The 253,807-nt window shown below is 40.7% G+C and overlaps 4 protein-coding genes and 2 pseudogenes across 6 annotated transcripts; 3 read left to right on the top strand and 3 right to left on the bottom strand.

Moving 5' to 3' along the window:
* Positions 1-9,766: 9,766 nt before the first annotated feature.
* Senp7 (SUMO specific peptidase 7) lies at positions 9,767-189,149 on the bottom strand. 2 transcript variants are annotated; one of them, XM_045147155.1, is made up of 24 exons: positions 189,048-189,149; positions 178,285-178,334; positions 173,057-173,155; positions 155,549-155,646; positions 126,007-126,204; positions 95,407-95,601; positions 83,878-83,996; positions 79,484-79,668; positions 77,721-78,060; positions 73,793-73,950; positions 69,845-69,991; positions 53,256-53,289; positions 46,490-46,669; positions 40,517-40,779; positions 38,274-38,407; positions 36,442-36,558; positions 32,510-32,632; positions 27,257-27,349; positions 25,411-25,535; positions 23,847-23,899; positions 22,613-22,656; positions 22,177-22,245; positions 14,348-14,498; positions 9,767-11,471 (listed from the first exon to the last, which is right to left on the bottom strand). In XM_045147155.1, exons 1-24 carry the CDS (start codon positions 189,082-189,084, stop codon positions 11,334-11,336), a joined length of 3,150 nt encoding a protein of 1,049 aa, XP_045003090.1. In that variant the 5' UTR covers positions 189,085-189,149; the 3' UTR covers positions 9,767-11,333. The 2 variants fall into 2 exon arrangements, with proteins under 2 accessions (XP_045003090.1, XP_045003091.1); XM_045147156.1 differs by lacking the exon at positions 126,007-126,204.
* On the top strand, positions 128,591-129,246 carry LOC105944906 (annotated as a pseudogene).
* Positions 189,150-195,623: 6,474 nt separating the features above from the next.
* LOC101604230 lies at positions 195,624-200,583 on the bottom strand (annotated as a pseudogene).
* On the top strand, positions 200,555-205,294 carry Trmt10c (tRNA methyltransferase 10C, mitochondrial RNase P subunit). The gene is made up of 2 exons (XM_004670442.2): positions 200,555-200,694; positions 203,827-205,294. Exon 2 carries the CDS (start codon positions 203,839-203,841, stop codon positions 205,099-205,101), a length of 1,263 nt encoding a protein of 420 aa, XP_004670499.2. The 5' UTR covers positions 200,555-200,694; positions 203,827-203,838; the 3' UTR covers positions 205,102-205,294.
* A 4,826-nt stretch (positions 205,295-210,120) lies between these two features.
* Positions 210,121-211,376, bottom strand: LOC123460055. The gene is made up of 2 exons (XM_045147001.1): positions 211,333-211,376; positions 210,121-211,152 (listed from the first exon to the last, which is right to left on the bottom strand). The coding sequence occupies exons 1-2, from the start codon at positions 211,342-211,344 to the stop codon at positions 210,556-210,558; spliced, it is 609 nt and encodes a 202-aa protein (XP_045002936.1). The 5' UTR covers positions 211,345-211,376; the 3' UTR covers positions 210,121-210,555.
* A 119-nt stretch (positions 211,377-211,495) lies between these two features.
* On the top strand, positions 211,496-228,521 carry LOC101600700 (PEST proteolytic signal containing nuclear protein). 2 transcript variants are annotated; one of them, XM_045147000.1, is made up of 6 exons: positions 211,514-211,594; positions 217,695-217,866; positions 217,942-218,101; positions 222,673-222,747; positions 225,404-225,459; positions 226,754-228,521. In XM_045147000.1, exons 1-6 carry the CDS (start codon positions 211,531-211,533, stop codon positions 226,878-226,880), a joined length of 654 nt encoding a protein of 217 aa, XP_045002935.1. In that variant the 5' UTR covers positions 211,514-211,530; the 3' UTR covers positions 226,881-228,521. The 2 variants fall into 2 exon arrangements, with proteins under 2 accessions (XP_004670500.1, XP_045002935.1); XM_004670443.2 differs by lacking the exon at positions 217,695-217,866 and having other exon boundaries at positions 211,496-211,594; positions 217,890-218,101.
* Positions 228,522-253,807: the final 25,286 nt, after the last annotated feature.

The raw sequence follows: 253,807 nt of genomic DNA on the forward strand, positions 1-253,807 counted from the left end.
AACCCATTATAATATATAGCCCCACAATGACTGAATGCTGGTCTCACAACTCATAACCCACAGCCCCAGGGGAAATATCAGAAATCCCATCTGAGGAGGACCTTCAATGTAACAGAGGCAAGGAGATGGGAAATGGTGGTAACAACATGTGATGTATCCATACAAAGTTTCTACTTAATAAAATATTGGATATTTTTTTAAAAGCATTGGTAATTAAAGAAAACAAGAAGGATTGGTTGGAAAAAATAAAGGGTTCACTGGAAAGGGGATGAAAGAAGGGGGAACAAAAGAAGGTAATGGGAGGGGATTTTGATTAATATACATTATGTACATGCACAAAAACCATCAATAAAAAGTCTTCAAGGGGCTGGAGAAATGGCTTAGCAGTTAAGCGCTTGCCTGTGAAGCCTAAGGACCCCGGTTCGAGGCTCGGTTCCCCAGGTCCCACGTTAGCCAGATGCACAAGGGGGCGCACGCGTCTGGAGTTCGTTTGCAGAGGCTGGAAGCCCTGGCGCGCCCGTTTTCTCTCTCCCTCTATCTGCCTTTCTCTCTGTGTCTGTCGCTCTCAAATAAATAAATAAAAAATGAACAAAAAAAAAAAAAAAAAAGTCTTCAAAGTGTTTTTAAAAGCACAAAAAATGAGTGTTTGCTTTAAAAAAAATGAAGTTTATTTTTTGTGTCTTGCAAAATATTGTCTAATAGTAGATTTGGGTTATGTGTCGCTTATCTGAAATGCTTAAAACCAGAAGTGTTTCAAATTCTGGGACTGCCAGTAATTGATAAGTATACCTTGAAGATAGGATCCAAGTCTAAGCATAAAATTCATGTATGTTTCATCCATCCACATCCTGCATTCAGGACTGAGGTGATTCCATTCAATAGTGAACCTATGTTTTGATCATAACACATTACATGAAGTCAAATATGGAACTCTTGAACTATTATTTTGGTACTCAAAACATTTCTGACTTTGAAGTTTGGATTTTCTAAGCATTTTCTTTATCTGATTAGGTTGCTACCTTAACTAAAATATTGTCTCTGAACCAAAACGACATTCAACTTAGCCATGTATTTGTTAAACTAGGAAGAAAAATTGAATCCATGAGCCTGTCCGGCTGATGGAACAGAGCAGCAGAAGCAGAAACAAAGTGAGAGGATTTTCCACTCACATCAACCTCCTCACAAAGGCAAGAAACCTGAAAGGGAAGACAGCAGAGACCAGTCCAGCAGCTGTTGAAGATGAATGCAAACAGGACAAGCTAAGCAGCTCCCGTAGGACTCTAAGCACCCTACAAAGTCTCCCATGCCTCAAACATCAGGGCCATGAACCTCCAGAGAACTCATGCATCCCCGGCCACCCAGCATGGAAAGGGATCAAGGTGAGCACTCAACACTGCTGAGATTGGAAGCCATCCCAAAAGTCAACAGGGTCTACTTATACAAAGCCAGTACATAAGCCTGTACTGGAAGTGCTTATCTCTCTTTCCATGTTGGAAAAGGTTATGTATTACATTTGAATAATATATTCTTGGTTGGCTTTATTCTTCTCAAATAAGTGCATTTTGCTGTTGACTATTGTTGCTTTTGATGTTTTCTGATTGGGGGGGGGGAGCTATGTATTTCTGCTATTGTTATTGGGGGTAGGGACTGACTGGCCCCAGGCTGACTTGGAACCCATTTCAGACTAGAAATATTAACTTCCTAATTGACAGGATTAAGGTTGTGGGGCAACACACACCATTAGGGACTTTGGCTTTACTAGATTATGTTTAGTTTAATCTCCATGCTTATATAAATACTCTATACTGGTTTTGATTGTCTGTATTGCCAGTTGAATTTTAAAATTTTCCAGTAATGTGCTTCACTCAGTCTACTACAATACTTGAATAGCAGGCAAACTCAACACCTAGGGTCACTTTTGCTGTTTTGCTTATAGTAGAAGAGCTATACCTGGTACTTTAAACTCCTAAACTGAAGATAGATAAAGTCATATTTATATAAAGTCATATTTACATGGCTAAGAACACTGCAGATAATTAGAAAACCCAATCATCAAATTAACTCAAGATGAAAAATATCTACATTATAATACAAGAAACACAAAAAATCAAGACAATAAAATCCCACCAATTATAAATCCATCAGAAATGACCTCCAGTGAGACTGCTTTAGATGAAATGCCTGACAAAGATTTTAAAAAAGAAATGATTATATTTATGTTCAAAGGAATCAAAGAAGAAAACCAACTCCTGAAGGAATCCCAAGAGAATACAAGAAACCAACTTAATGAAATAAGTAACTCAAGCCAAAACATGAGTAAGGAAATAGAAATAATGAAAAAATATCAATCAGAAATACTGAAAATGAAAACAGAGTAAGTCAAATAGAAAACTCTGTAGAAAATCTCACCAGTAGAATGGATGAAGGAGAGGACAGAATATCTAAACTGGAAGACCAGCTGGCAGATCTAATACAGGCCACCAAAGAGAAAGACAAACTAATAGGAAGGCAGAAATGGGAATTTCAAGACATTCAGGACACTATGAAGAGATCAAACATAAGAATTCAGGGCATAGTAGAAGGAGAAGAAATTCACTCCAAAGGCATAACAGGTATTTTCAACAAAATCATAGAAGAAAACATCCCAAGTAGGAAAACTGATGCCAATACAGAAACAAGAAGGCTTTAGAATGCCAAACAGACAAAATCAAGAAATAACTTCTCACTATCATATTATAATTAAACTACAAAACACACAAACCAAAGAAAATATATTGAAAGCAGTTAGAGAAAAAAATCAAGTCACATACAAAGTCAAGCTCATTAGGATAACAGCAGATTACTCAACACAAACTTTAAAAGCCACAAGGGCTTGGAATGATGTATTCCAAGTTCTGAAAGATAACAACTGTCAACAAAGATTACTTTATCCTGCAAACCTATCCATCCAAATTGATGAAGAAATAAGGACATTCTACAACAAAAGCAGGCTAAAGAAATATTTGAAGACAAAATCAGCTCTACAGCAAATACTTGGAAGGATCCTCCATGCTGAAGAGAAAGAAAAGCACACATATAAGGAAAACACAAACCATACTCAAATACTAGTTAATACAAGACAGAAAAGGTAAAACTGGAAGAACTACAAAACAAGGAAAATGGAAAAATAAATTCACACCTTTAAATAATAACTCAATAATAAATCAGTGGCCTCAATGCCCCAACCAAAAGACACAGATTTTCAGATTGGGTTAAAAAGGAGGATCCTTCAATTTGTTGCCTCCAAGAAAGTCACCTTTCCAAAAAGATGGATACTAACTTAGGGTGAAAAGTTGGAAAATAGTGTTTAAAGCAAATGGGCCTAGTAAACAAGCAGGGGTTGCTATCCTAATATCTGACAGTGTAGACTTCAAACCAACATTAGTTAGGAAAGATAATGAAAGTCACTTTATATTGATTAAAGGAGCACTCCAACAGGAGGACCTTATAATCCTAAACATATATGCACCTTACATGGGCACTCTGGATTTCATCAAACTAACAGTATTACAATTAAGGTCACAGATAACACCAAACACAATTGTAGTGGTTGACTTCAACACCCCACTCTTATCAATTGACATGCCACCCTGGCAAAAAATAAACAGAGATGAATATGGATTAAATGAGGTCACAGAAAAAATGGACCTAAAGGATATCTACAGAACATTTCATCCAAATGCTGTAGAATATACATTATTTTCAGCAGCACATGAAACATTCTCTAAAATAGACCATATATTAGGACACAAAGCAAATCTTAACAAATATAGGAAAATTGAAATAATTCCTTACACTCTATCTGATCACAATGGCATTAAACTACAAATCAAAAGCAAAAAAAGCTATACAGCATACACAAAATCATGGAACCTAAACAATACACTACTAAATGATGAATGGGTCAATGAAGAAATTAAGAAGGAAATAAAAAATTCATAGAATTGAATGATAATGAAAACACAACATACCAAAACACTTGGGACACAATGAAGGCAGTCCTAAGATGGAAATTTATAGCTTTAAGTGTTTATATTAAGAAATTAGAAGGCCAGGTGTGGTGGCACATGCCTTTAATCCCAGTACTCAGGAGGCAGGGTAGGAGGATCACCATGAGTTCTAGACCACCCTGAGACTACATAGTGAATTCCAAGGTCAGCCTGAGCTAGAGTGAGACCCTACCTTAAAAAAAGAAGAAGAAATTAGAAAGGTCACAAGTAAACAACTTAATGCTTCACGTTAAGGCTTTGAAAAAAACAAGGCAAGCCAGGCGTGGTGGCGCACGCCTTTAATCCCAGCACTCGGGAGGCAGAGGTAGGAGGATCGCTGAGAGTTCGAGGCCACCCTGAGACTCCATAGTGAATTCCAGGACAGCTTGAGCCAGAGTGAGACCCTACCTTGAAAAACCAAAAAAAAAAAAAAAACAAGGCAAACCAAAAATCAGTAGATGGGAAGAAATAAGAAACATTAGTGCAGAAATGAATTAAATAGAAACAAAATAAATCCAAAGAATCAATGAAGCAAAGCATTGGTTCTTTGAAAGGATAAACAAGATTGATAAACCCTTAGTAAATCTGACCCAAAAAAAGCGAGAAGATACACAAATTAACAAAATTAAAGATAAAAAAGGCACCATCACAACAGATGCCAGAGAAATTCAAAAAACTATAGGGACATACTAAAAAAAAAACATATACTCCACTAAATTTGAAAATCTGAAAGAAATGGATGATTTCCTTGATTTATATGACCTACCAAAATTAAATCAAGATACCTGAGCCACAAGACACTGGAGAGGGTATGATAAAGACCAACCTTAATCTTCTACAGCTTCCCTCCCTCTTTCTCCTCCCCTCTTTCTCTCTCTCTCTCTTCTAATTCTTGTATATTAGTTATCTTTTTCTTCCTTTTCTTAGTGGGCACTGACCTGTAACTCCCAGTACCAGCATGTGGCTATCATCCACAGTGAGCTTTTGATCAGAGAGACCTACAAGGTTTCCTAAATGAAAGACAGGTTTCTGTCCGAGTACTTGATGACCCACCAAAGGTTAGTGATAAGACCCTACTGCTGAAGACACTGTATGTGGCCGACACATAAAATGGAATGGCATGGCTGGAAGCTAGAAGAGAGTCAGTCCCCAGACAGTCAGCGTGTCTAGTGCCAGAAGGTGCTACATGGGCAACTGAGGGAAAATGACCAGTATCTGTTCAAGCATCTAACCTACTTAGCAGCAAATAACCTGCTGTGATGCCCACACAAGTGCAATAGTGGCACACAGCCATGGTGGGGAACCAACTGCTCTTGATTTGGCTAACTGAACCCCTCAGTGGTATAAGACCTATAGCTGGAGCTGGGAAACAAGTCAGAACCATATCCAAACATAAGCCCACTCTCCATTATCAAGCTACCATCAATCGTGAGCTAAAAGAGGGCCTACACCTATTAAATTCTCTATAAGAGATTAACCACTTCAATAGACCTATAATAACTATGAAAAACCAAGCAGTTATATATAAAAAAAAATCTCAGCCAGGCATGGTGGCACATGTCTTTAATCCCAACACTCAGAAGGCAGAGGTAGGAGGATTGCCATGAGTTCAAGGCCACCCTGAGAATACAGAGTGAATTCCAGTTCAGCCTGGGCTAGAGTGAGACCCTACCTCGAGAAACCAAAAAAAAAAACAAACAAAAAAAAAAACTCCCAACTACAAAAAGTCCAGGCCCAGATGGATTTACTGGTGAATTTTACCAGACATTCATGGAATAACTAACACCAATGCTTCTCAAACTTTTCCATAAAATAGAAAAAGAAGGAATCCTACCCAACACCTTCTACAAACCCAGCATCACCCTGACAGCAAAACCAGACAAAGATAGAACAAAAAAAGAAAATTACAGACCAATCTCCTTCATGAACATGAATGCAAAAATTCTCAACAAAATATTGGCAAACAGAATACAAGAATATGTTAGAAAGATCATTCACCCTAATCAAGTAGGCTCAGTCCCAGGGATGGTTCAACATATATGCATATCGATAAATGTAATACATTATATAGATGGACTGAAGGACAAAAACCACATGATCATCTCATTAGATGCAGAAAAAGCATTTGACAAAATCCAACACCCCTTCATGATAAAAACTCCTACTGGGAATAGAAGGAACATAACTCAACATAATAAAGGCTATTTATGACAAACCTACAGCCAACATAATACTAAATGGAGAAAATCTTGAGGCTTTTCCAGTAAAATCAGGAACAAGACAGGTGTCAACTGTCCCCACTTTTATTTAATTTAGTACTGGAAGTCTTAGCAATAGCAATAAGGCAAGAGACACATATAACAGGGATACACTTTGGAAAGGAAGAGATCAGGGTATAATTTTTTGCTGATGAAATGATTTTATACATAAAGGACCTTACAGACTCTACCAGTAAACTGATAGAGCTAATAAACTCTGATAGCAATGTAGCAGGAATCAAAATAAATACATAGCATAGTACTGCCATAAAACAGACATATAAATCAATGAACAGAATAGAGCACCCAGATATAGGTCCAGGTAGCTACAGTCCCCTGATCTTTGACAAAAATACTCACTGGAGAAAAGTCAGACTCTACAGCCAATGGTACTGTGATAACTAGATATGTATCTGTATAAAGATTAAAATAGATCCTTATCTCTCTCCATTCACAAGAATTAAGTCCAAATGGATCAAAGACCTTAATGTCAGACCTGAAACTCTGAAACTGCTAGAGGAAAAAGGGGAAACCCTTCAACATACTAATCTGGGCAAAGGCTTTCTGAATACAACCCCAATTGCTCAGGAAATAAAACCACAGATCAACCGCCTGGACCTCATGAAATTACAAGGCTTTTATATAGCAAAGGACACTGTGAATAGAGCAAAGAGGCAACCTACAGAATGGGAGAAAATCTTTGCCATCTATACATCTGACAGAGGATTAACATCCAAAATATATGAACTCAAAAAACTAAATAATAAGAAATCAAACAACCCAATTAAAAAATGGGCTATGGAACTAAATAGACTTCTCAAAAGAAGAAATACAGGTGGCATTTAAACATCTAAAAAAATGTTCTACATCCCTAGTCATCAGGGAAATGAAAATTCAAACTACATTGAGATTCCATCTCACTCCTATCAGACTGGTTACCATCACTGCCAGAGCTTGCCAGTAGAGTCAAACAGTACCTGAGGGGGAGGGAGGATTAAGAAAAAAAGACAAGAGACAAAAGATGAACTTGGGAGTTGCTGTCAGTGAATACTGAAGCCCCAACTTTATTTAGTTCAGCTATTTTATACTTCTTCTCAGAGCACAAGAATGCAAGCAGAAAAATGCTAATATTTACACAGGATCTCTTGAGAAAGCCACATCCTCCTTCATTATCAAAGAACAGTCAAATCTTAGCCTCCAGCTCAAAATGTTACTTCTTTCTCAGTTCCCAAAACCTCAGCTGATATCTAACCTCATGCTTAGCAAAACATTCTGCTTCTCTCTGGCCCACTGTATAAGTGTACACAAGTCATAAACAAATGTCCAGGCAAATGGTTCCAGACATGTCATGAAAACAAATGACAATATATGCTGGCAAGGATGCGGAAAAAGAGGAACCCTTCTACACTGTTGGTGGGAATGAGGTATGGTATAGACATTGTGGAATCAGTGTGGAAGTTCCTGAACAGCTAAAAATAGATTTACCATATGACCCAGCTATACCACTCCTAGGCATAAATCCTTAAGGACTCATCTCACTACCTTAGAGATACTTGCTCAACCATGTTAACTGCTGCTGTATTCACAATACTTAGGAAATGGAACCAGCCTAGATGTCCCTCAACTGATGAGTGGATAATGAAGATGTGGCACATGTTGTACTCAGCATTAAAGAAAAAAAAATTATGAACTTTGCAGAAAAAAAAAAAGGTGGGTCTGGGAAGGATTATACTTAGTGAGGTAACCCAGGCCCAGAAAGCCAAATGTCATGTTCTCTCTCATATGTGGATCCTAGCCATAAATGATTGGACTTCTATGAGAATAGGAAGAAAACTCAGTAGCAGAGGCCAATAAGCTAGAAAGGGGGATAATGGGAATAGAGAGGGAGGAAGGGGGAACTTAATAGAATGGTATTGTATATCTATAAGTAGAAGAACAGATTAATTGGGGGTGAAAAGGCCTAAGTGAGGTTGGGGGAAGATACTGAGTAAAGGAAAGGTGGAGGGAGGGCTAATCAAAACCTAAGAGGATATAAATAAGTCATATGAAAACCTGCTTTTTTGAACAATGGAACACCCAGAAGCCATAGATTGTTACTAGAAAATTTTCAGTGCCAGGGGCAGGATACCTTCCAGTTGTTGGCCAGGGAGGTCCCTGATGCCCCCAAAACATTACAGGCCAGTGCCGAGGCCCTTGGTTTCCCACCAGGAATAAATGGTAAGGCCCTGTTGCTGAAGACTCCACATACTTGGGCTGCAAGGTCACTGGGAAATCCTGCTGGAGCTGTGCTGAAAACCTCCTCCATGTAGACCAGTTAACAGAAAGCTGGAAAAATCTATACTGTGTGCAGTTCAATGGGAGAGAGAGAAATCACCAGTAGAGATATTCAACAATGGACACTGCAAGTCTTAAATTTGGCCACCCAGGCTAAATGAGCCAACAGGTGCCAACAGAGGCAAGTCTGTTATAGGGGGAACCAACTGCTCTCTAATTGGACTGGAGGCCTGCTCCATGGGAGGGAATACATCCTTGATACAGAAAACCTGCAACAGGAGTAGTCATGAGCCCTAGGAGTGTGACGTCTGCTTGGTGTCTGGCTAAATATATATACTATGCTCACCAAACTGCCCAGAAAGCACTTTTCTTAATGTTCATACCCATATGTAAATGATACTCTCACTTTTGGTTAGAGAAGCTTCTCTTTTCAGATGGAGGTGACGTTGGGATGGCTCAGAAGGCACCATGGTTCCAAGAAAAAGTGGCAGAGGAGTGTTCAGCACTGAAATATCTCTATCACACCTTCCAAGGCTCAGGATCCATGGTGGAAGAAGTGGTAGAGAGAATCTAAAAGCTAAAGGATGGGTAGGACTCCTTAGAACACACTCCTCCAGACACAAAATGGCCTGGATATCCATGACCTCTCAATGCTTGATACTCCCTGCACAAGACCATCATAATAGGAGGAAAACATGATGACATCAAAATAAAAGCCTGATTGAGAGGGGAAAGGGTGATGGAGAGTGGAGTTGCAAAGAGGAAAGTGGGAGCTGGAGGAGGAAATTGCCATGGGTTATTGTCTACAATTATAGAAGTTGTCAATAAAAAATAAATTAAAACAGAAAATAATAATTTAAAATCAATTATATGGTATGCATAAGACAACATATAATTAGAAATGCATTTCTTTTTAAAAATATTTATTTATTTGAGAGAGAGAGAAAGGCTGAAAGAGAGAGAGGTGGGTGCATCAGGGCCTCTAGTCACTGCAAATGAATTCCAGATGCATGTGCCATCTTGTGCATCTGGTTTACAGTAGGTCCTGGGGAATCAAACCTGGGTCCTTAGGCTTCACGGCCATCTCAAAGCCATCTCTCCAGCCCCTAGAAATGCATTTCTAACAATGGTTCATGGTTATTAAGAAAAAAATTACACCTCAATTTAGTGAATTTGAAATATATTTAATATAAAATGCTGATGTACTCAAAGCACTGTTTCCATATGAATTTAGGAAAATGGATTTTAACAATCTCTAAAACATGATAAAAGGACAATGGTGTCTTTGAAAAACATACAAACAAAAAAGTTAAGAAATCACAAAATGTCTTACACTTGCTTTCCCAAAATTAGATGTACAAAACAATAGTCACCTAAAAAGTCTCCCCAACACACACAAATAATAACCATCTTTACATGAAATCTCCAAAATATAAATGTGGAGTAATATAAAGATGGCAACAAATTAACAAAAGCTGAGGATACAGAAGCTTCGCCAATAACCTTAATTACCTTAACTCATATGACTTTTTAAATGAAATGCTTTGATTCTTTACATAGTTACAAATGTAAATCTAAAAGATGTTTAAATTAAAATAATAAAATAATATTCTTAAACACATTGTCATATGAGAAAACACAATATGATCACGTCTCTCTCAAAATTTTTCTGATAACCTTAGAATGCTCTAAAGCATTTAATCATATATAATACTACTATGATCACATGAAGTCAATAAAACTGTTACCTGAATATTTAATAAAATATTAAGTGCTAGAGGTTTACAACACTTAGGGGACCATGGACTTTAAAAACTGTAATTTAAAAACATAAAAGAAATCTTGGTTTAGACTGGTAGGTAAACTAAACTATAAAATTATATATTTGGTTCTAAGTTATTAGAATATTGAGGGTATTATTTTGGTTAAAGTTATAAGGATACCAATTTATCTTTTACACTTAAAGAAATTGTACACATATATTCTGGGATACTACAGAAATGATTATTTATATAGCTACACCACAAATAAACTAAATAGCTACATATATTATTTTTTAAAACTTTTTTTTGATAGCTAAATTTTTGTTCCAAGTTTTACCTGAACAAATGAACTAATTTCTCAGATAAACACATATGACATTAACAGAAATGGAAAAAGAGCAGAGTCATTGCATTTAGCAACTCAGAATAATAAGCTGCACTTTGAAAGAGTGAATTTTTATCATCTTACTAATGTGATTTTTGTACACTATACAGAAAGGATGCCATAAATGGCATTTTCTGAATCCTTGATACTAAGTTCCTAAAAAAAAATACACAGTATTCATACTGCATGCTTGAGCTGCAAAGAATAGAATTAGAATATAACAAGACTTGTCAACAAAGGTGACAAGCACTGGGGCCGGCACCAGGGAGGACCCACCTCCCATCAACACCCAGTCATGTGGAAGTACAGATCACAAAGTGTTATTACCTACAAAACATTCCCACATTACACATACTATTGCATAATCCAAGCATATTTACTCAGAAAAAATATCAAATATTTAGGAAATTTTAATTTCTACCTTATAAGTTCATGTGGGTCACTCCCATCCCCACTCCATCTAAGTTAGCCCAATAATTCTAATAAGATATTTTATATATTTTAATAATGTTGATTTCAGGACTTATAAAACTACTGTACGTTATCTTCTCTGTGAGCTAACACAACGCTGGTAAGCAGCTTTTCAGTAAGCTGAGAGAACATGTGTCACACTTGTACAGATTAACTAGCTGTTGTTGCCCTTCTGTTGCTGTAAATGAAGTTTCAAAATCAGCTCTCGAATATCTTCCCTTTTGGTCTTTATTACATGACGAGGAAACCATTTTTCCAAGTGAATTGGAAGCTCGAAGTTAACAATGGGATCCTATGAGAAAAAAGAAAGGATGCAATCATGTTGTCATCAAAATTTCAATCCTTTAAATGTCATTTTAGTGAAAAAGAAAAAATAACTTTAAAAACAACAGCTCTGCTGAGATATAACTCACATACCATACAATCACCCAAAGTATGTAGTTTTCAGTTTATTCAAAGTTGTGGGCCCATGACCACATGATCAACTTTTGAACATTTTCATGGAATTGATCACTTTTCAGACATCAAAATTAAATGTTGCCTGTTCTATTAAAAAGCATGTTTAAGTGAGTTATCTCCAACAAGTCTGGTAAATAGCAGAAACTCAGAAGGCAGTTCATTTGAATACAATTTTCCCCAACATGTTATATTTTTAAACTTTAAAAGAGAAAACCTTAGTAATAAAGACTCTGAGTTAAGAAAAAATGGAAAATCCTATAACAGCTTATTCAGTTGCTTCAACAACTTTTCCATGAGGTAAAACTTTTAAGTTGCACCTGTAAAGATGAATCTCCCTGTGTTTAATTTTTTTTTTATAAAATGTTATTTATTTATTTGCAAGCAGAGAGAGAAGAGAGGAGAGACAGACAGAGAAAACAGGCACACCAGGGCCTCCATCCACTGCAAACGAACTCTAGATGCATGCGCCCCTTGTGCATCTGGCTTACGTGGGTCCTGGGGAATCGAACCTGGGTCCTTTGGCTTTGTAGGCAAATGCCTTAAGTGCTAAGCCATATCTCCAGCCCATCTGTGTTTAATTTTTTAATTGCTAAAGATAACTACTCTTGAGATTGTATAAAAGTCAAGAAGACTTACGTTTTAGAGAAGAAACAAGCTTTAGGACTGATTATTAAATCACAGGACAGAGTCATGACTGTGATTCTGGGAGCCAATACCTACAGGATGATTTCTTACCTAGTTTTTTTTTTTTTTTTTTTTTGGAAGGGGTAACGGGATTCAGGTAGGGTCTCACTGTAGTTCAGGCTGGCCTGGAATTCACTATGTAATCTAAGGCTGGCCTCAAATTCACAGTTATTCTCTCTTACCTCTGCCTCCTAAATGCTGGGATTAAAGCACTCAGCAGGCCCAGCTTGTCCAGTTTGTTTTCTAATCATAATATTGCTTTTGTTAGGGTTTGTAACAAACATCCACCAGTTTAGAATGGTCTTCCCCAAGCCTACTTTTTTAACCAAGGCAATGTTGTGTTTGTACACAAATTTATAAGGCATGGGTTGATATTTCTGAGCTTTCTCCCCTAGTCCACCAGGAATTTTACATTGTGCATCATTCTATATGTAATGTATATTCTCCTGGCTAAACCTATATCAAGTAGATGTATGCAACAGAGTTCAAATATGTCACTAATACGACCTACTGAATATTCTAAAATGCAAAATTGTATCTATTTGGAAAGAGCATCATTAGTACAAAAGAATAGTCACCCTAAAGCCAGGTGTGGTGGTGCACACCTTTAATCCCAGCACTTGGGTGGCAGAAGAAGGAATATCACCATGTTCATGGCCACCCTGAGACTACATAGTGAATTCCAGGTCAGCCTGAACTACAGTGAGACCCTACCTCAAAAAACCAAAAATAAAAAAAAGAATTTTCACTCTAGGGTCAAGTTCCATGTGAATAAAAAAGGGAACATCTCAACATAGTAAATATGTAATGAATTCCATAATATGTAACACCTGTTACTATATAATATCATTCCTCATCAACACTAAAGACACCAAAAAGTCATAACTGCATGCTGTAAGCCAAGAGCTTTGAAATCACCTAAGCATTTCATAAAGAGACTTCTGGTCAAAAATATCTTCATTAATTATAGTAAGGACTGAACAAGTAAGCTAATATCTGAAAAGCCAAACAGCCACTTAAGATTCGGTGGTTAATATTGCTACAGGTCCTAAAATGTCCTAAGTGCCTATCAAGCTGTAAACAACAGCCGTGTTTGTCATTCCATTTTCTCAGCTATGGTGTTCTAAGCTTAAATAGGTCTTGTGTTTTGGGAAATTGTTCTTAAATATTTTATCTACCTTATTCTCTCTTTCTCTTTAAGGCTTCTGGAATTCCCATTACATATAAACGACATCTTTTCCTAGTACACTTGCTTGTTTCTGGAACTCCCGTTACATATGAACGACAGCTTTTCCTGGTACGCTTGCTTGTTTCTTAGACTGTTGTCTTCTTTCCATTCGTGTTCCCCATTAACTACTCATAGTTTGTTTTATTTAGCTCACTAATTCTATCGTAAGCTATATGCAATGTGCTAATAAACCCAGCAAAGAAGGATTTTTTTTTTTTTAATCAGGATGTCTCTGTTTCCTGATTCTCCTGCCTCAGTCTCCCAAATGATGCAATTACAGGCATACACTACCACATCTGGCTCTAAACAAGTTCTTAATTTCAGATAGATGTTTTCAACTCAAGCCGGGTGTGGTGGTGCATGGGCAGGTGGGCCTTTAATCCCAGCCCTTGGGAGGCAGAAGTAGGAGGATCTCCATGTGTTTGAGGCCACCCTGAGACTACATAGTGAATTCCAGGTCAGCCTGAGCTAGAGTGAGACCCTACCTTGAAAAACAAACAACAAAAAAAAGATGTTTTCAACTCAAGTATATCCTTTTAATTATTCTTCGGGGATTTCACAGCTTTATCCATTCAGTTTATTTCTGGCTCTATCGGTATAACATATTCATGAAATCATTTAAAAGTTCTTATATAATTCCAGTATCTATGTCACTTGTGGAGCTCTACTCCTTTCTCTTTTTTTTTTCTTCTTTTTTATTTTATTGACTAAAAACATTTTCTTATTTCTTTGCTTACCCAGAAATGTGTAACACTATGCTGATAATTGTGAATAAAAAATTTTACATCTTCACATACCTTGAAAAAGCTTTCCACATATTGCAATAAATATACTCCACAATCACTGCTGTTATCCTGTTTAGGAACTTTAGGGCACAGGTCTACCATGTTTGTTTTGCTGAATTCACGATGAGTTTTTCGCTTAACTTCCCATTCTACCTCTAAATATCTGAAATCATCAGTAAGAAAAGTGACTTGAGTAGGAATCTCTCAATTATTATGCAACATTTTTCACAAAGGAAAAACATGTCTTACTAGATCTATGGCCTCAAGTTAAATTTCCAAGGATTGAATTTTAACAATGCAAGCTATATTTTGTAGACCTTCATATACACCACTTTGAAAAAAGTAATGTGATTTTCAAATTAAAGATAGACTTTTTCAACAATTTAATTTTCACAATTCAAATAAACGTTTACACTATAAAGCAACTTAACATGACTTTTAAAGTTTTACTGTTAGTTTTTCAGGTCCTATCACATGCACATACACACACACTAGGATAGAAATTTAAGCATCTTTACATTTTTTTCTCATGAGGTGCTTTTGATCATTGCTAATATTTACAATGCTCTGTATTTACAATACAGATTTATGGTTAGGAGGGCTCAGAGAATGGCTCATTGGGTAAGAATGCTTGGCATTAGGATCTGTGTCCAATTCCCCACACCTTCATAAAAACTGGGAATGGTTGTATACCTGTAATCCCAGCACTGAGAGAGATAGAGCAAACTCCCTGGCTAGCTAGTCTAATCAAACAAACCTGGAGTTCCAAGTTAAGTGAGAGACTCATCTTAAGGAAATAAGTCAGAAAAGTGATAGAGGATGAGAGCTACCATCTTCCTCTGGTTTCTGCAATGTGCACATAGAACAAGCACATCTTCACATATATGTGCATATATGGCATGTGCATGCACATGCATACACATCAAACATTCCATGTATAAAATATGCTTTGCTAAATCATAGGTACAAATTTTGAATTTACTTTGATGTAATCTTTGAGAGATCAAAATGCTTCAGCAATAACATAAAGTAGAGGATATTTATTTTTGATTAGTTTTGTAGGCTTCATTTAAACCAAAGTTAAAATATAATTCTTAATATGGTATTTTCAGTCATAGTCACCTTTTCTTGAGAAAGGTTCTGATTATTATATTCTAGACTAGCTTCAAACTCTATATAGTACAAGCTGACCTTGAACCTGCCAAGACTTCTTTACTGCCTTTGAGTGTTAGATTACAGACCTGTGTGATACCAATCTCCACACACCAGGATTGTTTTTAGTAATTCTCAAAGTAGGTTCAAAAGTATTGAGATTTTGGAGTTCCTTGCAGAAACAGTGTATAGGCAGGCCCGGTGATCTGGGCTAAGTAGGCCATACCCCTTTTTCCAGGCTCCTCCCATTTATCTAGTCTGAGATCCTTGCTTGGACAGCGTGTGGACATGAGCAGTGATCTGACTAAGTAGGCCAGACCCCTGTTTCCGAGCTCCTTCTACCTCCCTGGTCTGGGTTCCCTGTGCTGGTCTGTGTGCTGGAGGGCATGGCATGAGGTGGGCCAGATCCCTGCTCCCTTGTACCTCCCAATCCCCTGGTCCTGGTAGGTCTCATTGTACCTTGCTTGGGGAGGCCTGGTCTGTTTGAACTATGGAATCAGGCCTTTTATTCTGGTGTCCTGACTGGCCACTTGCTATCAACATCCCTATTCACCTGAGTCTGAAGGTATATAAGCCAAAGGACAAAAACGTGCTTCCTCCTCAATAAAATAAAGAATTTTCCCAAAATGGGTAGACAACAACACAAAAAAGCCAGTGAGAGCCAGAAAACAGAGATCTCCACCAAGGATGCCTAGTCCTACAATGGAAGCCTCCAATGAAATTATAGAGAAATCAACAGAAATTCATTCTCAAAATGAAAACACAACAACCAATGAGACCCTGATCAAAAAAAAAAAAAAAATCACTGAACTAGATGCAAATTATCAAAGAACCAACAATTGCATCGATGAAATTGAACAGAATCATCTCCTAGAGTGTTCAGCTTTTAACAGTATGCTAGAACTCTCCAAAGAGATATGAATAAATTGAAGGTAAGTCAAGAAATGGAAGATCTCAACAACCAGTTGGTTAAGCCTAATGAAGACTTGATCAAATGCAAGAATAAATTCCAGGAGGCATCAAGAAAATCAGAACTTGAATTGAAAACATACCTCAAAACAGAGACAGAAACAATGTAAAATAACACAACAGAAAAAAAATCAAATAGAAATTATAAAAACCTCTCTAGAACCCTTCACCAAAAGAGTTACTCATATGGAAGACAGAACCTCTGGCCTGAAAGACAAGACAGAAGAAATTGACCAGGAGACCAAAAACTTTCTAAATTCAAAATATCAAGTGAACAGAAAACAAGGGAATCATGGGACACCCTAAAACATCCAAACATTTGGATCATGAGTATACCAGAAGGAGGGGAAATCCAGGCCAGAGACACAGAGAACATATTCAACAAAATTATTGAAGAAAATTTTCTGAATCTCTCAAAAGAGAGGCCCAACCAGATATAAGAGGCCCATGGAACACCAAATAGACAGGACCAAAGAAGAAACTCTCCAAGACACATCATAGCTAAAACATTTAACAGTGAAAACAATGAGAGTATTTAAAGCAGCAAGAGAAAAACAATTCACAACACACAAAGGTAATCCTATTAGAATCACAACAGATTTCTCAATGGAAACTATGAAAACCACAGGGCCTAGAATGGAACACTTCAAACACTATGGATTCCAACCCAAGCTACTCTACCTACCAAAATTATCCCTCATAATAGATGGTGAGAGAAAAACTTTCCATGAAAAAAGTCAACTCTATGATTATATGAATACAAAGCCAAACCTACACAGAATACTTCAGGGAATACTCCACACAACCCATCTCAAGAGCCAAAAAAGTAAGATCAAAATAACCAAAATTGACCAGACTCAAAATAGTACAAAACACAAGAAAGCACTAACCCCATAAAATGCCTCATCGTGGCAGGGATTAATTCAATCTCACAGTAATAACCTTAAATATTAATGGTCTTAACTCAGCCATCAAAAGATAAAGGTTATCAGAATAGATCAAAACACTGGACCATGTTATATACTATCTTCAAGAAACCCACCTCACCACTAAAGAAAGACACATCCTCAGGTGAAAGGTTGGAAAATGGTATTCCAAGCAAATGGAAATAAAAAACAAGCAGGTGTTGCTATATTAATATCTGATAAAATAGACTTCAAACCAAAAGTAATCAAAAAGGACAAAGAAGGGCACTTCTTTCTCATCAAGGGAATGATCCAACATAAGCAACATCACAATCCTAAATATATATGCACCAAACACAAGTGCAGCACAGTTTATAAAACAAAATCTATTTGACAGTAAAACAGCAATAAATACCAACACCATCATAGTCAGAGATTTCAATACTCCATCTCATCAATAGACAGATCATCCAAGCAGAAAATCAACAGGGAAATAATGGAGCTCAACAACATCATAGATCAACTAGACCCAATGGATATCTACAGAACTTTCTACCTCAGCTCTACAGAATACATACTCTTCTCAGCAGCCCATGGAACCTTCTCCAAAACTGACCATATATCAGGCCATAAAGTCAAGAAAACTGAAGTAACTTCCTGCAACATGTCAAATCACAATGCTTTAAAGCTAGAAATTAACAACAGACACATCAAGAACTCCACCAGCTCCTGGAGACTAAACAAACACTTTTAAACAATTAATGGGTTGTGGAAGAAATCAGAAAAGAAATTGTACAAGTCCTAGAATTGAATGATAATGAAAACGCAACCTACCAAAACTTATGGGACTCAATGAAGGAAATCATAAGGAGAAAATTCATATCTTAAATGCCTTCATTACAAAGACAGACAGATAACCCGACTGCCTACCTGAAGGACCTGGAGAAAACAAGAAAAATCCATCCCAAAGACCTCCAGATGGAAAGAAATAATCAAGATTAGAGCAGAAATCAATAAATTGGAAACTAAGAATGCAATTTGTTTTAAATCGATGAAACAAAGAGCTGGTTCTTTGAAAAAATAAACAAGATTGACAAATCCCTGGCTAAACTGAACAAGCAAAAAAAAAAAAGAGAGAGAGAGAGAGAGAAGCCTCAAATTAACAAAATTAGAAATGAAAAAGGCAAGATTACAACAGACATCAATTAAATTGGAAGAATCATCAGGGCATACTTCCATGATCTCTTCTCCACAAAACTGGATAATCTGGAAGAAATGGATGAATTCCTAGACACATAACACCTACCAAAACTAATCTCAGGGCAGATTAATCTCTTAAACAAACCTCTCACATCCATGGAGATTGAAAAAGTAATCAAAAACATCCCCAAATAGAAAGATCCAGGACCAGATGGCTTCTCAGCTGAATTCTATCAAATCTTCACAAAAGAACTGAAACCAATTTTTCTCAAACTGTTTCACATAATTGACGACCAGCAAATCTTCAACTCCTTATATGAAGCCAGCATCACTCTAATACCAAAACTAGACAGAGATGCAACAAGGAAAGAAAACTGTAGGCCTACATCCCTAATGAACTTAGATGCAAAGATCCTGAACAAAATCCTTGCAAACTGAATTCAACAACACATCATAATCATTATCCACCTTGATCAAGTAGGCTTCATCCTAGGGATGCAAGAAAGGTTTAACATATGGAAGTCAGTCAAGGTAATACACCACATAAATAAACTGAACCATAAGAACCACATGATCATCTCAATTGAGGCAGAGAAGGCCTTTGACAAAATACAACACTATTTCATGATCAAAACACAGAAAAGGAGTCAGGTATGGTGGTGCACACCTTTAATCCCAGCACTTGGGAGGCAGAGGTAGGAGGATCGCCATGAGTTCAAGGCCAGCCTGAGACTCCATAGTGAATTCCAGATCAGCCTGGGCTAGAGTGAGACCCTACTTAGAAAAAAAAAACAAACAAACAAAATAACACTGGAAAGAATAGGCATGGAGGGTTTATATCTCAACATAATAAAGGCTATACATAAAGGTCCTTAAGCCCAAATAATATTTAATGGGGAAAAACTCAAGGGGTTCCCACTGAGATCAGAAACAAGACAGGGGTGCCCACTCTCACCACTGTTCTTCAGCATAGTACTAGAAGTACTAGCCCAAGCAATCAATAGGAGAAAGAAATAAAAGGTATTCAAATTAGAAAGGAAGAAGTCAAGTTAGCCCTATCTGCAGATGACATGATCTTATATAAAAGTGACCCTAAAGTCTCCACCTCAAAACTTCTAAAGGTGATAAATTCCTTCAGCAAAAGACAGATGGCTTAGTAGTTAAGGCACATGCCTGAGAAGCCTAAGTACTCAGGTTCAATTTTCCAGGTCCCACATAAGCCAGATGCACATGGTGGCACAGGTGTCTGGAGTTCATTTGCAATGGCTGCAAGCCCTGGCATGCCCATTCTCACTTTCTCTGCCTTTCCCTCTGACTCTAATCAGTAAATAAAAATAAAATCTTTTTTAAAAATTCCTTCAGAAAAGTGGCATGATACAAAAATCAATGTACAAAAATCTGTAGTTTTTCTAAATGCAAAGGACAAATATATAGAGGAAGAAATCAGTGAGGCTGTCCCATTTTCAATAGCAACAAAAAATAAATTAAATACCTTGGAATAACACTAACCAAGGATGTGAAAGACCCACATAATGAAAACAAAAACACTTAAGAAAGAAATAGAGAAGGACTTGAGAAAATGGAAAGACCTCCCATGCTCCTAGATAGGTAGAATTAATATTGTGAAAATGGTAATTCTACCAAAAGCAATATACAGATTTAACACAATACCAATAAAAATACCAGCATCATTCTTCACAGAGATTGAAACTGACCTCAAAATTCATATGGAATGGCAGAAGGCCTCAGATATCCATACACATCCTCACCAAAAAAACACCTATGGCAGTATCACCATACCCGTTCTAAAGCTATATTACAAAGTCATAGTGACAAAAAACAGCATGGCACTGGAAGAAAAACAGAAACACAGACCAATGGAACAAAATTGAAGACCCAGACCTTAGGTCAAGTAACTACAGCTACTTGATCTTTGACAAAGGTGCTAATAAAGTAGATTGGAGAAAAGACAGCACCTTCAACAAATGGTGTTGGACAAATTTGATGACCATATGCACAAAAATAAAATTAGACTACACAGTGGAATTCTACTCAGCAGAAAGAAAAAAAAAATGACACAATGAAATTTGTAGAAAAATGGTCTTGGAACAGATCATTCTAAGTGAAGTCACACAAAGACAACTGCCACATGATCTCACTCATGTGAAGTTCCTAACCCCTGGATCAACCCGAGTTGATGACATATCTGAATAGCATCTTGAGGCTTAGACAATAAGTAGGTTACAGCTTGGGAAAGGGAAGGCGGGGGTGGGGGAGCACAAAATCTGAACCCAAACTGAACTGGTACCATAGAATCCTATATCCAGGAAATCAGACTAAAAGTTAGAACCCTCAAGTGGATCTTTTTTAAAAAAATTATATATATATTATGGACAACTTCTATACTTACAGACAACAAACCATGGTATTTCCCTTCCCTCCCCCACTTTCCCCTTTATAACTCTGCTCTCTGTCAGCTTTTTCTTTTTTCTTTTCCCTTGGTGCTGACCTGTAATTCCCTGTACCAGGATGTGGTCTACATCCACAATGAGCTGTTGATCAGAGAGACCTACTAGATCTCCCAAAACAAACAAGACAGACTTCTGTCAGAGCACTTGATTACCCACCAGTGGTTAATGGTAAGACCCTCCTGCTGAAGACACCACAGGCTGTTAGTAAAGACCATGGAATCTAGAGGACAGCCAGTCCCCAGACAATTAGCTCATCTAGTGCTGGAAAGCGCTACATGAGATACCAGGGGAAAGTGGGCAACATCTGTCCAAGCAACTCAAAGTGTAAGCAACTCAGAAGTAAACAACCCGATGTGATGCTCACACAAGTGCAGTAGTGGCACACAGCCATGGTGGGTAACCAACTGCTCTTGGATTGGCTAACAAATCCACTCAGTGGAAAGGAAACCATATCTGGAACTGGGAAACAAGTCAGAATCATATCCAGATAATGATTCTGCTTTCCATTGTCAAGCTCCCACTAACCTTACACTATAAAAGTGTCTAAACCCTTATAATTCTCTCTAAATTAAGAATGGATATCCCATTTAACTGGCTCTGACTTCACTCTCCCTTGGAGAGTCTGCTTCTCTTTTTCAGATGGGAGCTAGACCTGAAGAAATAAATGACCCAGTGCACTCCATCCTGGCTCCAGCTGAAACTACAGAAAAAATTGGGGAAATGAGCAAGAGTTCTGCTTTCTTAGTGAATATGATATCAGCACAAGGGTGAAGGAGAGAGATACTGAGGACACTCAACACCTACCAAGCCAGAGATCTAGAGGCTCCTAAGAGCCCATCAATGAAGTAGACTTTAAAATGCTCCCAGCATGGCTCAGGGAATTTTGCAGAAGAGGGGGCAGAAAGATTGTTAGAGGCACGGGCTAAGACATTTTGCATGGAGACATTGCCTCTCCCATCCCCATAATGCATAACCCACAATCCCCAGAGCGTTGACCTGCATGCCCAACAAGGAAGGCCTCTTCAGAAAAGGGGCGGGGAGGAGGGAAAATAAGGTACCAGCATATTAAATATGTCTGTATCTAACAAAAAAAGTACTGAGATTCTAAAATAATTAACTGAATAATTAAACTGTCATTACTTACTCTCGTAAGTTCTGAACTGTGTTTTGTATAGAAGCAGCTTTCAAGGAGTCTAGTATGAGAATACATGGCCTAAGAAAAATAAAGGAAGAAATCAAGACAGAGACTTTACATAAAGATGTATACCTAAATACATATAAAACCCCCTATTATGGGCTGGAGAGATGGCTTAGCGCTTGCCTGTGAAGCCTAAGGACCCTGGTTTGAGGCTCGATTCTCCAGGACCCATGTTAGCCAGATGCACAAGGGCCACACGTCTGGAGTTCGTTTGCAGTGGCTGGAGGCCCTGGCGTACCTATTCTCTCTCTCTCTCTCTCTCTCTCTCTCTCTCTTTCTCTATCTGCCTCTTTCTCTCTCTGCCTGTCACTCTCAAAGAATAAATAAAATTTTTTTCAAATAAAATAAAATAAAACCCCCTATTATTACAGAATGAACTTACCTTTTACACATTTTCTTTGGTACTGATGTATTCATCTCAGTATTCTGAAATAACATGAATTTTTATGTCTTTGCAATTAAAGCTAGTTTAAATACATTTTTTGTTATTTCTTAAAAATGTTTCAAAAACTTTGAAACAAAATTTCAATAAGAGTTCTTTTCAGAGTTCCCTTCAAAATGAAGCAACTAACATCATTTTTCAATAAATCTATAATAATTATATAATTATCAAATAATGAAATAAATAAAAATTGATTCATTTTATTATCCTGGCAATACAGTAGTTGATATACTTTTATACTGATCTCAAGGAATTATGCTTTAACAGGACCTACAAAACAATATGGAACTTTGCTTCTATTTACCTATCATTTTAAACAAAGATAAACAGGATCACTCAACTTGCTGACACTACATTCTCTAGTTAAACATACAGACACAACATATTTCTATCCTTTGAAATATAAGATGCACAGTATAAATGTGTAATAAGGGAAAATGGATTAGTAATTGTGTTTTTTGCTGATACTGATGCTGATAAGTTCCATAAAGAATGGATCAACAAATAGAACACTTTTTTTTTTTCTTTATCAAGGTAGGGTCATGCTCCAGCCCAGGCTGACTTGGAACTATGCAGTCTCAGTGTGGCCTTAAACTCATAGCGATCTTCCTATCTCAGCCTCTCAAGTGCTGGAACTAAAGGCATGGGCCACCACACCCAGCCAACAAATAGATTTATTTAAGTCAGAACATCTCAGTACCATTATTCTGGTCACAGAGACTCATCATGGGCAAGTTGAAGCAAATAAACAGATCAAAATCAAGAAGAAGAATAACTTATAGTCAAAAGTGAATGGAATTTCAAAGGGGAAAGTGCGGGGGGGGGAGGTATTACCATGGGATATTTTTTATAATTATGGAAAATGTTAATAAAAATTGTGAAAATAAAAAAATTTTTTTTAAACTGTCAAAAGTAAACTAGGTGTGGTGGTACACACCTTTAATCCCAGCACTCAGGAAGCAGAAGTAGGGGGAATCTCTGTCAGTTCAAGGATACCTTGAGAATACATAGTGAATTCCAGATCAGCCTAGGCTAGAGTAGGACCCTACCTCAAAAAAAAATTGTCACAAGCATCAAGAAAATCAAAATTTAATTATGACCCACCTTAGCTAGGCCCTAACATTATTGCATCTATGAAAGCTTCCTTCTTCACATCTAAACAGAACACACTTACCTGGAAATCCTCTGTACTCAAGGACTGTGTTGAGGTGGTACATAGATCATTCTCTAATAAGAAACGAGTGACTATTAGTCTTTATTGTATGCTAATACAGATATTTTAGATAAGTTAAATTTCAATTTGCATATACAATAGTATTTTTATAAGTAATTTTTATGGTTAGTATTTTGAAGAAACCTCCATGGATAAATCTAATGATGGCTGGTTATCAGATAATATAGAAACCTTAGTGCCAAAATTGAAACTGTAGTTAGCTGGTCCAATTTCCTATAGAGACAATCTTCAAAGACATCTCAATCAAAATATCTCCTTCTTCCTGAGACTACATACTGAATTCTAGGTCAGCCTGGGCTAGAGCAAGACCCTACCTTGAAAAAACTCCTTCTTAAAGTTGAAGGAGTTAAACTGTCTAGTTGCAGTACTAACTCTCCCAAGTGTTTTGTGTAATTATACTCTGGAAGCTCAAAAGGATATGAAAAAATGGAAAATAATCAGGTGCTTGCTTCATCAGCTTTTCTGTCACTTCTTCTCCCAATGCCACCAAGTTCTTAAGAGTTAGTGAGGGAAACTATTGTCAACTCTTATTGCTATTGAATGTACAGTTAACTACCTAACTTTGGTTTGTTTTCTCAAAGAAAGTAAGCTTATCTGCTTGCTTAAATTTTTGTTTATAATTTAAGAAGAATCATGGAAGAACTATGAGGTCCTATAACACGTGCTTCTGAATTATTAGTGTCCAAGAAGTGCATTAAATTATGTTTAGAAAGCATTAGAAATCTCGGGCTGGAGTGATAGCTTAGTGGTTGTCTGTGCTTGTCTGTGAAACCTAAGGACCACAGTTCAAGGCTCGATTCCCCAGGACCCACATAAGCTGGATGCACAAGGTGGCACATGCATCTGGAGTTCATTTGCAGTACCTGGAGACCCTGGCCAATTCTCTCTTTCCCTCTCTCGCTCTCCCCATCTTTCTCTCTCTGTCTGTCACTTTCAAATAAATAAATAACAATAAACAAAAAAATTTTAAAAAGAACTAGACATCTCAAGCTATGCCTGGGGATCTATGCCATGAATTCTGAATCATGTTAGCAAATCTATTCTTTAAAAATACTAAAATGAAATTTGAGGGCTGGAGAGATGGCTTAGCGGTTAAGCGCTTGCCTGTGAAGCCTAAGGACCTCGGTTCGAGGCTCGCTTCCCCAGGTCCCACGTTAGCCAGATGCACAAGGGGGCGCACGTGTCTGGAGTTCGTTTGCAGAGGCTGGAAGCCCTGGAGCGCCCATTCTCTCTCTCTCCCTCTATCTGTCTTTCTCTTTGTGTCTGTCGCTCTCAAATAAATAAATAAATAATTAAATAATTAAAAAAAAAGAAATTTGATATCAATGTTAAGACTTTAGAGCTCCATTTTGTACTCCTAAGACTGGGTATCATGATCACATTTTTTATACTTACTTCTAATAAGTTTAATAATATACAAATAGACTGTTAACTTCATGCTGCTTCCCTTAATCATCTTATGACTGATTATTATTACAAACACTGCCTATATTAATAATATCACCTATTGCTTTGCTGCCATGTTGAGATTGCTGATCATGGAACTGCTGAGATGCTGTCTGTGGAAAGTCTTCATACACTACTTCTTCCAACCAAGGGAAACAAATGACTGCAAGGTACCAATGAGACCTGTTGAAAAATAACTATAATATTAATAACATGGAAAATCTAAACAATCTAGATGAATATATTCTAAAGTGATATGACTTGAGTCAGTGGATATGATAAAACTCATACTAATCTTGAAGGCACCTATTATAATATCTAACATAAGGGAGAATATACATTATAAATAATCACAATCCACTCAAAAGCTCCATAAGTAAAACTACTAAAAGTAAAAAATGAGTAATTCAAACTTTATTTACTTTGGATATTCAGTGTGTTTCAGGAACCACATTAATAAAAACTCAAGCATCAATGTTTTGATTAATACTTAAAGAGTTTATTCTCTCAGATATTCAAAGATCCACCCTAAATATTTTTCTTTTTTCCAATCACAAACCCTTCTTTAGAAAACAAAACTACAGGGCTGGAGAGATGACTTGGTGGTTAAGCGCTTGTCTGTGAAGCCTAAGGACCCTGGTTTGAGGTTCGATTCCCCAGGACCCATGTTAGCCAGATGCACAAGGGGGTGCATGCGTTTGGAGTTCATATGCAGTGGCAGTGCCTATTCTCTCTTTCCCTCTATCTGCCTCTTTCTCTCTCTGTCTGTCGCTCTCAAATAAATAAATGAAAACAAGCAAAAAAAAAAAAATTAAAAGAAAACTACAGGGGCTGACAGGCATGGTGGTATACACCTTTAATCCCAGCACTCAAGACGCAGAAGTAGGAGTATCACTGTGAGTTTGAGGCCAGCCTGAGACTGCATAGTGAATTCCAGGTCAGCCTGAGCTACAATGAGACCCTATTTCAAAAAACCAAAACAAATAAATAAATAATACAGGAGCTAGAGATAGGGCTCAATGGTTAAAAGCATTTACCTTCAAAGCCTGAAAGTCTGGGTTCAATTCTGTAGTGCCCATGTGAAGCACATGTACAAAGTAGTGCATGTATCTGGAGTGTGTGTGCAGTGGCAAGAGACTCTGGCATACCCATTCACTCTCTTTCTTTCTTTCTCTCCCTCCCTCTCCCCCCTCCCTCCTTTCCTCCCTCCTTTCTCTCTCTCTCTCTCTCTCTCTCTCTCTCTCTCTCCCCCCCCCTTGCAAATAAATAAATAAAATGTTGTTAAAAATATTATGTGAGATGAGAAGAGGGTTCAGTAGCTAAAGGTACTTACTTTTAATGCCTATCGACCCAGGTTTAGTTCCCTAATACCCACATAATGCCAGATGTGCAAAATAGCACACAAATCTGGAGTTTATTTGCAGTAGCTAAAGGCCCTGGCATGCCCATTGCCACTCTCTTCCCCCGCCCTGCTCATAAATAAACAAATATTTTTTTGAAAAAACTTCAATGCCTAGGTTATTATATAGAATTTGACATTTTACTTTTCTACAACTTTTACAACATTTTCATTGACAAGTCAAAATCCAAGACAGGCAATTTATTGGTGAAAATATTTTCAAAGAAAAAATATAAAACATAGCTGGGCGTGGTGGCACATGCCTTTAATTCCAACACTTGAGAGGCTGAGGTAGGAGGATCACTGTGAGTTTGAGGTCACCCTAAGACTACACAGTGAATTCCAGGTCAGCCTTAGCTAGAGTGAGACCCTACCTCGAAAAAAATAAAATTAAAAACACCTTGGGTTTATATACTTTTACATTTTATTAATAATTAGTCGAAAACAGCATAAATACTTTTCTAAACTCTCCCCAATTTGTTTTCAAATAATCAAAAATACTCACGACTCATTTACAGGTACAAAAATGTAATCTTTATTAAAAATGTTGATGTGACGAGTCCATGTTTTTACTCTTTTATGTCTTCTTTGGGCCATTCTAAGAATATGAAAGATATGTCATTTGATTCATAAAAAATTATAAATTTAAGATAAGAAATTCAATTTTATGCTGTAAGTAAAATGCTATTTACTTAATCACCTTAATCAAAATATATAACAACATTATAAACATATCTCATTATTCATAAATTTGACCACTATAAACAATAATAAAATGCAAAATAAAGGTAGCAACTTATTAAATGCTTGATAATCAAGTGTTATAGGAAAATGACAACTTTGCCCCACCCTTGCTCATCTGAACAATATCTAACTAAAATCACACAGAAAAATGTTAAGAATAAAAGAGAATCAAGACTGAGCTAATGTTACTTGGATATGCATAGAGTGAAACAAGTAAAATGGAGAATATGAACTCTGTGCATGATCTTTTGTTCTCAATTCTTAACTATGTAGAAAATCCTCAATTACGTATATATGTAAGTAGAAAACCAGATTGCTGGGGGGTTAGAAAGGCCTAAGTGGGGTCAGGGGAAGAGACTAAGTAAAGGGAAAGTGGGGGGAGGGCTAATCAAAACCTAAGAGGGTATAAATAAGTCATATGGAAACCTACTTTTTTGGACAATGGCACACCCAAAAGCCATAGATTGTTACCAGAAAATTTTCAGTGCCAGTGAGTTGTAGGCCAGGGAGGTCCCTGATGCACCCAAAACATAACAGATCATTGCCAAGGCTCTTGGTTTCCCACCAGGAACAGATGATAAGACCTTATTGTTAAAGACTCCACATACTTGGGCTGCAAGATCCCTGAGAAATCCTGCGGGAGCTGAGCTGAAAACTTCCTCTGTATAGATCACCTGACAGAAAGCTGGAAAAATGCTACTCTGCATGCAGTTTTGTGGGACAGAGAGAAATCAGTGGAGATAAACAACAGTGGACACTGCAAGCCTTAAATTTGGCAAGCCAGGCCAAATGAGCCAACAAGTGCAGTAGTGGCATATCTGTTATGGGGGAAAACACAGCTCTCTAATTGGACTTGAGGTCCACTCCACAGTAAAGAATACATACCTGATATTGAAAACTTATGACAGGAAAGTCATGAGCCCTAGGGGTGTAACGTCTGCTGGTGTCTGGCTAAATGTATAAACTATGCTCACCAAACTGCCTGGTAGGCACTTTCCTTAATGTTCATATCCATATATTAATGCTACTGTCACTTTTGGTTACAGAAGCATCTCTGATACGATGGTGTTGGCCTTGGGATGATTCAGAAGGCACCATAGTGCTGACAAGAAGTGTCAAAGGAGTGCTCAGCACTGAAACATCTCTATCACACCTTCCAAGTCTCAGGATCCATTGTGGAAGAGGTAGCAGAAAGAATGTAATAGCAGGCTGGAGAGATGGCTTAGCGGTTAACCGCTTGCCTGGGAAGCCTAAGGACCCCGGTTCGAGGCTCGGTTCCCCAGGTCCCACGTTAGCCAGATGCACAAGGGGCGCACGTGTCTGGAGTTTGTTTGCAGAGGCTGGAAGCCCTGGCGTGCCCATTCTCTCTCTCTCTCCCTCTATCTGTCTTTCTCTCTGTGTCTGTCACTCTCAAAATAAATAAATAAATAAATAAATAAATATTAAAAGAATGTAATAGCCAAAGTAAAGGTTGGATTCCTTACAATGTACTCTTCCAGACACAAAATGGCCTGGAGAGCCATGACCTCACACTTCTTGACACTACCTATACAAGACCATCATAATAGGAGGAAAAGATATGACATCAAAATAAAAGTGAGACTGATTGAAAGGGGAAAAGGGTATGATGGAGATTGGAGTTGCAAAGGGGAAAGTGGGGGAGGGAATTGCTATGGTTTATTGTTTATAAGTATGGAAGTTGTCAATTAAAAAATATAATAAACAAGGAAAATCCTCAATTAAATGTCTAATAGTTGTCTATACTTAGTAATGGGCCATATTAACATCTTCTACTGGAGTTCTAATATGTTACTAAACTGAGTAAGGCACTGGGAATAAAGTAAAAATGAGAAATAAAGCTTAGTGTGAGAAATACAAAAAGTAAGCCGGGCATGGTAGCATCTCAGTCTGTCAAAGGCAGCCTCAGTGTATATTAGTTGCTCAGCGTATACTGTTGTAGACTCTCCTGTTATTCACACCAATGTCCCAGTTGAGACCATAAAGGTAGTGCCTTTAATCCCAGCACTTGGGAGGCAGAGGTAAGAGGATCGGTATGAGTTAAAGGCCACCCTGAGACTACATAGTTAATTCCAAGTCAGTCTGGGCCAGAATGAGACCCTACCTCAAAAAACAAAACAAAAAAAAAGTAAACAAAATATATTATTACAGAGATCTTGTGAAACAGAAGTGCTAATGGAAGAGAGTTCAGGGAGAAAATAGGAAAGAGCTGAACATATGAAAACTGAAAGCAATCAGCCATACTAAAGTATGGCTAGATGAGAATACTGTGAAGTAAGTTTAGGGAGGTGAAAAGAGACCAAATCCTGCATGATATGATATACATGGTAATGAGCATGACTAACATTTATTCTGCAGTTTCCTAACACTAGCAGTTTAGGCTTTTGTCACAAATTCACACTAAAGTTTCTACCTTTGTCACACTGCGCTTAGATTATGTCTTTTGAAAACTTGTAAGGGTTGTTCTTGTGAATACTAATGATTGGTTCAAGATGCATAAGTGTAAGTATCAGGCTAAGCAATGGGAGGAGAAAGAGAGAGAGAGAGCACGCACTCTTCATATAACTTTTATTTTATTACTTTTATGTATGAACAGGTATATAGAAGCTCTTTTTTAAACCTGGTAATATAGCATAATCTACCTGTTTTTACCTCCCAACTTTCTAGGTAAATATGCCAAATTTATCGTCTCTATTTCAAATAATATTAAACTGTGATATTACTGGTATGATCCTAATGATCAATTTCTATATACATAAAATAGGTCAAGAGCATCAAAAATGATAAGTATTAAATTTATCTAATAAATCTATTTATACCTTCTCCTAACCCTGATTATTGAGAATATTTTCAAATATGATTTCTCTCTTTAAATGATCCTGGGAAGCTTTGTTCATGAATACAAGTCCCAAACTAATAAAGACACTCAAAATAAAGTTGAGTATGCATCTCAGTCTGTCAAAGGCAGCCTCAGTGTATATTAGTTGCTCAGCATATACTGTTGTAGACTCTCCTGCTATTCACACCAATGTTCCAGTTGAGACCATAGTATATACTACAATACTATAAACAATAAAAAGAACTAAACTTTGAAACTAAAAGGCTATATCCAACTCTGTATAACGAACCTAATTTATTTATGTATTATTATTATTATTATTTTCTTCAAGGTAGGGTCTCACTCTAGTTCAGGCTGACTTGGAATTCACTATGTAGTCTCAGGGTGGTCTCGAACTCAAGGCAATCCTCCTACCTCTGCCTCCCAAAAGCTGGGATTAAAGGCATGTGCCACCATACCAGGCTGTAACCAACCTAATTTCATTTAGTTTTATTGATAAAGATGATGACATTTATCTTCCAAGCAAACATTCAATAAATACTAATACTTTTCCTCTTCCTACACTTTTATCAAACAGTATAACAAATTTAAGAAACATCTTTGCCGGGCGTGGTGGCGCATGCCTTTAATCCCAGCACTTGGGAGGCAGAGGTAGGAGGATCGCTGTGAGTTCGAGGCCACCCTGAGACTCCATAGTGAATTCCAGGCCAGCCTGAGCTAGAGTGAGACCCTACCTTGAAAAACCAAAAGAAAAAAAAAAAAGAAACATCTTTAATCACCTTCTCACTTGATTATTACTCCTTATTACCTTAGTAATAAGCCATTTTAAGGTATTGAAAATGTTGAACTACAGACTGAAAAATAAAGACTTAGGTAGCAACTAGGTCTGCCATCCCATAGTGGCTAATTTGTCCTTTTCTAATTATTCTTCCTCATCTAAAGCAATGAGAGACTATATAGGTCCTATGTGTCTAAAAGCACTGTTGGGTAAGGTGAAAGAGGATGTGAGTATAAAATGTATGTGGAAAATTATAAGGTATTCAATGTGTTTACTAACTTTAAAAAAATAAAAATTTCAAACCAGGCGTGGTGGCGCATGACTTTAATCCCAGCACTTGGGAGGCAGAGGTAGGAGGATAAGCATGAGTTTGAGGCCACCCTGAGACTACATAGTGAATTCCAGGTTGGCCTGGGCTAGAGCAAGACCCTACCTCAAAAAATAAAAAATAAAAAAATTTTCATTATACTCAGTGGATAACAAGGTAAGTTGTGAGGCAGGTAAAAACGTTTGTAAAAATATCTACATTAAAACAATTATTTGAAGGTTGATATTGTATATATGTAAGTATAATGATTGTGATGGGGAGGTAATATGATGGAGAATGGAATTTCAAAGGAGAAAGTGTGGGGGGGAATTAACATGGGATTTTTTTTATAATCATGGAAAATGCTAATAAAAATTTTTTAAAAATTATTTGAATTACTACTATCTAAGAAATAGTAAGTTCTTCATTTTTAACCTATTCTTATCTACTGTCACATAACTTTTAGTATTACTCAAAAATTACTAATGAAGAAATTCAGCAAAATTATGCAATATAGTATTTTATGTTACTTCAACTTATTCATAGTGTATCAGTAACTAACCAGTAAAACCAAAACAACCCTATATTTTTACAATGAATAGAATGTAATACAGGGAACTAGCTACAAGGAAAAGTAGAAAACAAAACCGGGGGGTAAGGGGCAGTGAGGCAACCAAAGATGAGAAGATAATCCTAGGGTAGGTGCTAGAGGTCTACCAGATCTGTCCAGTGAGAGACAGATACAGGGAGGAAATGCAAACTTGAACAAAACTCCTCCAAGGAAAAGAGGGTAAAAAAAAAAGTAGTAATTTGGATTCCTTGCTCCCCATCTTCTAGTTCCCACACAGGTGATACCATTGGAAGTGTAGCCTGTATAAGTCACGCCTCCCTGTCATAGGGGTGCAGACAACGAGAGGCTAAGAAGAGGTTCTCGAAGACAACACACTCATGAACTGCCCAGCAGGTAATGCTGCTCTCTCTAGAAAATAGTACATGGATGTCACTTCACTAAGAGTACAAAAATAGAATTATCTATGTCTTAGAAGTTAAGTAAATTTAAGGACAGACTTACGAAAGATCTGGATTGTCTTCTATTAAATTATTCTCCTTTCTTGTCAAGCATTTATAGAAAAAGCTACTAAAAATGTGACTTCTCTCAACAAGTTCATCTGATGCTTTCTCTAGTAGAAGATACCTGTAAAGTAGCAGTCCCACAAAACAATTAATTTTTAGAGTTTTACCTGGTTTTCTCCAAATACTTAATACAATGTGTAAGTTTCTGTTATATCCAATAAATACAGATTTAGGCTTTCAGTCTCTCTTTTAGTTACCTCACCTTTCATAAAAATCATTAAAAGTAAAAAAATTGTTCATTTATTTAACAAATATTTATTAAATTCCTGGCAAGTATTATTTATACTAGATAAACAAAATAAGGTGAAAGCAATATTACTGGTCCCATAGAACTTATAATCCAAGGAAGTGAAAACAGATTGAAATATCAAATAAACTCATAAACAAATGTAAGACTATGGCATATGTTACATCTAGAAAACCTTTAATAATTGAGTTATGACTAATCTCTAAATCCTTTATCTACTTCTATGCTAAAATAATTCTTCAACATAACTTTAGTGATTAAATAAATACTTCATCAGGAAATGTTGATATTCTCAATACAGTTTGGTAAGGTATAAAATAAAGGGCCTTGTAATTGCTTTTAGAGAGATGAGTGCCTAAAGTATACAAAAGAGAACAGTGAAAGGAAAGAGGTTTGGAGTGAGAGAAAGAGGGCCGTCAACAACTAGAGACCCCCCTCATATATTTAGTAGAGCACTGATCACTGTCTGTGTGAGAGAAGTACTCAAATTATGGAAGGCTACCCCAAATTAGCAGGAAATATTATCTAACAGTCACACCTACCAAGAATCGTGCTTGCTCCTTCTAATCAAGCTGTAAAACTTCGTAGTTCATGACAGTGGGAAGTTACTCAAGAGAGTCTTTCCTTTATATAAGGAATTAGTTCATCAGTCTCATTTAACAAATCTTAAAAACAAGACACTTAAAACCACCAAACTACTTTGAAACAATTTAACTATGTCTCAGAACAAAATTGAAGCAAAGTTATAGACGTTGAAAAATATTCAACCCTCAATAAAAAAAAAAAAAAGTTATCAGATGGGCTGGGGAAATGACTTAGTTGGTAAGGCATTTGCCTGTGAAGCCTGAGGACCATGGTTTGATTCCCAGGACCCATGTAAGCCAGGTGCACAAGGGGACGCACGCATCTAGAATTCGTTTGCAGTGGCTAGAGGTCCTGGCGTACCCATTCTCACTCTCTGTCTGCCTGCCTTTCTCTCTCTCTCTCTCAAATAAATAAATAAATAAGTAAACACTAAAAAAGCAAAAAACAAAATCTAGAAGGATTAAAAAAATTATCAGATATGCAAAGCAAAAATCATGACTCATAATGAGAAAATCAGTCAATTGAAGTCAATCCAAAATTTATAGACTAAGCAGGAAAGATATTAAAAATAGACATTATAGCTATATTTCTATGCACTCAAAAAATACATGAAAGATTTTATTCAAAAGACACAAGCTGAATTTATAGAGATTTAGAAATCTATAATGTTGGGGCTGTAAAGATGGCTCAACATTCCTGTGTAAGCATGGGGGCCTGAGACCTGGGAGACCTCAGAACTCATGAACAGCTCGGTGTGGCTGCTCATCTTAACCTTAGTAACACCTAATGGAAAGTACAGTAAGCCCTGGGATCAGTAAGAGAAACCAGCTCAAATAGAAGGATAAGGGGAGAGTGATGGAGTGAGATATTGATGTTCTGCTCCAGCCACTGTGGGTGAGTGCACCCCCACTTCAGGCTAGCACAAATGGGACCACATGGGTGCACACACTACATACACATGTGCATGCACACACATGCATACACACAGACGTGCACACAAAAAGCAAGCAAACAAACAAACAAAAAAGACACCTACAATGTCTATATGTATAAAGGATAGGGGTGGAGAGACGGCTTAGGGGTTAAGGCGCTTGCCTGCAAAGCCTAAGGACCCAGGTTCAATTCCCCAGTATCTACATAAATCCAGAAACACAAAGTGACATGTATGTCTGGAGTTCATTTGCAGTGGCTAGAAGCACTAGCATATCCATTCTCACTTATTCATTCTCTCTCATAAATAAATATAAGTGATAATGAGAGATTTTAAATAAAAATAGTTTAAATAAAATCAAAGAAGCTAGGGAAGATGATAATAAAATTGGTTTGTGAAGGATCTGTAATATACTTAGATCTTTCAGTCAATTGTTAGAAATTTAAGTCTAGGAATCTAGTGCAAAATAGAGTCTAGAATAAATTTTTTTTTCCATGAAAGATTTTTGGGGAATTTTGGTTTTTGAATTTTTTGGCTTTGCTTTGGCTTTTGTTTTTGTTTGTTGAGGCCAAGTCTCACTATATAGCTCAGGCTGGCCTTGAACTCATAATTCTCCTGTCTAAGTTTCTTTAATGCTATTATTATAGGCCAAAAACACCAGGCCTGAGTTTGCATGAAGGTTTTAAGAGGTATCATAAGTATTCCTTTAGCATTCTCTACACAAAAGGTTAAAATTTTTAATACAATAATGACATGGATTTTTGGCATGTGTATCTGTGTTTTTATGGTATGTGTGGTGTGGTGTGTGATGTGATGCATATGATATGTGCATATGTGTGTACAGTTCAGTGTACCCCACGCTTGTATGACTGGAGACCAAATCATCAAATGCACACTATCTGATCATCACTCATCATTTCCTTAAAAAGGAATTTCTCAACCTAGTCAGTGCATCCCAACAATTCTCTAATCTCCACCCCTCCAACAGGACTAGGGTTACATATGTGTATTGCCATGCCCAGATTTTTATGTGGGTACTGGGGAATCAAACTATTATGGTCTCAGGTCCTCTTAGGACCTCATTCTCAAACACTGTTACCCACTAAGCCATGGTCCCCAGACCCCCTTTTTATGGTTTTTTTTTTTTTAATGGTATTTAAGAGTGCCGGGCATAGTGGTACACACCTTTAATCCCAGCACTCAGGAGGCAGAGGCAGGAGGATCGCCATGGGTTTGAGGCCACACTGATAATACAGAGTGAATTCTAGGTCAGCCTGTGCTAGATGAGATCCTACCTTGAAAAACCAAAACAAACAAGAAAAAAGGTATTTAAGTTCATGATGCTTAAAGATATAGTAAATAACTGAATAGAGTTGTTTCTTCTCAGTTCCCAAAAACACTTTGTAATTATATAAATATTTCATTCAACACAATAATATAATATTCAAGAAATGTACAGAGAAAAATAACATATAAAAGCTAAATCAAACAAAAACGCATTAGCTCTTCTGAGGCATATAGAATCTACAGCAACAAAAGAATGAGACTAAATTAGCCAACTTTAGTAAAATTTTGGTAGTCAAAATATTTTCCTAGGGTTGGGAAGATGGCTCAGTGGGTAACAGAGCTTGCCATAAAAGCATGAGAGCCCAAGAGGGACTGATTCACTGTGAGTTTAATTCTCTAGCACTCATCTAAATAGCTGGGTGTAGTCCCACACAATGGTAACCTATGTTCTGTGGAGAGCGGAGACCACAGCTCACAGGTCAGCCAGTCTGACTGTAAAAACAAGCAGATGAGTGATGGAAGAGGACACCCTGCACTCTCCCCTTGCCTCTGAACATGTGTGTACAGGGGTGTGTACACATACAATACACCACACATATCACACACATACAGATGAGAAGGAAAAAAGAACTTTCCAAGTATGAAATCCCATCAGGTTACTCTCAACTAGAGTTAATTCAGATAAAAAACATTTAAGACTGAGAATATTAGTCCAATTTGTTTACCTAGGCTCAATCCCAAATACTGAATTAAAAAGACACTTATCTTGTGTTTTACAGTAAAACACTTAAAATAAAAAGACCACTATTATTATACTCACTTAAGGTAAAAATCAATAATCACATCATTAAGAAATTCTCCTTCTTCTAAACATTCCAGATCTTCATTAGTTACTCCTAATCCCCCTTTAGTAGGTGGTGGAGGATATACAATTAACCTTTAAAAAGTGAAAATAAAGTTAAAATATAATTGTAATAAAAATTTTAGTAAATAAAGATTTTTTAATATGGAACAAATAGTCAATAATATTCTATAACTAAAATCTATTGAGTAAAAATATTTGATAGGACATAAACAATTATATTTTCCTATATTTTAAAAAGGCTAACAATGGTACCCTCAGTGAACATTATCTATCCCTTTCAAGTAACTGCCATGTGAGTTAGTCTTAGTAGACTAATACCACCTAATAATACAATATCTGTTTAGTCAATAGGTCTTATAATACCATAGAAGAAGTTGTTCTTTTCTATAATTTTAAACTTTCAACAACTTCTGTATTAAAATGTAGATTTTCCCAATGCTCTAATTGTAAATTTGAACCTAAGACCAATTACATCCCATTCAGAAAAGCCATCATTCAACAACTAGTGCTTTCTGGTGGCTAGCAGGTAGGCAATAAGGAAATAAGGATATTTAGGGGGCCAGTTCCCATTAGAAATGTAAAACTTAGTAGAACATATAGGCAACAATGAGGTCATAACTAGAAAGTGGCAAATAACATCGTTCTGGTATCACATCTTCCTTTAAAGCTCTGAAAAAAGACTAGACGTGAATTCCAGGCTATACTAAACATTCAGGGCAATACTTCATAGGAAAATACTGAAATCAAGTAAAGGTATAATAAGTACTTCTAGCATAGAAATTTTCGTGAAACTAAGAGTTAACCACAGTTAACTTAAAACTTGGTACTGGTGGTGTTAGAATGTGAATGTATGTCGCTCATAGCCTCAGGAACTTTTGACTAAGATTAAGCTTCCTACCTACTTCTCTAGCAGCCTACTGCAGGTGGTATCACTGCGGGCAGATCTTAAGTAAAGCCCTAAGGTGTGTTCAGAGCAGTTATGGAGCTCTGGCTGTTTGTAGCTACTCCCTCTTTGGTGAAGTCTCTCTGCTATGAATCTATGGAAGCCAGCTGCTTCCACCATGACACTTCCCCCAACTTCTGGAAACCTGAAATAAACCCTTTCCTCCCATCAGCTGCTTTGAGTAGGGTATTTTGTCCCAGTGGCAAGAAAGTAATTGCTAGAGATAAATAATCTCCAATATACAGAATATTCAGCTTTACAATAAAAGATATAAAAAACATAGTATCAGCAAAGAATCAACTTCCAGACTACAACTTGAGTATACAAAGTACCTAAAGTGAGGTATACTTTCATAAAGTAAGTTCTCTTTTCTTTTCTTTTCTTTTCTTTTGTTTTTCACGGTAGGTTCTCACTCTAGCCCAGGCTGACGTGGAATTCACTATGTAGTCTCAGGGTGGCCTCGAACTCATGGTGATCCTCCTGCCTCCCAAGTGCTGGGATTAGAGGCATGTGCCACCACATTCAGCGTAAATTCACTTTTCTATCATATTCAGACATTTATAACTTCTAAAATCATACACTGGATTTTCAATAAGCATTTTAATCATACCAAATGATATTTTTACTGTCATTTTGCCATATTGACATAGAACCAAATATATTATTTTCTTAATTATTTTAAGTTTTTCATAAAAATATTTCTATTGGTCATCAGTATGTGTGTGTGTATATATACATATATCAAATATCAAAGTATTTAAATGGGTAAGTGATTTAAAAGCAGTATGAATGAAAACTACTAATCTAGACCTCTATTACAAATAGGACATGACACATTACATACTTTTGAACAGGTCCAGTGTGCCTGACTTCTCTCCATTCTTCATCTGGATTTGAAGTAATAGAAAGCGAGTAGCAACCACTAGTTTGTTTCTGTAGAAAGGTGTAAGTAGGCTTGACTGCATTTGAATTTGTGAGCTAAAAGAAAATGATGAGGATAAAACTCTTTTTATAAGCATATGAAAACAAATTATAACAATTTTGAAAAAAAAGTAAAACAGATTTATAACTGAAAAATATTATTAAAATTTATAACGAGTTTTATTTAAGCTTTTAAAATTCCTATAAGTATATAATCAAATTTTTAAAATTTTTTCAATCAAAATTTCATATGTAATAAAATGGTTACAGTTTAAACGAAGTCCTATTTCCAGATTATGGGCTATATAATTAAAGATGAATTTAATAACTCATAATTCTAAATAATCTAAACAGGTGGCAAGTGATAATAAAAATAAAGCTTTAAGAAGCTGAATTTTATCATAAATTTATGGTATATATTAAGTGGAAAGGTAAGATATAAATTTGTATATTAAATATAAATACCAAGCAAAATCTATTACATTTTACACAAAAGTGGTGAAGTTTTCTGTTTCACGTAACACTAATGTGGCTCCCTATTGGCCTTTTGAATAAGAGCTTCAAACCATATATATGTACATATTCATGTGTGTAAACATGTATTTGTAAGCTACAAATACTTGAGCAATACTCTTCTTTCTAGGGGTATCTGACATTTTTACATACTAATTATCAACCACCTATAAAAATAAACATATTTTAATCATTATTGTTTCAAGTTAATTTTAGAGTTACAGAATTTTGCAAAAAAAAAAAAGAAAAAGAAAAGAAATAGCCAGATCGTTCTAATCTTGATTTCCAATTACTAGTAAAATACAATTATAAAATCTCAGAAATTAATGCTGATATAATAAATAATAATAATAAACTAAAGGCTTTAGTCTGATTTCACTAGTTTTCCCACTAACATTCTTTCTCTGCTTCAGGATTATCCATTGTATCTTTTTTTTTTTTTTTTTTTTTTTTTTGAGGTAAGGTTTCACTTTATACCAGGCTGACATGGAATTCACTATGTAGTATCAGGGTGGCCTCAAACTAATGGTGATCCTCCTACCTCTGCCTCTCAAGTGCTGGGATTAAAGGTGTGTGCCACCATGCCTGGCTCCACTGTATCTATTTTAACCTTTATAACTGTGATATTTCAAAAAGTACTAACCCTTTATTTTATAATTGAGTTTGTCCTTATTTTCTCATGATCAGATTTAAATTAAATCTTTACCCACTAAATTTAGAACCAATTACCAGATTTCAATGGCGATTTTATATTTGCTTCATTGCTTTCACACTTAGCAACTAGACTCTTTTCTAAGAAAAAGTTTTCCTTTACTAACAACTTATTTATTTATTCACTTACTCATTCCATAAGCTATTTCTTTTTTTGTTGTTTTTTTCTTTTGGTTTTTTGAGGTAAGGTCTCACTCTAGCTCAGGTTGATCTGGAATTCACTGTGTAGTCTAAGGGTGGCCTTGAATTCTCAGCAACGTTCCTACCTCTGCCTCCCAAGTGCTGGAATTAAAAGTGTGCACCACCACACCCAGCTCCATAACTATTTCTATCAGTACAGACTCAAAGATACTTATCTTGTCCTTTGGTTACAATCTCATGCTAGTATGCTAGCATCATTAATTTTTTATTTAATTTAAGGAAGGGATTACTTTGGCTCAAAGTTTGAGGTTATAGTCCATTAGGGCAGAAAAGACTTGATGCCTGAGCATGGATCAGCAGGTCACATTTTACCCACAGTCAGAAAGCAGTAAGAAATGAATGCTGATGTTCAGCTTGCTTTATCTTTCTTAGACAATCCAAGACCCCAGCCCATGACCTGGTACTGCCCACATTTAGGATGAGTCTCCCTACCTCAAATAACCTAATCTACAAAGTCCCTCAATGACATGCACAGAATGTTCTTTCACATCAAATTCACATCAAGCGCAATCACACTGGCAAATGTTCTTTCAGAATATATATTGTAGGCAACTCTTAATCATTATTATTTTTGTTAAACTAACTTTAAAACTTTGACACTGGGAGTTCTTCTATGTCGGTTCCTGGATCCTTTTGACAATGCCTATCATTTTGAAAACAGCCAAAGTGAAACAGCCTGACATAAGTGAAACACATTTTACCTCTCTACCTTTTGTCAATTACATTAATCATATGGCTAACCTGAGAGAGTGATTTCATCTTCATTTCTGTATCAGCAGAAACAGGGAAAGAACAAGTCGAAGCACAGTAATAGTGAATAAAAGAGCTTTCTTTTGAAGAGAGATTCTGAAACAAAGGAAATGCCTGAATCCATGACAATGGACAAGAGAGTTCTAATTCTCCATTGGTTGTACTTATTTTCATCATAATATCTTTCAATTTCAACTCTTCTCTTTGTGAGATGGAATTGTTTAGCTCAAGGAAAATGAATTCACTGGATTTTGCTATAAGAGAAAAAAGGAAGTCAATTTTTATCAATAGTATCATTTTTCAAGACAACTGTAATTAACTGTGAATATCAGTAAGACATATGTAGAACCCAGCAAAGTACTATACGTGCTAGGTAATAATGCAGGCAAGTTAAAATACCAAAATAGACAATTAGTAATATAAAACCAAAACTCCCATTATGTCTCCTGTTCTATTTCTTATGAATGAAAATTCCATATGGCATTGGCTGCTCTGTCTTCTGACTGGCATTTAGTGCTAGTAAACAGTTGCTAGTAGGTATATAAGTGAATAAATTCTGAGATTATTTATTTTATTCTAGTCACTTCTTTAGATCCACCTAATAACATAAAACTATTCTAGTTTCTTCTATAGATCCATCTAATAACTAAAAACAGTATTCTAATAAAATATCTCCTTTATGTCTTTAAATCAAACATTTTAACAGTAGTCTCAAAAGATATTATCACCACACACACACACACACACACACACGCACGCACACACACACACACAACTATTCTAAATGGTTCTTTAAAATTCTCACAACTTCATGAATTTTCCCATTGTAAAAAATTAGGATAAGAAATGATCTATATTTTAGTTAACTTTGCTACCAATTAACTCTGTCATAATTCATAAGGAAATTATGGCAAAAATTCCTCATGAGATAAATTACCAAGGATTATAAAACTTTCTCTAAAATAGATTACATTTCCGGCCAAAATCTTAAATATAAAACAAATCTTAGATACAAAAAAATTAATTTTGTGAACCTTATCAAATCATAAATGCAATAGAACTAGAAATCACTAGTTAAGAGAAGCCACAGAAACTAAACACTTGGATACTAAACACTTTTTTTAAATTTTTTTGTTTATTTTTATTTATTTATTTGAGAGCAACAGACAGAGAGAGAGAAAGAGGCAGAGAGAGAGAGAGAGAGGAGAGTGGGCCCGCCAGGGCTTCTAGCCACTGCAAACGAACTCCAGACGCGTGCACCCCCTTGTGCATCTGGCTAACGTGGGTCTGGGGAATCAAGCCTTGAACCAGGGTCCTTAGGCTTCACAGGCAAGCGTTTAACTGCTAAGCCAGATATCTCTCCAGCCCACTAAACACTCTTGAGTAAACCATTGAGTTGCTGAAGAAATCAGGGAGGAGTAATACTCAGAAATTCCTAGAATCAAATGAAACGAAAGCACAACTTATCAGAAGTTATCAGAACAGCAAAGATATTTCTAAGAGAAGAGTTTATAGCTATAAATATAAATATTTACACTAAAACTTTCAAAAGAGGGATGTTGGCGAAATAGCTCAGTGGTTAAAAGTACTTGCTTGCAAAGTCAATTCTCCAGCAAATATGTAAGGCTTTATACAAAGTGGCCCATGCATCTGTGATCCCAAAGGACGATGAGAGGTAAAGCCTAATGATCTGGGTTTGATTCCCCAGTACCACTGTAAAGCCAGATGCACAGAGTGGTGCACTAATCTGGAGTTTGTAGTGACAGGAGGCCCTAGTGTGTCCATTTATTCATTTATTCATTCTCTGTGTGCAAATAACAAAATTTTTTTTTAATTTTTAAAAAGAAAGAGGTTGGACTGGAGAGATGGCTTAGCGGTTAAGCACTTGCCTGTGAAGCCTAAGGACCCCGGTTCAAGGCTCAACTCCCCAGGACCCATGTTAGTCAGATGCATAAGGGGGCGCACACATCTGGAGTTCGTCTGCACTGGCTGGAGGCCCTGGTGCACCCATTCTCTCTCTCTCTACCTGCCTCTTTCTCTGTCACTCTCAAATAAATAAATAAAAATAATAAAAAAATTTAAAAAAAGAAAGAGGTTGAGCATATAGACATCTCAAGCTTGTCCAATGACCTCCACACTCATGTCATATGTACAGGCCCATGAACACATACACACAAGCAAGATAAATGTTTAAAAAAATTAAAAATTAAAAATAAATATTAATATTGGAACCCAAGTTTCAAAAAATGAGAATAAGCCAAACCCAAAAGCACCATACAAAAACAAACAATGAAGATCAGGGCAGAAATTAATAGACTAGAAAGTTAAAATGCCACACAAAAATCAATGAGACAAAGATAATCAAAAAACTCTTAGCTAAATTAATCAAAAGAAAGAGAAGACAGAGATCAATAAAGAAAGAAGAAAATAGAGGTTACTACATATTCCAGTGAAGTCCAGAGAATCATTAGGGAATACTTAAACCTGCATAAAATGCTATGCATGGTAGTGTACCTCTCTAATCCCAACAATAGAGAAAAAGAGTGAATCTCTGGGGGTTGTGGCTAGATCACTGATCTCTGCATTCAGAAACTGTGGAGAGCAACTTAGGAAAACCTCCAACATGAACCTGTGATCTCCACAGTTCATATATACATTCATCCACATATATACACCTACACATATATGAATATATGCACTTGCATACCACATACAAATACCCAGGAAACGGAAAAAAAAAAAAAGAAACCAACTTGGAATATTGAGAAAAATTGGATGAATTCCAAACACAAATGACTGCTCAAAAACTAAGTCATGAAGATATAAATAACAAACAGATCTACAACAAACAGGATTGAAGCAGGTAATAAAGTCTCCCAAAAAGGGAAAGTACAGCACAATGCATATTCACTAATTTATTCTTTCTGACCTTCAAAAAATGAGCTAACACTAATGATTCTCAAACAATTCCATAGAATAGAAGGCAAAACAACACTACAAAACTCACTCTATGAAGCCAGCATTGCCTTGATATCAAAACCAGATAACACAACAAAAAAGAAAGGTACACATTAATTTCCTTGATAAATAAACACACAAAATTTCTCAATATAATACTTGCAAATTGAATTTGATGACATATTTTTAAAAACCATTCAATACAGCCACAATGGTATCATTCCAGGGATGCAAAGATGATTCACCATATACAAATCAATAAATGTAATACTTACACACAAATAGAATTAAGAACAAAACTCATTTCAATATATGTAAAAAAAAAAAAAATGGCCAGCACACTGGGTGTAGTCGCACACGCCTTTAATTCCTGCGCTGGGGAGACAGGCAGAGGGAGGAGGATCGCCATGAGTTTGAGGCTACCCTGAGACTATATAGTGAATTCCAGGTCAGCTAGAGCAAGACCCTACCTTGAAAAAAAAAAAAAAAGGTTAACAAAATTTCATGACCCTTGAGCCGGGCTTGGTGGCACATGCCTTTCATCCCAGCACTCAGGAGGCAGAGGATTGCTGTGTGTGTAGGCCATCCTGAGACTCCATAGTGAATTCCATGTCAGCCTGAGCAGGAGTGAGACCCTACCTCGGAAAAAAAAAAAAAAAAAATTCATGACCCAAAAGGCAACATAGTGCTGAGAAAAAGTGTCAGGGGAGTGTCTAGCACTGAAACATCTCTATCACATCATCCAAAGTTCAGGGTCCATTGTAGAAGAGGTAGTGGAAAGAATGTAAGAACCAAAGGAAGGGTACCACTTCCTTGCAATGCAACTATCCAGAAAGAAATTGGCCTTATTATCCATGACCTCAAAGTGCCTAGCAATACCTTCACAAGACCCTCATCACAGGAGAAAAAGATGATGACATCAAAATAAAAGAGAGACTAATGGAGAGAAGGAGGGGATATGATGGAGACTGGAGTTGTGAAGGGGAAAGTGGGGGAGGGGTAATTATCATAGTTTATTGTCTGTAAGTAAAGTTGTCAATAATTTTTTTTAATCCCTTCAGAGGGCTGGAAAAATGGCTTAGTGGTTAAGGCACTTGCCAACAAAGGCAAAGGACCCAGATTTAATTCCCCAGGACCCACGTTAGTCAGATGCACATGGTGGCACAAGCAACTGGAGTTCGTTTGCTGTGGCTAAAGGTGCTGGTGCATCCATTCCTCTCCATCTGCCTCCTTTCTCCATCTCTCAAATAAATATTTTTTTTAATTCCTGAAAAAACTAGTAGTATAAGGAATATCCCTCAAAGCAATAAAGGTTATATATAAATAATCCTATAGTCAACATAATACTAAATGGGAAAAATTAAAAACATTGTCTCTAAAACTAGAAATGAGGGCTGGAGAGATGCCTAAGTGGTTAAAGTCGCTGGCTTGCAAAACCTCATGGTCCAAGTTAGGTTCCCCAGTACTCACATAAAGACAGTTGCACAAAATGGCACATGTATTTGAAGTTTGTTTGCAGTGGCAGGAAGCCTGGCATGCCATATCTCTCCCTTACTCTCCCTCTCTCTCTGTATCTATCTCACAAATAAATAAATGCTAGAAAGAGAAGTCCATGTTAGTGTGTCTGTACACATGTGTGCATGAGCATAAGGCACTGTTGGCAGGAATATAAACCAGTGCAGCCAGTATGGAAATTATATGGAGGCTCTGTTTATTAAAAAAAAAAAAAAAAAACAGGCATGGTGGTGTACACCTTTAATCCCAGCACTCAGGAGGCAGAGGTAGGAGAATTGCCAAAAGTTCACAGCCACCCTGAGTCTACATTGAGAATTCTAGGTCAGTTTGAGATGGAGTGAAACCCTATCTCAAAAAATCTAAAACAGGTGTAATGGTGCACCCTTTAATCCCAGCACTCGGGAAACAGGAGTAGGAAGATTGCTGTGAGTGAATTCCAGGTCAACCTAGGCTAGAGTAAAACCCTACCTTGAAAACCTAAAAAACTACCATGTGATCCATCTCTATCAATCCTGAGTGCATATCTGAAGGATTCTAAGCACCTCAGGGAGATGCTTATACATCCATGTTTACTGCTTCATTATTCACAATAGCCAAGACAGGGAACTAGCTTTGAGCTCCATCAACAGATGAACAGATTTAAAACATATATATATGGCTAGAGAGATAGCTTAGTGGCTAAGGCATTTTCCTGCAAAACCTAAGGACCCATGTTCAACACTACATATGGCATGTAAGCCAGATGCACAAAGGTGAGGCAAGTGCAAGGTAACACATGCCCACTAGGTGATGCAAACATCTGGAGTTCGATGGCAGTGGCTGAGGACCTATGAGAAAAGATGAGGGAAAAATGAAAAAAATACAATTATGTGTGTGTGTGTGTGTAATTATCATAATGAATTCTTTATTTTATATGAAAACTAAAAAATGAAAAAGTACAAGATAACTAAAGGAAACAATTGACTAAAAGATATTTTTAAGAGTACAGAGGGCTGGAGAGATGGCGTAGCGGTTAAGCGCTTGCCTGTGAAGCCTAAGGACCCCGGTTCGAGGCTCGGTTCCCCAGGTCCCACGTTAGCCAGATGCACAAGGGGGCGCACGCATCTGGAGTTCGTTTGCAGAGGCTGGAAGCCCTGGCGCGCCCATTCTCTCTCTCTCCCTCTATCTGTCTTTCTCTCTGTGTCTGTTGCTCTCAAATAAATAAATAAAATTAAAAAAAAAATAAGAGTACAGGGATGCTTTACCTTCAAGATAAGCAACATTCAAGATGTTTTAAAGGCATTCTACTCATTTTCAGAAGATAACTTCACTTAAATAAAATTACCAGGTAAAATCATGTGAATAAGTAAATAATTTATGTTACATAATTTTAGGAGGTAAATTTTCTTCTCACATAGGAAAATAAATTTCAGCTCAATAAAATATTCACATTCTATCAAATTTTTACAAAGAAAATTATTTCCTAAAATTTAGAAATTGTTTTATACTCACATTTCTGGCTCAACATATAGTTTTCTAGTTGAGTCTGAATCTCTTGAAGATAATCTGAAGAGACCCAGAGAAAAAGGATGGCATGGCTCCTTTTACTGTGATCATCATCCTTACTTTTCCATAACCCAAACCTCTTTAAATGTTTGGTGTCTACTGACAATGAAATTTCATTCAGGGATACTGCAACAAATGAAAAACAATGACTTAAGAAGAAATCTAGAGGCTGGAGAGATGGCTTGGTGGTTAAGGCTCTTACCTGAAAAGCCTAAAGACCCAGGTTTGATATCCCAACACACGTAAGTCAGATGCACAAAGTGGTACGTATGTAGTTTGTTCATAGTGGCTGGAAGCCCTGGCAGGCCCATTCTCTCTCTGTGTGTCTGCCTCTCTCTCAAATAAATAAATAAAAATAAAAGGTAATCTATTCAGGAATCCAGCATCTCTATCATTCCTTGATACACTAGATTTCTCTAAAAGCTTCATGTGAAAAGTTTTTCAGAAATAAATTTCCAGTACTCTTAGCCAAAACACTACAGTGTTATCAGAGTAAAAATATATTGCAAATTAGGAAAGACTAACTAAATGATAATTAGGAAAGTTTAGTCTTTTGCAGTATGTTATTTTAGTTATATCCACAAAAGGAAAATTTGACACTAAAATTTCTCCAGCATACAAATTTCACTGGAACCAGGAGTGGTGGCGCACGCCTTTAATCCCAGCACTCGGGAGGCAGAGTTAGGAGGATTACCATGAGGTCAAGGCCAGCCTGAGATTGCATAGTAAATTCCAGGTCAGCCTGGGCCAGAGCAAGACCTACCTTGAAAAACAATTAAAACAAAACAAAATTTCACTGGAAATATTTCCCAATAGAAATTCTAGTATCATTAACAATCTCTTTCTGTCTCAAATAAATAGTTTTTTAAAAAGAAAATGGATAGGATCTGTCCAAAAAACATGTCAATCACTTCCTTATTGTGAATCTCATAACCTATATCCTCTTCCTTCTTCAATAACAGAGCTGTTTTTATATAAGGAAGCAAGATACCCAGCTTTTAAAACTTATTTTCTATCCTTCTGTGTAAATAGGTATCCTTGTGTTTAAAACATGAGTGCACTCCTGCACTCATTTCTGTACTTAGATTGCTTGTCTGTTTGTAAAGCTTTTAGATACTTTGCCTTAAATGGGCAAGAAAGATAGCATGGACTCTTCAAACTATCTTCCCAGTCCTCTTGCTTTTTGCCTGAAATAGTTAGATGAGATAAAGTATGAGCAGCCACACTCAACATAAGACAATCTTCATGTGTCAAGGATGACAGTACCAAAAAAAAAAATAATAATAATGGGGCCAGAGAGATGGCTTAGTGGTTAAGGCGCTTGCCTGCAAAGCCAAAGAACCCAGGTTCAATTCCCCAGTACCCATGTAAGCCAGATGCAAAAAGGGCACATGCATCTGGAGTTCACCAGCAGTGGCTGGACACCCTAGTATGCCCATTCTCTCCCTCCTTACCCCCTCCCTCTCTCTTTCTCTGTCTCTCTCTCTCTCTCTCTCTCTCTCTCTGTCTCTCTCTCTCTCTCTCTGTCTGTCTCTCCCTTCAAATAAATAAAGAAAAGTAAAATATTTTTCAAATAAAAATAAATAAAACTACTATGGAAAGCAATATGGAGACTCCTAAAAAGGTTAACTATAGAGTTACCAAATGATCCAGTTATTCCCTTACTGGGCATTTACCTTAAAAGCTCCATGCCTCAGTTCAGAGAGATTTGCTCAGCCATGTTTATAGCTGCTTAATTCATAATAGCTAAGAACTGGATTCAACCCAGATGCCCATCACTGGACGAATGGAATTGTACTCAGCAGTTAGAAAAAAAATGACACAATGAAATTTGTAGAAAAATGGTCAAATTTGGAACAGACCATACACAGTGAACTCACCCAATCACAGAAAGATAATCGTCACATGGTCTCACTCATCTGCAGCTCCTAGCCTGGATCAGCCCAAGATGCTGACCTAATAGGTATCTCGAGGACAGGAAAATAGGGAGAGTAGGGCTTATGGGGAAGTTAACAGTACTGGACCCAAATGGAACTGGTACCATAAAATCCTATATCCTGGAAGACAGATTAAAATGTTGGACTCTCATCAGGACCTTAGAGGAAGCACCTGAATCAAATGGCCCTGGAGAGGGTGAGATGAAGCCCAGCCTTAATTTTCTCCTGTTTCTCTCTTATTTTCTTTTTAAATATTTTCTTTTTCTTCTTTCTTTTCCCTTGGCACTGGCCTGTAACTCCCACTATCAGAATGCAGTTAACACTCAACAATAAGCTGTTGATCAGACAGACCTACAAGATTTCCCAAAAGAAGACAGACTTCTGTCAGAGCACTTGATTACCCAACCAGAGGTTAGTGGTAAGACCGTACTGCCAAAGACACCATAAGCTGTCAGCATGGAACATGGAGACCTGGCTAGAATCTGGAAGACAACCAGTCCCCAGACAGTTAGCCCATCTAGTGCTAGAAGGTTCTACATGAGCTAATGGGAGAAAGTGGCCAACTGTCTGAGCAACTCGAGGACTAAGCTACTCAGAAGCAAACAACCTGACATGAGGCTCACCTAAATGCAACAGTGGCACACAGCAAGTGGGTAACCAACTGCTTGTAGATTGGCTAACAGATCCACTTAATGGAAAGGAACCCATAGCTGGAACTGGGAAACAAGTCAGAATCATATCCAGATAATGAGTTCACTCTCTAATATCAAGCTCCCATCAATGTTGGGCTACAAGAAGGCCTACACCCATTAAATTCTCTCTAAACTAACAATGGTTATTCCATTTAACCTGTGCTAACTTCACTCCCTGTTGGAGAATCTGCTTCTCTTTTTCAGAAGGAAGCAGGACCTGAGGAGAGAATCAGTCCACCACTCTTCACCAGGGCCCCAGTTGAAACCACAGAGGAACTGGTGAAATGAGAAAGAGTGCTGCTTTCTCAGTGATCTTAAAATCAGTCCAAGGGTGAAGGACATAGACACAGAAGACACTTAACTCCTACCAAACCAGAGATCCAGAGATAAAGTGGCTCATAAGAGGCCATCACTGAAGTAGACCTAAAGTGAACCCAGCAAGGCTCAGGGAAATTCGCAGAAGGGGGGGCGGAAAGCTTGTTAGAGCCACAAGTTGGGACATTACACACAGAGACTTTGCCTCTTCCCCATAACTGATGACTACCTCCACAATGCATGACCCACAATCCCCATGGGGATAACCAGCATCCCCAACGAGGAGGGTCTCTTTGGAGGGGAGGCAGTGGTGAGGATAAGGATGGTATCAACATGTGCTGTTTACATACTAAGTATGTCCATAACTAATAAAAATATGAAGAAAATAAAAAATACAAATAAATAAATAATCTGGATCACTGATGACCAAGGAAACATATAATCAGTTCAGCCTACTTCTGGATTTCTTCAATTTGAAAAAAAAATAACAGCTTGTTCAGCCAATCATAATTAATGGTAAATATAAATATGAATAATTTAATTAATTGCCTCAGCTACTATGAAAAAGGAAAGATTTATACCCTTAGATTCTCAATTACAAAAAATGTTTTATATGTCTGCCTTTCCCTTTTTTGTCTTTTTTTTTAATTTATTTAAAAATATTATTTATTTATTTGCAAGCATAAAGAGTGATAGAAGAGAGACAGACAGAATGGGCATGCCAGGGTCTCCAACCAGCCTGGGGAAAGGAACTCCAGATGCATATGCCATCTTGTGCTTCTGGCTTTATGTGGGCATTGGAGAATCAAATTCAGGTCATTAGGCTTTGTAGCCAAGCATCTTAACCACTAAATCATCTGTCTTGCACTAGCTCAGGCTGACCTAGAATTCACTCTGTAGTCTCAGGGCCGCCTCAAACTCACTGCAATACCTCTGCCTCCTAAGCACTGGTATTAAAGGTGTGTGCCACCACACCCAGCCTCTAAAAATGATTTTTGACTATAGAAAAATAACACAGCACTTGGGGAAGAAGATTAATATTTTTCTTTCCTATCATAAAATTATAAACCTAACTAACATTGAAAAGAGTATTTCTACATACTTTGTAATTAGAACTATCATTTAAAAACCAGACAGGAGCTGGAGAGATAGCCCAGCAGTTAAGGTGCTTGCCTGTGAAGCATAACAGCCCTGGTTTGATTCCCCAGTACCCATGTAAACAGATTCACAAAGTGGCACATGCATCTGGAGTTTGTCTGCAGTGGCTGGAGGCCCTGGTGCACCAATTCTCTGTATCCCTCCCTCCCTCCCTCCCTCCCTCCCTTTCCTTCTCTCTCTCTCTCTCTCTCTCTCTCCCCCCTTACAAATAAATAATCAAAATATTTTAAAAAATAAAAAAAACTGGGCTGGAGAGATGGCTTAATGGTTAAGCGCTTGCCTGTGAAGCCTAAGGACCCCGGTTCGAGGCTCGATTCCCCAGGACCCACATAAGCCAGATGCACAAGGGGGCGCACATGTCTAGAGTGCATTTGCAGTGGCTGGAGGCCCTGGTGCACCCATTCTCTCTCTCTCTCTGCCTCTTTCTCTCTCTGTCTGTGGCTCTCAAATAAATAAATAACTTTTAAAAAAAAATAGGATTTTAAAATAAGACAATATTTGAAAAAGTATAGGAACTGGATAGATGGCTCAACACTTAAAGGTACTTGCTTGCATAGCCTGACTGCCTGGGTTCGTTTCCCCAGTATCTAAGTAAAGCCAGATGCAAAGTGGTACATGAATTTGATGTTTGTTTGCAGTGTCAGGAGACCCTGGTGCATCCATATCCATTCCCATTCCCATTCCCATTCCCATTCCCATTCCCATTCCCATTCCCATTCTCTCTCTCTCTCTCTCTCTCTCTCTCTCTGTGTGTGTGTGTGTGTGTGTGTGTGTATGTGTGTGTGTCTCAATAAATAAAAATATAAAAATTATAAGCATCAAACAAGTACTCTGAAAGTATTATTCTTGGTATCTGTATCATGTGAACGGAGAAGCATCTCTCTCTTACCCAGATTGTAGGACTAGACTTTCTGATATCACTATCTTAATTTGAATCAAGTATCTTTGTTTCTTCCAAATATCTAATGTTACATTATGTGGTGGTTGGAATAGAATAGATGGCCCCCACTATATTCAGTTGTTTGTTTGTAGTTTGCATCTGCTGGCTACCTGGCTGGAGGCAATGTCACTGGGTGGATCTTAAGGTGTGGTGGTGGGTTTCCAATTTCAATCTAAAGATATGCAAAGTGTGCCTAGCTAGAGTTCCTGAAGTGTGCTATGGCTTTTGACCTTTAGGCTTGTGCTTCTCTCTGTCTGCTTGGGCCTGTGAAGGCAGGCCAGCTTCTTCTGCCATTATGGAACTTCCCCTGGATCTGTAAGCTTCAATAAATCCCTTCCTCCATAACTGTGCCTGGTCTGAAAGTTCATCTCAGTGAACCTGAAGCTGTCTGCTACACATTATTTCTTAATAATGCATTAATTTATGTTTTCTAATAATGACTTTTAATGTGTACTTAACTTCGTGTCTTGCATGTTATCAGTATTTAGTGGAAGGTAACCTAATCATTAGATTCATTATCTTTGATTCTGAGCATGTGATAGCTGGGGAAAAGGCACTTTGATTACATCTTCAGTATTAGAACAGAGCTTCTTTTTCTCTAGTTTATATCTAAACTGCTATTTGTGTGTACATTTTTCTCCCTTGTTCTTTTCACAACTTATTCTCTATTGTAGATTATTATTTTGTCACTAATCATTCTAAAAATTTTTTTACTTGGGGAAGGAATGATAAAGCAACCAGTGTCTTGTAGGTTACAGGTACATTTTACAATGTATTTTTTTGCTTTATTCAGGTAAGAAATGGCATTAAAAAAAAAAAAAAAAAAAAAAACCTCTCTTAGAAATCTAAGCTTCTCTTGGGCTAGAGAGATGGCATAGTGGTTAATTTTGCCTGAAAAGCCAAAGGATCCCAATTCAGTTCTCCAGGACCCACATAAGCCAGATGTACAAGGGGGCACATGCATCTGGAGTTTGTTTGCAGAGGCTGGAGGTCCTGGCACATCTATATTCTCCCTCCCTCCGTCTCTCTCTCTCTCTCTCCCCCCACCCCTTTCTCTTAAATAAATAAATAATTTGCTTTAAAAAAATCTAAGCTTCTCTGCAAAAACATATTACAGGTTTTGTTTCTTTCCTTTTACTTTCATTCATTTTCATATATACCAAGAACAGTCTTATTGGCAAAATTTTATTTCTGTTAATCCTAAGAAATCACCGTGAATACATTAATATCACTTGATTTATGGTCATTAAAGGAAATATTTGGGCTGAAGAAATGGCTAAATGATTAAGGCATTTGCCTGCCAACCCAAAGGACCCAGGTTTGATTACCCAGGACCTACCTACGTAAGCCAGGTGCAGAAGGGGCACATATGTCTAGAGTTCATTTGCAGTGGCTGGACGCCCTGGTGTGCCCATTCTCTCGCTCTGTTTGCCTCTCTTCTATCTATGTCTGCTTATAAATAAATAAATAAATGAAAGAAACATTTAACTCTTGGAATTGTTCAAAATGCTAAGGTAAAGTACATTGTCAAACTGCATTCTTTTACTTATATCTGTACTAGGAAAAATTATGGAAAAGTTGTTGGCAGAGTTTGGGAATTTTTGCTAGCCAATTATCTTAAACTCAAAATTACAGTAAGAAAAAAATGTCATAAGAGGATGATGGCTTACCTTGAAATGGGATTTTAATATATTTTGTTGTGAACTAAAGAAAAAAATAAAACAAAAAATGAGTTACTATCCAAAATGTGGTATTCAATTTGTTTCATTTTCATAAAATTGGCACTAAAAGTACTCAAAAAATAAACCAAGGAAATATATCAAAATAAAGACCTAGTTTCCAGGATACATAAAAATCTTGTACAAGAAACCTAATTCTCAAAATGCTAATTTACAAAAACTCTTACGGCTTTACTTACTTCAGTTTTTCAAAAATGTATTCTGAAAATTTAACAAATAAGACAATGTACAGAAGAAACTACATAGACCACCAACGGAACTACCTCTGAAGCTGATGATTATTCTCCTGGAGATGAGCATACACCAAACAAACTCACAGGAGACAACTCATCAAACCTAAAGGCCAATGTACCGTATTGTTTACAAGATATTAAGTGTCAAAAGACCTACCTTGTATCCTCACCTGCTATAAACATTTTATCTCTGTAGAATAACTACTAATTGTATCCAAAAGATTGTTTTTACTAAATGAAAGCAGAACAATGGAGTGTGGTCACTTATGCTTTTTAACCCCAGTACCATGGGAAGCAGAGACCTGAGACCTCATGGGCCACGGGTGGGGAGACAACATGGCAAACTCCCAGACTAATAAGAGACTCCTGCTCAGATAAGAACAAGTGGAAGAGCACAGGACTGGGGAGAACACAAACATTCTGTTCCAGCCACCATAACAGGGTGCTACAAGAGCACATACATGTGCATATGTCACATACAAATGCATGCGCACACACAAGCACACACACACAGTAATAAGGAGATGATCGACAGAATGGGTATAAAATTCAAATAATCCAACTTCAAAACAATGGCATAGGTCAAAACAACTAACCCTGAAAACCAGAACACAGCACTCTAGCATGCATCTCTCTTTGTTGTACTATATGAACTCACTACAAACTGAGTTTATTGCTCTTTCCATTTCTTCTACCAGAAGAATCTTATTTTCTCTGGGTATCTTTTATGTATACCTGCTCATCTCAAACATTATAATCACTAACTCTCATGACAAAATTATATCTAAAGTCTGTGCTTTGAATTTTATTTTCCATTATTGACAAATAAGTGCGCCTACTATTTTTGGTTAAGGTTCTTTAGTGAAGTTGTTGACTATGTATTTCATGGGTATAGTTTGTGGACAAAAGAATGGCTTTTATATATGAGTTCCAGATAAGTAGTACATAGTGGTCTGTGAAAATATAGGTTGAACTTGACTCCATTTTGTTTCACAATATAAAATCATTACTATGATATGTTCCTCTTTATTTTGGTTAATTGACACAGGGCCTTATGTTAGCCGGCTGGTCCCAAACTCACTGTTACATCTCACTTTTAATAACACTGTCAATCAAAAAAAGATCATGACATCAAAATAAAAGACAGACTGATTGAAAGGGGGAGGGGATATGATGGAGAGTGGAGTTTCAAAGGGGAAAGTGGGGGGAGGGAGGGAATTACCATGATATATTGTTTATAATTAGGGAAGTTGTCAATAAAAATTATTAAAAAAGAAATGCAAGGATGAATTCCAAGAAGCATTAAGACAATCAGAAAATGACATGAAAAGAGAACTCAACAGAGGGATGGAAACTATACATTAAAAAGCAGTAGAAAATACAAACCAAATTGAATAAGCCCAAAACTCTATAGATGCTCTCAAGAATTGAGTCAGCCTGACTCAGAAGGTATCATGGTGATGGAAAGAAATGACCACAGTGCTCAGTACTGAAATATCTCTATCACACATTCCAAGGTTCAGGGTCTAATGCAGAAGAGGTGGCAGAAAGAATTTAAGAGCCAAAGGAAGGGTAGGACTCCTTACAATATACTCCCTCCAGACACAAAATGGCCTGGATATCTATGGTCTCACAATGCCTGACACTACCTGCACAAGACCATCACAAGAGGAGGAAAAGATCATGACATCAAAATTAAAAGAGAGACTGATTGAGACAGGGAGGGGGTATGATGGAGAGTGGGGTTTCAAAGGGGAAAGTGGGGGCAAGGAGGGTATTACCATGGTGTACTTTTTATAATCATGGAAGTTGTTAATAAAAATTTGGAAAAAAAAAAAAGAATAGAGTCAGCCATGGGGAGTAGAAAAACTCAGAACTGATAGACAAAACAGAAGAAACAGGTCATAAGACCGAAAGTTTCAATAAGTTTAAAAAATTTTGGGAACACAACATGAGGGAACTATGGGATACCCTTAAATGTCCCAACATTTGGATCATGGGAATACCAGAATAGGAAGAAATTCAGACCAAAGGCATGGAGAACTTAGTCAACAAAATTATCAAAGAAAACTTTCCCACTCTCTCAAAAGAAAGTCCCATCAATGGGCTGGAGAGATAGCTTTGCGGTTAAGCGCTTGCCTGTGAAGCCTAAGGACCCTGGTTCGAGGCTTGGTTCCCCAGGACCCATGTTAGCCAGATGCACAAGGGGGAGCATGTGTCTGGAGTTTGTTTGCAGTAGCTGGAAGCCCTGGCGCGCCCGTTCTCAATCTCTCTGTCTCTGTCTCTTTCTCTGTCACTCTCAAATAAATAAATAAAAAATGAACAAAAATTTTAAAAAAAGCCAAAAAGTCCCATCAATTTACAAGAAGCTAACAGGACTCCAAACAGACTGGTCCAAAGGAGAAACTCTCGAGAAACAACACATTTCATATAAAGGTAACCCCATAAGAATTACCTCATTGTTCTCAGTGAAAACCCTGAAGGTCAGAAGGGCTGGGAATGGAACACTGCAAAGCCTAAGAATCTATGGCTTCCAACCCAAACTACTCTACCCAGCAAAAGTATCTTTCATGGCCACGGTCGCGGGCGAGCGCGCTGGGGAGCGTCCTGCACCTCTCCGCTGGCGGTGTGTCCCGGCCGCCCCCTCCGGGGCCGGGCCATGGGCGGGCACTCGGTGTCGCAGGTTAAAAGAGAGACGGGCGGTGGGCCGAGTTGCCTTTGCGGGTGCCGCGGTGTCCCTTGAGCCTGGCCGCCGACTGGGAGGACGCCGGGCCACCGGGCAGCGCTGAGAAGTTTGGAAAAGCCTCTTATCCCAGAAGTCACAAAGAGCTGCCCCAAAATGGAAATGTGGTCAAGCTAGCTCAAGGAGGCAGAAAGTGAGAAGATAGTCACAGTCTGTATCGAGGAACAAGGAGCTGCTTGGCATATCTACAAATCTGAAAGACTTACTCAGGGAACTAAAGCCATCTATCTCCAGAAATGTCTTCAGAAAATAAAGACCAAAAGTATCTTTCATAATAAATGGTGAAAGAAAAACTTTCCACAATAAAACCCAGCTTTACAACTATATGAACACAAAATCAAACCTGCAGAGTACTTCAGGGAATTCTCCACACAGAAGAATCAAATAACCAACCTCAAGTGCCTACAAGAAGCAGATAACAATAATCAAACTCACAGAAGGCACAAAAAACTACAAAGTCCAAGGAAACACCAAACCACGTAAATCACCAAAATATGGCAGGGATTAAATCAAACCTCACAGTGTTACACTAAATATTTATGACCTTACTTGGGAGGCAGAGGTAGGAGGATCACCATGAGTTTGAGGCCACCCTGAGACTACATAATGAATTCCAGGTCAGCCTGTGCTAGACTGAAACCCTACCTCGAACCCCCTCCCAAAAAAAAAAATAATAATAATAATGGCCTTCATTCACTGATCAAGAGAAATAAGATAACAGGGTGGATCAGAAAATTAGGCCCCTTCATCTGCTATCTTCAAGAAACCTACCTTACACTAAAGACAGACACCTTCTCAGGCTGAAAGGGTGGAAAATGATATTCCAAGCAAATGGAAATAAGAAATAGGCAGGCGTAGCTATACTAATACCAGATAAAGTAGACTTCAAACAAAAAGTAATCAAAAAAGACAAACAAGGGACTGAAGAGATGACTTAGCGGTTAAAGCATTTCCCTGCCAAGCCAAATGACCCAAGTTTGATTCCCCAGAACCCACATAAGCCAGATGCACAAGGGGCACATGTATCTGGAATTCATTTGCAGTGGATGGAGGCCCTGGTGTGCACATTCTCTCAGTGTCTCTCTCTCTTCTCTCTTCTATTCTCTCCTCACCCCTCTCCTTGCAAATAAAATATTTTTAAACAAGAGAAAAACAAGGCAACTTCTTACTTATCAAGGGAACAATCCAACAAGAGGATATCAAAATCATCAATTTTTATGTGCCAAACACAGGTACACCACAATTCATAAAACAAAACCTATGTGACAACAAAAGAGAAATAACCACCAACATTATTATAATTGGGGACTTTAATACTCCACTATCAGCAATAAACAGACCATCCAAACAGAAAACTGACAGGGGGCTGGATGGGATGGCTTAGTGATTAAACTGTATGCCTGCTAAGCCAAAGGACCCAGATTCAATTCCCCAGGACCCACTTTAGCCAGATGCACATGCACAAGGGGGCGCACGCATCTGGAGTTTGTGTGCAGTGGCTGGAGGCCCTAGTGCAACCATTCTTTATTTATTTCTTTCCCTCTCTCCCTCTAATAAATAAAAATAAAATATTTTTTAAAAAGAAAAGAAAATTAACAGGGAAGTAATAGAGCTCAACAAAACCATAGGTCAGTTAGACCTGATGGACATCTATAGAACATTCCTTCCATCCAAAATCCATAGATTACACATTCTTCTCAGCAGTCCATGGAACCTTTTCTAAAATAGATCATATACTGTGTCATAAAGACTGCCTCCATATATTTAGGAAGGTCAACATAATTTCCTGTATTATATCAGATCACAATGCTGTATTGCTAGAAATTACCAACAAAAGATGTGCCAGGAAAGCTGGGCGTGGTGGTGCATGCCTTTAATCCCAGCATTCAAGAGCCAGAGGCATGAGGATCGCTGTGAGTCCAAGGCCACCCTGAGAATACAGAGTGAGTTCTAGGTAACCCTAGACTAGAGTGAAACTCTACCTCAAAAAACCAAAATAAAATAAAATAAAAAAAAAAAAAGATGCAGCAGGAATCCCACCAGCTCCTGGAGACAGAACAACACACTTTCAAACAACAAATGGGAGTGAATGTAATACAAAATGAAAAATTTCTAGAATTGAATGACAATGAGAACACAGTGAAATAAAACATATGGGACACAATGATTGCTGTCCTCGGGGGAAAATTCACAGCACTAAATGCCTTCATAACAAAGACAGAGAGATCCCAAATCAATAACCTAACCATCCACCTAAAAACACTAGAAAAAAAACAAGAAGAATCCAACTCAAAAAGCTCCAGATGGGAAGAAATAATTAAGACCAGAGCAGAAATTAATGAATTGGAAAATAAGAAAACAAGAAAGTTAATGAAACAAAGAGCTAGTTCTTTGAAAAAATAAACAATATTGACAAACCCCTGGCTAATTTGATCAAGTGAAAAAAAGAGACACTTCAAATTAACAAAATTAGAAATGAAAAAGAAGAGACCACAACAAATAAGTGAAATTGGGAGAATCATCAGGACTTATTTCAAAAACCTCTACTCCACAAAACTGGATAATATGGAGGAAATGGATGAACTCCTGGACACATATCACCTAACAAAGCTAAACTCAAAGCAGATTAATCTCCTAAGCAAACCTATCATACCCATCAAGATTAAAAAGCTAATGAAAAACCTCCCCAAAAAGAAAAGCCCAGGACCAGATGGCTTGTCAGCCAAATTCTATCAAACCTTCATGGAAGAAATGAAACCAAATTTTTCTCAAACTGTGCCACACAATCAGAAAACAGGAAAGCTGTCCAACTCCTTCTATAAAGCTAGTATCACCCAAATAGCAAAGCCAGGCAGCAATGCCACAAGGAAAGCAAACTACAGGCCTATTCCCCTGATGAACTGAGATGCAAAGATCCTGAACAAAATCTTTGCAAACTGAATTCAACAACACATCAAAAGCATTATCCCCCTTGATCAAGTAGGCTTCATCCCAGGAACACAGGGGTGGTTCAACATATGGAAATCTGTAAATACAATACGCCACATAAATAAGCTTAAACAAAAAAAAAATATGATCATATCAATAGATGGAGAAAAGGCCTTTGACAAAATAAAACATCACTTCATGATCAAAACATTGGAGAGAATAGGCATGGGTGGTTTATATCTCAACAAAATCAGTAGCCTTTCTATACGCAAAAGACAAAGATACAGAGAAAGAAATAAGCAACACTGTCCCATTCTCAATAGCAACAAAATAAATAAATAAAATACCTTGGAATAACATTAACCAAGTATGTTAAAGAACTATACAATGAAAACATAAAAACACTCAAGAAAGAAATTGAGGAGGGCTTGAGAAAATGGAAAGACCTCCCATGTCCCTGGACAGGCAGAACTAACATTGTGAAAATGGCAATCTTACCAAAGACAATATACACATTTAATGAAATACCAAGAAAAATCCCAACAATTTCCTTCACAGAGATAGAAAAAATGATCTCAAAATTCATATAGAATGGCAGAAGGCCTTGGATATCCAAGCATATCCTAAGCAAAAGAAACACATCTGGAGACATCACCATACCTGATCTAAAACTGTATTACAAAGCCATAGTAATAGAACAACATGATACTGGCAAAAAAAAAAACAGGACCAATGGAACAGAATCAAGGACCCAGACTTTGGGTCAAGTAACTACAGCTACTTGACATTTGATAAAGGTCCTAACAATGTAGGCTGGAAAAAAGACAGCATCTTTAACAAATGGTGCTGGACATACTGGATAACCATTTGCAGGAAAATGAAACTCTATCCACACATCTTACCATGCAAAAAAATCAAGTCTAGAGTTTAAGGCATTTGCCTACAAAGCCAAAGGATCTCAGTTCAACTCTCCAGGACCCATGTAAATCAGATGCAAAAGGGGGCGCATGCTTCTGGAGTTCATTTGCAGTGGCTGGAGGCCTGGCGTGCCCATTCTCATTATCTCTCTCTCTCCTCTTCCCCCCCCTTCTCTCCCTCCCTCCCTCCCTCCATATTTTTCTCTCTCAAATAAATAAATAAAGTATTTTTAAAAAATCAAGTCCAAATGGATCAAAGACCTCAATATAAGACTGGAAACTCTGCTACTACTGAAAGAAAAAAACAGAAGGAATTTTCCATGATATAGGAATGGGAAAAGACTTCCTGAACAAAACCCCACACTAGCTCAGGAACTTAATCACTTAACCATTGGGATCTCATGAAGCTGAAAAGTTTCTTAACAAACATACAATAAACAGAGCCAATAGATTACCCACACAATGGGAGAAAATTTTTGCCAGCTATACAACTGACAGAGGCCTAATTTCTAGAATTTACAAAGAACTCAAAAACCTAAACAATAAAAAGTCAAGCAATCCACTCACAAAATGGGGTAGAGAGCTGTACAGGGAATTCTCAGAGGAAGAAATACAAACAGCAAACACACACTCAAGGAAATGTTCATCATCCCTAATCATCAGGAAAATGCAAATTAAAACAACTATGAGATTCCACCTTACCCCAGTAAGGATAGCAAACATTAAAAAATCAAATGAAAACAAATGCTGGCAAGGATATGGAGAAATAGGAACCTGCATTCACTTTTGGTAGGAATTTAAGAAGGTACAACCACTATGGAAAGTAATATGGAGACTCCTAAAAAAGTTGACTACAAAGTTACCAGCATATCCAGTTATTCCCTTACTGGAGATTTACTCCAAAAGCTCCATGCCTCAGTTCAGAGAGATTTGCTCAACCATGCTTATAGCTGCTCAATTCATAAAAGGTAAGAGCTAGAATCAAACCAGAAGTCCAAGATTAGATTAATGGATAACTAAGATGTATATCTACATGATGGAATTCTACACAGCAGTAAGAAAAAAAATGACACAATGAAATTTGAAGAAAAATGGCTGAAGTTGAAAAAGATCATTCTCAGCGAACTCACCCAATCATAGGAAGATAATCATCACATGATCTCACTCATCTGTGATTCCTAGCCTGGATCTGCCCAAGATGCTGACATACCTAATAAGCACCTTGCAGACCAGACAATAGGGAATATGGGGCAAAAGGGGAGGGTAAGGATGTGGGGGACACAAAAGTGGACCCAAATGGCAAAGGTACCATAAAATTCTGTATCCTACAAAACAGACTAAATGGCTGAACCTTCATTAGGTCCTTACAGGAACCACCTGAACCACAGGGCCCTGGAGAAGGTATGATGAAGACTAACCTTAATCTACTATTTCCCTCCCTCCCTCCCTCCCTCCCTTCCTCCCCCCCCCCTCCTCTTCTCCCTAGTAAATAATTTTTTTAAAAGAAATGGTACTAAAAGCTGTAACACAGAATCATGTCATCACATATAAAAGTAGGCCCATCAGAATCACAATTTTTCAATGGACACTTTAAAAGCCAGAAGGGCCTGTAATGATCTATTTCAAGTACTAAAAGGACTACAAATGCTAACATAAACTATTATTCTCAGCAAAAAATACCTCTCATGATAGGAAAAAGAAAATCTTTTCATGATAAAAGCAGGCTAAAGGAATTTATGAGCACTAAGCCTGTCCTACAAAAGATACTGGAAAGCCAGGCATGGTGGCGCACGCCTTTAATCCCAGCACTCAGAGGCAGAGGTAGGAGGATTGCCATGAGTTCAAGGCCACCCTGAGATGACAGAGTTAGTTCCAGGTCAGTCTGGACCAGAGTGAGACCCTACCTCGAAAAAAAAAAAAAAAAGATAGAAAAAGATACTGGAGTGAACATTTTGCACTGAAGAGAAGAATAAACATATTCAAGAGAGTACAGGAGGAAAAACATAACTAAAGCTACAACAACTTTTAAGCAAATGATGATTAAGTAAATACCAAACTCTACAAAATCACCAACATGTTAGAGATTAACTCCATTTTTCAATAATAATTCTGAGTATTAATGGTCTCAATTCCCCAATCAAAAGACACAAGTAGGCTGGATTAAAAAACAAGAACTATCCTTTTGTTGTCTTCAATAAGCTCACCTAGTGAGACAGAAAGATAGACAACACTCTAGGGCAAAACAATGGGAAAAGATATTTGAAGCAAATGGAACTAAGAAACAAGTAGGCATAGATACTCTAATATCTGATAAAGTACATAGCAAGGCAAAATTAATCAGAAGAAACAAAGAAGGGTACTTCATACTGAACAAGAGAACAATGCACCAAGACAACATTACAATTCTGAACATATATATGTACCAAACACAGGTGTACCTAATAAAAGCTACTGGATATAGTTAGAGAAAAGTCCTAACAGTTAACAGTGGATAACTTCAATACCCAAGCATCACCAACATACAGGTCATCTAGACAAAAAATTAATAAACAAAGAAACAATGAAGTTAAACAGTATCATATACCAACTGGACCTAACAGTCATTTACAGAACACTCTATCCAAGTACTATAAAATACACATGCTCCTCAGCAACCCATATAACTTCGTCTAAAATATATCACATAATAGGTCACAAATCAAGTCTCAACAAATTTAAGAAAACTGCTCATAAAGATAGACACCACATGTTCTCTAATATGAGGATCGTAGCTTTGAATTTTATAAGATCTGATAGTTGAGGGCAGAATACAGGGTGCTGAAAGGTCCAAATGGGTTCAGAGGAAGCACAGAGAGGAAAATATGGGTAGAGGAAGGGTTCCACAAGATGACTGATATTATGAACAAGCCATACGGAAAACTTTTTGCCAGCTAATTAAAATATATAACTTAGGTTGTCAATAAAAAGTTTTAAAAATAAAATATATAACTGAAAGAGAGAAAGGGAGGGAGAAAACACTACTGGGATGGAAGATGCTATTCCAAAAACACACAGGTTATTACAGGAAAATCCCAGTGCCAGGGGTGGGGTACACCCCAAAATGAGTTGTTGGTCAGGGAGGCTCTCAAACAATACAGGGCATTGCCAATGGTCTCTTGGTCCCCACCAAACTTAGCTACTGCTGAAGATACTGCATGCTGCAGCTGCAAGACCCTGAGAATAAAACTGGAACTGACCACCAAGCTGCCTCCCTGCTGGCACTGCTATAGTGCTGGGAAAAGAAGCGTCAAGAAGTCTTAACCCGTCACATGTGGGTCCTAGCTACAGATGTTTAGACCTGTGTGTGAGTCAGAGCAGCAGAAAAGGGCTCTGAGGGAGGAAGGAGAGGGAAGGGCTTAAGGGTATGGTACTATATATATGTAAGTAGACTGACAGATGACTGGGGGTGAAATGGCTTAAGTGAGGCCAAGGGAAGAGACTGAGTAAAAGAAGAGTCGGGGAGGGTTAATCAAAATTCAAGATGTTGTGAATAAGCCATATGAAAACCTACTTTTTTAGATAATGGCATACCCAGAAGCCACAGATTGTTACTAGAAAAATTTCAGTGCCAGAGATGGGACACTGATACTGATTCCACTGAGTTGTTCGCTAGGGAGGTCCCTGATGCCCTCAAAACGTTACAGGCTATTGCCAAGGCTCTTGGTTTCCCACCAGAAATAGATGGTAAAACCCTATTGTGGAAGTCTCCACATGCCTGGGCTGCAAGGTCACTAAGAAATCAAGCTGTGGCTGAGCTGAAAACCTCCTCCCTGTAGATTTTGTGAGGCTGATACAAAACTAGAAAAGGCTGCACTGTATGCAGCCCTATGGGAGACAGAACTCATCAGCAGTGAAAACAGTGGACACTAAGCCTCAAGTTTGGCCAGCAAGGCCAAATGACTGAATGGGTGCAATAGTGGCAGGTCTGTTATATGGAGGAAACCAACTGCTCTCTAATTGGACTAGAGGCCTGCTCTATGGGAGGGATACATGTCTGGTACTGAAAAGCTAATCAAAAACCTATGGTGGGCTGGAGAGATGGCTTAGCAGTTAAGTGCTTGACTGTGAAGCCTAAGGACCCTGGTTCGAGGCTCGATTCCCCAGGACCCACGTTAGCCAGATGCACAAGGGGGTGCATACATCTGGAGTTCATTCTGGCTGGAGGCCCTGGCATGCCCATTGTCTCCCTCTCTGCCTCTTTCTCTCTCTGTCTGCTTTCTCTGTCTGTCACTTTCAAATAAATAATAAATAAACAAAAAAAATTTTAAAAAAACCTATGATAGAGGAAGTCATGAGTCTTAGCAGTATAATGCCTGCTCTTATCAGGCTAAATGCATATATTATGCTTACCAAACTACCCTGTAAGCACTTTCCTTAATGTTCATGCCCATATATTAACACTACTCTCTCTTTTTGTTACAGAATCTTTTCAGATGGCAGTGACCATTGGGATGACCCAAAAGGCACTAGAGTGCTGAGAAGAAGTGACGGATGGGTGTCCAGCACTGAAACATCTCTGTCACACCCTCAGGCTCAGGGTCCATTGCGGAAGAGGTGGCAGAAAGAATATAACAGACAAAGGAAGTGCACCACTCCTTACAATGCAACTGCCCAGACAGAAATTGGCCTCGATATCCATGACCTTGCAATGCCCAGCAATACTTCCACAAGACCCTCATAATAGGAGGAAAAGGCGATAACATCAAAATAAAAGAGAGACTGAGAAAGGGAGGGGATGTGATTAAGAGTGGATTTGTGAAGGGGAAAGTGGGGGAGGGAAGGAATTATCATGTTTATAGTCTGTAAGTATGGAAGTTGTCAATTCAAAAATAAAAGTCTTAACCAGAAGTGAATCCTGTATGCTACATAACCATCCAACCAGGTAAGAGGTGCCCACAAATGCAAGAGTGGCACACAAGTTATGGTTATAGGGGTAACCAACTACCCTCTGATTTCACCTGAGGCCCACTCTGTGGGAGGGAATTCATACCAGGTACTAAAAAACAAGTCAAAAGCCTGAAGTTTGGAAGGTCATAGTACCTAGGCGGAAGGTACCACTGTTGTTTGACTAAGTGGATATGATGTACCCATCAAATTGCACTCTAAATGTTTGTATTTGTCCATTGATTAATGCTATTCTCCCTTTTGGTTAAAGGAGCTTTTTTTTGCAGATGGCAGTGACATCTGGGGAGACCCAAGACTCTTCAAGGTAATAAGAAATTGACTCCTGAGTGCTCAGCACTGGATGAGACATTTCTATCACATCTGTCAGGGCTCAGGGAATGTTGTGGAAGTGGCTGAAAGCAAATAAGTGTTGCTGGAACTGCTTGACAGAGAAGTTCCATTTTGGAGATGGTTAAAATAAATAAATAAATATTTTAAAAAATAAAAACTAACTTGACTGGGCTGGTGAGATGGCTTAGTGGTTAAGCGCTTGCCTGTGAAGCCTAAGGACCCCGGTTCGAGGCTCAATTCCTCAGGACCCACGTTAGCCAGATGCACAAGGGGCGCATGTGTCTGGAGCTCATTTGCAGTGGGGAGGCCCTGGCATGCCCATTCTCCCTCCCTCCCCCCCCCCTCTCTCTTTCTCTCTCTCTCTCTCTGTCTGTCTCTCTCAAACAAATAAATAAACAAAAAAATCTTTAAAAAAACTAACTTGACTGACATTAATAGAGTTTGAACAGAGAATTTAAAATACATATTCTGGGCTGGAGAGATGGCTTAGCAGTTAAGGTGCTTGTCTGCAAAGCCAAATGACCCAGTTTAATTCCCCAGGACCCACATAAGCCATATGCACAAGGTGGTGTATGTGTATGGAGTTCGTTTGCAGTGGCTGGAAGCCCTGGAATGACCATTGTCTCTCTCGCTCTCTCTCTCTTTCTCTCTCCCTCTCTCCATCCCCCAGTCTCTCTCTCAAATAAATAAATAAATTTTAAAAATAAATAAGTGAAAATGTACATTCTTCTAAAGCAAAATTCATTCCAAAAATGGGATGTTTACAATAATTTTGTCACTTTTGGGGTTTTTTTGGTTTTTTTTTTGAGACAGAGACTCACTTTGTAGCCTATGTTCTAGGCTTAATTTGGAATTTGCAGTGTAACTCAAATGTATAGCAGTCTTCCTGCCTTACTCTCCCAAGTCCTGGGATTATAATTATGAGCCATCACACTTGGCCATTTTATCACTTCCGAGAGGCAAAGACCTTTAAATCATGTCATGGTAGTGAGAATAATACTTCAGTTTATACAATAATGTCCATTGTAATAGTTACTCAGTATATTTGAAGCATGGCTGGATTTAATTCACATATATATATATATATATATATATATATATATATATATATATGTAATCTCCACCAAAAAAGCAGTTCTTTAATTTGCTACATAAACTGTGTCTGAAAAAAGATTCTCCCCCCCCCACCTCTCTTATATACACATACATATATATGTATAAATATATATAGGCTTTTGAAATATCTGAAAATTTTAAGATTTTTATCCTTTTCCTTGTTATTGATATTTTTTATTAGGTAGAAACTTTATAAGGACACATCCTGTGTTGGTGCCATCATAAACCTCCTCCCTGCCCCCATTCTACGGAGTGCCCTCTGCAGTGGGATTGCAAGCATGCACTTTAAGGTTGTGGATTATGAGTTGTGAGAGCAGCAGTCAGTCATTGTGAGGGGGGAGGGCAGGGATCGATCAATGCCTCTGGATAAAAACTGTCTGTATCCTTTCCGTCATAATTTCTGATTTTAGAAGAAGTATTCTCAGTCTTTGCTTGCATGCATAAGTTTACTTTGATATATAACCTACTTTCTATTATAAGATACTTGACACAAATTTAAAAGGGCAACTTTGCCTGCAGCACACTATGGTTGTGCATGGGCTTTTGCTTTTGTGTTTTAAAAAACTCACTATGCTGCTCAGGCTGATATCCAACTCCTTAGCTCAAGTGATTCACCTACCTGAGAATTCTAAATGGGACTACAGGTGTACACCACTGTGACCATCTTGAACCCTATAGTATATAAGACAAAAAACACTATGTATCTGAAATAAGCAACAAATAAAAACTGCAAAAGTGGGCTGGAGGGATAGCTTAGCAGTTAAGGCATTTGCCTGCAAAGCCAAAGGACCCAGGTTTGATTCCCCAGGACCCACATTAGCCAAATGCACAAGGGGGGTGCATGTGTTTGGAGTTCGTTTGCAATGGCTTGAGGCCCTGGTGCACCCATTCTCTCACCCTCTCTCTCCTTCTGTCAAATAAATAAATAAAAATAAAATAAAATAAACAGTAAGAGACAAACCAAATATCAAAAAACATGATTGTGGGAAATTACAAAAAGTAAGTAAATGTGGGCTGGAGAGATGGCTTAGCGGTTAAGCGCTTGCCTGTGAAGCCTAAGAACCCTGGTTCGGGGATCAATTCCCCAGGACCCACATTAGCCAGATGCACAAGGGGGCACACGCATCTGGAGTTCATTTGCAGTGGCTGGAAGCCCTGGTGCTCCCATTCTCTCTCTATCTGCCTATTTCTCTCTCTGTCTGTCACTCTCAAATAAATAAATAAATAGCCAGGCGTGGTGGCGCACGCCTTTAATCCCAGCACTTGGGAGGCAGAGATAGGAGGATCACTGTGAGTTCAAGGCCACCCTGAGACTCCATAGTGAATTCCAGGTCAGCCTGGGCTGGGGTGAGACCTTACCTCAAAAAACCAAAAATAAATAAATAAATAAACAAATAAAGTATGTAAATATAATACTTACATTTCAATAATATGTGTGTGTGAATAATATGGAATGATATGCACTACAAAATTAACAGCAGTTGTTTCTCAGTAAGCAACATTATCTGTGGTCTTTACATTACCAAACTTATTTGTAGTTTTTTTGGTTTTGTTTTGTTTTGCCTACAATAATCCCGTTTTTGGATAATATTGCATTAATTAAATTTTCATAGTTAAAAGATATATGTTGACTCTTTCTTCCTGACTAATCAATTATTGCTCTATACTTGGGTTACCACAGTTTTGCTATTACAAAGAACTCAACAGAAATAACTTGTTAAACCTGAATTTATAATTAAAAACACAAAGCAGAAATGACCAAAATTCTTCTCCTTAGGTATACCCAAATCATTAGCAGATATTCAAATGAAGACCAGTAGACTGGGAACATTAATTGTTCGATTTTTCTTTGAGGCAGGGTCTCTCGTTGGCCTGCTACTCAACAAAGTGGCTAGAGGTTTACTATGTATTTATAGCACATGCACACCATGGCATATACATACATACATACACACACACACACACACACACACACACAAAACACATTTTAAAAAGCAAAATAGGGGTTGAGCGTGGTGGCACACTTGGGAGGCAGAGGTAGGAGGATCACCATGAGTTCGAGGCCACCCTGAGACTACAGAGTGAATTCCAGATCAGCCTGAGCTAGAGTGAGACTCTACTTCGAAAAGACAAAAATAATAAAAAATAAAAATAAATATTTCAAAAATAATAAAATTATTAAAAAATTTAAAAATCAAAAAATGGGTCTGGGCAGCTGGCTCAGTTCTTGTCTGCAAAGCCTAATAACCTGTACCCCAGTACCCCACGGGCTAAAAGCCAGATGCACAATGTGGTGCACCCATCTGAAGTCTGTAGCAGCTGGAGGCCCTAGCATGCCCATTCTCTCTGCCTTTCTTCTATCTCTCACTCTCTCTACATGTAAATAAATTTTAAAATATATATTTAAAAACACTAAAAAGCAAAGCAGGAATGGAGAAACAGTTCAGTGGAGGAGCACTTATTAAGGAGTAAGGAGACCTGACAACCCCCTTCAGTATAACCCCAGGGCTCACACAAGCAGATGGGCATGGGCACACGTGTGTAACCCCAGTCCTAAGAGACACAGAGACCAGAGAATTGCCAAGGCTTGTAAAGAAAACAGCAATCTGTGAGATCAACTAGAGACTCTGGCTTAAGTAAGAATGGGCAGAAGAGTAATAATGAAGAAGTGTGCCCAATGTCCCCTCTGGTGACTGCAGACAAGCACACAGAGAACACATGAGCACATGCACATGCAAACACCACACACGTCACCACGTTCCACACAGAAAATCCCCCGAAAAATAATGTTTAACCTGCAGGGAAATAATGTATCTACCTAAAGAATATAGAGGCTGGTCTGGACATGACAGGCAACTGTTATCTCAAGGGTATTACAGCACCAAACAAACACTGGTCCTGGGCAATGAAGACCCCGCTCTGTGCATAGTGTTCTTTCCTAATACCTCCTGCTTCCCCTTTTCCTCCCTGGAAAGCCCTTGGCACCCCTAAATTTCCTAGGATTATCTTTGTTGATGACAGTCTCCCATCTTCTTCAATCTTTTTGTATCCTAACAACCTGCCCTCAAGTCACTGGCTGTACTGAATAGCATGTGAATGAACTTGGTTCACTAAAATAGCTAAGTGGGCCAGGGGATTTTAGAAGGAGAGAATTAAATATACATTTCAAAATAGATATGACTTTAAACACATCTAAAGTGCTCCATACTAAAATTAATCTCATTTATTTTCACTGGCATATATAGACACTAAATATAGAAAGTCTTGTCCATGATCCAAAACTGAAAAAAAAAAATTAGAAACACTTACTGTAACACAACCTTTAGAAGCTCCTTTTATTTTACCAATATACACCGAAGTAAATATAAAGTCCAGCTGCAGATCCATCTCATTATTAGGCAAAACACAGGAAATGTTTTCCATGACTGGATTACAAGGACATAATTCAGGTGATGCCTACCAAAGAATGAATTATAAAAGCATACAGCCCTAAGTATTATATCAAAGCTGAAAGTTATTTTCAAAGTCAAAATTCTTTAAATTATGATTAACCAATTTGTAATAATTTTATACTGCTCTTGAGAGCTAGTACAGAGATTCTAATGAGGCAAGCAGCTACTCATAATACTCTTAACCAAAGAACAATTCCCCTCTATATGGAAGGACATCCCTTTGACACACCCAAAGTGAAGGTTCAGAAGGGCTATGCATGGAGCAGTGAAGGAGGAAGGGGACACATGCCCAGCCAGGCAGTGACCAATTCAGGCGACCAGTGAGGTGAAAGCTGCTGCAGCCAGATCTCCCTCACAACCTGCAATGAGTGCTCTTGATGTGAAAAACATAGTTACCCAGATTAACTTACATAAAATGATATATGACATATGTTGAAAAATTCAAATAACCAAATCCAAAATTAATCCCACATTCCTAAGTACATACTTGTATCCTCACCACATCAAAGCCATTGTTTCCATTAGGTATTCCCTAGCTGACTTTATTCATTTTAACTCAACAGAAATAAATTTAGATTTATATAGTGATTTAGGTTAAAATGCGCTTTAAATTTTGTCTTTTAATCTCCACAACTGCCTTATAAGTAGTTTGTTTTCCCCATTTCATAAGTAATATTAATAGTTTGAATTGGTTAAATAACTTACCTGTGGTCATGTACTTACTTCCTAGCAAGCAAAACCAAGACACAGACTCAGGTATTGTGTATTTAGGACAAATATCCAAACACATAAAATTGCTCCATTGACCAAGATGACATTCTTGTTATTGTACATTTAATGAATAACTAAGGGATTTAAACACTTAGAATTCCTTTGCTACATTAAATCTATGTGCTTTGCTATAGAGTCTATGTTTGAAGATAGCCAGAAAGGTGAGAAAAAAGAATAATTCCAAGTAGCCATATATTCCAAGTACACAATAACTCCAAGACCAGACAAACTGTCTAAAAAAAGTTTTGCTTAAATAGTTATACATCCAATGAGAATGACAAGAATGACTACTGAAAATATATAACATTCAGAATGACAAAATAATGACCAGAAAATGAACACAGTGTTTTCATATAAAAACAAATACAAATATATCACTGCGATGGTTAATCTCTATGGTCAATTTGATAGGATTTGGAATCGCCATGGAAAAAACAACTCTGTGCATATCTGGGAGGGGTTTTTCAGATTAAGTTAACTGAGGTGGGAAAACTCACCCGAGTTGTGACAGTCCTATTCCATGGACTGGGAGCCCTGGACTATAAAAAAACAAAAAGGAGAAAGGCAACAGAGCAGCATTCATCCCTCTCTGACTACAGTTGCAAAGTGAACAGCTACTTCAAGCTCCTATCGCCATGACTTCCCAGGTATGAACTGTACTCCAAAATTATAAATCAAAGTAAACCCTTTCTCTATTAAGTTGCCTTCATAAGACATTTTTTCATGCAACAATACAAGTAATTAATACAGAAATCGGTACTGAAAAGTGGAACCATTGCTGTGATAAATCTGGCCTGGCCTTGTGGCTCCTAGGCTTGTGGTTTGCTGGAACAATGTGTAAGAGTTTGGAACTAGGACTTAGAGAAGTCCGTGAATACTATAAGCAAGGTGTAATGGGCCACTCTGGTGGCATGGTTGACCAGAAGACTGAGAGAAAAGACCGTAGAGACATGGCTGGAAAGATTTAAGAGGGAAAAGAACACCATAGAAACTGGGCTAGAGGCCGTTCCTGTTGTGCTGTCAAGGAAACGAGCTGCATTCTTACTTGTGTTGTGAGAACTTGAATGATGCTAACCTCCAAATAGGCTAATTTGTTTGACAGAGGAAATCTTAAGAAAGGATAGGACTCAGGATGTGAAGAATGGTGTGAAGAAAGCAACTGTAACTGTTGAGATCAGCACCATTAAGAAAAACCTCTTGCACTGCACTGAAGTAACAGGAAAGGTACCACAAGGCCAAGACTGCACCCATAGGAGATTCATCTTGTAAAAGTCCAAATTCATTTGTCTAAACTTAAAAAATTTCTCTGCTGGAATGCAACCGTTTATGGAAGCATTTGCCAAGTTCAACCTGGAGGCACACAAAAGGACTCTCAAATACAAGGGCTCCAGGCAGCATCCAAAGTTGGCAGCAGATGGCTGGAGAGATGGCTTAGCAGATAAGGTGCTTGCCTGCAAAGCCTAAGGACCCAGGTTTGATTCTCCAGGTCCCATGTAAGCCAGAAGCACAAGGTAGCACATGTGTCTGGAGTTCGTTTGCAGTGGCTAGAGGCCCTGGAATGCCTATTCTCATTCTCTCCCCGCCTCCCCCGTCTCTAATAAATAAATAAATAAAATCTTTTTTAAAAAACTAATTTTAAAAAAAAAGGTTGGCAGCAGAATTTGGCATGAGGCCAGGCAATGTATAGCAAGGTCAGAGTCACTGTAAGGCCACTGGATGAAGCTACAGGTAAACTATAAATTGCAATGGAGACCCCTAGGATGTTAGAAATGCCAGAATCATAGGACATCTATCAAGGAAGGCTGCAGGCACAATGCAGAGCTAAGAAGAGACTATATGTGCTGCAGGCCGCAGAGCTGGAGAGAGGGACTATCAAAGTCCTTTGGAACCTAGATGATTCCATCACAAGTACCAGTTGCTAGACAAGGAACTGAAAGATTTGGAGTTTTTCCTGCTGGTTCTGGTTTTGCTCTGGTCCCTTCTTGCTATGCCCCAACTCCTCCTTTTTCGAATGGGCATGTTTACTCTGTGTCATTGTATGTTGGAATATATAACTTGTTTTCTTTTTTAAAAAATTTTTTGTTCATTTTTATTTATTTATTTTGAGAGCGACAGACAGAGAGAGAAAGGCAGATAGAGAGAGAGAATGGGCGCGCCAGGGCCTCCAGCCACTGCAAACGAACTCCAGACGTGTGCGCCCCCTTGTGTGTCTGGCTAACGTGGGTCCTGGGGAATCGGGCCTCGAACCAGGGTCCTTAGGCTTCATAGGCAAGCACTTAACCGCTAAGCCATCTCTCCAGCCCTATAACTTGTTTTCTGATGGCATAGGGGCTCACAGTTAAGAAGTTGCTTGAATCTCAGAAGAGACTCTGCTATTACACTTCTGAAGAGGAACTAATAAAGACTATGGGCACTTTTAAAACTGTACTGAGAAAAGGCCATGAGCCTATAGGAACAAAGAGTAGAAGGTTTTGGCTTAAAAGTAGTATGTGTGAGTCTCAACACAACAAGGGGTAGGACTTGTTAGGGTTAATATCAGTTATCAACTTGAAAGGATTTAAAATCACCATGGAAACAACTTTCTGGGCATGCTTGTAGGGATTTTCTAGACTAGGTGAATTGAGGTGGGAAGACCCAGCTTAGCTGTGGGCACCACCATCTCACAGGCTAGGATCCTAGCCTGTATAAAGGGAGAAAGCTAGAGGAACACCAGTGTTCACTGCTCTCTGCTTCCTAATTGCAGATACAATGTGACCAGCTGCCCCCACTCCTATTTCCATGACTTCCCAGCCATACCCTAGAACTGTGAGCCAGAAGTAAATACTTCCTTCTTAAGTTGCTTTTGTTAGACATTTTGTCACAGCAATGGGACAAGTAATATATGGTCACTAACTCTAATATTAAAGCTGTTGCAAAATTCAAACTAAGAAAATGCATAATCTATATTACAATAGTATGCTTTCAACACAAGGAATAGCTATTAAATAATAAAAATATTTCACTGTTTATCTATGAGAAGGCAAAAATAAATTACCTGTACAGATTCACAAGTGACCACTGGTAGTTCTGACAACTGCAATTCAGAAGTAGCCTTATTTTCATGAGCCATATCATCGTCTTGATGAGGTCGTAATTTAAGAATTCCTGAACTCTTATGTTCTATTGGTCCTTCCTCATCACTGGAAACAACAACTAAAAAGGAGAATTTTTTATAATATTTTTTAATATTTTATTTACTAATTTATTTATTTGAGAGAGAGAAAGAAGCAGAGAGAGTGTATGTGTGAGTATGGGCATGCCACAGCCTCCAGCCACTGCAAATGAACTCCAGATGCATGGGTCACTTTGTGCAACCAGCTTTACGTAGCTACTAGAGAACTGAACCCAGGTCATTATGCTTTGCAAATAAGCACCTTTAATTACTGAGCCTTCTCTCCAGCCCCAAAGAATCTATTTCAAATGTGTCACAACAATATCAAGAGAGAATGTTCTAGGGCTGGAAAGATGGCTTAGCAGTTAAGGTGCTTGCCTGCAAAGCCAAATAAACCAGGTTCAATTCCTCAGGACCTATGTAAACTAGATTCACAAGGTGGTACATACATCTGGAGTTCATCTGCAGTGGCTGGAGACCCTGGACCAATTTTCTCTCTATCTGCCTCTTTCTCCCACTTTCTCAAATAAATAAATAAAAATGTTTTTTAAAAAGAAAGTTCAATCTCTTCAGGTTCAATCTCCAGGGACTCATGTAAGCCAGATGTACAAGACTGTGCATGAGTCGGAGTTCATCTGCAATGGTTGAAGACCCAGCACCACCATCCATTCATTCTCCCTCTCTCGCTCTTTCTCCCCCTCTTTCTCTCTCAAATAAAAACAAAAGATAATGTTCAAATCAATGCAATGTATCTTTAATAATCACATTAAATTTAACCATAAAAATTTATTCAATTTAGAGATAGCCTTTCATGTATTATCTGATAAAGACTAGTTATACAAAATGTTTTAAGTATCATTTAGTAGTTACCTACATCCTTACCCCTGAAGAACAGACATTTAAAAATGGCTCAAACCATATATTAACCTGCTGCACTATGGATGTCAAGTGTCCCTCAAGAATCCAAGTACCAGATATTTGGCACCAAGATGGCCTAGTCAGACATGGTACAGCCTTTGAGAGGTGGGGCCTAGTGGAAGGTCATTAAGTCACAGAGACATGCCAGAAGGAGGCTTGGGTTATGACCCTATTCAAGCCATCCCTCTGGCCTATGGATAATGATATAGGTGATTTTGCTTTACTGAACACTTCCTGACATGGGCTTTCCAGAAGCCCAAAGCAGTGGGTACATCCAATTATAGACTGTAATCTATAAAATGCTGAAACAAAATAAATCCTTTTTTCCCTCTTCTTCCTTCTGTTCTATTTTCTACTAGGATAGGGATCAAATCCAGAGCTTTGCAAATGCTCAGCAACCACTCTACCATGGTTAACTGGTATTTATCTCAGGTATTCTGTTACTTTCTTCTGGAAGGGAAAAATGAATGGCTAGAGGGAAACAGAGACAACTCGTTGTATGCTTTTGAATTTTTTGTACCACATGGCTACACCAACTATTAATAATTAACTAAATCAAAATTAATGATAATTAAATAACACTTAAATTCAGTTTCATTAATAAAATCATAATAATAATGGTCTTTGGAAACTATTTAAACTGCTGGGTTGGAGCACAGAGCACTGTTTTGAAAAGGTACTCTGAGGCTGGGAGGTAGCTAAGAAGCCAAAGAGGCCTGCTGGCCTGGTGCCCACATAAAGCCAGACGCCCAAAGTGGTGCACACACCCTCAGTTGTTTGCAGTGACAAGAGACCCAGTTACGCCCATATTCATTATCTCTGCTTCTCTCTTTCAGCTTGCAAATAAATAATAATTTTATTAGTAGTTAAGGCACTAGCCTGCATAAGCCAAAGAACCCAGGTTCAATTCTCCAGGACCCACATAAGCCAAATGCACAAGTTGGTTCGTGCTTCTAGAGTTCATATGCAGTGATGAAGGCCCTAGCACGCCCATTCTCTCTATATATCTGCCCCTTTCTATCTCTGTCTATCTTTCTCATGAAAAAAATAGATTTTTAAAAGTTACTCTGATGTCTGTTACGGGGGAAAACAACTCCCCTCTTAGACTGGAGGCCTACTCAACAGGAGGGAATACATGCCTGGTGCTGAAAATCTAGTCAAAACCCTATGGCCAGGAAGTTCACAAACCCTAGGAGAGTAACGGCAGCGGTTATGTGGCTAACTGCTATATTAGGCCTACCAAACTGCCCTCTAAGCACTTTTTTGATGTTTACACACACACATTAATGTTATTCTCACTGTTGGTTAGAGAAGCTTCTCTTTTCAGATGGCAGTGACCACTGGGGAGACTCAAAACTCACCCTAGGGGCCAGGCATGGTGGCACACGCTTTTAATCCCAGCACTTGGGAGGCAGAGGTAGGGGGATCACTGTAAGTTCGAGGCCACCCTAAGACTATATAATGAATTCCAGACCACCCTGGGCTAGAGTGAGACCCTACCTCAAAAACCGGAAGAAAAAAAAAAGCCTCACCATAGTGCTGAAAAAAAGTGACCAGGGGAGTGCTCAGCACTAAATGAGACGTATCTATCACACCCTCCAAGGCTCAGGGTCCATTGTGGAAGAAGTGGCGGAAAGAATGTAAGAGCCAAAGGAAGGGTAGGACTGTTTACAATGTGCTCCTCCACACAAAAAATGGCCTGGATATCCATGACTTCACAGTGCCTGATACTACCTACACTAGACCTTCATAACAGGAGGGAAAAATGATGACATCAAAATAGACGAGAGACTAATTGGAAAGAAGAAGGGATGCAAAGAAGGGTGGATTTGGGAGCAGGAAAATGGAGGTAATGGGTAGGAATTATCATGGTTTATTATCTATACTTTTGGAAGCTGCCAACAAAAATGGTTTTTTGGGGTTTTTTTTTTTTAATTAGTTTTATACTAAGTGAATACCATCAAGTTGGTATCATTGTTAGCCTCCTCCCTGACCACTCCCCTTAGCATGGACCCTCCTTTAAAAAGAGAAAAAATTAAAAGTTACTATGCTTCTACATACTCCATTTATTCACCAAAATAAATATTACATTTTCATGAAGAAAATCTCAAAACTCAAGGACATTTTTCATTGAGTTAATATATTCCCCATTGATGCTATAACAGCTCATGGACTATAGCAAATCTGAAGAGAGCAGAAAAGCTAAGTAAACACAGAAAATTAAGTATCTTGCCTGGATGTGACCACTGGGGAGACTCACAACTCATCAAAGTGCTAAGAAGAGGGAGTGGAGTGTTTAGCACTAAGTGAGACATCTTTATCACACCCTCCAAGGCTTAGGAACCACTGCAAAAGAGGTGGTAGAAAGAATGTAAGAGCCAAAGAAAGGGGAGGAGTGCTGTGCAATAATGTCTGCCAGATACAAAGTAGCCTTAATATTTAAGACCTCAAATGGCTGATGCTACCTATAAGACCTGCATAATAGGGAAAAAATGATAGCAGCAAAATAGAAGAGGGACTAGTTAGAAAGAAAAAGGGATTCAGTAGAGGGTGGATTAGGAGAGGGACAGGAAGGGTGGTGGGAGGGGATTATGAGCATGGTAGATGTGTATATGTATGGAGGTTGTGAATAAAATGTTAAAACGGGCTGGAGAGGTGGCTTAGTGGTTAAGGGGCTTGCTTGCAAAGCCTAAGGATCCAGGTTCAATTCCCTGGTATGTACATAAAGCCAGATGCACAAGGTGGCACATGCCTCTGGAGCTTGTTTGCAATGGCTAGAGGCCCTGTTGCGCCCATTCTCATTCTCTCTCTTTCTCTCAATAAATAAATAAATAAATAAATTCTAAAATTAAAAAGAGAAAATTAATAATCTTTCTAGTCTTCCTTTACTTACTTGGTTCAGCTGAGAGCAAAATTTGGTTCTCTTCACTGTTTCCTTCTATAAGAGTCTTTTCTGTTATATTCAACTCATCGTTTCCCTGCGCAACCAGGGAAGAATTCTCCATGGCATCAATGGAAACAGTACTCTCTGTGATTTTGGTGGCGGAATGGGCACAGGCACTTCTGGAGACAGCACTAAGACCCACCTCCTGAGTATCAAGGGAGGATAGCTTAGGAAAATCACTTCCTAGAGGTTCAGGTGTAACTTGTTCAAGAAGTGTTGGGTTCTCCTGATAGTTTTCACTTGGTTGTTCAGACTTAGTGGAGAATATTGGGTTATTTTCTTGCTCTTTCTGAACATTAAAAAAAAAACATATAGAGAAGTTAGCATTCTTCCAATTTGGTTTCCTTTAAACATATTTCTAAGACTTATAAGTTATAAGAATAACATAAATAAATGTCATTTATAACTATATGAGACAATTTTACTGCATTATGGCTTTGCATTGTCTCCCTAGAATAAGCACACAGGGTTTGGTCTACTCAATTGAATGATTAATTTTTTAAAGGGTCAGATAGGGAAATGTCTATTTTACATAAATCAATTTTAAAATAAGAGGAACTTTAAAACTTATTTGCAAAAGTACTGAGGCCATAAAACCAACTACTCTGGCAACAAAATCTAAAAATATTTATTTGGAAAGAACATTAAAAATTATGAAAACTACTGGGCATGGTGGCACATGCCTTTAATCCCAGCATTTGGGAGGCAGAGGTAGGAGGATCGCCATAAGTTCAAGGCCACCCTGAGACTTTGCAGTGAATTCCAGGTCAGCCTGGGCTAGAGTGAGACCCTACCTCAAAAAAAAAAAAAAAATTATGAAAACTGCCAAGCATGGTGGCACATGCCTTTAATATCAACACTCGGGAAGCAGAGGTAGGAGGACATCTGTGAGTTCTAGACCACCCTGACACTATATAGTGAATTCCAGGTCAGTGTGAGCTAGAGTGACCTTGGTCACCCACATAAGCTTAGCCTTGTAGCATGCACCTGTAATCCCAGAACTGGAAAGGTGGAGACAGAGGAATCCCTGGGGCTTGCTGGCTAGTTAGTTTATCCAAATTGATGAGCTCCAGGTTATGTGAGAGATCTTATCTCAAGAAAAGAGTGGATAGCATTGAAGAAGACAACTAATGTGGCCTCTGCCCTCCACACTCATACACATACACACAGACACGTACCTACACACACATGAACACATGGAAAAAAATCTCAGAGTAACTTCATGGGACAAGTAAAAATGTGAATGAATATGATTTTATTTTTAAAAGAAAGAAGAAAATAAAACAAACCTGGATGACATACAGAAAAATACTAAAGAAAAAGTGGTACCAGGTAAAAAGGAACATAATTTTTTAGTCATTTGCAATATTTGGAATTTGCTTCAATAACTGTATTGTAGAGAAAAGTCATATATAAAACATTTATAGAAAAATGGGGAGGTAATATGATGGAGAATGTAATTTCAAAGGGAAAGTGTGGGGGTGAGGTGGGATGGAATTGCCATGGGACTTTTTTTATAATCATGGAAAATGTTAATAAAAATTTAAAAATTAAAAAAAAAGAAAAAGAAAAATGAAGCTTGCAAAAAACTAAAAAAGAAAAAAACAAATATGGTAAAGCTGAAAGCTCAAAGGATGTTATTTGGCTATAGTCAATGCATTTTTATTACAGCACAAAATTGTTTCCTATGACATCTAAATACCTCTACTTACTTCATGCTCTACTGACTTATCCAAGGAAGAAGTAGAAATATGAGAATCGGGTAAATTACTTCTAACCCTTTTCTTTGTCTTCCTGGAAATCGAAGTGTGTTCCGTTTTTGAATCAGAATATGAAACATCCTTGTTTCTGCTTCCCTCTTCAAGAAAATCACAACCTCTTTTTGCACTGTTAAGATCTTAAGAAACAGAAGAGGCATAAATATGGCCCAAAAGGTCAATGTGATATCAAAACTGCTATACTGCTAAAGCTCATTCAAACAAAAGTTCACAATGTCACTAGATGAAAGTATAGGTAAGCCTTAGATCAACCTGCTTATGTAAAATAAATGGTAGGGATGTGTTACAAAATATATGGAAGGGAATATTCTTTTTGAAAGCCTATATTTATAAATATGTGTGATAGTAATACTCAAAAAGAGATTTTACTAAAATCTAAACATTTATATCTTATACAATGCTTAGATAACTCATGATTTTAAAACTAATCATATTTTTGAAATTGCATATACTTAGATTTAAAGGGAAAGGCACTAAAATTTGACAAAGTAAAATGTTGATTGCTGCTTTCTGTAAGGAAGTAAGGTAGCTTACCAGTTGTTTCTAAAACAGGACCATCACAAAGCTATCAATTTACCTGGCAGTCTAGTTCCTGTTTTTAATGATTATAGAGTCATTCTAAGTATCCAATAAAAGTTGATCATTCTTCAGAGAAGTGCTTTTTTAAGTAGCAAAGCATCATTTTGAAACCATGTCAATCATTCCCCAAAATGTCTAGCCCTTCAGTTAACAAATAAATATGCTGAAAAAAATACCCTGCATAATGTTCTGAAAGCTTGAATTATCTTACTCTCTGAATCTGTCACATTAGTACCAACTCAAAGTTTATACTTCCAAGTCACAAAGCAGCTTTATTTAATCACAAGTTATGTTCATCTAGTAATAGCTTGTTTAATATTTCAATTCATTAAAAATTTCAATACCGCACAGCTTCTATCTAAATAATTCTTGCTCTTACTTTAGCTTCGTCGACTCTTAACAGCTAGGATCTAGTCTAATATGGCTGTGCTGTACCTCACAAGAAAGGCACAGAGACAGGACTAAAGGCAGAAAGTCAGAGTCAGCTGACGTTCAACTTCAAAGAAAACACTCTACTCTTCTCCAACAACAACAACTTTCCATAAATCATTAGCATAATATTTAGAAAAGTATGTTAAATTTTATCTGCATTTTAAATCATAAAATATGTATAATTTATAAGTTTAAGAACCACATGAAATTATAGTTCCTTCTTTGCCCAGGCCCCAGACACAGGTAGGTCAATAAAGTCCCAGGTGAGCCGGGTGTGGTGGCGCACACCTTTAATCCCAGCACTCAGGAGGCAGAGGTAGGAGGATCGCCGAGAGTTCAAGGCCACCCTGAGACTACACAGTAAATTCCAGGTCAGCCTGGGCAAGAGTGAGACCCTACCTCGAAAAAAAAAAAAAAAAAAAGTCCCAGGTGAGCTCACCAGAGGCCTGCCCTCAACCCAGGTACCTGCACCCACGTATAGCAAGGAAGACTAGGCCTCTTAATCAAGCCCCACAGGCTACACAGATAATGGATGACCAGGCTTTGTAAGCCACAAAGAGAAAGGAAGACCAGGCTGCTGGGCACAGGTCAGCTGTGAGATGGATTTCCCTATGCTCAATCTGGACACAAGTGTAGACAGGCAGTACTTCCAAAAACACAGAGCACCAGGTCATTAGTAACAGTCCCCTCCCTGCCAACCCAATCCAGAGGGCCTGCAGACCAGGAACAAGGACAGTCCAGCTCAACACAGAGCCCAATGCCCGACTACTGTAACACCTGTAGTTCAGGCACAAGACCAGTGAATTTTAACATCAAAACAGGTCTCTGTCACTGAAGTTACACTGGCCACAGCCCACCCTTGCTATATTCTCAGCAAGACAAAAGGATTATCTCCACATGGGCAGACCCCAATACAAAACAACACAAGAAACCAAAACAGGATATCCTTACCAAGAATGCCTAAACCCATGGTGGAAGCCTCAAGTGAGGCCTTCATAGAAGAAACTCTAGACTAAGGATGCCAAAACACAGATGAACATATACAACTAACTTTAAAATGACATAAAAATGTTTGAATGAAATGTAAAAGAATCAACTAAAAAACTCAAGAGATGAATGACTTCAAAGAGGACAGAAAAAGGGCTGGGGGGAATGCTTAGTGGTTAAGGCGCTTGCCTGCAAAGCCAAGGGACCCAGGTTCGAGTCCCCAGGACCCACATTAACCACATGCACAAGGGGGCACAAGCACCTGGAGTTCGTTTGCAGTGGCTGGAGGCCCTGGCTCACCCATTCTCTCTCTCTTTCTTCCCCCCCCCCCCCGCTCTCTTCTCCCCCAACTTCTCTGTCAAACAAATAAATAAGTATTAAAAAAAAAACAGAAACAAATGCCTGAATGAACTCCAAGAGAAAACAGAAAATCAACAAAATGTAATGAGAAAGACAAGCCAAGAAAGAAAAATTAAGCAGAACAAAGAGATGGAGAAACTAAAGTAAAACATAATGGAAAGTCACACCAATAGAATGGATTGTATGGAAGACAGAATACCAGGATTTGATGACAAGGCAGAGGACACAGATAGGAAAGCCAAAATCAATGACAAGTTCAAAGAAAATGTACAGATAGAACATAACAGAAATGTGGGACACCTTGAAAAGACCAAATGTTTAAATCATGGGCAGAAGGGGAAGAATTTCAAGCAAAGGGCATATAAAATGTTTTCAATAAAATTATAGAGGAAAACTTTCCAAGTCTCACAAAACAAAAGTCCATTCAGGCACAAGAGATATACAGAATGCCAAATAAACAATTACCAGTAAGAAGGGCATAAAAAAGCTATTATCGGGGGCTGGAGAGATGGCTTAGTGGTTAAGCACTTCCTGTGAAGCTTAAGGACCCTGGTTCGAGGCTTGATTCCCCAGGACCAGATGCACAAGGGGGCACATGCATCTGGAGTCCATTTGCAGTGCCTGGTGGCCCTGGCACGCCCATTCTCTCTCTCTCTCTCTCTCTCTCTCTCTCTCTCTCTCTCTCTCTCTATCTCTCTCTCTCTCTCTCTCTGTCACTCTCAAATAAATAAATAAAAATGAACAAAAAAAAAGAAATTTATTTAAAAGAAAAAAAGCTATTATCCCGGCTTCCTTTAGGTTTCTGTTCTATGAAGAAAGGCTATAGGGCTGGAGAGATGGTTCAGTGGTTAAAGCCCTTGTCTGCAGAGCCCAATGGTCCCAGTTCAATTCCCCAGTACCCATGTAAAAGCCAGATGAACAAAGTGAAGCAGGCATCTGGAATTTTTGTGCAGGGGTTAAGGGTTCTGGCAGGTCCTTTCTCTCTCTCTCTCTCTCTCTCTCTCTCTCTCTCTCTCTCTCTCTCTCCCCCCCTCCCTCCCTCCCTCCCTCCCTCCCTCTCTCTCGTTCTCTCTTTACAAATAAAACAAATAACAATATATTTAAAATATTAAGTGGGGCCAGTGTGGTGGCACATGCCTTTAATCCCAGCAGCATTTGGAAGACAGAGGTAGGATTGCCATGATTTCAGGGCTACCCTGAGACTACATAGTGGATTCCAGGTCAGGAATTTGAGGTAGGAGCAAGATCCTACCTCAAAAAAGAAAAAGAAAAGAAAGAAAGAAACAAACAAACAAACAAACAAACAAAGAAAAGGGGCTACAGAGAAAATCTTTCAATAGTTACAATTCAAAGGAAGTACATAAATTTTTACACATTGTGATTAAAGGACAATTTTCTTGTGAATAACTCACAAAGTTACTCAATAAACAAAATATCTCAACTCATTTTAAGCTGGCAATAATCCAAGAGACTTCTGAAGGTGCTAGTTTCACAAACTGCTAAAAATAAGAAATAGTTTTTTACAGGTTTTAGCAAAATATTTTTTAAATATTGAGGGAAAAAGTAATTACATACACAAGGAGGCCTGCAAAGAATTTTTACAAGTTGAGATGTATTAACCTACAGACTTACTAATACTGGATTAGTTAGGCATTTCAGAGTTAAGAGAGGTAAACTTATTTTAAAGTAGAAAGATATAAATTAGGAAGCTGGTAATAGAAATTCAAGTGGTAGTAATAACAATATCCATATAAACAACATTTAAGCTATCATAACTTTATAGTCATATAGCCTGTATACATAAAAAGAATTGGTAAATGATAAAAATATAATAACTTATTGCTCATAATTTTATTTTTATATCTAAGTAACCTCCATTTCTTTTTATATGTCATTTCAATGTAAAATGAAATATCTACAGGTTAAAAATTACTGTAAATACCATAAGCAAAATTTTGCTTTCAACAAACCTTCAGGCTGAATATCACACATCACAAGAGAAACATCATCACCATCTCTTTGCTTTTCTTTAGAAGGTGCAGCTTGTTTTGCAGAAACTTTATCTACTGTCTTGCTTGGTTTTGAACCCCTGAAAAATACAATTGCATTATACTCATTTCTGATAAGGCCCAGATAAATTTAGAAGGCAATTAGTATTGTCAAAATAAAAATACAATAAGTTTAAAATGCATTCTCACATGCAATTCTATATGCTATGAGCAATGGGGGGAAAAGATCAACTCAGATTTCAGAAATAAATTCTAATCTCGGTTCTACATTTAAATTGCCCAGGTGGCTTTTAGAGGAAAAGACAAGATATCAACATGGTACATGTAAAACAAGAAATGATCTTATATAAATTAACATGTATTTAAAATATAGAGTTGAATTAAAAACAAATATTAACATGATAAGCACAACACTTGTTAAGTTTTCAAAATATTAAAGGGTATACATATGATGAAATAAAATATAAGGCCAAGCATGGTGGTACATGCCTTTAATCACAGTACCAAGGAGGTAGAAATAGAAGGACCACTATGAGTTCAAAGCCAGGCTAGGACTACAGACTGAGTTCCAGGTCAGCCTGGGCTAGAACAAGACCCTACCTCAAAAAAAAATTGTATAATAGAGCTCAAAAACACCAGAGATCAACTAGACCTAATGGACATCTATAGAGCTTTCTACCACAATTCGACAGAATACACATTCTTCTCAGTAGCCCAGGGACCCTTCTCCAAAATAGACTATGTATTAGGCCACAAAGCATGTCTCCATAAATTCAGGAAATTTGAAATAACTTCCTGCATTACATCAAATAACAATGCTTTAAAGCTACAAATTAACAAGAGACACATCAGGCACTCTACCAGCTCCTGGAAACTGAACAACACACTTAAACAGAGAATGGGTTGTGGAAGAAATTTTAAAAAGGAACTGTAAAATTCTTAGAATTGAATGATAATGAAAACACAACTTACCAAAATTTATGGAACACAAAGAAGGCAATCCTAAGGAGAAAACTCAAAGTACTAAATGCCTTCATAACAAATACAGACAAATTAATAACCTAATGGTCCATCTAATGGCATTGGAAAAACAAGAAGAATCCAACCCTAAGAGCTCCAGATGGAAAGAAATAATCAAGATCAGTGTGGAAATTAATGAATTGGAAACTAAGAAAACAATTTTAAAAATCAATGAAGCAAAGAACTGGTTCTTTGAAAAAATAAACCTCTGGCCAATTTGATCAAGTGAAAAAAAGAAAAGTCTCAAATTAACAAAATCAGAAATAAAAAAAGGGAGGTCACAACAGACACCAATGAAATTGGAAGAATCATCAGGACATACTTCCAAAACCTTTTCTCCACAAAACTAGATAATATGGAAGAAATAGATGAATTCCTAGCCACATACCACCTAGCAAAACTAAACTCAGAGCAGGTTAATCTCCTAAGCAAACTTATCACATCCATGGAGATTGAAAGGTAATAAAAAACCTCCCCAAAAGAAAAACCCAGGGCCAGATGGCTTCTCAACTGAATTCTATCAAACCTTCATTGAAGAACTAAAGCCAATTTTTCTCAAACTGTTTTGCAAATGGAGAGCAGGGAATCCTCCCCAACTCTTTTTATCACCCTAATACCATAACCAGACAGAGATACAATGAGGAAAGAAAACCACAGGCCTATATTCCTGATGAAGTTAGATGCAAAGTTCCTGAACAAAATCCTTGCAAATGAATTCAACGTATCAAAAGCATTATTCGCCTTGATCAAGTAGGCTTCATCCCAGGAATACAGGGATGGTTCAACATATGGAAATCAGTCAACGTAATACACCACATAAATAATATGAACTATGAGAACCACATGATCATCTCAATTGATTCAGAGAAGGCCTTTAACAAAATACAACACCACTTCATGATGAAAACACTGGAGAGGATAGGCATGGATGGTTTATATCTCAACAAAATAGAGGCTATATACACAACACCTAAAGCCCAAATAAGACTTAATGGGGAAAGGTTCAAGGAGTTCTCATTGAGATCGGGAACAAGACAGGGTGCCCACACTCACCACTACTCTTCAACATAGTACTACAAGTTCTGGCCCAAGCAATCTAACAAGAGAAAGAAATAAAAGGGATAGAAATTGGAAGGAGGAAGTCAAGTTAACCCTGTTTGCAGATGACATGATCCTATACATAAGTGACTTGAAAGTCTCCATCTCAAAACTTCTGAAAGTGATTAATTCCTCAGTAAAGTGGCAGGGTACAAAATCAACCCACAAGAATAAGTAGCCTTTCAATATGCAACAGACAAACATATAGAGAAAGAAATCAGCGAGGCTGTCCCATTTTCAATAGCAACAACAACAAAAAAAAATTAAATACCTTGGAGGTGAGACACTACCTCGAAAAAAAAAAATCCTGAAAAGTTAAATACCTTGGAATAACACTCAAGAAAGAGCTGGGCGTGGTGGCGCACACCTTTAATCCTAGCACTTAGGAGGCAGAGGTAGGAGGATCACCATGAGTTCAAGACCAACCTGAGACTACATCATGAATTCCAGGTCAACCTGAGCTAGAGTGAAACAAAAAAAAAAAAAAAAAACTCAAGAAAGTAATTGAGGACTGGAGAAGAAGGGAAGACCTTCCATGCTTCTGGACAGGTAGAATTAATATTATGAAAATGGCAATTCCAAAACCAATTATATAGAGTTAATGTAATACCAACAAAAATTCCACCATCACTCTTCACCGAGAGAAAAAATGATCTCAAAATTCATATAAAATGGCCTTGGATATCCAAAATTATCCACAGAAAAGAAGAAAAAAAAAAGAACACCTCTGAAGGTATCATCATACCCAATCTAAAGCTGTATTACAAAACCATAGCAAAAAAAAAAAAAAAAAAAAAAAAAAAAAAAAAAACCAGCATGGTACTGGCATAAAGAGAGGTTATATACATCAAATTCCTCCTTAATTAATAATACTCATACCATTTAAACTATGCTGACTTCACTCTCCATTTCAGAATCTGTTCTGTTTCAGAAGGTAGTGAGACTAGAGGAGATAAACTACGCTTTGCCCTTCATCCAAGCCTCAGCTGAGACCACTGAGAAACGGGGAGATGAGAAAGAGTGCTGCTTTCATGCTGTTCCTGATAACCAGCACCAGGGTATAGGAGACAGACACTGAAGATACTCAACACCTACCAAAGCAGAGATCCAGAGGCTCCTAAGAGCTCATCACTGAAGTACACTTAAAACTCACCCACCATGACTCAGGGAATTTTGCAGAAGAGGGGCAGAAACATTGTAAGAGCCACAGGTTGAGACATCATGATCAGAGGCATTTCCTCTCCCCCCAAAATAACTGACTACTGTTCCCACAACCCCATAGGGAATACCTGCAACCCTACTGAGGAGTATCCTCAATGGAATGGGGCAGGGATGAGGCAAAAGAGGGTACACACATGATGTATCCACATGAAACATGTGGTGAATAATAATGAATATTAAAAATGTTTAAAATAAAAAAGAAATGCAAATGGCTAACACACACTTAAGAAAATGTTCAACATCCCTAACCATTAGGGAAATGTAAATTAAAACAACTATGAGATTCCACCAGGATGGTAATATTTTAAAAAATCTAATAACAAATGTTGGCAAGGATGTGGGGAAAGAGGAACCTTCATCTACTATTGGTAGGAATGTAAACTTGTACAACCACTATGGAAACCAATATGGAGATTCCTGAAAAGGATGAACATAGAGCTACCAACAGACCCAGTTATTCCCTTACTGAGCATTTACCCTAAATGCTCCATGCTTCACTACAGAGATATTTGTTGAATCATGTTTTAGCTGCTCAATTCATAATAGCTAAGAACTGGAACCAACTCAGGTACCCATCATTGGATGAATGGATAAGGAAGTTATATTACATTTACATAACAGAATTCTACTCAGCAGTAAGAAAAAAATGATATAACGAAATCTGTATAAAAATGGTCAACTTGGGCTGGAGAGATGGCTTAGCGGTTAAGCGCTTGCCTGTGAAGCCTAAGGACCCTGGTTCGAGGCTCAGTTCCCCAGGTCCCACGTAGCCAGATGCACAAGGGAACGCACGCATCTGGAGTTCGTTTGCAGTGGCTGGAAGCCCTGGCTCGCCCATTCTCTCTCTCTCCCTCTATCTGTCTTTCTCTCTGTCTGTCACTCTCAAAATAAATAAAAAATGAACAAAATATTTTTTAAAAAATGGTCAACTTCAGGCCACTGAGAAATCCTGCTAGAACTGAACTGATAACCTCCTCCATGTAGACCAGCTGACAGACAGCTGGAAGAAGCCATTCTACATGTAGTGCAATGGAAGAAAGAGATAACACCAGTGAAGATACTCAACAGTGGACACTGAAAGCCTTATAATTGGCCAGCCAGCCCAAATGAGCCAATGGGTGCAATAGTGGCATGTTTGTCATGGTGGAAACCAACTGCCCTCCAATTGGACTGGAGGCCCGCTCCATGGAGGGAAACACATCCCTGATACTGAAAACTTAAAACAGTAGTAATCATGAGCCCTAGGGGTGTAACATCTACTGATGTCTGGAAAAATGTATATATCATGCTTATCAAACTGCCCAGTAAGCACTTTGTTTAATATTTATACCCTTATATTAATGCTACTCTCACTTTGGGTAGAGAATCTTCTCTTTTCAGATGGCAGTGACTTTGGGATGACTCAGAAGGTATCATAGTGCTGGAAAGGAGTGACTGGAGTACTGAGTAACACCTTCCAAGGCTCAGGGTCTAATGCGGAAGAGGTGGCAGAAAGAATGTAAGAGCCAAAGGAAGGGTAGGACTCCATACAATGTGCTCCCTCCAGACATAAGATGGTCTGGATATCCATGACCTCATAGTGCCTGACACTACCTACACAAGACCATCATAAGAGGAGGAAAAGACCATGACATCAAAATAAAAGAGAGACTGATTGAGATGGGGAGGGGATATGATGGAGAATGGAATTTCAAAGGGGAAACTGGGGGGGGGGGGTATTACCATGGGATACTTTTTATAATCATGGAAAATGTTAATAATAATTGAAAAACAAAAATGGTCATCTTGGAACAGATCATTCTCATCACAATCACAGAAAGACAAATGCAACATGGTCTCACTTATCTGTGGTTCCTAACCTGCATGAGCTCAAGTTGCTGACATATCTGATAGACAACTCAAGGTCCAGACAATAGGGATGAAAGTGTTTGGGGGGGAAGGGGAGGGTAAGGAAAAAGAAACAAAGCTAAATCTAAAATGAACTGGTACAACAGAAACCTTTATCTTTGGAGATATTCTAAAAGATATAACCTTCAAGAGAAGTAAGGGGAGAGCCCCTGAAAAGAAGGACCCTGGAAAGGGTGAGATGAAGCCTAATCTTAAAAAAAATTTTTTTGGTCTCTGACCTGAAACTCTCAGTACCAAAAATCAGTTGCTACCCACAATGAGCTATTGATCAGAGAGATCTATGATGTCCCAAAAACAAGACAGGCTTCTGTCAAAGGACTTGATTATCCACCTGAGGCAAAAGATAAGACCCTACTGCTGAAGACACCATATGCTGCCAACACAGAGCATAGATATATCTGGCTGGAATCCAGAAGACAGCCAATCTCCAGGAAGTTAGGTCATCTAGTACTGGAAAGGGTTATAAGAGCTACTGGGGGAAAGTGACCAACAATGATCTGAGCAAGGTACTCAGAAGCAGATACCCTGACAGGGTGTACACGCCAGTGCAATAGAGGCACACAGCCTTGATGGGTAACCAATAACTTTCTGATTAGCTAAGAGAGCCACTCAGTGTAAAGAAACCCATATCTGGAATACTACTTACACAAGAACCTCCAAACAGGAGGAAAAGATGATGACATCAAAATGAAAGAGACTGATTAAAAGGGGGAGGGGATATGATGGAGAGTGGAGTTGCAAATGGGAAAGTGAGCAGGGGAGGGAATTACCAAGGTTATTGTTTATAATTATGGAAATTGTTAATAAAAAATACTTCAAAAACATGAAATTGTGAAAAGGGCTGGAGAGATAGCTCAGAGGTTAAAGGCATTTGCTTGCAAAGCCTGGAAGCCTGGGATCAATTCCCCCAGTACCCACATAAAGCTAGATGCACAAAGTGGTTAATGCATTTGGAGTTTTTTGCAGTGACATGAGACCTTTGCTCACCCATACTCTGTGTCTCTCAAATATATATACATATATATATATATATATATATATATATATATATATATATATGTTTAAAATAAAATAAATATGTGCTGTCATAGTACCCTATACTTAAGTACACATTTAAAACTATTTATACTCGATAAACTTTATATAAACTTATAATTTATAAAGTATTCTCAACTAAGCTATCTTAAATTAGTGACAAATAGCAACTATAAAGACTAGTAAGAGCCCTTCTTTCAGGGAAATAACAGAAAATTTTTTTAAGTTATGAACTAAAAACGTACAATCTCCAAATATTACCAGTAGAATATCCTAGTAGAAGAAACTACTGCTGTTATCTCATTGCTCATCCTCTTCAGATTTCCTTTGGTACAATTTACTTTCAAATTGTAAATTAAAAGCCCAATTTTTTTTTAAAAAATGAACTCAGTGTATTTAATAAAGCTTGGTATTGCCAAAATTGCGGTACAAACAGCAAGTCATATGCCCACACAACAGAAGTCCATTTGCAAATTACTTCTCAGACCAGTTTCACTTATAAAAAAGTTTGGACCATGTCAAATCATTCCAGTCTTCAAGTTTCAAGGATCAATTTTAAGATAAGCACATATAAATTGAAGATAAAAGCCTAAACAAAAGTCCATTTGCCATCTTCCTAGCAAGAGCATCACCAGGCACTATGATCCACAAAGAGTGAGATCTACATGATGACAAGACTGAATTCTCATACACTCATGTTTCTCCTGAAACAAGAAATAAATGGCTTACTTCTCTTCATTGTTATGGCGTGATATACAATGAAAAGAATAAAATTTCAACTGGAAAGTATATTTGTAAAGTCCCTTGCTTTGAGTTCAAGGCCACCCTGAGACTACATGGTGAATTCCAGGTCAGCCTGAGCTAGAGTGAAACCCTACCTCCAAAAAAAAAAAGGGCCCATGCTTATGGAACAAATTGTTATGAAACTTTTCACAACCAAGCACAAAGTATTAAATAATCTCAAGAGGAATTGGGGAGATTAATTAGTGGTTAAAAGTACTTATTTGTAAAGCCTGCTGGTCTTGGGGCTCAACTCCCCAGCCACCCAGGTAAAGCTGGCCAGGCATTTGCATGCAAGAGCAAGAAACCCTGGCAGGCCCATACACACAAAGAAATTTTTTAAATAATAAATTTGATCAAATAATGAAACTTTAATTTTCAAAATATGGAAAAGTTACAAAAATTAACAAAAAAAAAAACTTCAAAAGGAACCAAGCAAATACATTTTAAAGTTACAAAAATCTACAAAAAAAAAAAAACTTAGGAAGCTGGAGTAATGATGGCTCAGCAGATAAGAGCACTTGTCCACAAAAGTATGAGGGCCTGATTCACTGAGCCTGACTTCCCAGTACCCACATTAACAGTTGGGTGTGGCCACACGTGACTCTAACCCTAGTCCTATGGGAACCAGAGACCAGGGGCTCTCAGGTTAGTCAGTCTGACTGAATATGGCAGCTTCAGCTGAGAGACTCACTTCAAAGAAACATGAGGATTAACAACAGAGGACATCTGACATTCCCTTTGGACCTCTGCACATTCAGGCTCATGCATATCTTCATATATGTGTGCACATAACAAATGACACAACACAATACTAACACACACATGCAAAAACAACAATGTGGTGCTACAATGAAGACAAATATAAATCAAAGGATTAAAAACAAAACCTAATACTAAGTACTCAAATATGATCAAAAGACTTTTTTCTAATTTTTTTTGTTCATTTTTATTTATTTATTTGAGAGCAACAGACAGAGAGAGAAAGAGGCAGAGAGAGAGAGAGAGAGAGAGAGAGAGAGAGAGAGAGAGAATGGATGCACCAGGGCCTCCAGCCACTGCAAACGAACTCCAGACGCATGTGCCCCCTTGTGCATCTGGCTAACGTGGGTCCTGGGGAATCGAGCCTCGAACTGGGGTCCATTGACTTCACAGGCAAGCGCTTAACTGCTAAGCCATCTCTCCAGCCCTCAAAAGATTTTTGAACTGAGTGCTGAGAAGTGTTTAATATGCAAAGGATAGTCTTCAACAAAGTGTACTGGGAATGCAAAAGAGCCATATGCATGAGAAAGGAGTTGGACCCTTATCTACCATTATATACCAAAAAGAAAAAAGAATCAAAAACCTAAATATAGGATAAGAAATGTAAAACCTTGTAAAGGAATACCTAGAGGGGAATCTTTGTATTTGCATTTGTCAATGATTTCTTGAATATCATGAAATCAGTCAATAAGAGAAACATAAATTGAACACTAAAAATAAAATCTTGCAGCTGGACAGTAAACATAGCCATCAGTATATCTCTCTAGTGACCAGGCTTAGCTTCCTCCAGCTCTCTGTCAGCTGGTGGCAAGAGGCCTTAATGCATCTGTTCTCAGTCGTTCTTATTCTCTCTCTCTCCTCTGTCTTGCAAATAAATAAAAATATTTAGAAAATAAAGAATGACATCAAAATAAAATAGGAACTACTTAGAAGGAAGAAATTCAGTGGAGGGAGAATAGAGGAGGAGGGGTAAAAGGAAGGGTAATGGGAGGGGACTATGATCATGGGATATTGTCTATTTGTATGGAGTTTGTCAGTAAAAGTTCTAAAAAATAACAAATGCTGTTGAATGTGCTCAGTAAAAGCAACCCTTATTCACTGTTGGTGGGAATGTAAACTGATACAGCCACTATGGAAACCACTGAAATTTTCTCAAAATTAAAATAAAATAAAAGCCAAGTCTGGGGAGATGGCACAGTGCATAAAGCACTTGCCATGCAAGTGCTGGAGTTCAAATCCCAAGAACTCATGTCAAAGCCAGTATGGGAGCCAGCACTGCATAGGGGAGGCAAGGGGAGATTCTTGGGGCAAGCTGGTTAGCTAGTCTAACTTAATCAGTAAGCTCTAGACTCAGGTGAGAGTGCTTTACCTCTGTAAAATAAAGACGACAGTGACAGAAGAAAACACCTGACGTCAGCATATAGCCTCTACCTGTACACACACGTGTATAACCACATAGAGATGAGCCTGCATACAAGCACACCCACATGCATCCAAGCAGCATTAATACATACACACAATTCATACATACCAAAAAAACTAAAAACAGAAAATCACATAACTCAGCTATACCACAACTAAGCATGAAACCAAAGGACTCTATATCTTATCAAGGGGATACTTGCACACTCATGTTCACGGCTGCTCTATATACAATAACTAAGAAATGGAATCAGCCTAGATGTCCATCAACTGACGATTTTTTTAGAGAGAGTGAGAGAGAGAATGAGAGAGAATTAGCATGCCAGGGCCTCAGCCGCTGAAATCATATTCCAGATGCTTGTACTACCTTGTGGGAATATGCAACCTTGCACTGGCCTCACCTTTGAGCATCTGGCTTATGTGGAATCTGGACAGTTGAACACAGGTCCTTAGGCTTCACAGGCAAACACCTTAACCACTAAGCCATCTCTCCAGCCCCAACTGATGATTTTTGATAATCAAAATATGGCACATATTAACAATGAGAGAGATGCCTTTGTGGATCAAGTGTTTGGACTGTGGGCCTGTGTTTGAAACCCCAGAACACAAGTAAAAGCCAGAAGCAAAGAAGGCTCCTGTAATTTCAGGATGCTAAGGTAAGATGGAAGGTGGACAGAGGAGAATTTTCTAGAAGCACTTGGACCAGCTACCTTGGTAAATGAAGCCGTGAACAAGGAACAATTAAGAGGATCTACCTCAAATGAGGTTGAAGACAAAGGCCAACCCAAAAAAGCTGTCCTTTGCCCTCTACACACACACCATACTACACTTAATGTGTGTGCATATGCACACTCATTACACATATACATGAGCCAAAAATGTTTTTAAAAAATTTAAATCATTATAATCTAGTGGAAGCAAAGTGTGGTTGTACATTCCTGTAATTCTAGTACTCAAGAAGAGATATAGGATTGTGAGCACAGGGCCTGGACTACATACCAAGAGCTTGCGTCAAAAACCTAGTGCACAGGCATGGCTGCACACACCTTTAATTCCAGCACTTGAGAAGAAGAGGTAGGAGGATCACCATGAGTTCAAGGCCAGCCCGAGGCTACACAATGAATTCCAAGTAAGCCATGGCTAGAGTGAAGCTCTACCTTGAAAAAAAAAAAAAATCTAGTGCAATTTACTAATGATAATCTCTTAGCTTCTTCCCTGGATTTTTACTTCCAGTGCACAAAGGAACCCACCTGTGGTGGATTTAATCAGATGCCACACATAGAATCATATCTTTTAAACACTTGATCCTTACTTGGTGGCAATTTGGGAGGCAGACCCTTGTTGGAGGAGGGGTGTTGCTAGGGTCAGGCTTGAGGATGTCATTGCCAGTGTCAGCTCAGCTAACCTTGCTGCTTTCTGGCAGCTGCTGTGGCAAGATGAGTTAGCAGCTTCAGATCTGCTACCCCTTCCCTGCCATCCTGAGGATCCCTTAGAGACTTGTAAGCCAAAAATAAACCCCTTTCTCCCATCAGCTGCTTTTATTTGAGTGTTCTGTTCCAGCAAGGCAAAGGTAACCGTAACAATGCCTTAGTAAGTCAAAGACAACTTAAAATTTGTGTTATTTTTTATTGTTGAGGCAGGATCTCAATCTAGCTGAGACAAACAAGGATCTCATTCTGTGGCCCATGATGGCTCCTCTTGAACTTACGGAATGCTAGAATTAAAGGTCTCACCAGCCATGCCCAACTAGATTTGCATTTTTGTACCAGCCAGTAATTTGTTGATGGAGTTTACAATTGTTAACAGAATTCAGCTATCTCAAATCATTTTTTGTGAGAAATATAAACGGGCATTCATTAAATAATGACTGAGCAATAAATGTCAGGGACAGTTATCCAGATATAAACATAATAAATAAGGATGGCTAGCTGGATGGATACAAAAAAGAAGAAAGGAATGATGCCAGGGGAATGGCTTTCAATTATGCAAGGCAAATGAACTATAATACTAGAACAGGTAACTAAATTTTCATTCAGTGCTTGATTTCATTTTCCAAAATATAAGAACAGACTTTTGAAACTAATTATTAGCCACTGAATGTTGGTTCCAATAGTCACAAGAAGAGAAAAGGCATGCTGACCATGAAAGTACAATTTACCTCAGATTTACCAATAGCTATATGAAAAAAATGACAGGTTCATGAGAATAAATATTTGCTTTAAGTAAAGTTATCACTAAACATACCTTTCAGGTAAAAAACATCTCTTATGAGGATTTGCATTTTGACAAGATTTTAGGCTGCCATTGGGTGATGAACAAAGCGGCTCCGATTGCAAGTTGTCTGGGTCACACCAAGTGGCCTCAGACACAGGCGGGCTCTTTATGTACTTTCTTCCTAGCTCCGTTCCCAGGACATTCGTCAGTATAACTCTGGGTATCCTGTCACACAGAACAATAAAAATGTACTGAACAGGAGTTTTCATTAACAAGAACGCAAGAAAGTTGAATTTTCAAACAACCATTTTAGTATAAAGCTCAATTACAACTAATATTCTAGAAACCAACACGTGAATATAAAAGTTTTGGATAAATACAACCTTTCTGTTTCTTACAAATTATGGCATAGATTATCACATGCAACCATAATGCATGTTTGCTGCTATTGAAGTGCATGAAATTTTTAAATACTTTTCTCAAAAACATGGTCATGTATTTTTTTCAATAAATTTTTTAAATAAATTTTAATAATTTTAAAATTTTAATAAATTTTTTAATAAAAAAATTATTTAAAAAAAACACAGATTACAAGATGAAATTCAAGTTTTTGTTTGTATTTAACAAAAGGTCCTCAACAAGCGACTGCACACTTGAAAAGGCATTACCACAAATGCACACCCAACAAGGAAGGCATTGCTCAGATCATACCTCTAGTTCTAGACGTCACACTCAGGTCAGCACACGTGCTGGTGATAATGTGTGTGCCACTGTTGACACCTCTAGTTCTAGACATCACACACAGGTCAGCACACGTGCTGGTGATAATGTGTGTGCCAGTGTTAACATCTCTAGTTCTAGACGTCACACTCAGGTCAGCACACGTGCTGGTGATAACGTGTGTGCCAGTGTTAACATCTCTAGTTCTAGACGTCACACACAGGTCAGCACACGTGCTGATGATAATGTGTGTGCCAGTGTTAACACCTCTAGTTCTAGACGTCACACTCAGGTCAGCACACATGCTGGTGATAATGTGTGTGCCAGTGTTAACATCTCTAGTTCTAGACGTCACACTCAGGTCAGCACACGTGCTGGTGATAACGTGTGTGCCAGTGTTAACATCTCTAGTTCTAGACGTCACACACAGGTCAGCACACGTGCTGGTGATAATGTGTGTGCCAGTGTTAACACCTCTAGTTCTAGACGTCACACTCAGGTCAGCACACGTGCTGGTGATAACGTGTGTGCCAGTGATAACACCTCTAGTTCTAGACGTCACACTCAGGTCAGCACACGTGCTGGTGATAATGTGTGTGCCAGTGTTAACACCTCTAGTTCTAGACGTCACACACAGGTCAGCACACGTGCTGGTGATAATGTGTGTGCCAGTGTTAACACCTCTAGTTCTAGACGTCACACTCAGGTCAGCACACATGCTGGTGACAATGTGTGTGCCAGTGTTAACACCTCTAATTCTAGACGTCACACTCAGGTCAGCACACGTGCTGGTGATAATGTGTGTGCCAGTGTTAACACCTCTAGTTCTAGACGTCACACACAGGTCAGCACACGTGCTGGTGATAATGTGTGTGCCAGTGTTAACACCTCTAGTTCCAGACGTCACACTCAGGTCAGCACACATGCTGGTGACAATGTGTGTGCCAGTGTTAACACCTCTAATTCTAGACGTCACACTCAGGTCAGCACACGTGCTGGTGATAATGTGTGTGCCAGTGTTAACACCTCTAGTTCTAGACGTCACACACAGGTCAGCACACGTGCTGGTGATAATGTGTGTGCCAGTGTTAACACCTCTAGTTCTAGACGTCACACTCAGGTCAGCACACGTGCTGGTGATAATGTGTGTGCCAGTGTTAACATCTCTAGTTCTAGACGTCACACTCAGGTCAGCACACGTGCTGGTGATAACGTGTGTGCCAGTGTTAACATCTCTAGTTCTAGATGTCACACTCAGGTCAGCACACGTGCTGGTGATAACGTGTGTGCCAGTGTTAACACCTCTAGTTCTAGACGTCACACTCAGGTCAGCACACGTGCTGGTGATAACGTGTGTGCCAGTGTTAACATCTCTAGTTCTAGACGTCACACTCAGGTCAGCACACGTGCTGGTGATAACGTGTGTGCCAGTGTTAACACCTCTAGTTCTAGACGTCACACACAGGTCAGCACACGTGCTGGTGATAATGTGTGTGCCAGTGTTAACATCTCTAGTTCTAGACGTCACACTCAGGTCAGCACACGTGCTGGTGATAACGTGTGTGCCAGTGATAACACCTCTAGTTCTAGACGTCACACTCAGGTCAGCACACGTGCTGGTGATAACGTGTGTGCCAGTGTTAACACCTCTAGTTCTAGACGTCACACTCAGGTCAGCACACGTCCTGGTGATAACGTGTGTGCCAGTGTTAACACCTCTAGTTCTAGACGTCACACACAGGTCAGCACACGTGCTGGTGATAATGTGTGTGCCAGTGTTAACACCTCTAGTTCTAGACGTCACACTCAGGTCAGCACACATGCTGGTGATAATGTGTGTGCCAGTGTTAACATCTCTAGTTCTAGACGTCACACTCAGGTCAGCACACGTGCTGGTGATAACGTGTGTGCCAGTGTTAACATCTCTAGTTCTAGACGTCACACACAGGTCAGCACACGTGCTGGTGATAATGTGTGTGCCAGTGTTAACACCTCTAGTTCTAGACGTCACACTCAGGTCAGCACACGTGCTGGTGATAACGTGTGTGCCAGTGATAACACCTCTAGTTCTAGACGTCACACTCAGGTCAGCACACGTGCTGGTGATAATGTGTGTGCCAGTGTTAACACCTCTAGTTCTAGACGTCACACACAGGTCAGCACACGTGCTGGTGATAATGTGTGTGCCAGTGTTAACACCTCTAGTTCTAGACGTCACACTCAGGTCAGCACACATGCTGGTGACAATGTGTGTGCCAGTGTTAACACCTCTAATTCTAGACGTCACACTCAGGTCAGCACACGTGCTGGTGATAATGTGTGTGCCAGTGTTAACACCTCTAGTTCTAGACGTCACACACAGGTCAGCACACGTGCTGGTGATAATGTGTGTGCCAGTGTTAACACCTCTAGTTCCAGACGTCACACTCAGGTCAGCACACATGCTGGTGACAATGTGTGTGCCAGTGTTAACACCTCTAATTCTAGACGTCACACTCAGGTCAGCACACGTGCTGGTGATAATGTGTGTGCCAGTGTTAACACCTCTAGTTCTAGACGTCACACACAGGTCAGCACACGTGCTGGTGATAATGTGTGTGCCAGTGTTAACACCTCTAGTTCTAGACGTCACACTCAGGTCAGCACACGTGCTGGTGATAATGTGTGTGCCAGTGTTAACATCTCTAGTTCTAGACGTCACACTCAGGTCAGCACACGTGCTGGTGATAACGTGTGTGCCAGTGTTAACATCTCTAGTTCTAGATGTCACACTCAGGTCAGCACACGTGCTGGTGATAACGTGTGTGCCAGTGTTAACACCTCTAGTTCTAGACGTCACACTCAGGTCAGCACACGTGCTGGTGATAACGTGTGTGCCAGTGTTAACATCTCTAGTTCTAGACGTCACACTCAGGTCAGCACACGTGCTGGTGATAACGTGTGTGCCAGTGTTAACACCTCTAGTTCTAGACGTCACACATAGGTCAGCACACGTGCTGGTGATAACGTGTGTGCCAGTGTTAACATCTCTAGTTCTAGACGTCACACTCAGGTCAGCACACGTGCTGGTGATAACGTGTGTGCCAGTGTTAACACCTCTAGTTCTAGACGTCACACTCAGGTCAGCACACGTGCTGGTGATAACGTGTGTGCCAGTGTTAACACCTCTAGTTCTAGACGTCACACTCAGGTCAGCACACGTCCTGGTGATAACGTGTGTGCCAGTGTTAACATCTCTAGTTCTAGACATCACACTCAGGTCAGCACACGTGCTGGTGATAACGTGTGTGCCAGTGTTAACACCTCTAATTCTAGACGTCACACTCAGGTCAGCACACGTGCTGGTGATAACGTGTGTGCCAGTGTTAACATCTCTAGTTCTAGACGTCACACTCAGGTCAGCACACGTCCTGGTGATAACGTGTGTGCCAGTGTTAACACCTCTAGTTCTAGACGTCACACTCAGGTCAGCACACATGCTGGTGATAACGTGTGTGCCAGTGTTAACATCTCTAGTTCTAGACGTCACACTCAGGTCAGCACACGTGCTGGTGATAACGTGTGTGCCAGTGTTAACATCTCTAGTTCTAGACGTCACACTCAGGTCAGCACACGTCCTGGTGATAACGTGTGTGCCAGTGTTAACACCTCTAGTTCTAGACATCACACTCAGGTCAGCACACATGCTGGTGATAACGTGTGTGCCAGTGTTAACACCTCTAGTTCTAGACGTCACACTCAGGTCAGCACACGTGCTGGTGATAATGTGTGTGCCAGTGTTAACATTTCTAGTTCTAGACATCACACTCAGGTCAGCACACGTGCTGGTGATAATGTGTGTGCCAGTGATAACAGGGTCAGGGCACAAATCCCACTCAAATCCCCATTCCCTTGTACCTTCCTTTCTGCCACTGAGAACAGCCTCCTTTTTGCTTTCATACTAGGTTTCCTTTGGTCCTCTTACCCCTTATCATCACCTCTTTTTATTTTCATGGTGTCCTATCTCAAATCATAGCTTATGCTCACCCTCACATCCCCTTATTTAAATATACACACATTAAAATTTAGAATCCAATGTGCAAGTTTTGACTTTCTGGGCTTGAGTTACCTAATTTAGTATAGATCATTTTCAATTCCATCCGTTTTTCTGTAAAGTTCATAATTTCCTTTTTCTTTGTAGCTGAATAAAACTTCAGTGTGTATATGTACTGCACTTTAATTATGTAGTCATTATTTGGTGGACCTCTAGAATGATTTCATTTCCTAGCTATTAAGAATGGAAGCCGGGCGTGGTGGCGCACGCCTTTAATCCCAGCACTCGGGAGGCAGAGGTAGGAGGATCGCCGTGAGTTCGAGGCCACCCTGAGACTACATAGTGAATTCCAGGTCAGCCTGAGCCAGAGTGAGACCCTGCCTTGAAAAAACCAAAAAAAAAAAAAAAAAAAAAAAGAATGGTACAGCAGACTTCCGGCCAAGATGGCAACCGCCCAGCTACCCTGCAAATCCCGGGGAAAGAAAGGCAAGACGTTAAGGGTTCTGGGACTTCTTATCAGTGGGAGGGCACGGGGGGAAGTGAATCATGGATCCCCTCGTGGGCGGGTAGACCACCCCTAACACCAAATAGCCTTCATGCGGCACGGCTCCATGACCCACCGCCGCAACCCCGTGACCCACCACCCGACCCACCACCGCGGCACGGATGCCCCTCTGTGGCTCTGCGCCTGCTGTCGCAACTCCGTGCCCACCGCCGGGGACCTGCACCCGCCTCCCTGGACCCACGACCTGCTGTTGCAGTCCCGACCCAGCCACCACTGCCACACCACTTCCGCACCCAGATCACGTGCACAGATTGATCCCTGCTTGCGGAAGCTTAAACTGCTCTGCACACTTGCCCACACTACTGTTCAGTGAGCCCAGTCCCACAGCAATTGCCACACAAGCCCAGAGTGTCTCTCGCTTGCACCAGCTCAGGTGCCCTCTCCTACCTGTCTGCTGTACTGCCATCCTGCATTCTCCTGTGGTGGGGGAGCGCAGACTGTTTCCAGGACCCAGGGTTCCCAGCCAGAGTTTGGACTGCTTCAGGGATTTGTACCTCAGTCCTCCTCCAAGCTCAAAGGCAGGCAGCTTTGGCACATTACCACTTCAGAATTCAGGCAACTTTGGCGCCCCTGTCAGGCAGTAGATAGGTGGCTTTGGCAAGTGGGAGCCAAAGCCCAGGCTGCCTGACAACTGCCCCAGGCTGCCTCAGATTCCCATTGCGCTAGAGCCCAGGCTGATCCACCCACCTACGTGCCCATACACTGTCATGGGCAGACCACAGCGCAAAGGAAATAACATGAAAAATCATATGCAAGAAAACCCAGTTAGACCACCCAGTCCTACAATGAATGCATCTAACCAAAACATAGAAGAGTTATTAGGATCAGAACATCAAATTGAAGCTGTGAGCAATGCAACCCTGACCAACCTACTGATAGGACTTTCAAGAAAGCAACAAAAGATCAATGATCATGTGGATGCTACCATCACTAAGGTAGAACAAATTGATAAGAGATTGGAAGGAGTTCAAAGAGAGGCAATAGTTTGAGGGAGAGTGGAAAAAAAAGAGGACCTTAAAAATCAGCTGGCCATACTAAATGAAGACATAAAGAAATGCAAGGATGAATTCTAAGAATCATCAAGAAAATCAGAAAATGATGTGAAAAGGGAGCTTGAAAGAGCGATGGAAATGATACATAGAAAAGTATTAGAAAATGCAAACTTAATTGAACAAGCCCAAAACTCTCCAGAGGACCTCAAGAACAGAGTCAGCGAAGTGGAGGATAGAAACTCTGATCTGGAAGACAAGATGGAAGAAAAAGTTCGAGAGTTCAAAAACTTCAGTAAGTTCAAAAGTTCCTGCAAACAGAACACGAGGGAATTATGGGATACATTTAAACGTCCTAATATCAGAATCATTGGAATACCAGAAGGAGAAGAATTTCAGACCAAAGGCATGGAGAACTTATTTAACAAAATAATTGAAGAAAACTTCCCCAGTCTCTTAAACGAAAGGCCCATCAATATACAAGAAGCCAACAGAACTCCAAATAGACTAGACCAAAGGAGAAACTCTCCCAGACATATTATCATTAAGACTCTAAACATTGACACCAAAGAGAAAATCCTAAAAGCATTTAGGGAAAAACAGCGCACCACTTTCAAAGGTAACCCCATCAGAATTACTTTAGACTTCTCAATGGAAACCCTGAAAGCTAGAAGGGCCTGGAGCAAAACTCTCCAAAGTCTAAGAACCTATGGATTCCAACCCAAACTACTATACCTGGCAAAAGTACCCCTCATAATAGATGGTGAAAGAAAAACTTTCCATGACAAAACTCAGCTTTACAATTATATGAACACAAAACCAAATCTACAGAGTATTTCAGGAAATTCTCCACAAAGAAAAAACAAATAACCAAACTCAAATGCCTACAAGAAGCAGATCACAACAACCAAACCCAGAGTAGGCATAAAAAACTTCAAAGCCCATGAAAACACCAACACACATCTACCACCACAATATGGCAGCGATCAAATCAAATCTCACAGTCATTACACTAAATATTAATGGCCTTAATTCACCCATCAAGAGACACAAGCTAACAGGATGGATCAAAAAATTAGACCCCTCAATCTGTTGCCTTCAAGAAACCCATCTCACCACAAAAGACAGATACCTCATCAGGGTAAAGGGGTGGAAGACAATATTCTAAGCAAATGGGAATAAGAAACAAGCAGGTGTAGCTATATTTATATTGGATAAAATAGACTCCAAACCAAATATAATCAAAAAAGATAAAGAAGGCTATTTCCTGCTCATCAAGGGAACAATCCATCAAGAGGATATCACAATCATAAATTTGTAGGTACCAAACACAGGGGCACCACAGTTCATAAAACAAAACCTACTTGACAAAAACAGAAATAACCACCAACACCATCATAACTGGGGACTTCAATACACCACAATCAGTAATAGACAGATCATCCAAACAAAAACTCAACAGGGAAACAAGAGAGCTCAACAAAACCACAGAGCACTTAGACCTAACAGACATCTACAGAACTTTCCATCCCAAATCCACAGGCTACATATTCTTATCAGCAGCCCATGGAACATTTTCTAAAATAGACCATATACTGGGTCACAAAGACTGCCTCCACATATTTAGGAAAACTGACATAATTCCCTGCATGATATCAGATCACAATACTATATTGCTAGAAATCAACAACAAAAGACCCACAAAGAATCCCAACAGCACCTGGAAACTGAACAGCACACTTTTAAACAATAAATGGATAGTGGATGAAATAAAAAAGGAAATTGCAAAATTCCTGGAATTGAATGACAATGAAATGACAATGACAATGAAAACACATCATGCCAAAATTTATGGGACACAATGAAGGTGGTCCTCGGGGGAAAATTCATAGCACTCAATGCCTTCATAAAAAAGACAGAGAGATCCCAAATCAATAACCTAACCATCCACCTAAAGGCACCGGAAAAACAAGAAAAATCCAACCCAAAGAGCTCCAGAAGGAAGAAAATAAATAAAATCAGAGCAGAAATTAATGAACTGGAAACCAAGGAAACAAGACAATTGACAAAACAAAGAGCTGGTTCTTTGAAAAAATAAACAAGACAGACAAACCCTTGGCCAATTTGATCAAGCAAAAAAAGGAGAGGCTTAAAATGAACAAAATTCAAAATTAAAAAGGAGAGATCACAACAGACATAAGTGAAATTGGGAGAATCATCAAGACTTACTTCAAAAACCTCTACTCCACAAAACTGGGTAATGTAGAGGAGATGGATAAATTCCTGGACACATACCATCTATCAAAGCTAAACTCAGAGCAGAGTATTCACCTCAATGAACCCATCACACTCATGGAGATTGAAAAAGTAATTTAAAAAAAAACCTCCCCAAAAAGAAGAGTACAGGACCAGATGGCTTCTCAGCTGAATTCTATCAAACCTTCATGGAAAAACTCAAACCAATCTTTCTTAAATTGTGCCTCACAATTGAAGAACAGGGAAAGCTACCCAACTCCTTTTATGAAGCTAGTATCACCCTAATTCCAAAACCAGAGAGAGATGCCACAAGAAAATAAAACTACCGGCCTATTTCCCTAATGAACGTAGATGCAAAGATCCTAAACAAAATCCTCACAAACCGAATCCAACAACAAATCAAAAGCATCATCCACCTTGACCAAGTGGGATTCATCCCAGGAACACAAGGGTGGTTCAACATACGGAAATCTGTCAATGTAATACACCACATAAACAAGGTTAAACATAAGAACTACATTATCATTTCAATAGATGTAGAAAAGGCCTTTGACAAGATACAACATCACTTCATGATCAAAACATTGGAGAGAACTGGCATGGTTGGTTCATATCTTAACATAATAAAGGCAATATACAAAGCTCTGAAGGCCCAAATAATTCTTAATGGAGAGAGACTGGAGGAATTCCCATTAAGATCAGGAACAAGCCAGGCGTGGTGGCGCATGCCTTTAATCCTAGCACTCGGGAGGCAGAGGTAGGAGGATCGCCGTGAGTTCAAGGCCACCCTGAGACTACAGAGTTAATTCCAGGTCAGCCTGGACCAGAGTGAGACCCTACCTCAAAAAACCAAAAAAAAAAAGAAAGAAAAAAAAAAGATCAGGAACAAGACAGGGTTGTCCTCTCTCACTTTTGCTTTTCAATATAGTACTTGAAGTCCTAGCTCAAGCAATAACACAGGAGAAGGAAATAAAAGGGATATAATTTGGAAAGGAAGAAGTTAAGTTAGCTCTATTCACTAATGACATGATTGTATATGTAAGAGATCCGAGAGATTCCATCCCCAAACTCCTGAAGGTGATGAAGTCCTATAGCAAAATAGCAGAATACAAAATCAATGCATAAAAATTAGTAGCATTTCTATATGCAAATGACAAGATACAGAGAAAGAAATAAGGGACATAGTCCCATTTTCAATAGCAACAAAAATAAAATACCTTGGAATAACGTTAACCAAGAAGTGAAAGATCTATACAACAAAAACATAAAAACAGTCAAAAAAGAAACTGAGGAGGACTTGAGAAAATGGAAAGACCTCCCGTGTTCCTGGATAGGCAGAATTAACATTGTAAAGATGACAATCCTACCAAAGGCAATATATAGATTTAATGCAATTCCAATTAAAATCCCTACAGTGTTCTTCACAGAGATAGAAAAAATGATCTCAAATGTCATATGGAAAGGCAGAAGGTCTCACATATTCAAACATATCCTCAGCAAAAGAAATACCTCTGGTGGCATCACCATACCTGATCTAAAGCTATATTACATAGCCATAGTAATAAAAACAGCATGGTACTGGCATAAAAACAGGAGTATAGACCAATGGAATAGACTTGAAGACCTGGACTTTGGGTCAAGCAACTATAGCTACTTGATATTCGACAAAGGCCCAAACAATATAGGCTGGAAAAAAGACAGCATCTTCAACAAATGGTGCTGGACAAACTGGATAACCACATGCAGGAAACTGAAACTTGATCCACACATTTCACCATGCACTATACTCAAATCCAAATGGATCAAAGACCTCAATATAAGACCAGAAATTCGAATATTACAGGAAGAAAATTTAGGAAGTACTTTCCATGATATAAGAATGGAAAAAGACTTCCTGAACAAAACCCCAGTAGCTCACAATCTTAAACAGTCACTCAACCAATGGGATCATACGAAGCTGAAGAGTTTATTTACAGACAAGCATACAATAAGCAAAGCCAATAGATTACCCACAGAATGGGAGAAAATATTTGCGGGTTATCCAACTGATAGAGGCCTAATCTCTAGAATCTACAAAAAACTCAAAAATCTAAACAGTAAGAAGTCAAACACCCTACTCACAAAATGGGGCAAAGAGATGAACAGGCAGTTCACAGAGGAAGAAATACAAATGGAAAACACACACTTGAGAAAATATTCATCATCCCTAATCATCAGAGAAATGTGAATTAAAACAACTATGAGATTCCACCTTACCCCAATAAGGATAGCAAACATCAAAAAAATCAAACAAAAATAAATGGTGGCAAGGATGTGGAGAAGCAGAAACACTCATCCACTGTTGGTGGGAATCTAGGATGGTACAACCACTTTGGAAAGCAATATGGAGACTCCTGAAAAAGCTGACTATAGAGATACCAACAGACCCAGTTATTCCCTTACTGGGCATCTACCCTAAAACCTTCAAACCACAAGCCAGAGATATTTGCTCAACCACGTTTGTAGCGGCTCAATTCATAATAGCTAAGAGCTGGAATCAACTCAGATGTCCATCACTAGAAGAATGGATAACTAAGATGTAGTTTATCTACACAATGGAATTCTATACAGCAGTAAGAGAAAATGACACAAAGAAATTTAAGGAAAAATGGTTGAACCTGGAACAGATCATTCTCAGCAAACTTACCCAATCACAGAAAAAAAATCACCACATATTCTCACTCATCTACAGCACCTAACCTGAATCTACTCAAGATACCTTACACACCCAGCAAGTATTTCATGGACTAGACACTAGGAGGGATGGGGAGGGAGGAGAGGGCATCGAAGGGGTGGGAAACACTAATCTAGACCCAAACAACAATGGTACCACAAAATTCTACTTCCTAAAAGGCAGACCAAATGGCTGAACCTTCACCAGACCCTTACCAGAAACACCTGAACCACAAGACACTGGAGAGGGTAGGATCAAGTCTAACCTAAATCCTCTACATCTTCCCTCCCTCCCTCTCCCTCTGTCTTTCTCTCTCCTCTTTACCTCCTATATATTAGTTACCTTTTTTCCTCATTTTCTTCAGGGACACTGACCTGTAACTCCCAGTACCAGCATGGGGCTAACACCCACAATGAGATTTTGATCAGAGAAACCTACAAGGTTTTCTAAAGAATGACAGATTTCTGTCAGAGTACTTGATGACCCACCAAAGGCTAGTGATAAGACCCTATTGCTGAAGACACCATATGCAGCTGACATGTAAAATGGAATGGCATGGCTGGAAGCCAGGAGAGAGTCAGTCCCCAGACAGTCAGCATGTCTAGTGCCAGAAGGTGCTACATGGGAGACTGGGGGAAATGACCAATATCTGTCCAAGCAACTCATGGTCCAACCTACGTAGCAGCAAATAACCTGTTATGATGCCCACACAAGTGCAGTAGTGGCACACAACCATGGTGGGGAACCAACTGCTCTCGATTGGGCTAACTGATCCCCTCAGTGGTATGGGACCCTTAGCTGGAGCTGGGAAACAAGTCAGAACCATATCCAAACATAAGCCCACTCTCAATTATCAAGCTACCATCAATCATGGGCTCCAAGAGGGCCTACACCTATCAAACTCTCTATTAAAAAAGTAAGGGATATCTCATTTGTCCTGGTGCTAACTTACTCTCCATTGGAGAATCTGCTTCTCTTTTTCAGACAGATGCACATCCTAAGGAGAGAGCCACCCCGTCATACCTCAAAAGGGCCCTGGCTGAAACTAAGGAAAATTGGCGAACAAGCAAGGGTGCTGTTTTCCTGATGAACCTGATACCAGCACAAGGGGGAAGGAGACCAACACAGAGAAAAATCAACGCCTACCAAATCAGAGTGCCAGAGGTCCAGAGGCCCCCAACAGCCCATCACTGGAGCAGACCAAAAATGAACCCAACATGGCTCAGGAAAATTTTGCGGAAGAGGGGGAGGAAAGAATGTCAGAGCCACATGTTGGGTAATGATATACAGAGACATTTATCATACCAATAACCGTGGGCCAACTCCACAATGCATGACCCATATACCTCAACAAGGAGGGGCCAATGGGGAGGGGGTAGGTCACAGAGGAGCCTAATAATGGTACCAAACTGCCTGTACTTGCAGAATAGAAAACTAATAAGAAAAATAAAATAAGATAAAATAAAAAAAGAATGGTACAGCAATGAACATGGATACATAAGCTTCTCTGTGGTTGGTAAGATAGAGAGTCCTTTTGGTATATGCCCAGAAGTGGTACAGCTAGGTCAGATGGTCATTCAAATTTCAGCTTTCTGAGAAAACTGCACAGTGCCTTCCTTAGTGACTGCACTTACCAACAGTGAATAAAAATTACCCTATCCAGGGCTGGAGAGATGGCTTAGCAGTTAAGCACTTGCTTCTGAAGCCTAAGGACCCCAGTTCAAGGCTTGATTTCCCCAGGACCCACTTTAGCCAGATCAAGGGGGCGCATACATCTGGAGTTCATTTGCAGTGGCTGGAGGCCCTGGCGCACCCATTCTCTCTCTCTGTCTCTCTCTCTCTCTCTCTCTCTCTCTCTCTCTCTCTCTCTCACTGTCTGTTGTTCTCAAATAAATAAATAAAAATAAACAAAAAAACTTTTAATTACCCTATCCACACAATCTCACCAGCATTTGTTGTCATTAGTTTTTTTTATGATAGCCATTCTGACTAGGATGTGATAAAATCTCAAAATGCTTTTAAATTGCATTTCCCTGATGGCTAAGGATGTTGAACATTCTTTTAAATATCCTTTGGGGGCTGGAGAGATGGCTTAGCGGTTAAGCGCTTGCCTGTGAAGCCTAAGGACCCCGGTTCGAGGCTCGATTCCCCAAGACCCACATTAGCCAGATGCACAAGGGGGCGCACGCGTCTGGAGTTCGTTTGCAGTGGCTGGAAGCCCTGGCGCGCCCATTCTTTCTCTCTCTCTCCCCCTCTTTCTCTCTGTCTGTCACTCTCAAATAAACAACCAAAAAAAAAAAATTATAAATATCTTTTGGCCATTTGTGTCTCTTTTAAGAACTGTCTGTTAATTTCATTAGCCCATTTATTAATTGCCAAGGGGAGGGAGGTTGTTTAGTTTTGCAGTTCTTTATATATTCTAAATATCAACTCCCTGTCTGAGGAATAGCTGGCAATAATCTTTTCCAATTCTGGAGGCTTTCTGTTCATTCTGCTCATAGTTTCCTTTGCTGTGAAGAAACTCTTTAATTTCAGTTAGTCCCATTTACTGATTCTTGAAACTATTTCCTGTGCTATTGGAGTCCTCTTCAGAAAGTTCTTTTATATAATCAACAGTGTACTGCTTGTGCTCTCTTCCAGTATTTTTAGCATTTCCAGCTTTACATAAAGGTCTCTGGTGCATTTTGAATTGATCTTTGTACAGGTGCAAGATATAAGTCTAATTCCAATGTTCTGAAGGTATTCAGTCTTACCAACACCATCTAGATAACGGCCGTCTTTTCTCCAGTGTCTGTTGTTTTTCATTAGTTATGGACATACTCAGTATGTAAGCAGCACATGTTGGTCCCATCCTTACCCTCATCCCTGCCTCCCCTCCAAAGGCAGCCTCCTCATTAGGGGATGCCAGTCATCCCCATGGGGATGTGGGTTGTGCATTTTGGGGGTAGCCATTAGTTATGGGGAAGAGGCAATGTCTCTGTGCATAATGTCCAGTGTATGTTTTAAATGCCTTAGTTAAAAACTGTGTGAGTATAGCTGTGCAGATTTATTTCTGAGTCCTCTATTTTATTCCAATAGTCTGTGTGTCTGATTCTGTATGAGTACCATGTAGTTTTTGAATCAATGGATCTATACTGTAACTTTATTTTTTTATTTTTTTATTTTTTTTTCGAGGTAAAGTCTCACTCTAGCCCAGGCTGACCTGGAATTCGCTATGGAGTCTCAGGGTGGCCTCGAACTCATGGCGATCCTCCTACCTCTGCCTCCCGAGTGCTGGGATTAAAGGCGTGCGCCACCACGCCTGGCTTTTATACTGTAACTTTAAATCAGGAATTGTTAGACCTCTAGAAGTATTCTGTTTACTTACATTTGCTGTGGCTATGCATGGTCTTTTGCATTTCCATATGAATGGTACTGGTTTTCCCTAGATCTTAGAAGAATGTCATTGAAACTTTGATGAGAATGGTATTGCTTGTAGATTACTTTTAGCAGTGTAACCATTAACAAAATCTTGATTCTATCAATCCAGGATCAGGGAGGGTCTCTCTACTGTGTGGTACTCTGTTTATTTTTGCAATATCTTAAAGCTTTCTTTTTAGGACTGCAAAGATGGATCCGCAGTTAAGGTGCTTTCATGTAAAGCCTAACGACATGAGTTTGATTCCCCAGTTTCCACATAAAGCCAGAAGCACAAAGTGGTGCATCCATCTGGAGTTCATTTGCAGTAGCTAGAGGTCCTGATGTATCCATTCTGTCTCTCTTCTCTTTCTCTCTCTGCTTGCAAATAAATAAAATAAAATGAATGCTTTTTTTAAAGTTTTCTTTTTAGAGGATTTTCACATCTTTAGTGAGGCTTCTTCCAGTGTACTTTATTTTGGAGGATTCATTCTAAATGGGGTATTTTTCCCAATTTCTTTCTCAGAAAATTCATTGTTGGAATATATGAAACCTACTAATTTTTGTTCATAGATTTTTGTACTCTGCAATTTTACTGGAAGTGTTTGTTAACTCTTAAGTTTTTTGGTAGTCTATAGGGTTGTGGATGTACAGATCATTTCATTTGCACATAGGGATAATTTCATTTCTTCCTTTCTATCAGTATCATGTATATGTCCTTTTATTGTCTTACTGCTTTAGCTAAGACTTCAAAAACTCTGCTGAATAAGGGTGGAAGGCTGGGGATGTAGCTCAGCTGGCAGAGTGCATACCTAGCCCAAAAAGACCCCTGTGTTTGATCACAAGTACTACATAAGCCAGGTGTGATGGAGAATGCTTGTAATCCTAGGGGAGGTGGAGGCAGAGGGATCAGAAGATGAAGTTCAAACTGAGCTAAATAGTGAGTTGCACACCAGCCTGTCTCCAGTAAAGAAAGGTAGGGGGAAGGAGACAGTGGGCACCCTTGTCTAGCTCCAGATTTTAAAGAAAATGTTTTCAGTTTTTCCTCATTCAGAATAAGGCTGAAAGTAGGACTGTCACATATAGGTTTTCTTATTTTGAGTTAGAACTTTATCAAATGCTTTTTTTTACATCCATAGAGATAATCGTGATTTCTGACTTTGTTTATTTGTATAAGAACTTTTGTTAATTGAGTTGCATATGTTCAACCAACCTTGCACTCTGGAGATGAAACTAATTCTGTTACAATGTATAATCTCCCTAATATGTTCTTGATTTCTGTTTCCAAGTATTTTGTTAAGAACTTTTTTATCTATGTTCATCTGGAAACTTGGCCTATAATGTTCTCATCTTTTAATGTGTCTTTATCCAGTTTTGGTACCAAGATGTCATTGGCTTTATAGAATGAGCTTGGTAGGATTTCTTCCCTTTCTATTTTTGTGGAACAGTTTGAGAAGTGTTGGTTTTAAATCTTCCTTAAAACTTTGATAGAATAAGACAAAGAATCTATCTTGTCTTGGGCTTTTCTTTGTAATTACTGCTTCAAACTCATTGCTTACTAGAGATCTGTTTAAATCCAGAACAAACAAATGGGAAACCAGTGGGTTTGGTTAGCCCACACACAAAAAAATTCCCCTTAACTTGAAACCCTACCTAGCCTGTTTCCCATTTAAAATTATAGCAAATTATCAGGCTAAAGTCGACAGTCATCAAATGTCACCAACATGGATCCTGGAATGGAAAAAAGATAGTGAAAAAACTGGTGCAATTCAAGTAAACACTGTAGTTTAATGAAAAAATATTTTATATCTTCTGGATTCAATTGTGATAGGTCACATACATTTAGAAATGTACCCAACTCATCTAGGTTTTGGAATGTAAGTTATCATAGGATTTCCTAATGCTCTTCTGAATTTCACCTTTCTCATCTCTATTTACCTGGGTCATCTTTTCTTTTTGGTTAGCTTGGCTATTTGTCAATCTTAATAACTTTTTTAAAGAATCAACCCTTTGGTTGATTTTGTACATTTTATTTCAGTCTCCATGAATTTCTCCCCTAACTCAACTCCTTCTTGGCATCTGATGGGTTTGAGATTGGCATCATGTTTTTCTGGAACTTTGAGGTGCATCATTATATTGTTTTTTATTGATGTATCTCAAAATTTCTAATGTATACATTATAGCTATAACTTTCTTTTAGGATTACTCTGATTGCACCAAGGGATCTGTTATATTGTGTTTTCATTTGCATTAATTTCTAGAAAAAAATTTTAATTTCCTCCCTGATTTCTTCAGTGATACACTGTTCATGAGCAGTATATTGCTCAGTCTCTAAGTATTTTTGTGTTTTCTGAGATTTCACTTGCTACTGATTTCTAGTTTTATTCCATTATGGTCCCACAGAAAACAAAGAATTATCTCAATTTTTTATCCTTCATCAAAGATGGTAAAAGGAAAACTTCACATTTAAAAAAAGTCAGCTCTATGATTATATGAACACAAGGCCAAACCCATAGAAAATACTTCAGGGAATAATCCACAAAGAAAAGTCTAACAACAAATCTCAAGAGCCTACAAGAAGAAGATCACAGTAACCAGAAGCTAGAGAAGCTCAAAAAAGTACAAAGCCCAAGAAAGAACCATACCCCATAAAGCACCCCATTATGGCAGGGATTAGATCAAACATCACAGTTATACTTTAAATATTAACAGTCTAAACTCACCCATCAAAAGATACAAGTTAATAGGGTAGAACAGAAAAATGGACCCTCCTTATCTACTGTCTTCAAGAAACCTACCTCATCTCTAAAGACAGAAACATCCTCACGGTGAAAGAATAAAAATGAAATTCTAAGAAAAAGAAAATAAGAAACAAGAGGTGTTGCTTTATTAGTATCTGATAAAATAGACTTCAAACCAAAAGCAATCAAAAAGGACAAAGAATGGGCTGGTGAGATGGCTTAGTGGTTAGGACGCTTGCCTTCAAAGTCAAAGGACCCAGGTTCAATTCCCCAAGACCCACAAAAGCCAGATGCACAAAGTGACACATGCATCTGGAGTTCATTTGTAGTGGCCAAAAACCCTGGCCTACCCATTCTCTCCTCTCTCTCTTTCTCTCTCATCTCTCTCTCTCTCTCTCTCAAATAAATAAAATGAAATGAAATAAACATTTAAAAAAGGACAAAGAAGGCCACTTCTTACTCATCAAGGGAACAACCCACCATAAGGACATCACAACCATAAATCTATATACACTAAACACAGGTGCACCACAGTTTATAAAACAAAACCTACTTGACAACAAAACAGAAATAAACACCAACACCATCATAGTCAGGGACTTTAATGCTCCACTATCTTCAATAGAGAGATCATCCAAGCAGAAATAATAGAGCTCAACAATAACATAGATCAACTAAACCTAATAGACATCTACCTAACAGTCCACCACAATTCTACAGAATATACATTCTTCCCAGTAGACCAGGGAACCGTCTCCAAAATACACCATATATTAGGCCATAAAGCCTGCTCCATAAATTCAGGAAAACTGACGAAACTTCCTGCATCATGTCAGATCACAATGCTTTAAAGCTAGAAATTAACAACAAGAGACACATCAGGAATTCCAAATAGCTCATAGAGACTGAATAACACACTTTTAAACAATGAATGGGTTATGGAAGAAGTCAAAAAAAATGTAAAATTTCTAGAATTAAATAATTGAAAAAACACAACTTTTCAGACACAATGAAGACAGTCCTAAGGGGAAAATTCATAACACTCAATGACTTCATAACATTTATGGAGAGATCCCAAATTAATAACTTGACCATCCACCTAGAGACATTGGAAAAACCAGAAGAATCCAACCCAAAGAGCTCCAAACAGAAAGAATCAAGATCAGAACAGAAACTAATGAATTGGAAAATAAGAAAACTGATGAAATGAAGAGCTGGTTCTTTGAAAAAATAAACAAAATTTATAAACCCCTGACCAATATGATCAAGCAAAAAAAAAAAAAAAAAAAAAAAAAAAGAGGGCTGGAAAGATGGCTTAGTGGTTAAGCACTTGCCTGTGAAGCCTAAGGACCCCGGTTCGAGGCTCGATTCCCCAGGACCCATGTTAGCCAGATGAACAAAGGGGTGCATGTGTCTGGAGTTCATTTGCAGTGGCTGGAGGCCCTGGCGTGCCCATTCTCTCTCTGTGTCACTCTCAAATAAATAAATAAAAACGAACATTAAAAATATTTTTTAAAAAAGAGATGTCTCAAATTAACAAAATCATAAATTAAACAGGAAAGTCACAACAGGCATCAGAGAAATTGGAAGAATTGTCAGGACATGCTTCCAAAACCTCTAAACCACAAAATTGAATAATGTGGAAGAAATGGATGAATTCGTAGCCACATACCACCTAGCAAAACTAAACTCAGAGCAGATTAATCTTTTTCGGTTTTGTTTGTTTTTCGAGGTAGGGTCTCACTCTAGCCCAGGCTGACCTGGAATTCACTATGTAGTCTCATGAGCCTCCAACTCATGGCGATCTTCCTACCTCTGCCTCCCGAGTGCTGGGATTAAAGGCATGCGCCACCACGCCCGGATAGATTAATCTTCTAAACAAAACCATCACATTCACTGAAATTGAAAAAGTGATCAAAAACCTCCCCCAAAACAAAGTTCAGGCACTGATGGCTTCTCAGCTGAATTCTATCAAACCTTCATTAAAGAACTGAACCCAATTTTTCTCAAACTGTTTCACATATTCAGAGGGCAGGAAATGCTCCCCAACTCCAGGGTGACAGAGACAAACAATGAGGGTACTCAACACATACCAAACCAGAAGTCCAGAGGCACCTGAGAGCTCATCACCAAAATAGACTTAAAACACACCTACCAGGCTGCCGAGATGGCTTAGTGGTTAAGGAGCTTTCCTGTGAAATCTAAGGACCCACCACCTTCTCCATCTGCTTCTCAGTCCTCCCCCCACCACCACCACCCCATAAATATCTTTTATCTACTAATAAGTAAAAAAAATATATTTTTAAAAAATAAATAAAATAAAAGATCATTTGGGGATGAAGAGATGGGTTAGCAGTTAAGACATTTGCCTGTGAAGCCTATGGACCCAGGTTCAACTCCCCAGTACCCATGTAAACCAAATGCACAAGGTAGCACATGTGTCTGGAGTTTGTTTGCAGTGGCTAGAGGCCCTGGTGTGCCATTCTCTCTGTCTGCCTCTCTGACCCCAGATAGATAGATAGATAGATAGATAGATAGATAGATAGATAGATAGATAGATAGGTAGATCGATCAATCATTTTGCTGGATACAGCACTCTTGTTTAGAAGTTGTTTGCATTCAGGGCCTAAAATATATGAGTCCATGTTTTTCTAACTTTTAGGTTTGCCCATAAGACATCTGAAATTATTTTTATGTTCTTGCCTTCATATGAAATCTGGCATTTTTCCTTAAAGTATTTTTGTTTGTTTGTTTGTTTTGTTTTGTTTTGTTTTGTTTTGTTTTGTTTTGTTTTGTTTTGTTTTGTTTTCTTGAGGTAGAGTCTTGCTGTCTTGCCCAAGATAACCTGGAACTCACTATCTAGTATCACGGTGGCCTTGAATTCACAGTGACCCACCTACCTCTGCCTCCTGAGTACTGAGATTAAAGGCATGTGCCACCTTGTCCAGCTCTCTCCTTGTAGCTTTTAATATTTTAATATTATTTCTTTACTTTGCATTTCTGATATTTTCACTATGATGTGTCAAAGAGAGGTTTTTCATGTGTGTTTTGGATTCTAAATACCTCTTGTGTCTTCATATCAAATTCTTGCTCTAGGTTTGGAAAACTTGCTGCTATGATTTCGCTAAATAAAATTTTAATTCCTCTACATGTTATCTCAGCTCCTCCTTCTACCCTGTAAACCCTAAGGTACAGTCTCTTGAATAACTACATGGATATATTATTCATGTTCCTTGACTTTTATATCTGTCTCTACAATTGTCTGGACTTTGTTCACCTCCTCTGAAATTTGATCTGCATGTTCTTTTTTTTTTTTTTTTCAAGGTAGGGTCTACTGACCTGAATTCACTCAGTAGTCTCAAGGTGGCCTTGAACTCACAGTGATCCTCTGACCTCTGCCTGCCAAGTGCTGGGATTGAAGGTGTGAGCCAACGCCAGCTTGATCTGCATGTTCCTGTCTATTGGTGATGCTCTTTATTGTGATTTTTATTTAAGTGATTGTTTCTTTCATTTCCAGAGTTCCTCTGTGGTTCCTTTTCAGTGTTTTGATTTTAATTTTGATTTGAATTTATCCTCCATGTTTTGAACTTTTCCCTGTACTTTTCTTACATTGCCATTGTTTATCTAGCTGGAGGAGGTTTGTTGTTGGGGGCATGCTTGGTGGTGTGGTAGGCAACTCTACCTTGCTCACTCTCCTGCCACTGTCTCCCACCTGCTGTGGCAGAGGTGAGGTCCAGCCCCTGTTCATGCTTTTCCCTGATGAGACCTCCCTTCAAGACTGTAAACCAAAATAAACCCTGTCCTTCCATCAGCTGCTTTGGGCCTAGTGCTTTATCCCAGCAACAAGAAAGAAGGTAACTACAACAATAACAAATGGAGGAAACACTGAAAAAAATAAGAATATTAATATACAATTTAATTTCAAGAAAAAAAATGTTAATGAAATGAAATCCTTGTTGAAAAATAGTAATTATATCTGCTAGCAAAGCTATAATATATAATAAAAGTTTTAATAATTTTCATTTTCCTACAATTCTTTATTAATGTCATTGTAAAATTTTTATTTGTAGCATCTTAAGAGATCAAAAAAGCTGGGAGTGGTTCATGCCTTTAATCCCAGCACTCAGGAGGCAGAAGTAGGAGGATCACCATGAGTTTGAGGCCACCCCGAGACTCCATAGTTAATTCCAGGTCAGCCTGGGCTAGAGTGAGACCCTCCCTCGAAAAATCAAATAAATAAGTAAATAAGAGAGAGATCATAAAATCCACTTTCTCAAGTGACATAAATTAAGCTATAATTTCTAAAATATCTTAAGGTATATTTTTAAAAACCTGACTTCGTAAATGACTTTTGTAAAGAGATTCACATATTTTCTAATTTTTCCCTCTTTTTAATTTTTTCTTTTCTTTCTTTCTTCTTCTTCTTTTTTTTTTTTAGTGTTTCGAAATAGGGTCTCACTCTAGCACAGGCTGACCTGGAATTCACTATGAAGTCTCAGGGTGGCCTCAAACTCACAGCGAACCTCTGTCTCCCAAGTTCTGGTATTAAAAGCACGCATCACCATGCCCAGCCTTTATTTTTCCCTTTTAAATTATTATTTAAGATAATCAATGTATCTGCAATATGCAATTTTTTTAATTTAAATGTATAATTTATAAAAACAAAAAAGAAAACATATTCCATTTAGAGAAATTCCAAATACTAGTAACTTTTCTAAATAAAATATGACTACACTATATTCTATATCTAAATAATAAATGAAAGCCAGAGAAAATCAATATTCTCAAAACTCTGTATATACTAAGCTCCTACTGATAAATCTGGAAATTTTTCCCAGGATAATAGATGTGAACCACATATGGAGATATGACTTACAGTAGAATATGCTAAAGCTTCCTTTCAAAACAGTCAAAGGTGGCCAGGCATGGTGGTGCACACCTTTAATCCCAGCACTTGGGAGGAAGAGAGAGGAGGATCACCATGAGTTCTTGGCCACCCTGAGAAAACAGAGTGAATTCTAGGTCAGCCTAGACTAGAGTGAAACCCTAACTCGGGGAAAAAAAAAAAAGAAAAAAAAGAGTCAAAGGTGAGCCAGGTATGTGACACATGCCTTAAATCCCAGCATTTGGGAGGCAGAGGTAGAAGGATCATCTTGAGTTTGAGACCACCCTGAAATGACATAGTTAATTCCAGGTCAGTGAGACCCTACCTTGAAAAAAAAAAAGTCAAAGAATGTAAGACTCATGTTTTTTTTTTTTTTAATTTATTTGACACAGAAAGAAGAAGATAGAGAGAGAAAAAATGGGCACACCAGGGCCTCCAGCCATTGCAAATGAACTTCAGATGTGTGTGCCCCCTTGTGCATCTGACTAACATGGGTCCTAGGAAATCAAACCAGGGTCCTTTGGCTTTGCAGGCAAATGCCTTAACTGCTACAAAGTATTGTTTTTTTAAATGAGTCCCATTTGTTTGCTTTATTTTTAAATATGCATTTAACATGTATTAGTTTGATATTTTTAAAACTCTTGATCCTATTTTTCAGTATATAATACAACTGATTTGAACCAAGGTAGAAGATTTGCGGGGAGGTGGCTCACACAAAGTAGATCCTTCTCAGGCTCAAGGGCGACCTCCCCAGCTCAGTGGCTATTCATCAATACTACACCCACCATAATCAATCTAGATAAGGCCAGCCAACACAGCTGCTGTTACTGTATCTGCAGTGAGACAACTGATCAGGATGGGAAGACTCCAATGCAAAGAAAATAACCCATAACACCCAGCAAAGGAATCCCCACCAAGACTCCTACTGCCACAATGGAAGCCTCAAATGCAAGAAGAAACCCAAGACACAGAAGCCCGAAATGAAATTATGACAAGCATTTGAACAAACTTACTGAGACCATGAACAAATAGCTTATTTAATGAGAAGAAACTAGATAAAGAGTAATCAAACAGGAATTCCAAGCATGTCTGAAGAAAATCAACAAAAAGAATTCAAATTACAATTCAAAAAAATTGGCTTAATAAGTTGGAAGAAATTAAACAAAAAGAAATCAAAGAGTAGATGAATGAAATAGAAAATAATCAACAAGAACATCTCAATTGATGATGACTGAAGGAAACCAAAGAGTATCAGAAAACAGTACTCCATAGACAGCTTAATAAAACTGAAGACAAGCAATAAAAACATCTGAGGAGAATCTACAAATAAATGAGCTCATGGGCCAATGGAACAAGCTCAATGAGGACATATCCAAATGCAAGAATGAACTCCAAGAGAGACTAGGGCTGCCAACCCAAACTACTAGACCAAACATAATTATCTTTCATAATAGAAGGTAAAAAAAAAAAAACTTTCATGATATAAACTAGCTTTATAAATTACTTGAGCACCAAGCCAGCCCTATAGAGAATATTTCATGTAATACTCCTCACTCAGGAAATGAACCATCATGTACAAGAGGGGAGAAAAAGAAACAATCAAAACTAGTGTGGACATAAAAGCATGTAGAGACCAAGAAATACCAAACTCCACAAAACTTTCAAAATGACAGGGATTAATTCATGCCTCACTACTATAATTCTGAATATTAATGGACCCAACTCTCCAATTGAAGGACACAGGCTACACTGGAGAGATGGTTTAGCAGTTAAGGTGCTTGCCTGTGAAGCCTAGGGATGCAGATTGATTCTCCAGTACCCACACAAGCCAGATTCACAAGGTGGCACATGTGTCCAGAGTTCACTTGCAGTGGCTGGAGACCCTGGTGTACCCATCCTCATCTATCTAACTATCATTCTATCTGCCTCCTTCTCTTTCTACAGTGCTCTCACTCAGACACTGAACAGAAGCACTGTTGCCCTTCTGCATCCGGAGTATTTGGTGGAAGACACAGAACATCTGGAGCTCATCAATCCCAATGAGCTTCTCAAGGAATGCAGGGCTGTCCTGTAGACTTGGCCTCCCCAATACCAGAGGGATTTTGTGGATCTGAGAGTAGATAAAATTCATGCTAGAGAGATAGCTTAGTGGTTGAGGCAATTGCCTGTGAAACCTAAGGATCCAGGTTTGATTCCCCAGTACCCATAAGCCAGATGCACAAGGAGCACATGCATCTGGAGTTCTGTTTGCAGTGCCTACAGGTCCTCCTGCTCCCATTCATTCTCTCTCTCATAAATAAGATATTAAAAAAGAAGAAGAAGAAAATCTGGCTGGAGAGAAGGCTTGGTGGTTAAAGCACTTGCCTGCAAAAGCCAAAGGACCAAGGTTCGATTCCCCAGGACCCATATAAGACAGAGGCACAAGGTGGTGCATCCATCTGTAGTTCATCTGCAGTAGCTAGAGGCCCTGGCATGCCCATTCCCTCTCTTTTTTCTTTTTTTTTTTTTTTTAAGATTTAGCTGGGCGTGATGGCACACACCTTTAAATTTTTTTTGTTTATTTTTATTTATTTATTTATTTGAGAGCGACAGGCAGAGAGAGAGAGAGAGAATGGGCATGCAAGGGCCTCTAGTCACTGCAAACAAACTCCAGACACATGTGCCCTCTTGTGCATCTGGCTAACGTGGGTCCTGGGGAATCGAGCCTGGAACCATGGTCCTTAGGCTTCACAGGCAAGCACTTAACCACTAAGCCATCTCTCCAGCCCCTCTTTTTTCTTTTTTGATTTTTCAAAGCAGGGTCTCACACTAGCCCAGCCTGACCTGGAACTCATTATGTAGTCTCAAGGTGGTCTCAAACTCACAACGATCCTCCTACCTCTGCCTCCCAAGTGCTGGGATTAAAGGCGTGCACCACCACACCTGGCCCCATTCTCTCTTTTAAACAAAGAAAAAATAAATAAAATAAAGAGCATCACCAAAAAAGAATGCACGTAAAATATAAGAAAGCACACAAAGCCCAAAGTAGTGAAGATCCAGATTAAACAGTGTTTAAAAGTCATGCTAGGACTACATGTGGTGGCATACACCTTTAATCCCAGTACTTGGAAGATAGAGGTAGGAGGATCACAGTGAGTTCGAGGCCACCCTGAGACTACATAGTGAATTCCAGGTCAGCCTGGACTAGAGTGAAACCCTACCTCAAAAAAAGAAAAGTTATGGGCTGGAGAGATTGCCTAGCAGTTAAGGCATTTGCCTGCAAAGCCAAAGAATCCCATTTCAATTATCCAGGACCCATGTAAACCAGATGTACAAGGGGGTGCACACATCTGGAGTTCGTTTGCAGTGGCTAGAGGCCCTGGCATGCCCATTCTCTCTCTCTCTCCCTGCCTATTTCTCTGACTGTAGTTCTCAAATAAAAAAATAAAATATATATTTTAAAAAGTTATGTTAAAAACATACAATATAACCAGGCATACTGGTGTACATCTTTAATCCCAGGACCCAGTAGAAGGATCACTGTGAGGTCAAGGCCACCATGAGACTACTTAGTGAATTAGGTTAGAGAGAGACCCTGCCTCACAAAAAAAAGAAGAAGAAAAAGAAAAGGAAATATATATGCAAGAGCAGTGCAGATAGCTCAGTCAGTAAAGTGCTTACCTTGCAAAAATGAGAGCCTGAGCTCAACCCAAAGTATCCATGTAATATAACTGTTATGGGCAAGCAACTGCTTCTGACTGGATTTGTGGCCCGCCATATAGAAGGAAATTCATGCCTAGTACTGACAATAGTCAAAAGCCAATAGCTGAAGAGGTTATAGGCCTGGGAGAGAAGCTAATACTGTTAAATGGATATGTTGTGCCCATCAAATTGCCCTGTAAATATTTATATTTATATTCATATATTAGCTCTGCTCAAACCTTTTGTTTTAGAAGTTTTTTATTTTTTTAGTTTTTTTTTTAATTTTTTTAATTTTTTTGTTCATTTTTATTTATTCATTTGAGAGTGACAGAGAGAGAGAGAGGCAGATAGAGAGAGAGAAAGAATGGGCGCGCCAGGGCCTCCAGCCACTGCAGACGAAATCCAGACGCGTGTGCCCCCTTGTGCATCTGGCTAAGGTGGGTCCTGGAGAATCGAGCCTTGAACAGGGGTCCTTAGGCTTCACAGGCAAGCATTTAACCGCTAAGCCATCTCTCCAGCCCTAGAAGTTTATTTTTTAAATTTGGCAGTAACTACCAGGGAGACTCGAAGTTTGTCAAAGTGCTAACTAGTGATTATGCAGTGAGTGCTCAATGAGACATTTTATCACCCTCTCTAAGGCCAAGAGAACAGTGCAGAGTAGGGGAGGAAAGAGTATAAGAACCAGAGGGTGAGAATGAATGCTGTGAAATACTCTTTTCCAAACAAGACATTCATGAGCTCACAGCAACTGTCATTTACCTGCATGAGACCTGCGCAATGTTGAGCCCATCAACATTCTGTCATGGGTGGTGGAGGAAAGCAAAAAAATAAAAAGATATGACAGGGGAAGAGGGATCGATGGGAGGAGAATAGGAGATATAGAAAAGAGAAGATAATAAGAGGGGCTTATGATCAAATATATTATTCACAGTATGAAAACTGTCAACATAAAAGCCTTCTAGAGGTGGGAGAATTGCCATGAGTTGAAGGCCAGCCTGGACTACAGAATGACTTCCAGGTCAGCCAGAGCTAGAGTAAAACCCTGCCTCAATGCCAGGCATGGTGGCTCATGCCTTTAACCCAGCACTTGGGAGTCAGAAGTAGGACTGCCATGAGTTCAAGGCCACCCTGAGACTCTATAATGAATTCCAGGTCAGCCTGGGCTAGAGTGAGCCCCTACCTCAAAAAAACAAAAAAATAAAGTAGAAGAAAAAAGGAGGGAGGAGGAGGAAGGAAGATGGAAGAACAAAGAAGAATGAGGAGGAGGAGAAGGTGGCCTCACTAAAAGCTTCTAAGTGTCTATGTTTATCCCCTTTGAACAATGTCTCTCTCCCTCTCTCTCTCTCTGTACTAGAGAACCTGCTTGGACAGATGTTGGCAAGTGCCAGAGACCCAAGATCCACTAAAATGACAAGAAAAAGTGGAGGGCCTAGCACGGGCTGTGTCATCTGTCACACCTGCAAGAGCCCAGCAAACATTACAAAATAAGAACACTGGACATAAAGGGTGGAGAAAGGAAGGGAGGAGGATACTTAATAGGTTGATATTGTATATATGTAATTACAATGATTGTAATGGGGAGGTAATATGATGGAGAATGGAATTTCAAATGGGAAAGTGTGGGGGTGGGGAGGGAGGGAATTACCATGGGATATATTTTATAATCATGGAAAATGTTAATAAAAATTTTAAAAAAAAAAAAAGAACACTGTTTACACTCATGACCTGAAAACCTTCTGCGGGGAAATGGTGTACACACTGAGGAGACTCAAAACTCATTAAGGAAGAAAGTCAGAAGCCATTGAGATCTCAACACTGAAGAGTACTTGTACAATACCATCCCAGGTTCAAGGACATTGCAGAAGAGGTGCTGGAGAGAGTGTGAGAGTGGCAGGGTGGGAAGGTGCACTGTCAGGCACTGGCCTCCCCAAAGGCACTGGCTGGTACATTCATGCCCCACAGTGATTACCGCTATCCCACTGAGGAAGGCCCTCAGTGTGATGGGGATGGAGGAGAGGGGACACAAGAGGATAGCCCAATGGGGATAAGATTAATGTTTAGTATGTTCATATATTAAAGTTCCAAATAATCTTTTTAGGGCTAGAGAGATGGTTTAGCAGTAATGGCAGTTGCCTACAAAGCCAAAGGACCCAGGTTCGATTCCCTAGGAGTCTCGTAAGCCAGATGCACAAGGTGGCACATGCATTTGAAATCTGTTTGCAGCAGCTGAAAGCTCTAGTGCACCCATTCTCTCTATCTCTGCCTCCTCTCTCTCAAATATTTTTTAACTGGGCATGGTGGAATATGCTTTTAATTTCAGCACTCAGGAGGCAGAGGTGGGAAGATTAATATGAGTTCAAGGCCAGCATAGGACCTCTGAGTGAGTTCCCGGTCAGTCTGGGCTACTGAATAGCCCTATCTCAAAAATAATAATTATTATTATTGTTATTATTATTATTTATTTATTTAAGAGAGAAAAAGAGTGGCTCACCAGGATATCCTGATATTGCAAATGAACTCCAGATGCATGTGCCACTTTGCACATCTGGCTTTAAGTGAGTACTGAGGAATCAAACCCAGGCCACCAAGCTTTGCATGTAGGTAGCTTTACCCATGGAGCAATGACCAGGGAACAATTTAGAAAACTGCTCAACTGTACCTTTAAAGGGTAATCTCAAGCTGAGGTATCATGTACTGCAAGACACCCATCAATATAAGCTATAAAGCCTTCCCTGGACCATCTCTAGCAATCACATATCCATATACCCTCACCCTTACATAACCTCTGAGTTTACCATTTGCACCAAGTCTTACCACAAGAGTAATGCAAAGTGCTTTTATTGAGCCATGAAAAGTCAGGAAGAGTTTCTAATGTTGCCTCTTGACAAGAGCTCCAACTACTATATCACTGCCACAGAGACACACTGACACTAAGAAAGATGTTCAACACATGTTTAAGTAAGTCACCACTTCTGGACTGCTTTTAGCATAATACACTAGGAATTAAAAAAGTAATCCTGGGCTGGAGAGATGGCTTAGTAGTTAAGTGCTTGCCTTTGAAGCCTAAGGACCCCGGTTCGAGGCTCGGCTCCCCAGGTCCCACGTTAGCCAGATGCACAAGGGGGCGCACACGTCTGGAGTTCGTTTGCAGAGGCTGAAAGCCCTGGTGTGCCCATTCTCTCTCCCCCCCCCCATCTGTCTTTCTCTCTGTGTCTGTCGCTCTCAAATAAATAGATAAAAAAAATTTTTAAAAATTAAAAAAAATAAAAAAGTAATCCTGCAATTCTCTTATGAATAATATATTCATATATCATTGCATTTTGTGCTACTTTTGTTAAATATAAATAAATACTTAAAGCATATTTTTAAAAGTTTAAGTTCCAGGCATGTGAGTTCATGCCTATAGTTCCTGCATTCAGGAGACTGAGATGGGAAGAATGCCATGAGTTTGAGGCCAACATGGGTACAGAGTGAGTTCCAGGTTATACTAAACTAGAGTGCAATACTGACTCAAAAACTACAAAAACTTGCTGGGCATGGTGGCGCACACCTTTAATCCCAGCACTTTGGAGACAGAGATAGGAGGATCACCATAAATTCGAGGCCACACTGAGACTACATAGTGAATTCCAGGTCAGCCTGAGCTATAGCAAGACCCTCAAAAAATAAAAAAAAACAACAACAAAAACTACAGAACTTTTTAAAGATTTATTTTTTAAAAAATACCAGGCATGGTGGTACATGCCTGCAATCTCAGCAATGGTAAGGTGGAGACAGGAAAATTCCTAGGGCTTGCTGATCCACCACTCAAGTCAAATTAGTGATTCCAGACCAATGAGAAACCCTGTTCTAGAAAGAGATGGACAGTATTCATGATAATGGCACCTGAAGTCTTCTAGCTTCATATATACATAAACACACAGGCGCATATGTACATGTACATATGTGAACATGCATATACACACATGCAAAAATAAAAGAAACAGGGTCTGAGATTGCTAGGCAGTTAAGGGTGCTTGCAACACCTGATGACCAAGGTTCAATTCCCCACACCTACAAAAAGCCAGATGCAAAGTGGTACATGCATCTGTGATCCAAGTGACCCTACCACAATGGGAGATGGAGCCAGGAAAATCACAAGTTCACAGACCAGCCAGTCTAATGTTCCTTTGCAGTCTGGAAGGTTGTTTGCAGCAGCAAGAGACCCTGTCTCAAAGAAGGTGGAACACAGACACCTTCAAGCCATTCTCTTACCTCCATATATAGATCATGCCTCAAGCTCCCATATGCATACACAATAAATAAATATTATAAAAGAGACACAGGTGCCCATATACACATATAATAAATAAATATTATAAATGAATACATATATAAACAAGCATGCATATGTACTTATATATGTATCTTTGTTTTATATCACAAAGTAATTTAAAAGAAGTATAAGTTAATCATTACAAGTTAAATATATTAGGAATTGTTTTTAAATGTAACTCCTTGTCAACCCACTTAATTAAGACTGAAAACATTAAGAATTACTTTTGAGTGAAGCAAATCTATCATCTTTTCCAACAACCTTACTTTTTTAAATACTGGATTTAAAATACTTCCAATGTGATAAGTTGAACAGAATCAATACTGAGTGACATACCTTTCAGATAAGTTAACGCTCTGGTGAGGAGGATCTAAATTGTGACATGCCTCTATGCTGTCAACAGATGTCGAAGGCAAGGAGTCTGACTGCACCTTGTTGGTATCACATAAATTAGCATCATTTCTAGGTAAGGTCTTTTTGAATTTTCGTCCTAAATCCGTCCATAGGACATTCGTCAACATAACTTTCAGATGCCTGTTATATACATAAATAATTAATACATGGTACTAAACATTTTGTAATACATAAATTTACTACAAACTAACAATATCTGAGAATTCTGAACTTCGGTACTTAAGCAATTGTAAATATAATAAATAAAAGACAAATGCTTAACTATTCTCAACGATGCATTCAAAAGTAGAATTGATTTAACCTAAATTTGAATTCAGAATACTATTAGGCAAGTTACAATTGTAGTCACACATATATTGGCTGCTGGGCTCCTAGTGGCCCATCGATGCTTCTGCACACTGCTAGTGGAGGACAATACACATGAACAGATCTCACCACAGAGGCCACCACTTTCTACGGTATGGATGTGTTCCTGGTTTAGCATTGGGTGATACAAAAAAAAATGATTAAAAGTAGGATGACATGGTATTATTTTTATGTATTTCTAACATGGATAAATTTAAAACATTTACCTATACTGTACCAATCTCAAAGGGGGACATAATAGATGCAAGCAGTTCCAGATTTTTGTCTCATCCATTATGTCCATTTGATCAATATATATTCTTGCTGACAGGATTTGAAAACTGCATTTAGTCCTAAAACCATGGAATATAGTTTTTGAGGTATTTGAATAAGGTACCAAATGAACTTCAAAAATGTCATGCCACACATGGTCAACTTGATCAAATGAAAAAAAGACAAGTCTCGAATTAAATTAGAAAAGAAAAGAGGAAATCACAATAGACATCAATGAAGCTGGAAGAATCATCAGGACATATTTCCAAAACCTCTAGTCCACAAAACTGGACAACCTGGAGTAAATGGATCAATTCCAAGACACATACCACCTACCAAAACTAAGTCCAGAGCAGATAAATCTCCTAAACAAACCCATTACATCCATCAAAACTGAAAATGTAATCAAAAACCTCCCCAACAGGAAAAGGCCAGGATCTGACAGATTCTCAGCTAAATCCTACCAAACCTTCATCAAAGAACCTAAATCACTTTTTCTCAAGTTATTTCACATAATAAGAGAATAGGGAATCCTCCTCAACCCCTTCTATGAAGCTAGCATCAGCCTACTACCAAAACCAGACAGAGATACAACAAGAAAACTATAGAACTATATCCCTGGTAAACTTAGATACAAAAATCCTGAACAAAATCTTCACACACCAAATTCAACAACACATCAAAAGCATTATCCACTTTGATCAAGCAGGCTTCATCCCAGGGATGCAGGGATGGCTCAAAACAGGGAAATCATTTAATGTAATACATCACATAAACGTAAACACAAGAATTATGTGATCATTTCAATAAGGGCAGAGAAGGCCTTTGACAAAATATAACATCACTTCATGATGAAAACACAGGAGATGAGACATGAAGGGTTGGTATCTCAACATAATACTGAAAACTTAAAACAGGGGTAGTCATGAGCCCTAGGGGTATAAAGTCTGCTGCTGTCTGGCTAAATGTATATATTATGCTTATCAAACTTCCCAATAAGAACTTCTCGTAATGTTCATACCCTTATATTAATGCTACTCTCACTTTTGGTAGAGAATCTTCTCTTTTCAGATGGCAGTGACTTTGGGATGACTCAGAAGGCATCACGGTGCTGGAAAGAAGTGACAGAAGTGCTCAGTACTGCAATATCTCTATCACACCTTTCAAGGCTTAGGGTCTATTGCAAAAGAGGTGATGGAAAGAATGTAAGAGCCAAAGGAAGGGTAGGACTACTTACAATGTGCTCCCCCAGACACAAAATGGCCTGATATCCATGACCTCACAGTGCCTGATACTACCTACACAAGACCATCATAATAGGAGGAAAAGATCATGACATCAAAATAAAAGAAAGACTGATTGAGAGGGGGAGAGGATATGATGGAGAGTGGAGTTTCAGAGGGGAAGGTGGGAGTTGGGAGGGTATGACCATGGGATATTTTTTATAATCATGAAAGTTGTTAATAAAAAAATTGTGAAAATTGGGCTGGAGAGATGGCTTAGCGGTTAAGCACTTGCCTGTGAAGCCTAAGGACCCCAGTTCGAGGCTCGGTTCCCCAGATCCCACGTTAGCCAGATGCACAAGGGGGCGCACACATCTGGAGTTCATTTGCAGAGGCTGGAGGCCCTGGCGCGCCCATTCTCTCTCTCTCCCTCTATCTGTCTTTCTCTCTGTGTCTGTCGCTCTCAAATAAATAAATAACTTTTTTAAAAATTGGCTCTATAGAAGTGTTGAAGAGCTAAAAGTTTTAAAAAAAAATTGTGAAAATAAGTAAATAAATAAATAAATAAAAATAAAAATAAACCTTTCCAGGACCCAAGATGGCGGCACTCAGGGCGATGCTCTTGATTTTGTTCTGAGGGTAAAGAAGACAGAAAGTCCTACATTATGTCCAAGCTAAACCGGGCCACTCTGGGCCCTCAGGAAGCCTGAGGCCGGCGGGTGATCCGGACCATCGTCCGAGCAGGCCAGGCCATGCCTGGACCCCACTGGGTCCCATGCTAGGTCAGCGTGGTGTCTCTATTAACCAGTTCTGCCAGGAGTTCAATGAGAAGACAAAGGATATCAAAGACAGCATTCCTTTGCCTACAAAGATTTTTGTGAAGCCTGACAGGACATTTGAGCTCAAGATTGGACAACCCACTGTATCCTACTTCTTGAAGACAGCTGCTGGACTTGAGAAGGGAGCCCGGGAAACAGGAAAGGAGGCGGGCCTGGTGACTGTGAAGCACGCAGATGAGACCGCCTGTATCAAAGCTAAAGACGATGCCTTGCCCTGCAAGATGTGTCCCTGTCCTCTGTTGTCCATTCTATTACTGGTTCTGCCCGTTCCCGGGGCATTCGTGTGGTGAAAGACCTCAGTGCAGAAGAGCTGGCAGCTTTCCAGAAGGAGTGAGCTGTGTTCTTGGCTGCTCTGAAAGAGGCAGATTTGGCAGCCCAGGCAGAAGCTGCCAAGAAGTGACCCCTGCTTTCCATACTCCAGGATTTTGAGGGAAGCAGCTGGGAAGGGGTGCAGTTGAGAATCATGCCAACATGATTATTATTTTCCTAAATTTATGTATTTTTACACACATAACTGTCAAAGTATTGAGCCTAAATAGATATCCTTTATCACCAAAAAATAAAAATAAATAAATAACCCTTTCCAGGCTGGAGAGATGGCTTAGCAGTTCAGGTGCTTGCCTATAAAGCCTAACAATCTGAGTTTGATTCCACAGTGCACATTCTTTCTCACTCTCACTCACTCTCTCTCTCTCTCATTCATAAATAAATAAACTATTTTTATAAAAACAAACCTTTCCTTCCTTGAATTGTTTCTGCCAGGCATGTTACAGAGAAACAAAAAGAAACTAATGCAATGACCTTGATGCTAAAATGTTGTAGCAGACTAGACTCACTCCAAAAGAAAGGAGGAGCCGGGCGTGGTGCCCACGCCTTTAATCCCAGCACTTGGAAGACAGAGGTAGGAGGATTGCCATGAGTCCAAAGCCACCCTGCGACTAGTGTATTCTAGACAAAGCCACCCTGAGACTCTAGTGAATTCTAGATCAGCCTGGGCTAGAGAGAGACCCTACCTCGAAAAACCAAGAAGAAAAAAAAAAAACTATCCAAAAGAAAGTAGAACACTGGCCGGGCATGGAGGCACGTGCCTTTAATCCCAGAACCCAGGAGGCCCATGGAAGAAAAGCCACTTTGAGTTTGGGGCCAGCCTAAGCTACAAGAAGACTATAACTCAAAAAACAAAAAAAGTAAAGGAAGGAAGAAAGTGAACAGCTAAAAAATACTGAAAAGTAGTTGAGGCTTTATGCCAACAGTAACATAATTCTACTGCTTTTAACAAAGAATTGACAAAAACAGAACTGCACTTTTTAACATTCTATTTATTAATTTGCAAGCTGAGAGGAGGAAAACAAAGAGAGAAGGAAGGGAGGGAGGGGGGCAGGAGGAAGGGGGTAAGGAAATAGGTGTGCCATGAATTCATGCCTATAAAAAGAAACTCCAGAAGCCGGGCATGGTGGCACAGCACTCGGGAGGCAGAGGTAGGAGGATTGCCGTGAGTTCGAGGCCACCCTGAGACTCCATAGTGAATTCCAGGTCAGCCTGGGCTAGAGTGAGACCCTACCTCAAAAAAACAAAAAAAGAAAAGAAAAGAAAAGAAAAGAAAAGAAAAGAAAAGAAAAGAAAAGAAAAGAAAAGAAAAGAAAAGAAAAGAAAAGAAAAGAAAAGAAAAGAAAAGAAAAGAAAAGAAAACTCCAGATATATGCACCACCTCGTGCATCTGACTTACGTGGGTCCTGGAGGATCAAACCAGGCCATCAGACTTTCAAGCAAGCAGCCATCTTTCCACCCCCAGAGCTTCACTTTTGAGTCCCTTTTGTTTAAAATATTTGGGCTGGAGAGATGGCTTAGCGGTTATGTGCTTGCCTGTGAAGTGTAAGGCCCCTGGTTAGAGGCTCGATTCCCCAGGACACACATTAGCCAGATGCACAAGGGGGAACACGCGTCTGGAGTTCGTTTGCAGTAGCTGGAGGCCCTGGCACACCCATCATATCTCTCTCTCTCTGCCTTTCTCTCTATGTCTGTCACTCTCAAATAGATAAATAAAAAAATAAACAAGACTTCTGATTAAGATGGCGGCATAGGTACCACGCCAAAGCAGCCTGGGGGGAAAAAAGACCAAAAAAACCTCAGCAAAATACACTTTTACTAAAAAGTGAGGTGTATAGGAAACTGAAGCGGCAGCAGAGAAGTAGGAGAGATCCAGAGCATCCAGAGCCCGCACAGGCCGGAAAAAGCGGCCCCGGCAGCTCTGCCAACAGCGGCGGCGGCAGGGCGCACCAGAAAGCCGACAGACTCGGCTCCAGCCGCAGGAAAAGCCAGGTGCAGAAGCTTCCCTCACACCGCGCTCTCCGCAACTCGGGAAACGTGAGAGGAGATCGGCAGCGAGCAGCGGAGGAGCAGACCGCGAGGTAGAAGAACGCGTGGAGCAGCGAGAGAACCAGAGCAGCTGAGGCTCCCTCCCCTCCCCCACCGTCTGAGCCCAGCTCCGTTGAACAGAGCAGCGTCCTGGGACCCGGCCACACCAACTTGAGCCAACAGCGGGACCCAAGCAGGAACAGAGTTCGGCAGCAACATCGGCAGCTCTGGAACCGGTACCAGCGGCCCCAGCAGCAGCAGACCCAAGAACATCAGCAACGGCACACCCAGGAGCAGCAGCAGTTCCAGCAGCGGGGGTGCTGATCTGCAGGACCACAGTTGCCAGGCTTGGTTTGCCCCGCAGGAAAAGCCAGTGCCCAGCTCCAGAAATCAGAACAGCAGCCCGATGACCCAGGCAACAACTTGACTGAGCCCAAAATCATCCAAGGTAACTGGGTTTGCACCAGGGAAGGGTCTCACTTGGTCACAAGCTGACTGGGATCCCTCAACAGACCAGAAATCTTAACCTCTGTGTTGACAGAGGATCTGGTTGTTATAATAACTACTCTGGCATACATACTTGGGGCTGTTTTTGACTTAATGGGTACAGTGTTTAGTTAACTTTTAGAATCTACCAGTATTTTATTCCACTCAGCCTACTTGAATACTCCCATAGCAGGGAAACTCAACCCCTAGGAGCACCTTTGTAGATACTCTCAGAGTCTTTAGAGCCACATCTAACACCTTAAGCTCCTACCCTGAAAATATATAACATCAAATCAATTGATACAGCTAAGAATACCCAGGTAGCTAGAAAATCCAAGCATTAACTTAATCCAAGATGCAAAAATATATACATTATAACACAAGAAACACTAAAAAGCAAGATGATATAAATCCACCTAAAAATATTAATGCATCAGAAATGACCTCCAGTGAGAATGAGTTAGAGGAAATGCCTGAAAAAGATTTCAAAAGAATGATTGTAAATATGTTCAAAGAAGTCAGACAACAAATCAAAGGAGTCAAAGAGGAACTTAAAGAGGAAATCAAAGGAATCAAAGAAGATGCAGGACACCAATTTCATGAAAAAAAGAAGGCAATACAAGACACAAATAAGGAAATAGAAATAATAAAGAAAAACCAGTCAGAATTACTAGCAATGAAGAACACAGTTAATGAAATAAAAAAACTCTGTTGAAAATCTTACCAGTAGAATGGATGAAGGAGAGGACAGAATATCTAAGCTAGAAGACCAGGTGGCAGATCTAATACAGGCCAACAAAGAGAAAGACAAACTTATAGAAAAGTAAGAGTGGGAATTTCAAGATATTCGGGACACTATGAAAACATCAAATATTAGAATTCAGGGCATAGTAGAAGGAGAAGAATTTCACTCAAAAGGGATAGTAGGTGTCTTCAACAAAATCATAGAAGATAATTTCCCCCAAATTGGAAAAGAGGTGCCAATACAGATACAGGAAGCCTTTAGAACTCCAGCCAGACAAAACCTGGAAAGAACTTCTCCTCGCCATTTTATAATCAAACTTCCAAACACACACACCAAAGAAAAAATATTGAAAGCAGTTAGAGAGAAAAACCAAGTTACCTACAAAAGTAAGCCCATCAGGATTACAGAAGATTATTCAACACAAACTTTTAAGGCCAGAAGGGCTTTGGGGTGATATATTCCAAGTTCTGAAAGATAACAGCTGTCAATGAAGGTTACTTTATCCTGCAAAGTTATCCATTCAAATAGATGGAGAAATAAGGACATTCCATGACAAAAGCAGGTTAAAGGAGGATTTGGAGACAAAACCAGCTCTACAGAAAATACTTGATAGAATCCTCCATGCTAAAGAAAAGGAAAAGCACACATATAAGGAACCTAGAAAAAACAAGCAATACTCAAATACTAGTTAACAGAAGAGAGCAAAGGTAGAACCAGAACCACAAAAAAAAAAAAAAAAAAATGGCAAACATAAATACACACCTTTCAATAATATCTCTTAATATCAACGGCCTCAATGCCCCAATGAAAAGACATAGATTCGCAGACTGGGTTAAAAAGCAGGATCCTACAATTTGTTGTCTCCAAGACACTCACCTTTCTACAAAGGATAGACATTACCTTAGGGTGAAAGGTTGGAAGACGGTGTTTCAAGCAAATGGGCCTAGAAAACAAGCAGGGGTTGCTATCCTAATATCGGACAGGGTAGACTTTAGTCCGACGTTAGTCAAGAAAGATAAGGAAGGTCACTTTATATTGATTAAGGGCACACTCCAACGGGAGGACATTACAATCCTAAACATATATGCACCTAACATGAGGGCTCCCAAATTCGTCAAACAAACACTATTAGAGCTAAGGTCACAGATAACACCAAACACAGTGGTGGTGGGTGACTTTAACACCCCACTCTCATCAACTGACAGGTCATCCCGGGAAAAAATAAACAGAGAGGCATCTGGACAAAATGAGGTCATAGAAGGAATGGACTTAACAAATATATAGAGGGCATTTCATCCAAAAGCTGCAGAATATACATTCTCTTCAGCAGCACATGGAACATTCTCTAAAATAGACCATATATTAGAACACAAAGCAAATCTTAACAAATTCAGGAAAATTGAAATAATTCCTTGCATTCTATCTGACCACAATGGAATTAAACTACAAATCAGTAGCAAGAAAGGCTATAGAGCACACACAAAATCATGGAAACTAAACAATACACTACTAAATGATGAATGGGTCAATGAAGAAATCAAAAAGGAAATCAAAAAATTTATAGAGTCAAATGATAACGAGAACACAACATACCAAAATCTCTGGGACAAAATGAAGGCAGTTCTAAGAGGTAAATTTATAGCCTTAAGTGCCTATATTAAGAAATTAGAAAGGTCGCAAGTAAACGACCTAATGCTTCACCTTAAAGCCTTGGAAAAAGAAGAACAAGGCAAACCAAAAATCAGTAGACGGGAAGAAATAATAAAGATTAGGGCAGAAATTAATGAAATAGAAACAAAAAGAACAATCCAAAGAATTAATGAAACAAAGAGTTGGTTCTTTGAAAGGATAAACAAGATTGATAAACCCTTAGCAAATCTGACCAAAAGAAAGAGAGAAGAGACACAAATTAATAAAATCAGGGATGAACAAAGTAACATCACAACAGATTCCAGAGAAAATCAAAAAATCATAGGGACATACTATAAAAGCATATACTCCACAAAGTATGAAAATCTGAAAGAAATGGATGATTTCCTTGATCTATATGACCTACCTAAATTAAATCAAAATGAGATTAATCACTTAAATAGACCTATAACAAACATGGAGATCCGAACAGTTATCAATAATCTCCCAACTAAAAAAAGCCCAGGCCCAGATGGATTCACTGCTGAATTTAACCAGACCTTCAAGGAAGAGCTAACACCATTGCTTCTTAAGCTTTTCCAGGAAATAGAAAAAGAAGGAATTCTACCAAACTCCTTCTATGAGGCCAGCATCACCCTGATACCAAAAGCAGGCAAAGATAGAACAAAAAAAAAAAAATTACAGACCAATCTCTCTCATGAAAATAGATGCAAAAATTCTCAACAAAATATTGGCAAACAGAATACAAGAGTATATCAAAAAGATCATTCACCCTGACCAAGTAGGCTTTATCCCATAGATGCAGGGATGGTTCAACATACGCAAATCTATAAATGTAATACATTACATAAACGGGTTGAAGGACAAAAATCACATGATCATCTCATTACACGCAGAGAAAGCATTTGACAAAATCCAACATCCCTTCATGATAAAAGTCCTACAGAGACTGGGAATAGAAGGAACATATCTCAATATAATAAAGGCTATTTATAACAAGCCTACAGCCAACATATTACTAAATGGGGAAAAACTGGAAGCTTTCCCACTAAAATCAGGAACAAGACAAGGGTGTCCACTGTCCCCTCTTTTATTTAATATAGTTTTGGAAGTCTTAGCCATAGCAATAAGGCAAGAGACACACATAAAAGGGATACAAATTGGAAAGGAAGAGATCAAGTTATCATTATTTGCAGATGACATGATTCTATACATAAAGGACCCTAAAGACTCTACTAGCAAACTGTTAGAGCTGATCAAAACCTACAGCAATGTAGCAGGATACAAAATAAATACACAGAAATCAGTAGCCTTCATATATGCTAACAACAAACACACAGAGGATGAAATCAGAGAATCACTCCCGTTCACAATTGCATCAAAAAAAAAAAATAAAGTACCTTGGAATAAACCTAACCAAGGAAGTAAAGAATCTCTACAATGAGAACTTTAAAACACTCAAGCAAGAAATTGCAGAAGACACTAGAAAGTGGAGAAACATCCCTTGTTCCTGGATTGGAAGAATCAATATTGTGAAAATGGTAATCTTACCTAAAGCAATCTACACATTTAATGCAATCCCTATCAAAATTCCAAAGGCTTTCTTCATGGAAATAGAAAAAACAATCCAAAAATTCATTTGGAATCACAAAAAACCTCGAATATCTAAAATAATACTGAGCAACAAAAATGAGGCTGGTGGTATCACCATACCTGATTTTAACCTATACTACAGAGCCATAATAACAAAAGCAGCATGGTACTGGCACAAAAACAGACATGTAGATCAGTGGAACAGAATAGAGGACCCAGATGTAAGCCCAAGTAGCTATAGCCACCTGATATTCAATAAAAATGCCAAAAATACTCATTGGAGAAGAGACAGCCTCTTCAGCAAATGGTGTTGGGAAAACTGGATATATATCTGCAGAAGGATGAAAATAGATTCTTCTCTCTCGCCATGTACAAGAATTAAGTCCAAATGGATTAAAGACCTTAACATCAGACCTGGAACTCTGAAACTGCTAGAGGAAAAAGTAGGGGAAACCCTTCAACATATTGGTCTTGGCAAAGACTTTCTGAATACAACCCCAATTGCTCAGGCAATAAAACCACAGATTAATCACTGGGACCTCATGAAATTACAAAGATTTTGCACCACAAAGGACACAGTGAAAAAAGCAAAGAGGCAACCTACAGAATGGGAAAAAATCTTCGCCAGCTATATATTTGATAGAGGATTAATATCTAGGATATACAAAGAACTCAAAAAGTTAACTAATAAGGAATCAAACAAGCCAATCAAAAAATGGGCTATGCAGCTAAATAGAGAGTTCTCAAAGGAAGAAATACGAATGGCATATAAGCATCTAAAAAAATGTTCTACGTCACTAGTCAGCAGGGAAATGCAGATTAAAACTACATTGAGATTCCATCTCACTCCTGTCAGATTGGCCACCATCATGAAAACAAATGATCATAAATGTTGACAGGGATGTGGAAAAAAAGGAACCCTTCTACACTGCTGGTGAGAATGCAATCTGGTCCAGCCATTGTGGAAAACAGTGTGGAGGTTCCTAAAACAGCTAGAGATTGATCTACCATATGACCCAGGTATAGCACTCCTAGGCATATATCCAAAGGACTCATCTCATTTCCTTAGAAGTACATGCTCAACCATGTTTATTGCCGCTCAATTTATAATAGCTGGGAAATGGAACCAGCCTAGATGTCCCTCAACAGATGAGTGGATAATGAAGATGTGGCACATTTATACAATGGAGTTCTACTCAGTGGTAAAGAAAAATGAAGTTATGAAATTTGCAGAAAAATGGATGGACCTGGAAAGTATTATACTAAGTGAGGTAACCCAGACCCAGAAAGCCAAGTGCCACATGTTCTCTCTCATCTGTGGATCCTAGCTACAGATGACTGGGCTTCTGTATGAGAATGAAAATACTTAGTAGCAGAGGCCAGTAAGGTAAAAAGGAGACATAAAGGGTAGAGAAAGGAAGGGAGGAGGATACTTAATAGGTTGATATTGTATATATGTAATTACAATGATTGTAATGGGGAGGTAATATGATGGAGAATGGAATTTCAAATGGGAAAGTGTGGGGGTCGGGAGGTAATTCCATGGGGAATTACCATGGGATATATTTTATAATCATGGAAAATGTTAATAAAAATTAAAAAAAAAAAAAAAATGAACAACCCGAGCGTGGTGGCACACGTGTTTAATCCTAGCACTCAGGAGGCAGAGGTAGTAGGATTGCTGTGAGCTCAAGGCTACCCTGAGACTTCATAGTGAATTCCAGGTCAGCCTGGGCCAGAAGTGAGACCCTACTTCAAAAAAACAAAAATAAAAAAAAAAATTAAATTAAAATATTTTATTTATTTATTTGAGATAGAGAGAGGTAAATAAAGAGAAACAGAGAATGGGCTCACCAGGGCCTCTAGCCACTGTAAACAAACACCAGACAGATGTGCCACCTTATGCATCTGGCTTACCTGGGTCCTGAGGAATCAAACCAAGGTCCTTAGGCTACACAGGCAAATGCCTTAACTGCTAACCATTTCCCCAGCCCTAAGTTCCCTTTTTATTTTTAGCTTTTTTGTGACAGAATCTTATGTAGATCACACAGGCCTCAAACTTACTATGAAGGTGAGTCTGACTCTGCATTGCTTATCCTCCTAACTCTCCCTTTAAGTGCCACAAGAACTGCACTGTTAGATTACTTTTAACTTTCATGAAGTAGAAGCATTAAGGGTAAAAAAAAAAAAATAAAAAGAATACTTGTGCCAGGCGTGGTGGCACATGCCTTTAAATCCCAGCACTCGGGAGGCAGAGGTAGGAAAGGATCACCATGAGTTCGAGGCCATCATCGTTAATTCCAGGTCAGCCTGTACCAGAGTGAGACCCTACCTCGAAAAAAAAAAAAATACTTGTGAGGATCAGATTAAGTAAATCATTGTAAAATGCTTAGGATAATGCCTCATACATTGTATAGTTCAAAAAATGTTAACTATGGGCTAAAGAGATGGCTTAGCGATTCAGGTACTTGCCTGCCAAGCCTAAGGACTCATAGTCAGTTCTCCAAGCCCCACGTTAGCCAAAGGTGAGGCAAGCGCACGGTGGTGTGTGCCCACTAGGTGTCGCAAGCATCTGGAATTCAGTTGCAGTGGCTGAGGCCCTGACATGCCAATTTTCTCTCTCACTCTTGCTCACTCTCTAAAAACTATGAATTAACTACTATTATTATGATATTTCTTAGGAACCTTGTTATGTGAATTAACCTATCTTGTTTCTTCAACCTTTCCCACCTTGAGGGAATCTTACCTATCTCAAAACTAACCAAACAATAACTAGCTAAAAACACCTATCCCTGCACCCCACGTTTTCAGCTCTGATCCTACCCAAAAGGTAACTGGGATTACACCAGGTCAGTACCCACCAAATAAGCCTGGTATGTAGGCTTGAATCAGAAGTGCTAATTGTACCTTCCATGTCAGGAGAAATTATATGCTAAATCTCATGGATGGTCAGATCTGCCATTCTTACATAAGCTATATTTGGGGCTTGTCATTTGTTGCTTCCTGATTTATAATGCCTTTGTTTCCTCTTCTGTTGTTCATTAGGGAAAGGTCTCACTTGGTCACAAGCTGACTTGGAACCCTCAACAGACCAGATATCTTAGTCTCCTAGTTGACAGGATTAAGGGTGTGGGGCAACACACATCCTAAGGGACAGAGACGTTGCTAAAGGACCTAGTTGTCATAACACCTATTCTTGCATAAATACTCTGTGCTGTTTTTCATTGAATGTGTACACTGTTTAGTTAAATTTTAGAATCTGCCTATAGCTTGCCCCACTCAGCCTACTTCAATATTCTCATAGCAGGCAAACCCAACATCTAGGGTCACTATTGTGGAGACTCTGAGAGTCTTAAGAGCCACACCTAGCACCTTAAGCTCCATTAACATTAGACTGATTGATACATCTAATAATACTGCAGATAGTTAGAAAATCCAAGCAGTAAATTAATCCAAGATACAAAACAAAAGTATGTACATTATAACAGAAGAAACACCAAAAATCAAGACAATATTAATCCACCAAAAAGTACTAATGCATCAGAAATGACCTCCAGTGAGACTGATTTAGAGGAAATGCCTGAGAAATATTTCAAAAGGATGATTATAAATATGATCAAAGAAATGAAAGAAGACACAGGAAACCAATTTAATGAAATAAGGAGGTCAACACAAGACATAAATAAGGAAATAAAAGTAATAAAGAAAACCCAGTCAGAATTACTAGAAATGGAGAACACAGTTAATAAAATAAAAAAACTGCAGAAAATCTCACAAGTAGAATGGATGAAGGAGAGGACAGGATATCTAAACTAGAAGACCAGGTGGCAGATCTAATACAGTCCAACAAAGAGAAAGACAAGCTAACAGCAAGGTATGAATGGGAATTTCAAGATATTCAGGACATTATGAAAAGGTCAAACATAAGAATTCAGGGTACAGTAGAAGGAAAAGAATTTCACTCCAAAGGCATAGTAAGAGTTACCAACAAAATCATAGAAGAAAACTTCCCCCAAATGCGGAAAGAGATGCCAATGCAGATACAGGAATCCTTTAGAACACCAAATAGACAAAACCTGGAAAGAACCTGTCCTTGCCATATTACAATTAAATCATCAAACATATAAACCAAAGAAAATATATTTAAAGCAGTTAGAGAAAAAAATCAAGTTACCTACAAAGGCAAGCCCATCAGGACCACAGAAGATTATGCAACACAAACTTAAAAAGCCAGAAGGGCTTGGAATAATGTATTACAAATTCTGAAGGATAACAATTTTCAACCAAGGATACATTATCCTGCAAAGCTATCCATTCAAACAGACAGAGAAATAAGAACATTCCAAAACAAAAGCAGGCTATAAGAATATTTGAAGACAAAACCAGCTCTACAGAAAATACATGAAAGGATATTCCACGCTGAAGAGAAAGAAAAGCACACATATAAGGAACCCAGAAAAAACAAACCATGCTAAAATATTAATTAATACAAGAGAGCAAAGGTAAAACCAGAAGAACTACAAAACAGAAAAAATGGCAAAAATAAATACACACTTTCCAATAATAACTCTTAATATCGATGGCCTCAATGCCCCAACCAAAAGACATAGGTTTGCAATCTGGGTTAAAAATCAGGATCTTTCAATTTGTTGCCCCCACGAAACTCACCTTTCTACAAAGGATGAACATTGTCTTAGGGTGAAATGTTGGAAAACAGTGTTTCAAGCAAATGGGCCTAGAAAACAAGCAGGGGTTGCTATCCCAATATCTGACAAGGAAGACTTCAGTCCAACATTACTTAGGAAAGATAAGGAAGGTCACTTTATATTGATTAAAGGCACACTCCAACAAGAGGACATTACAAACCTAAACATATATGCACCTAACATGGTGGCTCCCAACTTCATCAAACAAATGCTACTAGAAGTAAGGTCACAGATAACACCAAACACATTTGTAGTGAGTGACTTCAACACCCCACTCTCATCAATTGACAGGTCATCCCAGCAAAAAAATAAACAGAGAGGCATCTGGACTAAATGAGGTCATAGAAGAAATGGACCTAACAGATATCTACAGGGCATTTCATCCAAATGCGCTGAATATACATTCTGGGGCTGAAAAGGCCTAAATGAGGTCAGGGGAAGAGGTTGAATAAAGGAAAGATGAATTTTCAGGCCAGCCTGGGCTAGAGTGAGACCCTGCCTTGGAAAAGTAAATAAATAAATAAAAAAGAACAATGCATGAAAAATTCTAAAACTAGTACTACTGTACCAAGAGTTGTAACTGGTTTTAGTTTCCTACATGCTTTAAGAAACTGCTCATTTCTTTTGAAAAGAATTATTTGAGAGCTGGGTGTGGTGGTACACACCTTTAATCCCAGCACTCAGGAGGCAGAGGTAGGAGGATCATGGTGAGTTCGAGACAACCCAGAGACTACATAGTGAATTCCAGGTCAGCCTGGACTACAGTGAGACCCAACCTCAAAAAAACTATTAAAAAAAAAAAATTATTTGACTGGGGAGATGGTTAAGTGGATAGATAAAGTGTGACAAACTCAAATTGGTGTACCAAACCTAGATCCCCAGATTCCTCATAAAAAGCCAGAAGCTCTGACAGGCTTTTGTTAACTCAGCATACTGATACTAACAGCTAGATGAGAGGTGAAGATAGGAGAATTATTGAGAATATCATGGCAGCAAAGAACAGCAGGGGGAGAATCCAGCAAGAAACCCTTCCTCAAGCTGGGCATAATGGCAAAACCTTTAATCCCAGTACTCACAGGCAGAGGTAGGAGGACCACTTGAGATCCTGAGACTACATAGTGAATTCCAGGTCACCTTGGACTAAAGTGAAACCCTACCTTGAAAAAAAAAAAAAGAAACCCTACTTCAAATTAAGTAGGCAGGTGGGGACCAACCTAAAAGCAGTCCTCTGATCTACACACACAAGCTATGGCACTTGTACCCACACTTACACACTTACATGCACACACAAACATAATGAGCAATAACAATAATAAATAATAATTTGGGGCTGAGGAGATAGCTCAATGGTTAAAGGTGCTTGCCTACCAAGCCTGCTAACCCACTTCCAATTCCTAGTACTCACATAAAGTCAGATACACAAAGTGAAGCATGCATCTGAATGGAGTTCAACTTGCAGTGGCAAGAGGACCTGGCACATCCATTCTCATTTTCTGCCTCTCACCCTCTTCTCTATCTTTCTCTCTCCTCATAAATAAATAAGTAAAACATTAATAAAATTTAATATATTAATAATTTTTAGGATTTGTGGAAAATGATAATAAAGATACAATTTCATGATACTAATAAGGGAATGGTGTGGGGATAAGGATAACAAAGAGCAAAGTGTTCTGATATAAGTTCAAGCTAAAATGATGTGAATTTAGACTAGTAAATATTATCTCCATGGCAACTAAAAGCAAAATAAATATACTCAGATGGACTACAAAAACTACAAAAAACAAAAACAGAAAAATCGGGAAATGAGATTTTAAAAGCTACAAGGGGAGATGGCTCAGTAGGTTAAAAAGCTTGCGGTATAAGCATGAGAATCTTAGTTGAATCCCAGAACCCACACAAGAAGCCAGGTATGAGTGTGAGCGTGGTAGTGCACGCCTTTTATTTCAGCACTCAGGAGGCAGAGGTAGAAGGACTGCTATGAGTTCAAGGCCACCCCAACACTACAGAATGAATTTCAGGTCAGCCTGGCTAGAGTGGACTCTACCTTGAAAAACCTAAAGAAAAAAAAAAAGAAAGAAAGAAAGCCAAGTGTGGCTGCACATGTCTATAACCCCCACTGGATAGGGCAGAGACAAAAGGATGGCTAGGGCTTGCTGATCCACCAGTCTAGCCAAAAAACAGTATAAGTACCAGGTTCAGGGAGAGACCCTGTGTCAAGGAAGTAGAACAGAAGAACAATATAGGACATATCTGGCATCCACAAAAAGGTACATGGAAGCCGGGCATGGTGGCGCACACCTTTAATCCCAGCACTCGGGAGGCAGAGGTAGGAGGATCACCATGAGTTCGAGGTCACCCTGAGACTACAGAGTGAATTCCAGGTCAGCCTGGGCTAGAGTGAAACCCTACCTCAAAAAACCAAAAAAAAAAAAAAAAAGGTACATGGGACATATTCATGTATAAACACACATACACACACACACAAGTTGTAAAGAATGTAACAAGTTAATAAAAAAATAACACAAGTCAAAATCTTTCCATTTTAGTAATTGCTTTTAATGTGAATGAATCAAAAAGGCAGGGACTAGCAGAAATTTATAGCCATAAATCTTTACCTAAGAAAAAAGCTGGATATAGTAGTCCATACCTACAAATCCAGCATTTGGGGGCTAACCTAAGAGGATACAGAGTTCAAGACCAGAATGAGCTATAAAACAAATTCAAGCAGAGCCTGGAACACATAGCAAGACGCGTGCCTCCTCAGCCAAAGGAAAAGGCTGTAGGTACCGCTCAGTAGTAGAGGACATGCTCAGCATGTGAGAAGGGCCTCTTGACATTTCCAGTAAAGGCTTGTAGGCAGGCAAACATGCATGAAGAAAGCAGAAAAGGGATAGTACATGCACATCAAAATTAGAAGGAAACAGCATCTCTATTCACAATTTACATAACCATATATGTGAAAACTCTTATGATTATACATAACACATGCATAAAACTTTATACACTAACAATTTCAACATCATCACAAAGCATGAAATACTTAAGAATTAACCAAAGTGGAAGACCTGTACACTAAAACTTAAAAAATGCTGCTAAAAGAAATTAACAGAGATATGGCTGGAGAGATGCCTGAAAAGCCTAAGGACCATATTGTACTCTCTGGATTCCCCCATTAGCCAGATGCACAAAGGTGAGACAAGCACAGTTTTACTGAATGGTCATCACTAGGTTTAATCACTTAGGTTTAAGTGATTTAATTTCAATCACTGTAACCTTTATTCTCCTGTTAGGCACCTAACAGGATCAATTGCTATCAAGATTAAGCTATCATTTTTTGTGACTGGACATATTAATGTTCCTCTGAATGGTATTGGTAAACGGTTCAGAAGAGAAACTCAGTGAAATAAAAGAGTAATATTTATTCATGGTGATCAGTTAAATTATTTGTCTAACTTAAGAAAACGAACTACTGTGCATAACTCAATTTGTATGCAACTCTCAGTTTGATGTTAGGTAAGAGGAGAGCCCACCTGTGGAATATGTTGGTTTATTTTCAGTGCTTGAACATACATTCAAATGTAAGAGTTTGGGAAGACGCTATGTAATTTTTAAGTTAATCTGCATGCTGTAAATGTGTTTTGTGTTTAAATAAAGGAAAAACTTTTTGAAATGTAAAAAAAAAAAGATTAAGCTATCAAGATTATGCTAAACACATTGGTTGTCAAATGCTATTTTCTCCTTCAAAACAGATTTGCCAAGGGTTGTATTAGAGCTTAGCTGTTTTGGCTCAACAACGACCAGATTCTGCTCTATTGTATGTAAAGTAACACTCTCATTTCTGGCGTCTCAAATCCAGTGCTTATAACAAAATTAACTCTTAAGACATATTTCCTACTTTAGGGTACAGCCTCATGCTCAAACAATGGTCCTCACCTGAAACAAATAATTTCAAGTTCTGTGGTTCTACTTCCAATGTTCCCTGGGTAATTGGTACCTACACAGGTATCTGGACTAATCAAAGATGTTTTCAAACACAAATGCTAAGACTTTACACTGTCTTAATTGTCCTTTTCTGACACTCTCTAGGTTAAATTAATTGGTTTAGATTTGTATTGTTTTCAAGACTGATAACAGGTTCTGCCTGTATTTATAGCTACTTGATATTTAAAGATATGTGCCTGCTTTCTATGCCTCAGATATGGCCTATGCAGCCATAGGACAACCAAATTTTAAAAGGTTCGACAAAATGACTTTAAGCTCTTATGCCATTCTTTAGCTAAATTTAGTAATCAAAAGTGCTCTATATGTATATACATCCAGGTTAGTTTAACTTCCTTTCTAAGTTTATTAATAACCTATGCAGAAGCCAAAACCAAATGGAATCATTAGAGCTAAAAAGACCAATATTTTGGCCTATGCTCCCAGATCATGATGCCACTGGAGATGATGGAACACTTCTTCATCTTAATAGGTCATCTGTCTTCCTGATCAGGGAGGATGTGGAGAAGCAAATAAGAAACCAGTGTACAATCTGAAACAGGAGAATCACAGTTATGGAGCAATCAGTCCTACTGGCTTCTCAAACAAAGGAAAACTTCTTGGCCAGCACAGCCCTGACTCATCCGAACAGACAGAAAATACCAGTAAGCTATAGGACTACTCCTGGGTCCCTAAAGTCTCCTTTGGAGAGCTATTAGTGACCTCCAAAATTAATCTTCGATTAAACTTTGGCTAGCTGCTTGGTCTAAACACTCAGAGAGAAATGCATAACCAAAGATAAAAGAGATACTTCAAGTATATGAATGGTCTATTAAGTAATACAACAAGAGCCTTTCACAAGGGGCAATAAGCAAGGCCTTAAGACATGTTGTCCCCAGCAATAACAGTTCTAATTCTATAAGGAAAAGAACCATAGATGTCCAAAGGATATTTTCAAATCTTGAATATATATACATATCTATATCTATATCTATATCTATATCTATATCTATATCTATCTATCTATATATATATATATATATATATTTGGATATATATATATATATATATATATATATATATATATATATATATATATCTCCAAAGGTTGCTTAATTCAAAAGACTTCCTTATACTGGGAACAATGGTAAATCTCTTCTAACTTGTGCCAGGAAATCCTTAACTAAGACATGAAATCAAAAATATATTTATGTACAGCCTTTAATAGCACCCAATGTCTCTATGGCACCAACCTTTGGCCCTGGATAACCCCAGGACAAATTTTAAAAGGTACACTCTGGAAGGCTATTATACAAAATATTGTATAAAAGTTAAATGTTGCATATATGTTTCTGATTGCTAATACTTTGTTTGTTTCACAAGCCATTCAGAAACAGATTCAGACTATGTCAGACACTACTATGCCATTCAATAAACAGTTCTGGAAGAAAATCTTAGCCAGCTTATGTAAAGATGGTCCTGAGTCAATCCAACTCAGTGTACCTGTGTGCCCTTGAATCTTCCCCAAGGCCTAGAAGTCCATAAGGATAACTCTCAAGGTGACCAGATTGCTGAGTGCTCATTTCTCATTAACTCCTAACTTTTATTCTTTCTCCCCAACATTCTCTTCCAAGACTATCTTCCTGCACTCCATCAATACACTTTCGGGAACCTTTAGAATAGTTCCCCTCTCCGGGAGAGACTCTCTAACTGCCACAACTTTGTGCCCCATTCAGCAGGAGACAGTTAACAAAATGTTATCATTGCCCCTTTGCCCTCTAACAGCAGTAAAGAGTGTCTTCTCATGAGAGGGGGAAATGAAGAGAGGCAGAGATAGGGTGACTGGAGTCCTGAAGGTAAAAAGGGCAGGAAACTTTTTCTTATCTCTTGCCTACTTCCAAAGAACTGTTTTTCCAGGACCCCTCCTAGGAAGGAAGTCTGTCATAGGATTTAAAAACTGTGGTTCGGGCTGGAGAGATGGCTTAGCAGTTAAGCTTGCCTGTGAAGCCTAAGGACCCCGGTTCGAGGCTCGGTTCCCCAGGTCCCACGTTAGCCAGATGCACAAGGGGGCGCACGCGTCTGGAGTTCGTTTGCAGAGGCTGGAAGCCCTGGCATGCCCATCCTCTCTCTCTCCCTCTATCTGTCTTTCTCTCTGTGTCTGTAGCTCTCAAATAAATAAATAAATAATGGACAAAAAATATTTTTTTAAAAAAACTGTGGTTAGTCAAGTTCAGTCCCTGGAGCTAATCTCTTCCTGGGATAACCCCTAGCCCTAACAAAAAGACATCCCACCACCCTAAGGATATAAATACCTTGGCAAGGGGAGGGCAGCCACTCTGATCACATAGGAACTTCCAGCTATATGTGAGGTTTTCCCTCAGCTAGACCTGGGCTGGCTCAGTCTAGGTCTAGGCCCAACCAGGAGAGCCCACTAGTCCTTACTCTCCACATGGGTTCTTTATCTCCAGCTCCCCAAATAGCAAGAGCTCCTTGAATTTTCTTTCCACTTTTTTTTCCCAGATCCGTCTAGTGACATGGACTCCTGAGCTACATGTGGCCCACATGGGCTTTTGGGCTCCACGTAGTGTAATTCTCTTCTCCCCACTATATTTCCCCATACCTCTCAGCCTTTCCCTTTCCATACTCCTTTGTAATATCTGAATGAAATGTGGTACTTTGAAAATCATTCTCTTAAAAATAAAATTAATGCTAATAAAAATTTTAAAAAGTAAAATAAAATTGATGCACCAACTCTCTCTCCTCTCTGTCTCTGTCTCTCTCTCACACTCACTCTCTCTAAAATGAAAAAAGGGAGCCAGATGTGGTGGCGCACACCTTTAATCCCAGCAGAGGTAGGAGGTTGCTGTGAGTTTGAGGTCACCCTGAAACTACATAGTGAATTCCAGGTCAGCCTGAGCCAGAGTGAGACCCTACCTTGAAATAAATAAATAAATAAAAGAAAAAAGAAATTAACAGAGATATATAAATAGAAACACATTCCATGTTCATATACCAGGAGAGTTAAACTCGTAAGAAAACAGTTATCACCCAAACCAATCTTTAGATTCAGAACAATCCCTTCAAAATATCTGTGATGGGTGACAGATGGCTTAGTGGTTAAGGCACTTGCCTGCAAAGCCAAAGGACCATGGTTCAATTCCACAGGACCCACGTAAACCAGATGCACAAGGTGGTGCATGTTTCTGGAGTTTTGTTTGCAGTGACTGGATGCCCTGGTGTGCCCATTCTCTCTTTCTCTCTGCCTCTTTATCTCTCTCAAATAAATATAAATGAAACATTTTAAAAAGCTGTGATGTTTTCTGTTAAAATTGAAAACCTTGGGCTGGAGAGATGGCTTAGCAGTTAAGGTGCTTGCCTGCAAAGTCAAAGAACACAGGTTCAATTCCCCAGGACCCATGTAAGTCAGATGGGTAAGATGGCACATGTATCTGAAGTTATTTGCAACAGCCAATGGTACTAGTATATATACTCATATTCTATCTCTCTCTCTATCTCTCTCTCCCTCCCTCCCTTCTTCTCTCTCTCTCTAATAAATAAATGAAAATATTTTTTAAAAATTTGAAAGCCCCATTTATCCCAGAGATGCAAGGATGGTTCAACATACACAAATCTATAAATGTAATACATTACATAAACGGGTTGAAGGACAAAAATCACATGATCATCTCATTAGACGCAGAGAAAGCATTTGACAAAATCCAACATCCCTTCATGATAAAAGTCCTACAGAGACTGGGAATAGAAGGAACATATCTCAATATAATAAAGGCTATTTATGACAAGCCTACAGCCAACATATTACTAAATGGGGAAAAACTGGAAGCTTTTCCACTAAAATTAGGAACAAGACAAGGGTGTCCACTGTCCCCACTTTTATTTAATATAGTTTTGGAAGTCTTAGCCATAGCAATAAGGCAAGAGACACACATAAAAGGGATACAAATTAGAAAGGAAGAAATCAAGTTATCATTATTTGCAGATGACATGATTCTATACATAAAGGACCCTAAAGACTCTACTAGCAAGCTGTTAGAGCTGATCAAAACCTACAGCAATGTAGCAGGATACAAAATAAATACACAGAAATCAGTAGCCTTCATATATGCTAACAACAAACACACAGAGGATGAAATCAGAGAATCACTCCCATTCACAATTGCATCAAAAAAAATAAAATACCTTGGAATAAACCTAACCAAGGAAGTAAAGAATCTATACAATGAGAACTTTAAAACACTCAAGCGAGAAATTGCAGAAGACACTAGAAAGTGGAGAAACATCCCTTGTTCCTGGATTGGAAGAATCAATATCGTGAAAATGGCAATCTTACCTAAAGCAATCTACACATTTAATACAATCCCTATCAAAATTCCAAAGGCTTTCTTCATGGAAATAGAAAAAACAATCCAAAAATTCATTTGGAATCACAAAAAACCTCGAATATCTAAAATAATACTGAGCAACAAAAATGAGGCTGGTGGTATCACCATACCTGATTTTAACCTATACTACAGAGCCATAATAACAAAAACAGCATGGTACTGGCACAAAAACAGACATGTAGATCAGTGGAACAGAATAGAGGACCCAGATGTAAGCCCAAGTAGCTATAGCCACATGATATTCGATAAAAATGCCAAAAATACTCATTGGAGAAGAGACAGCCTCTTTAGCAAATGGTGTTGGGAAAACTGGATCTATATCTGCAGAAGGATGAAAATAGATTCTTCTCTCTCGCCATGCACAAGAATTAAGTCCAAATGGATTAAAGACCTTAACATCAGACCAGAAACTCTAAAATTGCTAGAGGAAAAAGTAGGGGAAACCCTTCAACATATTGGTCTTGGCAAAGACTTTCTGAATACAACCCCAATTGCTCAAGCAATAAAACCACAGATTAACCACTGGGACCTAATGAAATTACAAAGATTTTGCACCACAAAGGACACAGTGAAAAAAGCAAAGAGGCAACCTACAGAATGGGAAAAAATCTTCGCCAGCTATATATCTGATAGAGGATTAATATCTACGACATACAAAGAACTCAAAAAGTTAAATAATATGGAATCAAACAAGCCAATCAAAAAATGGGCTATGGAGCTAAATAGAGAGTTCTCAAAGGAAGAAATACGAATGGCATATAAGCATCTAAAAAAAATGTTCTACGTCATTAGTCATCAGGGAAATGCAGATTAAAACTACATTGTAATTCCATCTCACTCCTGTCAGATTGGCCACCATCATGAAAACAAATGATCATAAATGTTGCCGGGGATGTAGAAAAAAAGGAACCCTTCTGCAGTGCTGGTGGGAATGCAATCTGGTCCAGCCATTGTGGAAAACAGTGTGGAGGTTCCTAAAACAGCTAGAGATTGATCTACCATATGACCCAGCTATAGCACTCCTAGGCATATATCCAAAGGACTCATCTCATTTCCTTAGAAGTACGTGCTCAACCATGTTTATTGCTGCTCAATTTATAATAGCTGGGAAATGGAACCAGCCTAGATGTCCCTCAACAGATGAGTGGATAATGAAGATGTGGCACATTTATACAATGGAGTTCTACTTAGCGGTAAAGAAAAATGAAGTTATGAAATTTGCAGAAAAATGGATGAACCTGGAAAGTATTATACTAAGTGAGGTAACCCAGACCCAGAAAGCCAAGCGCCACATGTTCTCTCTCATATGTGGATCCTAGCTACAGATGACTGGGCTTCTGCGTGAGAATGAAAATACTTAGTAGCAGAGGCCAGTAAGTTGAAAAGGAGACATAAAGGGTGGAGAAAGGAAGGGAAGAGGATACTTAATAGGTTGATATTGTATATATGTAATTACAATGATTGTAATGGGGAGGTAATATGATGGAGAATGGAATTTCAAATGGGAAAGTGTGGGGGTGGGAAGGTAATTCCATGGGGAATTACCATGGGATATATTTTATAATCATGGAAAATGTTAATAAAAATTAAAAAAAAGAAAAAAAAAAAGAAAAACACTCAAACGAGAAATTGCAGAAGACACTAGAAAGTGGAGAAACATCCCTTGTTCCTGGATTGGAAGAATCAATATTGTAAAAATGGCAATCTTACCAAAAGCAATCTACACATTTAATGCAATCCCTGTCAAAATTCCAAAGGCATTCTTCATAGAAACAGAAAAAAAGCACTTCAAAAATTCATTTGGAATCACAAAAAGACCTCGGGTGCTAAAATAATACTGAGCAACAAAAATAAGGCTGGTGGTATTACCATACCTGATTTTAACCTATACTACAGAGCCATAGTAACAAAAACAGCATGGTACTGCCACAAAAACAGACATATCGATCAGTGGAACAGAATAGAGGACTCAAATGTAAGTCTAGGTAGCTATAGCCACCTGATATTCAATAAAAAAAAGCCAAAAATATTCATTGGAAAAAAGACAGCCTCTTTAGCAAATGGTGTTGGGAAAACTGGATATATATCTGTAGAAGAATGAAAATAAATTCTTCTCTCTCTCCATGCACAAGAATTAAGTCCAAATGGACAAGGGGGCACATTCATCCAGAGTTCATTTGCAGCAGCTGGAGGCCCTGGCATGCCCATTCTCTCCCTCCCCCCACCCCTCTCTCTCTCTTAGGAAAAATAAATTTTTTTTTAAAGCAACAGGGCAAATATCAATTCCTTCAGCTTGACAGGGTCTGGCATCTGGAACTTGTGATGAGGCTCCAAAAGTCTTGGGTAATTCCCCCTCTAGAGCAATGTTGCTTGTTTTCTATCCTGAGAGAGTAGAATTCCTTGGCAGCATCCCATGTCCCAGTGTCTAAAATCCTTTAGTCTCCACTACAAACCATGGCTCATCGTCACAGCTCCATGCCATGCCCTCATAAGGCTTTCATGTTGGGACTGTGAACCAGTTTTATACACTGCCAAACCTCAAGGGCATGGAACCACATGTGCATTCCATGACCCTATTCCTTGCATTTGTCATGCTTCCAAAGCCATTATCAGGTGGATACCACCATCAAATTTACAAAGTGAAAGAGTAGATTAAGCCTGATCTTGAGGAGCACTAAAGTTCTTCACTATTTTCCCTTTAGGGTTATTTTTTTTAAGAATTTGCATTATTAGGGCTGGAAAGATGGCTTAGCAGTTAAGCAATTGCCTGTGAAGCCTAACCCGGTTTGAGGATCATTTCCCCAGGACCCAAGTAAACCAGATGCACAAGGTAGTGCATAACATCCGGAGTTCGTTTGCAGTGGCCGGAGGCCCTGCTGTACCCTACCCATTCTCTATCTATCTGCCTCTTTTGCTGTCACTCTCAAAAATATAAATAAAAATTTTAAAAAATAAGTTGCATTTTTACTAGCTGGAGCCTTCAAAGGGTTAGGCCTCACCCTCAGGGCATCTTTCTCATTGTACCAATGTAGAACAGCTGGCCCATCCTCAGTGATAGTAATCAGCTTAAGTGGTCTAAAACGAGTCTCTGGGTCTAGGACTTTAAGCTTGCTTAAATTTCTGTCTGTGTCAAAATGTGCTTTTCAGGAGCTGGAAGAGAGCTCAGCAGTTAAAGGAGTTTGCTTGCAAAACCTGCTAGCCTGGGTTCAGCTCCCTAATATTCACATAGGACCAGACATACAAAGTGGCACATGTGCCCGTAGTTCATGTGCAGTGACAAGAGGCCCTAGCATGCCCATATATTCATGTTCATTGTCTCTCTCTCCTGCCCTCACTTCCCCTCCCTCCTCTAAAAAGATATAATATTAAAACATACATTTTTTTCATATTTGAGTATTCTATACTTTCTTCTACCATATACTTTTGTCCAATTTTTGTTTTGTTTTGTGGGTGTTTTTTGTTGTTTTTTTTTTTTTTTTTTTTTTGAGGTAGGGTTTCACTCTTGCCCAGACTGACCTGGAATTCAATCTCAGGCTGACCTCAAACTCACAGCATTCCTCCTACATCTGCCTTCTGAATGCTGGGATTAAAGGCATACACTACCATGACCGGCATCCATTATTTTTTAAGTCAACTATTTGGAAGAAGGTGGAGACCAGTTAAAGGACGTAGGTCACTGGGAGCATATACTTAAGAGACATTTCCACGCCTTTCATGTTGCTCTCTGCTTCCTCTCACCATGCGGTGAATAACCTCCTCTGCTACATACTTCCAATGCCATGGCACTCTGCCTCACCACAAACCCAGAGTCAATGATGCCAAGAACTATGTACAAAAATCTATTAAACTATGAATCAAAATAAATAACTGCACCTTTAATTTAATTTTTAACACAGTTGTTAAAAGACATGTAAAAGTAACTGCCACAATTCAAACTATCTTACCTATATAAATGTAACAGAAAATATAGAAAAAGATTAAGAATCAAAAATTCCAAGATTGGGCTGGAGAGATGGCTTAGCACTTAAGCGCTTGCCTGTAAAGCCTAAGGACTCCGGTTCGAGGCTCAACTCCCCAGGACCCTCGTTAGCCAGATGCACAAGGGGGCGCACACATCTGGAATTCGGTTGCAGTGGCTGGAAGCCCTGGCGCGCCCATTCTCTCTCTCTCCCTCTATCTGTCTTTCTCTCTGTGTCTGTTGCTCTCAAATAAATAAATAAAATAAAAATTAAAAAAAAAAAATTCCAAGATTGTCAATAAAGGTGGGAAAAAATCTAGTGTCATGTACAAACAGGATGTTCCTCCACAGCTCAAGTCACTAGAAACTGGTATAGATTATCTATTGTACATCCAAGATTTTGCAGGAGACATTCTAATTGTAAATATTCAACCTCGTGTCCCTAAAATAACAGACACATTTTATGAACATTTTAATTTTGTAAATAAAAATATGTTATAGAAAGTAAGAAATAAGGCTCTATTTTAGGAACAAATTTTGAGGTAACACAAAGTCCTCTAGATTCTAAAATTCTGCCAAAAACTAAGTTCCACTATTCCAAAGTTGGCTCGCCAAGTAGAGAACAAAATTGATTTTACAACTACCTACAGTCTACATTGCTTCACCTATTAAGAAAAAAAATTGTCTCTCATCAGAAGCATAAAAAGATTTTATGTACAAAAAATATAGCAACTTTTTTAAGATTTTAATTTTACTTATTCAGTTAGTTATTAGACAGACAGAGAGAGGGGGAGAGAGAGAATAGGCACGCCAGGGCCTGTAGCCACTGCAAACGAACTCCAGATGCATGTGCCACCATGTGCACCTGGCTTATGTAAGATCTGGAGAATCGAACGTGGCTCCTTAGGTTTTGCAGGCCTGCACCTTAAACACTAAGCCACCTCTCCAGCCCAATACAGTGATTTTTTAAAACTACATACATTGAGATTTTGGCCATAACAGTGATCGGAGAGATGGCTCAGTGGTAAAGGTACTTGCCTGCAAAGCCTAAGGACCCAGGTTTGATTCCTCAGCACCTATGTAAGCCAGATGCACAAAGTGGTATGTGTGTGTCTGGAGATCATTTGCAGTGGCAGGAGGCCCTGGCATACCAATTCATTCTCTAGTGCACGCGCTCTCTCTCTCTCTCTCTCTCACATACACATCTGCCTCTGTCTCTCAAATAAAAACATAAATTTTCTTTTATAAAACAACCTTAAAATGCACACCTTTCAGTAAATATGGCTTCATTTTTTAACTAAAAAAAGATTCCTCAATATTTGAGGTGTAGAATTATAATCCCATCTACTTGGGAGGCTGAGACAGGAGGATTTCAAGTTCAAGGATAGCCTGGGGTACAAGAGTTGAAAGCCATCCTTTATGATTTTAATAGTCTTTAAGACACCACATTTATAAACTGAGTTAGTGCTTAATCAAAGTATCATCATTGTGTGTAGCAAATTTTCATTTTTATTTCTGCTACTAGAGGTTGACTGAGACCCAAAGACCTTAAATGACTTAGCAGCACAGTCTAAGTAAGTGTTCTACCACTAAGTTTTTTCCCAGCCCTCTTTTTTTTTTAATTTTATTTATTTATTTGCAAGCACTGAGAGAGAGAGAGAAGAGAGACAGAGACAGAGAGAATGGACGTGCCTGAGCCTGTAGCCGCTGCAAATGAACTCCAGACGCAGGTGCCCTTTGTGCATCTGGCTTATGTGGGTCCTGGAGAATCAAACCTGGGTCCTTTGGCTTCACAGGCAAATGCCCTAACTGCTAGGCCATCTCTCCAGCCTCCCAGCCCTCTTTTTGTTCTTTTTTTTCCCCCATTTTGAGAGCATCTTAGTGAGTTGGCCAGGATGGCCTTCAACTCTTGTATCCCAGGCTATCCTTGAACTTGAAATCCTCCTGTCTCAGCCTCCCAAGTAGATGGGATTATAATTCTACACCTCAAATATTTACTACTATTGAGCTTTATTACTCCAAGTTTACCCATGTTCAAGAGCTTTATAAGCTGCCATCACATCATCAATATATTTTTATATTTTCTATAAATTCCTTGAAAAAGAACAAAATTAACATTATCTTATGAGAAGTACTAGGTCATAAACTTAGGAATTCTAATTAGTTTCGTGTATATGATTTAATAATGATATTTTTACTTTGCTACCGCTTTTTTAATCATTCTCTATGCTAAAAGAGAGAATTCAATACCCTTTCTTTAAAATAAAATTTTTCTAATAATTTATTGATTTTCAAACCTGAAATATCCTTCTAAAAATAATGACTTGAATCCTCCATATACTTAATTCTACTATGCCTGTAATTTGCTAATACTAAGACTACAGAATAGGAGAGCTAAATCGAGGCAATTTTTGCACTGCTGATAACAAATATGAATCAAAAATTAGTATCACAGTTCTTAACATTATGAGCTAAAGGTTACCATGATGTGCAAATTCACAAAAAAAAAAATTATAAGCACAGAAAGTTAAAAGCTTAGAATCAACTATAGAAGCCACTGGGCTCAACCCTTCTATTTAAACACTATGTTTGGGGCTGTAGAGATGGCTTAGTGGTTAAGGTGCATGCCTCAAAGCCTAACAACTCAGGTTCAATTCCCCAGTACCCACATAAAGCCAGATGCACAAAATGGCACATGCATCTGCAGTTCATTAACAGCAGCTAGAGGCCCTGAAACATCTACTCATTCTCTCTCTGTGACTCTCCCTTCTATCTCACTGCTTGCAAATGAATAAATGAAAATATTAAACACTGTTGTTTACTGAGACCTAAAGACCTTAAATGAATCACTCTTAGAAATCTTGTTATACATAGTATGATACTATACTATGTCACATACACACATCTTACCTTTCTGGTGATGTCTTTGAAGTGACATGACGTCCACAAACATCTTTTTTATTTTTACGGTCTAGAGAGATGACTTTATTTCTTAGGTTTCTTTCCCACTAGAAAAAATATATATTTTGGTAATAAGTAAAATAATATGAGAAAAAGCTTTTAACTTATTTTTACTTGAAAATTCAGGATAATCAGCCAAACAGTTAGTAGGACACACACACAACAGAAAATAGGAAGCAAAAGAATGCATGCCTTTTTTTTTAACCAGTGTTGAAATAAAGGTCTAAGAATAAGAAGACCTGGGTTGGAGAGATGGCTTAGAAGTTAAGGCACTTGCCTGTAAAGCCCAAGGACCCATGTTCGACTCCCCAGATCCCACAAAAGCCAGTCACACAAGGTTATGCCTGTGCAAGGTCATACATGTACATAAGGTAGAACACACATCTGGAGTTTGATTATAGTGGCTGAAGGCCCTGGCCCACTAATCTCTCTTGCATGCACTCTCTCTTTCTCCTTAAAAAAAAAATTTTTTAAAAAGGCCATACAATTGGGCTTGCATAAAAAAAAAATAAATAAATAAGAGACTTCCAGGTAAGATGGCAACATACTGGACACACCAAAGCAGCCTAGGGAGGGAAATAAGCAGAAACACAGCAAAATACACTCTTCTACTAAAGAGTGAAGATGTGTAAGTTACTATCAACCATGGCAGATAAGCAGGAGAAACCAAGATCTTCCAGAAAGGAGAGAATCGACCAGAATTTGCGAGGCTGCCCACCCACCTGGCAGCAACAAGTGGGAGGAACAGAAACCAGGTGAAGAGATTTTCATTCATACCAATATCCTCCAAAAGTCAAGAAACTGAAAGGGAAGACATCAGGGCCAGCTGAGCAGCTGCTGAAGGAGGGACAAATAGTAACAGCTGAGCAGCTCTGGTTCAAGTCCAGAACCCTATACAGCCTCCCATCCCCCATGCCTGTATAAATACTCTGTGCTGGTTTTGACTGAATGTCTGTATTGCTCTGTTGAATTTTAAAATTTGCCTATAATTTGCTTCACCCATACTACTACAGTGCTTGAACAGCAGGCAGACTCAACATCAACATCACTTCTACTGTTTCTCTTGGAGTGTAAGAGCTACGCCTGGCACCTCAGACCCCTACACTGAAGATATATAAAGTCAGGTTTACACAGCTACACTGCAGATCATTTAAAACTCAAGCATCAAATTAACTCAAGATGCAAAACTATGCCTGGTGTGGTGGTGCACACCTTTAATCCCAGCACTCAGGAGGCAGAGGTAAGAGGATTGACATGTGTTCAAGGCCACCCGGAGACTACGTAGTTAATTCCAGGTCAGTCTGGGCCACAGTGAGACCCTTCCTTGAAAAACCAAAAAAAAAAAGCACAACTCTCTATATTATAATACAAGAAACACAAAAAATCAACACAATACAATTCCACCAAAAATTATAAATCCATCAGAAGTGACCTCCACTAGGACTGCTTTAGAGAAAATGTCTGGCAAAAATTTCAAAAAGTGATTATTTCTTATCTATCTCCTGAAGGAGAACACAGGAGGCCAACTTAGTTAAATAAGAAGGATATTATAAGGCATGAATAAGAAAATAGAAATAATGAAAAAAAAAAACAATCAGAAATACTAGAAATGAAAAACAGAGTAAATCAAATTGAAAAATCTCTCAAAAGTCTCACCAGTTGCATGGATCAAGGAGAAGATAGACTATCTAAAGCAGCAGACCTGGTAGCAGTTCTAATACAGTCTCACAAAGAGAAAGACAAACAAATACGAAGGCATGGATGGAAATTTCAAGACATTCAGGACACTATAAAAAGATCAAACATAAGAATTCAGGGTACTAAACCAGGCATGGTGGTGACACACGCCTTTAATCCAGGCAGAGGTTGGAGGACTGCCATGAATTTGAGGCCACCCTGAGACTCCATAGTGAATTCCAGGTCAGCCTGGGATAGAGACCCTACCTCAAAAAACCAACAATAAAAATAAAAAAAAAAGAAAGAAAGAAAGAAAATGAATTCAGGTCACAGCAGAAGAAGAAATTCACTCCAAAGGCTTAGCAGGTATTTTCAACAAAACCATAAAAGAAAACTTGCCCCAAGTAGGGAAACTGATGCCAATACAGATACAGGAAGCCTATAGAACACCAGACAGTCAGGAAAGAATTTCTCACCATGGTATTATAACTAAGCTACAAAACACACAAACCAAAGAAAGTATATTGAAAGCAGTTTAAGAAAAAAATCAAGACACATACAAAGGCAAGCCCATCAGTATAACAGCAGATTATGCAACACAAACTTTAAAAGCCAGAAGGGCTTGGAATGATGTATCCCAAGTTCTGAAACATAACAACAGTCTGTTAGGAACAATAACTAAAAGTAAAATTGGGGACTGTTAGGAGCAATAGTTAGGAGTAAAAATGGGGCATTCATTCAGCAGTGACAAGATCACCATGGCAACCAGGGGCCAAGACCAGAGACTGGCCGCTTTAGTATGCAGCACTCACTCAGCAGTGACAAGGAGGGTCCAAGACCAGAGACCAGCTGCAAGCTGATAAGTAAATGAGCTTATCAACCTAAGGTGGCTATCAGCAGCCAGGATGACTGAGGAAAAAATGGGTATAAGAACCCCAACAAAAGCTCACAAAATTGTCACTCAACCCAGAGAGGCAGACTCCACATCTCTCTCTGTGTTGATACCTGAAACAAGAAGAAACAGACACTGGGCATGGTGGCACACGCCTTTAAACCCAGAGGCAGAGGTAAGAGAATCAGGAGGATTGCTGTGAATTCAAGGCCACCCTGAGACTACATAGTGAATTCCAGGTCAGCCTGGACTAGAGCGAGACCCTACCTCAAAAAAAAAAGAAGAAGAAAAAGAAGCAATGGCTATGGGAACCCTCAGCAGCCCTGCAGAGTGGAGCAGGACCTGGACCCCAGACGCCACCCACAAGTCAAATACCTTCACATGTGAGTGCCCCAGGGGGCTAGTCTTGTTGAGAGGATAAGGGAGAAAAGGGACCTGGCTTAATTAACATGTGTGAAGAGTGAATAAAGTGTAACAACTGAATTAACATAACCCACCTCTTGACTAAAGTGTTTAATGCTTGACATATTCAGCAGGATGAGTTAAGTTGGAACTAAGTTACACGCTTCACTTCTCTTCTAGTGATGCAATTGGCATAAGGTGAACCACTACCAACAATAGGCAGTTTCCTGAAGGAGTTTCTCACTGCCCCTCCGTCACAGTTTTCCAATGACATGGGCATTGGTTAGCCACTTGGTGGTGCTGTAGTCTTAATATCAGGCACTGGAACTTGTGCGGAGAAGGGTTCGAGTAACCCAGAAGGAAGCAAAGTGCATGAGTGCCACCCAGGGACATGCACAGACACCACGATTACATGGACACAGGGAACCACCCTGGATGAGAGGGCAGACTCCTACAATGGTACAGGCTTGTAAAAGATCCTAAGACAGGGTAGCTGGAGCAGGCCCACAGCACTCAGACATGAGCAACCGCCATATGAGAAGCTGATTTGCAAAAAGAATATTCAGATTGGCTGAAGGAAAATTGGAAACTCTAACCTCAGAAATATATAGTACAAATTCAATTCCTGTAGCTGGTGTTTCAGGAAGAAGTACTTGAAATTCTTATTTAGCCTTGCTACAAAATGTACCAACTTAAGGAATGGTGAAGATGGAGATGTACAGAAAGGAAAGAGCTTAAGAAACAGGCAGAATGGGAAAAGACATAAAAAGTAGTTCAAGAAAAATTACCTAGGTATGAGAAAGACACTAAGATAGAAATTCTACTTCACGGGCTGGAGAGATGGCTTAGCGGTTAAGCGCTTGCCTGTGAAGCCTAAGGACCCCGGTTCGAGGCTCGGTTCCCCAGGTCCCACGTTAGCCAGATGCACAAGGGGGCGCACGCGTCTGGAGTTCGTTTGCAGAGGCTGGAATCCCTGGCGCGCCCATTCTCTCTCCCCCTCTATCTGTCTTTCTCTCTGTGTCTGTCGCTCTCAAATAAATAAATAAATAAAAATTAAAAAAAATATTAAAAAAAAAAAGAAAAAAGAAATTCCACTTCACAAGCCAGAAGCTGTAGAACCAATCATAGCTTGAGCTGAGAAAAAGAAAACGCCCACCATTTTGTGTAAAGTTACAAATGATACTGAAGAAGACCGAATGAAGAGGAAAAGACTGGCCAGACAAGTGTTAGAGAGATGTACAAATAACCCATTCTTGAAGGATGCCATTGAAGAATGGGAAGGGGACAAAACCACTGTGGCTAGCCTACCAATTTCAACTAGAAAGTGGTGAATACTGCCCCTATATCCGCTAGAGGAAAGTGGTGAATACTGCCCGTAGATCCGCTAGAGGAAAGTGGTGAATACTGCCCGTAGATCCACTAGAGGAAAGTGGTGAAGACTGCCCGTAGATCCACTAGAGGACTAGAAGTGGAAGTAGAACAAATAGTGGAAACCATAAATCTAACTAGGATGGGATTAGAAACATGCCGGCAAGAGTTTGCTCAAAGAGCAGAAAAGGATATCACTTATATAACTAGACTTTGTGGGGAAGGCAGTGACACATTAATTCTGACAGCAGGTGTAATTCGTAGCCTGGCCAGCAGGGTGGAAAACCCACATATTCATGAAAGTCTTAGCACGACCCTTGAGGAGCATGCTGGGGATCAGCATTCGTTGTTTGCATGGGCCCATGCCTTCCCCAACTTAATATTTTTCAGCTTTTGAGGCTGAGGGACAGTGGAGGACTATAGAAGAAGCCATGGAGCTATGTTGCAAGTTAGGGATTTTATACAAAATTTATAATACAGGGACAATTATACCACAAGTGGCGCCATTCATGACAGGAATGAAGAAAATAGTGATAAAAGGGGCACCTCAGCATATGAGAATGACCCTGTCTGCAGCCCTGGCTATATGCCAGACTATAGCCGCCGCTACTGAGTCCTTTGAACAAATGAGAGAGTTAGAAACTAATAAGGTGGTAACCTTAACTGCTAAGCCTATGCAGGCAAGAGCCACCTTTATGGTCCAAGAGCACAATCTAATGGTACAAATGTCCTTGATGTAATCAAGAATTCTGTAGGTGCAGGAGAGGACAAAAACAGGCAGGGCCCCTGGAAAAGCAATGTTCCCCAAAGGGTTTTCAAGAACATCAAGCCATTTGGGGACTGTCGCCCCTGACAGGAGAAGGGGCCCTTGTTATCAGACAGGCACAGCAGGCAAGGGCCATGGACACCCCTGCAACCCATCATGGGGAATCCAAGGGGCTCACACAGGACCTCTGCCCCATGCACAGCTATGCTGCGAGATAAGTAGTAATCTTCCCTTCTTCACATTCTGGTGGACACAGGGAGCCAGGTTATGATAATAACTAGCCTGTTAGCCTGGGAAATGGGAAGGGAAGTAGAAATTGAAGGTGTCCACCAAACTAGCCAGAGAGCTCCCATAAAGAGAATAAAATTTAAAGTGTTTGATACCACATACCCTGTAATGCAGTTTTTATGATAGCTCCAACAGACATATTATGGATGGATATGATAAATATAATCTTCCCTCTATGGATACCATATAAGTGGTTAAAGGAGGCCAGTGCACTGCTGAGTACCATCCACCTGCTGCCAGTGGAGCTATCAAAGATCCCTTCATCTTTTACTAAATGGTATCTACTGAAAGGAGGGCATGATGAAATAACTGAAGAGTGTGAAGAAACTTTTAGAGGAGGGCATTATTGAATACACCAAATCCTTTTCATATAATAGTCCAGTATGGTCAGTGAGGAAGCCTAATGGGCATTATAGGTTCACAGTGGACTACAGAAATTTAAACACAAAATCCCCAGCCATGCCTGGGAATTTACCTGAAGTGAAGGAAATTTTTTATTAGGAATAATTTGGACCAGTGAGGGCCCCAAGATTCCCTCTGGAGTTATCAATAAAATTGCTAACTTACAACCACCAGAAAATAAAACACAAATGCAGCATTTGATTGGATTATTTGGATACTGGCGCCTCTATATACCATATTTGCAATTAATAGTGAAACCACCACATGATGTCACCAGAAAGACTACTGACTTCCAATGGGGAGAACAGCAACGAAATACTTTTGATCAGGTATGTGTGTATATATGAGTTTTGTCAACTATGTACTATACAGCCCGAGGATGACATAAATATGGATATACTTTTTCTTAACAAGTATGGTAAATGTAGTATTTTTACAAAAAACCTACAGGGAGTTAGATGACCAATGGCATTCTATTGCAAAAGGTTTCCATTTTCAGGAAATAAGTATTCCTTCATTAAAAAAATTGTATGGATCCTGTATGAGGCATTTAACCCCAATATCCAGGATCAATGCCTAATAGTCAGAACCCCTGTGCCCCTGCTGGAATGGTGAGCCTGCCAGGCAAAGCTTTGGTTGGAATGAAAACAGAGCTGAAGGTATTACAGTGGAAATGGTACCTTCGGGCATTCATTGGGGACTCTGCAGTGTTGGCCAAATGGGAAACGCCAGGCTGGGTAGAAGAGCTGGCACAACTGCCTCTTATCTCCATGGAGTCATTCATCATGAGTGCCCCTCCCCGAAAGGAGGCATCTATTGGAACTTGGGGGATTGCCGCATGGGACTCTATGCAAATGAATGCATGGTTCATGAATAGAGTGTCCACAAACATGGGAGGCAAGCTACAATGGAAATCTGCAGCCTGGAGACCGTCTGACGAGTATATCATGATGGATGAGGGGGTGGCAAGGTCCAGGCAGCATGCAGAAGTGTGAACAGCCTTGCTGGCATTATGTCAGGGAAGCAGCTAATCTGCACTTACTCTGACTCATGGTGCCTGGTCAATGGAATAGTCCTCTGGTCAGCTAAATGGAAACAAACTAATTGGAAGATCATGGCAGTGATATTTGGTCTAGGAAACATTGGATGGAGATTAGTAAATTAGCAGAAGGTATAAAAGTCCGCGTAACACATGTGGACGCACACAAGGGTAAGCAAGATGCCACTAGTATTCATAACAATAAAGCAGACGATTTAGCTCAAATTATGACTCTAAGAATTACAAAAAAAGCCCCATGGAAGACTGTAGATCTAAATATAATAATAAAAATTTAAAAAAAATTTTTTTTGTAGATTTGCGCATGATGCTTAAACACCCTAGGCAATGGCAGCTAGTACAGGAGAACAAGGTGTCAATTAGTAGAGAGGAATTAATAAAGCTGCATAAGACTTTGAGACACTTGGAAACACACGCCATGTTTACATGGATGCAGTGCAGAAATCTACCGGTAACTTGGCAAGAATGCAAAAGAGTAATTGCCCAGTGCGAGTACTATCCTGGAACCAAGTTGAGGTTTAGGCATAACTTGCCTAGTGATATCTCCAAGCCTGTAGGATGTAATTATGCTATTCAGATTGATTTTAATGGTACTTTACCTTCTTTCCATAATTAATATGCATGTACCATCACAGATCTATGTGCAAACTTGGGAAGCGCCAAGGCTTGTGACAAACTAAATCAGGTCACAACTATTTATACACTGTGGACTTGGATTGCACAACATGGGATCCCTGTGCTAATTATTTCAGATCAGGGATCTCACTTTATAGGAAGTGTAGTACAAAAATGGGCATGTGTAACAGATATACTCTGGGATTTTCATTTACCATATAACCCAACAGCATCAGGGAATGTAGAAAGGGTTTTGTTTGTTTGTTTGTTTTTGTTTTGTTTTTTCAAGGTAGGGTTTTGCTCTAGCCCAGGCTGACCTGGAATTCACTATGTAGTCTCAGGTAGCCTCAAACTCACAGTGATCCTCCTACCTCTGCCTCCCAAGTGATGGGATTAAAGGCAAGCACCACCACTCCTGGCTGGAATGTAGAAAGTTTTAATGGCCTTTTAAAACATGAAATTCAATCATTATTTAAAACACCTTTTAAGAAGGCACTGAAAATAGCCTGTTCTGAGCTAAATTCAGATAGCATAGAGTCAGCCCCTTGGAGGAGGTATATGGGCATGGAGTTATTGACCCACCCAAAATAAGTGATAAACCTATGTAATTACCACACAAAAATTACACAGCATGAAGCCAACAAGTCTTTTTCCCCCACAGAAAATTGTGGCCCCCAGAGGTCTAAATACAGTCTGGACATCTGGGGGAAGGGGAGACCTATGCATGATGAAATTAAAAGATATTATTGGACAGCATTCAACATGAAAATAGTGGGACTAATTAGCTGGGTCATAAGTATAGTGTGTACATTGACAGCAGTGGTCCCACTGCTGGGACATTATTCCTTTTGTGGCAACAGGAAATACAACACTCAGTGGGTCCATACATGTGTAACAAGTTACAACCTCTGTATTATAGACACCTCTACACAATGATATATGGAGCCTATGGAACAAGACGGCCCAAGAGGATGGGTGTGGTGGTTTTTTATATTATTGTTTCTATTTTTCATGACAAGCAGGCTGTTGGCAATAACACCACAGCCAACACAGTCACCACCACAGCTGCACCACCTGTAATACCAACTAAACCCCATCCAGGGTTATGAGACCCTGCGGGCTTGGTCTCACAATATTGGAACTATTACCATATTGGTCTCGATGTTACATATGCAAGACACTCCTTTTCGGCTAAATAGGCCTGGTGCCAAGATGTGGGTCACCATATGCACTATTCTTACTATGAACAGTACAGAAATGCAGCTGCCCAGCACAGTGCAATAGTCAGAGCTTCTCAAAAACATATAGATCAAACGAATATTTATAAGGAAAACCCATTAGGTTGCTATGGTACTGAGCTGGGGCACCAGATCACAGAAGCCTCTGCAATTTACATCACGCACATGCACAAGATTGATGTCTCCACCAGATGCTTCACGGAAGTTCACCACAATGGGGAAGCCTCCAGATACACTTTTGAATGGGACGGTGAAGATCAAACCTTCACATGCAAGTACGGAGCACAGACGAAATTTTTGTCAGCTTTCTTTGCACCACAGACTAGACAGATGCTGGATCCTGCTGAGGACTTTTATGATGATGATGACAGCACAGATGAAATGGCAGTTGACAAGCCACCGGCCACCCCTGGCCTTCCCATTGGGAAGCTAAACAACCAACTGACAGTCTTAAGTGGGCACCAATCCCATCACCAAATGGGGCTCCTTTCCCCAAGGAGTTGTTTAGATTGTACCCGAGGTTAAACCTGACTAACTATACTATTTTATGTTTTATTTTATTTATTTATTATATTTTATTTTATTTTATTTATTTATTATATTTTATTTATTTATTTATTTATTATATTTTATTTTATTTTATTTATTTATTATATTTTATGTTTATGTTATTGGCTTCCCCAATTTGCCATATTATGGCAAACTAGAGTGATGGAATTCACGGGTAATAGATATGCATGGCACTTTCTAGCCGGGCATGGCGGCACACGCCTTTAATCCCAGCACTTGGGAGGCAGAGGTAAGAAGATCGCCATGAGTTCAAGGCCACCCTGAGACTACATAGTGAATTCCAAGTCAGCCTGGACTACAGTGAGATCTTACCTCAAAAAACTAAAAAAAAAAAAAAAAAAAAAAAAAGATATGTGTGGCACTAATGACAGTTTCCTACCAGTATCAGATTGGCATAAGGTGCTGACCTTGGGTACCCAACATTATAAATTCCCAATTATCCTTACTGACCCAATACTACAACCTTACACCACTTATGATGTTGATCCCCAGATAAATTATAAATGCCTTGAATAAGATACCTTATGTATCATGGCTCTGAGAGCCCCTGGGTTGTATAAATCTATTAAAAACCCAAGTGTATCCTGCAGCCCTACATGTGCAACATCCAGACTCTACCTTTTACCATGAAATATTTGTGGATCATACATAATGTGATGATTATGTCCAAAGCCAATTATTGCTCCTTACTTCCAAACAATATGACAGCTACTTTTATCAGCCCCAATTAGTTTTGTTTGAATGGGACAGCAGTCAGTTGGACATTCACAGCAACCCAACCACACCTATGTTATGTCATCATGACATATAATGTCATCTACATGGTTGTACACAATGGCAAACAACAGAAGTGGTACTTTTTGCAACAGAATCAATGAAACCTGTGATGCTGTAAAAGCTGCAAAACCTGAGTCTTCCGTGTTTTTCTTGGACCCAGCTAAAGCACAACCAACAGGTGGGGTCACAGACACAGGTTTTTTTTCCTATAGACAGTTAGAACATTATGTGATACCATCTGCATTACAGCAGAGGATCCACCTGCACCTTACCCTGTGCCTTTGGATGTGTGTGTGGACAATCAAATAATGCATTATAAATCACGCAGGCAATGCAGTAGCACAAATTATAACCTGCCTATAATTGAATACATCTTTCCCGGACTGGATGTCACTTGATAGCCTTTCCAAAGATTTGACCCATTGGGCAGACTACAAGTGAGGTACTCCATTAAAAAAGATGACTAGAAAACTCTGCATTGGTGGAATTGGCTAGAATGTTGTTTGGATCTCAACTCGTTTCCTTTAAACATCACCATAACCTCTTGTACCATTTCTATATGATTTTGCTTCTACCTAGGATATGCAAATGGGGCATCATGGACTTAGTGACTCACTCACCTTTTATCAATACTTCTTTCCTGTCAGTGATGAGAGACACAGGTATGAGTTTGACTCGATATGGACTTTCCCAATATCATTTACAACTTGTGATATTCAAGAAGACATGCCTTGCATCCTAGGAAAATGTGGATTCAACCAGACACATAAGTTCTTTACAGCCCATTACAAGCCAGCAGTTTTGCAAGCAATGGACTTGCCAGATCCACCTAAAGTCTCAGAGGCACTGATGTTAGTTCCTGACCTGTCAACCCAGATGTAGCAGACAGCTTCAGGTTCACTGAGATGAACACCCAGACCAGGCACAATTATAGAAGAAGGGATTTATTGAAGCTTACAGATCCAGGGAAAGTTCCATTATGGCAGAAGAAGCTAGCCTGCCTTCACAGGTCCAAGCAAACATAGAGAAAAGCACAAGCCAAAAGCCAAAAAGCCACACAGCACAGCACACTACAGGAACTCCAGCTAGGCACACTTTGCATATCTTTAGATTGAAATCTGAAACCCACCACCAGACCTTAAGATCCACCCAGTGACACAGCCTCCAGCCAGGTGGCTGCAGATGCAAACAACAAACTAAATAAAACACTGAATATATTGGGACCATCTATTCAAACTACCATACCTAGTGAGACTTATAGTCTAAACTCGAATACAGCCCATTATGGTGACTTTTAATTTGAAGGACTGGGTGCCACCCAAGGGGCTGTGCCTGTGGGGCCTTGAAAGGCTCGGACACGAGGCCTAGTGGAACTTCCTGAGCCTAGCTAAAGTTTGGCAATCTGCCTCTGGCCAGCTATGACTCAGCAAGATGCCTAATGGCCTCTGGCCTGTTACTTCCGTATATGAGTTGGAATTCCCATGAGCAGGCACTTAGAACCAATCATTTCAAAAGTTGCAGTATACTATTGGCCCTTACCTCTCCCCCATCCTAGAATCCCCACCCTCGTTCTCAACACTATATAGGCAACCTCCTGTAACAATAAAGTGAGTTCCTGCTTCGACAAGACTCCCGGCTTGATGGTGTGTTCCTGGCCGCTGACACTCATCCTCCTCCTCAACCCCTTGGGAGGAACCAGTGGGCCTGGACCTTCCGCAGCACTACCTGCTGGGGGAGCCCAGCATGTGCCCAGAAGAGTTCTTCCAGTATTCTACTCTTCTACTAACAGATGGTCAGCCACAAAGCCACTTCAGTTCTTGGCAGTTGGTGCATTCATAGCGGGCACAATTTTAGGTGCTAGCATTGCACCAGCCATGATGGCACCCATACAAGCAGATATCAAAGATACTAAACAGCTGACACAGGAGCAGGCACAAGTACTTACAGCGCTGTCAGAGGCTCTACAGACTACTCATGGTTTATCACTCAAATGCAGAATAAAGTACAACTATAGCAGGAATCTATGAAGTCATACGTAGTCTATTCGTGACTCCCTGGACAATTCATTGACACTTGTTAAGGACACCAGGCCCACGCAACAATGCGTGCAATTTCAATTACTTATGAATAAGCTAGAAATGGAATTAAACACTTTGTTTGCTACTGGCATGGGTGCGGAAACCCCAACATTTAAATCTATTCTGGATAGCAACAAAACTTCATATTGTGAAAATGGTGTATGTGTAATCAATTACCTACAGGTCTTTCTGGACAGAGCAGTAACTGCATACCTGACTGTGCCATTACCATGTGTAGTGGTTTGATTCAGGTGTCCCCCATAAACTTAGGTGTTGTGAATGCTTGATTCCCAGCCGATGGAGATTTGGGAATTAACACCTCCTGGAGAGAGTGTATTGTTAGGGGTGGGCTTATGGGTATTATAGCCAGTTTCCCCATGCCAGTGTTTGGCACATTCTCCTGTTGCTATGGTATACCTTATGTTGGCCAGCGGGTGATGTCAACCCATTGCTCATGTCATTGTTTTCCCTGTAAGCCAAAATAAATCTCTTTTTCCACACAAGCTGCTCTTGGTCAGGTGATTTCTACCAGCAATGCGAACCTGACTGCAACAGTAAAGTAGTACCAGGAGTGAGGTTGTCGCTAGATACCTGATTGTGGCTTTGGCCTTTTAAAGCTGATTTTCAGGAGGAATGTGGAAGGATTTGAAACCTTTGCTTAAGAGACACCTTGCAGTGCCGTAAGCACAGCTTGATGGACTATTCTGGTCAGAGTTGAAAGACCTGAATGCAGTAAGAACTATGGACTGTGAGGTTTGGCTTATGAGGGTGAGAAAGAGCTTTGCTTGGACTGGGCTAGCAGTTTGTATGAGAAGCTTGCTATTATGCCCATGTCCTGAGAAGCTGTGCAGGGTTGCTTTGCATAGAAATGAACTGGTGTGAGCAGAGGGATGTGGCACAGAAAGAAAAATCTTTGGGTGAACTGTTGCCCATTCAGCTGCAATTGAGAGAGAGATTACAACCTTTGAGACTGGGCTAGCTGTCCGGCACTGGGGCAACAGGAAGAATGTAGACTCTTTTGAAAGGGCCTGAATACTCAAGGAGTGGCCTTTTCTTCAAAGTCTGCTTCATTCCCCCCTGGATTAACAAATTGGCACTCTACCTGGTATTGTGGAGTATAAGAAATGCAGGAAAGAGAGGGTCATTGAGTTTGCAACACAGTCTTATGGTTTGAAAATGGCCATCAGCAGTGTGAAGCAGGTTTGCTGGTTGCCTGCACAGAAACCCAATGGGGCCATGAGGATGAACTATGGATTGCAGTGGAGACCCAGTGGAGATTCCAGAACCACAAGATGGCTGCTGAGGAAAGCTGTCAGCCCCAATGAAGTTTTCCAGGTCTGTGAGTAGCCTAGATGGAGGGGTGGAATTGGAACTACAGATTGCTGGTTAGAATTGTCAGACTTGGAGAAGTGTCTTGGCTAGAGTTGTTGGACTTGGAGCTACAGAGTTTGGTGTTTGCCCTGTTTAAATCATGTATTGCTTGAATGTTTCTTTGTTATGCCCAATGCCATCTTTTGCAGTGTGAATGTTTATTCTGTGCCATTATGGGTTTTTGAGGTTGTTGGGTTTTTTTTGTTTTGTTTTTTGTTTTGTTTTTTTGTTTTTTTTTTTTGTATTATGGCTCAGTGAGAAGATCTTGAACTATGGGGATGTATGAACATCATTGGAATTGATAAAAACTATGGGGACTTTTAAAGTTGGATGAATGCATTGCATTTTACATCATGAATGGTTACCAATTTATGGGGGCCAGGGGCAGAATGTGGTGGTTTGATTCAGGTGTCCCCCATAAACTTAGGTATTCTGAATGCTAGGTCCCCAGCTGATGAAGATTAGGGAATTAATGTCTCCTGGAGGCAGTGTATTCTTGGGGACGGGCTTATCGGTGTCACAGCCCGTTTGCCCATGCCAGTGCTTGGCATATTCTCCTGCTGCTACGGTATACAATATGTTAGCCAGGGAGTGATGTCCAGCCTCTGATCATGCCACCGTTTCCCCTGCAATCGTGGAGCTTCCCCTCGAGCCTGTAAGCCAAAATACACCTCTTTTTACCACAAGCTGCTCTTGGTCAAGTGACTTCTACCAGCAATGCGAACCTGACTGCACCACCACAGAAGCTGGGCAATGTGCTTGTCCAACCTGTACAGTCATACATCTGGGCAGACATTTCTAACAAACCCCAGTACTATCCTTTAGATGACACCTTGCATCTTGGAGCTAATGCCTATGTAGCCACCAAATCTTTGCTTACTGATTTGCAGATTTCAGGAGTCTCGCTGATCCCCTTTTATGATACTGGGATATGATCTAGGTAACTTTGTGTTCTCCATTTGTGGAACTATGCCACTTAAGGTCACCACTTATTTTTTCAATGTTACATCTTGGGAATACTCGTCACTTTTGTGGCAGTTGCCAGAAGGACGCCATTTGGCTTCTAACATGTATAAAGTGACCGCCAACTTCTCAACCAAGTCCATGACTCGTATCTCCACAATCACGGCACCACAGTCTGTCTCATGTCTTTGATTCCCGGCGTATGAAGCTGACCAACTCAATGGCATCAGGTGTTACAGGGAGGCAGGAGCCTCTATCTACAAGTTACAAGACCTCCTACAGCATAAGCAGAGACAGCTTACAACATGGACGACACTGTCAAAAAATACTTCCAAAAATATGATAACACAGGTCGATCACATGCCTCATGTGGCACGTGTTTTATGGACCGACAGGTGACCTGGGTCTCTGAGGTCCGAGACATTGGACACTGCACCTCTCTGGAAGACTGGCACGCCTGGATACAACATGCATTTGGACTTGGAACCCGCTTCACTAGTTTAAACAAGTCCTTTATGCATGTGCTGGCATTGTTATGCTAACTGTCTGAGAATATTTTTTTTTTTTTTAAGAATATTGTTTTTCTTTTGCAGACAGGGATTGTACAACATCATTGATAAGGAGACCAGCTGGCCCATAGAAAGCCCACTGGAACATGTCTAATATGAAATATCTTTCCAAGCACAGGTTTTGCCCTGTACATTTGGGAGATAGATTTTTTTTTTTTTTTTTTTTTTTTTTTTTTTTTTTTTTTTTTTTTTGAGGTAGGGGCTCACTCTAGCTCAGACTGACCTGGAATTCACTATGTAGTCTTGTAGACTCAGGAGATAATTTTTTAAACAATATTGGAAACATTGTTTGGACTACGAGACTAGACATATATTGTGTTGATTGATAGGACACACCTCACCATTGACTTGCTACTTTTGTAAACGGAGATGGTCAGCAGTTATTGGCATCAGGCATGAGCAAAATAATTCCTTGTTTACTACATTTTTGTGCCATATGCTTCACCACGACTTGGCAATATGATTCAGACAATGGCGTGAACAAGTGCCTGTGCTAATGGTCGGATTTTTGGTATCCTTGTACATCTCTAATAGATGTTACACATACCCTGCCATGACCAACCAATGATTAGGCATGACCTTGATTCTGTTGCCCTCATGCCTAATTTCTCTTGGTGTTCTATAGAACCTACTGATAAGAACCCACCACTTCCCATCAGATTGTTGGGAGGAATATGGCTTGAGGGAGTTGGTACAACCTTTTGCTAAGTTTTGTTTGTTTCAACTTTCTGCTTGACTTGGAAATTTTAAGAACAGTCTTTTATTAAATATAAACTGTTGAAACACTCTCCTAATGTGATACGTTGAGTTGTTTTAAATTAGTGCTAAAATATGATTGCTTGCTGTGTTTTTCAATTTTGCTATGGATTTACAGTGTGTTATGCTTTAACTTTTTGAGGCTTGTGATGCCCCTTCACCCCCTAGGACTGGGGCATCAGGGGGTAGGATATTAGGAGCAATAGTTAGGAATTAAAATGGAACAGTCACTCAGCAGTGACAAGGTCACCATGGCAACCAGGGGCCATGCAAGTTGATATGCAAATGAGCTAACCCTAAGGTGGCTATCAGCAGCCAGGATAACCGAGGAAAACATGGGTATAAGAACCCCAGCAAAAGCTCAGAAAATTGTCACTCAACCCAAACAGGCAGACTCCATGTCTCTCTCTATATTGATACCCACGTTCGAGGCCACCCTGAGACTTCACAGTGAATTCCAGGTCAGCCTTGGCTAGAATGAGATCCTACCTCAAAAGATCAAAAAAAAAAAAAGAACAACAACTGATTCTACTAAGGTTACATTTTAGTGACCTTAAAATATGATTTATTTTTATAATAATAAAATTTAAATTTCCTGAAGAAATCAACCATGCAACAAAGTATAATTAGTTGAGCCTGAAGAAAACCCAACACTGTCTAACCTCCAATCTTTTCTTTTAAATATTTTATTTATTTATTTAAAAGAGAGGGAGAGGAAGAGAAAGAGAGAATAGGCAAGATGGGGTCTCCAGCCACTGCAAACAAACTCCAGATGCATGTGTCCCCTTGTGCATCTGGCTTACATGGGTTCTGGGGAATTGAACCGGGGTCCTGAGGCTTCTCAGGCAAATGCCTTAACCACTAAGCCATTTCCCCAGCCCCTAACCTACAATCTTTAACATGTATATGACATAAATTCAAAATAAAATATTTATATAACACAGAAAGGCAAAAAAGACATATATGAATATATAAATTTGCTTTTATCAAATTATTTTAGCTGTTTCCTAGACAGTGCTGAGCTAGAGGTCAGCCTCAGTGAAGATGAAGGTCGCAAAGGCTTTAGAGATCTTGATTCTGCTTGCTGTCTTAATTTGGCCTTGTGCTGAGGACATCATATGAAAATATCTGTTCTTTGGATTGGGTGATGGTTTCTGTTAACCCTTCCACTGAGAACAGAAACAATCTATACATATGTGATGATGAACGGTTTCTGGGAATGGGCTGCCCTGTGACTTGGATACAAACATATTTATGCTGTTTTATACGCCCTGCTCATAAATGTAGCACCAGGAAAATGATTGTCTCAGAGGATACAGTCCTCTTCCTAACTGAAATATATACTTTATTCCAAGGAATATTCACAGTGAATCTCACACCATCCCTTTGGAATGTTCTGAATCTCGGAAATCAGTATGGCTTATGGCAGTTTGTACTGATGATGAAATAAAATTGAAACCAAGTCCCTTTATCATGAAACAAGGCCAGACGAGTTAGGATTACTAAATTTTCATCAAGGTGTCTCCCATTAAGAAGTGAAAGCCATGAATTTTAGTTTCATAAATTTTGTCATAAAGCAGCATTTTTATTAAAGTTTTATGAGCATATAAAAATATTTTTTAAACACATCCAATAAAATTAAATACTTAAAAAACTAATTTTATTTACCCCCTGAAAAGGGAGATCCCAGCATTCTGAACTTCTGAATTTGGGCAGGGATGACTGAATATGAACATCTTCTGGTTTTACATTTAATTTCTTTCTTATCTGGAAGTAGGACAAGAAAATAATTAGTTTTGTCAAAATACATATAAAATGTAATCAACTTAGAAACTGTAAAATAAATAAATAAAATGTAATCCACTAGCAGAACAGTTATATTACTCTGAATTAATATTTTGTTAACAGTTTCTTAACCCTCTCATGAACATAAAGCTAACTAATGCTACCACTAGATAAAGCAGGATGCCTACAGTTTCTTCTGCTCCAGTCTTTCCACTGCAAGCTACAGATTCTGTAACACGTGAATCTACTGATGGCTGCAGTACCAAGAGTACAACAATAGCACTTATTATCTGTAGGTAAACCTCCACATCAGCTACACATTCATAATTCTTTAACTCGACTCTGTGGAATACTAAATCCTCTTCAGACACATTATGTGATTTTATCTCTAGATCTTTATAAAAACTATTCTCTCAATCCAAAATCTTCTTCCCAATATTTCCTTCTTGTGAAATATTCCAGACTCACCTCAAAGTTATTCTTCATAAGCATCACCCTTATTTATGTACATGCCTATCCTGTTCATCACACTATAACTCTCTAAATAGAGGGCCCTGTTTTACTTTCTTTTTTGTTTGCTTGTTCTGTTTGTTTAGGTTTTTGTAAAGTTAGTTTTTTGGGGGTTTTGTTTTTATTTTATGAGGCACAGTCTCATTGTAGCCCAGGATGACCTAAAAATCACTCTGTAGCCCATGCTATCCTTGAACTCACAAACTCATGATAATCCTCCTACCTCAGCTTCTTGAATGCTGGAATTAAAGTCATATACCCAGCTGTTTGGTTGGTTGTTTTTTGTTTTTTTTTTTTTCCAACTAGGATTACACTCTAGCCCAAGTTGACCTGGAACTCACTCTGTAGCACTACGCTAGCCACAAACTTATATCATTCTCCTATCTCAGCCTCTTGAGTGCTGGGATTAAAGGTGTGCACCACCACCTCTCACTCTGTTTGCTGTTTAAGAAAGGATTTTGGGACTGGAGAGATGGCTTAGTGGTTAAGCACTTGCCTGTGAAACCTAAGGACCCTGGTTTGAGGCTTGATTCTCCAGGACCCACATTAGCCAGATGCACAAGGGGGTGCATGTGTCTGGAGTTTGTTTGCAGTGGCTGGAGGCCCTGGCACGCCCATTCTCTCTCTCTGTCGCTTTCAAATAAATAAATAAATAATAAAAAAAATTATAAAGAAAGGATTTTGGGACTGGGCATGGTAGCACATGCCTTTAATCCCACCACTTGGGAGGCAGAGGTAGGAGGATCACCATGAGTTTGAAGCCACGCTAAGACTACACAGTGAATTCCAGGTCAGCCTGGACCAGAGTGAGACCCTACCTCAAAAAAACAAACAAAAAAAAAAAAAAAAACCAAACAACAACAAAAAACAAAAGGATCTTGGGGCTGGGAAGATGGCTTACTTGTTAAAGGTTCAAGCTCACAAAAGCCTCAACAGCCTAGGTTTGATTCCACAATTCCACAGTGCCTACATTAGTACAGACACAAAGAGGTACATGCGTGAGGAGTTCATCAATAGTGGCAAGAGGCACTGGAACACACATTCACATATTCTTATTCTCTCTCTTTTTTCTCTCTCACATACATATATACCTACATACGTACATACAGTGTCTTGTTATGTAGCCAGGGTACAGTGCATATATCAGGCTGGTCTTAAACTTGCAGTAATCCTCCTGCCTCTGCCTTTCAAGCCCTGAGAATGTAAGCAAGTAGACACAGTACTCTTTATATATATATATGTATGTATGTGTGTGTGTGTGTGTGTGTGTGTGTGTATACACACACACACGCACACATACATACATATATACACATGTATGTATATATATATGTATATACATATGTGTGTATATATAAATATATATGTGTGTGTGTGTGTATGTGTATATACATATATATAGGGTAGGGTAGCTGAGTGGAATTCACTAATGTAGTCTCAGGCTGGCCCTGAACTCACAGTGATCCTCCTACCTCTGCCTCACAAGTGCTGGGATTAAAGGCATACACGACCGTGCCTGGCCTAATTCCAATATAAATGGCTGATGATAAACTTAATTAAATGAATAAATACATGGGATGTAGTCACAAGTTAGAAATCATTTGTTTATGGGCTAGAGATGGGTTACTGGTTAAGGCGCTTGCCTACAAAGCCTAAGGATCCAGGTTCGATTCTCTAGGTCCCACATAAGCCAGATGCACAAAGTAGTGCATGCATCTGTAGTTCATTTGCAATGGCTAGAGGACCTGGGCGCCCATTCTCTCTCCCTCTCTCTCCCTCCCTCCCTCCCTCCCTCCCTCCCTCCCTCTCTCTCTCTCTCTCTCTCTCTGTCTCTGTCTCTAATAAATAAATAAAAATGAATAAAAGAAATCATTTGTTTAGTGACGGAGAGATGACTTAGCAGCTACGGTACCTGCCTACAAAGCCTAAGGGCCCAGGTTCAGTTCCCAAGTACTCACATAAGCCAGATACACAAGGTGGTGCATGCATCTGGAGCTCATTTGCAGTGGGTGGAGGCCCTGGCATACTAATTATATTTCTCTCTATACCTGCCTTTCTTTCACTCAAATAACTACAACATTTTTTAAAGAAATAACTTGCTTAAAACTTAAATATCTAATTTTCACAATTCAAGTAAATTTATATGGACTGAGGAGATGGCTCAGTAGTTAAAGACTTACAGATCCTGCCAGCCCATGTTCAATTCCCTAACACAAAAGCCCAACACAAAAAGTGGCATAAGCAGTTGGCATTCTGTTTGCATTGACAAAGACACTGGTACACATCCATCTATCCATCCATCCATCCATCTATCCATCTATCCATCCATTTTAAAATAATTTGGTCAGATATGGTGGCACATGCTTGTAATCCCAGCACTTGGGAAGCAGAGGTATGAGAAGTGCGGCGAGTTCAAGGCCAGCCTGAGATGACAGACTGAGTTCCAGATCAGCTTGGGCTAAAGTGAGATCCTGCCTCATTAACCAAAAAAAGAAAAAGAAAAAGAGGGCTGGAGAGATGGCTTAACGGTTAATCACTTGCCTATGAAACCTAAGGACCCCGGTTCAAGGCTCAATTCCCCAGGACTCACATTAGCCAGATGCACAAGGGGGCACAAGCATCTGGAGTTCGTTTGCAGTGGCTGGAGGCCCTGATGTACCCATTCTTTCTCTCTCTCTCTGTCTGTCTCTTTCTCTGTGTGTCTGTCTCTCTCAAATAAATAAATAAAACTTAAATTAAAATTTAAAGAAAGAAAGGCAAGATTTCCCCACCAAATATGACTAGTCCCATAGTTGAAACCTCCAATAAGAATTACTTAGAAGAGGGCTGGAGAGATGGCTTAGCAGTTAAAGCATTTGCCTGCAAATCCAAAGGACCCAGGTTCAATTCCCCAGGACCCATGTTAGCCAGATGCACAGGGGGCACACACATCTAGAGTTCATTTGCAGTGGCTGGAAACCCTGTCGTGCCCATTCTCTCTCTCTCCCTCTTTCTCTGTCAAATAAATAAATAAAAATAAATTAAATGTTTAAAATAATACTAAAAGCCAGGTGTGGTGGCTCACACATTTAGTCCCAGCATTCGGGAGGCAGAGGTAGGAGGATCGCCGTGAGTTTGAGGCTACCCTGATAATACAGAGTGAATTCCAGGTCAGCCTGAGCTAGAGTGAGAACCTACCTCGAAAAAAAGAAAAGAAAATTGTACTAAAGAGACAATTGTTGGGCTGCAAAGTCACTGAGAAATCCTGCTGGAGCTGAGCTGAAAATCTCCTCCCTGTAGACCAGCTGACAGAAAGCTGGAAAAAGCTATGCTGCATGCAACTCCATGGAGAAAGTTACCAGAGGAGATAAACAACAATGGACTGGACACTGCAAACCCTAAGTTTGGCCAACCAGGCCAAATGAACCAACAGGTGCAATAGTGGCATATCTGTTATGGGAGAAACCAACCACTCTCTGATTGAACTGGAAGCCCACTCTATGGGAGGGAATACATATCTGATGCTGAAAACCTATGACATGGAAAGTCATGAGCCCTAGGGCTGTAATATCTGCTGCTGTCTGGCTAAGTGTATATATTGTGCTCACCAAACTGCCAAGTAAGCCCTTCTCTTAATGTTCATACTCATTTATTAATGCTACTCTCACTTTTGGTTGCAGAACCTTCTCTTTTCAGATGGTGGTGACCTCTCAGTTGACTCAAAAGGCAACACAGTGCTAAGAAAAAGCAACAGAGGAGTGATCAGCACTAAAATATCTCTATCACACCCCCTAAGGCTCAAGATCCATTGCAGAAGAGGTGGCAGAAAGAATTTAAGAGCCAAAAGAAGGGTAGGACTCCTTATAATGCACTCTTCCAGACACAAAATGGCCTGGATATCCATCCATAACCTTGCAGTGCCTGACACTACCTACATAAGACCATCATACTATAAAGAAAAGATGATGGGAGAATGGAATTTCAAAAGGGAAAGTGTCAGGGGGGAGGGAGGGAATTACCATGGGTTATTTTTTTTTATAATCATGGAAAATGTTAATAAAAATTTAAAAATTAAAAATAAATAAATAAATAAAACATGAAAAAAAGAAAAGATGACATCAAAATAAAAGAGAGATGAAGAGGGAGAGAGGATATGATGGAGTATAGAGTTTGAAAGGGGAAAGTAGGAGGGAGGAAATTATCATGGTTTATTGTTTATAATTATGAAAGTTGTCAATAAAAAAAGAAATGCAAAATGCCAAAAAAATTTAAATAAAATAAATAAATAAATAAATAAAAAGACAGTTAGTAAAATACTCTCAATATGGGGCTGGAGAGATGGCTTAGCAGTTAAGCGCTTGCCTGTGAAGACTAAGAATCCCAGTTCGAGGCTTGATTCCCCAGGACCCACGTTAGCCAGATGCACAAGGGAGCACACACGTCTGGAGTTCGTTTGCAGTGGCTGGAGGCCCTGGTGCGCCCATTCTCTCCCTCTCTCCCTCTCTCTGTCTGTTGCTCTCAAATAAATAAATAGAAATAAACAAAAAAACCTCTCAATATCATTAAGCCCAAACACAATGAACATTATAAAGCAAAACTCATATAAATTAGGTTTAATTTACCTTATGTAAATCAGATGACGACTTTTTCTTTTTTCCTTCTGTGACAATCTCTACAAAAACCAAAAATATGGTAATAATTATTATTTAACGTCTAAGCAAGATAAACAATTGAATGAATGATATCATTTTATATCTATTCCTTGTTTTAAATTAACTTGCTTATACTTAGAATATATTTTGCGGGCTGGAGAGATGGCTTAGCGGTTAAGCGCTTGCCTGTGAAGCCTAAGGACCCCCGTTCAAGACTCGGTTCCCCAGGTCCCACGTTAGCCAGATGCACAAGGGGGCGTACGCGTCTGGAGTTCGTTTGCAGAGGCTGGAAGCCCTGGTGCGCCCATTCTCTCTCTCTCCCTCTATCTGTCTTTCTCTCTGTGTCTGTCGCTCTCAAATAAATAAATAAAAATTTAAAAAAAAAAAAAAGAATATATTTTGTGGCTGAGCATGGTGGCACACGCCTTTATTCTCAGCACTGGGGAGGCAGAGGTAGGAGGATTGCCAAGAGTTCAAGGCCACCCTGAGATGACACAGTGAATTCCAGGTCAGCCTGAGCTAGAGTGAGAACCTACCTCAAAAAAAAAAAAAAAAAAAAAAGAATACATATTGACACATTTTATATAACCTGAAAGACTAACCCTAAAGATTAAAAAAAGTTTTTCAAATGTCAGAGTAACAGATGACAACCAAATGTTCCATAAACATCGTATGTGCAATTACAATTTTCAAAAGACAGAAAGTTGGCTCTAAGAACTAAATAGAAATTCCCTGGTTCACACACAATGGTAGAATCATCTGATTAGGTGAATGTTATGATGGGGATTTCAGGTGAGGCTACCTAGAAGGCAATACTCTACAAAATCATTTCCAATTCTCCTTATATATACTCAGTGCTGTAAAACTGGGAATACTGTGAGCTGTTTCATTTTTTTTTTACTAAAAAACTTTATTAATATACAAAAAATTAAGTTTCTTTAGGAAACTTTTCCAATTATTTTGTTTCCCTTCCCTGCTCTTTTTAATTTTTTATTCATTATTTCTCAGACTTCCTAAAGATTTTTCTTTTATGATTTCTCTCATTCAATCAACAAATATTTACCAAATGGCTATCATGCATCTGTCATTGTATTAGGCAGTAAAATTAACATAATAAACAAATCAGACATAGTCCAAAATTTCTTTAGAAATTATAATGTAGCCGGGCATGGTGGCACATGTCTTTAATCCCAACACTCAGGAGGAAGAGGTAGGAGGATTGCCATGACTTCAAGGCCACCCAGAGACTACATAGTGAATTCCAGGTCAGTCTGGGCTAGAGTGAAACCCTACCTCAAAAAAAAAAATATATATATATGTGTGTGTGTGTGTGTGTGTGTGTGTCCTACTGAATTATAGCATAAATTTCCTAATAAAAATAATCTATTTATATCAATATACTACTGCAACTCAGTGAGAACAGGATGATTTTTTCAATAAAAGTAAAGTAATTTGGTGGGCTGGAGAGAGGGCTTAGCAGTTAAGGTGCTTGCCTGCAAAGCCAAAGGACCCAGGTTCAATCCCCAGGACCCATGTAAGCCAGATGCACAAGGTAGTGCCTGCGTCTGGAGTTTTGTTTGCACTGGTTAGATTCCCTAGTGCACCAATTCTCTCTTCCTCTCTCCCTCTCTCTCTCTCCCTCAAATAAATAAATAAAAATAAAAATATTTTTTTAAAAAGCGAAGTAATTTGACAACAAAATGGAAATTTAAGAAATGCAATGTGGTCTGGAGAGATGGCTTAGCGGTTAAGGTGCTTGCCTGCAAAGCCTAAGGACCCATGTTCAACTCTCCAGATCCCATGCTAGCCAGATGCACAAAGGTGAGGCAAGCACAAGGTCACACATACCCACTAGGTGGTACAAGCATTTGGAGTTCAATTTCAGTGGCTAAGGCCCTGGCATGCCAATTCTCTCTCTCTCCAAGTAAAAATAGGGGTGGAGGGATGACTTAGCAGTTAAGATGTTTGCCTGCAAAGCCAAAGGACTCAGGTTTGATTCCCCAGGACCCACTTTATCCAGATGTACAAGGGGGCACAGGTGTCTGGAGTTCATTTGCAGTGGCTGGAGGCCCTGGCACGCCGATTCTCTCTCTCCCTCTTTCTCTGTCAAATAAATAAATTAATTAAATTAAATTCTTGTTTTGTTTTGTTTTCTTTTTCAAGGTAGGGTCTCACTCTAGCCCAGGCTGACCTGGAATTCACTATGTAGTATCAGGCTGGCCTCAAACTCATAGCAAGCCTCCAACCTCTGCCTCCCGAGTGCTGGGATTAAAGGCGTGCATGACCAGGCCCAGCTCTAAATAATTTTTTTTTTTTTAATTAGGGAGGAAAGCAATTGAGGAAGGCCCCCAATACTTGACCTCTGGCCTTCACATATATAAAATGTACACATATGCACATCCATATTCACCTATACACAAACACACATACACATGCAAAAAAAAAAACAAGTAACTGTATACTAAGAGATGTTATAAAAAATACTCCAACATAAACCTAAAGTAACTTTATAAACAGTAAATAAGTTGGAAATGGTGGCGCATGCCTTTAATCCCAGCACTTGGGAGGCAGAGATAGGAGGATACCATAAGGATCACCAGGAGTTCGAGGCCAACCTGAGACTACATAGTAAAATCCAGCTCAGTCTGGCCTAGAGTGAGACCTTTCCCTGAAAACCAAAAATAAATGAATAAAAATAAACAGTAATTATACCTAAAAGACCACAACGTATCCAAAAAATAATATAGCAGAAATACTTTACTCTGAGTTAAGTTCACAAAACTTAACATTAATTTTAATTAATTTTACTATAAGCATTTCCTGAAACTTTGATTACACAACCATGTTACTAAATAATTTCAATAAATTCCTTAAGGTAGACTTTTATTTTTAGATCTGAGGTTGCTACTAAGTGGCCACATGCTGCTCAGCATGATCAAGGCCTTCAGCTCGAGCCCCAGCACTGCTAAAAGATAAGTATTTTTAAATAATTTTAAATAATCAATTTTAAATTTGACAAAGTACATATCATTTTTTTTAAAGTAGTATCAGTTGTGCTGACACTGGAATTACAAATATTTCAAATGTTTCTGTGCTGTCTTACAGCATGGTCTCCTTTTCACAAGTAGAATCTAAAATAATTCATGTCATAAACATTTATCTGAGATATTATCATTGTCAGACAAATCATTTAATGTAATCCTTACATAAACCAAGAGCAGCCTCCTTAAATTCTGAATATTTTCCTTCAACAATTCCTCCTAATGGAATGGAACCTTAGTGTTTCACAAAACATGCTCACTCTTTTTTTTTGTTTTGTTTTTGTTTTTTCAAGGCAGAGTTTATGCTAGTTCAAGCTGACCTGGAATTTCAGGGTGGCCTCGAACTCACAGCAATCCTACCACCTCTGCCTCCCGAGTGATGGGATTACAGGTGTGCCACCACACCTGGTTTTCTTTCTTTTTTTTTTTTTTAATATTTATGCCATTATTGATTTCAGAGAGACAGAAAAAGCAGAGATGCCACTGCAAACAAACTCCAGAGGTATAAGCCAGTTTGTGTATATGGTTTTACATGAGTATTGAGCAATCAAACCCAGGCTGTCATGTTTTACAGGCAAGCACCTCTGATGACCAAACCACCTCTCCAGCCCTAAGCATGCTATTTTTAACTCTTTTGCTTATAAACCAGAGGTGGAAATCAATAATCTTCTCACCCAAATTACCATTGATTCCAATCAATATTCTTTTTGGGTTTTGGGGGGGTTCTTGTTTTTTGTTTTGTTTTGTTGTTGTTGTTGTTGTTTGGTTTTTTGAGGTAGGGTCTCACTGTAGCCCAGGCTGACCTGGAATTTGCTCTGTAGTCTCAGGGTGGCCTTGAACTCACAGGAATACTACTTCTGCTTCTCAGAGTGCTAGGATTAAAGGCGTGCACCACCATGCCCAGTTCCAATTAATATTCTAATTTTATTGCAATAATTTCTCCTTTAAAAAGAGCTGACCATGGGGCTGGAGAGATGGCTTAGCGGTTAAGCGCTTGCCTGTGAAGCCTAAGGACCCCGGTTCGAGGCTCTGTTCCCCAGGTCCCACATTAGCCAGATGCACAAGGGGGCACACGCATCTGGAGTTCGTTTGCAGTGGCTGGAAGCCCTGGCGCACCCATTCTCTCTCTCTCCCTCTATCTGTCTTTCTCTCTGTGTCTGTCGCTCTCAAATAAATAAATAAATAATTTAAAAAAAAAAAAGAGCTGACCATGGGGCTAGAGAGATAGCTTAACAGTTAAGTCACATGCCTGCAAAGCCTAAGGACCCAGGTTCAATTCTCCAGGTCCCAAGTAAGCTGGATGCACATGATGGCACATGTGTCTGGAGTTCATTTGCAGTGGCTAGAGGCCCTGATGTGCCCATTCTCTCTCTCTCTCTCTCTCTCCCTCTCCCTCTCTCTCTCTCCCCCTTTGCTCCTCTCCCTGTCTCTAATAAATAACTAAAAATAAATCTTTTTTTTTTTTTAAAGAGCTGGGCATGCCTGTAACCCCAGCACCCTAGAGACAAGTCAAGAAGATTATCCCAAGTTCAAGGACAGCCTGGTCAACAAATTTTGAGTATCAAACCAGCCTGGATTACATACTGAGATCCTAACTAGAAAAAAAATTAATAACCATTTTTTTAAATTCCCAGATTGAGCCAGGCATAGTGGCTCATGCCTTTAGTCCTAGATTTTCGGAGGCAGAGGTAGGAGGATCACTGTGAATTTGAGGCCAGCCTGGGAAAGTTTTCGTTTTCTTTCATGGTAAACCTAGTCAAAAGCCTATAGCAAGGCTAAGACTGTTATTTGATTAAACGGATATATTATACCCACCAAACTACTCTACATGTTTATATACACCCTAAAAGTTTATATTTATGCCCTTATACTAATAATGCTGCTCTCAGTTTGGGTTGGAGAAGCTTCTCTTTTCAGATGGCAGCAACCACAGGCGGGACTCAAAACTCATCAAAGTGCTGAAAAGAGACAATGGAGTGCAGTGGCTGGAGGTCCTGGCACGACCCCCCTCCACTCTCATAAAAAATTGCAAACAGATTAAAATTAAAAACAAACTATGAGCCGGGCGTGGTGGCACATGCCTTTAATCCCAGCACTTGAGAGGCAGAGGTAGGTGAGTTCAAGGCCACCCTGAGACTACAGAGTGAATTCCAGATCAGCCTGGGCTTGAGTGAGACCCCACCTCAAAAAAACAAAAAAAGGGATGGAGAGATGGCTTAGCAGTTAAGGCATGTGCCTATGAAGCCTAGGAGCTCATGTTCAAGTCTCCAGATCCCATGTAAGCCAGATGCACAGTGAGGCAAGTGCACAATGTAGTACATGTGCCTGGAGTTTGTTTGCAGCAATGTGTGCGCCCATTCTGTCTGTCTCTCTAAATAGAAATGTATGAGCTGGCTAAATAGAAATCTTTGAGCTGGGCATGATGGTGTGCACCTTCAATCCCAGCACTCCCACTCAGGAGGCAGGGGTAGGAAGATTGTTATGAATTTGAAGCCAGTTGGAGACTATTGAGTGATGAGCAATAATGAACAACAACCTAATCAAAGGATCTGAAAGAGCCAGATGTGGTGGCACATGCCATTAATCCCAGCACTCAGGAGGCAGAGGTAGGAGGATTGCCAAGAGTTCGAGGCCACCCTGAGACTACATAATGAATTCCAGAGCAGCCTGAGCCAGAGCGAGACCCTACCTCGAAAAAACAAAACAAAAAAAAAAAATCTGAAAAACCCTAAACTTAAAAAAAAAAAATCCGGGCTGGAGAGATGGCTTAGCAGTTAAACACTTGCCTGGGAAGCCTAAGAACCCCGGTTCAAGACTCAATTCCCCAGGACCCACATTAGCCAGATGCACAAGGGGTGCATGCGTCTGGAGTTCGTTTGCAGTGGCTGGAGGCCCTGGAGCACCCATTCTCTCTCTTTTCTCCCTATCTGCCTCTTTCTCTCTCTGTCACTATCAAATAAATAAATAAAAATAAAAAAATTAACGAAATCCTACATAGTAATCGCATTTTTCATCCACGGAAGTTTTTTGTAACAAGACTCATTAATAACCATGGCAGGAAATTATGTTAAAGCTGTAGATACTGTATCTGGAAGGCAGATTTTGAATTCTGGCTGTCTGACACTAGCTACTAACAGATGCTCATGCTTTTTTTTTTTTAATTTTTTTATTTATTTATTTGAGAGCGACAGACACAGAGAGAAAGACAGAGGGAAAGAGAGAGAATGGGCGCGCCAGGGCTTCCAGCCTCTGCAAACAAACTCCAGACGCGTGCGCCCCCTTGTGCATCTGGCTAACGTGGGTCCTGGGGAACCAAGCCTCGAACCGGCGTCCTTAGGCTTCACAGGCAAGCGCTTAACCACTAAGCCATCTCTCCAGCCCCAGATGCTCATGCTTTCTAAATCCCAGTTTCATCTACAAGTTACAAATAAATAACTTCTACATTAGTTTTTGAAACAAAGTCTGTATAGTTTTTAGCATAGTGATTAGCAGGTAAGTATTCAAAAGTGCATATATTAATTGCAAAATGAGATTGACAAATATTCAAGGATGTTGACTATTGAAAACCTGAAGTTTATTTGAACTTTCCTGTTTGAATTCAAATTTTCAGTTGAAAGCTGGGTGTGGTAGTTTTAACATCTTTAATCTCAGCAGAGGTAGGTGGATCACTCTGAGTTAGAAGCCAAGTTAGAAGCCAGCCTGGAACTACAGATCGAGTTACAGCTCACCCTAGACTAGAGACTCTACCGAAGGAAAAAAAAAAAAAAAAAAGCTGGCGTGGTGGCACATGTCTTTAATCCCAGCACTCAGAAAACAGACATAGGTGGATCACCATGAGTTCAAGGCCACCCTGAGACTATATGGTTAATTCCAGGTCAGCCTGAACCAGAGTAAAACCTTACCTAGAAAAAAAAAAAATTCCCAGGTATGATGGCACATACCTTTAATCCCAGCATTTAGGAGGCAGAGGTAGCAGGATCACCCTGAGACTACAAGTGAATTCCAGGTCAGCCTGAGCAAGAGTGAAACCCTACCACAAAAAAAAATCAAAAATAATAATTAATTAATTAATTAATTAATTAATTAAATAGAGGGGCTGGAGATGGTTCAGCAGTTAAAGGCCCTTGCTTATAAAGCCTGATGGTCCAGGTTTAATTCCTCAGCATCCATGTAAAGCTAGATTCACAAAGTGATGTGAGTTCATTTGCAATAACAGGAAGCCTTGGTGCACCCATATACCAACCCCCTCTGTCTGCCTCTTTCTCTCTCCCTTTTTCTCAAATAAATAAATTTAAATAAATTCACTTGAAAACTGGATTATGACTCCACTGTAATAATTTGATATACTTTGATTACCATTTGTACTGTCATTATCCCTTACTCTTAAGCACTTTATTACTTCCTTTAACCATTAATAAATTTATCTCTGGTGTTTTTTGTTGTTGTTGTTTTTGATTTTTCAAAGTAGGGTTTCACTCTAGTCCAGGCTGACCTGAAATTCACTATGTAATCTCAGGGTGGCATCGAACTCAAGGCGATCCTCCTACCTCTGTCTCCTGAGTGCTGGGATTAAAGGTGTGCGCCATCAGGCCCGGCTCTCTCTCGTGTTTTATACTTCCCCACATAAATCTGACATGCTACACTTATCAGTTATATGAATTACTTGTTTTGTGTTTAGCTTAAGGAAACCAGAACTGGGCTTCTGCTGCTTGCAACTAAGAGCGCACTGTAGGCAATATTATTGTGAACATTACAGTTCTGTTTAGGAGAAAGATTAGGGAAAGTTAACTAGCAGTCTCACAAACATTAGAATTCTATGTTTGTAATGTTCTCTTTGTACTACCCCTTTTCCACCTCCTCTTTCTGTTGGATTCATCAAATTCTTCTCTCTGTGTATTTATGAATTTTGATGACTATAAATATCAGCTCATTTGGGTTCCAGTTAGCAATAACGCCTACTGAAATGGCAACTGAGTGTATTATAACCATTACAAAGAATTCACAGAATCTCTTTCAACCAACTGAGCACATTTTTATTTCTGTTTATGAAAAAATTAAATACACTATTAAGAAGCAGAATTAATGTTCACATAAAACTAGAGGCATAGTTAAGCTCAGAAACATTAGATCTGAGAATGTTCATATTATACATTACATTTTAAAAATGGCAGTTCCAAAAGGTAAATCATCACATAAATATTAAGTCTTTTACCAATCTGCAACCTTAATCTCAAAGCTTGAAAAGATCGCCCCCAAGTGATATAACTATCACCATAACCAGTATATTTTAAAAATTAGCTACTTTTTTCTCAAAGCTCTATTTCCACAACTACCTTTATCAAATTAACTGCAATAAGTGAATCTAAGTATAAGTGGGTAAAATAGATAAAGTTTGCTAATGAAAAAGGTTAGTATCTCTAACACTAATACACATACATCAGCATGAAATGCACTTATTTCAGAGGAGAAGCTGTGCATCTTAAACTGTGGGATGATTATATCTCAAGTTCTGCATTAGGAAGATCTCAGATGACACAGATAAACATGTACAGTTTTCTAATGAGTAGATTTTTACTACAATGTTGGAGAAAGGAGTATTAAAAAAAAGTTGATCAGGGAAAACATATACATACAATGCAAACATACCATTATGTCATGCATACATGTACTTTCATAAATACAAAAATAATTTGAGTATGGTAGCCATACATCTGTAATCCTAGCACTGGGAGGGCTGAGGTAGAATTGTGGGCTGGAGGGATGGCTTAGCAGTGAAGGCACTTGCCTGCAAAGCCGAAGAACCCAGGTTCGATTCCCCAGGACCCACATTAGCCAGATGCACAAGGGGGCGCACATATGAAGTTCGTTTGCAGTGGCTTGAGGCACTAGCACGCCCATGCTCTCTCTCCCCCTCTTTCTCTGTCACTCTCAAATAAATAAATAAAAAATTTTTAAAGTTCCTAACAGTTGGGCGTGGTGTTACGTCTTTAATCCCAGCATTTGGGAGGCAAAGGTAGGAAGATGACCAAGAGTTCAAGGCCACCCAGAGACAACATAGTGAATTCCAGGAGGTCAGTATGGGCCAGAGTGAGACTGTACCTCGAAAAACCAAAAAAAAAAAAAAAAAAAAAAAAAAAAAAGTGCCTAACAATTGTATATGAAGATGTCTCATGATTTCAACTGCTTCAAGAAAAGTCACCAGAGACAGGTGATCACTATCAAAATAAAAATAAAAGTTTTAGATGCATTACACTAAGATTTCCCTAAACAGATTTGTAATTGCTAACAATGCCACTTAAAAAAAAGTACAATATAAGTTTTAAAATAGACCTTTAAAAATGGGCCTGAGCCAGGCGTGGTAATTCACCCCATTAATTCCAGCACTTGGCTAAGGTCAGAGAATCTAGGATAGCTGTGAGTTCAAAGCCAGTCAGGGCTAGAGAGTGAATCTGAGGTCAGCTTGAGCTAGAGTGAGACCCTGCTTCAAAAAATAGTAACAGGGATGGAGAGATGGCTTAGCGGTTAAGCACTTGCCTGTGAAGCCTAAGGACCCAGGTTCGAGGCTCGATTCCCCAGGACCCACATTAGCCACATGAACGAGGGGGCGCAGGCATCTGGAGTTCATTTGCAGTGGTTGGAGGCCCTGGTGTGTCCATTCTCTCTCTCTCTCTCTCTCTTTCTCTCTCTGTCACTCTCAAAAATAAACAAAAAATAAATAAGTAAATAAATAATAATAATAAAATTAAATAAAATAAAAATTGAAAAACTAGCCAGGCGTGGTGGTGTTGGGAGGCAGAGGTAGGAGGTTCACAGTGAGTTCAAGGCCACCCTGAGAATACATAGTGAATTCCAGGTCAGCCTGAGCTAGAGTGAAACCCTAAGGGGGAGGGGGGTGGAAGGGCCAGGCCAGCCTGAAATGCTAGCAGTGGTCAAGTGTGGGCACAAAGATCGTGAGCTTGAGGCAGGCCTCCACTACTTAACGAGGCCTTGTCTCAAACACACCCTGAATAATTAATCCACCGGCGTTACTTAATATACTAGACTGTGCACTTCTCTCCTGAGAGAACGCAAGGACTTGAGGTACACCTAATGACAAAAGTGACATCTTGTTGGCTGGGAGCAGGTCTATCTCATGTTTTATAATTACTTCGGTGTTACCAACACAAAAGTCAACATGATTATTTAAACCTTAAAACCATTTTGGAAACAAAAATGTGTTGAGAATAAAAACACAACAAAGGCACGGCTTCAAATCCTCTGACTTTCGAATTTCTTTTGGAAGACACAGGAGGCTGGAAAAGAAAAACTCTATTAAACGAGCCTAGTGGGAAGAAAGGCAAAGGCACGAGAGGACTAGGCGGTCAGCGAGCCCCGGTCCCGGGCAGCCGTCGCCACCCGCCCGGGCACCGGGAGGCCAAGCAGCGAGCCCCGGAGCCGGCGCGGGCGCTGAAACCCGGGGCAGCTGCGGGGAAGGCGTGGCCCAGGGGCGACAGGCCAACCGGGACGAAAACACCCGCGAGCGCCCCGGGACCGGAGGAAACACGGAAGGGGCGTTGGAGGAACCGCTGACAGCCCCGCGGCGCCGCGGCCTCCCGGCCCGGGCCCTCGAGGAGCCGTCCCCGTGAGCGCCGCCCGCCCGCCCCGCCTGGCCGGGGGGACGGCATGCCCAGCCCTCCTCCCAGCCTCTCTCACCCGAGGAAGACCGCCGTCGTCCCAGCCTCGGGTCCATCCTCGCCGCCGCCACCCGCGGTGGCCGGCGCTGTCACCTCGGCTCCCCTCGGGCTCGGGATCGGGGGAGGGCAGGGCGGGGGAGGGGAGCGGGCCTGGAGTACGCGCTGCGCCTGCGCACGAGCGGCCGCCGCGGCCGGAAGTTCCGCCCCTGCGCCTCCGCGCGGTACACTTCCGGGTCGGCTGGTCCCGGGCGCTGGCCCTTTGAGTGCCCGTGCGAAGGCAAATGTTTTTGCAGCGTGGCTAAGGGAGAGCGAGGCTTGGGGCGGGGCCTTAGCCTGGTCTTCAGAGAAATACCTTGAAGATTAAGGCGGCAAATTAAACAGGGAAACAGTAAAAATGCCTACAATTTGAGCTGGATGGCCAGAGAAGTAGGAAAATTGCACCGATATTTCTTTGCACAAGGAGCGTCCTCGTACATAGGAAAACGATTTTAAGATGCCAACATCAAATGGCGCAGGGACTTGTTTTTGTTTTGAAAGGACCAGAGAAACTCCATTTTAGAAAAATGACTCCATCTCACAGAATTTGGCGCCAGGCCTGGACCCAAAAGTTTGGGTTTAGTGGGAGGAGTGAGTTTGACACACTGTAGTTCAGACTAGCCTTGAACTCAGCCCTCCGAATGTAGGGAACAGAGGAGTGAGAAGTGTTACTCTTTGGAGTGGAAATAAACCAATTAGGTCAGCAAATCTACTTTATAAAGAGAATCCCTTTGAAATTGAAATTTTGAGCCTGGAGACATGGTTCAGCAGGCCTGATTCTATTCCCCAGTACTGAGGTAAAGCCAGCTACACAAAGTCGTGCATGCATCTTCAGCTCGTTTGCAGTGGCAAAAAGCCCTGCCCCACCCCATATTCCCTCTCCTCTCTCCTTGCAAAATATTAATTTTTTTTAATTCTCAGGAGGTTCTGTTGCATACTGAAATTTGGAACACCCAACATCTACTAATACCTAATTTTTTCTTTCTATTTCTAGTAATATATATTATTATTGTCATATATTACTAGGAGTTGTATATATGTATATATATGTATGCATGTATGTATGTATGTATGTATGTATGTATGTATGTATGTATGGAGAAAGAAAGAAAATTTTCCTCAAGTGGATTAAATAAAGCTTCCTCCCGTTGCTGTTGCTTATTTGTTGAGCTAGTACCCCATTATGTGTCCTAGGCTGGCGGCAAACTCCCATGTTTGCCACCATATTTCTTTGTCTTTTTTTTTTTTTTTTTTGGTTTTTCGAGGTAGGGTCTCACTCTAGCCCAGGCTGACCTGGAATTCACTACTGAGTCTCACGGTGGCCTCGAACTCATGGTGATCCTCCTACCTCTGCTTCCCAAGAGCTGGGATTAAAGGCATATGCCACCACGGCCAGCCTTTTTCTTTTATTTATTTGAGAGAGAGAGAAAAAGAAAGAGAGAGAATGGGCATGCCAGGGCCTTCAGCTGCTGCAAATGAACTCCAGATGCGTGTGCCCCTTGTGCACATGTGCAACATTGCACACTTGAGTCACTGCATCTGGCTTACATGGGACTTGGAGATTGTAACATGAACTCTTAGGCTTTGCAGGCAAGCGCCTTAACCACGAAGCCATCTCTCCAGGCCCCCCCTTTTATTTTCCTTTTACTTATTTGAGAGAGTTCTTTGTCTTATGTATGCATATGATAGAAGTAAAACACCTGGCTCATTTGTAAATGAGTTAAAATATTTGCTAACTAGGAGTTCCAGTAGTTCTGACATAATACAATTGAAGAAAAGATAATGTTTGGGTCTGTTAAATGTTCTATCAGTTATTGCCATTAAACAATTTGGGGATGGAGATATGGCTCAGGAGTTACAGGTGCTTACCTACAAAGCCAAATATCCCAAGTTTGATTCACCAGTACCCATGTAAAGCCAGATGCACCAAGATGGCACATGCATCTGAAGTTCATGTGCAATGGCAAAATGCCCTAGTGTGCCTGTTCTCTCTCCTTCCCCTTCTGTGCACTATCTCTGATGACAAATAAAATAAAAGTAATTTGATGCACCACTAACAGATGCCTGATCTTTTTATAAATTGAGAACAGGACTGGGGAGATCAGAAATAATAAACACACACATACATATTTGCCATCAGTTCTCTTTTAAATTTTTTAAGGCTTTGCAGACAAGTGCCTTAATGACTAAGGCATCTCTGCAGCCCTCAGTGTTTTCTGTTGTCGTTTTGTTTTATTTTGTTTTTGTTTTTTCAAGGTAGGATCTTGCTGTAGCCCAGGCTGACCTGGAATTCACTATGTAATCTCAGGGTGACCTCAAATTCTCACTCTGTAGTCCCTAGCTGACCTCAAACTCACAGCGATCCTCCTATCTCTGCCTCCAAGTGATAGGATTAAAGGCATGCACCGCCACACACTGGTATCAGTACATTTTAAAATCAGTAGCTATTTCTTTCACTTCAATGTTTTGTTGTGTGCCCTGTGTATACATGTTTGAATTGTGTGGGCACAGCTTGTGCTTGTGCATGTGGAGGCAGATATTGATTGCTGGTGTCTTCTCCAATAACTGTCTACTTTTTTGAGGTGCCTCTGAACCTGGAGAGTGCTGATTTGACTAAACTAGTTAGCCAACAAGCTCCAAAGATCCTCCAGTGCTGGAATTATACTGAGTGTATATGTCCAGCTTTTCCATGGGTGCTAGGGTTACAACTTGAATCCTCAAGTTTGCATAGCCAGTAAGTCACCTCTTCAAACCCTGTTTGTCCTTGGGATACTGATAAGATCTTTCTGTTTAACTAAAGGTTGAATTAAGTCAGAAGCAAGAGGTATGCAGAGTTAAACAATCCTAGTCAAGGTGTAGCCTCTCTACCATTGTTTCAGGACAGGTACCATTGCCTCTGATCTGTTCCAGGGTATAATCCCTCCTTCATAGATCATAGTTCTCATCTTGGAGGTGATCTGCCTACAGGTTTTTTTTGTAGTAACTTTAGTGAGAAAAGAAGCCTCTTTTCTTTTGAAAACTTTCTGTGCATCTTTCATGTATATGGTTAGCAAGGTTTTTTTTTTGTCACAAGGGATCATTATGTATTGTTTTATTTTTATTTTTTATTAATTAGTTTTGTATTCAGCAAATACAGTCAGTTTGGTAACATTATTAGGCTCATCCATGACCTACCCCCTCCCCATGGCCCCTCCTTGTATATGGCCCCTCCTTGAATATGGGTCATGCATTGTGGAGTTAGCCCACAGTTATGGGTAAGATAAATGTCTCTGCATATCATGACTCAACACGTGGCTCTGACATTCTTTCCGCCCTCTCTTCCACAAAATTTCCCTGAGCCATGTTGGGTTCATTTTTGGTGTGCTTCAGTAATGGGCTGTTGGGGGCTTCTGGGGCTCTGGCACTCTGATTTGGTAGGAGTTGATTTTTTTCTGTGTTGGTCTCCTTACCCATTGTGCTGGTATCTAGTTCATCAGGAAAACAGCACCCTTGCTTGTTTTGCCAATTTTTCTTAGTTTCAGCCAAGGCCCTTTTGAGGTATGACGGGGTGGCTCTCTCCTTAGGATCTACATCTATCTGAAAAAAAGAAGCAGATTCTCCAATGGAGAGTAAGTTAGCACCAGGACAAATGAGATAACCCTTACTTTTTTTATAGAGACTTTAATAGGTGTAGGCCCTCTTATAGCCCATGATTGATGGTAGCTTGATAGTGGAGAGCAGGCTTATGTTTGGATATGGTTCTGACTTGTTTCCCAGCTCCAGCTATGGGTCCCATACCACTGAGGGGACCAGTTAGCCAAATCAAGAGCAGTCGGTTCCCCACCATGGCTGTGTGCCACTATTGCATTTGTGTGGGCATCACAACAGGTTATTTGCTGCCAAGTAGGTTAGACCATGAGTTGCTTGGACAGATATTGGTCATTTTTCCCCAGTCGCCCATGTAGCACATTCTGGCAGTCGACATGTTGCCTGTCTGGGGACTGACTCTCTTCCAACTTCCAGCCATGCCATTCCATTTTACATGTCAACCACATAAGATGTCTTCAGCAGTAGGGTCTTACCACTAACCTTTGGTGGGTCATCAAGTACTCTGACAGAAATCTGTCTGTCTTTTAGGAAACCTTGTAGGTATCTCTGATCAAAAGCTCATTGTGGATGATGGCCACATGCTGGTACTGGGAGTTACAGGTCAGTGCCCACTAAGAGAAGGAGGAAAAAGATAACTAATATACAAGAGTTAGAGAGAAGAGAGAGAGAAAAAGAGAGAGAGAGAGGGAGAGGGAGGGAGGGAAGATGTAGAAGATTAAGGTTAGTCTTCATCATACCCTCTCTGGTATCTTGTGGTTCAGGTATGAGATCCACTCTAGTCTGGGCTGACCTGGAATTCACTGTGTATTCTCAGGGTGGCCTCAAACTAATGGTGATCCTCCTACCTCTGCCTCCTGAGTACTGGGATTAATGGCATATGCCACCACACCTGGCTTTGGTTTCAGGATTTTTAAAGTATTCTATATTTTAATATGCCCTTGGCAAAATCTCATAAAATTCCAATAATATTTAAGCACCCACTAGGCACCAAACACTATTCTAAGACTTACAGATACTTTAGTGAGTAAAACAAAGCCCAATCCCAGCTCTATTGGAAGACATCCTCATGGAGAGAAAGCAGTACACATACGTCAGGTCGTAATTAGTGCTAAAACAAAAAAGGCAGGGAGAAAGAGAAGGGGTTGCCCTTTCAGGTAGAATGCCCAGAGAAAATTACTCTGATCAGGTCACACGTAGGCAGAAACTTACAGGAAATAAAGCTCTGTGGTGCCTCAGAAAGCAGTGTTTCAGGCTGCGGAGACCCTAAAGATTAATGCCTTAAACAGGACCTCGGTTCACAAATTAACAGCGAAGAAACTATGCATGGCTAGAGAGAAGCAAAAGAGTGGTGGAGACCAACAACTGAGAAAGAGCTAAAAACCAGAGCATGTGACTAGATAAGCAAGCAAATGCCCAACAAGAGAGCTGGGTCATATGGGACCTAGTAGATTTAGGTAAGAACTTGGGGCCTTGTGATAAGGATGTATTCTGAGGTGAAAGGGAGGAAGGACATTGAGAATTCCAAGGAGCCCATGTCTGAAGCTATTAAATCCTAGAGGCCTCAGGTGAGATACAGTAGCTGCGGGGGGTTGGGGGGGAGAGCAGAGGAGGGTCTAGACTGGGGCGTTTAAGTTCTATACCTGGCTCTAACAGAACAGCAGCATACTGGGGTAATTTCTCTTGTGGCCAGGTCTTATTAAGAACAGAATTGGAGGGAATTACCATGGGATTTATTTTATAATCATGGAAAATGCTAATAAAAAATTTAAAAAAATAAAAAAAAAATTTAAAAAAAGAACAGAATTGGCCAGCATGGTGGCACACGCCTTTAATCCCAGCATTTGGGAGACAGAGGTAAGTGGATCGCCATGAGTTCGAGGCCACCTTGAGATTACATAGTGAGTTCCAAGTCAGCCTGGATTAGAGTGAAACCCTACCTCAAAAAACCAAATAAATAAATAAATAAATAAAAGAACAGAATTGAGGCCGAGCATGGTGGCACACGCCTTTAATCCCAGCACTCCGGAGGTAGAGGTAGAAGGATTGCCATGAGTTCAAGGCCACTCTGAGACTACAGAGTGAATTCCAGGTCAGCCGGAGGTAGAGTGACACCCTACCTCAAAAAAAAAAAAAAAAAAAAAAAAGAGGAGGGGGGAGTGAATTGGAGCTGGGCATCAGGCATGGTGGTGTACGACTTTAATCTCAGCACTTGGAAGGTTAAAGTAGGAGGGGCACTGTGAGTTTGAGGCCACCCTGTGAATTCTGCTACAGCAAGACCCTACCTCAGGGGGAAAAAAAATCAACAACAAAAAAAAACCATAATTATCTGGGTGTTTCACAATTGTTTCTTGATTTCATACCCTACCAAATACAATAAGAATGTGGTAGAGCTCCAGGGAGTAAAAGTCACAAAGGGGGAGCAAAACCATCCCCTGGGAACTTTTATCCCTCAGACTGTGCACACTGAGTGCCCAGAAATTTGTCCCAGTTCAGGTTTCTCTTTCCTTCCACTGGTTTCCCGGTGGGTTTCAACTGCAAGTTTCTGATTGTGTAAGCTGTGACTCTTTGTCCCCTCTCTTGAGACAGGCATTTACTCTACTGCACAGACTGGCCTTGAGCTCATATGATCATGAATACTGAGGCTGCAGCTTAAGCTGTGATCTCGGAATTCATTTGTCAATCTCTATGTTTGCAGGCAGTGGCTTGCTCCATGACTGCACTTCTTTTTTTTTCCAAAATAAAAATAGCTTTATTTTTATTTTTATTTTTATTTTTTACTATTTCCTGATAATAAAAAGGACAAGCTTGTTATAAAACTTTCAGGTATGAAAAAAGTCAAGATCACACAAATATCATAACTCAGACATGATTAATATTTGGGAAAGAGCTCTCTTTGAAACATATATATCACTTAGAATTTAGGGTGTATAGATGAGTTCACATTAAGCATACAATTCTGTTGTCTGCTTTTTCACTCAATAATTCAGGTGCTAATTTCCAAAGCAATAAACATAGGTCTAAATAATTTTAATGATAATTACATACAATTTAATTATGTGTGTTACAATTTAATTTGTTTTCTACTGGAGTTATTTAGGTTATTTCCAATGCCTTAATTTCATACCCATCATGAAATACATCTTTGGGCTCATGTTTACACACTTTGGTGATTTTTATTCATTAAGCTAAATTCCCAAATGGCTGGGGAAAAAAAAAGTGTATCTCTGAACTTTTTTTTTTACCAAAGTTCTTCTTAGAAAGGTTATGCCATTTTTATTCCTCTCAGCAGTGAACAAGAGCTCCTCTTTGCACATATTCTTTTTAATTGCTTTAATATTTGCAAACCTTCTGGTGAAATTTGGAATAAATTTGGAATGCTCATAGTCATTACAGGATAATCCAGAGGAACACCCTGTCTCTGCTGCTCTGCTCCTGTATGAATGGCCTGGGCTTCCAAAAAGGTATCCAAACTGATCACAGTGGCCCTTAAGTCCTGAGATGGCTCAGCCTGTGTTGGGGACCAACTTTCTTCACAAGAAGAACTGGGCATGTTGCAAACATCCTCATTTCTGTGACCCCCTGCCTTCCTGCCCAAACTTAGAAATGTAACCTCAGACTGGCTGCACTTAAAAGGCATTCTCTGAATCATGCTGTCTTTCCTCAAGTCTTTCTCATGAGGCAGAGAGCGATGACTCTGGTTTTCATCATCTTCTACTGAAATACTTAGAATGTTGTTGAGGAATAAAGAAGAAGGACTTCAGTGATGTGGGAGGATCTTCTGCAAAGTACAAGCTAGGCTGCGTGCTTTCAAGAGCATTCAGGACTTCATCCATTGAAAGTCTTAGCTTTGCCCAAGTTGACACACACTGGCCTGCCAGAGAAAAGAGCTTAGTAGAGAAGTTCTGAGGACAGGGATGTACTTTCTTGTCTAGAAATGAAAGACATGAATTAAGTAAGGCCTCTCTTCTCCATCAATTCCAAAATGAGGTCCCGCAGCTGAACATGTTTGAGGTCACCTAACACCACCTTACAACCTGTCAGAACCTCCATGATTACAATTCCAAAGCTGTAGACATCTATATTAATGTAGAGTTTTCCATGTCTGATATATTCTTCAGGCATGTACCACAGATATTTCCTGCTGGTGCCAGTTATACTTATGGTAGAACTCTGATGTTCTTGGTGGGGTCAGAAGTGTGCCATGGCAAAATCAGTTAGCTTGGGTTGAAACTGATCATCCAAAAGAATGTTTGCACTGGATACATTGCCACAGATGACTGAACATGGTTGAGTATTATACAAGTACTGAATGGCTTTGGATATTCCTATTAATGTACTGATTCAGATGTTCCAGGAGATTGGAGCTGTGTTATCTGCACATTGTAATTTGTCAAGAAGTGTTCCATCTGTCATATATGGATAAACCAGACAGAATTTCTCAGTCTCAGCAAAATAAGCAGCCAACTCTAGAATATGTGGATGCTATACAGTAGCAAAACTTCAAGCTCTGATAAAAACCTCTTCCACTGTTTCTAAAGCTGAATTTTTTTCTCCTGTTTAAATAATTTAATAGCATATGTTTGGTTTTGAATATCTACTCTGTATACCTGAAAGATCTCCCCTCGTCCAAGTAGGAAGTCTCTGTGGAAGTTTTTGTTTCCTTCTATGATACTTTGAAAGCTAATGGAAGATTTAAGTGGTATTCCTTTATCATCATGTTCAGGAACAAGAACATTACCCACCGTGATACCAGTTGTTTCCCTTCAGATATTTACAAATTAGTATTTCCTGAACCCTCAACTTGGATGGCATGTTTGGAAATCCATGCCCCTGACGACTCTGAGCTGAAGGACTCAAGCCTGCACCTTAAAAATGAGAAATATGGGCTGGAGAGATGGCTTAGTGGTTAAGCGCTTGCCTGTGAAGCCTAAGGACCCTGATTCGAGGTTTGATTCCCCAGATCCCATGTTAGGCAGATGCACAAGGGGGAGCATGCATCTGGAGTTCATTTGCAGTGGCTGGAGGCCCTGGCGCGCCCATTCTCATTCTCTCTCTCTCTCTCTCTCTCTCTCTCTCTCTCTCTCCCTCTCCCTCTTTCACTCTCTCTCTCTGTCCCTTTCAAATAAATAAATTTTAAAAAATGAGAAATATCAGCTGGGTGCGGTAGCACACACACTTAATCCCAGCACTCAGGAGGCAGAGGAAGGAGAATTTCCTTGAGTTCGAGGCCACCCTGAGACTACACAGTGAATTCCAGGTCAATCTGAGCTACAGTGAGACCCTACCAGAAAAAAATCAAGAGACAGAGAGATGGCTCAATGGATGAAGCACTTGCCACACAAGCATAAGGACCCTACTGCACTTCTTATAATGGGTCTAGGAAGAGTTTTTTTCAAATTTTGTTTGTTTTGGGTTTTTGAAACAGGGTCTAATTATCTAGCCTTGGCTAGCCTAGAACATGCTATATAGGAGGCAGATACAGAGAGAATAGGCATGCCAGGGCCTCTAGCCACTGCAAATGAACTCCAGATGCATTCACCACTTTGTGCATCTGGCTTACTTGGGTACTGGGGAAAAAAGCCTGGGTCCTTAGGCTTCACAGACAAGTGCCTTAACTGCTAAGCCATCTCTCCAACCCAAGACATTGTTTTTATATTACTGTGTGTGGGTTTTTTGTTGTTTATTTTGTTTTGTTTTTTGGAAGATACTTGTACCTGTGTGGTGGTCTGAATGTGAAATGCCCTCTTTAGCTTCATGTGTGTTGAATAGTGGTCCTAACTGGTGTCAATTTGGGAAAGTTGTGGAGATTTTCGGAGGTGAAGCCTTGCTAAAGAAGACGTATCTGGGGCTGGAGAGATGGCTTAGCGGTTAAGCGCTTGCCTGTGAAGCCTGAGGACCCTGGTTCAATTCCATTCTCCAGGACCCACGTTAGCCAGATGCACAAGGGGGCGCACGTATCTGGAGTTCAGTTTGCAGTGGCTGGAGGCCCTGGCACACCCATTCTCTCTATATATCTGCCTCTTTCTCTCTCTCTCTGTCGCTCTCAAATAAGTAAAAATAAACAAAAAAAATGCATATCTGTAGTGGAAAATAAGCTGAAAACTAAACTGATTCACTAACTCACTGTAAGAGTTAACTGCTGAGGAGCTAAACTTATCTCTGTTAGCAGATGAAAAATCCCAAAGAGAGAACTGTCTATGGGGGACTCAGAGGGACAACAAGAGGGAAGGACAGTTTTGAGTCAAACAGAGCTCCTGGTTAGGGTGACCCAACTACATGATTCATATGCAGGTTGATTTATATGTATGTTTTGAAAAATATTTTGAATCACATAGACAGCACAAGGTAACTGTCACTTCTTGCTCCTGTAAACCAGCTGCCTGCTTGCTCACTCACCCCTCCGCTCAGCTATGAACACTTAAAATGGAAGTATGGTCTCAGCTTAACACTGAAGTTACTTTGGGGAGCTATCCTAACTTCAGTTCTCAGGAAATAAACTCTACCTTCACTCGTGCTGGTGTTGCAGAGATCTCTTCCAAGAAGTTCCACAACATAACTTTGAGGACAGACCTTGAGTTTAAAGTGGAGTTATAATAAGACTTGTGTTGTTCTTGACTGGCTCCTGAGTTTCCAGGTTCTCTTTTTTCTTCTTCATTCTCTCTCGGTTGCTCTAGCCCAGGCTGAACTGGAATTGACTAAGTAGTCTCAGGGTGGCCTCAAACTCATGGCAATCCTCTTACCTTTGTCTCCTGAGTGCAGGGCTTAAAGACTTGCACCACCACGGCAGGCTTCTTTCCTTCTCTTAATCTAATAAAGTCTCTCTAAACCTTAAAAAAATAAAAATAAAAAGACTTATGTTAACTGAGGAGATTCAAAACTCATCAAAGTGCTGAGAAGAGACAGTGGAGAGAGTGTTCACACCCTCCAAGGCTTCCGGACTACTGGGAAAGAGGTGATAGAAAGAATGTAAGCACCAAAGGAAGGGGAGGGGTGCTTTGCAGTACTGTCTTTCAAACATAAAGTGGCCCTTGCAATCCTGACTTCACAGTGGCTGATGCTACCTACTTAACATATACTTAATAGGAGGGGAGAATTGATGACATCAAACAGATGACTAGAAAAAAGGATTATGTGGAGAGGAGGGGGAACAAGGGAAAAGGACAAAGAAGGATAGGAGGAGATTATAACTGTGGTATACTGAGTGTATGTCAATAATATTTGGGGGGAGGGGTGTTTGCGGTAGGGTCTCATTCTAGCTTAGGCTGGCCTTGAGCTCACAGTAATCGTCCTACCTCTACCTCCCAAGTGCTGGAGTTAAAGGTGTGCAATACCACACCCGGCAATAGAAAGTTTAAAGGCATGAAAATCAGACGGAGATTTAATGGGTGTTAATGGGAGGAAGGGGATGAGGGTAATTGGGGAGAATAAGATCAAAATGCATTATATACGTTATTGAAATGGAAAAAAAAACAAAAATAGTCGTTATTTTTTTAAAGACCGCTTGATGTTGTTGAATTTACGCTTATAAATACAGGAATCGGGGTGTGGAGCTAGTTAGTGGATTAAGCGTTTGCAGCTCGAGCTGGAGGACGGAGTTGTACGGTGGTGGGCCTTGAAAACCGAGCAGCCGATGGGACAGCGAGACGGAAGGTGAACGTGCGCGCCCACTTACACATACCAATAATAAAGAAATGCAGGAACCCAGCAGAGAGCGAGTTTCTACGACCCCGTTGCTGGAAACCATTGCCACCACACTCCAGAGGCCAATCCAGCCCATCCTACTATTGCTCAAGGCAGGAAGTCGGCCCGCCTCTCCTGACGTTAGTGAGCAGCTCCGGGGGCGGGACTTCCGGTAGCGGTGACGGAACTTCCGGCGCCGGCCCGCAGGCGCAGCGCGCTCTTCGGCGGGGATTGCTGGTGGCGCCGGCCATGCAGTCCTGGCGCGCGTCCTCTTGCCGGCGTGTTGCGGCGAGAAGACGGCTTTGTGAGCGGTGTGCGCTAAGCCCTCAAGTACAGGAAGCCTAGGGATGTGTAAGCTTCAAGTGAGTAATTCGCTGCCTGAAACGCGAGCGGTGTGTCGCCGCTGTTGCGTCTTGGATCTGTTTCTACCTGTAGCTTCCGAAGGCCGGGCTTGGACGCAGAGGCCTTGAGCCGGCGCTGGGGAGGCCAGGCCGCAGCGTCTCCAGGCCCAGGCCGCCTCGTGCAGAGCTTTAGGCTGGCCCTTGGCTAAAGAGAGACCCTGGGGACGTGGCTCAGCGCTAGGATGAGGCCTGGGTTCAATCCTCAGCGCTGGAAACAGCAATGTGAGAGAGAGATCCTGTCTCAAAAACTACAAAAGCTTTTAAAGTTTTCATGTTTATGACAATTCTAAAGGGCTTTTCTGCTTTCAGAGACAAAACTCAAAGGAGTTTCTGTAAGAAGTGTTTTGGCATACTGTGTCCTGGACCCCCCACGTTATTTCCGGGATCCTAAAGTCAAATGTTTTCTCTAAGAGACTCAACGGTTTTGAAAATGTTAGAATGAACAGTACAACAATATAGACACAGCCCTTGTCCAAATGAGATATAGCTCGTACTTACCATTTAGTGAGGCAAATCGACAACTTTCATAAGGTCATGTGTTTAGAAATAGGTGGAATACCTACCTTATCCAAAAGTATGGGGAGAGGTGGACGGGAAGATGGCTCAGGGGTTAAAGGCTCTTGCTTACAAAGCCTACCAGCCCAGTTCAGTTTCTCAGTATTCACATAAAACCAGACGTACTCAGTCGGCCCTAGTCCGCAGCTCGTTTGCAGTGGCTAGAGGCCCGGATGTGCCCATTTTCTCTTTCCCAAATAAAAAAATACAAAAAAGTGCTCCTCCAAGACACAAAATGGCCTGGATATCCATGACCGTGAACAGTGCCTGACACTACCTATACAAGACCATTAAAAGAGGAGGAAAAGATCATGACATCAAAACAAGAGAGAGACTGATTGAGATGGGGAGGGGATATGGTGGAGAATGGAGTTTCAAAGGGGAAAGGTATGAAGGAGGTACAGTAGAGAAGAGCTGTAAAAGTAAGCAAAAAGTCTGCAAGCGCATTTTACAAACTTGGACTTTAACCTAGCAGCGGTGGCTTAAAAATACACATTGGAAATGTTGTAAATCCATTGATACGGTATGCACTGACTCAAGTGTCTTAGAGATGGTGGCTAGGGGATGTAGTTAAGAAAAGGGAGTTGAAGAGAAGTGAATGGATTTAAAGAGTATATAGAAATTATTTAAAAGGTAGATTAAGTATGATGGATAAGACAGAACAGTTCTGCAATGACTTGTTTTCTAGTTCAAGCCACTGTTTGGGTAACAAATGCTAACCCTCCCTGAGATGGCACAGGAGAAGCAAGATGGCAAGGGAAAAGAGGGAGATTTCTGTTTGCTGCATTTAGGGTACCTCTCTGATGCTTGGTGGTTGAAATCAGAGAAGTACTTAGCTCTCACAAGGGGAAATTGATTCAAAAAGGGGATAAGTGTAAGAGCCAAAGGAAGGGTAGGACTGCTTACAATGCAACTGTCCAGACAGAAATTGGCCTCGATATCCAGGACCTTGCATTGCCTAGCCTTCACAAGACCCTCATTAATAGGAGGGAAAGATGACTTTAAAATAAAAGACTAATGGAGAAGGGGAGGCAATATGATGGAATGTAGATTTGTGAAAAAGTGGGGAGGGGGGATTATCATGGTTTAATGGCTTAGCAGTTAAGTGCTTGCCTGTGAAGCCTAAGGACCCTGGTTCGAGGCTCCATTTCCCAGGACCCATGTTAGCCAGGTGCACAAGGGGGCGCATGTGCGTCTGGAGTTCCTTTGCAGTGGCGGGAGGCACACCCATTCTCATTCTCTCTCTCGCCCTCCCTCTCCCCCTCCCCTGTTCCTCTTTCTCTATCTGTTGCTCTCAAATAAATAAATAATTAATTAAAAATAATAATCACAAAAAAGGGGGATAAAGACAGAACACAAAGTCACTTATCCCTTTGGGAGTGAGACATCTAGGCATCAGTGCACAGGGAGAGAGACTAGATTTATTAGTGTGCAGGATCATTCAATGAAGCCAGGGAAGAAATTTATCCTTTTAGAATTTTTCTGAAAATGGCATTTTCTGTAAGGTCTGAACTTAACTGTTGTTATTGTTGCTGTTGCTTTTTTTTTTTTTTAATTTATTTATTTGAGAGCGACAGAGAGAAAGACAGATAGAGGGAGAGGGAGAGAATGGGCGCGCCAGAGCTTCCAGCCTCTGCAAACGAACTCCAGACACGTGCGCCCCCTTGTGCATCTGGCTAACGTGGGACCTGGGGAACCGAGCCTCGAACCGGGGTCCTTAGGCTTCACAGGCAAGCGCTTAACCGCTAAACCATCTCTCCAGCCCTGCTGTTGCTTTTTAATCTGCAGATCTCTGTATATTTTTGTTTGGAAAACACAAGGGCACTGGTACAGTAGCTCATATATTTTTTTTACCAGTTGTTATATTATGGAACTTGCTGTCCTTGGTCTTCATGCATTGCTTTTGTAAAGGATATTAATCTGAAGGAGACTATAGCATCATGATCTCATTTGTTAGCCCAGTTCTGTTGATCTTCTTGGTTCACCACTACATACAAATTTTAAAATGGTGTTCTAAGCCAGGCATGCTGGTGCACGCCTTCAATCCTAACACCTGGGAGGCAGAGGTAGGAGGATCACCATGAGTTCAAGGCCACCCTGAGAATACATAGTGAATGCCAGGTCATCCAGGATTAGAGTAAGGCTACCTCAAAGAAGAAGAAGGGGGGGGGAAAGTGTTCAAGCCAGCCTTTTGACAAAAACTGCATTGAAACTTATGTGTAAAACTATGAACCTGGAGCAAGGTGTGGAGATGCATAGCTGTGCTGCAGTGGAAGTGTCGCTGAAGCCCATGAGTTTGAGGCCGGTCTGACTGACGTAAGACCCTGACTCACGAAATGAGACCCCAAGTCATATTTATCTTTTTCACTCATTAAATGATCACAAGCTCTAGGCCATAAGAATTTTGGAAAAATTAATGGTGCAGTGTATAATTTGGACAAATACTTGTCTTTGTGCCTCAGAAATTTAAAGTCTATTTTATGTTTGTGCAGTTAGAAAATTTTTAAAATCTAATTTAATTTCATTTATCTTTTACAGGGGTTTAATTAGATGTCTATTTTCTTCAAAATGGGTTTTAGTGTCACTTTCTTGAGACCTTTTACCAGGCTGTTGGCGCCATTTACTCTTACTAGGAAGAGAAGGAATTTGCATTCAGCGATTCTACAAAGATACATATCTCCCAAAATACCTGCTTTGTCCTATTCTAGTAAGACTAGTGCATCCCCTCCTGGAGAGCTAGAGTTGGATGGGTGGAAAACTACAATGAAATCCAGCATTGAAGGAGGAGGTGTTTTGACAGTCTCAAACAAGGATGAAGATAGTCTGGCTGCCACCAGAGAATTAATCGAGATGTGGAGACTGCTTGGCAAAGAAGTACCAGAACACATCACTGAAGAAGAGCTCAAAACTATTGTGGAATGTGCTTCTAAATCATCCAAAAAAAAATATTTAAAATATTTGTATACTAAGGAAAAACTGAAAAAAGCTAAGCAGGTAAAAAAGAAAGTGAAAGCAGAGGCAAGGGAAGAAGCAATGAGAGCCAGGTTGCTCGAAAGCCCTGAAGGAGATAAGCAGCAAGACTTTTTTTTCCTCCGACTGTGGGACAGACAAATGAGCACTGCCATGAACTGGAAGAATGCCCAGGCTATGCAGTTTGGACAACCTCTGGTTTTTGATATGGCTTATGATAAGTACATGAAACCCAAAGAACTAAACAATACTATTTCTCAACTTTTAGAATGTGAAGGATGGAACAGAAGAGATGTTGATCCTTTCCATATCTATTTCTGCAGTCTTAAAGTAGATGGTGTCTACCATACAGAACTGGCTAAACGTTATGGAGAAAAATGGGACAAATTGCTCTTAACAGCAACAGAAAAATCTCATGTAGATTTATTTCCAAAGAACAAGATTATATATTTAACTGCAGATTCTCCCAATGTTATGACTACTTTTAAGCATGATAAAATTTATGTGATTGGATCATTTGTTGATAAAGATTTGCAACCAGGCACATCTCTAGCAAAGGCAAAACGTCTAAATCTAGCAACAGAATGCCTTCCATTAGATAAATATTTACAGTGGTCTATTGGTAACAAAAATCTCACCTTAGACCAAATGATCCGAATCTTGCTGTGTCTGAAAAACACCGGAAGCTGGGAAGAAGCTCTGAAGTTTGTTCCCAGGAGAAAACATAGTGGTTATCTGGAGATTTCTCAGCATTCTCAAGAGTTTGTCAACAAGTTAAAGAAGATAAAGACTTCTAATTCATTTCGAAAGCACTATTCAAATGTACATACACAGGAAAGGTGACCTCAGAAAATTTAATAGCATAAAACAGATTGGAAGTACAGTTCTAATAATGTATTCTTGAGTTAAGTTCATTTTCTCTTAAAGGTAGTTTCTCCAGACTACGATAAGATAAGATAAGATAGATAGATAGATTTTTTTTAAGACAAGTTTGATAAACTTGAAGTAAGCCCATTAAAACAGTTATGCCATGCCATTGGTACTTGCTTTTTTTGCGGGGGGGGGGGGGTTGTCTCACTCTAGCCTAAGCTGACCTGGAATTCACTCTATATTCTCAGGCCTGGAACTCACCACGATCCACCTACCTCTGCCTCCGGAGTGCTTGGATTTATTATTTATTTGTTTGAGAGTGCCAGATAGAAAATGGGCACGCCAGGGCCTCTAGCTACTGCAAACAAACTCAGATGCAAGCATCATCTTGTGCATCTGGCTTACGTGAGTACTGGCGAATTGGACTTGGGTCCTTAGGCTTTGCAGGCAGGCAAGCACCTTAACTGCTAAACTGTCTCCAACCCTGATGTAGTTGTGTGTGTGGTTTTTTTGTTTGTTTTGTTCTGTTTTTCAAGGTAGGGTCTTGCTCAAGGCAAGGCTGACCTGGAATTCACTCTGTAGTCTTAGGTGACCTTGAATTCACTCACAGTGATCCTCCTGCCTCTGCCTCCCGTGCGCTGGGATTAAAGGCATGTGCCACCATGCCTGGCTTATTTTTTTTTTAATATGTACTTTATTTGAGAGAAAGATGCAAAGAGAGAATGCGCACACCAGGGCCTTCAACCACTGCAAATGAACTTCAGGTGTATGTGCCACCTTGTGCATATATAGGTACTGATGAAGCGAACGTAGGTCCTTGGGCCTCGCATGCAAGTGCCTTAAGCACTGTTGCAGTCAGGTTCACACTGCTGGTAGAAATCACCTTACCAAGAGCAGCTTATGGGAAAAAGAGGTTTATTTTGGCTTACAAGGTCGAGGGAATGCTCCACGATGGCAGGGAAAATGATGGTCTGAGCAGAGGGTGGTAGACAATTGCAACAGGAGAGTGTGCCAAATGCTGGCAAGGGGAAACTGGCTGTAACACCCATAAGCCCACCCCCAACAATACATTCCCTGCCGGTGTTAATTCCCAAATCTCCATCAGCTGGGAATCTAGTATCCAGACTACCAAAGTTTATGGGGCACCCCTGAGTTAGACCACCACAACCACTAAGCAATCTCTCCAGCCCTGTTTTTGGTTTGGTTTGGTTTGTTGTATAACCCCACGCCCCCCCCCCCCAACCCCCGCATAAGGTCTCACTCTTGCCCAGGCTGATCTGTAATCCCAGGCTGTGATTAAAGGCATGCACCACCATGCCAGGCTCCATTATTTATTTGTGTGGTTTTAGTGTTGATCTCTTTTTCTTTTTCAAGGTAGGGTCTCTCTCTAGCTCAGGCTGACCTGGAAATCACTTTGTATTCTCAGGGTGGGCTCAAATTTATGGCAGTCCTCCTGCCTCTGCCTCCCAAGTGCTGGGATTAAAGGCATGAACCACCACGCCCCACTGCTGATTATTTTAAAACAGGCTTGCATGTAGTCCAGGCTGGTCCTGAACTAGCTATGTAGCTGAGAATTATTTTGAACTCGATCCCTGCCTTCACCTCCCCAATACTGGGATTACAGACATGTGTCCCCATTCTAGGCCCTACTGCCTTTAAATATTCTTTCAGCCACATCAGAAGCTACCCTTAAAACATAATTTAGAGAGGCTCTAGCACTCAAGGTGCTTGTCTGCAAAGCCAAAGATGCCGGTTCGATTCCCCAGGATCCACATTAGCCAGATGCACAAGGGGCTTGCGCATCTGGAGTTTGTTTGCAGTGGCTGGAGGCCCTGCCACACCCATTCTGTCTCTCTGTCAAATAAATAAAATAATATGAGCTTTAAAAAAATTATAAAAGGTGAGAGCTGTAGGGCTTAGCGGTTAAGGTGCTTGCCTGCGAAGCCTAAGGACCCATGTTCTATCTCTCTCCAGATCCCAACATGCACAGAAGTGAGGTAAGGGCAAGGTCACACATTCTCACTAGGTGACATAAGCTTCTGGAATTCTATTTTAGTGGCTGATGCCAATTATCTTGCTCCCTCTTGCTTTATCTAAAAAGAAAGAAAGAAAAGGTGGTGGCTCATGCCTTTAATCCCAGCACTGGGGAAACGGATAGAAAACTATGAGTTTGAAGCCAGCTCGGACTAGAAACCCTGCCTCAAAAACAAAGGTTTCAGAGCCAGGTGTGTGGTGCATGCCTTTAATCCCAGCACTCGGCAGTCAGAGGTAGGAGGATCACCATGAGTTCAAGGCCACCCTGAGACTACATAGTAAATTCTAGGTCAGCCTGGACCAGAGTAAGACTCTACCTTGAAAAAAAAAAAGGTGTCAGCCTGGCATAGTGGCACACGCCCTTAATTCCAGTACTTGGGAGGCAGAGATAGAAAGATTGCCAGAGTCCAAGGCCATCCTAAGACTGCATGGTCAATTCCAGGTCATCCTGGGCTGGACTTGGGCCACCCCTCCCTCCCCCCCAAAAAAGTTTCTAAACTTTAAATGATAGTTCAACCATTTATACAGTGCTAGGCCTGACAAGAAAACTGAGGTAAGATATATTACTGAATGGGTTTTTGATTACACAAAAGGCTGTCATCCCTTGGCATGTTATGTGATCTTGCTTTACAGTGAAAAGAGTTTGGGGCTGGAGAGATGGCTTAGCAGTTAAGGTGCTTGCCTGCAAAGCCTAAGGATGCAGGTTCAGTTCCCCAGTACCCACATAAACCAGATGCACAAGGTTCTGCCTGCTTCTGGAGTTCATTTGCAGTGGCTTTTGGTCCTGGTGTGCCCATTTGCTCACTCTCTACCTGCCTCTCAAATAAGTAAATAAATGAGTTTGAGTAGATAAAACTAAAAACACACATTAATTTTGCTAATGTAAATGTAGCCAAGTATGTATGTAATGCATGCCCCATTATGGGAAGGAGATAACAGTTTTCACCTCAAAAAGGTTAAGAGGTTATTCTGGAGATTAATATGAGTAACCATAGCCCAGGATCACAGATTGAGGTTCCCTCAGAATCCATGTTCCAACATAACAGTGTCATTAAATTTATAGTAACAACAAAAAAAAAGTCATAAAACACTTAAAACATTCCATGGTTTACAGCAAAGTGGGGAAATGTCTGCTGTTGTCCTCGAATTGTATTGGAAGACGTTCTTAGCTTTTGGGTTTGTATATGCAGCTAGGGATCTGTTCATACATTCCAAAGGAATTACCTAATAGTCAAAGGAGGCTAAGTCACACATGTGGGCAATAAATGGCTAATGAAGGATAGGCAGCCCGTAGCAGTCAGGTTCACGTTGCTGGTAGAAATCACCCAACCAAGAGCAGCTTGTGGGAAAAAGGTTTATTTTGGCTCACAGGCTCGAGGGGAAGCTCCATGATGGCAGGGGGAAACAATGGCATAAGCAGAGGGTGGACATTACCCCCTGGTCAACATAAGCTGGATAATAGCAACAGGAGAGTGTGCCAAACATTTGCATGGGAAAACTAGCTATAACACCCATAAGCCCAGCCCCAACAATACACTGCCTCAAGGAGGCATTAATTTCCAATTGCCATCAGCTGGAGAAACTAGTGCCCAGAACACCTAAGTTTATGGGGGACACCTGAGTCAAACCACCACAGTCCAAGATAATTTGGCTACGGACCTTCAACATTAAGATGTTTTAAACCTCTGAATCACTGAAATAATTTCTTTTCCTGGTTTTTCGAGGTAGGGTCTCACTCTAGCCCAGGCTGACCTGGATGGAATTTACTGTAGTCTCAGGGTGGCCTCATGGCGATCCTCCTACCTGTGCCTTCCAAGTGCTGGGATTAAAGGCGTGTGCTACCACATCTAGCCCTGAATCACTGCAACCCTAACCAATCAGCCGTGTAGGTGCAGCGTCTTACTTTAAGAAATTTGTGTGGGGGTTGGGAAGAGCTAGCTTAGCAGTTAAGCTGCTTGCCTGCAAAGTCTGAAGACTCAGGTTCCGTTCCCCAGTACCCATGTAAGCCAGGTGCACAGGTTGGTGCATGCACCTGGAGTTATTTGTAGTGGAAGAATGCCCTGGTTCAACCACCTTCTATCTGCCTCTCAAGTAAACAAAAATTTTAAAAATATTTGTGAGTGCCCCAAGATTTCAAGGAATGGTAAACACTTTTACCAGTTTTGGGGGGGTTTTGTTTTTGCGAGGTAGGGTCTCACTGTAGCCCAGGCTGACTTGGAACTCACTCTGTAGTCTCAGGCTGGCCTCAAACTCATGGCGATCCTCTTGCCTCCCAACTGCTAGGATTAAAGACATGTGCCACCACACCCAGTCAGCTTTTTTTTTCTGACAACTTCTATAATTATAGACAATAAGCCATAATGATTCCCTCACCCACTTTCCCCTTCACACCAACCCACCTGCCATCATCTCCTCCCCCTATCAATTAGTTATCTTTTTAAAAAATTAATTTACGTTTTTGGTTTTTTCAAGGTAGGGTCTCACTCTAGTCTCAGGGTGGCCTCAAACTCACAGCAACACTTTACCTCTGCCTCCTAAATGCTGGGATTAAAGGCATGCACCACCTCACGCAGCTTTTTTTGTTTTATTTTAAAGTGCTGAATTTGTTTCTGTTCTCGTTATTTGAGAGCAAGGAGGCAGATAGAGAATGGACACACCAGGGCCTCTAGCCACTGCAAATAAACATGCACCACCTTGTGAGTACTGGGGAATCGAACCTGGGTCCTGAAGCTTTGCAGGCAAGCACCCAAGAAAGAATTGGCACGCCAGGGCATCCAGTCACTGCACAACCTTGTGCACATGTGCAACCTTGTACACTTGGGTCACCTGTGTGTCTGGCTCATGTGAGATCTGGGGAGTTCAACATGGGTCCTTAGGCTTCACAGGCAAGCACCTCAACCACTAAGCCATCTCTCCAGCCCAGTCTCATTCTAATACCATCTCTTCTGAAGGTCTTGTGTAGGTAGTGCCAAGCACTGCAAGTTGATGGGTATCCAAGCCATTTTGTTTCTGGAAGATTGCATTGTAAGCAGTCCTACCCATCCTTTGGCCCTACCCTTTACATGGAAGGTGTGATAGATAAGTCTTGGTGCTGAACCCTCAGCACGATGGTTGCACGAGTTTTTGTGTGTGGCTGAAGGTTAAGCCCAGCCTGCTGCAAATGCCTTTTAACTGTCAAGCCATCTCTCCACCCCTTTGGAGGAATTTTAGGTCACAAAGTATGTATATACAGTACTTAACATGGTTTTGGGCTTTGATGGGGATCAAGAGCTTCATGCACACGAGGCGACGCTGTGGTAAAATCTGTCTTCCAGCCATGTGGTTTGAAATAGTCACAGTTGTCACATAACCAATGTGTGCTGATGCTTTGGGGGTAGAGGATTAAGGGGTCCACTATCTTCTGCCTTGCTTGCCTGAGGCAGGGTCTGTGACCGAATCTGGGACCCCCTTGGTTTGGTTTGGTTTTGGATAGACTGGCTGACCAAGGAGTCCCAGCAATTGTTTCTCTCCCCCTCCCCCAGCGCTGGTTTTATAGGCATGCACTGCTTTACCTGGGTGCTGAGCAAGCACGGGAGGGGAAAGGGTACATTTTAAAGCTAACTGGAAAAGGGAGGGCTTATAGAAGATCGGACAAGATAAAACATCGAGGGGCCTGGGAAGGTGGGCAGATGGAGGACGCCCAATCTGGCTATGTCGTCTAGCAGTACTGATGGCCCCGCAGAATAGGGCGAGATCTTGTGTCCATCGAGGTACGCTCCTGACAGCACACCTGCTACGTCGACTTCGGGCCTCCACGCGCAGCCGCGCAAGCAGGAAAGGCCACCACACCAGGCCCTGACTCCTCTTCTGGTCAAGCCAGTCGGGACTGCCAACTGAAAGGACCGGCCGGCTGCCGGCGACCCCGCCCGGCCTTCGAGGGGGCATGGGCCGCGCGGGCATCTGCTTTCTCTCGGTACCGCGGTCTCGCTCTCGACAGCTCGTCTTCGCGGTCTGCAAGGATAATAGACACCGCGACTGAGGGTCGTGTAGGACGGGTTTCTTAACACGACAGCGCTCCGTAAAATCCCTCCCGGGTGCCCGAAACAGCCAGGTGCGCCCCGCAGGCGGTCCCAGGACGCTACGACCGAGACGCTCCGCCCCAGGCACCTCACGGAGAACGAAGGCACCCACCCTAACCAGCATCTACCACTCTGACGCGTCCCTCGCGAGCCACCGTAGCCTGCAGCCGACGCGGCCTCCGGTGACGTCACGTCCGCTCCCGAAGGGCCGCTCTAGGCCGCCCCCTCGCTGGCCGGCCCTGAAGTCAATGGTCGCTGGGCGGGGCCGTGACGTCCTTGGCTGGCTGCAGGGGAGGCCGCGGCGGGGAAGATGGCGGACGGGAAGGCGGGAGAGGAGAGCCCCGGAAAGCCGCAGCGAGCCGGCGCCGCCGGAGGTGAACACAACCCCAGCGCCGCGGGCTGCGGGCGATCCTCGGGGCCTTTCTTTGAGCTCCCCGGGGTGGGGGCCGGGGCACGCAGGCGTGGGCGGATCTGGCGCTCCCGGGGCTGGGTGCTGGGCCCCGAGGAGCCGGGCACGCCCGGGCGGCCCGCGGGGATCCCAGCCCACGTCTCCGCCTGGTCCGAGAGCGACCACGGCGGGCTTCCTACTCCCGAGGAGAGGGGTGGTCTCCGGACAGAGAGGCGCTGGTGGGCCCGGCGCGGAGCGGGAACCGCCGCCACCCCCGCGGCGGGCTCCACGCCCCACGCGAGCCGCCGGGCTGGGCCTCGGCCACACGCAGGCCCTCGTTAGCCTGTCGCCTCCTTTTCTCCGAGGCTGGCGGACGTCTGCGGCCGGCTCCCTTCCTTTCTGTCTTGTCAGACGTGGGCTGACCTGCTTGGGATGGGCCACACGGAGGGCAGCTCAGGGCAGGGATGCCTCCTTGCAGGGTTAGGGTTAGGTCGCTCTCTCGCAAGCGTCTCGTAGGTTGCTACCCGCTGATCTCATGCCAGGTATTTAGTTGGCTTAACCGGCTAACGTGCTCTTCCAGTATTCTGTTGCGATGAGATTATAGCTATCCTTATTCTATTCCCTCTATCCTCGTAAATTTTTGGTCTTGTGCATTAAGGGTAAGGTAGACTCCCACAGCCCCACCTCCACCTATGTAACAACGAGACTTAGCACATGCGAGCTGGTCATAATGCCTTTCTTAGAACGTTTTAGTATTCACTATTCTGACTTCCTTAAGTCCTGTCCCTGAAAGAATTTAAAAGGAGCATTTGTAGACTGTAGGGAGCCCACGAAGGCAAATAGTATCACCTACAGCCATGCTAATTGTCGTAGCAACAGACGTTACAGAAAAAAAGATCATTGTAATGATATTTGGACCAGAATTTGCTTTTTTGAAAATTCCTATACTGCTGTTAGTTCAGCAGATCCTCTCTCCTCCATTTATCTGTTTATTTGTATTTAGACACAAGTTAGTCAGGTTAGCTCCAAACTCCTTATCCCCTTGCTTTTACCCTCCTGAGTGCTAGGATTTACAGGTGTGGGCCACTGAGCCTGGCTTCCTCCTCCTATTAATTTAAAATATCTGATACTTTATTTGAGAGTCCCCATCACCCCTCATTATCTTAGAAATTGTTAAGCAAAATTATGTAAAAATTTATAAGTGGTCTGAAGAAAATAACTATATCCCACCGCTTCTTAATTGATTTTAACTAAGGTCATCTATTCACCTCTTGACTTAGAGTAGCAGAGATGTGTTTAAGGTGCTTCGAAAATGTACCATAAGTGTTACCATGAATTCACAGTATAAGTTATCTGCTATCCTTTTAGTTGAGGGTTACTCTGTAGTATGGATTAGGGTTGTTTCCATGTTAGCATATTTGGGGTGCATTTTCTAATCAGTATCAGAAAAATTATGGTTGATAATGTAGAATAACATTCTTTAATTTCTACATAATTTGTCTCATTTTCTTTATAAGAAAAGTAGTGCTGCTGCATATAGAATATTTTTGGATGCCAGACACTGGGAATGGAATTGTACAGAGGATTCATAGCTAAAACAATACATACTATGGATATTGCTAAACTGATAATTTTGTGACAGACTTTTTTTGGAAAGCTTTATCATTTTGGTCCTAGGGTCTTAACTAAATAGAGGCTTGGGAATTTTTCATTCCTATTGAACAGTCCACTAACCTGTAGTACAAGCATCTTCTTGGTTTGTCTTTTTCCTGATGCTGGTGATTGAACCCAAGGCCTCACTTATGCTGAGGTTGCACTCTACCTCTGAGCTATACTCTCAGCCCCAGAAATGCAGGGTTATCTTTAAAATAAATGCTTTCATAATTAAAATTAATGTCTCTGAGAGAAACTACTTGCTTCAACTATCTCTTTTCACTTTAAATAACTGAGTAATGCTTTAGGTAGTTCCCCCCCCCCCTTGATTAAATTTATGTAATTCTGGCTGGAGAGATTGCTCAGTAGTTAAAAGTACTTGCTTGCAAAGCTTGACGCCCAAGTTTGAGTCTCCAATACTCGTGTGAGGCCCTCGTACACCCATTCATATTATATTCATATCTGTCTTCTGCTTGCAAGTAAATATTCTCTTAATTTTAATTGTCTAAAAAGTTTTAACTCTGTGACATTAGAAATTTAGAGAAGGGCTATTTATATATAATCATAGTCATTTCCAGCTTTCAGAAGTTTTACTAAGAACAACTTAAATGGCATAGGCATTTTCTTGTATCAGGCACATGGGTGATTGAGTACATTCTGTTTAAGTTCACACCTGTTCTATAAGATGGACAGCTGTGTACCTTTTTTCAGATAAGGATGCTAGTAGAGTGCAAATGGGTCATGAAATGTATCCTGATGCACTTAGATTTCTAATTAAGTAGTTTTTTTAAATGAGTACCTTTGTCTAAAGCCCAACTCCCTTCCCAACTATTCAGTGAAAAAAAAAATTACTAGTACTATGTGCAGTTTAATTTGACAATCATTACTGCCTCTTTTTTTGCTTAGAATGAATACATATTGGACAAAATTAAGATATTCCTTAAGAATTTAGTAGTTCGCCAGGCGTGGTGGCGCACGCCTTTAATCCCAGCACTTGGGAGGGAGAGGTAGGAGGATTGCCATGAGTTCGAGGCCACCCTACATAGTGAATTCCAGGTCAGCCTGGGCGAGAGCGAGACCCTACCTCAATAAAACAGTAACAACAACAAAATTTAGTAGTTTGTTACTTTTTGTTATAAATTGAAGAATGATTTTATCAAGAAATACATTTTTATTCTTTATAATTCATATTAGTAAAGACCTTCTGGTTACTAATTTCTGTTTATTCACCATCTTGTTTTCCACAATTAGAATCCGGATGTGTCATTAACTAAGTTAAACATAGAAGTCCTTGATTAAAAACTCCAAGTATACGTAGTACGTGTTTAAAGAAAACCATTTGTAACTTAATGTGATACTCACAGGCACTTTCAAGCCCACATTTACTGAAAGTAGTTTTCAAAGATATGTAGAATTGTACATATTAGTAATAACATACTTGACTGCTGCGTTTTCCCATCATGTTTCCCATTATTTTTCCCATTTGCCTTTCCTAAATGTTTCATGTATTTTGATATGTAACTATAAAAGGATAAAGAATGACAGCTCAGTCTGTGTATCACATTGAACTGATGAAAGCTAAGTAAGAGATGATAGTATACCAACCTTGCTTCCCTGCCTGCTCCTTCATTGTTGTTTTTTTTTTTTCATTTTTGTTGAGACAGTAACCCTGGCTAGCCTTTATTAAAATCAGGATCCTCCTAGTCTCAGGAGTCCTAGAATTACAAGGATGGCCTCAAGGCCAGTTTGAGAAATTCTGTATAAAATGGAGTTGTTTTGCAACTACTGAATAGAAGTCTTTCATTCTTTAATTCAGATGCTTTTGTAATTTTACATATAAAGACATGAATAATTCAAGCAACCATTCCATTTCTGTCTTTGCCTCAGGTTTGGGGACATCCCAAAACCTGATCCTAATGCTAACTCTTTATCCAAAGAAGATAGCTTTTGTTTGTTTGTTTTTCAAGGTAGGGTCTTGCTCTAGCCCAGGCTGACCTGGAATTCACTATGTAGTCTCAGGTTGGCTTCACGCTCATGGTGATCCTCCTACCTCTGTCTCCTCAAGTGCTGGGGATTAAAGGTGTGCACCACCACACCTGGCTGATGTTTTTTTAATTTATGTGAGAGAGAGAAAGTGACAGGTAGAGAATGGGTGCTCAAGGCCTCCAGCCACTGCAGATGAACTCCAGAAGCATGCACCCCCCTCATGCATCTGGCTTACATGGATCCTGGGGAATTGAACCTGGGTCCTTCAGCTTTGCAGGCAAATGCCTTAACGGCTAAGCCATCTCTCCAGCCCTGGTTTATTTTTTTTATCTGTACAAAAACAAATGTTCAGCCTGGGTTAGACCAAGATCCTATCTTGAACCCTACCCCAACCCCCCAAAAATGATACTCTGTTCAAAGTGCTTATTGCCCAGCTGGCACAGTGGCACAGGCCCCTGACCTGAGCTGTCAGAAAACAGAGGCAAGAGGGTACCAAATTAGAGGCCTGCTGAGCTACTTGTCACAAAATTTAAAAAAGAAGGGGGGCTCTGGTCATGTGGGTCAATAACAATACATTCCTAGCATGCATGAAGCCCTGTGTACACCAGTACCCAGTACCACAAAGTACATATTAAACTAGAGACCATATTCTAAAACTGTTTAGAGCTAGATTTATAGTCTCAAGTCTTTCCAGTCCTTGTCACTTGTTCCCCATCCTAGTTTTTTTCCAATTAAAAAAAAATTGCCAATTGACAGTTTTATACCTGTGTACATTTTGTTCATATTCGCCTCCTGTTAACTTTGCCCCTTCCCACGGAACCCTTATTCCCAACTAGTCCCATTTCTATTTGGATGTCTTTTATATGTGTATGTGATCCAGTGGATTTAGTTAGGGCTGCTTCCATGAGCATGAGTGGGCAATTATTTACCAGCACACAGGTAAAGTTACTAGTAGCTATACTACTGTAGAAGACATCTCCCTCTCCCCGCAGAGTCACACTGTCTTGCCATGGCCTTCCTGATAGAGCGTCTTCTCTTTCTGTACTACTGTAGAAGACACCTCCCTCTCCCCGCAGAGTCACACTCTCGTGTCATGGCCTTCCTGATAGAGCGTCTTCTCTTTCTGTACTACTGTAGAAGACACCACCCTCTCCCCGCAGAGTCACACTCACGTGTCATGGCCTTCCTGATAGAGCGTCTTCTCTTTCTGTACTACTGCAGAGGACACCTCCCTCTCCCCGCAGAGTCACACTCTCGTGTCATGGCCTTCCTGATAGAGCGTCTTCTCTTTCTGTACTACTGCAGAAGACACCTCCCTCTCCCCGCAGAGTCACACTCTCGTGTCATGGCCTTCCTGATAGAGCGTCTTCTCTTTCTGTACTACTGTAGAAGACACCTCCCTCTCCCCGCAGAGTCACACTCTCGTGTCATGGCCTTCCTTCCTGATAGAGCGTCTTCTCTTTCTGTACTACTGCAGAAGACACCTCCCTCTCCCCGCAGAGTCACACTCTCGTGTCATGGCCTTCCTGATAGAGCGTCTTCTCTTTCTGTACTACTGTAGAAGACATCTCCCTCTCCCCACAGAGTCACACTTTCGTGTCATGGCCTTTCTGATAGAGCGTCTTCTCTTTCTGTACTAGTTAGCTGTTCCCACTGTCATAGCACCTACTCTAGAGGGTAATCATCAGACTGGGAGAAATAAAGCAACATGTTAATTAAAAGCCAATCTCTTCTGTCGTACCCTCCAGTATGTCCCAATATATAACAAACGTAAGATACTCAAGATGTGAAGTCAATGACTTAATTTCAATACAAAAAAAAAAATTATTGAAAGACTTCTTACCTTGAAGCACATATGTGTTTGTCTTCTACTTGGAGTTAGGATTCATTCTACTTTCATGCATGGGGAGAAAATATGTAAGCCGAGTCTGACTTTGAAGTGCTCTTACATGTAGCTTTCATAGTGGGATGAAATAACAGAGAGGACCCCCTTTCAGGTTCTCTTTCAACTCTTACAGTTCTATGAGGTGGGTCAAGAATGACACAGCACTCAGAACAACTACCCGGGGACATGGCCTCAGTGTAGAGCGCTTGACTCCTTTGTACATGGCCCTGGGTTCAATGTGGCAAATTAAAAGAAAAACATCTAGGTTGTGTTAATACCAGTTTGAGCAATAATGGCCATGTTTATGTCTAGGTACTTTGTATGATTTAAGACTGCATTAGTGAAAATATTAGAATTAGCCAAATGTTTTATCTTAGCACATGATTGATTGCTTACAAGTTAGTTGGTATTGAAGGACTTATTGATTTTAATTTCCTAAAATCAAAATTTCATAAATGGGGCCAATATTGTTTTGTAGCTGATATGATAGTATTTAGTTGAAGGGTTTTTACTTTTTGTGAACTCTGTTTATAATTTTAAATTGCTCTGTATTTTATGCTAGTTAATTCATGGGAGCCTCTTCTACTGCCACACAATCTCAGTTCCTGCTATACTCTAACAGTGGAAGAGACTGTTGGGTCAGTAGGTGACAACTGCAGAGGTATCTTCCTTATAAAGATGCTTTTTGAGGTTGCTGCTCCCATCAATCTGCTCAGTAAAAATAGCTCATCTTGGTAAGTTGTTTCGACTTCACCAGGACCTGAAGAAGAAGCAGAAAAACCTGTGAAAACTAAGACTGTTTCTTCCAGTAATGGAGGGGAAAGCTCCCGTCGCAGCGCTGAGAAGCGGTCAGCTGAAGAAGCTGCGGACATCCCCACAAAGCCCGCAAAGGCCTCCAAGTTTGGATTTGCCATGGGTAGTCAGACGGCCAAGAGAGCCTCCGCCATCTCCATCAGACTCGGGTCAAGCGTAAGTTGTTTCCTGTGTGATGCTGTGATGGGCTTGAATCTGTTTTCCTAGAATATGGTAAAGCAAGTATGAAAATACAAATGCTTAATCTTTGTGGGATGAACTACATGAAAATGGTTACGAGCCACTGGTTTAGGAAAGACTGCAAATTATTTCAGTTGTAGCAGACAGCTTCAGGTCACTGAGATGAACCTCCAGACCAGGCATAACTATGGAGGAAGAGATTTATTGAAGCTTAAAGATCCAGGGGAAGTTTATAATGGCAGAAGAAGCTTGCCTGCCTTTTACAGGCCCAAGGGGCCAGGGAGCCACAGCACACTTCAGGAATACCAAGAGGAACTATGCACTTTCAATGTCTTTAAATTGGAATTTCAAATCCACCACCACACCTTAAGGCTGGATCCTAAGATCTACCTAGTGATACCTCCTCCACTCAGGTGGCTGCAGATCTAAATTACAAACAGTAATAAAACACTGAATATATTGGGAGCCATTAATTTAAACTACCACATCAATAAAGCAGTCTAAGAAAAAGATTTGGAAATTCTTAGAGAATGTATGATTACACAATTAAAATTTTTCCAAGATGAACAAAACCTTTTTTTTTCTTACCACTTTTGCCATTGGTAATAGTAAAAAAAATCTGTGGTATAGTGTATTAACATTTGAGCGTCCCCAAATTCAGTACCTAGCACCATAACTACAAATCAGGTATTTGTAACTTAAAAGATAGGTATACATATAGTAAGTTGCTCTTTTTTGTTTTGTTTTTTGAGGTAGGGTCTCACTGTAGCTCAGGCTGATGTGGAATTCACTATGTAGTCTCAAGGTGCCCTCGAACTCACTGATCCTCCTACCTCTGCCTCCTGAGTGCTGGGATTAAAGGTGTGTGCCACCACGCCTGGCATATATTACTCTTGATAAGAGCTTCACATCTATTTTTGGAACTATAAATAGAACTTATGACAGTAATGCTTTATTAAATCAGCATCTGACCCCTTGTTTGATGATATAAACCTCTTGAATTTATATTTAACTGGGTTTGGGGAGATCACTCAGCAGTTGAAGGCATTTGCTTACAAAGCCAGCCAGGCGTAGGTTCAGTTCCCCAGCCACCTACAAAAAGCTGGACTGGGCAGGCATAGTGGTGCACACCTTGAATCCCAGCACTTGGGAGGCAGAGATAGGAGTCGTGAGTTCGAGGCCACCCTGAGACTACCGAGTGATTCCAGGTCAGCCTGGGCTAGAGAAGGCCCTACCTTGAGAAACAAAAAAGCTAGCTGAATATTCACTTGCAATGACAGGAGACCCTGGCATGCACGCACACACACACACACACACTCAAATAAGACCTCTAAAATATTTGAAATATTAGTTGAATTTAAAGCAAAGTTGTGTTTATTTCTAACCTGCAATTTGATAATTTCATAAGGTGCAATCAAATGTGTTACTTTAAGGGAAAAAGTTACTTAAAATATTTATTAGAAAATGGCTGCATTTTTTGTAAGAAAATCCTAAAATTGCTTTGGATATTATTTGTTCGTTGGAGATTAATGTTTAGAGGTCATGCAGATGGTCTTGTTTATGACATAAATATTCACTCAAAGATTTAAAAGATATGAACAGGGTCACTTTCTTACCAGAGTTGGTTTGAGCTGTCTTTCTAGTTTTAAAGAGCAACAACCACTACACAAAATCCCAGTTCACATCATATGCTCTATTTTGTCTTTTCTCTTTTTTCCTTTAAAATGTTTTCAGGGGATGGTGGGCTGGATTAGTGGTCAAGGCACTTGCTGGCAAAGCCAAAGGACCCAGGTTCAATTCCCCAGTGCCTATATAAAGCAAGATACAGAAGGTAGCACATGCATCTGAAGTTTGTTTGCAGCAGCTACAGGCCCTGCCATACCCTTCTACTTCTATCTGCCTTTCTGTCTCATAAGTAATATTTGCAGTTGGGGGAGATGGCTCAATGGTTAAAGGTGCTTGTTTGCAAAGCCTGCTGGCCTGGGTTCACTTCCCCAGCCACCCACGGAATGCCAGACGGGTATTCATTTGATTGCAGCCGCAAGAGACCCTGGCATACACACACACTCACTCACATAAAAATACTTAAATTTTGTTTGTTTGTTTGTTTGTTTTGAGGTAGGGTCTCACTCTAGCCCAGGCTGACCTGGAATTCCCTGTGTAGTCTCAAGATGGCCTTGAAGTCACAGAGATTCCCCTACCTCTGCCTTCCAAGTGCTAGGATTAAAGGCATGCGCCACCACACCCAGCTGTTTTCATGTTTTTGTTTTAATTTCGGTCTGAACTAAAGACATTGAGCTTGTAACATTGTTTCTTCTCTTTTTATTTTATTTGAAAAAGAGAGAGAGGAAGAGGCAGGTAGAGAAAACGGGCATACCAGGACCACTAGCCACTGCAAACAAACTCCAGACACATATACCACCTTGTGCATCTGGCTTACGTGGGTACTAGGGAATTGAACCTGGGTCCTTAGGCTTTGCAGGCAAGTGCCTTAACTGCTAAGCCATCTCTCCAGCCTGACATGTTTCATTAGTACTGTTCTCTAGTTCATTTGACTTTTGTAATTTTTTTTAATTTGCATACATCTAACTGTGTAAGTATTTACTTCTCATAACATAGTAAACATGTACTCATGTGTAATTATAATTCCCTTAGTAATAGATTGTATTATGCTTGTACATAGTCTAAATCCAAATTCCCCCCTTTTCTAAATAATTGATATGTCTTAACAGTTAGTGATCAGTTTAAGTAGAAGAGTTAGGTTTGGAAAAGCCTAGTCAGTAAAACTTAAGTTTCCAAAAACTATGGTCTTCTTCCAGAAGTGATATGTAGGCTATAAAATAAGAGTTGAAACTGGATTTTAATGATTATGTGGTGTGAAAGATAGTTTATTACATCTTGTATGTAACCGGATGTCGTTGAGATAGTTATATTATATGGTCCTTTTCTTACATCTTATGTATAGCGGAAAATGTGTGGCAGCTGGAAAAGAGAAAAGGCTATCTTTAGAGTTGCTGTGCATATGGCCCTAAGTTGCATTCTCTTATACTTCAAAAATAAATATTTTCCAGGAAAAAAAATGTGTGTGTGGTACTACAGAAGAAATATAGTTAATTTTGTTCTGGTGCGTCAGAAGATTTTACTGATAAAGTGATATTTGAGTTGGACTTAAGTATATATACCTCCAACCTTGGGAGGTGGCTTGTTTTGTATACTTTTTGTTTTTTGAGGTAGGGTTTCACTCTAGCCCAGCCCAGGAGGACCTGGAATTAACAATGTAGTCTCAGGGTGGCCTCAAACTCATGGTGATCCTCCTACCTCTGCCTCCTGGGTGCTGGTATTAATGGCGAGCACCACCTCACCTGTCTCCAGAGATGGCATTTCTTTTTTATAAAATATTTTTATTTATTTGAGAGAGAGACACAGTGGCCATGCCAGGGCCTCTAGCCACTGCAGACGAACTCCAGGTGCATGTGCCATCCTGTGCATCTGGTTTACATGGGTTCTGGGGAATCGAACTGTGGTCCTTCGGCTTTGTGGGAAAGTGCCTTAACTGCTAAGCCATCTCTCCAGCCCTGGAGATGGCATTTCTAACAGTAGTTCATTGAGTAATGCTAAGGACCTGAGACTGGTAATGTGGTATTTCAGTGGACAGGTGAGGAAGATTTAAGTTTGTTTAGTAGGGATCTGGACCATGAACTTAGGAAAAGTTTTGCTGACCATTATGAAACTGATGTACCCATATGAACTTTTAAGTGGAGCTGTCTATTTATTAGGTACATGGGGAAGGTTAAAGAAAAAATAGTAGTTAAAACTCTATAGAGATGATTGAAATTGACCAGTGAGGTACAAAAAAAGGAAAAGCCACTTACAATAGAACCCTAGTTATCTGTCTTGAGTAGAGCCGCACAACTGGAGAAAGAACGGAGCTTCAGAGAAGTAGATTGGTCCAACAAAAGCGCTGGTTAGTCCAGAAGCAAAGGAAAGGATGTTTTCCAAAAGGAGCCCACAATTAGAATCAAATGTGATGCCTTAGTCATTGGTACCCTGACAAAGAAAAAATGCAGTGGGCTGGAGACTAAATGAGTGGTGAGAGGTTAAGTAGAATAGTGGAAAAAAATTGGATTGTGTAGAGAGAAGAAATCCAGTGGATGAAATGTTTGTGGGCCAAAAAGAAAGAAGTCATGATGCTTTTTATGTTTTCAAAAGTATTCTAAGCTTATGATTACTATAGGGTAGTGTTACTAGTCCTTTTCTGTCATCTGTATGTACCCCTTGGTTTCAGCAATATTAAATTAGTATAAATACTAGCTAGGGATTTTTTTATAGGAAGGGAACAAGTGGACATGCCAAATTAGTTAGCAAATCAGCAAAGTAAAACCTACCTCCTGGTAACCAACATTTTCAGAGAATGGCTTTGTCTAAAGTAGCAAGTTCCTTACTATGTAAGTTTCTGAAAACAATTGAGTCTTTCAAAACCAATTGTTTGCATGATTAAACAAGCATATGCAGTGTATGTGACATTCTGTTCAATATTTTTTCTTCAGAAGCCTAAGGAAACTGTTCCAACTCTTGCTCCAAAAACACTTTCAGTAGCAGCAGCTTTTAATGAAGATGAAGATGTAAGTTAATGCCTGTTTTTATTTAACTTTAACCAGTTCTTTTAGGAAACTATTAATAACGAATTGGGGTTTTATTGATGCTTTAGTAAGATTTTAAAGTTTTGTGGAATCTACAAAAATTGGATTTCCTTGTGCTGGCTATGAAGCCTAGAGCCTCATGTGTGCCAGGTGAATGTTCTACCACAGAGCTGTACCTCCAGACCTAAACACTGGATTTTGTTATAAGCTTTTTCTTTCCTTGGATAATTTTTTGTATATATGTGGTTGTGTCTGTATGGGAGAAACAGGGCGCACATGTGGGCTAAAGCCACAGGACAGCTTCAGGCATCCTCTTTGGGCCCAGTGTCCACTTTTTTGAGATAGGATCTCCCTGGCCTGGAGATCACCGGTTAGGCTTAACTGATTGGCCAGTGAGCTCCAGGGATCCTCTTGTCTCTGCCTCCCCAGCACTAGGACTATAGGCGTGCACCAGCGTGCCCAGTTATAAATTATCAGGGATTGAACTCAGGTCTTCATGCTTGCAAGGCAAGCATGTACTCACTGAACTATCTTCCCAGTCCCCTTGTAGTAAGTTTTATAGTCGGGGTCTTCAGTGATGCTTAATTGTGCTTGTGTCCTGTGTCTAGGGGAAATAAGAAATAGTGTAGGTTGGCCGGGAAGATGACTCAGAGGTTAATGGCACTTGCCTGCAAAGCCTAACGACCCAAATTCAATACCCCAGTACCCATGAAAAGCCAGATGCACAGTCTGGTACATGCATCTGGAGTCCGTTTGCAGTGGCTAAAGGCCATAGTGCACCCATTCTCTTTGTCTTCTATGTTTGCAAATAAATAAATTTTATTGAGAGAAAGAGACACACAGAGAGAATGGACGTGCCAGGACCTTCAGCTTGCTGCAAATGAACCACAGACACATGCCCCCTTATGCACATGTGTGACACTGTGTGCATCACTGTGCATCTGGCAACGTGGAACCTGGAGATTTGAACATGAGTTCTTTTGGTTTTTCGAGGAAGGGTTTCACTCTAGTCCAGGCTTACCTGGAATTCACTATGTTATCTCAGGGTAAACTCATCTTCTTACTTGCCTCCCCAAGGGTTAGGATTAAAGGCGTGTGCTACCACACCCAGCTTCTAGCTGAATTTTTGTTTTGAGACAGGATCTCAGGTAGCCCAGCCTGACCTCCAACTTACCATGTTGCCAAAGGTGACTTTGAACTTCTGATTGTCCTGCCTCCACCTACTGAGTGCTGGAATTTGCCCACCACACTCATTTTTATGAGGTGTTGGGGATTGAACCCATGGTCTGGTACATGGTAGACAAATACTGTACTAACTAAGCTACATATCCAGCCACAATCAATATATTGTTTTTACTGTGACTTCTACATTGTACTTGCTGACTTTAAAACCTAATCCCTACTTAATTAGGTAACACTATTGTATTACAATTTAGTGTTACAGGGTACACAAAAACACAGAGAGGGTTAGAATTGCACAGTCACAGCCAGGCTAGGTTGTTTATGTTTTCAATCTTAACACTTGGAAATAGGGAGAGTGCCATGAGTTCATGGTCTGCCTAAGCTAGAGTGAGACCTTGCCTCAAAAAAAAAAAAAACAACTCACATTCAATACATTTAGAGGAATACTTAACACTAGGGATGGGCTGATTTAAGGAAAAAAAAATTAAGTAATAACATATGTATATGAAAAGTACTATTAAGACAGCAAAATTTGGGTAAGCCAAGGAATACTTTAATAAGCCAAGACATCCATTTTCAAGTCACAAAGGGCAAGACATGCCAATCAGTACACAAAAAATTACTGTGGTTATCTGCCACTTTTTTTTTTCCTTTTTATTTTTTTGATGTTTTTAGGTAGGGTTTTACTCTAGCCCAGAGTGGCCTTGAACAAATGGGGATCCTCCTGCTTCTGCCTCCCCACTGCTGGGATTAAAGGCGTGTGCACGCCTGGCTATCTGCCACTTTTTTTGGTTTTTTTTTCTTTTTTGGAGTCTTAGTTTTTCATAATACAGACTCAGTTTATTAATTTTTAGTGTTACTGATTGAACAGGACCTCACACATGCTAAGTATGTACTCTGCCAACTGAATGAACTGAAACTGAGGTAAGATCACTATTCGTTCAAGCCTGGGCTAGTGTAAGAGTGCTTGAGAAATTAAAAAAAAATAGTTAAATAATTTCCTAAATTTTCTCATTTTACCAAAATTTATAACATTGAGCTGGCTATGGTGGCGTATGCCTTTAATCTCAGCACTCTGGAGGCAGAGGTAGGAGAATTGCCATGAGTTTAAGGCCACTCTGAGACTATATAGTGAATTCTAGGTTAGCCTGGACTAGAGTGAGACCCTACATCAAAACACAGTAACAAAAAATATTATAACATTGAATCCACTTATAGTGTATAGATAGAAAGTTTAGAATCTTATTTTAAAAAATAGTTACTTGTTCATGGTATGATGTATGTATACGTATGGCCATGCCAGGGACTCTTGGTGCTGCAAATGAATGCCCATAAGACTTTGCAAGCAAGCCCTTTTAACCACCATCTCTCCAGCCTCAAAATATAATATTCTTAGTAACTAACATCTGAATTTGATAAATTTGAATGTATTTATCTTGTTACTTTTTTTCTGCAGAGTGAACCAGAGGAAATGCCCCCAGAAGCAAAAATGAGGATGAAGAATATTGGAAGGTATCATCATTTTTTTAATCATTGTCATAGTTAGAGGGATGAATTCAGAGAATAAATTGCATCTAATATTTTACATCACTCCATACTGTGTCCATGTGAGCCCCCAAAGAACATGGCCTTTATTTAGCCTTTGTACCTGATTCCAGTGGCAGCCAGCCAGTCATCTTTTCATACTGAATCCATTATGCTGTATGTCCTACGTGTACAATGCGTGTTTGTTTTGGTTTTTCAAGGTAGGGTCCACTCTTATCTCTCTAGCTCGGGCTGACCTGGAATTCACTGTGTAGTCTCAAGGGTGGCCTCAAACACGCAGCAATCCTCCTACCTGTGCCTCCCAAGTGCTGGGATTAAAGACATGTGCCATTTTGCGTGGCTTGTTTTACTTATTTTATTTATCCATTTATTAGAGAGAGAGCTAGAGGGAGATAGAAAGAAAATGGGCACCCCAGGGTCTCTAGCCACTGCAAACAAACTCCAGATGCATGTGGCACCTATGCACCTGCCTTACATGGGCTCTGGGGAATCAAACCTGGATCTTCAGGCTTCTCAGGCAAGCGTTTTAACCATGAAGCCATCTCCCAGCCCCTTACTTTTTGGAGTTTTTTTGTTTGTTTGTTTTTTAACAAATGCTAGTAGAAAACCATCAAAATGATTGTATAAGGTTTCAAGTAATTTCTTCTGGCGGGGGAGAAGGGAGAACAACTGTTTTGTTTTCTGCAGTGCTGGGAGTTGAGCCCAGGGTTGGTACATGCTGGTCAAGTACTGTACAAATGACCTTCACTCCCAACTCTCAGGCATCCGTTTTAAAAGCTAATGGTAGGCTGGAGAGATGGTTCAGTGGCTAAGGCACTTGCCTGCAAAGCCTTTCAACCCAAAGCTGAGGTTGAAGGATTGACATGAGTTAGAGGCTGCCTAGGGCTATAGAGAGTGAATTTCAAGTCAGCCTGACCTAGAGTGAGATTCTGCCTTGAAAACAACTAATGGTGTCTATTTTTGGCTATATATTAACATTACGTTAAATGCTTGCAAAAACTCCATATTTGGGCAGGAAATGACGCTCATTGGTCTAGCACTAACCTAGCATGTACACGGCCCTGGGTAAAGCCCCCAGTTTGCCTTCCCTCCCTCCCTCAGCTCAGACACTGAATGTGAAGTCTTTGAGCCTGTGGAACGGGGATCTTTGCAGAGGCTTGTAGTATTCAGCCTGTGTTTATATTGAGTGGTAAACAAATATGTATTGGTGTGTTCAGAACATTGATAACAATGTAAGCAAATTTTATTTCTTTTAATGCAGGGATACACCAACCTCAGCCGGACCAAACTCCTTCAATAAGGGGAAGCATGGGTTTTCTGACAACCAGAAGCTGTGGGAACGAAATATAAAGTCTCATCTCGGAAATGTCCACGACCAAGACAATTAAATTACGCTTTTGAAACTGGGTGTTGGGATGTAAAGTTAGAAAGAACAGCTTCCTTTTTTAAAAGAATGGTATAAGACTTATCTTTGGAGCCACCTTTTTTTCTTTTTCATTTTTTTAAAAGATTGAGTGATACACTAATAAATGAGAGTTTGAAATTAGAGGTAATTTATGTTTTATATACAGATTTCAAGACATTTGCTAATTTTGTAGTTTCATGTGATTAGTTTCCAAAAGTTACAGATAATAAAGAAATCAGAAATGGTACCTTTTTAAGAATTGCATATTTTTTTAGACACAGCTATTAGCACATTAAGAGGGAAGTGAAAAGTTATCTATTTACAGCTTCAAGCAGTTACTTGCCTAACTTCATTCCCTCGTTTCCTAAACTGTCTGGCTCCCAGGAACAGCCTTATAGAGAGAGGGAGTATTGTATTGAGAAGAAAATGTTACTGGACTATTGACTGAAAGTAAATTTAGAGAAAATGAGACCTTTTTTTTTCTTATGGGCATTTTGTTTTGTTTCACGTCGTCATATACTAGGTATTGCATTGCTATCAGTGGATAAAGATGCTTAGCTCTTTAAAAAAAGAAAAACCAATTAAAAAAAGAAGTTTATGTGAAGTATTGAGTATTTGAAACAGCCCACTTCACTCTGATGGACTTCGTCTGCCTCCAGTTGTCATCAAGCACGCCGCTTGCTACCACGGTAACTCAGTATCTGGAATGTGCTTCTCTTGGTTTTGTTCCTACTTCTGTGCGAGCATTTCCACCAAAACTTGAGGCAGATCGTATGGAAGCTGCTCTTTTAAAATACAAACCACCACCAAAAATGTAAATGTACATACTGCTTTATTGTTTGGCTGGTTTTCAATTTTTTTAAAGATTTAGATACAAGAAAAAAGACATAACATTGTATGAAGACAGGAAATTGAGAAGATGTACTTTCTGTGACTGGCTTCTAAGTTGTTGAATTGAACTCACTACAAAATTTCCTGTAATTCTAAGTATGTATGTACTGACCAGTGGCCTGAAAAGCACATTTTATGTACTGAAATAGAAGGAAAGAAAATACATCTTCAAACACATTTTATGGAATCTTTCACCACATATACTCTGCAAGATTTGTGTACTGTAGGATATTTGTTTTGTATTTTTGTATTGTATATGGACTTTTTTTTCTAATGTGTCAATTAAATGCTTCTTTAAGTGCATAGTCACAGATGAAATAGTATGATTCCCTTAAGAACTACAAGCTAAATTTGGAGGCAGCTTCTGAGAGTTTTATTGGTGGTGACTATTCGCTAGGCTCTTTTACTAGGTAACAATTCCTGAAAAGCAGCTTGCGGATGTTCTTAACAGTCTGTTCACTTAAATTTAAGTTTAGAATAAGCCCCAAGTGAAACAATGGAAATGTACATAGCACTATTAGTTCTTACATGATTTAATTATATCAAGATACATAAATTTAACTTTTCTGTAGACAAACTCTTCATTTTGTCCATTTACTATTTGTAACATCTCTCTCCTACATATTCCTTACTTGACCCAAATAAAATGTTAACCTAAGGCCAAGTTAAGGAGAGAGAAATAACTGAAATGAATGTCTTTACTAAAATACCAATAAATTTTGTCAAAACTCAATAGTGTCCTTGTTTTCTTCTCTACTTAATTGTCACTTGCTGGTGTGGGTTTTCCGTATTTGCATTGGTGCATGCCAGTCTTGCCACTCCAAGGAACACCAGATGCATGAGGCCTGCATTGGTGGTTTGGAAATTGAACCCAGACCCGCAGGCTTTGCAAGTCAAGAACCTTTTAACTGTTGAGCCATCTTCCCAGCTAGAACTTTTGTTTTGTTTTGTAATAGCGTTTAGACAACTGTTAGGACTGTTGCCCAGATTGTATGCCACAGTAATGAGGATTCAAAGTTGTAAGTTATTCACGTTGATAACCTGACCCATTGTTCTACAGCAATGTGGTAGTTAAGGTTGGAAAAGAATCCAGATCCTCTTCCACTGCCAAGATGTTTTCAGTCCTGTGCTTTGGAAAATCTTGCCAAAGCACACCCATGAAGTCACCAAGCATAAGTCCTGCACTGTCTCGTTATTCATAACCCTGTGTAACCTAAGACTGACCTAGCTAGCTAGAGATAAAATCCCTGGCTCTATGCCAGCATTGTACCAGTGAGCTATGTTCTCAGCCTCAAGAAAACATACATACTTGTTCGTAGTGGTTTTCTTCAAATACTGGAAGAACTTTTCAGCCTATAAAATATCCTCAATTTTGCCAGTCATGGTGGTACACGCCTTTAATCCCAGCACTTGGAAGGCAGAGAGGTAGGAGGATTGCTGTGAGTTCGAGGCCACCCTGAGAATACAGAGTGAGTTCCAGATCAGCCTGGACTAGAGTGAGACCCTACCTCGAAAAACAACAAAACAAAAAATCCTCAATTTTTATAGTACTCATGCTTAGAAAGGTCAGAAGGTGAAGTGGTTTTTTTTGTTTATTTTTAAAACCCATGGGCTAGGTACCACTGTCAAAATCCCAAGGCACCAGGTTAGGTCTTAATAAGAGGTAAGACTAAAGTAAATTTTGTTTTGTTTTTCGAGGTAGGTAGGGTGTCACTCTAGCCCAGGCTGACCTGAAATTCACTATATATTCTCAGGGTGGCCTCAAATTCATGGCAATCCTCCTACCTCTGCCTCCCAAGTGCTGGGATTAAAGGCATGCACCACCACGCCCAACCTAAACTACATTTTTGAATGAAGATTCATGTCAAATTTGACTACATAACTAGCTCTATGAGGGTGTTTGTGGTGTTTTGAGGTAGGGTCTTGTTCAAGGCTAGGCTGACCTACAATTCACTATGTAGTCTCAGGCTGGCTTCGAACTCAGAGATCCTCCTACCATGGCCTCCTGTGTGCTAGAATTAACTCACCATGCCCAGCTAAAATTTTTTTTTAGGGGGGTGTTGAAGTAGGGTCTCACGCTAGCTCAGGTTGACCTGGAATTCATTCTGCATTCTCAGGGTGGCCTCGAACTCACAGCGATCCTCCTACCTCTGCCTCCCAAGTGCTGGGATTAAAGACGTGGCCACCATGCCTGGCTCTAAATATATTTTTTAATACCAAGGTTAACTAGATTATATTACCAATTATAGTGCAGGGAACTGAAGGTACTTCTAATTTTGAAAAAAATTCACTTAATACATAAGTATTACTATTTCCACATATACTCTTGTTCCCAAATAATGACGTTTCATATCCACTGGAATGTCCAGTGGAACTTGCAGTCCTGCCTCAGCCTCCCAAGTTGCAGGTTGATGTTCTTTCATGACCTTCTGGAAAATTACAGGCCAAATGCTGCCTAATACGTAATTGTTCAATTATTGTGAATTTGGGAACATTATGGATGTGCCCTTATTGTCATGCTAGCAAGTATGCAGTGTCCATTTCTTCTGCTAGTAATGTTTTTATTTTTAGTGGTGCTACTTAAACATGATGGGCAAGCACTCTTGTGTTTCTAACTCTACTGACTATAATAAAGAGGGGATGACTTTAAAACTTTCCAAGTATGAGGACCTGTGTTCAGTACCTATATAAGATGCTAGAGAGATGGCTTAGCAGTTAAGGTGTTTACCTATGAAGGCTGAGGACCCAGCTTAAATTCGCCAGTACCCACGTAAGCCAGACGCACATGGTGGCTGATAGCCCATGCGTCTTGAGCTTATTTGTAGTAGGTAGAGGCACTGGTACACCCACTCAAATAAATAAAAAAACGCTGGAGAGATGGCTTAATGGTTAAGACATTTGCCTGCAAAGCCTAAGGACCCAGTATCGATTTCCCAGTACCCACATAAGCCAGATGTACAAGCTGGTGCATGCATCTGGAGTTCATTTGCAGGGGCTAAAGGCCCTGGCATGCCCATGTTGGCTCGCTTGCTTGCTTTCTCAAATAAATATTTGAAGAAAACTAGGCACAGTGGCACATACTTGTAATCCAAGGTTACAGAAGCAAGAGACAGAAGTATCCCTGGGATTCCCTGGCAGGCCAGTTATTTAACCTGACCATGACCCTCGGTCCAACAAGAGCCCCTGTCTCAAAGCATAGTGTTCCTGAGGACGGCATTTGACGTTGTCTTCTGACCTCCACAAACACACGTGAACAGGATACACCCATGCGTTAAAATCCACATGTATAAGCGAGGAGTGGTGGACAGGATACACAAATGCGTTAAAATCCACATGTATAAGCGGGGAGTGGTGAACAGGACACACACATGGATAAGGAGGAGTGGTGGACAGGACACACACATGGATAAGGAGGAGTGTGGACAGGACACACACATGGATAAGGAGGAGTGTGGACAGGACACACACATGGATAAGGAGGAGTGTGGACAGGACACACACATGGATAAGGAGGAGTGGTGGACAGGACACACACATGGATAAGGAGGAGTGTGGACAGGACACACACATGGATAAGGAGGAGTGTGGACAGGACACACACATGGATAAGGAGGAGTGTGGACAGGACACACACATGGATAAGGAGGAGAGGTGGACAGGACACACATGGATAAGGAGGAGAGGTGGACAGGACACACACATGGATAAGGAGGAGTGTGGACAGGACACACATGGATAAGGAGGAGTGGTGAACAGGACACACACATGGATAAGGAGGAGTGGTGGACAGGACACACACATGGATAAGGAGGAGAGGTGGACAGGACACACACATGGATAAGGAGGAGTGTGGACAGGACACACACATGGATAAGGAGGAGTGTGGACAGGACACACACATGGATAAGGAGGAGTGTGGACAGGACACACATGGATAAGGAGGAGAGGTGGACAGGACACACACATGGATAAGGAGGAGAGGTGGACAGGACACACACATGGATAAGGAGGAGTGGTAGACAGGACACACACATGGATAAGGAGGAGAGGTGGACAGGACACAAATGGATAAGGAGGAGAGGTGGACAGGACACACACATGGATAAGGAGGAGTGTGGACAGGACACGCACATGGATAAGGAGGAGAGGTGGACAGGACACACACATGGATAAGGAGGAGTGTGGACAGGACACACACATGGATAAGGAGGAGAGGTGGACAGGACACACACATGGATAAGGAGGAGTGGTGGACAGGACACACACATGGATAAGGAGGAGTGTGGACAGGACACACACATGGATAAGGAGGAGAGGTGGACAGGACACACACATGGATAAGGAGGAGAGGTGCACAGGACACACACATGGATAAGGAGGAGAGGTGGACAGGACACACACATGGATAAGGAGGAGAGGTGGACAGGACACACACATGGATAAGGAGGAGTGTGGACAGGACACACACATGGATAAGGAGGAGTGTGGACAGGACACACACATGGATTAGGAGGAGAGTTGGACAGGACACACACATGGATAAGGAGGAGAGGTGGACAGGACACACACATGGATAAGGAGGAGAGGTGGACAGGACACACACATGGATAAGGAGGAGAGGTGGACAGGACACACACATGGATAAGGAGGAGTGTGGACAGGACACACACATGGATAAGGAGGAGAGGTGGACAGGACACACACATGGATAAGGAGGAGAGGTGGACAGGACACACACATGGATAAGGAGGAGAGGTGGACAGGACACACACATGGATAAGGAGGAGAGGTGGACAGGACACACACATGGATAAGGAGGAGTGTGGAGAGGACACACACATGGATAAGGAGGAGTGTGGACAGGACACACATGGATAAGGAGGAGAGGTGGACAGGACACACACATGGATAAGGAGGAGAGGTGGACAGGACACACACATGGATAAGGAGGAGAGGTGAACAGGACACACACATGGATAAGGAGGAGTGTGGACAGGACACACACATGGATAAGGAGGAGAGGTGGACAGGACACACACATGGATAAAGAGGAGTGGTGGACAGGACACGCACATGGATAAGGAGGAGAGGTGGACAGGACACACACATGGATAAGGAGGAGTGTGGACAGGACACACACATGGATAAGGAGGAGAGGTGGACAGGACACACACATGGATAAGGAGGAGTGTGGACAGGACACACACATGGATAAGGAGGAGTGTGGACAGGACACACACATGGATAAGGAGGAGAGGTGGACAGGACACACACATGGATAAGGAGGAGAGGTGGACAGGACACACACATGGATAAGGAGGAGAGGTGGACAGGACACACACATGGAATAGGAGGAGAGGTGTACAGGACACACACATGGATAAGGAGGAGTGTGGAGAGGACACACACATGGATAAGGAGGAGAGGTGGAGAGGACACACACATGGATAAGGAGGAGAGGTGGACAGGACACACACATGGATAAGGAGGAGTGTGGACAGGACACACACATGGATAAGGAGGTTTGTGGACAGGACACACACATGGATAAGGAGGAGTGGTGGACAGGACACGCACATGGATAAGGAGGAGAGGTGGACAGGACACACACATGGATAAGGAGGAGTGTGGACAGGACACACACATGGATAAGGAGGAGAGGTGGACAGGACACACACATGGATAAGGAGGAGTGTGGACAGGACACACACATGGATAAGGAGGAGTGTGGACAGGACACACACATGGATAAGGAGGAGAGGTGGACAGGACACACACATGGATAAGGAGGAGAGGTGGACAGGACACACACATGGATAAGGAGGAGAGGTGGACAGGACACACACATGGATAAGGAGGAGTGTGGACAGGACACACACATGGATAAGGAGGAGTGTGGACAGGACACACACATGGATAAGGAGGAGAGGTGGACAGGACACACACATGGATAAGGAGGAGAGGTGTACAGGACACACACATGGATAAGGAGGAGAGGTGGACAGGACACACACATGGATAAGGAGGAGTGTGGACAGGACACACACATGGATAAGGAGGAGTGTGGACAGGACACACACATGGATAAGGAGGAGTGTGGACAGGACACACACATGGATAAGGAGGAGTGTGGACAGGACACACACATGGATAAGGAGAAGAGGTGGACAGGACACACACATGGATAAGGAGGAGAGGTGTACAGGACACACACATGGATAAGGAGGAGTGTGGACAGGACACACACATGGATAAGGAGGAGTGTGGACAGGACACACACATGGATAAGGAGGAGTGGTGGACAGGACACACACATGGATAAGGAGGAGTGTGGACAGGACACACACATGGATAAGGAGGAGAGGTGGACAGGACACACACATGGATAAGGAGGAGTGTGGACAGGACACACACATGGATAAGGAGGAGAGGTGGACAGGACACACACATGGATAAGGAGGAGAGGTGGACAGGACACACACATGGATAAGGAGGAGTGTGGACAGGACACACACATGGATAAGGAGGTTTGTGGACAGGACACACACATGGATAAGGAGGAGAGGTGGACAGGACACACATGGATAAGGAGGAGAGGTGGACAGGACACACACATGGATAAGGAGGAGAGGTGGACAGGACACACACATGGATAAGGAGGAGAGGTGGACAGGACACACACAAGGATAAGGAGGAGTGGTGGACAGGACACACACATGGATAAGGAGGAGTGTGGACAGGACACACACATGGATAAGGAGGAGAGGTGGAAAGGACACACACATGGATAAGGAGGAGAGGTGGACAGGACACATACATGGATAAGGAGGAGTGTGGACAGGACACACACATGGATAAGGAGGAGAGGTGGACAGGACACACACATGGATAAGGAGGAGTGTGGACAGGACACACACATGGATAAGGAGGAGAGGTGGACAGGACACACACATGGATAAGGAGGAGAGGTGGACAGGACACACATGGATAAGGAGGAGTGTGGACAGGACACACACATGGATAAGGAGGAAAGGTGGACAGGACACACACATGGATAAGGAGGAGTGTGGACAGGACACACACATGGATAAGGAGGAGAGGTGGACAGGACACACACATGGATAAGGAGGAGAGGTGGACAGGACACACACATGGATAAGGAGGAGTGTGGACAGGACACACACATGGATAAGGAGGAGAGGTGGACAGGACACACACATGGATAAGGAGGAGAGGTGGACAGGACACACACATGGATAAGGAGGAGAGGTGGACAGGACACACACATGGATAAGGAGGAGTGTGGACAGGACACACACATGGATAAGGAGGAAAGGTGGACAGGACACACACATGGATAAGGAGGAGTGTGGACAGGACACACACATGGATAAGGAGGAGAGGTGGACAGGACACACACATGGATAAGGAGGAGAGGTGGACAGGACACACACATGGATAAGGAGGAGTGTGGACAGGACACACATGGATAAGGAGGAGAGGTGGACAGGACACACACATGGATAAGGAGGAGTGTGGACAGGACACACACATGGATAAAGAGGAAAGGTGGACAGGACACACACATGGATAAGGAGGAGTGTGGACAGGACACACACATGGATAAGGAGGAGTGTGGACAGGACACACACATGGATAAGGAGGAGTGTGGACAGGACATACACATGGATAAGGAGGATTGGTGGACAGGACACACACATGGATAAGGAGGAGAGGTGGACAGGACACACACATGGATAAGGAGGAGAGGTGGACAGGACACACACATGGATAAGGAGGAGTGGTGGACAGGACACACACATGGATAAGGAGGAGTGTGGACAGGACACACACATGGATAAGGAGGAGTGTGGACAGGACACACACATGGATAAGGAGGAGTGGTGGACAGGACACACACATGGATAAGGAGGAGTGTGGACAGGACACACACATGGATAAGGAGGCATGTGGACAGGACACACACATGGATAAGGAGGAGAGGTGGACAGGACACACACATGGATAAGGAGGAGAGGTGGACAGGACACACACATGGATAAGGAGGAGAGGTGGACAGGACACACACATGGATAAGGAGGAGTGTGGACAGGACACACACATGGATAAGGAGGAGAGGTGGACAGGACACACACATGGATAGGAGGAGTGTGGACAGGACACACACATGGATAAGGAGGAGAGGTGGACAGGACACACACATGGATAAGGAGGAGTGGTGGACAGGACACACACATGGATAAGGAGGAGTGGTGGACAGGACACACACATGGATAAGGAGGAGAGGTGGACAGGACACACACATGGATAAGGAGGAGAGGTGGACAGGACACACACATGGATAAGGAGGAGAGGTGGACAGGACACACACATGGATAAGGAGGAGTGTGGACAGGACACACACATGGATAAGGAGGAGAGGTGGACAGGACACACACATGGATAAGGAGGAGAGGTGGACAGGACACACACATGGATAAGGAGGAGTGTGGACAGGACACCACACATGGATAAGGAGGAGTGTGGACAGGACACACACATGGATAAGGAGGAGAGGTGGACAGGACACACACATGGATAAGGAGGAGAGGTGGACAGGACACACACATGGATAAGGAGGAGTGTGGACAGGGACACACACATGGATAAGGAGGAAAGGTGGACAGGACACACACATGGATAAGGAGGAGTGTGGACAGGACACACACATGGATAAGGAGGAGAGGTGGACAGGACACACACATGGATAAGGAGGAGAGGTGGACAGGACACACACATGGATAAGGAGGAGTGTGGACAGGACACACACATGGATAAGGAGGAGAGGTGGACAGGACACACACATGGATAAGGAGGAGTGGTGGACAGGGACACACACATGGATAAGGAGGAGAGGTGGACAGGACACACACATGGATAAGGAGGAGTGTGGACAGGGACACACACATGGATAAGGAGGAGAGGTGGACAGGACACACACATGGATAAGGAGGAGTGTGGACAGGGACACACACATGGATAAGGAGGAGTGGTGGACAGGACACACACATGGATAAGGAGGAGAGGTGGACAGGACACACACATGGATAAGGAGGAGAGGTGGACAGGACACACACATGGATAAGGAGGAGAGGTGGACAGGACACACACATGGATAAGGAGGAGTGTGGACAGGACACACACATGGATAAGGAGGAGGGTGGACAGGACACACACATGGATAAGGAGGAGAGGTGGACAGGACACACACATGGATAAGGAGGAGAGGTGGACAGGACACACACATGGATAAGGAGGAGAGGTGGACAGGACACACACATGGATAAGGAGGAGTGTGGACAGGACACACACATGGATAAGGAGGAGTGTGGACAGGACACACACATGGATAAGGAGGAGTGTGGACAGGACACACACATGGATAAGGAGGAGAGGTGGACAGGACACACACATGGATAAGGAGGAGAGGTGGACAGGACACACACATGGATAAGGAGGAGTGGTGGACAGGACACACACATGGATAAGGAGGAGTGTGGACAGGACACACACATGGATAAGGAGGAGTGTGGACAGGACACACACATGGATAAGGAGGAGAGGTGGACAGGACACACACATGGATAAGGAGGAGTGTGGACAGGACACACACATGGATAAGGAGGAGTGTGGACAGGACACACATGGATAAGGAGGAGAGGTGGACAGGACACACACATGGATAAGGAGGAGTGTGGACAGGACACACACATGGATAAGGAGGAGAGGTGGACAGGACACACACATGGATAAGGAGGAGAGGTGGACAGGACACACACATGGATAAGGAGGAGTGTGGACAGGACACACACATGGATAAGGAGGAGAGGTGGACAGGACACACACATGGATAAGGAGGAGAGGTGGACAGGACACACACATGGATAAGGAGGAGAGGTGGACAGGACACACACATGGATAAGGAGGAGAGGTGGACAGGACACACACATGGATAAGGAGGAGAGGTGGACAGGACACACACATGGATAAGGAGGAGTGTGGACAGGACACACACATGGATAAGGAGGAGTGGTGGACAGGACACACACATGGATAAGGAGGAGTGGTGGACAGGACACACACATGGATAAGGAGGAGATGTGGACAGGACACACACATGGATAAGGAGGAGTGGTGGACAGGACACACACATGGATAAGGAGGAGTGTGGACAGGACACACACATGGATAAGGAGGAGTGGTGGACAGGACACACACATGGATAAGGAGGAGTGGTGGACAGGACACACACATGGATAAGGAGGAGTGGTGGACAGGACACACACATGGATAAGGAGGAGTGTGGACAGGACACACACATGGATAAGGAGGAGTGTGGACAGGACACACACATGGATAAGGAGGAGTGGTGGACAGGACACACACATGGATAAGGAGGAGTGTGGACAGGACACACACATGGATAAGGAGGAGTGTGGACAGGACACACACATGGATAAGGAGGAGTGTGGACAGGACACACACATGGATAAGGAGGAGAGGTGGACAGGACACACACATGGATAAGGAGGAGAGGTGGACAGGACACACACATGGATAAGGAGGAGTGTGGGACAGGACACACACATGGATAAGGAGGAGTGTGGACAGGACACACACATGGATAAGGAGGAGTGGTGGACAGGACACACACATGGATAAGGAGGAGAGGTGGACAGGACACACACATGGATAAGGAGAGAGGTGGACAGGACACACACATGGATAAGGAGGAGTGTGGACAGGACACACACATGGATAAGGAGGAGTGTGGACAGGACACACATGGATAAGGAGGAGAGGTGGACAGGACACACACATGGATAAGGAGGAGAGGTGGACAGGACACACACATGGATAAGGAGGAGTGGTGGACAGGACACACACATGGATAAGGAGGAGAGGTGGACAGGACACACACATGGATAAGGAGGAGAGGTGGACAGGACACACACATGGATAAGGAGGAGTGTGGACAGGACACACACATGGATAAGGAGGAGAGGTGGACAGGACACACACATGGATAAGGAGGAGTGTGGACAGGACACACACATGGATAAGGAGGAGAGGTGGACAGGACACACACATGGATAAGGAGGAGTGGTGGACAGGACACACACATGGATAAGGAGGAGTGTGGACAGGACACACACATGGATAAGGAGGAGAGGTGGACAGGACACACACATGGATAAGGAGGAGAGGTGCACAGGACACACACATGGATAAGGAGGAGAGGTGGACAGGACACACACATGGATAAGGAGGAGAGGTGGACAGGACACACACATGGATAAGGAGGAGTGTGGACAGGACACACACATGGATAAGGAGGAGTGTGGACAGGACACACACATGGATTAGGAGGAGAGTTGGACAGGACACACACATGGATAAGGAGGAGAGGTGGACAGGACACACACATGGATAAGGAGGAGAGGTGGACAGGACACACACATGGATAAGGAGGAGAGGTGGACAGGACACACACATGGATAAGGAGGAGTGTGGACAGGACACACACATGGATAAGGAGGAGAGGTGGACAGGACACACACATGGATAAGGAGGAGAGGTGGACAGGACACACACATGGATAAGGAGGAGAGGTGGACAGGACACACACATGGATAAGGAGGAGAGGTGGACAGGACACACACATGGATAAGGAGGAGTGTGGAGAGGACACACACATGGATAAGGAGGAGTGTGGACAGGACACACACATGGATAAGGAGGAGTGGTGGACAGGACACACACATGGATAAGGAGGAGAGGTGGACAGGACACACACATGGATAAGGAGGAGAGGTGGACAGGACACACACATGGATAAGGAGGAGTGTGGACAGGACACACACATGGATAAGGAGGAGAGGTGGACAGGACACACACATGGATAAGGAGGAGTGTGGACAGGACACACACATGGATAAGGAGGAGAGGTGGACAGGACACACACATGGATAAGGAGGAGTGTGGACAGGACACACACATGGATAAGGAGGAGAGGTGGACAGGACACACACATGGATAAGGAGGAGAGGTGTGGACAGGACACACACATGGATAAGGAGGAGTGTGGGACAGGACACACACATGGATAAGGAGGAGAGGTGGACAGGACACACACATGGATAAGGAGGAGTGGTGGACAGGGACACACACATGGATAAGGAGGAGAGGTGGACAGGACACACACATGGATAAGGAGGAGAGTTGTACAGGACACACACATGGATAAGGAGGGAGTGTGGACGAGGACACACACATGGATAAGGAGGAGAGGTGGAGCAGGACACACACATGGATAAGGAGGAGAGGTGGACAGGACACACACATGGATAAGGAGGAGTGTGGACAGGACACACACATGGATAAGGAGGAGAGGTGGACAGGACACACACATGGATAAGGAGGAGTGTGGACAGGACACACACATGGATAAGGAGGAGAGGTGGACAGGACACACACATGGATAAGGAGGAGTGTGGACAGGACACACACATGGATAAGGGAGGAGAGGTGGACAGGACACACACATGGATAAGGAGGAGAGGTGGACAGGACACACACATGGATAAGGAGGAGTGTGGACAGGACACACACATGGATAAGGAGGAGAGGTGGACAGGACACACACATGGATAAGGAGGAGAGGTGGACAGGACACACACATGGATAAGGAGGAGAGGTGGACAGGACACACACATGGATAAGGAGGGAGTGGTGGACAGGACACACACATGGATAAGGAGGAGTGTGGACAGGACACACACATGGATAAGGAGGAGTGGTGGACAGGACACACACATGGATAAGGAGGAGAGGTGGACAGGACACACACATGGATAAGGAGGAGAGGTGGACAGGACACACACATGGATAAGGAGGAGTGGTGGACAGGACACACACATGGATAAGGAGGAGTGTGGACAGGACACACACATGGATAAGGAGGAGTGTGGACAGGACACACACATGGATAAGGAGGAGTGTGGACAGGACACACACATGGATAAGGAGGAGAGGTGGACAGGACACACACATGGATAAGGAGGAGAGGTGGACAGGACACACACATGGATAAGGGAGGAGTGTGGGACAGGACACACACATGGATAAGGAGGGAGTGTGGACAGGACACACACATGGATAAGGAGGAGAGGTGGACAGGACACACACATGGATAAGGAGGAGAGGTGGACAGGACACACACATGGATAAGGAGGAGAGGTGGACAGGACACACACATGGATAAGGAGGAGTGTGGACAGGACACACACATGGATAAGGAGGAGTGGTGGACAGGACACACACATGGATAAGGAGGAGTGGTGGACAGGGACACACACATGGATAAGGAGGAGTGGTGGACAGGACACACACATGGATAAGGAGGAGTGTTGGACAGGACACACACATGGGATAAGGAGGAGAGGTGGACAGGACACACACATGGATAAGGAGGAGTGGTGGACAGGACACACACATGGATAAGGAGGAGAGGTGGACAGGACACACACATGGATAAGGAGGAGTGGTGGACAGGACACACACATGGATAAGGAGGAGAGGTGGACAGGACACACACATGGATAAGGAGGAGAGGTGGACAGGACACACACATGGATAAGGAGGAGAGGTGGACAGGACACACACATGGATAAGGAGGAGTGGTGGACAGGACACACACATGGATAAGGAGGAGAGGTGGACAGGACACACACATGGATAAGGAGGAGTGTGGACAGGACACACACATGGATAAGGAGGAGAGGTGGACAGGACACACACATGGATAAGGAGGAGTGGTGGACAGGACACACACATGGATAAGGAGGAGTGTGGACAGGACACACACATGGATAAGGAGGAGAGGTGGACAGGACACACACATGGATAAGGAGGAGAGGTGCACAGGACACACACATGGATAAGGAGGAGAGGTGGACAGGACACACACATGGATAAGGAGGAGAGGTGGACAGGACACACACATGGATAAGGAGGAGTGTGGACAGGGACACACACATGGATAAGGAGGAGTGTGGACAGGACACACACATGGATTAGGAGGAGAGGTGGACAGGACACACACATGGATAAGGAGGAGAGGTGGACAGGACACACACATGGATAAGAGGAGAGGTGGACAGGACACACACATGGATAAGGAGGAGAGGTGGACAGGACACACACATGGATAAGGAGGAGTGTGGACAGGACACCCACATTGGATAAGGAGGAGGAGGTGGAAAGGACACACACATGGAAAAGGAGGAGAAGGTGGCTCAGGACACCTACATGGATAAGGAGGAGTGGTGGACAGGACAGACCCACCATGGATAAGGAGGAGAGGTTGGACAGGGACACACACATGGATAAGGAGGAGTGTGGACGAGGACACAACAACATAGGGATACGGAGGAGTGTGGACCGGACACACAACATGGATAAGGGAGGACGAGGTGGGACAGGGACACACACAATGGATAAGGAGGAGAGGTGGGGACAGGACACACACAAGGATAAGGAGGAGAGGGTGACCGGACACCACACATGGATAAGGAGGAGTGTGGATCAGGGACACACACTGGATGAAAGGAGGAGAGGTGGACAGGACACACACATGGATAACATAGGAGAGGTGGATCAGGGACACACGACATTGGATAAAGGAGGAGTGGTGGATACAGGACACACACATTGGATAAGGGAGGAAGTGTGGGACAGAAGACACACACATGGAATAAGGAGGAGAGGTGGACAGGACCACACACATGGATAAGGAGGAGAGTGGACAGGACACACACATGGATAAGGAGGAGTGTGGACAGGACACACACATGGATAAGGAGGAGATGTGGACAGGACACACACATGGATAAGGAGGAGAGGTGCACAGGACACACACATGGATAAGGAGGAGAGGTGGACAGGACACACACATGGATAAGGAGGAGAGGTGGACAAGACACACACATGGATAAGGAGGAGAGGTGGACAGGACACACACATGGATAAGGAGGAGAGGTGGACAGGACACACACATGGATAAGGAGGAGAGGTGGACAGGACACACACATGGATAAGGAGTAGAGGTGGACAGGACACACACATGGATAAGGAGGAGAGGTGGACAGGACACACACATGGATAAGGAGGAGTGGTGGACAGGACACACACATGGATAAGGAGGAGTGTGGACAGGACACACACATGGATAAGGAGGAGTGTGGACAGGATACACATGGATAAGGAGGAGTGGTGGACAGGACACACACATGGATAAGGAGGAGTGTGGACAGGACACACACATGGATAAGTTGGCATGTGGACAGGACACACACATGGATAAGGAGGAGAGGTGGACAGGACACACACATGGATAAGGAGGAGAGGTGGACAGGACACACACATGGATAAGGAGGAGTGTGGACAGGACACACACATGGATAAGGAGGAGAGGTGGACAGGACACACACATGGATAAGGAGGAGAGGTGGACAGGACACACACATGGATAAGGAGGAGAGTGGACAGGACACACACATGGATAAGGAGGAGAGGTGGACAGGACACACACATGGATAAGGAGGAGTGGTGGACAGGACACACACATGGATAAGGAGGAGTGTGGACAGGACACACACATGGATAAGGAGGAGAGGTGGACAGGACACACACATGGATAAGGAGGAGTGGTGGACAGGACACACACATGGATAAGGAGGAGAGGTGGACAGGACACACAGGACACACACATGGATAAGGAGGAGTGTGGACAGGACACACACATGGATAAGGAGGAGAGGTTGGACAGGACACACACATGGATAAGGAGGAGTGTGGACAGGACACACACATGGATAAGGAGGAGTGTGGACAGGACACACACATGGATAAGGAGGAGAGGTGGACAGGACACACACATGGATAAGGAGGAGTGTGGACAGGACACACACATGGATAAGGAGGAGAGGTGGACAGGACACACACATGGATAAGGAGGAGTGTGGACAGGACACACACATGGATAAGGAGGAAAGGTGGACAGGACACACACATGGATAAGGAGGAGTGTGGACAGGACACACACATGGATAAGGGAGGAGAGGTGGACAGGACACACACATGGATAAGGAGGAGAGGTGGGACAGGGACACACACATGGATAAGGAGGAGTGTGGACAGGACACACATGGATAAGGAGGAGAGGTGGACAGGACACACACATGGATAAGGAGGAGTGTGGACAGGACACACACATGGATAAAGAGGAAAGGTGGACAGGACACACACATGGATAAGGAGGAGTGTGGACAGGACACACACATGGATAAGGAGGAGTGTGGACAGGACACACACATGGATAAGGAGGAGTGTGGACAGGACATACACATGGATAAGGAGGATTGGTGGACAGGACACACACATGGATAAGGAGGAGAGGTGGACAGGACACACACATGGATAAGGAGGAGAGGTGCACAGGACACACACATGGATAAGGAGGAGAGGTGGACAGGACACACACATGGATAAGGAGGAGAGGTGGACAAGACACACACATGGATAAGGAGGAGAGGTGGACAGGACACACACATGGATAAGGAGGAGAGGTGGACAGGACACACACATGGATAAGGAGTAGAGGTGGACAGGACACACACATGGATAAGGAGGAGAGGTGGACAGGACACACACATGGATAAGGAGGAGTGGTGGACAGGACACACACATGGATAAGGAGGAGTGTGGACAGGACACACACATGGATAAGGAGGAGTGTGGACAGGACACACACATGGATAAGGAGGAGTGTGGACAGGACACACACATGGATAAGGAGGAGAGGTGGACAGGACACACACATGGATAAGGAGGAGTGTGGACAGGACACACACATGGATAAGGAGGAGTGTGGACAGGACACACACATGGATAAGGAGGAGTGTGGACAGGACACACACATGGATAAGGAGGAGAGGTGGACAGGACACACACATGGATAAGGAGGAGTGTGGACAGGACACACACATGGATAAGGAGGAGAGGTGGACAGGACACACACATGGATAAGGAGGAGTGTGGACAGGACACACACATGGATAAGGAGGAGAGGTGGACAGGACACACACATGGATAAGGAGGAGTGGTGGACAGGACACACACATGGATAAGGAGGAGTGTGGACAGGACACACACATGGATAAGGAGGAGAGGTGCACAGGACACCCACATGGATAAGGAGGAGAGGTGGACAGGACACACACATGGATAAGGAGGAGAGGTGGACAGGACACACACATGGATAAGGAGGAGTGTGGACAGGACACACACATGGATAAGGAGGAGAGGTGGACAGGACACACACATGGATAAGGAGGAGAGGTGGACAGGACACACACATGGATAAAGAGGAGTGGATAGGACACACACATGGATAAGGAGGAGTGTGGACAGGACACACACATGGATAAGGAGGAGTGTGGACAGGACACACACATGGATAAGGAGGAGAGGTGGACAGGACACACACATGGATAAGGAGGAGTGGTGGACAGGACACACACATGGATAAGGAGGAGTGTGGACAGGACACACACATGGATAAGGAGGAGAGGTGCACAGGACACACACATGGATAAGGAGGAGAGGTGGACAGGACACACACATGGATAAGGAGGAGAGGTGGACAGGACACACACATGGATAAGGAGGAGTGTGGACAGGACACACACATGGATAAGGAGGAGAGGTGGACAGGACACACACATGGATAAGGAGGAGTGTGGACAGGACACACACATGGATAAGGAGGAGAGGTGGACAGGACACACACATGGATAAAGAGGAGTGGATAGGACACACACATGGATAAGGAGGAGTGTGGACAGGACACACACATGGATAAGGAGGAGAGGTGGACAGGACACACACATGGATAAGGAGGAGTGTGGACAGGACACACACATGGATAAGGAGGAGAGGTGGCACACACCTTTAGTCTCAGCACTCGCACTCGGGAGCAGAGATAAGGAGAATCGCCATGAGTTCAAGGTAGCCTGAGACTACATGGTGAATTCCAAGTCAGCTTGGGCTACAGCAAGACCCTACCTAGAAAAAAAAGAATCCTTATTGATTCAAGGATACAAGAAAATATCAAAGAGACTGAATACAGGGCCATTAAGGAACCCCCATATTTATGTGCCCTCTGGACTGAGAATAAAAATGGGTGTACATATGTGTGTGCACAACTGGGTACCGCTATTAAAAAACAGCGAGAGAGTTGGCTCCACTTTTAAAGATGCTTGCCTGGAAAGCCCGGTGGTCCAGACTAGATACCCCAATATCCTTGTAAAGCCAAGATGCATAAAGTGAATGCATCTGGAGTTTGCAGCTTCAAGAGACCCAGGTATGCCCATTCTCTTTCAGTATGTCATTGCCTCAATTAATAATTTTGTTTGTTTGTTTGTTTTTCAAAGTAGGGTCTCACTGTAAGTCAGGCTGGCCTGGAATTCACAATGTAGTCTCAGGGTGGCCTCGAACTCATGGCAATCCTACCTCTGTCTCCCAAGTGCTGGGATTAAAGGTGTGTGCCACCATGCCCAGCAAGTAATTTTTTTTTTTTTTTTGAGTAAATTAGGGCTGGAGAGATGACTCAGTGGTCAAGGTACTTGCCTGCAAACCTAACGACCCAAGTTTGATTCCCCAGTACCCACATAATGACAGATGCACAAAGTGGTACAAGCCTCTGCCATCCTATTTGCAGTGGCTAGAGGCCCAGGTGCACCAATCTCGTGTCTGCCTCTCTTGCAGTCACTGCTTGCAAATAAATAGAAATATATATTTTAAGTAAAATAGTTGAGCATGGTGACTGATGGTTGGATTCAAGTGTGCCCCATAAGCTTAATGTGTTCTGAATGCTAGGTCCCTAGCTGGTAGCAGTTTGGGAATTAGCACCTCCTAGAGGTAATGTGTTGTTGGGAGTGGGTTCCCCTTGCCAGTGTTTGGCACACTCTCCTGCTACTGTTGTCCACCTGATGTTGGCCAGAAGATATCCACCCTCTGCTCATACCATTATTTTCCCCTGCCATCATCAAGCGTACCCTCAAGTCTATAACACAAAAATATAAAGCCTTTCCTCCCATAAGCTGCTCTTGCTTGGGTGTTTCTTCCAGCAAAACAAACCTGACTACAACATTTAAATTGGTACCAAGAGAGGGGTTATTGCTACTTGAAACCTGACTGTGGCTTTTGGCCTTCTGAAGCTAATTTTTGAGAGGAATGTGTAAGGATTTGAAATCTTTGCCTAAGTGATGCTTTGCAGTGCTATAAACACGTCTTAATGGGCTATTCTGACCTGAGTTGAAAGACCTGAATGCAGTAAAAACTAAGGTCTGTGAGATTTGGTTTATTGTTTGTTTGTTTGTTTTGTTTTTCAAGATAGGGTCTCATTCTGGTCCAAGCTGACCTGGAATTAACTCTGTAGTCTCAGGGTGGCCTTGAACTCATGGCAATCTTCCTACCTCTGCCTCCTGAGTGCTGGGATTAAAAGTGTGCGCCACCACGCCCAGCTGAGATTTGGTTTATAAGAGGAAGAAAGAGCTTTGCCTGGACTGGGCTAGAAGCAGTTTATGTGGCAGGCTTTGCTGTTATGCCTGTATTCTGAGACCTTATGCAGGGATGAATTACATAGACATAGACATAGACTGCTGTAAACAGAGGGATATGGCACAGAATAAATGAAATCTTTGGACCAAAATTGCTGCCCATTCAACTGCAATTGTTTGGAAGATTACAACCATTTACGATTGGGCCAGCTGATCTGCACTGGGACAACAGGAAGAATGCAGACTCTTTTGATGGGGCCGGAATGCTGAAGGAGTGTCCTGTTATTCAAGGTCTGCTTTATTCCCACTGGATTAACAAATTGGTACCCACCTGGCACTATGGAGTATAACAAATGCAAGAAACAAGGGTCCTTAAATTTGCAACATAGTTTGGTATTTTGGAAATGGCCAAGGGCAGTGTGAAGCACATTGGATTGCCTCCACGGAGACCCAATGGAGCCATGAGGGTAAACCATGGGTTGCAGTTTCAGAGCCAGTGGGAATGCCAGGGCTATGAGATGCCAAGGAGTGCTGCCAGCACTCAGATAAGGTTTTCTGGGACTGTGAAGAGCCTAGCTGGAAAGGCAGAATTGGAACTCAAGACTTGTCATTGGTTAGAGGTGCCAGACTTGAAGCTACAAAGTTTCATGTTTGCCCTGTTTGTTTTAAACCTTGTAATGGTTGAATATTTTATTGCTATACCCAGTGCCATCTTTTGCAGTATGAATGTTCATTCTGTACCATTACAGTTTTTTTTTTTTCTTCTTTTTTTAGGTAGGGTCTCTCTGTAGCCCCAGACTGACCTGACCTGGATTTCACTATGTTATCTTTGGCTGGTCTCAAACTCACGGTGATCTTCCTATCTCTTAGGTTTTGACATTATTTTTTATAAACTTGTCTTCAACTGTTTTTATTTTTATTTATTTATTTGACAGCCACAGACAGAGAAAGAGGCAGATAGAGAGAATGGACATGCCAGAGCCTCCAGTCACCTCAAATGAACTCCAGACATGTGCACCCCCTTGTGCACCTGGCTAACGTGGGTCCCGGGGAAACGAGCCTCTAACTGGGGTCCTTAGGCTTCACAGGCAAGCGCTTAACTGAAAGGCCATCTCTCCAATCCAATAGTTTTGGTTTTTTTTTTTTTTTAAGTGAGAGGATTATGGCTTAGTTAAAAGAACATGGATAGAAACTCAGTAGCAGCAGCCAGTAAGTTAAAAAGGAGACATAAAGGGAAGAGAAAAGAAGGGAGGAGGGTACTTAATAGGTTGGTATTGTATATATGTAAGTACAATGATTGTAATGGGGAGGTAATATGATGGAGAATGAAATTTCAAAGGGGAAAATGTGGGGTGGGGAGGGAGGGAATTACCATGGGATATTTTTTTATAATCATGGAAAATGCTAATAAAAATTTTTAAAAAAAGGAAATATAAATGGAAGAGAAAGGAAGGGAGGAGGGTACTTAATAGGTTGGTATTGTATATATGTAAGTAGAATGATTGAGATGGGGAGGGGATATGATGGAGAATGGAATTTCAAAGGGGAAAGTGGGGGGAGGGGAGGGAAGGTATTACCATGGGATATTTTTTATAACCATGGAAAATGTTAATAAAAATTGATGAAAAAAAAAACATGGACAGGCTGGAGGGATGGCTTAGTGGTTAAGTCATTTGCCTGAAAGCCAAAGGACTCACGTTAGCCAGATGCACAAGATGGCACATGCATCTGGAGTTCATTTACAGTGACTGGAGGCTCTGGTGTGTTATTCTCTCTCCTTCCCTCCCTCCCTCTTTCTCTGTCAATAAATAAATATATTTTTTTAATTTATTTATTTGAGAGCGACAGATACAGAGAGAAAGACAGATAGAGGGAGAGAGAGAATGGGCGCTCCAGGGCTTCCAGCCTCTGCAAACGAACTCCAGATGTGTGCGCCCCCTTGTGCATCTGGCTAACGTGGGTCCTGGGGAGCCTCGAACCGGGGTCCTTAGGCTTCACAGGCAAGCGCTTAACCGCTAAACCATCTCTCCAGCCCCCAATAAATAAATATTTTTTTAAAAACGAACATGGACTATGGAGATGTTTGAGCACCATTGTGATTGATAAAATTATGGGAACAGGGCTGGAGAGATGATTTAGTGGTTAAGGCACTTGCCTATGAAGGCTAAGGGCCCAGGTTTGATTCTCCAGGTCTCAAGTAAGCCTGATGTGCAAGGTGGCGTATCCACATCCATCTGGAGTTCGTTTACAGTGACTGGAGGCCCTAGTGCACCCATTCTCTCTCTCTCTCTTTTTCTCCCTCTACCTCAAATAAAAAATTAAAATTAAAAAAAAAAATCTATGGGAACTTTTAAAGTTGGGCTGTATACTTTGCATTTGACATCACGGGTGATTATCAGCTTATGGGGGCCAAGGGCAGAATGTGGTGGTTTGATTCAGGTGTCCCCCATAAACTCAGGTGATGATATGTCCTCAGCTGGTGGCAATTAGACCTCCTGGGTGTGTTGCACTGTGGTGGGCGGGCTTATGGGTATTATATCCAGCTTCTCCTTGCCACTGTTAGGCACTGTCCTGCTGCTTTTGTCCACCTGATGTTGGCCAGGAGGTGATGTGGATGTTGGCCAGGAGGTGATGTGCACCCTCTGCTCATGCTGCCGTCTTCCCCTGCCATCATGAAGCGTGCCCTTGAGCCTGTAAGCCAAAAATAAAGCCTTTCCTCCCACAACCTCTCTTGGTTGGGTGTTTTCTGCCAACAATATGAACTTACCTGCAACAGTGGCAGTCCGAGGCCTCCCTGAGACTACACAGTGAATTCCAGGTCAGCCTGGGATAGAGCAAAATCCCACGTAAAAAAAAAAAAAAAAGTACAATATCCACAAAAAAGACACCTACTAAGGAGTAAGTAAGTAAGTAAGTAAGTAAGTAAGTAAGGGGATCAGGTCAAGGTCATCCTTAGCTATCAGTGAGTTTCAGAGCAGACAGGTAACATAAAAAAACAGTAATAAACTGTTTCCTCCCACTAGTAGAGACAAGTCATCGAACATCAAGTAGCTAAGTTTGAGAAGAACTGCTGTCAGAACCTCACAGAAAGCTGGGACTAGGGAACAGCAGGCTTAGGTGTTTTGCTGTCTAGAAGCATAAAGAGACTAGCAAGGCCTTATGTTTGGGAGCCTGTGCCAACTACCTACCTGAGTTGATGACGGTTTCTTCCAGACCACTTTGTTATTGCTTCTGTATTAAATTTCAAAACTTGGAATAACAGACCATAAAGGAAGCATGGTATTTTCTTTTTAAAAACAGATAGAGGGAGAGAGAGAGAATGGGCGCGCCAAGGCTTCCAGCCTCTGCAAATGAACTCCAGACACATGCGCCCCCTTGTGCATCTGGCTAACGTGGGACCTGGGGAACCGAGCCTCGAACCGGGGTCCTTAGGCTTCACAGGCAAGCACTTAACCGCTAAGCCATCTCTCCAGCCCGAAGCATGGTATTTTCAAAATGACTAAAGAAATTATCAATGTACCTTCCCACACTTAAACTTACTGATAAATTTGTAGGATAGCACAGACAAGCCTTGTTTACTTTAAAAAAATTGAGATAGAAAGAAAGAGGAATATATATATGTATATATACACACACACATACACACATACATAGAATGGGCATGCCAGGGCATCTAGCCACCTCAAGTGAATTCCAGATGCATGCACTATTTTGTGCATCTGGCTTTACATGGGTACTGGGGAACTGAACCTGGGTCCTTAGGCTTCAGTCAAGTGTCTTAACTGCTAAGCCATCTCTCCCCAGACCAGTTTTTTGTTTTCTGGGTATGTTAAACTCTAGATGTAAAACTTGTTAGAAAATTCCAAGGAGATGGCAAGTTTGAGTTATAAACAGGATGCAATATGCACAGATAGTTGAAAAAACAAAAAACAAAAAACACTGAAGCAGGGCTGGAGAGATGGCTTAGCAGTTAAGTGCTTGCCTGTGAAGCCTAAGGACCCTGGTTCAAGGCTCGATTCCCCAGGACCCACGTTAGCCAGATGCATAAGAGGTGCATACGTCTGGAGTTAATTTGCAGTGGCTGGAGGCCCTGGCATGCCCATTCTCTCTCTTTGCCTCTTTCTCTATCTGTCACTCACAAATAAATAAAAAGATATTTAAAAAAACAGAAACAAAAGAATAAAGGTTTGGATTCGCTTTAAAGCCAGTATCCTAAATAACCTTGAGATATTCTGCTAAATTACTTTCTAATAAAAATGAATCAATTAAAGTCGGGTGTGGTGGCGCACGCCTTTAATCCCAGCACTCAGGAGGCAGAGGTAAGAAGATCACAGTGAGTTTGAGACCACCCTGAGACTCCATAGTCAACTCCAGGTCAGCCTGGGCTAGAGTGAGACCCTACCTCGAAAAAAAAATATTTTAAAAAGTGAATCAATTAAAACTCACGTTATGCAGTCACAGAGCTGGAGAAACGGCTCTGCAGCCCACGGGGGGGGGGGGGGGGGGGGGATGGGAGCTGCAAGCAACACAGCCGGCAAGCCAAGCAGGTTGCGGCACATCAGTTATGGGGAAATCAGCTCTCTGACCGACTGGACTTGAGGCCTGCTTCATGGGAGAAAATTCATGCCTGGTACTGAAAGCCTAGTTAAAACTGTGGCTGGAGGTCATAAACCTTCACAGAAAGCTACTGCTAGTGTTTGGCTAAATGGATGTTTTATGCCCACCCAGTTGCCCTCTATTATGTTTATGTCCATATATTAATGCTACTCTCACTTTTGGTTAGAGAAACTTCTGTTCAGAGGGTTGTAATTACTGGGAAAACATTAAAATGCTCAGATGGGACAGTAGTGTTCAGCACTAAGTAGGGCAGTTCATCACACCAACTTCAGGAACCATGACTGAAGCGGTGGCAGAAGGAACGAAGAGCCAAAGGAAGTGGAAGAATGCTTTGGAATGCTGTATTCCAGACACAAAGTGACCGTTGTATTCATGACCTCAAAGTGGTCGATGTTCCCTACAGGAGACCTGCCTAAGATGGGAAGGTGGGGGCAGTGAGGATGACATTAGGGCTAGGGAAATTGCTCACTGGTTATAGATACTTACTTTCACAAATTCCTGACCCAGGTTCAATTCCCCAGTACCCACATAAAGCCAGATGTACAAAATGGCTCATGTGTCCAGAGTTCATTTGCAGTGGCCCAGAGGCCCTGCCACACCCATTCTTTCTCCCTCCCCTCTTTGTCCTTGCAAATTAATAGTATTTAAAAAAAAATATCTCTCGGGCTGGAGAGATGGCTTAGCGGTTAAGCACTCGCCTGTGAAGCCTATGGACCCCGGTTCGAGGCTCGGTTCCCCAGGTCCCACGTTAGCCAGATGCACAAGGGGGCGCACGCGTCTGGAGTTCGTTTGCAGAGGCTGGAAGCCCTGGCGCGCCCATTCTCTCTCTCTCCCTCTATCTGTCTTTCTCTCTGTGTCTGTCGCTCTCAAATAAATAAATTAAAAAAAAAAAATATCCCAGCACTCGAGAGGCAGAGGTAGGAGGATCATTGTGAGTTCAAGGTCACCCTGAGACTACATAATGAATTCCAGGTTAGCCTGGGCTAGAGTGAGACCCTACCTCAACACCCCATCCCCCCCAAAAAACCCATAAAATAAATATGGATGTGCAAGTAAGATCTGAAAATTAAAAAACTGCCTACAACCAAGCCGTAAGGCAGGTCTCAATAAACTTCAAAGAAAATAAAAAGACGATATTGCCATGTAACCCAGTCTGACCTTCAACCAGTGATCTGAGAGCTCTCTGTCAAAAACAGAGGGACAAATTTGTGTCTTTCCATAATGTCAGATTTTATTGAGCAGCAATAATTTCACAATCTTAAAAAATAAATTTAAAATAATCTTCATTTGGGCTGGCAGGATGGCTTAGCGGCTAAGGCATTTGCCTGCAAAGCCAAAGAACCCAGGTTTGATTCCCCAGGGCCCATGTTAACCAGATGCACAAGGTGGCACATGCATCTGGAGTTCATTTGCAGTGGCTGAGGGCCCTGCAAATATATAAATATATATATATATATAATCTTCATTTGCCAGGGTGGACGCACATGCCTTTAATCCCAGTGCTCAGGAGACAAGAGGCAGGAGGACTGCCGAGAGTTCAAGGCCACCCTGAGACTACACAGTGAATTCCAGATCATCTTGGGCTAGAGCAAGACACTACCTTGCAAAAAAAAAAAAAAAAAAAAAGAACAACCAAAAACCCTTCATTTTATGGTGGCTCTCACCTATAATTTTAGCAGTCAGAATGCAACTGTGAAAGGACCTTGATTTAAAGTCCAGC

This window comes from Jaculus jaculus, chromosome 4, assembly GCF_020740685.1.
Source record: "Jaculus jaculus isolate mJacJac1 chromosome 4, mJacJac1.mat.Y.cur, whole genome shotgun sequence".
NCBI classification, from domain to species: domain Eukaryota; kingdom Metazoa; phylum Chordata; class Mammalia; order Rodentia; family Dipodidae; genus Jaculus; species Jaculus jaculus.

What these genes read in the sequence shown, in the direction of transcription:
- Senp7 (XM_045147155.1), bottom strand. Translation starts at nt 189,084, where the DNA reads ATGGACCCGAGGCTGGGACGACGGCGGTCTTCCTCGG. An exon ending in CACACTGGACCTGTTCAAAA is followed by an intron (nt 36,559 to 38,273) that starts GTATGTAATGTG and finishes CACTTTTTAAAG; the next exon opens with GTTAATTGTATATCCTCCAC. An exon ending in CCAAAGAAAATGTGTAAAAG is followed by an intron (nt 22,246 to 22,612) that starts GTAAGTTCATTC and finishes TATTTTTCTTAG; the next exon opens with GCCATGTATTCTCATACTAG.
- LOC101600700 (XM_045147000.1), top strand. Translation starts at nt 211,531, where the DNA reads ATGGCGGACGGGAAGGCGGGAGAGGAGAGCCCCGGAAAGCCGCAGCGA. An exon ending in CTTTTAATGAAGATGAAGAT is followed by an intron (nt 222,748 to 225,403) that starts GTAAGTTAATGC and finishes TTTTTTCTGCAG; the next exon opens with AGTGAACCAGAGGAAATGCC. An exon ending in AGGATGAAGAATATTGGAAG is followed by an intron (nt 225,460 to 226,753) that starts GTATCATCATTT and finishes CTTTTAATGCAG; the next exon opens with GGATACACCAACCTCAGCCG.
- Trmt10c (XM_004670442.2), top strand. Translation starts at nt 203,839, where the DNA reads ATGTCTATTTTCTTCAAAATGGGTTTTAGTGTCACTTTCTTGAGACCT.